This window comes from Somniosus microcephalus, chromosome 1 (assembly GCF_052327205.1).
Source record: "Somniosus microcephalus isolate GS21.2 chromosome 1, FLI_Smic_1.0, whole genome shotgun sequence".
Lineage (NCBI taxonomy): Eukaryota > Metazoa > Chordata > Chondrichthyes > Squaliformes > Somniosidae > Somniosus > Somniosus microcephalus.
The window spans coordinates 130,692,049-130,980,406 of record NC_140987.1 but is presented as its reverse complement, the minus strand read 5'-3'; positions in this window follow the sequence as shown (position 1 = coordinate 130,980,406).

Below are 288,358 nucleotides of genomic sequence, written 5' to 3'. Positions count from 1 at the left end.
AAGTGCCTGTAAAGTACCTCATAATGATTTCAATTGGGTCCCCGCCGCTGCCGGTCGGGTCAGCTCCACGCTGACAAATATGCCTGTGGGAAAGGTGCGTGGGAGCGAGATGACAATGGGTTCCTGGCCCGCTGTCAAAAAAAACAACTTTCCCACCTGACACGCTATCACAATGGAAAACTCAGGCCCAAGAATCTAAATGGGGTAGAGCAGCAAAGGGATCTCGGGGTACAGATTCACAAATTATTAAGAATAGCAATACAGATTAACAAAGCCCCAAAAAAGTGAAAACAAAGCACTGGGGTTCATTTCTAGAGGAGTAGAATTGAAAAGCAAAGAAGTTATGTTAAACTTATATAGAACACTGGTTAGACCACACTGTATACAGTTCTGGTCTCCATATTACAAAAAAGTTATAGAAGCACTAGGAACATAGGAACAGGAGTAGGCCATTCAGCCCCTCGAGCCTGTTCCGCAATTCAATTAGATCATGGCTGATCTGGACTATCAGGAGAGACTGAACAGGCTGGGGCTCTTTACTTTAGAAAAGAGAAGGCTGAGAGATGACCTGATAGAGATTTTTAAAATTATGAAGGAGCTCGATAGGTTAAACATAGAGAGGATGTTTTCATTTGTGGGGGAGTCCAAAATTTGGGGTCATAAATACCAGATCGTCACTGATAAATCTAATAAGGAATTCAGGAGAAACATAAGAAATAACAGCAGCAGTAGACCATACGGCCCCTCGCGCCTGCTTCGCCATTCAATAAGATCATGGCTGATCATCGACCTCAACTCCACTTTCCTGCCCGATCTCCATATCTCTTGATTCCTCTAGAGTCCAACATTCTATCTATCTCAGCCTTGAATATACTCAAACTCAGCATCCAAAGCTCTCTGGGGCAGAGAATTCCAAAGATTCACAACCCTCTGAGTGAAGAAATTCCTCCTCATCCCTGTCTGAAATGGTCTACCCCTTATCCTGAGACAATGCCCCCTAGTTCTAGACATTCCAGCCAGGGGAAACAACCTCTCAGCATCTACCCTGTCAATCCCCTTCAGAATCTTGTATGTTTTAATGAGATCGCCTCTCATTCTTCTAAACTCCAGAGAGTATAGGCCCATTCTACACAATCTCTCATCATAGGACAGCCCTCTCATCCCAGGAATCAATCTTGTGAATCTTCATTGCACTGCCTCCAAGGCAAGTATATCCTTCCTTAGATAAGGAGACCAAAACTGTGCACAGTACTCCAGGTGTGGTCTCACCAAGGCCCTGTACAATTGTAGCAAGACTGCCTTACTCTTATACTCCAACCCCGTTGCAATAAAGGCCAACATGCCATTTGCCTTCCTTATTGCTTGCTGTACCTGCATTATAGCTTTCTGTGTTTCTTGCACGAGGACACCTAAGTCTCTCTGAACACTAACATTTGAAAGTTTCTCACCATTTAAAAAATATTCTGTTTTTCTATTCTTCCTACCAAAGTGAATAACCTCACATTTCCCTACATTATACTCCATTTGCCGCCTTACTGCCCACTCACTTAGTCTATCTACAGTATATCCCTTTGCAGACTCTGTGTTCTCCTCATAGCTTACTGTCCCACGTAGCTTTGTATCATCATCAAATTTGGATACATTACACTCGGCCCCTTCATCTAGGTCATTAATATAGATTGTAAATAGCTGAGGTCCCAATACTGATCCTTGCGGCACCCCACTAGTTACAGCCTGCCAACCTGAAACAGATCCATTTATCCCTACTCTCTGTTTTCTGTCAATTAACCAATCCTCTATCCATGCTATTATATTACCCCCAACCCCGTGAGCCCTAATCTTGTGCAATAACCTTTTATGTGACACCTTATCGAATGCCTTTTGGAAATCCAAATATACTACATCCACTGGTTCCCCTTTATCTACCCTGCTAGTTACATCCTCAAAAAACTCTATTTGTCAAACACAATTTCCCTTTCATAAAACCATGTTGACACTGCCTAATCATGTTATGATTTTCTAAGTACCCTGATAACACTTCCTTAACTGTAAGAGCCATAAAAGCTTAAGAAAATACTTTAAAATAGTGGTTAAATGGCATAATACAGTTAATTTACCTGACCGACTTATTGTATTAAGAAACCCCCTATGTTCTTGCTCCAGTAGTGTAGTAGTCCGAGACACCCCCTTCATTCTTGCCACAATGGAACAGTCCCTAAGCCACACATGGGTGCAGCCATTTTACAGTTTAAACTGCACGTGGTTGAAGGAGGCAGAAGCTGTGAGGTTTGGAGCAGTACAGTTTTTGACCGTGTTCGTTTATACGTGTTTGCTTTGTAATTCCGTTTGTTAAGTGTTATAGTAAACAGTTTAAAAGACAAAGCTACGTTTGGGAACGTTTTATTTTGACACGCGTCTACTCGTTGTTAAAAACCCCACAGCTCAGTGGCTGCCTGTTTGGAAACTAAGAAGCGCCACTACATTAGTCAAAAACTTGCTCCCTAAGAAGGAAGGGACAGAATCGTCGGCGAACGTATACCCGAATGGTCACGGAGCCAGACGACAATATAAGAAAGTGAAGGTACAGTGACTGCTACTTGCTTTGTTCATTCTATTGAGAAGCTAAATAAGAGCTGCGGGTAAAATGGCCGAGGCCTTACGGAGCCAGGAGCTTCCATCAGCCAGAAAGATTGCTGGCCAAAAGAGGGAAATAAAGCTCACCCCAAAGGCAATGGAAGAGAAGTTACATAGAAGCATAGGCGCAAGGAAGGCTAAATTAGCTCAGATAACTGGAAAAATGAAGATAATTGATCGTCTCATGGAAGATAATGCTAATATTAAGAAAGCTGAAGACATAATGTATTACGATTTCTCCAAGCTGCATGAAGAATTTAATGTACTCAATGAAGATGTATTAGCACTTCTGTCTGAAGAAGAGGGAAACGCTGATCAGCACAACTGGTTTGATCTTAAATCAACCAGCATTAAGGACTATATCAAGGCCACGGAACAGTGGATGTTAAAGATTCGTCAAGATGCTGATACAGCAGAGAAAGATAAAGTTGACGATGAAGTCGGACCAGACGATAGCATTTCAGAGACTTCCGCCAGACCGAGCAAAAATCGAAAAGAAGGTAGCTCTGTTTCTGGACGCAGGTCAGTCGCTTCTACCACAAGCTCGTCGCGACGCATGAGAGCGGAGGCTGAACGGGCGGCGTTGATGGCGCGCACAGCATCTTTAGCGGAGAAGCAAGCTCTTGAACGGGAAGAGGCCCAACTGCAGGTCCAAGAGGCCCAACTGCAGGCCCAACGGGCCCAGGTGCAGGCAAAGAAAGAACAGCTGGAGATAAAAACAGCTATCGAGGTCTCAGACGCCAGGTTGAGTGCGTACGAAGATTATGAAGGCTCACAGGACGGCGGGAGCCACTGCCAGTCAACGTTGTCACATAGAGTTGGATCCAGGGCACCTTCAAGAGTTACAACAGAGCCCGAAGGCAATCCCCTGGCATTACAGCGTGGAAGAGCGGCCTCTCCACTAACAGGAGCACGTGATGCTACCCCAGACGTCAGACGGTCTAGACTAGACCCTGCTGATGACCACCAGAGGCCTTAAGACACAGGGAGAAGCCTATACCGAGTGATGCAACGTCAGAACGAAATTACAGAGATGCTTGTAAAACAACAGAATCTGTTTCGACTCCCTCAAAGAGACATACCAGTGTTCCAAGGCGACCCACTCAAGTATAAGCCCTTCATCAGATCCTTTGAACAAGCCATTGACTCCAAAACAGAGAGCAGCAGTGACAAGTTGTACTACCTGGGACAGTGCACCAGTGGTAAACCACAAGACCTGGTCAGAAGCTGTGAACACATGAGACCGGACCGGGGATACATAGAAGCCAGGAAGTTGCTGCAGGAGCACTATGGTAACGAGCTGAAGATACCACTGCATATATTGAAAAGGCTACCAAGTGGCCACAGATCAGATCGGAGGACGGAGAGGCATTGAACGCATATGTTCTTTTCCTCATAGGATGTCGCAACACCATGGAGGATGTTGAATTCATGGAAGAGATGGACAATCCTACGACTATGAGAATCATCATCTCTAAGCTTCCTTACAGGATGAGAGAACAATGGAGAAGAACAGCCTTTGAGATAATGGAGAGACGGAAAAGTAGAGCCAGGTTTGCAGACTTAGTGAATTTCATAGACAAACAGGATAAAATTGCTAGGGACCCATTGTTTGGAAACATCCAGGATGTCAGCCCGACCACCGATGGAAGAGTGAAAGCCAAGCCTGTTGAATCAAAGACTCTCAGGAAAGGTGGTTCCAGGGGAAGCAGCTTTGCAACTATCGTCACCCAGGCCGAGGAAGAAAGGCCCCAGAACTCATCTCCCAAAAAGAGCAGCACAGTGACGTCTGCTAATGCCTTTCAGAAGCCATGCTTATTCTGCCAGAAGAATCATACATTGGATTTCTGCAGCGACATCAAAGCACAGCCACATAAGGACAGAATCGAATTCCTGAAGTGCAACGGCCTATGCTTTGGATGTCTCTCTCAGGGGCACCTGAGTAGAAACTGTAAGCAAAGAACAACATGCAGAGAGTGCACTCGGAAACATCCCAGTCTGCTGCATATCCATAAAGAAGAACAAGTCTCGAAGAAGAGTGAAGAAAACAATACCGATGAGAAGGTTGTTTCAAGTGCTCTGGTGTCGCTAGAACCAGAGACTTGTGGACTCACTGGGGCCGGTGACAGTGATTGTATTCTTGCCATCGTACCAGTAAAGATCAAGTCTAAGAGGAGCGAGAAGCTTGTGGAGACTTACGCCTTCATGGATCCAGGTAGCTCAGCAACGTTCTGCACAGAATCACTCATGCGACAGCTGAACGTTAGAGGCAGAAGAACAGAAATCCTATTACGCACCATGGGTCATGAGAAGTCAATGCAAAGTTATATCCTGTCAGACCTAGAAGTGTGTGGACTTGAAGAGAAGGACTTCATAGACCTGCCTAATGTTTTCACACAGAGGGAGATTCCTGTTAGAATAGGGAACCTAGCCCTGCAGAAGGATGTGGATAGGTGGCCTTACCTAGAAAAGGTGCGTCTCCCATACATTGAAGCAGAAATTGGCCTATTAATTGGAACCAATGCCTACAAAACTATGGAGCCATGGCAGGTGATAAACAGCAAGGATGACGGACCCTACGCCGTCAGGACAGCCCTTGGATGGGTAGTCAATGGACCGGTAAGGAGAGATGATGGCCACAAGTCGAACAAGGAGGAAGGACAAAACGTCACAGTTAATCGCATCTCTATCGCAAGCATTGAAGAGCTGTTGATACAGCAGTTCAACGCAGACTTCTCAGAACGCAGCTGTGAGGAAAAGACAGAGATGTCACAAGAAGACCATCAGTTCATGGGTTTGATGACAAGGTCTACACAGTTCATTGATGGCCACTATCACATTGGTTTGCCACTGAGAAGACAGACCGCGAAGATGCCGAACAATCGCTGCATAGCAGAGCAACGCGCCATCAGTCTAAAGAGAAAGCTGAACAAGAACCCCGACTTTCACGAAGACTACAAAGACTTCATGAGAAACATCATAGCGAAAGGCTATGCTGTAAAGGTGCCCGAGGAACAGTTGAACAGAGACGATGGAAGGGTCTGGTACATTCCTCATCACGGGGTGTATCACCCAAAGAAGAAAAAGATCCGTGTAGTGTTTGACTGCGCCGCCTCGTTCAGAGGAACTTCACTGAATGACCAGCTGCTTCAAGGTCCTGATCTTACTAATACCCTCATTGGCGTCTTGACTAGGTTTAGACAAGAGCTCGTTGCCATGATGGCAGACATAGAATCAATGTTCTACCAAGTTAGAATCCCTGATGAAGGTGCTGATCTTCTGCGCTTCCTTTGGTGGCCAGATGGCGACGTTAGTCAAGCGATGGTGGAATGTAGAATGGCCGTACACTTGTTCGGAGCCACATCATCTCCCAGCTGTGCAAGCTACGCTCTCAGAAAAACTGCAGAAGATGGCAAAGGCAAAGCACCATCAGAGGCTGTGGAGACAATCTTCAGAAACTTTTATGTCGACGACTGTCTGAAGTCCGTGTCAACAGAAGACGATGCCATCGCACTGTCAAGAGACCTTAGAACTCTGTGTTTGAATGGAGGATTCCATCTGACTAAGTGGATAAGCAACGGCAGAGCAGTTCTAGCTTCTATCCCAGAAAAGAAAAGAGCCACTGAAGTCAAAGATCTGGACCTGAGCCACGATGTCCTTCCTATCGAGAGAGCTCTTGGTGTACAATGGTGCATCGAGTCAGACACGTTCAACTTCAGGATAATGGTGAACGAAAGACCATCCACAAGACGAGGGACTCTCTCCGTGGTTAGTTCCATCTACGACCCTCTTGGATTCCTGGCACCACTCATTCTGCCGGTGAAGCTGATGCTACGAGAGCTGTGTAGAGACAAGAGAGGATGGGATGAAGATATCCCAGAAGGTCAAGCTCAGAGATGGCACAGATGGTTGACAGATTTGCAACAACTTTCTAGCTTCAACGTCAGTAGATGCATCAAGCCCGCGAGTTTTGGAGTTACAAAGACGGCTCAACTACATCATTTCTCGGACGCCAGTGAGGACAGCTATGGCACGGCTACTTACCTCTTGCTGACAAATCAACAGGGCCAGAAACATTGTGCCTTCCTCATGGGGAAATCCAGGGTGGCTCCGCTGAAGCAGGTCACCATCCCGAGACTGGAATTGACGGCAGCGGTTGTTGCAGTTAAAGTTGACCAGGTGATGCGGAAAGAGTTACAGCTCCCATTAGAAGAATCTGTCTTCTGGACGGATAGCACGACGGTGCTGAAGTATATAGAGAATGAGAAGATACGCTTCAAGACCTTCGTAGCAAATAGAATCTCATCCATTAGAGAAGCTACACAACCATCTCAATGGAGGTACGTAAACACCTCATTAAACCCAGCAGATCAAGCCTCACGAGGATTGAAGGCTGAAAACTTCATGAGGAGTGAAACTTGGATACAAGGCCCAAGTTATCTGCTGGAAACAGAGAGATCATGGCCAGAAAGACCAGATATGCCAAGTCAGATTGCTGAAGACGACGTCGAAGTCAAGAGATCAGTCACAGTAAATCTCATAAATACGAAAGAGAACTTCGACACAGTGAACAAGCTTGTTAACCATTTCTCAGGATGGCACCAGTTGAGGAAAGCAGTTGCATGGTTTCTAAGGTTGAAAGAGTTGCTGCTACACCTGAGCGGTAAGAGAAAAGAGTACCGAGCCACTATCAGTCAGTCTGAAAGTAACCCTGATAAGCAGAGAATGCTTCTACAGCAGTATACGCATCATCACAAGACCACATTGGGCAAGAATTCATTGACCGTGGAGGATTTGGCCAAGGCTGAGAAGGAGATAGCTCGCTTCAGTCAAAGACAAAGATACCCAGAAGAAATCGAAGCTCTACAGCGAAATACTCCAATCAAGAAAGGTAGTCATATCTACAAGCTGGACCCTACACTGCAAGATGGAGTACTGAGGGTGGGAGGGAGACTAAACAAATCTGCTATGCCAGAGGAGGCCAAGCATCCTGCTATCCTTTCTAAGGACCTCCGGGTTGCTACCCTCATTCTTCAGCATATCCACCAGAGTATTGGACACAGTGGGAGGGATCACGTGCTTGCGAAGCTAAGACAAAGATACTGGATTCCAGGAGCTAATTCCATAATAAGAAAAATACTCTCTGAATGCATTGTTTGCAGATGGTTACACGCTAGAGCTGGGGAGCAGAAAATGGCAGACCTGCCTGAAGACCGTTTGTTACCAGACAAGCCCCCATTTACAAACGTAGGGGTGGACTATTTCGGGCCTTTTGAGGTAAAGCGAGGACGGAGCCTTGTCAAGAGATATGGTGTGCTTTTCACTTGTTTGACCATCAGAGCTGTTCATATTGAGGTGGCACACACGCTTGACACTGATTCCTGTATTAACGCCTTGCGGCGCTTTGTCTGTAGAAGAGGACAGGTGTCCATTATGCGTTCTGATAATGGCACTAATTTCGTCGGAGCGGAGAGAGAACTACGGGAAGCTATTGAAGGTTGGAATCAGCTTAAAATACAGGAAGCCATGATGCAAACAGGAATTAAGTGGATCTTCAATCCTCCGGCTGCATCCCACCACGGAGGTGTCTGGGAAAGACAGATACGCACCGTAAGAAAACTACTCAGTTCTGTACTGAAGCAGCAAGTGCTTGACGACGAGGGACTCCAAACCGTTCTGTGCGAGGTCGAAGCCATCATTAATGACCGACCGATAACTAAGACATCAGATGATCCCAATGACCTCGAAGCCCTGACTCCGAACCACCTGTTGTTGTTGAAAACACAGCCAGCCATGCCCCCGGGAGTCTTCAAAAAGGAAAATCTGTATGCCCGTCGGAAGTGGAGGCAAGTTCAGTATATGTCAGACCTTTTCTGGACCAGATGGACAAGAGAATACTTACCTCTGCTACAGGAGCGTCAAAAATGGCCCAAAATAAAGAGGAACTTCATTGTCGGAGACATTGTCTTAATTGTGGATGATCCAGCCCCTAGAAATTCTTGGTTGATGGGAAAAATAATTAAGACCATGCCAGACTCCAGAGGCGTCGTTCGTCGCGTTTGTTTGCAAACCAAGACCAGTACCCTGGAAAGACCGATCACAAAGCTCTGCCTGCTACAAGAAGCAGCGTGAAAGGTTCCCGAACGAAAAAAGTGGACACTTATATTGTAAATATGTTGAACTCATTAGTTTATGACTCTTAATGTTTGAGTAATTGATATGCTTCATGTGCCTAGTCAATTAGGGGCCGGAATGTAAGAGCCATAAAAGCTTAAGAAAATACTTTAAAATAGTGGTTAAATGGCATAATACAGTTAATTTACCTGACCGACTTATTGTATTAAGAAACCCCCTATGTTCTTGCTCCAGTAGTGTAGTCCGAGACACCCCCTTCATTCTTGCCACAATGGAATAGTCCCTAAGCCACACATGGGTGCAGCCATTTTACAGTTTAAACTGCACGTGGTTGAAGGAGGCAGAAGCTGTGAGGTTTGGAGCAGTACAGTTTTTGACCGTGTTCGTTTATACGTGTTTGCTTTGTAATTCCGTTTGTTAAGTGTTATAGTAAACAATTTAAAAGACAAAGCTACGTTTGGGAACGTTTTATTTCGACACGCGTCTACTCGTTGTTAAAAACCCCACAGCTCAGTGGCTGCCTGTTTGGAAACTAAGAAGCGCCACTACATTAACAATGGATTTGAGCATTTTCCCGACAACTGATGTCAGGCTAACTGGCCTGTAGTTCCTTGTTTTTTCTCTCCCTCCTTTCTTGAATAGCAGTGTTACATTTGCGACCTTCCAATCTGGTGGGACCATTCTAGAATCTATGGAATTTTGGAAGATCAAAACCAATGCATCCATTATCTCTTCAGCCACCTCTTTCAGAACCCGAGGCTGTCTTTACTTCTTTACTTGGAACTCCCTACAACATGGAGACCTTCCTGGCCTGCATGGCTCAGCTACTCACTGCCTAAATGTGTTGAGCCATCAGGACAGCTCCATCCCATACTTCACCAGGTGTTTATTCAACTCTTTTTATTTAAAGGGGTTAGTTGACACAGCACTGTTATTACTGAAAATCTGTTCCACATACTCTGTGGGGAAAATAATTTGCATGTCCATTAACATTTGACACATTAATTTTGTACTTATGTCCTCTAGTTCTATGCTCACAATTTATGTTAACTAGACTGCTCATATTTATGTTATCTTTGCCTCTTACCCTTACCAGTTGCCAGATCAAAGACAGTAAGCTGCTGCAGATCATTTGCTAGCTTCCTTTCACTCAGGTAATAGTGTGCTGCAGGAGAAGCCTAGTTGGGTAGCAAATTACTTTAAAAATGGGGCCAAAGAAAAAATAAATCAGTACACGCCACAAAATATATTTCCTATCAACCAATATCGGAGCCCTGATTTTAACCGTGCGTGCGATGTGCAGGGGGGTGGGGGTCAGGATGAACAACAAGGTTGCATGGCTGTGCCGATATGAGGCCCGGATAACTTTTAAGCTCCGGGGCTCAGCTGCACCCTGGAGCCGGGTCTCCTGGCCGGAATCACTGCCTGGCGGGCGGGAGAGAGATTTCGAGGAGCAGGAGCTTGTCAGCCAGGGAATAGTCCTCAACAGTCAGATAAGTTAGGCGGGGGGGGGAGGGGTCAGGAAAATATTGCGTCTGGAGGAGGGGGTGGGGGAAAGCCCAGGGAAGGGGAGGTTTCCTTTTGCACTTCTGTTCCTTCTGACCCACAAGGAAACCATGAAATGTTTTAAACATCTGAGCTGGCTGGGCCTCTGCTGGCCCTGGATCAATGTGGTGGAACTTTCCCTAGCACAAATGGCACTGTGCACGATCAGTGCGGGCCGGGGTTAAATTTGTGTCGGGGTCTGAAAGATGTCATCGGGCCCCGACTTTTGAATATTTATGAGACCCTCAGCTGTCCTTGGCAAAGGCCTCACATGCCTCCCAAAACCTGGGAGTTAAAATAGCAGGCAGCAGGACTGCAACACAAATGGGGAGGGAAGTACTCTGCCCCAATTGTAACCCCCTGCACGGCCCATTCCATCAGCACACCAGGGGAGCGGGGTAGAGTTCAAATCGGGGCTCAAATCTCATTGAATGCAGATCTGGAGAAAGTCGATCACCCACACCATTTCACCTTCACAGCTGATGAGATGACAGGATGATGGCTGAAAGTAGAGATACATAGCAACAAAAAACAGCAATGACAGACAGCTTTAGTGTCTGACATTAAACTTGATTTTATTATACTTTCTGGCTATAAGTGGGAATATGTTTGCAAAACACTGCCAGTTTTTGAAGGGATTTGTAATAGAAGCCTTCACATGAAACTGCAACCAAAGTCATTGCTTGTGCCAAAAGGTAAAAGTGAATCATTTACAATATTGCACTTTGAGGGGCATGTTATTGTCAGAGTAAACACATTTTAACTCATGAGTCAGCAACTTACAGCTGATTTATGAAACCGTCCTGTGCGCAGTTATCTCATTATCTCATTCTCATGGTGCTCAAGCCTACAATACATTCCCCATAGCTCTGACTCGGATGAAACAAGAGCCACGGTGCTGTGAGGTTTATAATTAGTTACAAACACTTTAAATAAAGACGTTAGCGTCTGGCTTCAGAGATACTGCTGCAGGCCTCAGACAACTCAAATTCAGTTTGAAGTGTGTTTTTTCCTGGCACTTTATCTGATTCTTCCAAATTAATTACATTCATGAATTATTTAACAGGACGGTTAGCACATGTCACTGTAAAAGCACAAAAATCTCATTAGCAGAAAAAGCCAATGATCTTACAGTAACAGATTTGCATATCAAGAATAATTTAATGTTCGGAGAAAAAAAAGGAGTCAACACAGGGAAAGGGTGGCTGACAGCATTTCTAGCTCACTACATCATTAGATGTGAGCAAAATTGAATTAGTTACACAGATTTTTCCCCTGGCCTGGCAGCTATCTCAGTCCTACATTGCTGCCTGTTCAGTCAGCTGCCATAACAATCTCTCATCACACAGGAGATTTTGGCTGGAGAATGACAGCTTTTGCTTCCATCCATTCCTCTGTGGACATGTTAAACTTCATCAGTGGCCTTCTATTTCACCTCCATTTCTTCTCTGGCTGACTGCATCCTGAATTTAGCAGAGCAGGTGTATTTGAACACTGCTGACATTTTGTCCTTGCTGACCTACAGTCTCATTGAGAAGTAACAGCATATTGGTCTCAGTGTTTCTGACGACTAGGTCAACATGGGGACTAGATAGTGCAGTGTTCCAAGCCTGGTACATTTCACTTCTTGAAATTGTTGGTGTTTAAAGCCAGATTAAAATACTGTGCCATTACTCTAAATAAGTGAAACAGCAGCAGAGGAACATACTGTCGGGAGATTTATCTGTGTGCTCTTTGTAGCAAAATCATCAACGGGTTTATAAAGAATGCACTTATAATTTCACTACAAATATCTAACAGAGAATATTTTTCCCTTTGTGTGTCATGGACTGCTATATAATATAGGCTGACCATACATCCCCGTTTTCCGGGGACAGTCCCCGGGTTAGGCACTGCATTCCCGAAAGAGTCCCAGTTCAGGAAACTCGTCTCTGAATAGAGCCATATTCATTGGTCCTCTGGTCGGCAGGAGTTGCATTTTAACTTTATTTTTGGTTAAACTGGAAAAATTCAATCTTTGTTTTTTTAAACATGAACGTACAGAAACCCCAGGGGGGAGCTTCTCGTTCTGTTCACGCCCGGTTTGAGCTCAAGAACGGATTCCAGGAGCCGGTTGAACGGAGGCCCCATCGATAGCTCGGGCCACATTGCATTCTGGGGGGAGGAAAGAAGCACGAGTCTGAATCTAAGGTGAGGACAAGATCACGCCCAGCTATAGTAGCCTCATTGCTTGAATTGCTTAACACTCATTGCCCAAATTCATGCGGGGAGAATGATCACTATACAAAGCTACTAGAGGTTGCTATCATCCACAAGCACAAGTCTCCACTTTCAGGAGAGCAAGGGGGAGGTGAGAAACTAAAGGGAAATTGTAGGGAAAAATTAACTAATCTGGTAAAAAAAAATTGCCAGTTATTTCCATCAATTACAGAGTGTTCTGGTCGATAACTCTGGGGTAACAGCCCAAGTAAATAATTAAAGGATTTATAAAGGCGTTCCTGAACATAATTGTTTGTGATAGAGGGCCACAGGAACAGGAGTAGGCCATTCAGCCCCTAGAGCTTGTTCTACCAACCAATTAAATCATGGCTGCTCAGTAGCTCAATTCCATTTACATGCCTTTGATCCATATCCTTCGATATCCTTACCTAACAATCAGCATCCGCAATATTTTGTTATTGTAAAAGATTATGGGCTCAATTTTGCCAGGCCCGAGGAGACGGGATTGGAGGCATGTGAGGTGTTAAAATCGCAAAAAATGGCGGGCGGCTCTGATCCCGCCTTCAGCCCGCCTCCGAGCAATTTTCCCAGAATCGGGGTTTCAGACCCTGTTTCCATCCCACCTTCAAGAGGCGGAAGAGGCCCTTAAGCCCCTTAACAACCAGTTAATTGCCTCTATAATCCCATTTTGAGAGGCCTTTCTGATTTTAACAATTTTCCACCATCCTGCACGTCTCCTCTGAAACACGCCAGTTAATCCTGGCAGCCTTACAAGTAGATCGCTTACTAACAGCTGCAGCTCCACCATTAAAAAGGAGTTTTCACCAATGATCATTTGCAGGTGACAGAACTTTGTTGTCTTAGGTCTGGGGGAACTTTTAGCAGGCATACTCATTGCTGTGGAAGTTTGGAGCCTGACACCCATCTCCAGTGTAACCTCATGGGAAACCCCTCTCCCCACCTTGACTGCGCGCGTCCTCAACTGAGGCATATACCAGAAGCATGGGAACCATTAATTTCCTTTCCTCCTGGACATCAGATTCGGACGAAGACCAGCTGTTGTATCCGTGTGTTAATGGAGACACGGAATGCAGGAGTTGGTTTAACAGGTGTTTACCGAACAAAGTCTGGAGGTGAACTAAAAGATACAAGACACTATACAGGCTTATATACCCGAGTGGTCACTACCGGTATTACAGTACACAAGGGACTCTTAAAGGTACATACACTACAATTCCTCCCCTTTTAGATAATTAGTACATAACATTTTAAGTAATCATTAATTAACATGTTTACAAGAACAATAATCTACACATTTGCTGCAGTTAATCAATTATAAGTCAGTGTCTCTGGAGGCTTCCTGACTCGGTCCGGATAACGCCTCGGTGGTGTAGTCGTTTTCGGTGGTGTAGTAGGTTCTTTTGGCAAGGTTGATTCGGCTTGAATGCCAGTGTCGGGTTCATCTGGTTCCAGTATCACCGGATCGGAGGTAGATACTATGGGTATCTCTGCTTCATCATTAGGCGTATAGCGTTGTGGTGTAGGTTGTCCCTTTTCGGATGACTCTATGATCTGGTCAGCACGGCGCCTTATTATGCTTTCACCAATGTCCACGGTATACATCAGCAGTCCTAGTCGTGTGCAAATAGTTCCAGGCTGCCATTTCTCGGTACGGTAGTCCCGGGCCAAAACTTGTTGACCTATCTGGAAGGTTCTAGTTGGCCTTTCATTCATGCCTTGAAATTGCCGGTTCTCTACGTCCCTTCTGATGTTTGGCTTGATCAAATCCAGCCGGCATCTTAGTCTTCTATTGAAAAACATCATGGCGGGAGTTTGGTTTGTAACCACATGTGTTGCATTCCTGTACGCAAACAAGAAGTTATCTACCTTATGTTGTAGATTTATGTCTTCATTACCCATGGCCTTTATGGCCTTCTTGAAGGTCTGGACAAACCTTTCAGCTAATCCATTGGTGGCGGGATGGTATGGGGCGGACGTGTAGTGCTTAACCCCATTGTTTTTTAAGAACTTCCTGAATTCTTCGGACACAAATTGCGGTCCATTATCAGAACAGATCTGTTCAGGCAGCCCATTCCTGGCAAATATGGTCCTTAATACTGTGATGGTTTTTTCCGTGGTGATGGAGGACATCTTTATTACCTCCAGCCACTTGGAGTGTGCATCAACCGCGATTAAGAACATTGAGTCCATAAATGGACAAGCAAAGTCGATATGTACCCTTTGCCATGGCGATGAGGGCCACTCCCATGGATGTAGAGGGGCTTGTGATGGGGCGTTTTGGACCTTCTGGCATCCTAGAAAGCTCTTGGTCATTTCTTCGATGTCTCCATCGATACCTGGCCACCACACAAACGCTCTGGCTAGGTTCTTCATTTTCATTCCACTCAGATGCCCCTCGTGAAGCTCCTTTAGCACTTTATCCTGGAGTTTGGGTGGAATCACCACTCTGGATCCACACATCAAGGTTCCTCGGCACACTGACAGCTGTTCTCTTCTTTGCGAGAATGCTGGCAACAGTGGTTCGCCATGTGCTGGCCATCCCTTCACCGTTAAATCGTAGACTCGTGAGAGAGTCGGGTCATTTCTCGTTTCCTTTTCAATGGTAGAATTTGTTACTGGTAGACATTCCACTATGGTTGAGTGGAACATCTCCACTGGGTCCACTGTAGGTGCCTCTTCTACCGTTGGCAACGGTAGGCGCGATAAACCGTCAGCATTCCCATGCTGTTTTGATCCTTTGTATTCTATGTCATATTGGTGTGCCCCTAGGAAAAGCGACCACCTCTGTAGCCTTTGCGCTGTCATAATGGGAACGCCCTTTTTAGGGTTGAATATGGAGATGAGGGGTTGATGGTCAGTCAACAAGGTAAATTTTTGTCCGTGTAGGTAATGGTTGAATTTCTTCACTCCCCACACCAGGCTGAGTGCTTCCCTGTCGACCTGCGCATAGTTACACTCAGCTGAGTTCAATGAGCGTGACGCAAAAGCTATCGGCCGCTCCGAGCCATCAGATAATCTATGCGATAATACCTCTCCTACGCCGTAAGGGGATGCATCGCACGCCAGTCTGATTGGCAGTGATGGGTTGTAATGAGCCAACACTTCCTTGGACGTGATCAAGCCTTTGCATTTATGGAAGGCACGTTTACAGTCTTCGCTCCATTTCCAAATGACTCCCGTTTGTAGCAGTGCATTAAGAGGGTGCAGAACAGTTGACAAGTTCAGTAAAAATTTATGATAGTAATTTATCAATCCCAGGAACGACCTTAATTGTGAGACATTTTCAGGTGCTGGGGCTTTTATGACCGCTTCAATTTTTTCAGGTGACTTATGCAACCCTTCTTCGTTAATTATATGGCCACAATATGATATTTGTTTCTGGAAAAATTAGCACTTGGGGCGATTTGCTCGTAGGCCCCGTTCTCTCAGCCTAGTGAGCACCTGCTCCAAATTGGCAAGGTGCTCGTTGTCGTTTTCTCCTGTTACAAGGATGTCGTCTAGGTAGCATTGAGTCCCCGGAATCCCTTGCAGGACTTGCGCCATAGCTCTTTGCCAGATAGCTGGAGCTGATGCTACTCCGAAAACCAGTCGATTGTACTGGTACAGGCCTTTGTGTGTGTTTATCGTGAGATACTTTTTAGAGGCCTCCTCAACCTCCATCTGTAGATATGCCTGTGCCAAGTCAATTTTGGTGAAACGTTTCCCTCCGGATAGTGAGGCGAAAATATCTTCTATCCTCGGAAGAGGATACTGTACCGTGTGAAGGACCGGGTTTACAGTCACCTTGAAGTCCCCACAGATGCGAATTTTTCGCTGTTCTTCAGATTTATCATTATTCAACATTTTCTTCATGACCGGGACGATGGGTGTTGCCCACTCGCTCCACTCTACCTTGGATAACACGCCTGCCTTTTCCAAATTCTCCAGCTCTGCCTCGACTGCTGGACGAATTGCGTATGGCACCGGCCTTGCCTTAAAAAACTTGGGAATTGCCGCATCTTCCACTTTTATTGAGGCGGTGACGCCTGTCAAGGTTCCTAGTTCCTGTTGAAACACTTCTTTGGCGTTGGCCAAGATGTCTTTTAATCGTTCAAGTATGACGTCATCATCATTTTTTTTCTTACTGGTCACCGTCAGTGCCTGAATGGAGTGCCAGTCTAAACGTATCTTCCTGATCCATTCACGTCCCAACAGCGGTGGACCACCATCATGCAGAACGTATAAATACAACTTCTGTATTTCCTTGCCGTTGTATACAACAGGCACCCTTATTTTCCCTCTGGGGTATACTTTCTGCCCCGTATATGTCTTCAAGATAATGGATGTGTCTTTCAAAGGTATATGCGGAAATAGCCGCTCGTAATCCCGTCGACTTATGACGGTCAGAGCTGATCCTGTATCTAGCTCCATTTTAACTGGGGACCCCACTATCGTGAGGGTAACCCAAATGGTCTGGTAATCTTCTTTGGCAATTACATTATGTAATTTGAGACAGCTTAGTCTCTTGTTTCCGGAGTCGCTATCGCTCTTCTGGTCTTCGGAGCTACTGTCCGTCATCATTTGTACCTTTCTCTACTTTTCCTTATTGATTTTTTTTCTGTCAGTGGATTTTTTGTTTCCAGATCGGCATACACGTGCAATGTGTCCCATCTTTCCGCATTGCCTGCATGCTTTGTCCTTGAACCAGCAGTCCTTCTGGTCATGGGTGGATCTGCCGCAGCGATAACATCTCTCGAAACCCCGTGTCATGTCATGGGTGCCGAAGTCCTGTGGCTTTTGCTGTATCTCTGCAGCTCCTCTTGCTGCTGCTTCGTATGATACAGCCACACTGAAAGCCTTGTCCCATGTCAAATCTTTCTCAGAAAGTAGCCTTTTGTGTGCTCCTTCACTTAGGAGACCGCAGACGAATTTGTCTCGTAGAGAATCTGCCAGTCCTGCCCCGAATTGGCAGTGCTTTGACAGCTTTCTTAATTCGGTGAGGTAATCAGCGTTACTTTCATTCTTGTGCTGATTCCTCCTGAAGAATTTGAATCGTTCCGCTATCACCTGCAGTGTTGGGTTTAAGTGCTCCTGTAGGGTATCAACAATCTCCTTAAAATTCTTGTCCATCGGTTTGGCTGGAGTGATTAAGTTTCGTAACAGCCCGTATGTCCTTGCGCCCATCAGATTTAGAAGTACCGATGCCTTTTTATCATCCTCTACTTCATTCGCTGTGCAATATACCTCCACTCTTTCCACATATGTGGTCCAATCCTCTATATCACTATCGAAAGCAGTAATATTGCCAGTCTTAGGCATCCTGAAAATCAAAAATGGCGCCTCCCGCGCTTTCCTTTCTTCCCTGCCGAGAAAAAATGGCGCCTCCCGCGCTTTCCCACCGCTGCCGCTGCTGACAACGCTGTTCTCCGCAGTTTTTATTCACACAGATATTTTTAATAGTTGGAGACTCGTTCCCGCCGGACTCTCTGGGACTTTTCCCTCCCTCTGCTTGGTCCGAACGCCGACCTGCTTTGCAGCGCCGGCCGTCTCCCGAGTGCTCCACCCTCCGTCTCTGTTTGCCTCCGCCTTCCAACTCACTGCTCGGCCCCGCTGCGGAGCCACCCGATCGAGCCCCAGCCCGCCGCCCAGGAAGGATTAGTGCAGTACCTGCCACCAGCCCGGCTAGCTGGTGAAACCACAGTTTTTTTTTTGTTTTTTTTCTTCTTCGACCTCCGTCTGAGGAATTGATCTCCTTGAGGTGCTGCCAAATTGCAGGTAAGTCCATTTCCAATTCGTCACCACTGTTGTATCCGTGTGCTAATAGAGACATGGAATGCAGGAGTTGGTTTAGCAGGTGTTTGCTGAACAAAGTCTGGAGGTGAACTAAAACATACAAGACGCTATACAGGTTTATATACCCGAGTGGTCACTACCGGTATTACAGTACACAGGGGCTCTCAAAGGTACATACACTACACCAGCCGCGGCAGCAGCAGAACCCTGAACAACAGCAGTAGCAACAGCAGCAGCAACAACAGGAATGCCAAGCTGCTGTTCACCCACCTGAAGCTGCACAGGCCAGAAGGCGCTAGCACGTGATCACATTGCTGCCCAGGATGCAAGGGACACACTCATGTTGGCCAGATTTGCTTAGCCTGCATAATCAAACACTTTTGCCTCGCACCTTCTTACCAGAGCATCGACAATGGACAAGAACCTGCAGATTCCTATCACACTGACCACCATACTGACAATTGCAAGTTGCTCTAAGCCCTCAATGTGGAAGTCCCATTTGCGAAATGACACAGGCCACAACTTCAACAGTTTGCCATCAGAATTTTTTATCACAACAAGCAACTGATGGCATTTCAAAAATAAACACAACATAACACCCAAGTGATTACCCTGGTGACTACATGTGCATTATCTTCCTCTTACATGTGCTCCTACATAGTGCTTCCTCTGTGGCTTCAGCAGATGTGGAGGCCCCTTGCTCACTTTCTTGCTGCTCCTGTCTCGACAACTTTGGCGGGGGTCCTCTGGGGTTGCGAACCTGTGAGGGCTTGGCAACAGTCTGCTGCTCCTGCGGTTGTGCAGGGGATGAGACTCCCATCTCAGTTGGGTGAGGACTCTGGTGGGGCTCTGACCGAGGGCTTTGCAGTGGCATGGTCATGTGAGCGCTTGGAGAGGAGCCCCCCACTTCCTTGTTGTCTGCCACCAACATCCCTCTCATGGGTCAGCCCCACTTCAGAGCTAGCAAGTGGCTTGACAGCACCTTGCTGCACTTGAGGGTGGCGACGAGGATCCATTTTTGCACTGGAAGTCCTACTCCAGAGGACTTCCATGAAGGTCTGGTTTCTATGCTCAATAGCTGACCATCGCTCCTCAAGAGATGCCAGTCTATTCTGAACAATGACCATGTTTTCAACACTCTGGTGACTTAGCTCTTCCATGGCCGTAGCCATCCTCTCCTCTACTGTAGCCATCCTTTCCACCGAAGTTGCCATCCTATCCGTGGTGATGCATTCATGCGCCAATGCCTCTACAAAGGCTCTGCTCATGCTCGCGATGGACTCCTCCATTTACTCCACACTTGCAGCGACCCTGGAGACAAAACCTGCCAGAGACTCCTGCACCTGTTCCTGGAGTTCCAGCACCGCTCTCCTTCTGGATGGACCTGGAGGCACAGGGTCCACATGCAGCTGAGCTGAGCTGGCAGAGTCCTGCGCCCTCCAATGAGGACTCTCCATGTGAGGGAATAAGCCATATTTCGGAAAGATACACCATAATATGAATAGAATTCTAATATTTATTAATACATGATATACTGGGTTTAAAAATCTAAAGCCTCGGAGACACAGGCTGCAAACAGAAATCAGGCTTCTGAGATAAAGATCAGTTGTTAACAAAGTTGTAAACATACAAGCTTTGAAATGGGAATTGGTTAAATATACTAAAACAATGACCCTATTGAAATGGCAGTTTGGCGCTTCCGAAAGGTCTGGAGTTTGGAGGGAACACAATGAAATGCCCAGTTTAAAGTGTTAAAGAACTAACATGTGAAACAGAAACACAAATATTAAAAAACCATATGCCTTTGAAAAGATGACACCTGCTGGTCAAATAGTTTTTATGTTAAACTTGGAAGACAGGAAACAAGATTAAATATGCAACCAATTAAGATAGCTAGAAAACAAGTAAACACTCTGGTTAAAGTGGTTTTAATTTACATATAGTAAATATGATACCTGCAGCACACTTTGAAGATATGACTTCAATAGGTGCACCAAGCAATTACATTGTTTTTGTATTGAACTTGGAACACCACAGAGTCACAATGTCTGCTAAAAAACAGTTAAGTCAATATTAAGAATTGAATGAAAGAATTTTTAAGAATGGCATCAAACAGAAACCATTGCTGTCATATTGTTTTTATGATGGTTTTTGAAACACCTAAAGGTAGAGACATAATTATGCATGCAGCAGTTGAATTGACAGTAAGAATAGAAAGCATTCAACAGAGAGAATTAGCTTTCATCAGCAGAGAACTTCAAAGAATAAACCACTGCAAAAAGGGTATAAAAGAGAAACCTTTTCAAACAGAAAGTCAGAAGTCGCTGAATGGGCCAAGCGTTTCTCAACTTTAAAAGCACCATCTGTAAGTTTTTAACTTTGAGTCTCAGTGATCAAATGGTACTATAATTTGATTTTGGTGGATGTTCTGGATTTAGAGATAAGTAAGAAATGTAGAAATGTAACAAAGTAAAGATTTGAGAATAAGGATCTCTGAGAAATGGTCAGATGAGACAGATTGGGCTAGATTTTCAGTTGCTTGCGCCAGCAGTTAGCGCCTTAAGAGAAGTGATTTTCGGGCGCTATGCGTGTAGCGCCTGGGCGCAGCGCAGTTTGCGCCCCGCCCCAAATTAAGTTGCCCGTTAGCGCCGGCGCAAAGTTTAGCGGCCGCCCGGATGCGTGCGCAGAAAATGACGTCACATCCTCGTGCAACGCCCTTTGGCCGCCCCGAATCCAAACTTCAGTCGGACCGCCCCATTGTGCGGCTGGCGTCCAGAGCGTTTGTAAAATGGAACGCAACACACCCTGGGGAGCGCAAATTAAAGGGCACTCCTCCTGCACTATAAACGGCAGTCTGCATGTGTTGTGTGGAAGTAAGCAGTGTGTTGTTCTGAACGGTCTATTTATGTTTCCGGGCACCAATCATCATCATTATTATTATTCCTCCTCCTCCTCCTCCTCCTCCTCCTCCTCCTCCTCCTCCTCCTCCTCTCATCATCATCATCATCATCATCATCCCGTTTCCCCCCAGACTTTGCATTTGAAAAAAATACATGCACCCTTCCCCTTTAAGAGCTCACTGGCACCAGAGTGTCTGCCGTGCGCTGCGCCCGAGCTCGGGTGTTGCGCTCTCCACCGCCGGCTTAGCGCCTAAAGATACTAGTGGAACGCCTCTTTTAGCGCTCCACCAACCTCTTAGGGCGAAGCCACTGAATTTCCGGCAACGGGGCGCTACTTTGGGGCGGGCGATAACTTCGGGCGGGCGCTAAGCTTAGCGCCCCAAAACTGTCTATACTGAAAATCTAGCCCCTGGAGTTTTAAATCAAAACGATCTTTATTTTTGAAAGAGAATGTACACAGAGAAAAATGGCAAGAATAAATGCAGACGAAAAATAACGTTTCTCACAGAGGACTAAATTATACACTGAGAAAAATAACTTTAAAGCATATAAACAGTTCTAAAATAGCGATAAGCTAAAAGCGGGGGTGAGGGAAGCGCACGGACACATCGAGGGATAAATCACACTCCTGACTTACAAATACCCTTAACGTTACAAACCCTCCCGTTACTGAATATACCTCAATTATGTCAGTTAGGTAGAGTTGGGCCTTTATGCTCACCAGAATTTCAAAACCCTTCTGGACCTTGGTACTTCTTGTTACGTCTGGAATTTCCAATCTTCCTTATGGGACCGGCTCCTGGACCCTGTTACTTGGTGTCATCCGAGACCTCCGACCTTCCTTATGGGACCGGCTCCTGGACTCGCTCTCCTGTACAAACTTTGGGATTCCTCCGAAATCCTCGAGCCGTTTTCTGTTCCGCACAGTCCTCGAACTCCTGATGGTAACTGGACTTGGACTTCATGGTGTGAACCGTCTCCGGAGGAGTCTTCCTTACACTGGTCAAATCTTAGACTGACTTGCTGACGATTTACCTGAACGGTTATACTCTTTTCTGGCCCTAATCTTGGCGCCAAATCAACCGTTTTCCTTTGTTAAGGTTGCTTTAACAAAGGCAAGCACATTAATTTTAACTGCTCGCAAATCGAACTAATGGGAATCCGATTAGTGTCCCTTCATTTGTGTGTGCTCAGCAGTTTCTGAGATCGGTTACCGCTTTGCCGTAATGGGAATCCGTTTAGTGTCCCTCCGTTTGTGTGTGCTCAGCGGTTTCTGAGATCGGTTACCGCTCTGCCAGCGATTAGCGCACCTCCAGGTGCTAATAGTTTTGTTTACTGCTGTAACCACATTACAATATCAAAAACAGTAAGGTTCTGGATTCTTCTAATCAATGATGACTCAGACTGCTGTTAGGTACTGTGTGTGTGTCCTTTTGAACTGGGCCATGAGAACTGCCAACTCCATTCTGTGTTCTCACAATGTGGCCACTTCAGGGGCCCTACCCGTATACTGTATTTCATGGATTTTTGCAAATCCTACACAACCCTGGCATTAGCCTATTTGAATCAATGCACAGCACTACAGATAACCTGGAATATTTTCCAGGCCTGTCACTGAAGCAGTTGGCTTGGATTGGGCCAAGCCCTGTTAGCGAGCCAGAGGAGGCAAGACATTCCAAACACTATCAGTCTTTAAAGGGCTGCACACCACATTTAAAGGCATACAGCCAATTTTCAATGGCTGTAAGTGCTTTTGAATTATTTTTCCATCATTCTAAATGCTCTTTGGGGAAAACCAAGTGGCTGCCAAAATCCAGTGGATGGCAACATGAATATGGAGATTGGAAACGGAACTTGCAGGCAAGCGATAGAATGGCCAAACCCATCTCCGACAGATGCCAGAATGGAGGTGCTACTTACCCTATGTATTCTGAAAATGTTTTAAAAATCAAGAATAAGTGTTAAAAAAGTAACAAAAAAGTAGAATAAAAAAATCTGAGTAAAGATTCCTTCAGCAGGAAAAAGGTACTGGAAAGATGATTTTAAAAAAGTACTCAAAAAAGTATCTGCCCCTTTTTTAAGGGATCCATTACACATGGAGCTTCTCTTTATATCCATTCCAAATTGGTGAGCAGGGCACACTGCCTGGTCCCATTCTAAATTGATGAGGAATTGTGTTGTGCCTGATTTATAAACATCACAACGGCCATCAATATTTAATTGAAGCTCTTGCATATTTTTTATGCAAGGCCAGCCAAAGATCACATGCTCTGCAAAATTGGCAGGATTCTGATGATTTGTATCTCTGTCCAATATCCTGGTGCCACTTGTCCATTCAGTGTTCACACCGGCAGCTGCGCCGAATGGAAAATTTGTCCTCACGCACCTTACTACAGCCGCAAGCCTTGAGAATATTACAAGCATCACTCGTCTCTTGAATAAACCATTATGAAGCTTTCACAGCCCCGAGTGCAGTTATGTTTAAGCTAGAGAGAAAAATATGCTGGGTTGTAAGTCAGTTCACAACTTTGAGGATAATGTGGTATGTTTGCAATCTCCATTGGGTAACTCTCCGAAACCAGGGGGGCGATTTTCCCATTGGAGGCGGGTTGGAGGCGGGTTGCAGTTTGGGTGGGTTCCAAACCCGCCTCCACTGTCAGGTGGGAAAAATTTGCGATTTTCCCCTAATTGGCCAGTTAATTTCAGAAGTGTGGGTTCCCCTGGGCCATTTAGTCTTTTGGGACTGAAACTCGCCTCTGCTGATGTCACTTATCCAGCTTAATTTAAGGGCTACTTGCTGCCTTGGCTCATTCCACTGGTTTTTGGTCGATGCTGCACCACCTCATAACATTTATCTCCTTGAAGAATGGCCAGCTCCAAAGCAAGGACCACCCTGAGGTTCTTGGATGAGGCGCTGGGTATCTGGTTGAGGGGATGAGAGCTAGCAGGGAGATGCTCTTCCCTCATCTGGGAGGAAGAGGCCTCCCAAAGAAACCAAGGCTGTGTGGGTCCAGCTGGCAAGGGATATAAGCTCCAGATCTGTGTGCAGATTGGGTGAGTGTTTCTGTTTATTGATGAAATGCCATCCATGTGTGAATGTATTAAAATGAGGTGATGGCAAACTGTTGGCATGATGGCATCTGTTATTTCAGCTTAGGCAGCTCCACATCGCGGGCTCCGCGACACTTGCATGGTCAGGTTGGTGGTCAGAGTGAAAGGAGGCCGGAGAGTATGATTTGGACAGGTTGGGTGATTGGGCAGATGCATGGCAAATGCAGTATAATGTGGGTAAATGCGAGGTTATCCACTTCGGTGGCAAAAACAGGAAGACAGATTATTATCTGAACGGCAATAGATTGGGAAAAGGGAAAGTGCATCGAGACCTGGGTGTCCTTGTGCACCAGTCGCTGAAGGTAAGCATGCAGGTGCAGCAGGCGGTTAAGAAGGCAAATGGTATGTTGGCCTTCATAGTGAGAGGATTCGATTACAGGAGCAAGGATTTCTTGCTGTAGTTGTACAGGGCCTTGGCGAGACCACACCTTGAGTATTGTGTGCAGTTTTGGTCGCCTTATCTGAGGAAGGATGTTCTTGCCATGGAGAGAGTGCAGCAAAGATTCACCAGACTGATACCTGGGATGGCAGGAATGACGTATGAGGAGAGATTGGGTCGATTGGGCTTGTACTCGCTGGAGTTTAGAAGAATGAGAGGAGACCTCATTGAAACTTATAAAATTCTAACAGGACTAGACAGACTAGATGCAGGAAGGATGTTGCCGATGGCAGGTGTGGGGGGGTGTCCAGAACCAGGGGTCACAGTCTAAGGATAAGGGGTAAGCCATTTAGGACTGAGATGAGGAGGAATTTCTTCACCCAGAGAGTGGTGAACCTGTGGAATTCTCTACCACACAAGGCAGTTGAGGCCAATTCATTAAATATATTCAAGAAGGAGTTAGATATATTTCTTAAGGCTAAAGGGATCAAGGGATATGGGGAGAAAGTAGGGTACTGAATTTGGATGATCAGCCATGATCTCATTAAATGGCGGAACAGGCTCGAGAGGCCAAAAGACCTACTCCTGCACCTATCTTCTATGTTTCTATATTTCATGTCCATTGCCTATCATGTGTTAAGAAGGAGCCAAGCACATGTGCCACACTGTGCAACCTATGCAAATCTGGCCAGGATGAGTGCATCCCTTGAATCACGGGCAGCCATGTGCTCGCATGTTGCCGCTGCTGCTGGTAGATACGCCGTCACTCGGTCCTCCTCCTCCTCCTCCTCCTCATCTGAGGAGTCTATGAACTAAGCCACTTGCTCATCAGGAAGCTGCAAGCCACGACGCTGTGCCATGTTGTGCAGTGCACAGCAGACCACGACCATTCTGGAGATCCTGGCTGCTGAATACTGCAGGGCTCCACCTGATCTATCAAGGCATCAGAATCGCATCTTCAGCAAGCCAATGGTTTGTTTGATGATGGACCTGGTCGAAATGTGGCTGGCATTGTAGCACTCCTCAGCCTCGGTAGCTGGCCTCCAGATCGGCATCATTAGCCACTTCTTCAGGGGGCAGCCCTTGTCACCAAGGAGCCATCCATTAAGTTGGTTTGGTAGATTGAAGAGCGGAGGAATACTAGAGTGCCACAGGATGAACGAGTAATGCCAACTACCGCAGAACTTGGCGCAAACATGCAAAATCTCCTTCTTTTAGTTACACACCAGCTGTACATTGAGGGAGTGGAAGCCCTTGCGGTTGACAAAGATAGCTGGGTTGTGATGGGGTGCACTAAGGGCCACATGTGTGCAGTCTATGACGCCCTGCACCATTGGCAAGTCTGCCATACTTGCAAAGCCAACTGAACGTGCAGTTATACTTGCTTGATCCCTTCAGATGTGGATGCAATTGTACGTCTTTGTGAAAAGGGCATCGGTAATCTGCGTGCTGCAAGTGTGCGCGGCCGACTGGCAGATGCTGCTGATGTCTGCTGATGATCCCTGGAAGGAGCCTGAGGCAAAAAAGTTGAGTGCGGTGGTGAATTTGACAGCCACTGGAAAGGGGTGTCCACCCGTTCCTCTGGGCTCCAGATGTTGGTGCAGCAGTGCGCAGATGTCTCCGACAACCTCGCGCGAAAGTCTCAGCCTCCTTTAGCACTGCTGCTCACTCATGTTGAGGTAGCTCATCCTCTGTCTGTAAACCCTGAGAGGGGGGAATCTCCTGCGGCGACATTCTTCCATGCGCTGGCGCCTTCTGCCCTGTGCAGCATCAGGTGGGTGAGCAGGAGGCTGGCGCTCCTGCTGCTGTTGCTGCTGAACTGCCTGGTTCTGCTGCTGTCATGGCTGCTCCTCATCCGAATCTGAGGTCCATAATGAAAGGAAATAAATGGTTCCCATGCTGCTGGCAGATACCTCCATTGGGGAAGCGTTCAGTCCAAGCAGGGAGAGGGTCTTCCAAGAAGGTCCCACAGTTGAGAGATCGAAGCTGCAGCACCTCCGACTTCTGTAGGCTTGCTAAAAGTGCTGAAAGGCCTGTGGAACAAAAGTTCTGCCACCTGCAACTGCTCCCTGATGAAAGCTCCATTTTAATGGTGGAGCTGCATCTGTGAGGAGTCCACCCACTTGTCAACCCGCCAGGATTAGCTGGCGTGGTTTAGGAGGGTCGTGCAACACACACAAAATGTGGCGAAATAACAAAGGCCTGTCAAAATAGGATTATAGAGGCCCTTAACGACTATTTAAGGGTCTTACCTACCTCTCCCAACTGATGGAGGCGGGACCGAATCGCACCCATGAGGCCCACCTCCGGCAAAATTGCACGGAGGCGGGTTCCGAACCCGGCCTCACTTTTTGCGATTTTGCCAACTGTCCCGCCTCCAAACCTGCCTCCTCAGGGCTGGGAAAATCGCCCCCCAGAAGTCCAGAGGTTCCCATATCCTACTTAACAACACGTTGACTGATGTGTGATAAAATGAAATACTTAATATGCTTAGACTGAAATCCTGTGGTCGGTTGGTTACTCCAATTCTTGTGTGAATTTGTTTGCGGATTATTTACATTTTGAAATTGCGCATTCATTTGAAGGTATTCGGCGATTCTTTGTTAACTCTGGACTGCGAATGCTGCAGTTGACTTTGCCGGCATGAATTCCAGCGATACTTTTCTGAACCAGCAAATCAATGCTACCTGCCAAGGAACCAATAAATGCTCATAAACCTGCAATGAAATATTTAGTTTAGACTGGAGTGGAGCTAATTTTATTGCTGTAGATTTATGACACTGGAAACCCTGTACAGTATTTGGATATTATCAAAATAACAGAACTCAGGGCTGAAGTTGGGAAATTCATTGTAAGTTATATTGGTGAACAAATTCAGGGTTTCTTTTGCTGTACAATCTAATAAAACAACAGCAAAACTGAATTAGCTTGGCAAGGAGTTCAATTGCTTGATAAGAATGTATCCTATTCTTTGTTACTTATATAGTGTAATTCAGATTTGTCTTTGTGCGATATCAAGGTGGTTCATCTAATTTCTATATGAAAAATTGTTATTGTTGTAAGACTTTCAGGGGAACTAACCAGATATGAGCTTATATTAAACACTGCTGTATTCATTTTCTTCAGGTTACTTCAACAGCACCTTCCTTTTTAAAAATTCATTCATGGGATGTGGGTGTCGCTTCCAAGGCCAGAATTTATTGCCCATCCCTAATTGTCCTTCAGAAGGTGGTGGTGAGCCGCCTTCTTGAACTGCTGCAGTCCACGTGGTGAAGGTACTCACAAAGTGCTGTTAGGGAGGGAGTTCCTAGATTTTGACCCAGCGACAATGAAGGAACGGCAATATATTTCCAAGTCAGGATGGTGTGTGACTTGGAGGGGAACTTGGAGGTGGTGGTGTTCCCATGCACCTGCTGCCTTTGTCCTTCTAGGTGGTAGAAGTCACCGGTTTGAGAAATGCTGTCGAAGAAGTCTTGGCGAGTTTCTGCAGTGCATCTTGTAGATGGTGCACACTGTAGCCATGGTGCACCAGTAGTGGAGGGAGTGATTGTTTAAGGTGATGGATGGGTTCCAATCTAGCGGGCTGCTTTTTTCTGGATGGTGTCGAGGCTCCTGAGTGTTGTTGGAGCTGCACTCATCCAGGCAAGTGGAGGGTATTCCATCACACTCCTGACTTGTGCCTTATAGATGGTGGAAAGGCTTTGGGGAGTCAGGAGGTGAGTCACTCGCCACAGAAAAAACAATCTCTGACCTACTCTTGTAGCCACAGTATTTATGTGGCTGGTCCAGATAAGTTTTTGGTCAATGGGGACCCCCAGAATGTTGATGGTGGGAGATACGAAAATGGTAATGCTGTTGAATATGAAGAGGAGGTGGTTAGACTCTCTCTTGTTGGAGATGGTCATTGCCTGACACTTGTGTGGTGTGAGTGTTACTTTCCACTTATCAGCCCAAGGATGAATGCTGTCCAGGCCTTGCTGCTTGCGGGCATGGACTGCTTCATTATCTGAGGAGTTGGGAATGAAACTGAGCACTATGCAATCATCAGCGAACATCCTCATTTCTGACCTTATGATTGAGGGAATGTCATTGGTGAAGCAGTTGAATATGGTTGGGCCTAGGACACTGTCCTGAGGAACTCCTGCAGCGATGCCCTGGGGCTGAGATGATTGGCCTCCAACAACCACAACCATCTTCATTTGTGCTAGGTATGATTCATGCCAGTGGAGAGTTTCCCCCCTGATTCCCATTGACTTCAATTTTACTAGAGCTCCTTGATGCCACACTCGGTCAAATGCTGCCCTGATGTCAAGGGCAGTCACTCTAACCTCACCTCTGGAATTCAGCTCTTTTGTTCATGTTTGGATCAAGGCATTTGAGGTCTGGAGCTGGGTGGTCCTGGCAGAACCCAAACTGAGCATCTGTGAACAAATTATTGGTGAGTAAGTGCCGCTTGATAGCACTGTCAACGACACCTTCCATCACTTTGCTGATAATTAAGAGTAGACTGATGGGCGGTAATTGACCGGATTGGATTTGTCCTGCTTTTTGTGGACAGGACATACCTGGGCAATTTTCTACTTTATTGGGAAGATACCAGTGCTGTAGCTGTACTGGAGCAGCTTGGCTAGAGGCACGACTAGTTCTGGAGCACTAGTCTTCAGCACTATAGCCGGGATGTTGTCGGGGCCCATAGCCTTTGCTGTATCCAGTGTGCTGAGCTGTTTCTTGATATCATGTGGAGTGAATCGAATTGGCTGAAGACTGGCTTCTTTGATGGTGGGAACCTCAGGAGGAGGCCGAGATGGATTAGCCACTCGGTACTTTTGGCTGAAGATGGTTGCAAATGCTTCTACCTTGACATTTGCTTTAGCGTGCTGGGCTCCACCATCATAGATGTGGCAGGACTGCAGAGCTTTGATCTGATCCATTGGTTGTGGAATCGTTTAGCTCTGTCCATAGCCTGCTGCTTCCGTTGTTTAGCATGCATGTAGTCCTGTGTTGCAGGTTCCCCAGGTTGGCATCTTATATTTAGATACGCCTGGTGCTGCTCCTAGCATGCTCTTCTACACTCCTCACTGAATCAGGGGTTCCCCTGGCTCGACGGTAATGGTAAGAGTGAGGGATATGCTGGGCCATGAGGTTACAGATTGTGGTGGAATACAATTCTTCCTCTGCTGATGGCCCACAGCGCCTCATGGATGCCCAATTTTGAGCTGCTAAATCTGTTCTGAATCCATCCCTTTAGCATGGTGGTAGTGCCACACAACGTAATGGAAGATGTCCTCTTCTGAAACCTCGACCACCGAAAAGAATAAAATGAAGAATCTTGAAGGAAGTCCCCTCCAAGTCACACACTATCCTGACTTGGACATATATTGCCATTCCTTTTGTTGTGTCCGTGTATAATAAGACACAGACTGCGGAGAACGGTACAACAGGTGTTTACTCAACGTGGCTCACACTGCAACTGATCTGTACAGATTACTACTCAGTGCTATATACAGGTGTGGTCACTGCTGGTACTGCAGTCTACATGAGCTGTAAAAGATAGTTCCCCCCCTTAAAGGTATATACATTACAATTCCTCCCCTTTTAGATTAACAGAACCATAACACTCATTTAACAATTAAATATCAAACTAATTACAATTAATACTTTTAACATGCAACATTAGCTGAAAATAGTCTATTTATATATTCAGTCTTTGGGAGGCTTCCTGATCCTTTCTGGATAATGCCTTTCCCGAGTGTCTTGCTCTTGGTGCGAAGGCGATTCTGGCCCCCTGTCGTCGGTTGGTTCATCAGCTTCCGATGCTACTGTTTCTGGGGTAGATGCGACCTGTAATTCGGATTCATCACCAGGTACGTATGGGCGAGGCATGGGGTTGACTTGTTCCTGTGACTCTAGGATCTGGACAGCATGGCATCTCACAATGCTCTCCCCAACGTCCACTGTGTACATTAGTGGGCCCTGCCGTGCGCATATCGTTCCTGGCTGCCATTTTTCTGTTCGGTAGTCGCGGGCCAAGGCTGGTTGCCCTACATTGAAGCTCCATGTTGGCTTCTCATGGATGTGCTGGAATTGCTTACTCTCAACATCTCTTCGTACATTTGGTCTGAGCAAATCCAGGCGAGATCTTAACCTTCGGTTAAAGAACATCATGGCTGGGGCCTGGTTGGTGACTGCATGTGTCGCATTCCGGTAGGCGAACAGGAAATTGTCCACCTTGTGCTGCAGCGGAATGTTGTCATTGTACATAGCCTTTATTGCCTTCTTAAAGGTTTGTACGAACCTCTCAGCCAATCCAATTGTGGCTGGATGATACGGGGCGGATGTGTAATGCCTTACCCCATTCTTTTTCAAGAACCTCCGGAACTCTGCGGACAAAAACTGTGGTCCGTTGTCGTAGCAAATCTGTTCTGGCAAGCCATTCCTGGCAGAAATGGTCCGTAGGACTGCAATAGTTTTCTCCATGGTGGTGGAGGACATTTTGATGACCTCAGGCCATTTCGAGTGCACATCCATGGCTATTAAAAACATTGAGTCCATGAATGGACCAGCAAAATCAATATGCACCCGTTGCCATGGAGATGAGGGCCACGCCCATGGGTGTAGAGGGGCCTGTGGTGGTGCATTTTGGACTTTCTGGCATCCTGAGCAGCTCTTGGTCAGGTCCTCGATTTGTTTATCAATTCCTGGCCACGACACATAAGCCCTGGCTAGGCTTTTCATTTTTACCCCTCCCAGATGACCCTCATGAAGCTCATTGAGCACTCTATCCCTTAACTTGGGTGGAATTACCACTCGGGATCCACACATCAAGGTCCCCCGGCACACTGACAGCTGTTCTCTCCTTGTCGAGAATGCTGGCAACAGTGAGTCGCCATGTGCTGGCCATCCCTTCACCATCATATCATATACCCGAGACAGTGTCGGGTCATTTCGGGTTTCCTTTTCGATACAAGCGTTAGTTACCGGTAGGTATTCAACTATAGTCGAATGGAATATTTCGACAGGATCCACTGCTGGTGCTTCCTCCGCAGTAGGCAGTGGCAGGCGTGATAGCCCATCAGCATTTCCATGCTGTTTCGTGCCCTTATATTCAATCTCATAGTGGTGCGCCCCTAGAAAAAGTGACCATCTTTGTAGTCGTTGCGCAGTCATCACCGGAGCGCTCTTCTTGGGATTTAAAATGGAGACAAGAGGCTGGTGATCAGTCAGCAAGGTGAATTTCTGCCCGTGCAGATAGTGATTGAACTTTTTCACTCCCCACACTAGGCTGAGGGCCTCCCTGTCAATCTGGGCGTAGTTACGCTCGGCTGAGGTTAGTGATCGTGACGCAAAGGCTATTGGCCTCTCTGAGCCGTCCGAGAATTTGTGCGACAGCACCGCTCCAATGCCGTAGGGTGACGCATCACATGCCAACCGAATTGGTAATGCTGGGTTGTAATAGGCCAATACCTCTTTCGATGTGATTCGTGTTTTGCTCTTCTGGAAAGCTCGTCTACATTCGTCACTCCACTTCCATGGCACCCCAGTTTGCAGTAGTGTGTTCAGTGGGTGTAGTATTGTAGACAAATTTGGCAAGAGCTTATGGTAGTAGTTTACCAGCCCGAGGAATGACCTCAGTTGTGACACATTTTCCGGTGCTGGAGCCTTGACTACTGCCTCAATCTTCTCTGGGGACTTATGTAACCCCTCTTTATCGATAACTGTTAGATCCGTGGTTCAGTGAATAAATAATTACACGGATGCTGTACATAAACAAATAACAGGTCTTTACTGGAGGAGGGTATCTCTAGACTGGGGTACAGAGGCATGCGCACAGCTTATATACCGGTGTGGTCACTGCCGGTACTACAGTATACAGGAGCTGTAAAAAGTAGTTCTGACTTAAAGCACATACACTACAATTCCTCCCTTTTTAGATTAATAATACCCCCTTAATATTCAAATAACAATTACATTTTTACATGTACATTCAATAACAAAAGTCCATTTATTGATTCAGTCTTTGGGGCGGCTTCCTGACCCTTTCGGGATAGCGCCTTTCCGGAGGTTCTTGTTCTTGGTGCAGAGGCGATTCTGACCCCTTTTCATCGGGTAGTTCATTGGGTTCCACTGCTACTGGGTCTGAAGTAGATGCTACCGGTATGTCGGGTTCATCCTCAGGTACTCGAGACATGGGGTTGACACCTTCCTGTGACGCTAAGATCCGATCGACGTGGCGTCTCACAATGTTCTCCCCGACATCCACTGTGTACATTAATGGCCCCTGCCTTGTACATATCGTTCCGGTTGCCACTTCTCTGTTCGATAGTCATGGGCCAAGACTGGTTGCCCTACATTGAAGCTCCTTGTCGGCTTCTCGTTGATGTGCTGGCATTGTTTGTCCTCAACATTTCTTCGCACAATTGGTCTGAGCAAGTCCAGACTAGATCTCAACCTTCGGTTAAAGAACATCATGGCCGGGGTCTGGTTGGTAACTGCATGTGTCGCGTTTCGGTAGGCTAATAAGAAATTGTCCATCTTATGCTGTAGTGGAATTTCCTCATCGCACATGGCCTTTATCGCCTTCTTAAAGGTTTGTACGAACCTCTCAGCCAATCCATTGGTGGCTGGGTGATATGGGGCGGATGTGTAATGCCTTACCCCATTCCTTTTCATGAATTTTTGGAACTTGTCGGACACAAACTGTGGTCCATTATCAGAGCAGATCTGCTCTGGCAAATCGTTTCTGGCAAATATGGTCCGTAGGACTGCAATCGTTTTCTCTGTAGTGGTTGAAGACATCTTTATCACCTCAGGCCACTTTGAATGAGCATCCACTGCTATTAAGAACATTGAGTCCATGAATGGACCAGCGAAATCAATGTGCACCCGTTGCCATGGAGAGGAGGGCCACTCCCATGGGTGTAGAGGAGCATGTGGTGGTGCATTTTGGGCCTTCTGGCATCCTAAGCAGCTCTTAGTTAGGTCTTCGATTTGTTGATCGATTCCCGGCCACCACACATAAGCCCTAGCAAGGCTTTTCATTTTCACTCCCCCCAGATGACCTTCATGTAGCTCCTTTAGCACTCTCTCCCTTAACTTGGGTGGAATCACCACTCTGGATCCACACATCACTGTCCCCTGGCATACTGACAGCTGTTCTCTTCTGGATGAGAATGCTGGCAACAGTGAGTCACCATGTGTTGGCCATCCCCTCATCGTCAATTCATATACCCGTGACAGTGTCGGATCATTGCGGGTCTCCTTCTCTATATCCGCGTTTGTTACTGGCAATCGTTCAATTATCGACGAATAAAATATCTCGATAGGGTCCACTGCTGCTGCTTCCTCCACCATAGGCAGTGGCAGGCGTGATAGCCCATCAGCCTTCCCATGCTGTTTTGTGCCTTTATATTCTATTTCATATTGATTCGCCCCTAGAAACAGGGACCATCTTTGTAACCACTGTGCAGTCATTACTGGCACACCCTTCTTAGGATTAAAGATGGAGACAAGTGGTTGGTGGTCAATCAGCAAGGTGAACTTCTGCCCATGCAGATAATGGTTGAATTTTTTTACTCCCCATACTAGGCTGAGGGCCTCCCTGTCAATCTGGGCGTAGTTGCGCTCGGCTGAGGTTAGTGACCGAGACGCAAAGGCTACTGGCCTCTCCAACCCGTCAGGGAATTTGTGCGACAGCACCGCTCCAATGCCGTAGGGTGATGCATCACATGCCAAACGAATTGGTAGTGCTGGGTTGAAATGGGCCAACACCTCTTTTGATGTGATCAATTCTTTACACTTCTGGAAAGCTCGTCTACGTTCGTCATCCCACTTCCATGGTACCCCTGTTTGCAGTAGGGTGTTCAGCGGGTGTAATACCGTAGACAAATTTGGTAAGAACTTGTGGTAATAGTTTTCCAGCCCGAGGAACGACCTCAGTTGTGACACATTTTCCGGTGCTGGAGCCTTGACTACTCCCTCAATCTTGTCAGGGGACTTATGTAACCCCTCTTCATCGATGACGTTGCCGCAATACGAGATCTGTTTCTGGAAAAACTCGCACTTGTGGCGATTAGCTCGTAGCCCATATTCCTTTAATCTGGCGAGCACCTTCTCCAAATTAGCGAGGTGATCACCGTCATTTTCGCCCGTGACCAAGATGTCGTCCAAATAACACTGGGTCCCTGGAATCCCTTGCAGGACCTGATCCATCGCCCTTTGCCAGATAGCCGGAGCCGAGGCTACTCCAAACACCAGCCGGTTGTATTGATAGAGACCTTCATGGGTGTTGATCGTAAGGTAATGTTTCGAAGCTTCCTCTCCCTCCATTTGCAAGTACGCCTGGGCTAGATCAATTTTGGTGAAACGTTTACCACCAGATAGCGAGGCAAAAATATCCTCAATTCGTGGAAGCAGATATTGCACCATGTGAAGGACTGGGTTCACTGTCACCTTAAAATCCCCACAGATGCGGACCTTCTTTGGTTCCCCGGGCGTATTACTCAACGACCTCTTCATTACAGGAATGATGGGTGTAGCCCACTCACTCCAGTCCACTTTGGACAGTACTCCTGAATGTTCCAACCCTTCCAGCTCTGCTTCAACCACTGGTCTGATCACATAAGGCACTGGTCTGGCCTTCAGAAACTTTGGGCTTGCATTATCCTCTATTTTGATTGTTGCTGTTATTCGTTTTAGTATTCCTAGTCCCTCCTGGAACACTTCTTTTGCGTCAGTTAGCATTTTTGACAGTCGTCCAGGTGTGACGTCGTCATCCTTTTTGGCCTCCGCCTTCAGTGCCTGTATGGAATGCCAATCTAAATGTATCTTCCGGATCCATTCACGTCCTAGCAGTGGTGGACCTCCATTTGGCAATACATATATATCCATTTTAGGTGTTTCCTGACCTTTATATGTCACTTTCACCCTTATTTTTCCTTTGGGGTAGACTTATTGCCCCGTATACATCTTCAAGACAATCTCTGTAGCTTTCAAGGGTATGTGTGAAAATAGCCGCTTGTAGTCTCTTTGATTTATGACTGTTAGAGCTGACCCTGTGTCCAATTCCATTTCCACTTGGACTCCGCCTATCTTGAGTGTAACCCAGATAGTCTGGTGATCCTCCATTTCGGTTACATTATGTAGTTTCAGACAACCCAGCTCCTTGCTTCCGGAGTCTGTGTCACTTTTCTGTTCGTCTGAACCACTGTCCATCACCTGGTGTACCTTTTTGTACTTCTCCTGTGGAGATTTCTTACTGTTGGTTTTCTTCCCAGACCTGCAGACTCTTGCTATGTGTCCTGCTTTCCCACACTGTCTGCACACTTGGTCCTTGAACCAACAATCTTTCTGGTCATGTGTTGTTCTGCCGCAGCGATAGCACTTCCCTGTTCCATAGGTCATTTCGTTGGTGCCATATTCTTGCGGTCTCCGTTGTACCTCTGCAGCGCCCCTCGCGGCTGCTTCGTGTGATACTGTCTTATTGAAAGCTTTGTCCAGCGTAAGGTCCTTTTCTGATAGAAGCCGTTTCTGGGTTCCTTCACTTTGTAGCCCACACACAAACTTGTCCCTTAACGTGTCTGCTAGTCCCGCTCCAAACTGGCAGTATTTCGATAGCTTGCGCAGTTCCGTTAGGTACTCAGCATTGCTTTCATTTTTGTGTTGGTTCCTTTTATGGAACTTAAGTTGTTATGCTATCAGCAGCGGTGTGGGGTTTAAGTGGTCCTGTAGGATTTCTACTATGCTTTCAAAATGCTTGTTTACCGGCTGCTCTGGGGTTATTAGATTTCGCAGTAACCCATAAGTTTTTGCACCCATGGAATTTAACAGAACCAGTGCTTTATTAGCATCTGGCACTTCATTCGCCCTGCAGTACACCTCAATACGTTCCACATATGTCGCCCAATCTTCGTACTTCATTGTCGAACGTAGAGATACTGCCACTCTTCGGCATCCTTGGTTGTGCGTTAACTATCACCAATGGCGCCTCCCGCGCTTCCCCTTCTTCTCCGCTGGCACAAAATGGCGTCTCCCGCACTTTCCTTCCTTCCTGCGCTCGCCCGTCTTCTCCGTTGCGGCTTTGCAAAATGGCGTCTCCCGCGCTCTTCCTTCTTCTCCGTGGCTCAATGGCGCCTCCCGCGCTCTCCCTGCTTCTCCGCGGCTCAATGGCGTCTCCCCTTGCTTCGCCCCGCAGACCCTGATCAGCCCGTGATCCCTGGCTGTGCTCTGCGCGTTCTTCTCTTGATATTTGTCGACACCGCTCAGCCTAGAACCCGGCTGTTTCTTACCCTCTCTCTCTCCGGTTTGCAGTATTTTTCCTCGACGCCGCTCGGTGATCAATCCCCGGCTGCGCCCTGCTCTCTTCACCCTCTTTCTTACCCCGTCGACGCTGCCCGGCTCTCTCTCTCTGCCGTCGGTCGGCTTCAGCCGCCGCTGCTCGGGAAGGGTCTGCTCTGGACCTGTCGTCGGTCTCTTACTGCTCGTTGTGGCTGGGGAACCAAGCCCGGCTCTCCACAGCCTCCCCAGCGAAGTTGGATCTCTGCCTGACTGCTGGGCGGTTGCTCACGGTCGACGCCCGTGTTCCTGGACTGGACTATTTTTTTTTTTATGTTGCAGGTAGATTCGCATCAACACTCGTCGCCACTGTTAGATCCGTGGTTCAGTGAATAAATAATTACACGGATGCTGTACATAAACAAATAACAGGTCTTTACTGGAGGAGGGTATCTCTAGACTGGGGTACAGAGGCATGCGCACAGCTTATATACCGGTGTGGTCACTGCCGGTACTACAGTATACAGGAGCTGTAAAAAGTAGTTCTGACTTAAAGTACATACACTACAATAACGTGGCCACAATACGACATCTGTTTTCTAAAAAACTCGCATTTGGGGCGGTTAGCTCGGAGCCCATATTCCTGCAATCTAGTGAGCACCTGCTCCAGGTTGGCAAGGTGATCACTGTCATTTTTCCCCGTGACCAGGATGTCGTCCAAATAACACTGGGTCCCTGGGATCCCTTGCAGGACTTGTTCCATTGCCCTCTGCCAAATAGCCGGAGCTGATGCTACCCCGAAAACCAGCCGGTTGTATTGGTAGAGACCTTTATGGGTGTTGATTGTGAGGTATTTTTTTGATGCTTCTTCTACCTCCATTTGGAGATGCGCCTGGGCCAGATCAATCTTAGTGAAGCGTTTCCCTCCAGATAGCGAGGCGAAAATATCTTCAATCCACGGAAGTGGATATTGTACGGTGTGAAGGATCGGGTTCACTGTTACCTTAAAGTCCCCACAGATGTGAACCTTCCTTGGTTCCCCAGGCGTGCTGCTCAACGACTTTTTCATCACAGGGCCGATGGGTGTAGCCCACTCGCTCCAGTCTATCTTGGACAGTACACCTGAACGTTCCAGACTCTCCAGCTCTGCTTCGACGGCTGGGCGGACCGCATAAGGTATCGGTCTGGCCTTAAAAAATGTTGGGCTTGCGTTTCCTTCAATTTTAATCGTCGCTGTCGTGCCTTTTAGTGTTCCGAGTCCTTGCTGGAACAGTTCCTTTGCATCAGTTAGGATCTTTGACAGTCGCCCAGTTGTGACGTCGTCATCCTTTTTGTCAGCCACAGTCAGTGCCTGTATGGAATGCCAATCCAGTTGTATTTTCCGGATCCATTCACGTCCCAGTAATGGTGGTCCTCCATCTTGCAATACATACAGGTCTAGTTTTGGTGTTTCATTACCGTTATATATAACGGTCACCCTTATTTTGCATTTGGGGTAGACTTTTTGCCCCGTGTACGTCTTCAAAATAATTTTTGTGTCTCTCAAGGGTATGTGTGAGAATAGCCGCTCGTAGTCCCGTCGGTTTATGACTGTTAGGGCTGATCCTATGTCCAATTCCATCTTTACCTGGACTCCTACTAACTTGAGAGTGACCCAAATGGTTCGGTGATCCTCCGTTGTGATCACATTATGTAGTTTCAGACAACTCAGTTCCCTGCTTTCGGAGTCGTTATCACTCTTTTGTTCGTCTGAACTATTCTCCGTCATCTTATGTAGCTTCTTGTACTTTCCTTTGGTAGGTTTCTTATTGCTGGTTTACTTTCCCGACCTGCAGACTCGTGCTATGTGTCCTACTTTTCCACACTGTCTGCACACTTTGTCTTTGAACCAGCAATCATTCTGGTCATGTGTTGTTCTGCCGCAGCGATAGCGCTTCTCTGTTCCATATGACATTTCGTTTGTGCCATATTCTTGCGGTCTCTGTTGTATCTCTGCAGCGCCCCATGCTGCTGCTTCATATGATACCGCAATGCTGAAAGCCTTTTCCAGCGTAAGGTCCTTTTCAGATAAAAGCCGTTTCTGGGTTCCTTCACTTTGAAGCCCACACACAAAGTTGTCCCTTAAGGTATCTGCCAGTCCCGCTCCAAACTGGCAGTGTTTCGATAGTTTGCGCAGTTCTGTTAAATAATCAGCATTGCTTTCATCCTTATGCTGGTTCCGTTTGTGAAACTTGAATCTTTCTGCTATCAGCAGCGGTGTGGGATTTAAATGTTCCTTTAGTATCATTACTATGTCTTCAAAACTCTTTTCCATTGGCTTCGTTGGGGTTACTAGATTTTGTAATAAACCATACGTCTTTGCACCCATTAAATTTAACAATACCAACGCTTTCTTGTCATCTGAAACCTCATTTGCCTTGCAGTACACCTCTATTCGTTCGACATTTGTAATCCAATCTTCGACTTCATTGTCAAATGCGGTGATACTGCCACTCTTCGGCATTTTGAGTGTGGTTTAAAATGGCGTCTCCCAATGGCTTAAAATGGCGTCTCCCGCGCTTTCCTTCCTCCCCCGCTGCTGCCAACGCCGCTCCCGGTGGTTCTCGTGGCAATGGCGGCGCCCTGTAGGTTTTGCGCGCTTCTCCTGCGCTGCTGCCAACGCCGCTCTCAGCGGTCCTCGTGGCAATGGTGGTGCCTCGCGGGTTTCTGCGCGTCTCTCTCTCCCTCTCTCCGATGCTGCTTGGCCCCTGAACACCTGCTGTGCCCTGTGCACTCTGCCCTCTCTCTCTCTCCCCCGTCAATTCTGCTCGGCCCTTTGCTGTGCCGCTCGGTCGGGCTCTAGCCCGCCGCTGTCCGGGAAGGGTCTGCGCACTACCTGTTGCCAGCCCGTTTCGCTGGACCACCTCGACTGGAAAGCCAAGCCTGGCTCTCGACAGCCTCCCCCGCAATTCTCGAGTCTCTGCTGGATGACTGGGCGGTTGCCCGTGGTCGATGCCCGAGTCTCTGGCCTTGATCTCCAATCCACTGATCTCCAGGAACGAATCCCCGGGAGGTGATGCAGAGTTGCAGGTAGGTTCGAACTTGCCTTGTCGCCAATATTGTGTCCGTGTATAATAAGACACAGACTGCGGAGAACGGTACAACAGGTGTTTACTCAACGTGGCTCACACTGCAACTGATCTGTACAGATTACTACTCAGTGCTATATACAGGTGTGGTCACTGCTGGTACTGCAGTATACATGAGCTGTAAAAGATAGTTCCCCCCCCTTAAAGGTGTAGTGTATGTACTTTGCAGAAGGAACTATATTCTGCAGCCCCTGTATGCTGCAGTACCAGTAGTGACCACCCCTGTATATAAGCCTGTGTAGTAACCTTTGCATAGTAGTTCCAGTTTGTCTCCACTCAGTAAAGACCTGTTATAACCTACTCCTGCAGTCCGTGTCTCAATTACACACGGACATAATACTGGCGACGAGCAGATCCGAACTTACCTACAGTCTGCACCACCTCATGGGGATCCATCCCTGAAGCGAAGTTGTTAGAGGTTGAGGCCAGAAGGAAGAAAGCAAAAAAAAAATAAAACAAACAGAAGAAACGGGCGTCAACCGTGGGCAACCGCCTCTGATTCATCGGAGTTGAAGATTTGCAGGAGAGGCTGTCGAGAGCGGGGCTTGGTTATCCTGTCGATGGTGTTCCAGCTAATTGGGCTGGTGGCAGGTAGTACACTGATCCTTCCTGGGCTGCGGCGGGCTAGAGCTCGATCGGGTGGCTTTTCAATGGGGCCGAGCAGCGTTGTCGGGAAGAGGAGAGAGAGAGAGAGGGTGGAGCACACAGGGCGCGGCCGGTGCTATGAAGCCGGGCAGCGTACAGACCCGAGAAGAGGGAGGAAAGTGTCCCGCAGGGTTGCTCCGGCGATAGGGTAATAAAAGAAATTAGAAGCGCAGAAAGCCGCGAGGAGCTGCAGTTTGCCACGGGAACCGCGGAGAGCGGCGTTAGCAGCAGCGCGGGGGGAAGTGCGCGAAGACCATAGGGCGTCGCCATCAAGGCATAAAACGCCAGCAACAGCGCTAGCAGCAGCGGGGAAGACGGAAAGTGCGGGAGGCGCCATTTTGTTAAATCGGGGAAGAAGGCAAAGCGCAGGAGGCGCCATCTTAGATTTCCAAGATGCTGAAGAATGGCAATATCACTGCCTTCGATAATGCAATAGAAGACTGGACCACGTATGTGGAAAGAGTTGAAGTATATTGCGAGGCAAACGAAGTAGCCGATGAGAAAAAGGCATCGGTACTACTAAACTTAATGGGCGCAAGAACGTACGGCCTATTGTGGAACCTGATTACTCCAGCCAAACCGATGGCGAAGAGTTTTAACGAAATTGTTGATATCCTACAGGAACACCTAAATCCTGCACCGCTGCTGATAGCAGAAAGATTTAAATTCCACAGGAGAAATCAGCATAAAGATGAGAGCAATGCTGATTACCTTACGGAACTACGCAAGCTATCAAAGCACTGCCAGTTCGGAGCAGGACTGGCAGATACCCTACGGGACAAATTTGTCTGTGGACTCCTGAGTGAAGGAACCCAGAAGAGGTTACTCTCAGAGAAAGAGCTGACGCTAGATAAGGCTTTCAGCGTGGCAGTATCGTACGAAGCAGCAGCAAGGGGAGCTGCGGAAATACAGCAAAAGCCACAGGAATACGGCACCCACGAAATGACACGGGGATTTGAAAAATGTTATCGTTGCGGCAGAACAACCCATGACCAGAAGGACTGCTGGTCCAAGGACAAAATATGTAGGCAATGCGGAAAGATGGGACACATTGCACGAGTTTGCAGGTCTGGGAAGAAGAATAACGACAACAAAAAGGCTACTAAGGAACAGTACAGGAAAGTACAAAAGATGACGGACAGTAGTTCCGAAGACCAGATGAGCGATAGTGAATCCGGGAACAAGAGACTAAGCTGTCTCAAACTTCACAATGTAATCGCAAAAGAGGATCACCGAACCATTTGGGTCACCCTCACGATAGCAGGGTCCCAAGTCAAAATGGAATTGGATACAGGATCAGCCCTGACCGTCATGAATCGACGAGACTACGAGCGGATATTCTCACACATACCCTTGAAAGAGACATCCATTGTCTTGAAGATGTTTACGGGGCAAAAAGTATACCCCAGAGGGAAAATAAGGGTGCCTGTCGAATACAATGGCAAGGAAATACAGAAATTGTATCTGTACATACTGCAAGATGGTGGACCACCGTTATTGGGACGTGAGTGGATCAGAAAGATAAGTTTAGACTGGCACTCCATTCAGGCACTGACAGTGGCTGATAAAAAGGATGACAACGTCACACCTGGACGATTGTCAAAAATCTTAGCTAACGCCAAAGAGGTATTTCAACAAGAACTGGGAACTCTTAAAGGCGTAACTGCCTCGATAAAAATAGAAGAGAATGCAATTCCCAAGTTTTTCAAAGCAAGACTGGTACCATATGCAATTCGCCCAGCCGTCGAGGCAGAGCTGGAGAATCTGGAGAATGCAGGCGTGTTATCTAAGGTAGACTGGAGCGAGTGGGTGACACCCATCGTTCCTGTCATGAAGAAAACGTTAAACAATAAGTCTGAGGAGCCAAGGAAGGTTCGCATCTGTGGGGACTTCAAGGTGACTGTGAACCCAGTCCTTCACACAGTACAATATCCTCTCCCGAGGATAGAAGATATTTTCGCCTCACTATCTGGAGGGAAGCGTTTTACAAAAATTGACCTAGCACAAGCATATTTGCAGATGGAGGTTGAAGAATCCTCTAGGAAGTATCTCATGATAAACACTCACAAAAGTCTTTACCAGTATAATCGACTGGTATTCGGAGTAGCATCAGCTCGGGCGATATGGCAAAGAGTGATGGAACAAGTCCTGCAAGGGATTCCGGGGACTCAGTGTTACTTGGACGACATCCTAGTAACAGGTGAAGATGACAGTGAACACCTTGCCAACCTAGAGCAGGTGCTCACTAGACTAAGAGAAAATGGGCTACGAGCCAATCGCCCCAAGTGCGAGTTTTTAAGAAACAGATATCGTATTGTGGCCACGTGATTGATGAGGAGGGGTTACATAAGTCCCCTGACAAAATTGAAGTGGTAGTTAAGGCTCCAGCGCCTGAAAATGTGTCGCAACTGAGGTCATTCCTTGGATTGGTGAATTACTACCATAAGTTTTTGCCAAATTTGTCCACAATTCTGCACCCACTGAAAGCCCTACTACCAACTGGAGTAGCATGGAAATGGAGCGATGAATGTAAGCGGGCCTTTCAGAAGAGTAAAGACCTAATCACTTCAAGAGAAGTATTGGCTCACTACAACCCATCACTACCGATAAGACTGGCGTGTGATGCGTCTCACTACGGCATTGGAGCGGTACTGTCACATAAATTCCTTGATGGTTCAGAGAGGCCGATAGCTTTTGCGTCACGCTCGTTAACTTCAGCCGAGCGTAACTACGCCCAGATTGACAGAGGCCCTCAGCCTGGTGTGGGGGGTGAAGAAGTTCAATCACTACCTGCACGGTCAGAAATTTACTCTACTAACTGATCATCAACCTCTTGTCTCCATTTTCAACCCTCAGAAGGGCGTCCCAATAATGACAGCACAACGGCTACAGAGGTGGTCCCTTTTCCTAGGGGCACACCAATATGACATCGAGTACAAAGGAACTAAACAGCATGGGAATGCTGATGGATTGTCGCGCCTACCGTTGCCGACGGTGGAAGAAGCACCTGCAGTGGATCCAGTGGAGATATTCCACTCGACCATAGTCGAATGTCTCCCTGTGACGAATGCAAACATAGAAAAGGAAACACGAAATGACCCGACACTCTCCTGGGTCTATAATTTAACGGTGAAGGGATGGCCAGCACATGGAAAACCACTGTTGCCAGCATTCTCGCCGAGAAGCGAACAGCTGTCAGTGTGCAGAGGAACCTTGATGTGTGGATCCAGAGTAGTAATTCCACCCAAATTGAAGGATAGAGTGCTCAATGAGCTTCATGAGGGTCATCTGGGAGGGGTAAAAATGAAGAACTTAGCCAGAGCGTTTGTGTGGTGGCCGGGAATCGATAGAGAAATCGAAGAGATGACCAAGAGCTGTACAGGATGCCAGAAGGTCCAAAACGCCCCACCACAAGCCCCTCTACATCCATGGGAGTGGCCCTCATCTCCATGGCAAAGGGTGCACATTGATTTTGCTGGTCCATTTATGGACTCGATGTTTTTAATTGCGGTGGATGCACATTCAAAGTGGCCAGAGGTAATAAAAATGTCCTCAACCACCACAGAAAAAACTATCACAGTCTTACGAACCATATTCGCCAGAAATGGGCTGCCTGAACAGATTTGCTCCGACAATGGACCACAGTTTGTGTCTGAAGAGTTCCGGAGGTTCTTAAAGAACAATGGTGTTAAGCATTACACATCCGCCCCATATCATCCAGCCACCAATGGATTGGCTGAGAGGTTCATTCAAACATTCAAGAAGGCTATCAAGGCAATGTGTAATGAAGACATACCCCTACAACACAAGGTGGATAACTTCTTGTTTGCCTACCGGAATGTGACACATGCGGTTACCAACCAAACTCCAGCCATGATGTTCTTAAATCGAAGACTACGATGCCGCTTGGATTTGGTTGAGCCAAACATCAGAAGAGATGTGGAGAACAGGCAGTTTCAGAATATGAATGAAAGGCCGACCAGGAGTTTTAAGATAGGTCAACCAGTTTTGGCCCGGGACTACCGCACAGAGAAATGGCAGCCAGGAACGATCTGTACACGGCAAGGACCTCTAATGTATACCGTGGACGTTGGAGAGAGCATTGTAAGACGCTATGCTGACCAGATTCTAGAGTCACTGGAAAACGTCAATTCCACACCACGATCCGATACACCTGGTGATGAACCAAAAGTACCAATTGCATCTACCTCAGAATCGGTGATATTGGAAGCAGACGAACCAAACAACGACGTTGATCCCGAATCAACTTTGCCAGAAGAACCTGATACTCCAAAGAGGCGTTATCCAGACAGAATCAGGAAGCCTCCTCAAAGACTGAACTTATAATTGCTTAACTTCAGCTAATGTATCTAGCAACTGTAATTGTAAATATGTTATTTAATTATTAATCGAATGTTATGTACTGTTTAGCTAAAAGGGGAGGAATTGTAGTGTATGTACTTTGCAGAAGGAACTATATTCTGCAGCCCCTGTATACTGCAGTACCAGTAGTGACCACCCCTGTATATAAGCCTGTGTAGTAACTTTTGCATAATAGTTCCAGTTTGTCTCCACTCAGTAAAGACCTGTTATAACCAACTCCTGCAGTCCGTGTCTCAATTACACACGGACATAATAAAAGGTATATACATTACACCTTTATCATCACTTGTTTAATGTCCTGGAATTCCCTACCATTGTGGGAGCACCATCACTGTGAGGACTGCTGTGATCAAGACAAAGGTCCACCACCACTTTCACAGGGCAACTAGGGATGAACAATAAATGAAGCCTTGCCAGCACCACCCAAGTCCCAAAAATATATATTTTTAAATGGCTACATGTAAAATATATGATCACACCTATTCTGATATATATCTGTTGTTGCGTCCGAGACCTTTGCATCCCTTAATGAAAGAATAGACAAAAATTTGAAGCAGAGGAAGTTACCGGGCAATGGGGAGAGAGTAGGGCTGTGGGATTAGTAATGAATTGCCTTGTCAAGTAGCCGACAAGGGACCAAATGGGCTCTTTTGGTGTTTGCGGAGCAGGCTAGAGGGGCCAAGTGGCCTATTCCTGCTCCTATTTCTTATGTTCTGACCTGGAGTCTGAAATTCCATTTTTTTTTCTGGATGCAGGAGCCAAGATCCGGCAATGCCTCAGTTTTAAAACCCTCATCCTTGTTTTCAAATCCCTCCATGGCCTCTCCCCTCACTATCTCTGCCCACTAACCTCCTCCAGCCCAACCACCATCCCAGATCTCTGCGCTCCTCCAGTTCTAACTTCTCACCATCAATGGCTGTGCCTACAGCTGACTAGGCTGTAAGCTCTGGAATTCCCTCCCTAAACCTCTCCACCTCGCTACCTCTCTCCTCCTTTAAGACACTCCTTAAAGGCTACCTCTTTGACCAAGCTTTCGGTCACCTGTCCTAATATCTCCTTATGTGGCTCGGTGTCAAATCCTGTGTGATAGCATTCCTGTGAAGCACCTTGGGACATTTTACTACATTAAAGGCATGATATAAATGCAATTTGTTGTTGTTGTTGTCATGGTACATGAGCTGAACGGCTTCCCTCATCTAAATTGACCTTGTGAAATCCTTTGCAATCCTTTGCAATCTGTGTAATCTGGTGTATTTCTACCTATAGCCATAGTAAAGCAGTTGCCATCTACAGTGGATAGTTGATTAGAATCAAGCAATGATTGGCTGCCAAGTGAACATTATTCATTACCATAGTAATGTATTCTAATGATATACGTTAAAGGCAGTAACAAGCAGATATAGTTCTGTGAATACAATTAAAATTCCAATAGGTGCTACATGCATTTAAGCACAGCTAAATCTAACTAAATCCAGCTTAAAAAAACAAAATGTACCCTTTTGCCATCAAGGTAAAACGTTCTGCTTTCTGGAAAGGTTTTTTAATAATGTTTTGTAACTATTGAGATTCTATTCTGCAACTGAGGCCTCGTGCTTCATTATGCAGTGTATGTACCTTTAAGGGGAGAACTACTTTTTACAGCTCCTGTATACTGTAGTACCGGCAGTGACCACACATGTATATAAACCTTGAGCGGGGATCTGTACTGTTAGTTTTAGAGTAATCCTCATCCAGTAAACACCTGTTGATTGTTCCTCTGCAGTCTCTGTCTATTTATTGAAAGACACCATACATCAAGATTCACGGATTTAACATTGGCGACGAGTCGATTCAAACCTACCTGCAACTCTGCAGAAGAAGGCCGATTCCAGGGGCACGGGCGTCGACCATCCGACGGAGACTCCAGCGAGACGGGCTGGCAGCAGGTACGGCGCAGACCCTTCCCGGACGGCGGCGGCTGGAGCCGACCGACGGCACAGGGGAAGACCGAGCGGCGTCGACGGAAAAAAAAGAGAGAGAGGGTAGAGCGCACGGGGCGCAGCCAGGGTTCAAGACCGAGCGGCGTCAACGAGAGAGGCACGCAGGAAAATGCGCAGAGCGTGGCCGGTGTTCAAGGGCTGAGCAGCGTCCGTGGGGGAAGAAAGGAAAGTGCGGGAGATGCCATTTGAGCCGCAGCGGAGAAGAAGGGAGAGCGCGGGAGACGCCATTTTTGAGCCGCAGCGGAGAAGAAGGGAGAGCGCGGGAGATGCCATTTTTAGCCAGTCTAACCACACCCAGGGATGCCGAAGAGTGGCAGTGTCACAGCGTTCGACAATGAAGTCGAAGATTGGGCGACATATGTAGAATGCATAGAAGTGTACTGCAAGACGAATGAAGTGCCAGATGCCAGGAAAGCACTGGTATTGTTGAATTCCATGGGTGCAAAAGCATATGGCTTACTGCGAAACCTAGTAACCCAAGAGAAGCCAGTGGAAAAGGATTTTGAAAGCATAGTGGCAATCCTACAGGACCACTTAAACCCCACACCGCTGCTGATAGCAGAAAGATTTAAGTTTCACAAAAGGAACCAGCATAAAGACGAAAGTAATGCTAAGTATTTAACGGAACTGCGCAAGCTATCGAAAGACTGCCAGTTTGGAACGGGACTAGCAGATACTTTAAGGGACAAGTTTGTGTGTGGGCTTCAAAGTGAAGGAACCCAGAAACGGCTTCTATCAGAAAAGGATCTTACGCTGGACAAGGCTTTCAGCATGGCAGTATCACACGAAGCAGCCGCATGGGGTGCTGCAGAGATACAACGGAGACCGCAAGAATATGGCACAAATGAAATGTCATATGGAGCAGTGAAGTGTTATCGCTGCGGCAGAACAACACACGACCATAAGGAATGTTGGTTCAAGGACCAAGTGTGCAGACAGTGTGGAAAAGGAGGACACATAGCAAGAATCTGCAGGTCGGGAAAGAAAACCAGCAGCAAGAAATCTCCACAGGAGAAGTACAAAAATGTACATAAGGTGATGGAGAGTAGTTCAGACGAACAGAAAAGTGATACAGACTCCGGAAGCAAGGAGCTGGGTTGTCTGAAACTACATAATGTAATCAAAATGGAGGATCACCAAACTATCTGGGTCACACTCAAGATAGACGGAGTCCAAGTGAAAATGGAATTGGACACAGGATCAGCCCTAACAGTCATAAACCGAAGGGACTACAAGCGGCTATTCTCACATATACCCTTGAGAGATACAGAGATTGTCTTGAAGACGTACACGGGCAAAAAAGTCTACCCCAAAGGAAAAATAAGGGTGAACGTGATATACAACGGCAAGGAAACACCAAAAATGGACCTATATGTATTGCCAGATGGAGGACCACCACTACTAGGACGTGAATGGATCCGGAAGATACAGTTAGATTGGCACTCCATACAAGCACTGACGGTAGATGCCAAAAAGGATGACGACGTCACACCTGGACGACTGTCAAAAATGCTAACTGACGCACAAGAAATGTTCCAGGAGGGACTCGGAACACTAAAAGGCATAACAGCGATGATCAAAATAGAGGAAAATGCAAGCCCAAAGTTTTTTAAGGCCAGACCGGTGCCTTATGCGATCCGCCCAGCCGTCAAAGCAGAGCTGGAAGGTTTGGAACGTCCTGGAGTACTGTCCAAAGTGGACTGGAGCGAGTGGGCTACACCCATCGTTCCTGTAATGAAGAGGTCGTTGAGTAATACGCCTGGGGAACCAAAGAAGGTTCGCATCTGTGGGGACTTTAAGGTGACAGTGAACCCAGTCCTTCACATGGTACAATATCCGCTTCCGCGGATTGAAGATTTTTTGCCTTGCTATCTGGAGGAAAACGCTTCACTAAGATTGATCTGGCCTAGGCGTACCTGCAAATGGAGGTAGAAGAAACCTCGAAACAGTACCTCACGATCAACACTCATAAAGGTCTCTACCAATACAACCGGCTGGTGTTCGGGGTAGCATCAGCTCCGGCTATTTGGCAAAGGGCAATGGATCAAGTCCTGCAAGGGATTCCAGGGACCTAGTGTTATTTGGACGACATCCTGGTCACGGGCGAAAATGAGAGTGATCACCTCGCCAACCTGGAGCAGGTGCTCACTAGATTGAAGGAATATGGGCTCCGAGCTAATCGCCACAAATGCGAGTTTTTCCAGAAGCAGATCGTATTGTGGCCACGTTATTGATGAAGAGGGGTTACATAAGTCCCCTGAAAAGATTGAGGCAGTAGTCAAGGCTCCAGGACCGGAAAATGTGTCACAACTGAGGTCGTTCCTCGGGCTGGTGAACTACTACTGTAGTGTCCGTGTGTTGATACAGACACTGAAGACAGGAGTTGGTTCATAGGTATTTACTAAGCAAAGTCTGGGGGGGGGGGGGGTTTCTAACAGAGATACACAATACACAGGCTTATATAGCCCGAGTGGCAATCATTGGCACCACAGCACACCTGGGGCTCTTAAAGGCACATACACTTCAATTCCTCCCCTTTTAGCTAACCAGTTCATCATATTTTAAGTAATTATTAATTACATGTTATATGCAAAATAATATGCATTGCTGAAGTTAATTAATTATAAGTCAGTCTCTCAGGAGGCTTCCTGACTCGGTCCGGATAACGCCTCGGGGGTGTAGTAGTTTCTGGTGGTGTAGTAGGTTCTTCTGGCAAGGCTGATTCGGCTTGAATGCCAGTGTCGGGTTCATCGGGTTCTAGTATCACCGGATCGGAGGTAGATATGGGTATCTCTACTTCATCGTTAGATGTATAGAGTTGTGGTGTAGGTTGCCCCTTTTCGGATGACTTTATGATTTGGTCATCATGGCGCCTTATTATGCTTTCTCCGATGTCCACAGTATACATCAGTGGTCCTAGTCGTGTGCAGATAGTTCCAGGCTGCCATTTCTCGGTACGGTAGTCCCGGGCCAAAACTTGTTTCCCTATCTGGAAGGTTCTAGTTGGCCTTTCATTCATGCCTTGAAACTGCCGGTTCTCCACGTCCCTTCTGATGTTGGGCTTGACCAAATCCAGCCGGCATCTTCGGTTTCTATTCACAGAATCACAGAAACCCCACAGTGCAGATAGAGGCCATTTCGGCCCATCGAGCCTGCACCGACACATATCCCACCCAATCCCCGTAACCCCTACACCAACACATATCCCACCCTATTCCTGTAACCTCACGTATTTAATCCCCCTAACACTAAGGGTCAATTTATCATAGCCAATCAACCTAACCCGCACATCTTTGGACTGTGGGAGGAAACCGGAGCACCCGGAGAAAACCCACGCAAACACGGGGAGAATGTGCAAACTCCACATTGAAGAACATCATGGCGGGAGTTTGGTTGGTAACCATATGTGTTGCATTCCTGTATGCGAATAAGAAGTTATCCACCTTGTGCTGAAGTTTTATGTCTTCATTACCCATGGCCTTTATGGCCTTCTTGAAGGTCTGGACAAACCTTTCAGCCAATCCATTGGTGGCGGGATGGTATGGGGCGAACGTGTAGTGCTTAACCCCATTGTTTTTTAAGAACTTTCTGAATTCTTCGGACACAAATTGCGGTCCATTATCAGAACAGATCTGTTCCGGCAGCCCATTCCTGGCAAATATGGTCCTTAATACTGTGATGGTTTTTTCCGTGGTGGTGGAGGACATCTTTATTACCTCCGGCCACTTGGAGTGTGCATCAACCGCGATTAAAAACATTGAGTCCATAAATGGACCAGCAAAGTCGATGTGTACCCTTTGCCAGGGAGATGAGGGCCACTCCCATGGATGTAGAGGGGCTTGTGGTGGAGCGTTTTGGACCTTCTGGCATCCTAGGCAGCTCTTGGTCATTTCTTCGATGTCTCCATCGATACCTGGCCACCATACAAATGCCCTGGCTAGGTTCTTCATTTTCACTCCACCCAGATGCCCCTCATGAAGCTCCTTTAGCACTTTATCCTGGAGTTTGGGTGGAATCACCACTCTGGATCCACCCATCAAGGTTCCTCGGCACACTGACAGCTGTTCTCTTCTTTGCGAGAATGCTGGCAACAATGGTTCGCCATGTGCTGGCCATCCCTTCACTGTTAAATCGTAGACCCGTGAAAGAGTCGGGTCATTTCTTGTTTCCCTTTCAACGGCAGAATTTGCTACTGGTAGACATTCCACTATGGTAGAGTGGAACATCTCCATTGGGTCTACTGTAGGTGCCTCTTCTACCGTTGGCAACGGTAGGCGCGATAAACCGTCAGCATTCCCATGCTGTTTTGACCCTTTGTATTCTATGTTGTATTGGTGTGCCCCTAGAAAAAGGGACCACCTCTGTAGCCTTTGTGCTGTCATAATGGGAACGCCTTTTTTAGGGTTGAATATGGAGATGAGGGGTTGATGGTCAGTCAACAAGGTAAATTTTTGTCCATGTAGGTAATGGTTGAATTTCTTTACTCCCCATACCAGGCTGAGTGCTTCCCTGTCTATTTGGGCATAGTTACGCTCAGCTGAGTTCAATGAGCGTGACGCAAAAGCTATCGGCCGTTCCGAGCCATCAGGGAATTTATGCGATAATACTGCTCCTATGCCGTAAGGGGATGCATCGCAGGCCAGTCTGATTGGCAGTGATGAGTTGTAATGAGCCAAAACTTCTTTGGATGTGATTAAGTCTTTGCATTTATGGAAGGCACTTTTGCAGTCTTCGTTCCATTTCCAAATTACTCCTGTTTGTAGCAGTTCATTAAGAGGGTGTAGAAGAGTTGATAAGTTCGGTAAAAATTTATGATAGTGTGGGAGACTACAGTCTCCCGCGTAAAGAAATAGGCAACACAGCGAGCTACAAGAAATAGGTCTTTACTCCAACTTTCACAATACAGTACTGAATTCCTAAAGCCCGCGAGCCTCTGATGACTCACGGATTGGTCACCTGCTGGAACCTGATTGGTTTTCCTTCTCTCAGCAGCAGGCAAGTCTGAACATGCCTTATTCCTCTCAGCTTGCAACTGTCTTGCGGGGGGAGGGGAATACAGCAGTTAAAAGGTGATTATACAGATTTATATACATACACACAGTGCTTCCCCAATGTGGCAACGCCACATACGCCCCCCCAGAATCCTCGTTAACTGTAAAAGTCAGCCTCTGCGGAGGTTTGACCAAACGGCCGTAGCGGCTGTAGTAGCCATCTGGCGTGTGAGGAGGGCTGTCTGGGAGGTCGGCCGGTTGGTTCGTCGGCTGGTCTGGCGGCTGGTCTGCCGGTGGGCTGGCTGGACGGGCTGCCAGCGAAGGTGGGGCGGCGGCCAGGAAGTAAGGTTCTGGTGTGTCTTGGTCCTCTTGTGGGGCCGCCGCCAATGCGGGAGGTCTGCCCCGCCGTGGGGGAAGAGCCGGACGAACCGGGAAGCTGAGGTCCAGGTGCGCCAGTTTGAGGCGGTCTACTGAAATAAGGTCCGGCTTCGCGCCGACGTCGATAAGAAAAGCTTTGTCCCCCGTCTCCAATACAGAGAAGGGGCCGGTGTATGGTGCCTGCAGCGGGCCTCTGTGCGCGTCCCGGCGCACGAAGACGAACTCCGCATGTTGTAAGTCCCGAGGCACGTAGCACGGCTGCGGGCCGTGTTGCGAAGTGGGCACTGGACGGAATTGCTGGGCCGCGTCCTGGTGCAGGGAAAGCTGTCTGGCGGCCGACCACGGCTCCGTTGTCAGGGGGAGGAAGTCGCCTGGTACTCTGAGCGGTTGGCCGTAGACCATCTCGGCCGCGGAGGCGCGGCGGTCCTCTTTGGGCGCGGTGCGCAATCACAGGAGGACCCAGGGTAGTTTGTCGATCCAGCTGGTGTCGGCCAGGCTGGCGCGGAGGGAGGCTTTCAAGGAACAATGAAAGCGCTCGCAGAGCCCGTTAGCCTGCGGGTGGTAGGCTGTTGTCCTGTGCAACTTGGTGCCGAGGCCGGCGGTGATGGCATTCCACAAGTGGTAGGTGAACTGGGGGCCTCTGTCCGAGGATATGTCGGTTGGCACGCCGAACCGGGCCACCCATGTCGAGACGAATGCTCGCGCGACGTCGGTCGTGGTGGTGGAGGCGAGGGGAACCGCCTCGGGCCATCTGGTGGTGTGGTCGACGATCGTGAGCAGGTGTGTGAAACCGTGCGACGGCGGCAAGGGGCCTACCAGATCGACGTGGACGTGGTCGAAATGCCTCTTGGGCACCGGGAAACACTCCAATGGCGCCTTGGTGTGCTGCTGGACCTTAGCGTGCTGACACGCCACACATGTGTTGGTCCAGTCTCTCACATCCTTGTGGAGTCCAGGCCAGACGAACTTGGCGGACATGAGTTTCTGAGACGCACGCATCCCTGGATGCGAGAGGCCGTGGATGATGTCGAAAACTCGCTTGCGCCAGGCGGATGGGACGACCGGCCTAGGCGAAGGGACTGAGACGTCGCACAGGAGGGTTGTGCCGGCTGCGTGGAAGTAGATGTCGGCCAGAGTGAGGCTGGTGGTTGACATCCTGAGGGCCTGGATCTCCGCGTCGGCGGCCTGGTCTCTCGCCATGCTGGCGTAGTCGACGCCCAGGTGCACTGCGTGGAGCGAGGGTCTTGAGAGGCAGTCGGCCACCAAATTGTCCTTGCCGGCGACGTGGCAGATGTCCGTGGTGAACTCCGAGATGAAGTTGAGTTGGCGCTGTTGGCGCGCGGACCAGGGTTCGGTTACTTTGGCCATGGCGAAAGTGAGCGGCTTGTGGTCCACGAATGCGGTGAACGGCCGGCCTTCCAGGAGGAAACGGAAGTGCCGGATTGCCAGGAACAGGGCCAGGAGCTCTCTGTCGAACGTGCTGTAGGCCTGCTCGTTCTTGCGCAGCTGTCGGCTGAAAAATGCCAGTGGCTGCCACGCGCCTTCGACCCACTGTTGCTGGACAGCGCCGACGGCGTAATCCGAGGCGTCCATGGTGAGGGCGGTCTTGGCACCCGGGATGGGGTGGGCCAGTAGTGTGGCGTTGGCCAAGGCGCTTTTGGTCTGGTGGAAGGCTGTCGCCATCTCGCTGGACCAGGTGAGTTGCTCTTTGCCCGTTTTGCCCCTGGTGGCTTCGTAGAGGGGGCGCATGAGTGAGGCGGCCTTGGGCACGAAACGGTGATAGAAATTGACCATCCCCAAAAATTCCTGCAGCGCCTTGACCGAGGTGGGCTGGGGAAAGTCCGCCACCGCCTGCACCTTGGAAGGGAGGGGAATGGCTCCCCTTGGCGAGATTCTGTGGCCGAGAAAGTCAATTTGGGCTGCTTCGAACTGGCATTTGGCCAGGTTGACGATTAGCCCGTGTTGGCTGAGGCGCTGGAAAAGAGAGCGCAAATGCGCGATGTGCTCGGCCTTGCTGGTGCTGGCCATGAGGATATCATCCAGATAGACGAACAGGAAGCTCAGGTCCTGTAGGACGGAATCCATGAGCCGTTGGAGGGCCTGTGCGGCGTTCCTGAGCCCGAAGGGCATGCGCAGGAACTCGAACAGTCCGAAGGGGGTGAAGACCGCCATCTTCTGGACGTCTGCGTGGTGGACGGGGACCAGATGGTAGCCGCGAATCAGGTCGACCTTGGAAAAGACGGACTTTCCTGCTAGGTGTGCCGAAAAGTCTTGGATGTGCGGAATGGGGTATCGATCGGGCGTGGTGGCGTCATTGAGCAATCTGTATTCGCCGCAGGGGCGCCAGCCACCGCCCGGCTTGGGCACAATGTGGAGGGGGGACGACCAGGGGCTGTTCGAGTGGCGGATGATGCCCAGTTTCTCCATCGTGGCGAATTCTTCCTTGGCCACCGCCATCTTGGCTGGGTCCAGGCATCTGGCTCAGGCGAACACTGGTGGTCCCGTAGTGGCGATGTGGTGCTCGACACCATGCTTGGCTGCCGCGGCTGAGAAGGTCGGTTATGTGAGCCTCGGGAAATCTGCGAGTAGGCGGGCGTAGTCGTCATCCACCGGGGCAGAGCAGGACCCGACGAGGGCTGGGCTGTTGCTCTGCTGGCAGGCCAGTGAAGCGAAAGTTGCTGCGTCGATCAGGCGCCTGTCGCGGATGTCGACCAGGAGTCCGTGGGCGCAAAGAAAATCGGCGCCCAGCAAGGGATGTGCCACCGAGGCCGTCACGAAATCCCACGTAAATCGCTGGCCGTTGAAACAAACCTCGGCCCGTCGCTTTCCAAAAGTAGCGATGGCTGCGCCATTTGCCGCCACGAGGGGTGGGCCACTGCAGCCTGCCTGGATGTCGAGCTGAGAGGCAAGAATTATGCTGCATTGGGCTCTGGTGTCGCAAAGGAATCTGCGCCCTGAAAGGGAGTCGGTTATGTACAGCAGTTTACCTGCGGTGCTGATGGCCATCGTGGCGGCGGGGGTGCAGTCGAGCGGGCCTAGACGGCGGCGCGGGGCTGGCGCGTTGGGCTGGGCAGCCATCTTGGTTTGATCGAAAGAGCAGGGTGCTCTGCAGCGTTGGGCCTTGTGGCCGAAACGCGCGTGGTAGTAGCATAGTTCTGCCGCCTGGCGTGGCGGCGCGCGCTCGGTGGTGTCGGGGGGCCTCGCGGCTGCACAGCCGAGTTGGGCGACGGCGAAGACTTTGTCCGCGGCAGCTGCCAGTTGTACGCAGTCTGTGATCAGGGACCCCGCGAGGGCAGTCTGTACCTGCTGAGGAAGCAGGCTGAGGAAAAGGGCCCGAAACAAGAAGCACTGCGGTTCAGAGCCCAGGAGCACAAGCATCCGGCTCATCAACTGGGTCGGGGTAGAGTCGCTGAGGCCTGGTAGTGAAAGAAGCCTATGGGCCCTCTCCTCCCCGGACAGGCCGTAAGCCTGCAGCAAGCGGCCCTTAATGGTTGAGTACTTGCCAGTCTGTGGTGGGTTCCCCAACAGGTCGAGAACTTCGGCGGCGGTGCAGCTTGCTAGTGCTGAGACTACGTGGAGGTACCTTTCTTTATCATCTTGAACCCTGCGAAGGGTGAATTGGGCCTCCGTGTGCGCGAACCAAGCTGGTGCTTGGTGTTCCCAGAAGGTGGGGAGCTTCACGGACACGGCACCGGCCGACATCGGGCTGCTGTTGGTTGCTGTCGGGTCGTTGCTGGCCTCTGTAGGGCTACGTGAGTCGGGGGCTTCGGCCGCCAACATTCGGGGTCACCAATGTGGGAAACTACAGTCTCCCGCGTAAAGAAATAGGCAACACAGCGAGCTACAAGAAATAGGTCTTTACTCCAACTCTCACAATACAGTACTGAATTCCTAAAGCACGCGAGCCTCTGATGACTCACGGATTGGTCACCTGCTGGAACCTGATTGGTTTTCCTTCTCTCAGCAGCAGGCAAGTCTGAACATGCCTTATTCCTCTCAGCTTGCAACTGTCTTGCGGGGGGAGGGGAATACAGCAGTTAAAAGGGGATTATACAGATTTATCTACATACACACAGTGTTTCCCCAATGTGGCAACGCCACAATAGTAATTTATTAATCCCAGGAACGACCTTAATTGTGAAACATTTTCAGGTGCTGGGGCTTTTATGACCGCCTCAATTTTTTCAGGTGACTTATGCAACCCTTCCTTATTTATTATGTGGCCACAATATGATATTTGATTTCGGAAAAATTCGCACTTGGGGCGATTCGCTCGTAGGCCCTGTTCTTTCAGCCTAGTGAGCACCTGCTCCAAATTGGCAAGGTGCTCGTTGTCGTTTTCTCCTGTTACAAGGATGTCGTCTAGGTAGCATTGAGTCCCCGGAATCCCTTGCAGGACTTGCTCCATAGCTCTTTGCCAGATAGCTGGAGCTGATGCTACTCCAAAAACCAGTCGATTGTACTGGTACAGGCCTTTGTGTGTGTTTATCGTGAGATACTTTTTAGAGGCCTCCTCAACCTCCATCTGTAGATATGCCTGTGCCAAGTCAATTTTGGTGAAACCTTTCCCTCCGGATAGTGAGGCGAAAATATCTTCTATCCTCGGAAGAGGATACTGTACTGTGTGACGGACTGGGTTTACAGTCACCTTGAAGTCACCACAGATGTGAATTTTTCTCTGTTCTTCAGAATTATCTTTATTCAATGCTTTTTTCATGACTGGAACGATGGGTGTTGCCTATTCGCTCCAATCTATTTTGGATAATATGCCTGCTTTTTCCAAATTCTCCAGCTCTGCCTCGACTGCTGGACGTATTGCGTATGGCACCGGTCTTGCCTTAAAAAATTTGGGAATTGCTGCATCTTCCACTTTTATTGAGGCGGTGATGCCTTTCAAGGTTCCTAGTTTCTCTTGAAACACTTCTTTGGCGTTGGCCAAGATGTCTTTTAATCATTCAGGTATGATGTCATCATCATTTTTTTCCTTACTGGTCACCGTCAGTGCCTGAATGGAGTGCCAGCCTAAACGTATTTTTCTGATCCATTCACCTCCCAACAGCGGTGGACCACCATCTTGTAGAACGTATAAATACAACTTCTGTATTTCCTTGCCATTGTATACAACAGGCACCCTTATTTTTCCTTTGGGGTATACTTTCTGCCCCGTATATGTTTTCAAGATAATGGATGTGTCTTTTAAAGGTATATGCGGAAATAGCCGCTCGTAATCCCGTCGATTTATGACGGTCAGAGCTGATCCTGTATCTAGCTCCATTTTAACTGGGGACCCTACTATTGTGAGGGTAACCCAAATGGTCTGGTAATCTTCTTTGGCACTTACATTATGTAATTTGAGACAGCTTAGTCTCTTGTTCCTGGAGTCGCTATCGCTTTTCTGGTCTTCGGAGCTACAGTCCATCATCATTTGTACCTTTCTGTGCTTTTCCTTATTGATTCTTTTCTCGTTAGTGGATTTTTTGTTTTCAGATCGGCACACACGTGGAATGTGTCCCATTTTTCCGCATCGCCTGCATGCTTTTTCCTTGAACCAGCAGTCCCTCTGGTCATGGGTGGATCTGCCGCAGCGGTAACATCTCTCGAAACCCCGTGTCATTTCATGGGTGCCGAAGTCCTGTGGCCTTTGCTGTATCTCTGCAGCTCCTATTGCACTGAAAGCCTTGTCCAGTGTTAACTTTTTCTCAGAAGATACCTTTTTTTGTGTTTCTACACTTAGGGGATCGCAGATGAATTTGTCTCGCAGAGAATCTGCCAGTCCTGCCTCGAATTGGCAGTGTTGGGTATCAACAATCTCCTCAAAATTCTTGTCCATCGGTTCGGCTGGAGTGATTAAGTTTCGTAACAGCTTGTATGTCTTTGCGCCCATTAGATCCAGAAGCACTGAAGCTTTTTTTTCATCTTCTATTCCATTTGCGGTGCAATATACCTCCACTCTTTCCACATATGTGGTCCAATCCTCTAGCTCGTTATCAAAAACATCAATATTGCCAGAATTAGGCATCTTAGAAAAGATATGGCGCTTCCCGCGCTTTCCCGCTGCTGCTGCCGATGACAACGCTGTTTACTGCAGTTTCCGTTTGTTTTATTTTTTTATGTACTGTTGGAGACTCGTTCCCGCCGGAGTTTCTCTCCAGGTCTGAACGCTGACCTGCTTGCCGCGCCGGCCGTCTCCCGAGTCCTCCCTCCCAGTCCGTTATTGCTTGCCTCCGATTTCGCTGCCTGTCTCAGCTGTAGAGCCAGCCGCTGGAGCCCCAGCCTGACGCCCAGGAAGGATTAGTGCAGTACCTGCCACCAGCTTGGCCAGCTGGTGAAACCACAGCTTCTCTCACTTCCTTGAGTCTTCAGGATGCCCGAGGAATCGATGTCCTTGAGGTGCTGCCGAATTGCAGGTAAGTCCGTTTCCACTTCGTCGCCACTGCAGTGTCCGTGTGTTGATAAAGACACTGAAGACAGGAGTTGGTTCATAGGTATTTACTAAGCAAAGTCTGGGGGCGGGGTTTCTAATGGATATACACAATACACAGGCTTATATAGCCCGAGTGGCAATCATCGGCACCACAGCACACCTGGGGCTCTTAAAGGCACATACACTACAACTACCATAAGTTCTTGCCGAATTTGTCTACAGTACTACACCCACTGAACACCCTACTGCGAACGGGGGTACCATGGAAGTGGAATGACGAATGTAAACGAGCTTTCCAGAAGTGCAAAGAATTGATCACATCAAAAGAGGTGTTGGCTCATTTCAACCCAGCACTAGCAATTCGGTTGGTGTGTGATGCATCACCCTATGGTATTGGAGCGGTGCTGTCGCACAAATTCCCGGACGGCTCAGAGAGGCCAGTAGCCTTTGCGTCTCGGTCACTAACCTCAGCCGAGCGTAACTACACCCAGATTGACAGGGAGGCCCTCAGCCTAGTGTGGGGAGTGAAAAAGTTCAACCACTATCTGCACGGGCAGAAGTTCACCTTGCTGACTGACCACCAACCACTTGTCTCCATCTTTAATCCAAAGAAGGGCGTTCCGGTGATGACTGCGCAACGGCTACAAAGATGATCCCTTTTCTAGGGGCGAACCAATATGAAATAGAGTATAGGGCACGAAACAGCATGGAAACGCTGATGGGCTATCACGCCTGCCACTGCCTACTGCGGAGGAAGCACCAGCAGTGGACCCTGTCGAAATATTTTATTCGACTATAATTGAACGCTTGCCAGTAACTAACGCGGATATAGAGAAGGAGACCCGAAATGACCCGACACTGTCTCGGGTATATGACTTGACGGTGAAGGGATGGCCAACACATGGCGACTCACTGTTGCCAGCATTCTCATCCAGAAGAGAACAGCTGTCAGTATGCCAGGGGACCTTGATGTGTGGATCCCGAGTGGTAATTCCACCCAAGTTAAGGGAGAGAGTGCTCAATGAGCTTCACGAAGGCCATCTGGGAGGGGTGAAAATGAAAAGCCTTGCTAGGGCTTATGTGTGGTAGCCGGGGATCGATCAGCAAATCGAGGACCTGACAAAGAGCTGCTCAGGATGCTAGAAGGTCCAAAATGCACCACCACATGCCCCCCTACACCCATAGGCGTGGCCTTCCTCTCCATGGCAATGGGTGCATATTGATTTTGCTGGTCCATTCATGGACTCAATGTTTTTAATAGCCGTGGATGCGCACTCGAAATGGCCTGAGGTGATCAAAATGTCCTCCACCACCACGGAGAAAACGATTGCAGTCCTACGGATCATATTTGCCAGGAACGGCTTGCCAGAGCAGATTTGCTCTGATAACGGACCACAGTTTGGGTCCGAAGAGTTTCGGAAATTTATGAGAAGGAATGGGGTAAGGCATTACACATCCGCCCCGTATCATCCAGCCACAAATGGATTGGCTGAGAGGTTCGTACAAACCTTTAAAAAGGCAGTAAGGGCCATGTGCGATGACGACATTCCACTGCAGCATAAGGTGGACAATTTCCTGTTAGCCTACAGAAATGCGACACATGCAGTCACCAACCAGAGCCCAGCCTTGATGTTCTTTAACCGAAGGTTGAGATCTCATCTGGATTTTCTCAGACCAAATGTACGAAGAGATGTTGAGAATAAGCAATTCCAGCACATCAATGAGAAGCCGACAAGGAGCTTCAATGTAGGGCAACCAGTCTTGGCCCGCGACTACCGAACAGAGAAATGGCAACCAGGAACGATATGCACACGGCAGGGGCCACTAATGTACACAGTGGATGTTGGGGAGAACATTGTGAGACGCCATGTCGACCAGATCCTAGAGTCACAGGAACGAGTCAACCCCATGTCTCGCGTACCTGGTGATGAACCCGACATACAGGTAACATCTACCCCAGAAACAGTAGCATCGGAAGCTGATGAACCAACCGACGACAGGGGGCCAGAATCGCCTCCGCACCAAGAGCAAGACACTCAGGAAAGGCGCTATCCAGAAAGGATCAGGAAGCCGCCCCAAGGACTGAATTTATAAATGGACTATTTTCAGTTAATGTTGCATGTTAAAAGTGTTAATTGTTAAATGAATGTTATGGTACTGTTAATCTAAATGTGGAGGAATTGTAGTGTATGTACCTTTAAGGGGAGAACTACTTTTTACAGCTCCTGTATACTGTAGTACCGGCAGTGACCACACCTGTATATAAACCCTGTGTGGGGATCTGTACTGTTAGTTTTAGAGTAACCCTCATCCAGTAAACACCTGTTGATTGTTCCTCTGCAGTCTCTGTCTATTTATTGAAAGACACCATACATCAAGATTCATGGATTTAACACATTAGTCCTCTATGTCCTATATCAACACATAACCTATGGGTCCAAATACTTTAGGCATAATAAATGATGATATTCCAATTTAAGGAGTTAACCCTCTGAGGAGTTCACATTACTAGCGCTGCTGCAGTTGAGTGGGATTGACAGGGTAGATTTTGAAAGGTTGTTTCCCCTGGCTGGAGAGCCTAGAACTAGGGGGCATTGTCTCAGGATAAGGGGTCGGCCATTTAAGACTGAGATGAGGAGGAATTTCTTCACTCAGAGGGTTGTGAATCTTTGGAATTCTCTGCCCCAAAGGGCTATGGATGCTGAATCGTTGAGTATAATCAAGGCAGAGATAGATAGATTTTGGACTCTAGGGGATCAAATAATATGGGAATCGGGCAGGAAAGTGGAGTTGAGGTCGAAGATCAGCCATGATCTTATTGAATGGCGGAGCAGGCTCGAAGGGCCGTATGGCCTACTCCTGCTCCTAATTCTTATGTTCTTAGAACTGAGATGAGGAGGAATTTCTTCTCTCAGAGGGTCGTAAATCTGTGGAATTCTCTGCCCCAGAGAGCTATGGAGGCTGGGTCATTAAATACATTTAAGGTGGAGATAGACAAATTTTTGCAAGATAAAGGAGTGAAGGGTTATGGGGAGTAGGTGGGGAAGTGGCTTTAAGCCCAAGATCAGCCATGATCTTACTGAACAGCGGAGCAGGCTCGAGGGGCCAAGTGGCCTATTCCTGCTTGAAAAAGGGTTAGACCCGAAACATCGACTCTAATTTCTCTCCACGGATGTTGCCTGGCCTGCTGAGTTTTTCCAGCATTTTCTGTTGTAATTTCGGATTTCCAGCATCTGCAGTATTTTGCTATCGTATTCCTGCTCCTATTTCTTATGTTCATATATTCTTAAAACTGAAAAGTCCACTTGCCAACCAGTAACCAAGAGTGGGCAACTCGGGAAAGTGGTGCAAAATAATAATATTTATGTGCATCAAATGAACAAACAAGACTTAACAGTACAAAATGTGTAATACACCCATTTGCATACCCTTGTGCAACTACAAATCTTTAACCTTCCTTTTCCTATTGCTTCTACATGGTTAAATCTCTGTGGCTTCAGCAGATAGAGGCAAGCTGCTCACACTGTTGAATTGCTACATGCCATCGGGACACGAGGGGGCATGTCGGGTACTGACTGAAGGGGGGCAACGGGTGAGAAGTGGAAGCACTTTGAATGGCGTCCCCACTTCCATGTCCCCTTTCGTCCTCATCCCTCTCATGGCCGAACGACACCTCCCTGTGCTGGAGAACATTTTGCTGCAGATCAGTGGGGCTATGAAAGGCCAAGGCTAGGGTATTATTCATCCTGTTTAAGGTGGCGTCCAAAGTGTGCAAGCCCTTGATGAAGGCCTGCATGCGACAGGCGGTTCGTCATCCTGCTCGCTGAAGCTAATTCGACAGAAAACCCGGAAATCAGATGTTAAGTAAGTGGCTGCGTTAAAAAGCCACTAACAGGCGTGCTTCACATATTTCCGGGTTTCCCAGAAACTATCGGGCCCACCACCCCGCTCCCATTGCACCTGCGCATTTAAATCCAGCCCACTGGCAATGGGTGGGTTTGGGTTGAGTGGCTGGTAAAATGTAAAAAAATCTGAAATCCGCCCACTTCTGCTTTTAAAGGAGGCAGGATGGGTGGCAGGCAACCCCTCCCTCCCATCCTGAGGCCCCTCCCCCACCCTGAGGGCCCTCCAATCGCCCCTCCCCCCACCCTGAGACCCCTCTGATCGCCCCTCCCCCCACCCTGAGGCCCCTCTGATCACCCCTCCCTGCCATCCTGAGGCCCCTCTCCCACCCTGAGGCCTCTCGCCCCACCCTGAGGGCCCTCCAATCGCCCCTCCCCCCAACCCTGATACCCCTCCGATCTCCCCTCCCCCACCCTGAGACCCCTCCGATCTCCCGTACCCCCACCCTGAGACCCCTCCGATCGCCCCTCCCCCCACACTGAGGGCCCTCCAATCTCCCCTCCCCCCACCCTGAGGCCCCTCCCCCCACCCTGATACCCCTCCGATCTCCCCTCCCCCACCCTGAGACCCCTCCGATCTCCCGTACCCCCACCCTGAGACTCCTCCGATCGCCCCTCCCCCCACACTGAGGGCCCTCCGATCTCCCCTCCCCCCACCCTGAGGCCCCTCCCCCCACCCTGAGACCCCTCCGATCGCCCCTCCCCCCACACTGAGGGCCCTCCGATATCCCCTCCCCCCACCCTGAGGCCCCTCCCCCCACCCTGAGACCCCTCCGATCGCCCCTCCCCCCAACCTGAGGGCCCTTCGATCTCCCCTCCCCCCACCCTGAGGGCCCTCCGATCTCCCCTCCCCCACCCTGAGGCCACTCCGATCTACCCTCCCCCTACCCTGAGACCGCTCCGATCTCCCCTCCCCCCAACCTGAGGGCACCCAATCTCCCCTCCCCCCACCCTGAGACCCCTCCGATCTCCCCTCCCCCCACCCTGAGGGCACCCGATCTCCCCTCCCCCACCCTGAGGCCCCTCCCCCCACCCTGAGGGCCCTCCGATCTCCCCTCCCCCCACCCTGAGGCCCCTCCCCCCACCCTGAGGGCCCTCCGATCTCCCCTACCCCCACCCTGAGACCACTCCCCCCACCCTGAGGGCCCTCCGATCTCCCCTCCCCCCACCCTGAGACCCCTCCGATCTCCGCAACCCCCATCCTGAGACCCCGCCGATCTCCCCTCCTCCCACCCTGAGGGCCCTCCGATCTCACCTTCCCCCTCCCTGAGACCCCTCCGATCTCCCCTCCCCCCACCCTGAGGGCACCCGATCTCCCCTCCCCCCACCCTGAGGCCCCTCCCCCCACCCTGAGGGCCCTCCGATCTCCCCTACCCCCACCCTGAGACCACTCCCCCCACCCTGAGGGCCCTCCGATCTCCCCTCCCCCCACCCTGAGACCCCGCCGATCTCCCCTCCCCCCACCCTGAGGGCCCTCCGACGCCCCTCCCCCCACCCTGAGACCCCTCCGATCTCCCCTCCCCCCACCCTGAGGCCCCTCCGATCCCCCCCGACCCTTCCAACCTCCCCCACAAAACCTCCAATCTCCTCCCCTCCAGGACCTTCTGATCTCCCCACAAGACCGCTGATCTCCTCCCACGCCGCCCCCCCACCCACCAAGGCTCTTCCAATCTCTACCCCCCCAACACCTTCCCTTCTGATATCCTCCTCGATCTTCCGCCCCTCCCCCCCAGCCCATCTGATCTCCTCCACCACCTTCCCTTCTGACCTCCCCTCCCACCAGCCCTTTGATCTCCTCCACCTCCGGCCCTTCCGATCTCCCCTCCCTGAGGCCACTGATCCCGCCCTCATTCCCCTCCACTCCCCGGCTGCTTCCTGATGCTGAAGGCCTACCCAACCGACAGCCAGCCAACCTTTCAATCTGGTTGGTTGCAGCCGGGAAATGGAGACGAATAATGTTACCACGAATAATGGACCATGACCCCACTACCGAACATCAAGCCACCGTTTCCAAGACTGTCACTGACCTCATCTCCTCTGGAGATCTTCCCTCCATGGCTGCCAACCCCAACCCCGCACAGCCCGCTTCTACCTCCTTCCTAAGATCCACAAACAGGTCTGCCCTGGTAGACCCATCATTTCAGCCTGTTCTTGCCCCACGGAAATTATCTTTTTCTGTCTCGACTCTATTTTTTCTCCCCTTGTCCAGTCTCTTCCCACCTACATCCGCGACTCTTCCGACGCCCTCCGCCACTTTAACAGTTTCCAGTTTTCTGGCCCCAACCGCCTCCTTTTCACCATGGACGTACAATCCCTCTACACCTCTATCCCCCACCAGGATGGCCTGAGGGCACTCCACTTCTTCCTTGAACAGAGGCTCGACCAGTCCCCATCCACCACCACCCTCCTCCACCTGGCTGAACTTGTTCTCACATTGAATAACTTCTCCTTTGACTCCACTCATTTCCTCCAAATCAAAGGTGTTGTTATGGGGACCCGCATGGGTCCTAGCTATGCCTGCCTTTTTGTGGGATATGTGGAACACTCTTTGTTCCAGTCCTACTCGGGTCCCCTCCCTCGCCTCTTTTTCCGGTACATCGATGACTGTATTGGTGCTGTTTCCTGCTCTCGCCCTGAACTAGACAATTTCATTCACTTTGCCTCCAATTTCCACCCTTCCCTCACCTTCACATGGTCCATCTCCGACTCTTCCCTTCCCTTCCTCGACTTCTCCGTCTCCATCTCTGGGGATAGGTTATTGACCAACATTCACTACAAGCCCACTGACTCCCACAGCTACCGAGACTACACTTCCTCCCACCCTGCCTCCTGTAAGGACTCTATTCCATTCTCCCAGTTTCTCCATCTCCACCGCATCTGCTCTGAGGATGCCACCTTCCATACCAGTGCATCCGACATGTCTTCCTTTTTCCTCAACCGGGGATTCCCCTCTACTGTGGTTGACACGGCCCTCGACCGTGTCCGTTCTATCTCCCGCACTTCTGCCCTCACCCCTACCCCCCCTCCCCGAACCACGGTAGAGTTCCCCTTGTCCTCACCTTTCACCCCACCAGCCTCCACATTCAACGGATCATGCTACGCCATTTCCGCCACCTCCAGCGTGATCCCAAAACCAAACGCATCTTCCCCTCACTTCCCCTTTCCGTAGGGACCGCTCCCTCCGCGACACCCTAGTCCACTCCTCTATCACCCCCAGCACCCCTTCCCCTTCTCCCGGCAACTTCCCGTGCTAGCGCAGGAGATGCAACACATGCCCTTATACCTCCCCCCTTCCCACTGTCCAGGGCCCCAAACACCCCTTCCAGGTGAAACAGCAATTTACTTATACTTCTTGCAATTTAGTATACTCTATTCGCTGCTCACTATGTGGTCTCCTCTACATTGGGGAGATCAAACGCAGATTGGGTGACCGCTTTGCGGAACACCTCCGTTCAGTCCGTAAGGGGGACCCCGAGCTCCCGGTGGCCTGTCACTTTAATTCACCGCCCCATTCCCACTCAAACCTCACTGTCCTCGCCCTCTTGCAGTGTTCCACGGAAGCTCAGCGTAAGCTCAAGGAACATCACCTCATCTTTCGATTAGGCACTTTACAGCCCTCTGGACTCAACATAGAGTTCAACAATTTACATAGATACATAGAAGATAGGAGCAGGAGTAGGCCATTCGGCCCCTCGAACCTGCTCCGCCATTCAATGAGATCATGGCTGATCATCCAAATTCAGTACCCTGTCCCTGCCTTCTCCCCATATCCCTTGATCCCTTTAGCCTTAAGAAATATATCGAATTTCAGATCATAACCTCGGCCCCTATCACATATATATTTTTATCCACACTTTTTGTTTGTGCTTGCCTTTTTTCCCCCCCTCCCACATGGCAGCTGTCTTTCATTCTGCCAGAAGTCACACAACACCAGGTTATAGTCCAACAGTTTTATTTGAAATCACAAGCTTTCGGAGCGCTGCTCCTTCGTCAGGTGAAGTGGAGAGATGCATAAAGATACAACTTATATAGTCAGAGAATAATGCCAGATGATTACAGGTAATCTTTCTAACTGCCATTTATCACACCTCACTGCCAGCGCAATTCACACTCCATCTAGAGCCATCCTTTGTTTCTTAACCTGTCCCATTACCATCTCCTCTTGCCCTGAATATCTCTTAATGCCTCTTTTCTTCTCCTGCCTTCCATCCTATCACAGACCTTCCCTTTTGTTCTTTCATCCCCTCCCCCTTTTCCCAGCCCCTAAACTTGCTTTAAAATCTGTTTCCAGTTCTGACGAAAGGTCTTCGACCTGAAACGTTAACTCTGTTTCTCTCTCCACGGATGTTGCCTGGCCTGCTGAGTTTTTCCAGCATTTTCTGTTGTTATTTCAGATTTCCAGCATCTGCAGTATTTTGCTATTGTATTAATGTTAATCAGGTCCTGTTATTAAATTTGGCAGGACCTGAGGGAAACCTGCTCTCTCCTCACCTCCGAGCTAATATCCAGCCCACTGCTGTTGACAGTATACCAAAGTTTGAACCTAGTCCGTACGTCCTCATCAACTCTGCATTCACGAAGTTGCTCTTTCATGACAAATTTGCTGCTGACAGGTTTAGAGTTTTGGCAAGCGGTTCACTGAACTAGTTGAAGCATTTTTATGGACTGTTTTAATCACTATATCAATAACAAGATTAGGAAATTTGGGCACAAATTCCCTGATGTAGCCTAAAATTTCAAGAACATCGTCGCAGCAAGATTTCTGAAGGGATTTATTGTCTCTTTCGGCGTTGCCTAGATATTTCTCTCCTGCTGTGAGCCAAAGACAACTCCTGTAAGCGATCCCTAGCACCCTATGAATTGGAGTGTGCCTTTATACGCCTACTGTCTGGTAATATAGTAAGCCCAGGGGTCGAATAGAAACTCTTGTTACTGTAGGTAGCTCATTGGATATGTCACAGGCCTTCATGTAGCCTCCTAGATTTCAGGGAAGCATTAGAATAAGCACTCTAACAGACTGCTTAGGCTATAAACTACAGAACAGGTTTATTAATAATAGATAAGCAGTAGCAAAGGCAATACAGCAAATTACAATAGCTTACAAAACATATCTATTGCTCCTGAAATACATAAACTAAACAGATGCAATCCTGCATTAATATTTTTAGTAAACTGAGATAGATTGTGAGTTCAAATCCCATCATGGGACCTTGCAAATTGAGTTCAATAAATCTGGTAATTTGTGAGCTGGTGTCAAAAAATACCATGAAAGCTGCCAGATTGTTGTAAAAATCCAACTACAGTAGTTCAATAATGTCCTTCAGGGAAGGGATCCTACCTCATCTTGCCTACATGTGACTATAGTCCCACAATATGTGGTTGGCTCTTCGTGCTCTCAGGGAAACCTGGAATGGGCAAGAAACACTGCCTTGCCAGTATTTTAATGTTGGTGTTTAATGAGGTAAAAATTGGTTTTAAATTAATGGCAAATGGAAAATTTCGGCTAGCGTCTCTTCACAATAACTTTGCATGGGGGCCATTGCCTGATTTCTTAATGAGCTTCCTGTCTTTGCCTTGCTGGCCTCAGAACAACTGGTGAACTGGAAGCATAGGCCCTGAGATAGACCTTTGAAGCTACCCATTGAAGTTCAATTAGGAACAAAGGAAATCAAAAATTCATCTTGAAAATCAAATAAAGCTGCCAATTATTATACATATATAAAGATACAAGAGAAGGTCTGCTGACTTGAGGCCTACCACCTGAAATGTCAGCAAAGAGCATCCAATGGACGTTTGATACAGATCCAGTTGTCACCTGGTTGGAAAACCTCATTTGACAAAGCGAGCTACTATGCTAAATAGTTCTCAATTGAAGAATAATCATTCTTAATTAGTTTTGCAAACAGCTTTATGCGCACGGAAAGAATGCCCCATCTATTCAATTGAATACAAAAGCAATGGATCTCGTCTGCAGAGACTTGTGTATTTCGAGCTGAATACTGACTGTGGCAGTAACCAAAATTTAAAGTGACTGCAAGTTTATCACTCATAGTTATTAGAATACACAGACTCTGCACACATGCCACCCATTCGTACTGGCGCAGAGTGGCCGAACCAACGGTACTTATAAGAACCACTTGAGGCTGCTCAAAAAACGGCCCAAAACCATTCACTTTTGTTGGGCTAGGAAGAGCAGGAATACACCGCCTGACCCCACAGAAGTACTCCGGCCCTTCACCAGCCTGTGTACGGCCCACCACGTCCGGGATCGGCTGTCCCCATCTCCAGGCCAGCTCCATGTAGGAGGGATTTCCCATTCTCCCCAACTGGTGAGCTGCATCGGAGCACTGGTCTGGTGTGTGGAGCTTGTTGGATTGATGCAAATGAGGATCAGGCTTCACATGCTCGGGCCTCATGGCAGCAACATCGGGTGGACGGCAGGTGCACTCCACCACTGACTGTCCATTGTGCATCAAAAGTTAAAATCAACCTCGCTTTTTCCAACCTGTTGGACATCGTTGATGTTGTGTTTTAAGTGAGCCAGGTGCCATCTGTGATCACGGGGAATGAAGCAAGTATAAAGATGCCGGGGTGAATTTGCTTTAGGCCTGTTTTCGGGATTGAAATGGGTGCAACCCAACCGGGACGCCTGAGGCCGGCCCGAGTTAGGCCACGGGCCTCATTATTATCTGGACTAGCTGCCAGCATCTGTCATGCGTCCACATGCAGCTCGTCAATTTTAAATAGATGAAGTTTGGACCATTTGCCTTGCTGGCAGCAGCTCGAAGGTAAGTCCCGGGGAAGGAAGATGCAGTATAATGTGGATAAATGCGAGTTTATCCACTTCGGTGGCAAAAACAGGAAGACAGATTATTACCTGAACGGCAATAGATTGGGAAAAGGGGAAGTGCAACGAGACCTGGGTGTCCTTGTGCACCAGTCGCTGAAGGTAAGCATGCAGCTGGAGCAGGCGGTGAAGAAGGGAAATGGTATGTTGGCCTTCATAGCGAGAGGATTCGAGTACAGGAGCAAGGATGTCTTGCTGCAGTTATACAGGGCCTTGGTGAGACCACACCTTGAGTATTGTGTGCAGTTTTGGTCACCTTGTCTGAGGAAGGATGTTCTTGCCATGGAGAGAGTGCAGCGAAGATTCACCAGACTGATACCTGGGATGGCAGGAATGACGTATGAGGAGAGATTGGGTTGATTAGGCTTATATTCGCTAGAGTTTAGATGAATGAGAGGGGATCTCATTGAAACGTATAAAATTCTAACAGGACTAGACAGACTAAATGCAGGAAGGATGTTCCCTATGGTCGGGGAGTCCAGCACCAGGGGTCACAGTCTAAGGATAAGGGGTAAGCCATTTAGCACTGAGATGAGGAGGAAGTTCTTCACCCAGAGAGTGGTGAACCTGTGGAATTCTCTACCACACAAGGCAGTTGAGGCCAATTCATTAAATATATTCAAGAAGGAGTTGGATATATTTCTTAAGGCTAAAGGGATCAAGGGATATGGGGAGAAAGCAGGGACAGGGTACTGAATTTGGATGATCAGCCATGATCTCATTAAATGGCGAACAGGCTTGAGGGGCCGAATGGCCTACTCCTACTCCTATCTTCTATGTTTGTATGTTTCTATGTTTACAGAAATATAGGTTAACGCCATCCAGAGTGCAGTTAAACACAGGAATGTGCCACTAAAGGTTAATGTTAGTGCTACCCTTCACTGGGAGACACTTCTAACCAAAAATAAAATTTGCTACAATAAAATGATTGACACAATGCATACAAGGATTGTACTAAAGACTTCTCTGACAAGAATTGATTATGCAAATCAGTGATAAATTATGTTGCTGCCCCACATTTTTGAAGCTTTATGCTGCCGTCCCAATTTATTGTACTGTGGAAAGCCTGAAGCAGCTAGCGTATTGCTCACATTTCACACGCAGCTTAATTTTTCATTACCAAATAAAAAGCTACAATTCCCCCTCCCCATTAAATTATTGAGGAGCATCCTGTTATATTTATTACAGAAGGGGGTTGATATTACTATGTGTTGTCAAATTTCAGTTTCCTGTTGTTGACTTCACACAAGTGCAACACACATTGGCTGGCTCCGCACCAGTTTCCCATCAATCTCTCCCCCGCTGCTTCAACCTCAGAATATGTAAGAGCAGTGGATAAATTACAAGATCAATGCCCGATCCCCCTGTTGCCACAGAGACTATTGAGAAATGAATATGAGGATCACTATAAATAAAAGATTAAAGATGATATGGCCCATAGAGTGTAAAATATTAAGGGCTGCAGATGATCTGCTGCCATGGAAGAAACATAGAAACATAGAAGATAGGAGCAGGAATTGGCCATTTGGCCCCTCAAGCCTGTTCCGCCATTTAATGAGATCATGGCTGATTATCCAAATTCAGTACCCTGTCCCTGCTTTCTCCCCATATCCCTTGATCCCTTTAGCCTTAAGAAATATACCTAACTCCTTCTTGAATATATTTAATGAACTGGCCTCCACTGCCTTGTGTGGTAGAGAATTCCACAGGTTCACCACTCTCTGGGTGAAGAAATTCCTCCTCATCTCAGTCCTAAATGGCTTACCCCTTATCCTGCCGACAGTTCTGACCAAATTAACACCCTCAGGGGTTGCACACTCTCCAAAGGGCAAGTCAGTGTTAAAACGGGAATAGCTTCGAATCACGCTGTCGAATGGATTAATCCCTATGTTGGAGTTGAAATGAGAGGAATTTTAAACAAATGTGTTAATGCATTTGTTACTAATATCACAGAATGTACTTCCAACCTTTAAGCTGAAAATCGACTTGTAATATGGCAGTGCCATTTCTTTCGGGCCCACCTGCTTGTCATGTCAATTTTTAAAGGTTCAGCTGTAAAGGTGCTGGATGGAAAATGGTGCTGCATTTATGCAGTCCTACCTCTGCGAGCCTGCACTCTCTAAACATTTAAATCAACTCGGCCTCGGTCCAACCATCTTCAGTTACTTCATCAATGAACTTCCCTCCGTCATAAGTTCAGTGTTGAGCTCCATTCACAACTCCTCCAATAATGAAGCAGCCCATGCCAGCCTACAGCAGGGCCTGGATAATATCCAGTCTTGTGGCAGGTAAGATTTGCTCAACTTAAGTGCCAGGTAATGATCATCTCAAACAAGGGAAAGCCCAGCCATCTCTCCTCAACTATCAAGGGACAACCAACTTCCACTTGTAATGAGTGTGTGCTTCCTGCTCACCATATTGGAGGCTTAGTCGCCTGTTTAGCCCCTGAAAAACGGGCACGGTGCCATCAAATTTCTAGGCCACACTATATGGTATCAAACTGACGCACTATAAATCTGCCTCTTTGAGGGAGTCTGAAGTGACATTTTTTTTACAGTAACACTAAAGATTTTAGTAACAGCAGGTAACAGCAAAACAAAATAAATATCCTGGAAGTTTATCTTACCCTTGGAGTCCATTCCTATCAGCCAGTCTGCAAAGGACATTATCATACGAGGTGCGGAATCATTATTTTTAAATTTCTGTACCTGACACAATAGGAGATGCAAAAGATGGGGCTTAAACACATTTTTGAAAACTGTTTTGTACTATATTTAAACAGTATGTAATCTAGTTAAATAAAAACTGGCTGCTTAATCTAGAATTGGTGTCCTAAAAAAATTATGTTATAGTATTAAAAATAGAACTGTTTAGTTGACTAATAAAATATGGATCACTGCATCTTTTCATTACTTCTTTTCATTTCAGAGCATTAAACTGGACTCTGGGGTATAAGCAGACCTTTCAACTCACCCTCAATTCACCACATCAATCAGCAGCAATCAGCCACTTTTTTTTACACAAATACATTTACTTTATTACTTATTTTCATGGTATATTTTGTATCAAAGAAAATAAATAATGGTTTGAACAACCCAAAGCTTCAGGCTGGGGGAGGTGGTAGTTATACCATGTGCCTTTGGAACTTGACTGACTCTTTGCCTTCTTAAAAATGTCCCCATGTTGGAAGGTCTAGTATAACACAATTTGATACATAGTAGTGGTTGTTATTTTGCCCTATCTCCTCTTTCCAAACCCTGTAGCTGTTCAGCAGAATGTATTCATCTCTTTACTTCAGCATATAAACAAGTCATGGGCTCTTTCCAAATTTTTAAACAATGGCTTTAAGCCTTTCTTTTTTGCTCATCATAAGAGATATTCACAGCACAGCCAGGAGGATAGGATGGGCTCTACCACAGATTTCTCCATCTATAACCATTCTGAATGTTGCTCTGCGACCAGCTAACAAACAGGAGGTTCTTGCTTATGGCAGCGTAAACACTTTACTAGATCATTACCCGGGAGCATCTTAATCGTAGTCACGAGACTACATGATTGTCTGATTTTTCTTTTCTGAAGTGTGTTGAGATATTAACTGTTGTGCAGAGATGTGTGTTATCTTCATCGGGTGGGGTCTGGTGGTTATCTCCTCCTGTGGGTGTATATAGCTGAAGGGTATTTTCAAGGATAACATAGAGCTTTCAATGAGATATAAACTAAAGTCTCCTATCAGTGGTCTTACGAGGAACAAGCAGAACAGTGGGTAAATGATGTAATGGAACTGCTTGTCTGGGGAACAGGGTGAAAGAGAATGCAATTATCTAAGGACCACAAGCCAATGTACTGACCCATATCAATTCCAGATACTCGAGTGGTGGCAAGAAAGAAGTAAAGTTGTACATTTTTTTGCCTATTTTCTTGGCTTAAGGGCAATTAAAAGTAGAACATTATTAAGAGATAATCACGTGGAATATTTAAAAACAAAATTTTTTTAAATACACCGGAAAGATTTCAGCTTTTGAAATGAGATATTGAAAGGTTTGTGTCGGTGCTGCAAAATAGAGAATCTTGCATGTGTCTATTCGGCATGTCAGATGTAGGAGGAAATACATGTAAGGTGTTAGAAGAAGTGCAGACCGCGTAGGGAATTATTTCATGTCATAATCATTTGACGTCTTTTTGCTCACTCTATGTGCTTGTCTACATACTATTATTGGAATACAATTAGGCCTCAAAAATTCATGACCATTCTAGTGTACTCCTGCCATAACATCAGCAGGAGTCCATTGGGACGACTAGAAAAAAAAGAAACGCTTGCATTTATATAGTGCCTTTCACGACAGCAGGAAATCCCAAAGCGCTTTACAGCCAATTAACTTTTGAAGTGTAGTCACTGTTATAATGTAGGAAAAGCGGCAGCCAATTTGCACACAGCAAGCTCCCACAAACAGCAATGTGATAATGATCAGATAATCTGTTTTTTTAGTGATGTTGATTGAGGGATAAATATTGGCCAGGACACCAGAGAGAACAGTAATGCTCTTCTTCGGAATAGTGCCGTGGGATCTTTTACCTCCACCTGAGAGAGCAGACAGGGCCTCGGTTTAATCTCTTATTCAAAAGATGGCACCTCCAACAGTGCAGTACTACACTGGAATGTCAGCCTAGATTTTTGTGTTCAAGTCTCTGGAGTTGGAATTGAACTTGAAGTTTCCTCAACGGTCTGCCACAAACATGACCATTATTGTAAGGACTGGTGGAGCTTGGGCCAGAGCTCGTCAAATCAGGCATACCTTACCAACAGGAGCAGATGTGGGTCTGACCTAGTGATCCAGGCCAAGGCTTTGACCTGAAGAGGCCCCAAATTTTTTCAATTTATTTTTCAATGCGGCCCCCCACCACACTGTGGTCAGCATAAAGTTGTTTCCAGGGTATTTGGAATCATGCTGGTGGGCACCTACAGCCGGTCTTTCTGCCCTTCCCACTGTGGCAGGTACCCAAGATGTGTTCCAGTGACATGGGTGGTAATTTTCAGTGAAAGCACCAGATAAATATTGGAAAATGAAGCAGCAAGCTGGTATTAACACTTCTCCATTGCCTGATAGAGGGAGCTGATGTGTCAAAAATGATAGGTTTGGAGCTTCCCATTGCTTCAGTTGGTTAAATCATTGAGCCATACAGGCTAAAAATATCTTAGGTTTGATCCCTTGATCCTCTCTGAATTAATTAATGTCAGCTGGGAAGCAGAAAGTGAGGTACCATTAGAGCCATTGCTCTGCCTTAGAATGTGGCAAATTGGCCAGCAACTCCTCCTGGAAGTGTGTATGGGTTAAGAAAGGATATTGCTGGCCTGCAATGCTTCTGCAGTCAAATAGGCACCTGATGTTCATTGTCTAGGCACATATATAAAGAATGGGCACTTAAAAACAAGAAAGTGATTGGTGTTTGTGGGACCATAACCCACAGGGGAACGGGGGACGGTGACGGGGGACCGGGGTGGAGGTTAGGGAGGGGGGAGGGGCCTGAATAAGCAAGACCTTGGTAAGGGAATACATCTTATTTAAAAATGTGTGCCAAATGCTTTCAGGTGAGCAGGAGAAGAAAGAAAAGTGACAGAAAAATGAATGGAAAAATGTTTTTAAAAATGGGAATTTGGGTGAAAAATGTAACAAAGAAAGGAAAAATGGGCCTATTAATCTTTTCCCATTTCTAAAGATTTGCATGTTCTTATGAGCACTGATTTTGCTCCTGCTGGCCATAAAATCAAGCCGGCAGGCTTATGCACATGAGGCCTAGCTGTGCAGTATTTTGTGGTAAAGAAATTGAAATCTCAGTCTGTGGGAGAGGCTTTGCTTCCGGCCTGTACAAGCTTCATTAGCGGGTTGCAGATCATGCTAATGATTGCCCCGTATTCATTTGGGTGCAGTAGAGCCCCAGCAATGGGCTCATTCATGTGAAATTGGGGCATAACTAATACTGTGACTTGATCTGCCCCGGTTGGATTCTTAAAGGGAGAAACAGGTACAAAATTTGCTGGCAAACTTTTCTTGCTTCTTTTTCATGCGCCATGAGATATTTGTTTTCACTTTGTTTTTGCATTAGTCTTAATCGCTGGGGACTGCATATGAGAAATTAGTCAGTTAGTTGCCCACAGTTGCATCAAACAAGTTGCAGAGGCCTTGTCTGCAAGCAGCAACACATTCCCACTGTGGAATTGTCTTTGGTCCCTGCCACAAACTCAGTTCCCTAGCCACCGACTCCATCCTTCTTCCTGGCCATGGTCTGCAGCTGAACCTTGGTGTCCTATTTGACCTCGAGATGAGCTTCCGAAGACACATCCACTCCGTCACCACAACTGCCTACTTCCACCTCCGTGACATCGCATGCCTCCGACCCTGCCTCAGCTCATCTGCTGCTAAAACCCTCATCCATGCCTTTGCTACCTCTAGACTTGGCAATGCTTTCCTGGCCGGCCTCCCATCTTCCACCCTCCATAAACTTGAGTTCACCCAAAACTCTGCTGTCCATATCCTAACTCACACCAAGTCCAATTCACCCACCACCCCTGTACTCGTTGACCTATATTGGCTCCTGGTCCAGCAACACCTTGATTTTAAAATTCTCATCCTTGTTTTCAAATCCCTCCATGGCCTCATCCCTCCCTATCTCTGTAATCTCCTCCAGCCCTACAATGCTTCGAGATCTCTGCGCTCCTCCAATTCTGGCCTCTTGTGCACCCACCATTGTGCATTCAGCTGCCTAGGCCCTAAGCTCTGGAATTCCCTCCCTAAACCTCTGCTCCTTTAGGACAAGGGGTGGGCAATTATTTTGGGGTGGAGGGCCACTCAACAAATTTTGTTCAGCTGTTGAGGGCCGCACACCAATGTTCCCCCTAAGGTGCTCGGTCGCGCACTAATCGCGAGGTCCCGCACAGGCCGCTCACCAGCTCCTGCCACTGGAAGAGATACTGTGCAGCAAATTTAAAGGGATCGCGCACAAAAAGATTTAGAGGGAACATTGGTGCACACATAAAATGAATTGTGTTAACAACAGCTACCATTAAAATTAAAAACAGTGAATGCAATGTCCAATATACCCGGGTCCATTTAGTTATGCCTCCACTATGCTAATTAAGTGGGATAAAATGAGTGAATAATTGTCAAGAATTACTAACCTCACTAACAGTCATTTGCGAGAGCAAAGTGTTAAACTGGTAAATTTGAAACAGGCCAGGTCATAGTGTTAATCATCACTCCCACTTCTACCCTCCCAATAATTTATAAACTTAAATTCAGATATAGTCAGATACTATCTTAAATACGAAAATATAATGTAAAATAGTAAAATCTTCTGTTACTAAATGAATGAAATGATTGATCGATCGATTCTATTTTGTACTGAAAGTCTAAGTGGCGATTTGGCCGAGTGGCTCGAGTCTGTGGGAGGTGTGCTGAGTACGAGAGCCTGAGGCCTCGCAAGGCCTGATCTACAAACACGTGCCGTTACCTGGAATCCTTGCGCTCCGGAATCCACTCCCGTGTCTAAGACGGCGATGAGAACGCCCCTGCCATCGTACACTGGGTACCGGGAGAGGAAAGACGCAGTGTCGGCCTCTTTCTTTGGTACAAGAGTCACCGAGATGAGCAGCCATGACTCGCCTCAGACTAGTGTGCAGCTCCAGCTCCGGCTCGCATTCTATTTCTGTCCCATCCAGCGAGCCGGATAGAATGAAACCTACCTCTTTGTTCAAGCTTTTGGTCACCTGTCCTAATATCTCCATATGTGTCTCGGTGTCAAATTTTGTTTGATAATGCTCCTGAGAAGCACCTTGGAAAGTGTTACTATGTTAAAGGCGTTATATAAATGCAGGTTGTTTTTGATGCCATTGAATGAAGGCATCAGCTCGACAGGGTACAGAGTGTTTCCTGGGTGCTAGGCTGCCCAAGAGTATAAGTCATAGAAGATGGCACACAAGTTGCGCCTAGCTGCCATATACTGACAGGCAAGGGCAATGATGTCCTCTGAAGAGGGTGCCATGGAGCACCAACCCTCCCTACTTCCACCACATTTAGCATTGCATCCACTTTGACAGTCACCAGACAGGGGGTCAGGTGCTTTGGAGGTCCTGTCACTTGCCCACACACTCTATTTCATGACTCCAGATTAGGTTTCTTCATTCCTGCCTGGCACTTGTTCCCCTAACCTTGAGAAAGCCTGAGAAATATTTAAAATTCATTTTGAAGTTTCATAAAGGCCAAAACAATAATACCCCCATGCCATATACATCTACATACCATTAAGTACGGATATTTTTTATGTTTAAGCTGCTAGCTAAATTTTGTGCACCCCGCATTAGGCTAACTGCTTGCATAACGCCAAAGCTTATTCAACTGAGCAGATCCTGCAAAATTAGCCACAGTCACCCCAGTAGGCTGTGGGCTAGTTTGGGCCAGTCTTACAAAATCAGGGCAATGCTCCTTGTGTTGCGTCCGTGTATAATAAGACACAGACTGCGGAGAACAGTACAACAGGTGTTTACTCAACGTGGCTCACACTGCAACTGATCTGTACAGATTACTACTCAGTGCTATATACAGGTGTGGTCACTGCCGGTACTGCAGTATACATGATTCAATTCAATTCAATTCAAATCGCTTTATTGGCATGACAAGTTACATCTTATGTTGCCAAAGCATCGGAAAACATTCATGTTTGTTCACAAAAATACAGATCTATCCATACAGTGTATAAACAGATATATCCCGGAGTGTATAAATATACTTTCATATAATTTATATATACTCTTTTCTTATATTTAGTGGTTGTCCCTCTGTTTATGGCAAGCTGTAACATAGTGTGCCGCTAGTGTTACGCAATTTGTCTCTTCCCCTAGTAGGTATGGGAGTTTTTGGTCGTCATTCAAATTTCTGAATTCCGGGAATATTTTTGTGAATTTTGGGTAGAAATTCTCCCTTATGCCCTGATATTTTCTACAAGCTGTGAGGAAGTGCATCTCTGTCTCCACCACTCCCTGACTGCAGTGAGCTGTAAAACATAGTTCCCCCCTTAAAGGTATATACATTACAACTCCTCCCCTTTTAGATTAACAGTACCATAACACTCATTTAACAATTAAATATCAAACTAATTACAATTAACACTTTTAACATGCAACATTAGCTGAAAATAGTCTATTTATATATTCAATCTTTGGGGAGGCTTCCTGATCCTTTCTGGATAGCGCCTTTCCCGAGTGTCTTGCTCTTGGTGCGGAGGCGATTCTGGCCCCCTGTCGTCGGTTGGTTCATCAGCTTCCGATGCTACTGTTTCTGGGGTAGATGCGACCTGTACGTCGGGTTCATCACCAGGTACGTATGGGCGAGACATGGGGTTGACTTGTTCCTGTGACTCTAGGATCTGGTCAGCATGGCGTCTCACGATGCTCTCCCCAACATCCACTGTGTACATTAGTGGGCCCTGCCGTGTGCATATCGTTCCTGGCTGCCATTTTTCTGTTCGGTAGTCGCGGGCCAAGACTGGTTGCCCTACACTGAAGCTCCTTGTTGGCTTCTCATGGATGTGCTGGAATTGCTTACTCACAACATCTCTTCGTACGTTTGCCCTGAGCAAATCCAGGCGAGATCTTAACCTTCGGTTAAAGAACATCATGGCTGGGGCCTGGTTGGTGACTGCATGTGTCGCATTCCGGTAGGCGAACAGGAAATTGTCCACCTTGTGCTGCAGCGGAATGTTGTCATTGTACATAGCCTTTTGTGGTAAACCACTTTTATCATTCACTATCGTTACACTATAGTTATCACTGTTATATCGTCACTCTATGGTTATCACTGTTCACACTGTTGTATCACTATACGAGGTCGCCTCTTGTCACGCTGCTATACCTGGGCTGACCACTGCTGACTCCGCCCATGACTCCACCTACCTGCCCAGATATAAAGGTAGTCGACTGGCTGGCATTCCTCCTTGTTGTATCCAATCACCCACGAGGGTGGGCTCTGTTATTTAGCCAATAAAAACCTATAGTTACTTTCTTAACTCGTCGCTTTTCATTGGATGAATTGATAGGTATATCAATTTTATTGGCTAAATTTTAAAATGTCGACACCTGAGCAGTCAAACGACCAGCCAAGCGACCAGCCAGACGCCCAGCTACAACAGCCACAGCAGCCGGCCTGGCTGCGAGCCCTCAGACCACCGTACCTGGATCTAAACCCACAGGCAGCAAACTCAGCCCTCGACTTCGAACACTGGATGAGCTGCTTCGAAGCCTACCTGGGAGAATCCGGCGTGCCTCAGAAATCCATGCTAAGAGTTCTGAACGCCCAAGTGAGCCCTAAAGTATTCGCACTCATCCGGGACCTTAAAACATACGAGGACGCCATCAACCGGCTGAAAAGACAGTACCAAACCCCGGTAAATTCCATGTATGCCAGACACCTCCTAAGATCCCGCCCGCAACAGCCAGGAGAGCCCGTGGAGGAATTTTTACGGGTGCTACAAGCACTCGGCAGAGAATGTAACTTTAAAGCGGTAACGGCGGCAGAAAATACTGAAGACAATGTCCGCGATGCCTTCGTGAAAGGCCTGCGGTCCGACTACTCACGGCAAAGACTACTGGAAGCAAGGGACCTCGACCTGGACAAAGCTGCAGCCCTCGCTCTCTCTCTAGAGGTGGCCCATCGGGACCTCGAGGCATACTCAAGGTACTGTAACTCGCGACCCTGGGACTTGGGACCGACCCCGACTGCGATACCCCCCGCAGCAACCCCCCTGGGACCTACCTCAGCGTCGGCGTCCCGGACCCGATCGAGACCGCCACCCCCGGTACCGGCTCCGACATCGGACCCCCGCGATCGGGCCGCCGGCTGCTTCTTCTGCGGCCAGGCGAAACACCCGAGGTCGCGCTGCCCAGCCAGGAACTCTACCTGCTCAAACTGCATGAAGAAAGGCCACTTCGCTAAGGCCTGCAGAGGTGGATCATCAGAGGCCAGCAGTGCCTCATGCGAGCTGTGGGGGTGGCCATCTTCCTTCAAGGCAACAGAGGCCAGCATCCCCACATGTGAGTCATGGGGGCGGCCATCTTTGATACAGGCAACCGACACCAGCAGTGCCTCATGTGAGTTATGGGGGCAGCCATCTTCTCCGCCATTTTGTCCAACCTCGTGGGAGACGCCATTTTACCCACCACGCCCGACCGCCACCGTGCCTCTAGACCCGACTACCGCCTCAACCGCAGACTACAACAACTCGCTCAGCTATACACTAGCCTCCGTCACACTGGACCAGGCCCGCCCGCATCACCTGTCCAAGTCGATGATGGACATCAAAGTAAACAGCCACGCCATGACCTGCCTGTTCGACAGCGGAAGCACGGAGAGCTTCATCCACCCAGACACGGTGAGCCACTGCTCCCTCCCTGTCCTGCCAACGTGCAACCGGATCTCGATGGCATCAAGGTCACACGCCACAGACATCAGCGGCTACTGTGTTGTGACCCTGTCGGTTAAGGGTACGGAGTATAAAAATTTTAAACTCCTCGTCCTGCCCCAGCTATGCGCTGCCGTCCTACTAGGCCTAGACTTCCAATCCCACCTCCAAAGCGTCACGCTAGCATACGGCGGACCCCTCCCCCCACTCACAGTCGACAACCAGCAGATTTTAAACCGCCCACCGCGTAACACCTGCGGCCTATCCACCCTCAAGGTCCCGCCACCCTCCCTGTTCGCTAACCTCACCCCCGACTGCAAACCCGTCGCTACCAAGAGCAGGCGGTACAGCGCCGGGGACAGAGCTTTCATTAGCTCTGAGGTGCAGCGTCTCCTGAAGGAGGGCATCATCGAGGGGAGCACCAGCCCCTGGCGTGCCCAGGTCGTGGTCGTTAAGACCGGCAATAAAAACCGCCTGGTCATCGACTACAGCCAGACCATAAACAGGTACACCCAGCTGGACGCATACCCCCTTCCCCGCATATCTGATATGGTCAATCAGATTGCGCAGTACCGGGTATTCTCCACCATCGACCTTAAGTCGGCCTATCACCAACTCCCTATCCGCCCTGAGGACTGCCAGTATACAGCCTTCGAGGCGAACGGCCGCCTCTACCACTTCCTTAGGGTTCCCTTCGGCGTCACCAATGGGGTTTCGGTCTTCCAAAGGGAGATGGACCGGATGGTTGACCAGAACGGGCTGCACGCCACGTTCCCCTATCTAGATAACGTCACCATCTGCGGCCGCGACCGGCAGGACCACGATGTTAATCTGGAGAGATTCCTCTGTACGGCCCAATGGCTGAACCTCACCTACAATAAGGATAAATGTGTGTTTAACACCTCGCGCCTTGCCATCCTCGGCTGTGTAGTAGAGAACGGAGTCATCGGCCCCGACCCCAAAAGAATGCGCCCCCTCATGGAGCTACCCCTCCCCCACTGTCCAAAGGCACTGAAGAGAACCCTGGGGCTATTCGCCTACTATGCCCAATGGGTGCCCAATTATGCGGACAAAGCCAGACCCCTCATGAAGTCCACATCCTTCCCCCTTACGGAGGAAGCATGCGCAGCCTTCGCCCTCATTAAGGGAGACATTGCCAAGGCCACTATGCACGCAGTGGATGAGTCCATCCCCTTCCAAGTCGAGAGCGATGCATCCGACTTCGCCCTAGCCGCCACCCTTAACCAGGAGGGGAGACCGGTGGCCTTCTTCTCAAGGACCCTACAGGGCCCTGAGATCCGACACTCGTCGGTCGAGAAGGAGGCCCAGGCGATTGTGGAGGCGGTACGACGCTGGAGGCACTACCTGGCAGGCAAACGATTTACCCTCCTTACCGACCAACGTTCGGTCGCTTTTATGTTTAATAACAAGCTGAGGGGCAAAATCAAGAATGACAAGATCTTGAGGTGGAGAATCGAGCTCTCCACCTACGATTATGATATCTTGTACCGGCCAGGCAAGCTGAACGAACCCCCCGATGCTCTGTCACGAATTACATGCGCCAGCGCGCAAAGTGATAGACTTCAGACCCTCCACAACGACCTCTGCCACCCCGGGGTCACCAGACTTTACCACTTCATTAAGGCCCGCAACCTGCCCTACTCCATCGAGGAGGTCAGGACCATGACCAGGAACTGCCAGACCTGTGCCGAGTGCAAACCGCACTTCTTTAGGCCAGACAGAGCAAGCCTGATCAAGGCCACCCGCCCCTTCGAGTGCCTGAGCATCGACTTTAAGGGGCCCCTCCCGTCCTCTGACCGTAATGTGTACTTCCTCAACATTGTTGATGAGTACTCCCGTTTCCCCTTTGCCTTCCCCTGCCCAGACATGACCAGTACCACGGTCATTAAATGCCTGAACGACCTCTTCGCCTTGTTCGGGTTCCCAAACTATATACATAGTGACCGGGGCTCCGCCTTCATGAGCGAGGAACTCTGTCAGTTCCTACTAGCGAGAGGTATTGCTGCAAGCAGGACCACCAGCTACAACCCCCGAGGGAACGGCCAGGTAGAAAGAGAGAACGCGACGGTATGGAAGGCCGTCCTCTTAGCCTTAAAGTCTAAGGGCCTCCCAACCTTCCGCTGGCAGGAAGTCCTCCTGGCAGCGCTGCATTCCACCCGGTCACTACTTTGCACTGCCATCAACGCCACCCCCCATGAACGAATGTTTGCTTTCCCCAGGAAGTCGACTACGGGAACCACGCTACCAACCTGGCTGACCTCTCCGGGGCCCGTCTTGCTGCGAAAGCACGTGAGGGCCCATAAAACGGACCCCCTGGTCGAGAGGGTGGACCTCCTGCATGCCAACCCCCAGTACGCCTATGTGGCATACCCCGACGGGCGGGAGGACACAGTCTCCTTACGAGACCTCGCACCCTCGGGCACTCCGGAGACACCACCTTCACCCCCCCCCACCACCCCCCCAATTCCAGACCAGGTAGATGGCATGCCGGAACCCCACGAGCCTTCGCCGACCACGCAGACACCAGCATTAACGCCGGATAATGCAACACCGCCGCTGCGACGATCAGAAAGGCTTACGAGGCCTCCAGACAGACTGACATACCAGAACTGGTAGTACACTTCACCCCGCCGGACTCAAATCTGAACAAGGGGTGAATGTGGTAAACCACTTTTATCGTTCACTATCGTTACACTATAGTTATCACTGTTATATCGTCACTCTATGGTTATCACTGTTCACACTGTTGTATCACTATACGAGGTCGCCTCTTGTCACGCTGCTATACCTGGGCTGACCACTGCTGACTCCGCCCATGACTCCACCTACCTGCCCAGGTATAAAGGTAGTCGACTGGCTGGCATTCCTCCTTGTTGTATCCAATCACCCACGAGGGTGGGCTCTGTTATTTAGCCAATAAAAACCTATAGTTACTTTCTTAACTCGTCGCTTTTCATTGGATGAATTGATAGGTATATCACCTTTATTGCCTTCTTAAAGGTTTGTACGAACCTCTCAGCCAATCCATTTGTGGCTGGATGATATGGGGCGGATGTGTAATGCCTTACCCCATTCTTTTTCAAGAACCTCCGGAACTCTTCGGACACAAACTGTGGTCCGTTGTCGGAGCAAATCTGTTCTGGCAAGCCATTCCTGGCAAAAATGGTCTGTAGGACTGCAATAGTTTTCTCCGTGGTGGTGGAGGACATTTTGATAACCTCAGGCCATTTCGAGTGCGCATCCACGGCTATTAAAAACATTGAGTCCATGAATGGACCAGCAAAATCAATATGCACCCGTTGCCATGGAGATGAGGGCCACTCCCATGGGTGTAGAGGGGCCTGTGGTGGTGCATTTTGGACTTTCTGGCATCCTGAGCAGCTCTTGGTCAGGTCCTCGATTTGTTTATCGATTCCCGGCCACCACACATAAGCCCTGGCTAGGCTTTTCATTTTTACCCCTCCCAGATGGCCCTCATGAAGCTCATTGAGCACTCTATCCCTTAACTTGGGTGGAATTACCACTCGGGATCCACACATCAAGGTCCCCAGGCACACTGACAGCTGTTCTCTCCTTGTCGAGAATGCTGGCAACAGTGAGTCGCCATGTGCTGGCCATCCCTTCACCGTCAAATCATATACCCGAGACAGTGTCGGGTCATTTCGGGTTTCCTTTTCGACACAAGCGTTAGTTACCGGTAGGTATTCAACTATAGTCGAATGGAATATTTCGACAGGATCCACTGCTGGTGCTTCCTCCGCAGTAGGCAGTGGCAGGCGTGATAGCCCATCAGCATTTCCATGCTGTTTCGTGCCCTTATATTCAATCTCATAGTGGTGCGCCCCTAGAAAAAGTGACCATCTTTGTAGTCGTTGCGCAGTCATCACCGGAACGCCCTTCTTCGGATTAAAAATGGAGACAAGAGGCTGGTGATCAGTCAGCAAGGTGAATTTCTGCCCGTGCAGATAGTGATTGAACTTTTTCACTCCCCACACTAGGCTGAGGGCCTCCCTGTCAATCTGGGCGTAGTTACGCTCGGCTGAGGTTAGTGATCATGACACGAAGGCTATTGACCTCTCTGAGCCGTCCGAGAATTTGCGCAACAGCATCGCTCCAATGCCTTAGGGTGACGCATCACATGCCAACCGAATTGGTAATGCTGGGTTGTAATGGACCAATACCTCTTTCGATGTGATTAGTGTTTTGCTCTTCTGGAAAGCTTGTCTACATTCGTCACTCCACTTCCATGGCACCCCAGTTTGCAGTAGTGTGTTCAGTGGGTGTAGTATTGTAGACAAATTTGGCAAGAACTTATGGTAGTAGTTTACCAGCCTGAGGAACGACCTCAGTTGTGACACATTTTCCGGGGCTGGAGCCTTGACTACTGCCTCAATCTTCTCTGGGGACTTATGTAACCCCTCTTTATCGATAACGTGGCCACAATACGAGATCTGTTTTCTAAAAAACTCGCATTTGGGGCGGTTAGCTCGGAGTCCATATTCCTGCAATCTAGTGAGCACCTGCTCCAGGTTTGCTCCAGGTTGGCAAGGTGATCACTGTCATTTTCGCCCGTGACCAGGATGTCGTCCAAATAACACTGGGTCCCTGGGATCCCTTGCAGGACTTGTTCCATTGCCCTCTGCCAAATAGCCGGAGCTGATGCTACCCCGAATACCAGCCGGTTGCATTGGTAGAGACCTTTATGGGTGTTGATTGTGAGGTATTTTTTTGATGCTTCTTCTACCTCCATTTGCAGATACGCCTGGGCCAGATCAATCTTAGTGAAGCGTTTCCCTCCAGATAGCGAGGCGAAAATATCTTCAATCCGCGGAAGTGGATATTGTACGGTGTGAAGGACCGGGTTCACTGTTACCTTAAAATCCCCACAGATGCGAACCTTCCTTGATTCCCCAGGCGTGCTGCTCAACGACTTTTTCATCACAGGGACGATGGGTGTAGCCCACTCGCTCCAGTCTACCTTGGACAGTACACCTGAACGTTCCAGACTCTCCAGCTCTGCTTCGACGGCTGGGCTTAAAAAATGTTGGGATTGCGTTTCCTTCAATTTTAATCGTCGCTGTCATGCCTTTTAGTGTTCCAAGTCCTTGCTGGAACACTTCTTTCGCATCAGTTAGTATCTTTGACAGTCGCCCAGGTGTGACGTCATCATCCTTTTTGTCAGCCACAGTCAGTGCCTGTATGGAATGCCAATCCAGTTGTATTTACCGGATCCATTCACGTTCCAGTAATGGTGGTCCTCCATCTTGCAATACATACAGGTCTTGTTTTGGTGTTTCCTTACCGTTATATATAACGGTCACCCTTATATTTCCTTTGGGGTAGACTTTTTGCCCCGTGTACGTCTTCAAAATGATTTTTGTGTCTCACAAGGGTATGTGTGAGAATAGCCGCTCGTAGTCCCATCGGTTTATGACTGTTAGGGCTGATCCTGTGTCCAATTCCATCTTTACCTGGACTCTTGCTAACTTGAGAGTGACCCAAATGGTTCGGTGATCCTCCGTTGTGATCACATTTTGTAGTTTCAGACAACTCAGTTCCCTGCTTTCGGAGTCGTTATCACTCTTTTGTTCGTCTGAACTATTCTCCGTCATCTTATGTACCTTCTTGTACTTTCCTTTGGTAGGTTTCTTATTGCTGGTTTTCTTTCCCGACCTGCAGACTCATGCTATATGTCCTACTTTTCCACACTGTCTGCACACTTTGTCTTTGAACCAGCAATCATTCGGGTCGTGTGTTGTTCTGCCGCAGCGATAGCACTTCTCTGTTCCATATGACATTTCGTTTGTGCCATATTCTTGCGGTCTCTGTTGTATCTCTGCAGCGCTCCGTGCTGCTGCTTCATATGATACCGCAATGCTGAAAGCCTTTTCCAGCGTCAGGTCCTTTTCAGATAAAAGCCGTTTCTGGGTTCCTTCACTTTGAAGCCCACACACAAACTTGTCCCTTAACACTGCCAGTCCCGCTCCAAACTGGCAGTGTTTCGATAGTTTGCGCAGTTCTGTTAAATAATCAGCATTGCTTTCATCCTTATGCTGGTTCTGTTTGTGAAACTTGAATCTTTCTGCTATCAGCAGCGGTGTGGGGTTTAAATGTTCCTTTAGTATCGTTATTATGTCTTCAAAACTCTTTTCTATTTGCTTCGTTGGGGTTACTAGATTGCGTAATAAACCATACGTCTTTGCACCCATTAAATTTAACAATACCGACGCTTTCTTGTCATCTGACACCTCATTTGCCTTGCAGTACACCTCTATTCGTTCGACATATGTAGTCCAATCTTTGACTTCATTGTCAAATGCGGTGATACTGCCACTCTTCGGCATTTTGAGTGTGGTTTAAAATGGTGTCTCCCAATGGCTTAAAATGGCGTCTCCCGCGATTTCCTTCCTCCCCCGCTGCTGCCAACGCCGCTCCCAGCGGCTCTCGTGGCAATGGCGGCGCCCTATAGGTTTTGCGCGCTTCTCCTGCGCTGCTGCCAACGCCGCTCTTGGCAGTCCTCGTGGCAATGGCGGCGCCTCGCGGGTTTCTGCGCATCTCTCTCTCCCTCTCTCCGACGCTGCTCGGCCCCTGAACACCGGCTGCACCCTGTGCACTCTGCCCTCTCTCTCTCTCCCCTGTCGACGCTGCTCAGCCCTTTGCTGTGCCGCTTAGTCAGGCTCTAGCCCGCTGCTGTCCGGGAAGGGTCTGCGCACTACTTGTTGCCAGCCCGTTCCGCTGGACCACCTCGACTGGAAAGCCAAGCCTGGCTCTCGACAGCCTCCCCCGCAATTTGCGAGTCTCTGCTGGATGACTGGGCGGTTGCCCGTGGTCAACGACCGAGTCTCTGGCCTTGACCTCCAATCCACTGATCTCCAGGAACGAATCCCTGGGAGGTGATGCAGAGTTGCAGGTAGGTTCGAACCTGCCTTGTCGCCAATGTTGTGTCCGTGTATAATAAGACACAGACTGCGGAGAACGGTACAACAGGTGTTTACTCAACGTGGCTCACACTGCAACTAATCTGTATAGATTACTACTCAGTGCTATATACAGGTGTGGTCACTGCCGGTACTGCAGTATACATGAGCTGTAAAACATTGTTCCCCCCTTAAAGATATATACATTACACCTTGCTCCAGTGGAAATTTTGTATCAAAGATAAGGGAATAGAAACTATCTATGACATAACTCAATGCCTTTAGAAGAGGAGGGAAGAAAAATTGGAGAGGACAATTATACATTTTGATATATGGAAACGAAAACTGCGGAGAAGACAATTTTTTTTAAGTGGATGAATATATTACTACAAGGGATAGTATTCCTTCTGGCAACTTATGACATAGCCACCAGGATAGCTTCATGGTCCAGGTGAAAAGCATTGCAAATAATGATGTCACTGTGCTTATTCAGACAACAGAAGAAGGATTGATTGTTAGTGTGGTGAATAGGTGTTTACACGCAGCCCTGTGCATATTGAAATTGGCAGGTTATACAGCTAGGCACAGTGTGCTATTGAGCCTTGGGGTATAACAATTCCTGCATAAGTTAGACTTAGGCAATTCTTGAGAAATGAAGAGAATGCCAAGGTGAGGAGTATATCTGGGGGAGAGTTATTTTTATGAAATGATGGCATACAAGGTTCAATTTAGACCACTCGAGTGGAAGCATTTGCTGAAAAGCTATCTCTTCATTCTCTGACACCTATTAAAACTCTGTAAAAAAACAAAATATTAAAATTGCTGTCACAACTTGATGTACAAGTGCTGTATGAATTTCCCCAGTGCATTCCTGGCACAGAAAAAGTTGATGAATTAGTTGCACAGAATTCTACTGGGTGGAATAGATATTTACATTTTAATATGGTCATGGCAATATTGTCAAAACTATGAAATATCAGCCTGTAAAATTGAATAGAAACAGGGAAGATGATTAATATTGATACAAATGAAACAAAAAAAAGTTTCCTTTTAATATTAGTATCTGAATTCACCACAATGTTGACATTTGTCTCTTCACTTCTTCCATGACTGTTTGTTTCTTTTGACATTGTTAGCTCGGGATAGATTTTGCATTAAATAAACCTGAATAAAAATTCAAACCGAAGCCTCAAATGATTGAAACTGTGGTTTAATGCATTTTCTAATGAATTTGACTGGAGAGACTATAAACTCTGAATAATTCAAAGCATGATTAAAATGATCAAAGATTGAAGTGAGACTTGATACACCTTGTTATCTCATTTTATTTACTATTCAGAACTCTTCTAAATATTAGAAGAAAAGAATATCAATTTTCAGGCCTGTCATGTTATGAAAGTGTTTAAATATTAATGAATGTCAAATTTGTCAACATTTCTGTGTACCACATGCGCTGCAATAATATTTGTGCCCCTTATTAAAAATGTAAAGTTGTCATTGAATTTCCCAATATAATTCTCCAGTGACTAATTCAGCTTGTTTTATTAATAAGTCTGTTCTGATGAGTAATATTAATTTAATATGCCTGCATGTGAGATTAAACCATAAATTATTGCTGCTGAATGTGGTGAGATTTGACTGCTGTGGCATGAGGTCGAATTTAACCCTTTGCATATATCTGGCTGAAGAGAGGCTTGTTGTTAGCAAGGTGATATTTTACAGTTTATTGGAGGTGTTAATCCAGGCAGAAGGGTAACTGCAGGTCAGCTCCTGTCATGAGTTAAACTAATAAACTCATCTTGGGCAGTAGTGCAAAACAGGCAATAGCGAATCTGCAGCCTGTGTAGCACTCCGTCCGATTATTTTCCCGTTGACTTGAATGGAAAAGAAAATCAGACAGAGTGCAAAATGGGCTGCTGATTCGCTATCGCTGGCTTTGTGCTACCATCCAAGATGAATTTATTGACCTCTAGAATTGAATGCAATCTCTAACAATAACCGCAAGAAGAATGCCAATAGATTGAACTATCTACACCAGAGACCGTTAATAATCTGAAAATATATTTCATTTCTTTTTACAATCACATCCATAAGAGCTCAGGAGGGAAATCACACAACATCTTGGAGGATGTGGTCACCAGTAGGCATATGTTTAGCATTACCTCCAATAAAGACAAGACAAAAGAAATTGAGAAGGGTTGCCTTATTAAAACTCTATTAGGCTGTCAAAATCAGTCTGATGGGAGAAGGAGGAGGGAGAATGCTATCAGACTCAAAAACAATAGAATGACTAGAACTTGGTAAGGAAATGCACTTTATTGCAATAACAAATGTTTTAAAATTTATATTAAATAATTTTGCACTTTAAATATTCCTTATTTTGCATTTCCCCTTGCGTTTAAAAACTGTATGGCCTTACTGAATTAGTTTCATGGGAGTTTTATTATGTTCCCAGCAGTAAAGTTACTACTTTCCCCAGATCAATTTATATCTTTAGGTATATATATAATCTTGTGCATTTTATCCATAATTATTCAGTCATACAAGAGGTGTCATATGCTTCCTAGCTATGATATATGTTGGGATGTCCTGAGGATTTGAAAAACAAGCTATTTTTAAATTTTCTTCCTTTAATCTGCATTTATTAGCCATTGGCCTGTACTCATCCTACATCCGCAGTAGTATTTCCTTAAAGGTACTCCATTTTTTATTGATTCATGTTTTTTTGAGTGCAATGGAGATTTATTCACTTTTGTAACTGTAGTATGTGAGGGATCGCATTTATTTATTTATCCACTAGACATGGGAAACTTTATTTTCACACTTACTTTGTTGTCTCTGAAGAGATCTCTTACAAACTTCTTTCTATGATATTTCAGTGGCGATCTACATCTCTCCTCCCTTCCACATCTCAGCTCCCCCTTGCAACAGGTCACCCTTTGACGCACCATAAGCAAGCCACAGAGGATCTCAAATTCCCGGAGTAGTCAATCTGCTTGCCACTTCCTTAAATCACCGTCTACCTCTCCATTCTTCCCCTTTGCATGAATGTTGCAAATTTCGGCTTTGCACTTGATATTCTGTGTCACAGTCACTTCGGTGAGTAGGCCCTACATCCTCTATTTTCAGGAGTATACTTTTGCTGTCCAAAATCTAGCTAAATGTGAGTGTGACCTAGGGGCCAAAGCAATAAGACCCACCATTGTGTGTATAGGATACTGTGATCTTGAGCATATCACCACATGTTTTCTATCTTTTGAAAGGTGAATTAATTAGCACCCTAGTGAGGCCAATTGTGAACCATCAAACCTTTTACATGCAGGGGATGAATGAACAGAACACAAGTTCCATGATCTGCTGCCATAAGTGCAGCAGTATGGGAGTGGCGCCCATCCACCCAATCGGCTCAATATTGATCCCATCGTAAATCCGAGGGCAGCAATAAATATTGTTGGGCAGGGCAAAGGTGCATAACCGCCAGCAATTACTTACGTCCTCCTCTTCCTCCTCCAACAAATAAATGATAAAAATGGGAATCCCCATGAGGAAGATATTTTGCCTTCATTTTAGTCTTGATGGAAACTCCTAAGTGTATCTAGGAGCCTCCAAAATAAAAAGCAGAAAACATTTTCACAAAAAACCAATCCAAGCGAAAGTTACCAGTCTCTATCTAACAACATATGAGTCTCTTTTCTCTTGAAAAGGAAGGCTGAGGGCTGACCTAACAGAGGTCTTTAAAAGTATGAAAGGTTTTGATAGAGTAGACAGAGAGTGAAACTAGAGGCCATCAATATAAGATAATTGCTGATGTGCCTCAATAAATCCAAGACTCGATGTTAGCGAAACAAAACAAGGCTTTTATTGACTTAGGAGGTAACACACAGAGGAGAATGTATCTTCCATCCAGAGGTCTGCCGTACTGGATGTGCTGCAGGCTGGGCCAGCTTACATAGGAGCCAGGTATGGGCGGAGCCCTACACACAGTACAATACAATGGAAATGAAACTGAAACCAACCACAGTCACAGGCAGAGAAATACTGATGAGTGATGAATGGAATATTTCATTGCAATTGCCAAGAAATCAAATAGGGAATTCAGAAGAAACTTCTTTACCCGGAGACTGGTGAGAATGTGGAACTTGCTACCACAGGGAGTGGTTGAGGTAAATAATATAGATGCATTTAAGTTGAGGCTAGATAAGCATATGAGGCAGAAGGAAATAGAGGGTTATGCTGATAGAGTTAGATGAGGAAAGCTGGGAGGAGGCTTGACTGGAGCATAAACGCTGGCATGGACTGGTTGGGCCGAATGATCTGTTTCTGTGCTGTATATTCTATGTAACTCTATGTAACACAATGAAACACAGAATTTCACCTTTAAGATCCCAGCATCAGTTGTCCTCAGCTGCTGGTCTAACTAATCCCTGTTTTATGGCGACATAAGTTAACTCACCTGATCCTAAGGCGTAAATGTCAGAATTTAGGACTTACAATGTCATATACGTCGAAACCTATTATATGAATGGCTGCACCTTAGGGCAAGAGCATCTTACACCCTCCCTACATTCAAGTGGAATTTATGGTAGAGCTTAAGAATAATACCTTCTAGAAGGCTTTCTCCAGTGTGAAACCAGTGTCTTCCCAAATTTTGTCCACGCTAGGTTTGCACTCTACCAAGCCATTGGAATTTCAGGCCAACAATTTTTTGTGAAATTTAGTCAATTTCTTACCACGCCTCATAATGTGGAAAATAATAAATTATGCAAACTTTTCCCTTTGATGTAGGCCTAATTCATTTTACAAGTCAGAAATATTGGAACTGACTGACACTATCAGTAGAAAGCGAGGTCTCCTTGCCTCATTGAGTGCTTCAAACTCAAATTTGTTGCACATTGCCTTTCTTCAGCTGGAGAGGATGTCAAAACCTTGACTTCTGACTCCTCCCTCAGCTCTCTATATTGAGGATTGACTTGTTGAATTGCCAATCACAAATCTACAAATCTATTTATCAAGAATTAATTTGTCTCAGTTAGTTCTAATATGATTCCAATGTTTACAACTGTAGCTTCATCGAGAAGCAGCTTGCTTCTAGTCACCATTTCATTTCCAGTCATTATCAGTCACATATCAATGCAAAGCTCATTATTTCATTTAATGCAGTTTGATTGAATTAAGAACATGAAAAATAATACGGCATTCAATGATACAGTGAGTTAGACACTTGCCTGGGCTCAAATGCTGTTCAAATGCCTTATGGACTGAAAGGCCAGGAATCTCCTCTGAGATGAGGCCTGTTGCTGTCTCACCACACTGCCTATGCTTTTCACCCCCACCCCTGCCAGGACTGCTGTTGGCCATTCCTTTCCTGCCCACCACATGCAAATGGAGAGTGGATGGTGGGGGTTAGAACCCAGTTCTTTCCCATTTACCCCACTTACTGTTATTTCCTGGGCCTGCATAGGGAAGGTGGCAGTAACAACCCTGAGTTCACCCAATGGAGGGAGAGGGCCTTGTAGAAGGCTCCTTTCCCTCCAATCTGGCTCCTACATTCCATCTTGCTGTAGGCCCCAGTCTCTGCCAACACCTACGAGGCAGAAAACCTTCCCATCTTCAGGAAGCTTCTTGTCAATTTAACTGCCCAACCACCTCTTCTAGTGTGCAGCAGCAGTTCTGCTACATCATTGTTAGGATTTCATGGCCCAGTACTAGTGGACTCCTTCTTGATGTTTGGAATCCATCTGAAAGCCCAGTGTGCATATTGGATTAACTCCGATTCAGGAAACTAAGGTTCCAGTGTTGTTGGCGGGGCAAACCACTGCTTTGTGAGGATAGTCTGGGCCAAAGTGTCCTCTGTCTATTGGGTGGAAAGATTATGGCCTGGATTTTCCTGAGGGGCAGTATTACCTTTCGAAATGGGTTGGGTAGAATTTCTGTATGTCAGCTTGATCCCACCATGACCCTGGCCCATTATCCTGAGATGAGCTTCCAAATACACATCTGCTCCATCACCACAACCGCCTACTTCCACCTCGTAACATCGCATGTCTCCGACCCTGCCTCCGCTCATCTGCTGCTAAAACCCTCATCCATGCCTTTGTTACCTCTAGACTTGGCAATGCTTTTCTGGCTGGCCTCCCATCTTCCACCCTCCATAAACTTGAGCTCTGCTGCCCATATCCTAACTTGCACCAAGTCCCGTTCACCCATCACCCCTGTACTTGTTGATCTACATTGGCTCCTGGTCTGGCAACACCTTGATTTTAAAATTTTCATCCTTGTTTACAAATCCCTCCATGGCCTCATCAGCAGTACTGAGGTGGAAAGGCAAGGACATCAGCTGATTTCCCAAGGCTTTCCCACTTACTGTTATTTAAATATGGTGGGGCAGTCAAAGGTGGGCAGTATTCATCCCTGCTAGTTGGGAGGAAAACTTCCTTGGGTTTATGGGTGGGGATTTGGTGGTCGGTCTCCCTGCCCATTTTCTATATGGTACCATTCTAGGACCACCCAAAAACAGGTACTTTTCTGGAGGAAAATCCAGGCTTATATGTGAAATGAGTTTGAGCAAATTCCATCCAGATTGACCCCCAACACAGACGGCTGCTCCTAATTCATACTAAATTCACAAAAGTTACAAGATAGTTGGTGTAGGAACTGGAGAAATGTCACACTAATGTAGCATACAATTCTTCTTTTAGGTTCAGCCTGAGGCATATGGGCTGAATTTTAATGGGGAAGTGGGGTTGGGGTGGGGGGGGGTGCGCCAAGGCAGTCGGGAAACCCGGGAGTACATTCGCATTAGTGTTTTTTGGCAAACATTATTAATTCAACAAGAAATTAAACAGATTTTAAAAAATAACATTTATCAGTACCTAAATTAATTTTTATAAATCTTGTTGGATCTATGGAATAATTTCAAAATCTTGTGAAGTTTGTGCTAAGTGTAAGGAGTACTTTGATGAACTTCTATGACATATATAGCCTTAGAATAAAATGTAATTTCTCTCCCCCCACCTTTGAATGCAATACAGCATACATATGTAGGAACCAAAGCACATCAGGGAGTGTATTTCTGCAGGGGTTCTCCCACTCATCCGCCATAACTTTGGTGGCGGAGCCTCAGAAACCCCAGAAAAATGGCATACGCTGTTTTCCCAGGGTTTCTGCCGAAGTTACGAGAGGGGAGTGGGAGTGCATATACACCCCCAGAGTATAATAGATAATTCATCTATTCATTACACTGCATCCTACTCTGAAGGTAATGTTCTTGTTACTGCTACTCATGATTTAATATTCTTTAGCCTTGCTGAGGTCAAAATCTAGGCCTGCCTTTATTATGCTCATCCGCTATTTATTGATACAGAGACCAAGGCGGACTAAGGAAGAATTAGAGCTTCACATTTTTATATTCTCATTAGGTCTCCTATGGGATTGTTCAAAGCAAGCCAGGAGTGAAACTGCCAGTAGCACAAAGTGGGCTTATAGCGAATCGGCAGCCGGTTTTACACCGCGTCCGATCTTCTTTCCACTGAAGTTAACAGAATGATAGTTCAAGCTCTTTTAGGAGACTCAACTCATTTCACTGTCACTTTTACTTGGTTTGTAATTAAAAACCTTGGCAATATTTTCCAAGTCAATGGAAAATAAAAACTGGCGCAGTATATAACAGGCTTCCGATTCGCTATTGCCCGTTTTGTGCTACTGAATTAGACCAATTTCACGCCTGTGTTGTTTATAAAGATGGGATCGTGGTACCAGATAACATACACAATGTATCATTCTGCTGCTAAGATGGAACAACATTTAATTCATTCAATATGCACAGGTTTAAATCAATTCATGGCTAATTGGTATTAGGCACATCCTAACATCTTTCCATAGTATTTTTTGTTGCTGGGGAAGTTTCTCAGTAGATTTATAGCTGCTTGTAAATCCTGAACTTCTCCTCTGAATCAGAAGAAACCAACACAAAATGACTGGCTTTCTTTCTTGTTTTTATGTTTTCTTTTAATATGATATGAAATGTCAGTGTGTGACGATGTGCAATGCATCGTCACATATCATAGTCACATAAACAAATAAATCATGCATGTGTCAAGGAAGGAGAAAGCACTTTCACTTTTCATTATGAAGCCGGGTAGTTGACCTTCCACATGGTACTTTATGTTGTAGTATTATAGCTCTTCTATTACTTTTTTAGGACACTCTAGCTAAGGTTTTTGGGCCCATGCCTAGACATGTTCAAACCGGGTGGTTTCACGCTCACCAAAAAAATTGAGCCTGTAAGAACTTAAACATAAGAACATAAGAAATAGGGGCAGGAGCAGGCCATTTGGCCCCTCGAGTCTGCTTCACCATTTAATGAGATCATGGCTGATCAGATCTAGGGATCAGTTCCATTTCCCTGCCCGCTCCCCATAACCCATTACTCCCTTTTTGTTCAAAAATCTGTCTATCTCCACCTTAAATATATTCAATGACCCAGCCTTCACAGCTCTCTGGGGCAGAGAATTCCACAGATTTACGACCCTCTGAGAGAAGAAATTCCTCCTCATCTCAGTTTTAAATGGGCGACCCCTTATTCTGAAACTATGCCCCCTAGTTCTAGATTTCCCCATGAGGGGAAACATCTTCTCTGCATCTACCTTGTCGAGCCCCCTCAGTATCTTATACGTTTCAACTTCTGGACTACAGTCCAATGTTAATATCCTTGATGATCTCCCAGCATCAACAAGGCCTTGAATTGGGAGTATAATGCTTGTGGGTACAGGATAATCAGTGTTGTTGCAGGTTCTGAAAGTCTGCTGCGCCTCCTTAAAGGGGAGATTGTTTTGTGAAAAAAATTGTTCTGTAACTGTACTTAATGTGATTACCCGTGGATGAGATTGGTCATGGCGCATCATGCATCAACAAGTTTTCAGTTGCTACTGTGTATGTATTTTACAGCAAGTGAGACAGAGGAGAATAATCCCCCTTCACATCCCAGGACATGATCCATGAAGGAAAGTTGCAGAAAGTGCTTGGCAGGAAGTGGAATTGGCTGTCAATACACAGAGCAACACCCAGAGAAGCTGGCTTCAAGTCAACAAAAAATTTAGAGGCTTTACTAGCTCAATCGAAGTAGGACTACCCGCCACTACCTTATATTAAGTATGTGCCCAAAGTATGCATGGCACATTAACTTCAATTGATAACTATGCATGAAGATTAAACAACAGGTACACTTTGCATCAGCAACTTGCATCTGTAACTGCTTCCTTCACTCACACCCTTATAGAGATTTACCCTTTTATCTGAATGTAAGTTGCATCTACATGTAGGTGTAATGACATCTGTTGTGGTTTGCAAGATGGCACTTGGCTATTACTGTAGGGCTGCTTCCCCATAAAATCAGGTTCTGCTGGCCTGCATTTCCTGACCAGCATTCCCTGCAAGCACTGTTCCTCATCAGGAGTGCAGAATTGACCAATCAGTCCCGAGACATCTTCCCAATAAGTGAGTTTCACCTACTCTCTTTTTGCTGGACATGGCTGCAAATAACAGGCAAGAGCAAACTTGGATGAGAGAAGGGCCATGTAATACCTGACCTTGAATGATTTTAAAGAGATCACACTGGAAAGCATTGAGGGAGTCAGGGATGGTAAAATCAGAGGCCTTCCCAAGTTATAGACACGCCAACCATCAATAATAAAGCTGACAGTCAACATTTCAACCCATATGTTAGCTTGTTATCATTAAGCGAGAAAAATCAGCCTTTTCCATTGGGACTGGATGTTTCCAGATCAGTTGGAGCCTGGGACTAGAACTCGTGTTTGGGTTAATGCCACTGATCCTTCATCAGAACTAGGTTCTATGGTTTTATTTTAAAGATCACCCTTATCCCTCCTGTAGCTTCTGAAAAATAAAATATAATTAGATAAAATCGTTAAATCAGCCTCAATCCTGGTGATGCTCTGCCTGTATCTGGTCTACCTGGAACTGGGATAGGGACAAGTGCGGTGGTAGGCCAGTTTTGCCTTGTGAGTATAGAATGAACTGTTGGATAGCAATAGTGTAGGTCCATGTTTTAAAAGTTTTCAGTTCACAAATTAACAAGATGTATCAGAAGTTCGATTCCCAATGAAAAGAATTGAACCCTGTGACATTGATTTGGAGCCCTACAACTACTTTTGCTGTCATATTTCAAATTTCTGGGGGAAATTATTTTTGAAATGGGGTGTTTACAGTAAGCTAAGTGCATACAATATAATGTTCTGGCACCCGGGGGAAGCACTATGATAAAAAGAAAACACTAGGCTCACATACAATATGGGTTTTCATTCATATTATGGTTGCACTAAAGCTGTTGTACATGCAGACAGTGTCAGCTGTGGCTCATTTGGTAGCACACTCACCTCTGTGTCAGAAGGTTGTGGGTTCGAAGTCCCACTCCAGGGATTTGAACACACAAATCTAGGCTGACGCTCCAGTGCAGTGCTGAGGTGCTGTCTTTCGGATGAGACGTTAAACTGAGGCCCCGCCCCGTCTGCTCTCTCAGGTGGACGTAAAAGATCCCATGGCACTATTTCGAAGAAGAGTAGGGGAGTTATCCCCAGTCCTGGCCAATCTTTATCCCTCAACCAACATAAGAAAAACAGATTATCTGGTCATTATCACATTGCTGTTTGTGGGAGCTTGCTGTGTGCAAATTGGCTGCTGCATTTCCCACATTACAACAGTGACTCCACTTCAAAGCAGTATTTCATTGGCTGTAAAGCGCTTTGAGATGTCTGGTGGTTGTGAAAGGTGCTATATAAATGCAAGTCTTTCTTTCTTTGGAACTGTCTTTCATCAGGTGACATGAATAGAAGCTTTGTGAGTTTCTGCACAAAGGGAAGATGTAAACAGTAACCAGATGTCAACGTTAAGAGGAGATCCCTAGTATGAGCATGATAGGACTGTCTCTGACAGCTGGCAATGGGTTATCCTCTGCATCCTCTTTAAGCTGCTACTGCTCCTTTTGATAATCCTCAATAAATATATATTGCTCCACCTAGAAGGCTTTGAATGAAGGCCATTCCTTCCCCTGAAGGCTGTAAATCTGAATGGGCAAGGTGGTGATTCCATCTCTATGGGGTCATCATTATCCCTAGTCTCAGCATTTCATTACTTTTTGTTTAATTACTTAATACAGATTGAGGTTCCAACGTCTGATGTTAGGTGCAATTCTGCCATTCTACAAAACAAATGAATAACGTTCAATTTTAGCCTAATTTCCTTGGATTTCAGGCTGGGACCAGTGATCATCGCTGGTTGATGACATGTTCAAAAGCAGCTGCCTTTGTTGAACAGATCAACAGGGCAGCAACAACAACAACTTGCATTTATATAGCACCTTCAATGTAGTAAAACATCCGAAGGCGTTCACAGGAGCGTTTTCAAACAAAATTTGACACCAAGCCACATAGGGAGATATTAGGACAGATGACCAAAAACTTGGTCAGATAGGTAGGTTTTAAGGAGCATCATAAAGGAGGAGAGAGAGGTAGAGAGATGGAGAGGTTTAGGGAGGGAATTCCAGAGTTTAGGGCAGATGAGCTAAAGGGTGGAAGATGGGAGGCCGGCCAGGAGAGCTTTGGAAAAGTCAAGTCTAGAGGTAACAAAGGCATGGATGAGGGTTTCAGCCGCAGATGAACTGAGGCAGAGGTGGAGTCGGGCGATGTTAGGAAGATGGAAATAGGCGGTCTTGGTGATGGCGAGGTTAAGTGGTCGGAAGCTCATCTCAGGGTCAAATACAACACCAAGGTTGCAAACTGTCTGGTTCAGCCTCAGATAGTTGCCAGGGAGAACAATAACAAGAACAACTTGTATTTACAGGAAACTTTCTGGTATCCGGCACGGACGGGACTGACGTGGTGCTGGTTCATCAACAATTCTGGATAACCGAACGCTATAGTAAAAGATACGGAGCTCAGAGCTCCGTATAAAGCAACAAACCCTGTTGCAACAGCTTCAAAACAATCGGCACAAGTTGCAAGCGTCTCTGTAGCTTAGCAACAGCTTCAGCTACATCCTTGCACAGCAACAAATGGAGTAAAAAAAGTAACTAAAAGTAAAAAAAGTTACCTGAACTGACTCCTGAATTTTGCCGGCGGATGGAGCGTTCCAGTTATTTAAGGGCTGGTTAATCGAAAGTTTCCTGTATATAGTGCCTTTAATGCAGTAAAACGTCCCAAGAAGGATGGAGTCGGTGGCTAGGGAACGGAGTTTGTGATGGGGACCGAAGGCAATGGCTTTGATCTTCCGAATATTTAGTTAGAGGAAATTTTTGCTCATCCAGTACTGGATGTCGGACCAAGACCGCATTTATAGCTGAGAGCAGATTGCTTTAATAGCCAAACCTTGCAAACGTCCAACAGCACTCCCAGCCCCGCACTCCCCCACTCCCCGCATTCCCCCCACACCCCAGCCCCGCACTCCCCCACTCCCCGCACTCCCCCCACCCACCCACATCCCGAACTCCCCCGACTCCCCCCACCCCTGCACTCCCCGCACTCCCCCCACACCCCCACTCCCCCCACTTCTCCTACTCCTTGCACTCCCCCAACCCCCCACTCCCCCCAGTCCCTGCACTCCCCACCCCCCACCCCCGCACTCTCCGCACTCCGCCCACCCCCCACCCCCCCACCGCTTCCCACTCCCCCCACACACCCACTCCCCCAACACACCCACCCCCCCAATCCACGCACTCCACCCAGCACCCCCACGCCGCCCAGCCACCCCCGCACTCCCCCACCCCCCCGCACTCCCCCCACTCCCCCCACTCCTCCTACTCCTTGCACTCCCACAACCCCCCACTCCCCCCAGTCCCTGCTCTCCCCACCCCCCCACCCCCGCACTCTCTGCACTCCCCCCACCCCCCAATCCCCTCACCCCCCCACACTCACTCCACTCCCCCCACTCCCCACACACCCACCCTCTCCCCACTCTCCCCACTCCCCGCACTCCCCCCACCTCCCCAATCCCCTCACCCCCCCCCGCAGTTGCTCCACTCCCCCCACTCCGCCCACTCCCCACACACCCGCCCTCTCCCCACTCCCCACACACCCGCCCTCTCCCCACTCCCCCCATTCCCCACCCCCCCAACCCCCATTCACCGCACACCCCCCACCCCCCCACACTCCCCGCACACACCCACCCCCCCCCACACTCCTGGCACATCCCCCACTCCCCCCACACTCCACGCACACCCCCCACCCCCTATTCTCTGCACCCCCCCAAACACTCACACTCCCCACACACCCCCACCCGCACACTCCCCGCACTCACCCCACCCCCCACTCCCCGGACCCCCCCACCCCTCCCACACTCCCCGCACTCCCCCCACCCCCACTCCCCGCACTCCCCACACTCCACGCACTCCTCGCACCCCCCACTCCCCGCACTCCCCCCACTCCCCCCACCCCCACTTCCCACACACCCACCCTCTCCCCACTCCCCCCACCCCGCACTCTCCCAACTCCCCCCACTCCCCTCACCGCCTCACCCCCTGCACTCCCTGCTCTCCCCCCACCCACCCATTCCTCCCACCCCCGCACTCTCCCCATGCCCCACACTCCCCCCACCCTGCACTCTCCCCACGCACCCCACTCCCCCATTCCCCCCACCCCCACACTCCCTCAATCCCCCCCACTCCCCGCACTCCCTCCACCCCCGCAACCCCCACCCCCTCACACTCCCTGCACATCCCCCACCCCCACTCCCCCCAATCCCGCACTACCTCCTCCTCCCACTCCCCCCACTGCCCACACTCCCCACTCCCCCATTCCCCCACTCCCCACATGCCCCGCACATGCCCCACCCCCTGCACTCCCCACGTGCCTCACACAACCCCCACCCCCCACTGCCCACATGACCCGCACACGCCCCATCCCCCGCACTCCCCACACACCCCGTACACCCCCATCCTCCACACTCCCCACGTGCCCCTCACAAACCCACCCCCCCACTGCCCACATGCCCCACCCCCCGCACTCCCCACGTGCCACGCACAACCCCCACTCCCCCACTGCCCACACGCCCCCCACACCCCACACTCCCAACTCACTCCCACTCCCTCCCCAACTCCTCACTCCCCCACTCCCGCACTCCCCCCACTTTCCGCACCCCCCACTCCCCCCACTTCCCCCACCCCTGCAATCCCCCCACTTCCTGCACCCCTCCACTCCCCCCACTCCCCCACCCCCTCTTTCTCTCTCTACAGATGCTGCCTGACCTGCTGAGTATTTCCAGCATTTTCTGTTTTCATTACAATATGTTGTTTGCCTGAAAACAATGTTTTGCATTGTTCTTTCATGAAGATAGCACACTAAACTGACTGACTCTGTTTTCCAGTGAATCCAAAAAAGGAGCTTGTCAGTTGCAGTGTGCAGGTGATGTAATGATGTCAGCAGCCCCACATAGTCAGGGTCACTAGGGTAGTCCAGGTAACACCAGCTACCACTGGAGCAATCTACACAGCAGGGTTGGACATTTGGATTTATTTAAGGTGTAGGTAGAGCAGCACAATGCCAAAGCCTTGAAATTACACTGTGAATATTAGTGTGCATATATTTGCTGTCTCTACTGAGGTGTTAACACATCAAAAATAAACAGCTTAATGCCTCTGTAATAATAGCAGGCAAAATGATGTCATACACATGCTTTAAATATTCTATGCTAATATTTGCAGTCTGATTCTAACGAGCAGGCCCATATTTTGCTCTCTTCAATAATTTTAGTAGAAAAGTGGGCTTGAATAGAAAGTGTTGTAAAAGGTGCTATCAGACTATTCAAGGATGTTTAGTGCCACACTGAAGGTTCTTCCTTTCCAACAATGGAGTAAAAATGGCTAGCAAAAAGAAGTAAAAAATAAAATTGTCACGGTTGCTAATGATGAAAATGAGCGACATTCCAAAGCTGCACAGTCAAATAGAAAAGTGACTATTTTTAGTTTGATCCAATCTGTTCTAATCAGATACACTTTTTATTCAGTGCCCTCCAGTACAGGTATGTTACTGCTAGCATCACAGTCTCTTGGAAAACTGAAAAGTACCTGTAATATGGGAGTTGGGCTTTTAGGCCTGATAGTGTGTTTATGGCTCTTTTGTTATCAATACAAGTTTGTTATTGGTTCATACATGTAACTTACACTGACGTTTTAATAGTAAAAAGCTTGCCTCTTTCCAGCGCTATTATTTTTTTAAAGACGGTATTTAGAATGGTTAGAATAATGTCTATAGAATTGAACAGAAATTTTTATACTAATTTAAGATATAAAGTAGTTGCTGAGATTTTACAATTAACATTCTGCTTTACTACTTAATAAACAACAAACAACAAGCAGAATTCTATTCTAAAGCAAAATACTGTGGATGCTGGAAATCTGAAATCAATTACTTCAGAATTCTGTTCTATTTGCTTTACCAGTAAACGGACTTAACAAATCTCCTCCAGGATGATGTACAAAAATGGTAGCAGAGTCTCTGAGATGGTGGAAGGATATTAAAGCCACAAAATTGTGAGGTTTATCGCTGGTCATTAAGGCCAGTATTGCTGAAAAATGGTGGTCGCCTTGCTTCTGACGTGAAACACGGCGGCCACCATTTTCAGGAGGTTGGCAGCGCTAACGTTGCCTGCTCTTGACTCCAACATTTAAGTTATCCAGATCGTGATGTCAATCGGCATGCAACCCGATTGACTCCCAGCTGGTGGCTGGGAGTGTGAAATCGAGTGAAAGTGTTTCTTCATCTTCTTCTTCACGCTCCTCTCCCTCTTCTTAGTCAACCACTGGCTGGGCAGGTTGGATTTCTTGGGTGTCTGAATGAGGAAGGCACAAGGGTAGGGTTGTGGTGAGGGTGGGGGAAATCAAAAGGTGCAGCTTACACCATGTACATCAGAAGAGATTGTGAGATGAGGGGGAAGAATGATGTGAGAAGGAGGATAATGTATGAGGATACCGGCATCTTGTATCCTATCAGCCCTGCTGCTGGCCAAGGGCTCAGCCATGCCCCTGCCAAGAATGGCCAACACCATCCCTTCCAAAGGGATGAGGTGAAGCTAGGAGTGTAAGGTGTGCCTCATCTTTGGTAGAGACTGTTGGTAGGTAAGTGATGGTGGTGGTGCGGGGTGGGGTGGGGGGTGGGCGTGCATTGAGCAATGTGTGAGGCTAGTGTTGCAGTTGATAGGAGATGGCTTTTGAAGATGTATTCAGTTACCCTGACCACTTGTCTGAGGTCTTGAAACTTTTTTGGGCACTGGAGCCAGGTCCTGGGGGTGACACTGCTGGCAGTGACTGCCTTGGCGATCTGGTCTCACATCCATCTTTCTGGAGGGCCTCCTGGCCAATGTTCCCTTTAAGCTCTGTGCAGTGCTCTGCAGCTCCCACACAGCCAGCTAACCAGCTTTTAATTAGAAAAAATACACATGCGCAGTATTTTGAATGGGCCATGCTGCCCCTTTAAGTGGCCGCACACTCAAAATTAAATGAAAGTGAACATTTGCTCCTGGCCCCCTGTGGGTAGAGGACCTCACTTCCAGTGCTCACCCCCTGCTCAAAGCTCGAGTGCTGCGTCCAAGACCCTGGTTGCCCTTTTCCCTGACCCGTTGAGCCATTTTAAGTGCTGAAGCACTTTCACTATTTTTTATGTACAGAAGCCAGTTCAGCTTTAAGAGCTGCAGACTGCCTAGTTCTGAAGGATTTTTTTTTCAGAAGGCAGTTTAGCTTTAAGGGCTAGAGACTGCCTTGAAAAGGAACAGGCTAGCTTTAAGTAAAGGCAGCCTTACTCCAGTGATGTAAACTTGGGCCTCCTGCTGAGTGCACAGCCTGTCAGCAGCACAATAGTCACTCGGCAGTGTGCTACAAACATTTAAATTAGCAGGCAGCACTTTCTGAATGGACGCGGGCATATCTCGCATCACAGTGCGTGCGCCTGTTTTCGGGCCTAATCAAATTTCACCCCCACAAACTATAACTTGCATATTTATCATTTGCATAATACCACATTGCAGTGACAAAAAATAAGTTATATTTACATCAAGCCACATGGCAGTGCTGGCTTTAATAAAGTTGCACCCAATATCCACACATCTACCTCAAAGAGCTGATCTACGTGCCTTTTTCGATATATCTAAGAACGTAATGACTTGGATGAAGGGACTGAGTGTAATGTAGCCAAATTTGCTGATGACACAAAGATAGGTGGGCAAGCAAGTTGTGAAGCGAACACAAAGGCTGCGAATTTAATGAAGGAGGCGGGATGGTGGCGTGGGAGCTGATTTCCAGATTCCGGTCCCGCTCCCAGCTGCAGCCGTTCTGTATATATGACTTTCCCTTGATTGGCCTTGTTAAGCCCACCCTGTGGGCTTCCCAGCCAATTAACAGGAAGCGGGTCTGATGATGTCATTTGATGACGCGTCATCAGCCGGTTTCCTTAAAGGTACCACGTCCACATGGAGTTTGACAGTTGTTCTGTCAGTGTTTTACGGCATTGAGGTGCTGCAAATACTGACAATCACTGCACAAAGGTGAATGCTTGCGCCCAGGCTCTCCAATGACTCCATCCATATGCCCTCCTCCAACTTCCCTCCGCACATTTGGTTTTAACAAGTCCAACCTGGACCGCAACCTCCTGTTATAAAACATCATGGCAGGACTTTGGTTTGTCACTGCATGAGCGGCGTTTCGATATGCCAGTAGAAACTTGTCCACCTTATGTTGTAGTGGAATCTGATCTTCGCTCATGGCCTTTATTGCCTTTTTGAATGTTTGTACAAATCTCTCGGCCAACCCATTTGTAGCCGGATGATATGGGGCAGAGGTATAATGTTTCACCCCATTCTTCTTTAAGAATTTTTGGAATTCTTCTGACACGAACTGTGGTCCGTTGTCGGAACATATTTGTTCTGGCAATCCGTTCCTTGCGAATATCGTTCTTAATGTAAAGTCTGTGGGTTGTTTAGTTAATTAATACACAGACTCCAAGAGTAACTTAAAACAGGACTTTACTATTCGAAGGTCAGGGCGAATCTGCTCAATACTTCCTGACACAGCACTTATATACCGGTGTGGTCACCGTCGGTATTACAGTATACAGAAGCCAACAAAGTAGTGCAACACCTAAAGTAGTTCTCTTAAAGGTGGACGGTTACATACAATAGTTCTCTTAAAGGTAGACGGGTACATACACTACAATCCTCCCTTTTTAGCTTACAACATACTGATTCCCCATTAAACATACATTATAACATATATACAACTTTATGCAAGACAGTTCACAGATTCAGTCTCTCTGGAGGTTTCCGGACTCTGTCCGGATAACGCCTCGGTGGTGTCGTAACTTCCGGCGAGGTAGTAGGTGCTTCTGGCAAGGTCGATTCGGCTTGAAGGACAGTGTCAGGTTCATCTGATTCCAGTATTACCAGATCGGAGGTAGGTGTTCTGGGTATCTCTGTCTCAACATTAACCGTGTAAGGTGGTGGAGTAGGTTGGCCATTTGTGGCTGACCCTATGATCTGTTCAACATGGCGTCTTATTATACTGTCCCCAATGTCCACCGTATACATCAACGGCCCTACCCTTTTTCCGATAGTTCCAGGCTGCCATTTCTCGGTACGGTAGTCCCGGGCCAAAACTTGTTGACCTATCTGAAAAGATCTAGTTGGCCTTTCATTCATGCCCTGGAATTGCCGGTTCTCTACGTCCCTTCTGACGTTTGGCTTAAGCAAATCCAGTCTTAGTCGTCTATTAAAAAACATCATGGCGGGAGTTTGATTTGTGACCGCATGTGTTGCATTCCTGTACGCCAACAAGAAGCTATCCACCTTATGTTGTAAGTTAATGGCTTCATTACCCATGGCCTTTATGGCCTTCTTGAAGGTCTGGACAAACCTTTCAGCCAATCCATTGGAGGCGGGATGGTATGGGGCTGACGTGTAGTGCTTAACCCCATTACTCTTTAAGAATTTCTTGAATTCTTCGGACACAAATTGCGGTCCATTATCAGAACAGATCTGTTCCGGCAGCCCATTCCTAGCAAACATGGTCCTTAACACTGTGATGGTTTTTTCCGTGGTGGTGGTGGACATCTTTATTACCTCCGGCCACTTGGAGTGTGCATCCACCGCTATTAGAAACATTGAGTCCATAAATGGACCAGCAAAGTCGATATGTACCCTTTGCCAAGGAGATGAGGGCCACTCCCATGGATGCAGAGGAGCCTGTGGTGGCGCGTTTTGGACCTTCTGGCATCCTAGACAGCTCTTAGTGATTTCTTCGATGTCCCCATCAATGCCTGGCCACCACACAAACGCTCTTGCTAGGTTCTTCATTTTCACTCCACCCAGATGTCCCTCGTGCAGCTCCTTTAACACCTTCTGTTGAAGTTTGGGTGGAATCACCACTCTAGATCCACACATCAGGGTTCCTCGACACACTGACAGCTGTTCTTTTCTCTGCGAAAATGCTGGCAGCGTTGGTTCGCCCTGTGCTGGCCATCCCTCCACCGTTAAATCATAGACTCGTGAGAGAGTCGGGTCATTTGTTGTTTCGTTTTCGATCATCAAATTTGTTACTGGTAGACATCCCACTATGGATGAGTGGAACATCTCTACCGGGTCCACTGTAGTTGCTTCTTCTACTATCGGCAATGGCAAGCGCGATAACCCATCAGCATTTCCATGCTGTTTGGACCTTTTGTATTCTATGTCATATTGGTGTGCCCCAAGTAACACGGACCACCTCTGTAACCTTTGCGCTGTCATGGTGGAAACGGCCTTGTTAGGGTTGAATATGGCCACCAACGGCTGGTGGTCTGTCAGTAATGTGAACTTCTTGCCCTGCAGATAATGATTGAATTTCCTTACGCCCCACACAAGGCTGAGGGCCTCCCTATCTATTTGAGCATAATTTCGCTCCGCGGAGGTCAATGATCGGGACGCGAATGCCACTGGCCTTTCCGAGCCATTTGGTAACTTGTGTGAAAGTACTGCTCCAATTCCATAGGGGGAAGCATCACAAGCTAGACGAAGAGGTAACGTTGGGTTGAAATGAGCCAACACTTCTTCAGAGGTAATCAATGCCTCGCTTCTGCGAAAGGCCTTTTTACATTCCTCACTCCACTTCCAAGATACTTCTTTCCGCAACAGAGCATTCAGCGGATGCAGCACCGTGGATAGATTCGGCAGAAACTTGTGATAATAATTAATCAACCCCAAGAATGATCTTAACTGTGATACGTTTTCCGGAGCGGGGGCCTTCACGACAGCTTCTATCTTGTCAGGTGACTTGTGCAGCCCCTCTCGGTCAATGACATGACCGCAGTACGAGATCCGTTTTTGGAAGAACTCACATTTCTTGCGATTAACTCGAAGGCCATATTCCTTCAACCTAGTGAGCACCAGTTTCAAATTTGTGAGGTGTTCTTCCTCGTCTTCTCCCGTAATCAGGATATCGTCTAAGTAACACTGCGTGCTTGGAATTCCTTGTAACACCTGCTCCATGGCCCTCTGCCAAATTGCTGGAGCCGAAGCTACCCCAAAAACCAATCTATTATAACGATACAAGCCTCTGTGTGTGTTGATGGTGAGGTACTGACGCGACTCTTCCTCGACTTCCATTTGTAAGTATGCCTGTGCCAGGTCTATCTTGGTGAAGTGTTTCCCTCCAGCCAACGAAGCAAAGATATCTTCAATCCGCGGAAGCGGGTATTGTACCGTGTGAAGCACCGGATTCACTGTGATCTTGAAGTCTCCGCAGATGCGGACCTTCCCCGGTCCCCCTGGCTTGTTACTTGGTGAAGACTTCATGACGGGAACAATGGGCGTGGCCCACTCACTCCAGTCCACTTTTGACAGTACCCCTGATCGTTCAAGTTCTTCCAGTTCTGCCTCCACAGCAGGTCGTATCGCATAAGGTACCGATCTGGCTTTGAAAAATTTTGGGCTTGCATGTTCTGCAATCTTAACCTTTGCTTTAATTCCTCGCAGTGTTCCCAGTCCTTGCTGGAATACCTCTTTAGCTTCGTCTAATATTCTGGACAACCGTTCAGGTTTGACATCTTCCTTTCCGGAATCTACCGTCATGGTGTTTAGTGAATGCCAGCCTATCTTTATTTTCCTGATCCACTCCCATCCCAGAAGTGGTGGACCCCCCTCAGGCAACACATACAGGTCCATCCTTTGGTGCTCTTTGTCCTTGTATCTCGCCTTGACTTCTGTCTTTCCGATGGGGTATACTTTGTGCCCCGTGTATGTCTTCAATACTAGTTCCGTATCCCGTAGGGGAATATGCTTGAATAACTTTTTATAATCATGCTTATTCATGACCGTCAACGCCGATCCGGTGTCCACTTCCATTTTCACTTGGACTTTTGCAATCTGTAGTGTGATCCAGATAGCTTGTCGGTCAGCTTCATTACTCACATTGTGAATTCTCAGACTATCCAGTTCCTTGCAGTTGGAGTGTGAGTCCGAATTCTGTTCTTCCGGACTCTTCCTAGTCACCTCATGTACCTTCCTGTACCTCTTTTGTGGTGACTCATTATTGTTGGTCTTCTTCCCTGACCGGCATACCTTAGCTATGTGACCGAGCTTGCCACATTTCCTACATTCCTGGTTTTTAAACCAGCATTGGTTCTGGTCGTGTGTTGTCTTCCCACAACGATAGCATTTCGTTGTACCCGAAGTAATTTGCTGCACCCTGAGTGCCGCTGCCTTTAGCTGCATTTCCACCGTTCCTTTCGCTGCGGCTTCATTCGATGCAGCAATAAGGACAGCCTTCTCAAGTGTAAGATCGTTCTCTTCGAGCAGTCGTTTTTGTGTTTCTTCCTTCGACATTCCGCACACGAATTTGTCTTGCAACGCCTCTGTCAGATTCCCTCCAAACTGGCAGTGTTTCGCTAGTCTACGCAGTTCGACCAAGTATTCTGCGTTGCTTTCGTCTTTCCTTTGCGTTCTCGCATAGAATTTGAATCGTTCCGCCAACATCAACGGTGTGGGGTTCAAGTGATCCTTCAGAACAGTCACAATATCATCGAAAGTCTGATCCGCCGGTTTAGCTGGTGCTAGTAGATGCTTCAAGAGCTCGTATGTCTTCGCGCCCATCGAGTTTAGCAAGGTTATAGCTTTGTCATCTTCTTCTATTTTATTGGCCTCACAATAGATCTCAATGCGTTCCACATATGTGGCCCAGTCTTCTACCTCGGAATTAAAATCGTTGATGTTAGCACACTTAGGCATCTTCCTCTCTTCCTGATAACACCACGAATTATTTCTTTAAAATTTTTTTTTTTCCCCAAGCTGGCGGTTCCCGCGAAAATAGCGGTTTCCCGCGCTTATCTTCTCTCCCCGCCCACTTCAATGGCGGTTCCCCGCTTCTGTCTTCTTCTCCGCCTAATGGCGGCTTCCCGCGTTTCTTCCCCTGGTGGGAGGGGTACACTTTCCCCACGGGCGACGGCCGCTGGCTTTCAGGTTCACAGCCTGCGCGTCGGCTTCAGTGCTTTCCTTTTTCTCGGCAGGGCAACCGGCGCTGGGTACACCCCGTTGACGGCGAACAGTTTCAGCCGCTGGGCTGGCTCTCGCTCAGTTCCCCTTGCTCGGGCTCTGTCTCTCTCCCGCTCGCTCGGCTCTCCCGACGCTGGGTACACCCCGTTGACGGAGAACAGTTTCAGCCGCTGGACTGGCTCTCGCGCAGTCTCCCTTGGTCGGCTCTGCCTCTCCCGCTCGCTCGGCTCCCAAACGCCTCTCCCAGCCGTCTCGCAGTCCGGTGCTTCCCTCCCCGGCTGCGGCTGAGTTTTTATATCTTCCCGCGCCTACGCCCCCGGTCGCAGCGCTTCGTGGCTTCGGTCGCTGCCCGGCCTTTTTCGCCGGTCGCGGTCTAGCTGTCTCACGATGCCGTTGCGTCCCCAGCCTGTCTGTACCGCGGCTTCCTTGCTCCACGCTGCCCCAGTCTCAGCGCCTCTGGGCCCGACTTCTGTCCGGCTCCTTTCCCCCTCGACCGTGGTCGAGTGCACCGCCCTTATCCTCCGGTTATTCTTTTTACTTTTCCCTTACTCACAGTCACCATGGCCGCCTTGCTTCTCGTGCTGATCGGCTCACTCCTCACCGTGGCAGAAGGGATAGTCAGTGCCTGTTGCTGATGGAAGTCTTTGTCTCTGAATTCTTCCTCCTTTCCAGCTCTGCAGACTCGAGTTTTCTCCCAGCAGAATGACGAGGGCGGTTGCCTCTTCTCGACGCTCGTTAACTGCTTCGGAATTATTGTTGCCGCAGGGTACGATCGGACTCGTCGCCACTGTAAAGTCTGTGGGTTGTTTAGTTAATTAATACACAGACTCCAAGAGTAACTTAAAACAGGACTTTACTATTCGAAGGTCAGGGCGAATCTGCTCAATACTTCCTGACACAGCACTTATATACCGGTGTGGTCACCGTCGGTATTACAGTATACAGAAGCCAACAAAGTAGTGCAACACCTAAAGTAGTTCTCTTAAAGGTGGATGGTTACATACAATAGTTCTCTTAAAGGTAGACGGGTACATACACTACACTTAACACCGCAATTGTCTTTTCTGAAGTAGTGGTAGTCATCTTGATCACTTCTGGCCATTTAGAATGTGCGTCCACCGCAATTAGAAACATGGAGTCCATGAATGGACCAGCAAAGTCAATATGTACGCGTTGCCATGGGGCTGAAGGCCATTCCCATGGATGCAGCGGTGCAATCGGAGGTGCATTTTGCACTTTTTGGCACCCTGAGCAGCTTTTCGTCAGCTCCTCTATCTGTTGGTCGATACCCGGCCACCACACATAAGCCCTAGCAAGGCTTTTCATCTTGACTCCCCCCAGATGACCTTCATGCAGTTCCTTTAGAACTCTTTCCCTTAACTTAGGAGGAATAATCACTCTCGTTCCATACATCAATGTTCCTTGACAGACGGACAGCTGGTCTCGTCTTGCCGAGAATGCCGGTAACAGAGAATCACCATGTGCTGGCCATCCCTTCACTGTCACCTCGTAGACTCGGGACAGTGTCGGGTCATTCCTGGTTTCTCTTTCAATACTTGCATTGGTGACTGGTAAACACTCGATGATGGTCGAGTGAAATAACTCAACAGGGTCAACCTTCGTTGTCTCCTCTTCTTCAGGTAGTGGCAGGCGCGACAGCCCATCAGCATTACCATGCTGCTTTGTACCTTTGAATTCTATCTGATATCGATGTGCCCCTAGGAAAAGGGACCATCTCTGGAGTCTCTGTGCTGTCATCACCGACACACCCCTCTTAGGGTTAAAAATGGATACCAACGGCTGATGGTCTGTCAGAAGCGTAAACTTTTGGCCCTGCAGGTAATGATTAAACTTCTTTACTCCCCACACAAGGCTGAGAGCCTCCCTATCTATCTGAGCATAGTTGCGCTCAGCGGAGGTCAATGATCTGGATGCGAACGCGACTGGCCTCTCCGTGCCATTTGGCAACTTGTGTGAGAGTACTGCCCCAATACCATATGGAGAAGCATCACAAGCCAAACGAATAGGCAGTGTTGGGTTGAAGTGAGCCAACACTTCCTCTGAGGTTATCAATTCCTTGCTTTTGCGAAAGGCCTTCTTACAGTCCTCGCTCCACTCCCATGGTACTCCCTTCTGCAAAAGAGCGTTCAGCGGGTGCAGTACCGTGGATAAATTTGGCAGAAACTTATGGTAATAGTTAATCAATCCTAGGAACGACCTCAACTGAGATACATTAACTGGAGCGGGAGCCTTCACAACCGCTTCGATCTTGTCAGGAGACTTATGAAGTCCCTCCTGGTCAATGACATGGCCACAGTACGAGATCCGCTTCTGAAAGAACTCACATTTCTGCCGATTAACTCGAAGTCCATATTCTTTCAATCTGATGAGCACCAGTTCCAAATTTGCGAGGTGTTCCTCGTCACCCTCTCCTGTAATCAGAATATCGTCCAGGTAACATTGTGTGCCTGGAATTCCCTGTAATACCTGCTCCATGGCCCTCTGCCAAATTGCTGGAGCCGATGCCACTCCAAAAACCAGTCTATTATACCGGTACAAGCCTCTATGCGTGTTGACCGTGAGGTACTGGCGTGACTCTTCCTCAACTTCCATCTGTAAGTACGCCTGCGCCAGGTCTATCTTGGTGAAGTGTTTCCCGCCCGACAATGAAGCGAAGATATCCTCAATCCGCGGAAGTGGATACTGCACCATGTGAAGCACCGGATTGACAGTGATCTTGAAATCTCCACAGATGCGAACCTTCCCTGGTTCTCCCGGCTTGTTGCTCGAAGGACGTTTCATCACGGGAACAATGGGCGTAGCCCACTCACTCCAGTCTACCTTAGACAGTACTCCTGAACATTCTAGCGCTTCCAGCTCCGCTTCCACAGCAGGTCGTATCGCATAGGGTACCGGTCTGACTTTGAAAAATTTTGGTTGTGCATGTTCTTCAATCTTGATGTTTGCCGTAATTCCTCTCAGTGTTCCCAGTCCCTGCTGGAACACCTCTTTAGCATCGTCCAATATTCTGGACAATCGTTTAGGTTTGACATCTGTTTCCCTGGCATCTACCGTTAGTGCTTTTAAGGAATGCCAGTCCATATTCATTTTTCTAATCCACTCCCGTCCCAGTAGTGGTGGACCTCCTTCAGGTAGCACATATAAGTCCATTCCTCGGCTTTCTTTGCCCTTGTGGACCACCTTTACCTCTATCTTTCCGATGGGGTATACGCTTTGCCCCGTGTATGTTTTCAATACAATCTCCGTATCCCGTAGGGGAATATGTTGGAATAACCTTTTGTAATCTTTCTTATTCATGACCGTCAATGCCGATCCAGTGTCCAATTCCATCTTCACTTGGACTCCTGCTATCTGAAGTGTGACCCAAATTGTCTGGAGGTCTGCTTCCTTACCAACATTGTGTACTCTTAAGCTACCCAGTTCATTACTGCTGGCATCTGAATCTGACTTCTGTTCGTTTGAACTGTTCTCTGCCACCTTGTGTACCTTTCTGTACTTTCCCTGCGGTGACTTTTTGTTGCTGGTCTTCTCTCCTGAGCGGCATACTTTAGCTATGTGACCAAGCCTGCCACATTTTCTGCATTCCTTATTTTTGAACCAGCGCTGGTTCTGATCATGCGTTGTCTTTCCACAACGATAACATTTTACTGTACCCAAGACCATTTGATTTGTGCTGAGTTCCGGTGACCGTAGCTGCATTACCGCCGTGCCTCTCGCTGCGGCTTCGTGCGATGCTGCCATAGCGACAGCTTTATCAAGCGTCAGCTCATTCTCCTCAAGCAGTCGCTTTTGTGTCTCTTTTAACAATCCACACAGAAATTTATCTCTTAGCGCATCTGTTAGTCCTGTTCCAAACTGACAGTACTTTGCTAGCTTACACAATTCAATTAAAAATTCAGCATTGCTTTCATCTTTCAGTTGCGTGGGGCTTAAATGATTTTTCAGGACGGTAACAATATCCGCAAAAGTCTTATCCGCCAGTTTCTCTGGTGATAGAAGGTGTTTCAATTGCCCGTATGTCTTCGCACCCATTAAGTTTAATAAGGTTAGTGCTTTATCCTCATCTGATATCTTATTTGCTTTACAATAAACTTCTATGCGTTCTACATACGTGGCCCAGTCTTCAACATCGGCATCGAAATCATTGATGTTACCACGCTTAGGCATCCTTGCAATCTTCTTGAGAAACAAAAAAAAAATTTCTTTTTTTTTTCTTTTATTTTAAAATGGCGGTTTCCCGCGCTTGTCTTCTTCCCCCGCCTATGAAAATGGCGGCTTCCCACGTTTGTCTTTCTCCCCCGCTGGCTGTAATGGCGATTGCCGTATTGCTGCCGTTCGCGCCTCCCCAGCGATTCTCAATTCGTGCCTCCCAGCCCCTCTTGCAGTCCGGTCCTTTCCACCGGCTGCGGCTGAGTTCTCCGCGTTTTTTTTTATTTTCTCCTGCGCCTTACGCTGTCCCGGTCGCTGCACCTCTCTGCCTCGGTAGCTCCCCGGCCTTTTTCACCGGTCGCGGTCGAGCTCTCTCTCGACGCTGTTGCGTATCCCAGCCCGCTTGCAGCCCGGTCTTTTACACCGGCTGCGTTTGCATTCACCGCGGCTCCCGTGCCTTATGCTGCCCCAGTCTCGGCGCCTCTGGCCCCGACTTCTGTCCAGCTCTTTTCCCCGGCCGTGGTCGAGTTCTCCGCCCTTATATCCCCCGTTTTCCCTCCCCTACTCCACAGCCAACGTGGCCGACTTGCTGCTCGTCGCTGATCGGCTTACCCACCACCGTGGTAGAAGGGATGATCACTGCCTGTCGCTGATGGAAGGCTTCGTGTCAGGATTCTTCCTTTGCTCTTCGGACCCGAGTCTTTTCTCAGCAGTAAGAAGTCACACAACACCAGGTTATAGTCCAACAGCTTTATTTGAAATCACAAGCTTTCGGAGCGCTGCTCCTTCTTCAGGTGAAGTGGAGAAATGCATAAAGACACAGCTTATATAGTCAGACGCCGCAACCTCGAAACCGAGATGGAGTCCATGTTCTCAGCCTGTGCTCAGGACGCAGCAGACCAGCTACGAGACACCGCCAAACAAACAAGGCAACGGAACTACGCTACCTACATGCACACCAAGAACAGGAAGCTTGAGAAACTTGGCATCACCAGCAGCAGCAACCAAGCCTCCCCCGGTACCACGGTTGAAACCACAGGGAAATCCATCGTCAACCTGTCCGACCACACCCTTCAACCAGACGAAATTGAAGTTCTCAGCCGAGGGCTCAATTTCTGCCCCACCACCAAATTGGACCCCTCCGGAGGGTCGCTGCCCTAAGCTTGACATGTATGCTCAAGCTGTCAGGAGATGCATCAACGCCAGATTCATCAGCCGCACTCACAAGACAGTCCAGAATGTCACCCGAGCACAACGCAACGCCATCCATGCTCTCAACACCAACCGCAACATCGTCATCAAACCAGCAGACAAAGGAGGTGCCATCGTCATACAGAACAGAACGGACTATTGCAAAGAAGTATACCGACAACTGGACAACCAGGAACACTACAGACAGTTACCCGCAGATCCGACCAAAGAACACACCCGCCAACTCAACAGACTGATCAAAACCTTCGACCCAGACCTTCAAAGCATCCTACATGCTCTCATCCCACGTACTCCCCGCGTGGGAGACTTCTACTGCCTCCCAAAGATACACAAAGCCAACACACCTGGACGTCCTATCGCATCAGGCAACGGAACCCTGTGTGAGAACCTCTCTGGTTATGTCGAGGACATCCTGAAACCCATCGTACAGGGAACCCCCAGCTTCTGTCGCGACACTACAGACTTCTTACAGAAGCTCAGCACCCACGGAACCAGGAACACTCCTCGCCATGATGGACGTCTCGGCACTCTACACCAGTATCCCCCACGATGACGGCATCGCTGCGACAGCCTCAGTACTCAACACCAACAACAGCCAATCTCCAGACGCCATCCTACAACTCATCCGCTTAATCCTGGACCACAATGTCTTCACCTTCGACAACCAGTTCTTTACCCAAACACACGGAACAGCCATAGGGACCAAATTCGCATCCCAATACGCAAACATCTTCATGCACAAGTTCGAGCAAGACTTCTTCGCTGCACAGGATCTCCAACCAACGCTATACACCAGATACATCGACGACATTTTCTTCCTATGGACCCACGGCGAAGAATCACTGAAAAGACTACACGATAACATCAACAAGTTCCATCCCACCATTAAACTCACCATGGACTACTCCTCAGAATCAATCTCATTCCTGGACACACGAATCTCCATCAAAGACGGACACCTCAGCACTTCACTCTACCGCAAGCCCACGGACAACCTCACGATGCTTCACTTCTCCAGCTGCCACCCTAACCACGTTAAAGAAGCCATCCCCTATGGACAAGCCCTGCGAATACACAGGATCTGCTCAGATGAGGAGGAACGCGATGGACACCTACAGACATTGAAAGATGCCCTTGTAAGAACGGGATATGACGCTCGACTCGTCGATCGACAGTTCCGACGGGCCACAGCGAAAAATCGCATAGACCTCCTCAGAAGACAAACACGGGACACAACCAACAGAGTACCCTTCGTCGTCCAGTACTTCCCCGGAGCGGAGAAACTACGCCATGTTCTTCGCAGCCTTCAACATGTCATCGATGATGACGAACACCTCACTAAGGCCATCCCCACGCCTCCACTACTCGCTTTCAAACAGCCGCCTAACCTCAAACAGACCATCGTTCGCAGCAAATTACCCAGATTTCAGGAGAACAGCGACCACGACACCACACAACCCTGCCACAGCAACCTCTGCAAGACATGCCAGATCATCAACACAGATACCATCATCACACGTGAGGACACCACCCACCAGGTACATGGTACATACTCATGTGACTCGGCCAACGTTGTCTACCTCATACGTTGCAGGAAAGGATGCCCCGGAGCATGGTACATCGGCGAGACCATGCAGACACTGCGACAACGGATGAACGGACACCGCGCAACAATCACCAGGCAGGAGTGTTCCCTCCCAGTCGGGGAACACTTCAGCAGTCAAGGACATTCAGCCTCCGATCTTTGGGTAAGCATTCTCCAAGGTGGCCTTCGAGACACACGACAACGCAAAATCGCCGAGCAGAAACTGATAGCCAAGTTCCGCACCCATGAGGACGGCCTCAACCGAGATCTTGGGTTCATGTCACGCTACATGTAACCCCACCTGATGCAAGGTCATCCAGACTCGAGTCGACATTGGCTTGTTCTCTCTACACAGATGCGGCCGGACCTGCTGTGATTTCCAGCCAAAAAAAATGTTTTTTGTCTGTTTTTTTGTTTTTCATACAGACCCCAGCATCTGCAATATTTGACCGCTTGTGACCCCACCTCATTGTTCTTTGATGTAATGTTTCCCTGACTGACCTGTTTGGACACCATTCACACCTTTGACTGCTGTGATTATCTCTCTGCCGAGGTGTGATAAATGGCAGTTGGAAAGGTTACCTGTAAGCATCTGACATGATTCTCTGACTATATAAGCTGTGTCTTTATGCATTTCTCCACTTCACCTGAAGAAGGAGCAGCGCTCCGAAAGCTTGTGATTTCAAATAAAGCTGTTGGACTATAACCTGGTGTTGTGTGACTTCTTACATTTGTCCACCCAGTCCAACTCCGGCATCTCCACACCATTTTCTCAGCAGGATGATGAGGGCGGATGCCTCTTCTCGACGCCCGTTAAACTGCCTTGGATGTATCTCTGCCGCAGGGTAAGATCGTACTCGTCGCCACTGTTAAGTCTGTGTGTTCCAGTTATGGTTAATATGAATCACTGCACACAGGCCACAAGAATAACTTTAACAGGTCTTTACTAGTCGAAGGTCAGGGCTAAACTACCCAGCAAATTACTACACAGCACTTATATACCGGTGTGGCCACCACCGGTATTACCGTATACAGCAGCCAGAGAAAGTAGTACATCTCTTAAGGTGGAACAGGTTTAAGTTCTCTTAAGGTGGAACAAGTTACATACACCACAGTAGGCATTTGAGAGGTTTAGCCAATGTCCATGTGAAGTTTCTGGTAACGTGTTGTCATACAATGAAATCTCTTTTTCCAAAAGTGCCCCTTATTGGACAGATCTGAGCGCACCTTGAGAAGTGTCTTACTGAGTTCCAGTGATTGTTCAGTCATAACCCACTGCCCGCGCCCCCCGCCCCCGCTATAGTGATGAGTGTGCATGGAATGGCTTGGACATTAAAAGGATGCTTCACGGTGCTGGTGTGGGATGGTGTCAACTTGGCGCATCATGTTGCAGCCAGGGTTAACAGCATCAAGTGAAGAAAATCTAGCCATGCTGATGCCATTGCTGGCCTCCCAGGCAATAATGTTGTCAGGGGCTGATGCCCTGTGTCCAGTGTAGCATCAGGTGATGGTAGAGAAGGATGGTGATGTTGTTGGTGATGTTGGTGTGCCTGGTGATGTTGGTGTTGGGGCTGATCGTGGAAGGTTTCGGAGGACCAAGGTCTGATTGTTTCATTGGCTCCGATGTTGCTGGAATAGATGGCAGCTGCAGGTGAGATGACAGAAGCGATCTGTCAATGGTGAGAGAGGTTCTCCCAATGAGGTGGCACTGGACATACAGTTGGATCTGAAAACTTGTAAGCTAAAGAAATCTCTATATGTATTAAAAATACAGTAACCAACATTTTCTGCACTCTGAAACTGATGATCTGCAACATGGCATCCTTTACACCACTTCTGCAGCTATCAGCTTATCACAAACACCAGAGCAGACTCAAAACACGCCAGGTTGAGCTGGCGTCTTCCCCGAACAGTGGGTAACCTGGGGGGAGAATGTAAAGTTCGAAGTAAGCCTCAAAATAGTCTTAAATTGGCTCTTAACAAGCCATTTAAGTAGCTGAATTGTATTCCCATCGGGTCGGTTCTCCGCCGACAGACCTGGCACCTGGGAGATTCGTGTGGAGGCAGGTTGACAGCGGCTTTCCTACCCGCTGTCAATCTTTGCTATTTTGACAGCGGACTCACACCCAAACCTGCCCCTGAGCGCTATTAAATTCATGGCCAAAGAGTCTGCAAAGGGATATCGATAGGTTAAGTGACTGGGCAAAAATTTGACAGATGGAGTATAATGTGGGAAAATATGAGAATATCCAATTTGGTAGAAAGAATAAAAAAGGAAATTATTATTTAAATGGCGAGAGACTACAAAATGCTGCAGCACAGAGGGACCTGGGGATCCTCGTACATGAAACACAAAATGTTAGCATGCAGGTCGGGCTCTTAATGAATACTTTGCGTCTGGAGAGGGGCGAAGCAGACATTGCTATCAGGGAGGAGGAGTGTGAAATATTAGATGAAATAAACATAGTGAGAGAGGAAGTATTAAGGGGTTTAGCAGCTTTGAAAGCGGATAAATCCCCAGGCCCGGATGAAATGTATCCCAGGCTGTTAAGCGAAGCAAAAGAAGGAATAGCAGAGGCCTTGACCATCATTTTCCAATCCTCTCTGGCTTCAGGTGTGGTGCCAGAGGACTGGAGAACTGCTAATGTGGTAGCCTTGTTTAAAAAGGGAGAAAAGGATAGACCAAGTAATTACAGGCCAGTCAGCCTAACCTCGGTGGTGGGAAAATTATTGGAAAGAATTCTGAAGGACAGGATAAATCTTCATTTAGAAAGACACGGATTAATCAAGGATAGTCAGCACGGATTTGTTAAGGGAAGGTCGTGTCTGACAAACTTGATTGAATTTTTTGAGGAGGTAACAAGGAGGTTAGATGAGGGTAGTGCATTTGATGTAGTGTATATGGACTTTAGCAAGGCTTTTGATAAGGTTCCACATGGCAGACTGATCATGAAGTTAAAAGCCCATGGGATCCATGGCAAAGTGTCAAGTTGGATTCAATACTGGCTCGGAGGCAGGAAGATATCAATAAATTGGTCAGGTGGGCAGAACAGTGGCAAATGGGATTCAATCAGGAGAAGTGTGGGGTAATGCACTTGGGGAGGGCTAACAAGGAAAGGGAATACACATTAAATGGTAGGACACTGAGTAGTGTAGAGGAACAAAGTGACCTTGGAGTACATGTCCACAGATCCCTGAAGGTAGCAGGCTGAGTAGATAAGGTGGTTAAGAAGGCATACGGAATGCTTGCCTTTATTAGCCGTGGCATAGAATACAAGAGCAGGGGGTTTATGCTTCAACTGTATAACTAGAGTATTGCGTGCAGTTCTGGTCACCACATTACAGGAAAAATGTGTTTGCACTAGAGACGGTACAGAGGAGATTTACAAGGATGTTGCCGGGTGTAGAGAATCTTAGCTATGAGGAAAGACTGGATAGGCTGGGTCTGTTTTCATTGGAACAGAGGAGGCTGAGGGGAGACCTTATTGAGGTGTATAAATTATGAGGGGCATAGATAAAGTGGATATAGAGGAACTATTTCCCTTAGCAGAGGGGTCAAAAACCAGGGGGCACAGAATTAAAGTAATTGGTGGAAGGTTTAGAGGGGATTTGAGGTGAAATTTCTTCACCCAGAAGGTTGTGGGGGTCTGGAACTTACTGCCTGAAAGGGTGGTAGAGGCAGGAACCCTAACCACATTTAAAAAGTACTTGGATGTACACTTGGGATGCTGCAACCTGCAGGGCTACAGACCAAGAGCTGGGAAGTGGGATTAGGCTGGATAGCTCTTTGTTGGCCGGCGTGGACACGATGGGCTGAAATGGCCTCCTTCCGTGCTGTAACTTTCTATGATTCTATGATCTATGATCTACGAGGTACACCAAGTAATTAGGAAGACAAATGTGGCCCTATGAAATGGCCTAGCAAGCCACTCAGTTGTAATAAACCGCAACGAAACACAATAATAAGAATGAAACCGAACAGATTACTCGGCTTCGGCCTCAGCACCGGCTATGGACATGGCAACGGCTCACCCAGCCCAGTCGACCCTGCAAAGTCCTCCTCACCAATATTTGGGGACTTGTGCCAAAATTGGGAGAGCTGTTCCACAGACTAGTCAAGCAACAGCCTGACATATTCATACTCACAGAATCAGACCTTTCAGCCAATGCCCCAAACACCGCCATCCCCACCCTGGGTATGTCCTGTCCCAGTGGTAGGACAGACCCACCAAGGGTGATGGCACAGTGGTATACAGTCAGGAAGAAGTGGCCCTGGGAGTCCTCCACATTGACTCCGAACCCCATGAAGCCTCATGGCTTCAGGTAAAGCATGGGCAAGGAAACCTCCTGCTGATTACCACCTACCGCCCTCCCTCAGCTGATGAATCAGTGCTCCTCCATGTTGAACACCACTTGGAAGAAGCCCTGAGAGTAGCAAGGGCACAGAATGTACTCTGGGTGGGGGACTTCAATGTCCATCACCAAGAGTGGCTTGTTAGCACCACTACTGACTGAGCTGGCCGTGTCCTGAAGGACACAACTGCCAATCTGGGCCTGCGACAGGTGGTGAGAGTATCAACATGAGGTAAAAACCTACTTGACCTCGTCCTCACCAATCTACCTGTTGCAGATGCATCTGTCCATGATAGTATCAGTAGCAGTGACCACCGCACAGTCATTGTGGATACGAAGTCCCGTCTTCACACTGAGGACACCCTCCATCGTGTTGTGTGGCACTACAACTGTGCTAAATGGGATAGATTCAGAACAGATCTAGCAGCTGAAAACTGGGCATCCATGAGGCACTGTGGGCCATCAGCAACAGCAGAATTGTATTCCACCACAATCTGTAACCTCATGGCCCAGCATAACCTTCACTCTACCATTACCACCAAGCCAGGGGACCAACCCTGGTTCAATGAGGAGTGCAGAAGAGCTTGCCAGGAGCAGCACCAGGCGCACCTAAAAATGAGGTGCCAACCTGGGGAAGCTGCAACACAGGACTACATGCATGCTAAAAAGTGAAAGCAGCATGCTCTAGACAGGGCTAAGCGATCCCAGAATCAACAGATCCGATCAAAGCTCTGCAATCCCGCCCATCCAGTTGTGAAATGTGGTAAAGCACTAAATAACTAACGGGAGGAAGATGCTCCATTAATATCCCCATCCTCAATGATGGTGGAGCCCAGCACGTGAGTGCAAAAGACAAGGCTGAAGCATTTGCAACCATCTTCAGCCAGAAGTGCCAAGTAGATGATCCATATCGGCTTACTCCTGCGGTCCTCACCATCACAGAAGCCATTCTTCAGCCAATTCGATTCACTCCACGTTATATCAAAAAATGACTGAGCACACTGAATACAGCAAAGGCGATGGGCCCTGACAGCATCCTGGCTATCGTGCTGAAGACTTGTGCTTCAGAACTAGCCGCGCCTCTAGCCAAGCTGTTCCAGTACAGCTACAACACTGGCATCGATCCGACAATGGGGAAAACTGCCCAGGTATGTCCTGTCCACAAAAAGCAGGACAAATCCAATCTGGTCAATTACCATCCCATCAGCCTACTCTTAATCATCAGCAAAGTTATGGAAGGTGTCATCAACTATGCTTTCAAGCGGCACTTACTCACCAATAATCTTCTCACTGATGCCCAGCTTGCGTTCCGCCAAGACCACTTGGCTCCCGACCTCATGACAGCCTTGGTCCAAACATGGACAAAGGAGCTGATTTCCAGAGGTGAGGCGAGAGTGACTGCCCTTGACATCAAGGCAGCATTTGACCAAGCGTAGCATCAAGGAACCCTAGTAAAACTGAAGTCAATGGGAATCGGGGGGAAATCTCTCCTCTGGCTGGAGTCATACCTAGCACAATGGAAGATGGTTGTGGTGGTTGAAGGTCAATCATCACAGCCCCAGGACATCGCTGCAGGAGTTCCTCTGGGTAGTGTCCTAGGCCCAACCATCTTCAGCTGCTTCATCAATGACCTTCCCTCCAGCATAAGGTCAGAAGTGGGGATGTTCACTGATGACTGCACAGTGTTCAGCACCATTCACAACTCCTCAGATAATGAAGCAGTCCATGCCCGCATGCAACAAGACCTGGACAACGTTCAGGCTTGGGCTGATAAGTGGCAGGTAACATTCGCGCCACAGAAGTGACAGGCATTGACTATCTCCAACAAGCGAGAGTCTAACCACCGCCCCTTGACATTCAACGGCGTTACCATTTCCGAATACCCCTCAATCAACATCCTGGGGGTCCCCATTGACCAGAAACTTAACTGGAACAGCCACATAGATACTGTGGCAACAAGAGCGGGTCAGAGGCTAGGTATTCTGCGGTGATTATCTCACCTCCTGACTCCCCAAAGCCTTTCCACCATCTACAAGGCACGAGTAAGAAGTGTGATGGAATACTCTCCACTTGCCTGGATGAGTGCAGCTCCAACAACACTCAAGAAGCTCAACACCATCCAGGACAAGGCAGCCTGCTTGATTGGCACCCCATCCACAACCGTAAACATTCATTCCCTCCACCACTGGTGTACCGTGGCTGCACTGTGTACCATCTACAAGATGCATTGTAGCAACTCGCCAAGGCTTCTTCGGCAGCACCTCCCAAACTGCGACCTCTTCCACCTAGAAGGACAAGGGTAGCAGGCGCATGGGTACACATGGGGACCCACTGTCAAAAAAATGTTTTTCCACTCGCCCCACCACCAAACGTGCCCGCTGACCTCCCGAAAGATTCCCCCCATAGTACTGGAGAAATTAATGGGACTAAGTGGTGACAAATCCCCTGGACTTGATGACATGCATCCTACGGTTTTAATAGAGGTAGCTGCAGAGATAGTGGATGCATTGGTATTAATCTTCCAGAATTCCCTAGATTCTAGAACAGTCCCCAAGGATTGGAAGGTAACAAACATAACCCCACTATTTAAGAAAGGAAGAAGAGAAAAACTGGGAAACTATCGGCCAGTTAGCCTGACATCAGTTGTAGGCAAAAGGCTAGAATCTATTATTAGGGATGTGGTAACAGGCAGTTAGAAAATCGTAATATGATTAGGCACAGTCAACATGGTTTTATGAAAGAGAAATCATGTTTAACAAATCTGGTAGAGTTTTTTGAAGATGTAACTTGTAGGACGGATAAGGGGGAACCACTGGATGTAGTGTATTTGGATTTTCAAGAAGCATTTGAAAAGGGGCCACACACGAGGTTATTACACAAAATTAGGACTCATGGGATTGGGGGTAATATATTAACATGGCTTGAGGATTGGTTAATGGACAGAAAACAGAGAGTAGAAACAAACGGTACTTTTTCAGGTTGGCAGGCTGTAACTAGCAAGGATCAGCTACTGGGCCTCAGCTATTTACAATCTATATTAATGATTTACATGAAGGGACTAAGTGTAACATATACAAGCCTGCTGATGATACAAAGTTAGGTGGGAAAGTAAGCTGTGAGGAGGACGCAAAGAGGCTGCAGAGAGATATAGACAGTTTGACTGAGTGGGCAAGAAGGGCTTGCCATAATTTTCCAATCTTCCCTAGATGCGGGGGAGGTGCCTGAGGATTGGAAAGTGGCAAATGTGACACCATTGTTCAAGAAAGGGTGTAAGGACAATCCTAGTAACTACAGGCCAGTCAGTTTAATATCAGTGGTGGGTAAAGTTTTAGAAACAATAATCAAGGAAAAAATTAACGGGCACTTGGAGAGGTTTAAGCTAATTAAGGAGACCCAACATGAATTTGTAAAAGGCAGATCATGTTTGACTAATCCAATTGAATTTTTTGATGAAGTAACAGGGAGGATTGATGAAGGGAATGCAATTAATGTTGTCTACATGGACTTTAGGAAGGCGTTTGAAAAAGTACCACATAGAAGGCTGGTTAACAAAATTGAGGCTCATGGAACAGGTGGGTCAGTGGCAGCTTGGATAAGGAATTGGCTTAAGGGCAGGAAACAGCGAGTTGTGATAAATGGCTGTTTTTCAGATTGGAGGATGGTAGACAGTGGTGTTCCCCAAGGGTCAGTGCTGGGGCCAATGCTTTTTCTGATATATATATAAATGACTTGGATATTGGAATACAGAGTAGAATTTCTAAATTTTCCGATGACACCAAACTTGGGGGGGGGGTGGCAAACAGTGAGGATAATACCAATCGACTGTAACAGGACATAGATAGGCTAGCAGAATGGGCAGACAAGTGGCAGATGGAATTTAATACAGAGAAGTGTGAGGTGATGCATTTTGGCAGAAGGAACAGGGAGAGGCAATATACATTTAATGGCACAGTTTTAAAGAGTGTGCAGGGACAGAGGTGTAGCTTTCAAAAGCTCTTATCATAATGTGTCCATGACTACACAAACAACTCTGGGTACAGGTATATTGTGTATAAGTAAAACAGGTTCATTAAGCATTAAACATTCAGTACAAAGAAGTAACACTTAAGAAGAAGATATTCACAGTCTGTTCATTTGAACCACGGCGTTCCTTCCAAGTGACTGTGGCGCAGTATCCTGATGTGTCTTGCTGTGTTCTGTTGACTGAAGCTCGCTTCTCTGGGTTCTTGCTGTGTTCTGTTGACTGATGCTTCTCAAACCCTGGTTACATGATGCGCTACTTTCGGTGTTCAGAACTTGTATCTTTATACCTTTTTCCCTCTCATTTTGCCTACGTGGCAGTAATTAACCCTCTGACACCTGGTAAAACTCTTGCTTCCCTCGTTAGCCATCTTATGACCTTGTTAATCCCACTAGGTCTCTTTCTGTGCACAACAAAGTACCCTTATCTTAGATGTTCACTTTTCACAGAACATTTCTTAAAATGTTTTCTAAACAGTCTGTCCATCCTATATACTTATACACAATATACCTGTACCAATGAAGAAGGTCTCCAACTCTTATCTCTCTCTCTAATTCTTGTCTCTTTAAACAAAGTATTACCAAATTCCTTGTCTTTACCAGTCTCCATATTGATCCAGCACAACATTCCATTACTTCAGTAATCTAAAGCAGAGGTTTTTAGTCAGGTTGGCATAATTTCCCATCCTGCTTTGCTCTCAGCCATTCACCATTTTATACAGGCTTTTAGGTTTTTAACATACAATTTCACATATTATAGTTATATAAAAATGGTTATAGAATCTTATTGGCCCAGAAATTTGGGTCGGAGGCTTCCCGCAGGTGCAAGCCTCCAACCTGCACTTACCTTGCGCGCCGGCCGTTGTGCTGTGGGCCCGTGTGGTATTCCGATCCTGGGCCTCCTCCAACTGCCGGATCGCAGTGCTTGCATATCCCAGGGGCGCAGTTAGTTCGAAGCGTCCCCTGGGATCACGTGGGCCATGGAGAGCCAATGGTAGCAGGGAATGCTTCATTCATAAATTTGACAGGAAGAGCTGTCAAACCTATAAATACTATAAGCCCCAAAACATAACTAAAACTTCAAATAATTTTTTTTTTAAATCACATTTTTAAAATAACTATAAATTACATGAAATAAACTATTTTAAACAATAATTTAAAATTTTGAAAAATTAATTACATTTTCTAACGGGGCTAAAAATAAAGCATTTAAAAATAATAAACCTGTGGAAAAAAAGTTTTAATTTTAATTAATTCACCACTTACCTTGTTAAAAGCAGGCCTTGCGCCTGCATTTTAAAAGTGTAACTGCTGGAGGCTTAACCTCCCAGAGAAACCTGAAATAAAAACGTAAGTTCGATGCGCACGCGCTGTCTCTCCGGTGCACGCATTCCACCTGTCAATCCCTTCTTTCAAGGGAACGGAATTTCCGGTTTCCCGCGCACGCACAGTGCATGCACGAAACTGGCACTTTTGTTGGGCCTACGCGTGAGTACCCAGCGCGTACTCACGCATGGGGACCCGAATTTCTGGGCCAGTAATGTTTACTAAATCCTACAGATCCCTATCTTGAGGGCGAGGCATTTGCTGACCCCCCAAAACTAAAACCTTACATATGGATTAGTTTTCTTTCGTTTATTTAACTCTCAGATATTTTGGGCTGTGATCATATTTAAATGCGATTGGGTATTGGACATTAGGTGTTTCAAGTAGCAGGTGTATTTATTAGTTTGGTTAATGCTCTGTTGCTGCATTATAGCTGCTGAGGCACCGACCTGTCTCTGAAGAACTTCATTCTTATTTTTTAACTCTACAGCTTCTTTCTCCCATTTTGACTTCTCACCCAGTAATGTTAGATTCTCTTCTATAAGCCGTAGCTTGTCCCTTTCTAATTTTGACTTTTCACCCGTTAACATTAGATTCTCTTGTATAAGCTGTAGTTTGTCTTTTTCTAATTTATCCTGATCACCTTCCATCTCTAGGAAGGTTTCTTTATCTTGTTCTACACAATACACTGCTGCATAAGCCATTAGCTGCGCTGCCCTATCTGGTTTCCATCTCTTCTCCTTAACTTGCTTTTCAATGAACGCAACAGCGTCCTCGAAAGGTACTTTCACATCCTTTGCTAAACATTCTACTATTAACATCTGCAACTGTGCATCCTCACACTTCTTCATTAATTTCACTTTAAAGTCTATAAACAAATTCTCACTCGACATTCTTACTGTACGTGAAAGAGACACTATCTGTTCCACAAGAACTTTCGTTGATCAGCCAAAAACCCAAGTGCCTACCTTATGCACAATGGACCTGGTTTCAGTTAATTGTTGAGCCCCACGTTGGGCGCCAATTGTAGCTTTCAAAAGCTCTTATAATAATTTGTCTGTGGCTACACAAACCGCTCTGGGTACAGGTATATTGTGTATAAGTAAAACAGGTTCATTAAGCATTAAACATCCAGTACAAAGAAATAATACTTAACAAGATAGTCACAGTCTGTTCGTTCTAACCCTGGCATTCTTTTCAAGTGACTGTGGTGCAGTCTCCTGATGTGTCTTGCTGTGTTCTGTTGACTGAAGCTCACTTCTCTGGGTTCTTGCTGTGTTCTATTGACTGATGCTTCTCAAACTCTGGTTACATGATGCGCTACTTTCGGTGTTCAAAACCTGTATCTTTATACCTTTTTCCCTCTCATTTTGCCTACGTGGCAGTAATTAACCCTCTGACACCTGGTAAAACTCTTGCTTCCCTCATTAGCCATCTTATGACCTTGTTAATCCACTAGGTCTCTTTCTGTGCACAACAAAGTACCCTTATCTTAGATGTTCACTTTTCACAGAACATTTCTTAAAATGTATTCTTAATAGTCTGTCCATCCTATAGCTGTACCAATGAAGGATGTCTCCAACTCCTATCTCTCTCGCTAGTTCTTGTCTCTTTAAACAAAATATTACCGAATTCCTTGTCTTCGTCAGCCTCCATGTTGATCCAGCACAACATTCCATTACTTCAGTAATCTAAAGCAGAGGTTTTTAGTCAGGTTGGCATAATTTCCCATCCTGCTTTGCTCTCAGCCATTCGCCATTTTATACAGGCTTTTAGGTTTTTACCATACAATTTCACATATTATAGTTATATAAAAATGGTTATAGAATCTTAATAATGCTTACTAAATCCTACAGGTACACCTCTATCCTACAGAGGGACCTGTGAGTTAATGTGCATATATCCCTGAAGATGGCAGGACATAATGAGAGAGTGGCTAGCAAAGCATATGGGATCTTGGGTTTCATAAATAGAGGTATTGAGTACAAAAGTAGAGAAGTTATGCTGAACCTTTATAAATGCTGGTTAGGCCACAACCGGAGTATTGAGTCCAGTTCTGGTCACCACACTTTAGGAAGGATATGAAGGCACTTGAGAGAGTGCAGAGGAGATTTACCAGCATGGTTCCAGGGATGGGGGATCTTAGCTACAAGGACAGGTTGGAGAAGCTGCATTTGTTTTCATTAGAGCAAAGGAGGTTGAGGGGTGGTTTGATAGAGGTGTACAAGATTATGATGGGTTTGAATAGGCTAGACGGGGAAAGGCTGTTACACTAGTTGATGGGACAAGGACTAGGGGACACAGATTTAAGGTTTTGGGCAAGAGATACGGGGGGATGTGAAGAAAAACCTTTTTACGCAGCGAGTGGTGAGGACCTGGAACTCACTGCCAACGGAAGTGGTGGAAGTGGAGACACTCAATGTTTTCAAGGGGAGACTGGATAGGCACTTGAGGGAAATAAACTTGCAGGGCTACAGGGATAGAGCGGGGGAATGGGACTGACTGGATTGCTCTACAGAGAGTCAGCACCGACTAGATGGGCCGAATGGCCTCCTTCTGTGCCGTTATGATTCTATGACTCTATGGCAAATGACATACAATGTGGGGAAGTGTGAAGTTATCCACTTTGGTAGGAAAAACAAAAAAACAATATTTTTTGAATGTTGAGAGACTGGGAAATGTTTGCATTCAGAGGGACCTGGGTGTCCTTGTTCATAACTCACAGAATGTTAACATGCAGGTACAGCAAGCAATTAAGGAAGCAAATGGTATGTCAGCTTTTGTTACAAAGGGATTAGAGTATAAGTGTAAAGAAGTCTTACTACAATTATTCCTGGTCAATGGTGATTCCCAGGATGTTGATGGTGGGGGATTTGGCGATGGTTATGCTGTTGAATGTCAAGGGGCGGTGATTAAGACTCTCGCTTGTTGAAGATAGTCATTGCCTGGCACTTGTGTGGCGCAAATATTACTTGTCACTTATTAGCCGAAGTCTGAATGTCGTCCAGGTCTTGCTGCCTGCGGGCATGGACTGCTTCATTATCTGAGGAGTTGTGAATGGAACTGAACACTGTGCAGTCATCAGCGAACATCCCCACTTCTGACCTTATAATGGAGGGAAGGTCATTGATGGAGCAGCTGAAGATGGTTAGGCCTAGGACACTCCCCTGAGGAACTCCTGCAGCGATGTCCTGGGACTGAGGTAATTGACCTCCAACCAGCACAACCATCTTCCTTTTTGCTAGGTATGACTCCAGCCAGTGGAGAGTTTTCCCCCCGATTCCCATTGACTTCAATTTTACTAGGGCTCCTTGATGCCACACTCGGTCAAATGCTGCCTTGATGCCAAGGGCAGTCACTCTCACCTCACCTCTGGAATTCAGCTCCTTTGTCCATGTTTGCACCAAGACTGTAATGAGGCCTGGTGGAACGCAAACTGAGCATCATTCCTTATGATAGTTTAATTTTATTGGCATATATCTTTATTAGATACTACTTTTATTTGTAGTACTGCCATGCGATACTGCCATTCTTTGCATAGTTAGGGCTAAACTTCCCTCCCACCACCACCACCCCCATACCAAAGATTTGCTCATGTTTGTCCTTTACAATGGTTACCAGTGAGTACAGGGCCTGGATTATAAAATGTGCTTTTTTGAACTTTGCATTAACCCATTTTGCACAATAATCATGCATTGAAACTGTGGTGATGAACCTTTCAATATTTATACCAAATAAGTGACTTACAAGCTGCTTGAGAATTATTAAATTATTGAACAGAGCACAATAGAGCTCTATATCCAAAAATAATCTAAGAGTAAGGATATACTCTTCCTTTTATTCCTCTATCATTTTTTTTTACAATAGATACAAATACTCTACTTTGGTCTTGATTTTAATTTATTGTAATTACTAATCAATTTTACTTTTAGCAGATTAGATCTGATATTGGTTAAGTCTGCAATCTCCAACAAATATTGGACAATTTATCAAAATATGTATTTATTTTAACATATCTAAGTGGCAATTAATGAACAATGAACATAAAGAGACTCATTTCTGATGGATTCAAAAACTGAATTATATTCATTTTTGCCCTGTGTCATTTGTTTAAAACTTTAGTCAGCTGTAACTGTGTACAAACATCAAAGGGGTATCTTGTACCACCTTAAAGAAATATAAAATGTGTCATTATTATTTTAAACTGGAATGCGTTATCTCTTCCAGTAGAGGCATTTATATTGTAATTTGGCTGCGACTCACCGTGAAGAACGGTATGATTTTTTACATTGTTTTTCATGGTTGAGCAGTTACTCAGTTATTCATTAGGAGAATGCGTGCACATATAAATTGATAACAATGAGATCAGGAGCACAACTTCAATTAACAAAATGCTCTAAATATAGAACTATAGTTGGGCACAAGCTTTATCCAGTACGTCAATAATTTTAAAACTACAAGCACGACTGCACAACACTGTATTAATATTGTAATGGATGAGGAAATTTAATGTTGAATCTGATTCTTCTGTTACTTTGTGCACAAGAAACTGAGTCCTTCAATGACCAAGGCACTTTCATCACATTCAACATTTAATAAATAATGGGTTCAAAGTTGTCCTGAAAATTAAATACTATGGGCTAGAAATTCATTATAGCCAAGGAATGGGCCATGTCAGTAGAAAAGTTTGAGGATGTAACTGGTAGAATAGATAAGGAAGGGAGAACCAGTGGATGTGGTGTATTTGGACTTTCAGAAGGCTTTCGATATGGTCCCGCAAAAGAGATTAGCATGTAAAGTTAAAGCACATGGGATTGGGGGTAAGGTACTGACTTGGATAGAGAACTGATTGGCAGACAGGAAGCAAAGAGTTGGAATAAACGGGTCTTTTTCTGAGTGGCAGGCAGTGACTAGTGGAGTACCACAGGGATCGGTGCTAGGACCCCAGCTATTCACAATATATATAAATGATCTAGACGAGGTAACTAGATGTAATATCTCCAAGTTTGCAGACGACACAAAGCTGGGTGGGCGTGTGTGCTGTGAGGAGGATGCAGAGAAACTCCAGTATGATTTGGACAGGTTGGCGATTGGGCAGATTCAGGCAGATGCAGTATAATGTGGATAAATGCGATAATAATAAATAACTTCCCCTTCTCCCAATCTATTGCCATTCAGATAATAATCTGCCTTCCTGTTTTTGCCACCAAAGTGGATAACCTCGCATTTATCCACATTATACTGCATCTGCCATGCATCTGCCCAATCGCCTAACCTGTCCAAATCATACTGGAGATTCTCTGCATCCTCCTCACAGCACACATGCCCACCCAGCTTTGTGTCATCTGCAAACTTGGAGATATTACATCTAGTTCCCTCATCTAGATCATTAATATATATTGTGAATAACTGGGGACCTAGCACCGATCCCTGCGGTACCCCACTAGTCACTGCCTTCCACTCGGAAAACGGTCCGTTTATTCCAACTCTTTGCTTCCTGTCTGCCAACCAGTTTTCTATCCAAATCAGTACGTTAGCCCCAATCCCATGTGTTTTAACTTTGCACACTAGTCTCTTATGCGGGACCTTATCGAAAGCCTTCTGAAAGTCCAAATACACCACATCCACTGGTTCTCCCTTATTTATTCTACCAGTTACATCCTCAAAAAATTCCAGTAGATTCGTCAAGCATCAACATGAAGGAAGATGGTTGTGGTGGTTGAAGGTCAATCATCACAGCCCCAAGACATCACTGCAGGAGTTCCTCAGGGCAGTGTCCTAGGCCCAATCATCTTCAACTGCTTCATTATTGACCTTCCCACCATCATAAGGTCAGAAATGGGGATGTTCACTGATGACTGCAGTTTTCAGTGCCATTCACAACTCCTCAGATAATGAAGCAGTCCATGCCCACATGCAACAAGACCTGGACGATGTTCAGGCTTGAGCTGATAAGTAGCAGGTAACATTTGCGCCACATAAGTGCCAGGCAATGAATATATCCAACAAGTGAGAGTCTAACCACCTCCCCTTGACATTCAACGGTATTAACCTCGCCGAATCCACCACCATCAACATCCTAGGGGTCACCATTGAGCACACACTTAACTGGGCCAGCCACATAAATACTGTGGCAACAAGAACAGGTCAGAAGCTAGGTATTCTGCGATGAGTGTCTCACCTTCTGACTTTCCAAAGCCTTTCCACCATCTACAAGGCACTAGTAAGGAGTGTGATGGAATACTCTCCACTTGCCTGAATGAGTCCAGTTCCAACAACACTCAAGAAGCTTGACACCATCCAGGACAAAGCAACCCATTTAATTGGCACCCCATCCACCACCTTAAATATTCACTCCCTCCACCACCGGCGTACTGTGGCTGCAATGTGTACCATCTACAAGATGCACTGCAACAACTCACCAAGGCTTCTTCGGTAGCACCTCCCAAACCCGCAACCTCTTCCACCAAGAAGGACAAGGGCAGCAGGTGCATGGGAACACCACCACCTCTAATTTCCCCTCCAAGTCACACACCATCCTGACTTCGAAGTATATCGCCGATCCTTCATCATCGCTGGGTCAAAATCCTGGAACTCCCTCCTTAACAGCACTGTGGGAGTACCTTCACCACACAGACTGCAGCGGTTCAAGAAGGCAACTCACCACCACCTTCTCAAGGGCAATTAGGGATGGGCAATAAATGCTGGCCCTACCATCGATGCCCACATTCCGAGAATGAATTTTTTAAAAAGGTGGCTCACAGCAGGAGGGAGCAGGAGCACACGGGCAGGCGACAAGTCGACACCCAACAACTGTCTGCACTGCAGAATCGAGTGCTGCAGATTATTGGGCGTCAGGTGGTGGGCGTCATGACCACCGGTGACTTTGACCCCCTTGGGGACAACAATGGTATGTTCCTCCCTGCTCCTTCTCACATTCCACTTCCCCCTCACCCCACAAGCATTTCGCACTTTCCAGCTAATCATGATGTACGCATGCATTTCTCCCTTCCTGCCCCCCTCCCCTCCCGAGTCTTGTGCCTTTATGTTTTCAGGTAATGAGCAAGCACCTGAGCAACCTGTCTCTGAGGGTACCGTAGAGAGCAAGGCAGGAGAAGAGGAGGAGGAAGAACACACCACGTCACTGCATGTCTCACCCGCAGGCACCAGTTAAGATACTGGCACTACGCGTTCTTTAGAGGCTAGTATAGTAGCGGGATCTGCACAGGGTGAGGCACTGGAGACGAGTGGGCTGCAGCAAGGTCGGGGGAAAGGATAGCTCGGGGCCCAGCTCCCCGGAGGGCGAGTTCGCATGCTAGTTCTGCTGCACAGGACTCAGATGAGGACCTCGATGGGGAGGCATTTAAAAGTAGGGTGATGGGCATGCACACGGAGATGATAGGTGCAATGGTAAGACTGCTGCTGCCCGTGCTGAGGTGGTGCAGTCTACAGCCGGGCCTTCCAGGCCCAGAGCTGGTCGAGGGCGTCTTGAAAGATATCTGATGTCTCCCGCATGGACACCAGCCCTGCTGCAGCCACAGGGCCAACACTTCAGGAGGAGTACTAGAATAGGCAAAGGCACAGTAACGCGAAGCACTAAAGGATTGCACAAGGGTGAATAGTTAATATTTTATTGTAAATATGTGTTCACTGATTTTTGATAAATTTATGAATTCACTTACCATTCTTTTGTGGTGTCTGTCATTTCAGCTTTGTGCTGTGAAATGTCCTGCGAGAGGGATGGAATGATGGGGATGTGGTGAGAAAAGGGGATGTGGGTTTTACGTCATCCTGGTGTGAGGCTGGCAGTCTGTTTGGAGGAGGTGGCAGATTTCTCTGACCACGTCTTTGGTGAGACACAGCCATCTAATACACTGCTCCTCATTTAATTGAAGGTAGGAGAAGTGCTTTCGGAATACCCTCGGCGTGTAAGGCCTCCAGGTGAGAGCCCTGATGTTCCCCCTCATCTCTCTGCCCACTTGTTCCCATCACTATCGCTGCCTACACTTGCTCCGTCGTAGGTCCTGGAGCGCAAGGTGGCATGCCAGTAGAGTCCGCATTAATTGTTACCAAATGTAGCAGTCTGATTTTTTTAAGAATAAATGTAACTACATTTTGTAATGTATATACCTTTAAGGGGGGGAACTATCTTTTACAGCTCATGTATACTGCAGTACCAGCAGTGACCACACCTGTATATAACACTGAGTAGTAATCTATACAGATCAGTTGCAATGTGAGCCACGTTGAGTAAACACCTGTTGTACCGTTCTCCACAGTCTGTGTCTTATTATGCACGGACGCAACATTGGCGACGAGGCAAGTTCGAACCTACCTGCAACTCTGCATCACCTCCCGGGGATTCGTTCCTGGAGATCAGTGGATTGGAGGTCAAGGCCAGAGACTTGGGCATCGACCACGGGCAACCGCCCAGTCATCCAGCAGAGACTCGAGAATTGCGGGGGAGGCTGTCGAAAGCCAGGCTTGGCTTTCCAGTCGAGGTGGTCCAGCGAAACGGGCTGGCAACAGGTAGTGCACAGACACTTCCCGGACAGCGGCGGGCTAGAGCCCGACCGAGCGGCACAGCAAAGGGCCGAGCAGCGTCGACGGGGGAGAGAGAGAGAGGGCAGAGCGCACAGGGCGCAGCCGGTGTTCAGGGGCCGAGCAGTGTGGGAGAGAGGGAGAGAGAGACGCACAGAAACCCGTGAGGCACCGCCATTGCCATGAGGACCGCCGAGAGCGGCGTTGGCAGCAGCGCAGGAGAAGCGGGTGAAACCTACAGGGCACCGCCATTGCCACGAGAACCGCCAGGAGCGGCGTTGGCAGCAGCGGGGGAGGAAGGAAAGTGCGGGAGATCCCATTTTAAGCCATTGGGAGACGCCATTTTAAACCACACCCAAAATGCCAAAGAGTGGCAGTATCACCGCATTTGACAATGAAGTCGAAGATTGGACGACATATGTCGAACGAATAGAGGCAAATGAGGTGTCAGATGACAAGAAAGCGTCGGTGTTGTTAAATTTAATGGGTGCAAAGACGAATGGTTTATTACGAAATCTAGTAACCCCAACGAAGGCAATGGAAAAGAGTTTTGAAGACATAGTAACGATACTAAAGAAACATTTAAACCCCACACTGCTGCTGATAGCAGAAAGATTCAAGTTTCACAAACGGAACCAGCATAAGGATGAAAGCAATGCTGATTATTTAACAGAACTGTGCAAACTATCAAAACACTGCCAGTTTGGAGCGGGACTGGCAGATACCTTAAGGGACAAGTTTGTGTGTGGGCTTCAAAGTGAAGGAACCCAGAAACGGCTTTTATCTGAAAAGGACCTTACGCTGGAAAAGGCTTTCAGGATTGCGGTATCATATGAAGCAGCAGCACGGAGCGCTGCAGAGATACAACAGAGACCGCAAGAATATGGCACAAACGAAATGTCATATGGAACAGAGAAGTGCTATCGCTACGGCAGACCAACACACGACCAGAATGATTGCTGGTTCAAAGACAAAGGGCTGGATTTTCCTAAGCCCCTGGAGTCGAGTTGGAGGCGTGCGGGCGATAAAAATCAGAGATCCGGTGGTCCCGACCCCATCCCGCCTCCAACCCGCCTCCATGTCAATTTCATAGGAGTCGGGTTGCCGACAAGTGCTGGAACCCGACTCCCAGAGGCGGGAAGGGATTAAAGGCAATTAAACTGCCTGTTAACAGGTAGTTAACAGGTAGTTTTTTGCCTATTCGCGATTTTTATTGCTGGTTTGTGGGCTTCCCGACAGCTCCCAACCACAAAAAGTTTTCGAGGTGGGACGTGGGCCTGAGGTCTTGGAGGGGTCGAGATGCCCAGTGTTCAGGTGAGTGAGGGGTGCAGGAGTGCAATGGTAAGTGTTTTGCAAGTGTTTAAAGTGTTTAAATAAGTTTAACTTACTTTTACTTACCTTTACAGGAGTGCTGCATTCCGGTGTCGGGAGTCGGCTGCAAGAACCTCAGAAGGTCCGATTTAAAAAAAAAAATCAGCTTCTTGGTTTCTGCAGCAAAATGATTTTAAAGTTATCCTGAGAAAGGACTGAGGCTGAATTAGCAGTTTTTCAGTGCTTGACAGCTTCAAAAGCTTTTGACAGATGAAATGTCAATCTCTGACGTCACCTGTTGCCGGGTGGCCCTTAATTGGCCTGCTGAGCCCACAGGGCGGGCTCAACAAGGTCAATCAGAGGAAAATCCAGTGGGTTGGCCACATCTCCATGGAGGCGGGACAACAAGCCCGAATGTGGGTTTCCCACCTCCAGCCCGCCCCCGTAGCAAAATCCAGCCCAAAGTGTGCAGACAGTGTGGAAAAGTAGAACACATAGCACGAGTCTGCAGGTCGGGAAAGAAAACCAACAATAAGAAACCTACCAAAGGAAAGTACAAGAAGGTACATAAGATGACGGAGAATAGTTCAGACGAACAAAAGAGTGATAACGACCCCGAAAGCAGGGAACTGAGTTGTCTGAAACTACATAATGTGATCACAACGGAGGATCACCGAACCATTTGGATCACTATCAAGTTAGAAGGAGTCCAGGTAAAGATGGAATTGGATACAGGATCAGCCCTAACAGTCATAAACCGATGGGACTACGAGCGGCTATTCTCACACATACCCTTGAGAGACACAAAAATTATTTTGAAGACGTACACGGGGCAAAAAGTCTACCCCAAAGAAAAAATAAGGGTGACCGTTATATATAACGGTAAGGAAACACCAAAACTAGACCTGTATGTATTGCAAGATGGAGGACCACCATTACTGGGACGTGAATGGATCCGGAAAATACAACTGGATTGGCATTCCACTGACTGTGGCTGACAAAAAGGATGACGACGTCACACCTGGGCGACTGTCAAAGATACTAACTGACGCGAAAGAAGTGTTCCAGCAAGGACTCGGAACACTAAAAGGCATGACAGCGACGATTAAAATTGAAGAAAACGCAAGCCCAAAATCTTTTAAGGCCAGGCTGGTACCTTATGCGATCCGCCCAGCCATCGAAGCAGAGCTGGAGAGTCTGGTACGTTCAGGTGTAGTGTCCAAGGTAGACTGGAGCGAGTGGGCTACACCCATCGTCCCTGTGATGAAAAAGTCGTTGAGCAGCACGCCTGGGGAACCAAGGAAGGTTCGCATCTGTGGAGACTTTAAGGTAACAGTGAACCCGGTCCTTCACACCGTACAATATCCACTTCTGCGGATTGAAGATATTTTCGCCTCGCTATCTGGAGGGAAACGCTTCACTAAGATTGATCTGGCCCAGGCGTATCTGCAAATGGAGGTAGAAGAAGCATCAAAAAAATACCTCAAAATCAACACCCAACCTGGAGCAGGTGCTTACTAGATTGCAGGAATATGGGCTCCGAGCTAACCGCCCCAAATGCGAGTTTTTTAGAAAACAGATCTCGTATTGTGGCCACGTTATCGATAAAGAGGGGTTACATAATTCCCCAGAGAAGATTGAGGCAGTCGTCAAGGCTCCAGCACCGGAAAATGTGTCACAACTGAGGTCGTTCCTCGGGCTGGTAAACTACTACCATAAGTTCTTGCCAAATTTGTCTACAATACTACACCCACTGAACACCCAACTGCAAACTGGGGTGCCATGGAAGTGGAGTGACGAATGAGCTTTCCAGAAGAGCAAAACACTAATCACATTGAAAGAGGTATTGGCCCATTACAACCCAGCATTACCAATTCGGTTGGCATGTGATGCGTCACCCTACGGCATTGGAGCGGTGCTGTCGCACAAATTCTCGGATGGCTCAGAGAGGCCAATAGCCTTCGCGTCACGATCACTAACCTCAGCCGAGCGTAACTACGCCCAGATTGACAGGGAGGCCCTCAGCCTAGTGTGGGGAGTGAAAAAGTTCAATCACTATCTGCACGGGCAGAAATTCACCTTGCTGACTGATCACCAACGTCTTGTCTCCACTTTTAATCCGAAGAAGGGCGTTCCGGTGATGACTGCGCAACGACTACAAAGATGGTCACTTTTTCTAGGGGCGCACCACTATGAGATTGAATATAAGGGCACAAAACAGCATGGAAATGCTGATGGGCTATCACGCCTGCCACTGCCTACTGCGGAGGAAGCACCAGAAGTGGATCCTGTCGAAATATTCCATTCGACTATCGTTGAATACCTACCGGTAACTAACGCTTGTATCGAAAAGGAAACCCGAAATGACCCGACACTGTCTCGGGTATATGATTTGACGGTGAAGGGATGGCCAGCACATGGTGACTCACTGTTGCCAGCATTCTCGACAAGAAGAGAACAGCAGTCAGTGTGCCGGGGGACCTTGATGTGTGGATCCCGAGCGGTAATTCCACCCAAGTTAAGGGATAGAGTGCTCAATGAGCTTCATGAGGGTTATCTGGGAGGGGTAAAAATGAAAAGCCTAGCCAGGGCTTATGTGTGATGGCCGGGAATCGATAAACAAATCGAGGACCTGACCAAGAGCTGCTCAGGATGCCAGAAAGTCCAAAATGCACCACCACAGGCCCCTCTACACCCATGGGAGTGGCCCTCATCTCCATGGCAACGGGTGCATATTGATTTTGCTGGTCCATTCATGGACTCAATGTTTTTAATAGCCGTGGATGCGCACTCAAAATGGCCTGAGGTCATCAAAATGTCCTCCACCACCACGGAGAAAACTATTGCAGTCCTACGGACCATTTTTGCCAGGAATGGCTTGCCAGAACAGATTTGCTCCGACAACGGACCACAGTTTGTGTCCGAAGAGTTCCGGAGGTTCTTGAAAAAGAATGGGGTAAGGCATTACACATCCACCCCGTATCACCCAGCCACAAATGGATTGGCTGAGAGGTTCGTACAAACCTTTAAGAAGGCAATAAAGGCTATGTACAATGACAACATTCCGCTGCAGCACAAGGTGGATAATTTCCTGTTCGCCTACCGGAATGCGACACATGCAGTCACCAACCAGGCCCCAGCCGTGATGTTCTTTAACTGAAGGTTAAGATCTCGCCTGGATTTGCTCAGACCAAACTTATGAAGAGATGTTGAGAGTAAGCAATTCCAGCACATCCATGAGAAGCCAACAAGGAGCTTCAATCTAGGGCAACCAGTCTTGGCCCGCGACTACCGAACAGAAAAATGGCAGCCAGGAACGATATGCACACGGCAGGGCCCGCTAATGTACACAGTGGACGTTGGGGAGAGCATCGTGAGACGCCATGCTGACCAGATCCTAGAGTCGCAGGAACAAGTCAACCCCATGCCTCGCCCATATGTACCTGGTGATGAACCCAACGTACAGGTCGCATCTACCCCAGAAACAGTAGCATCGGAAGCTGATGAACCAACCGACGACAGGGGGCCAGAATCGCCTCCGCACCAAGAGCAAGACACTCGGGAAAGGCGCTATCCAGAAAGGATCAGGAAGCCTCCCCAAAGACTGAATATATAAATAGACTATTTTCAGCTAATGTTGCATGTTAAAAGTGTTAATTGTAATTAGTTTGATATTTAATTGTTAAATGAGTGTTATGGTACTGTTAATCTAAAAGGGGAGGAATTGTAATGTATATACCTTTAAGGGGGGAAACTATCTTTTACAGCTCATGTATACTGCAGTACTGGCAGTGACCACACCTGTATATAACACTGAGTAGTAATCTGTACAGATCAGTTGCAGTGTGAGCCACGTTGAGTAAACACATGTTGTACCGTTCTCCGCAGTCTGTGTCTTATTATACACGGACGCAACACTTTTTAGTCGCCAGAAGACTCCTGATACAAAACCTTGAAATTACTGAATGAAACAGTTGGAGTATGTGAATCTGACATGAAACCTCTGAAACTGCACTAACCTGATAGCAGCGAGTCATTACTGATGATCCCTTTAAATAACGTCCCTGGAGCTGTATTCCTGGTGCTTCACGCCAGCTGTGCCGGTCGATGTTTACTGCAAGCGCTAAGGTAGTTGGCGACAATCAATTTCGCAGATCGGGTAGTCAGTGAGTGTTGCACACTCTCTGACATCACAATCCACCTGGCGTTGACGTTCCTGCCGATAATTCCTACTGGCAGTGCTACGGGGTTGGAGGGGGGGGGGATTTGGCGTGCGCCACTGGGTTCCCCTCACCCCGGCGATACTGCTCTAGCACCCCATTAGCACCATCTGCTGGCACTAACAGGAGGTGCTAAGGGGACAAATTTTCCCCCCTTCGTCACTTACAAAGTTATTCAGGTAATTTTAGCCAATGGTTATCAAAGTGCAAACACTAAAAAGAGTAAAGATGATGAAACTGATGTAAGAATGTTAATTTTTACCAAACAATGATCCAATTAACAAACGGAAAGATTTACTCCGGTCGCAATGTATTGTTAATGATATTGTAAACAGAGGTGGACAACATCTTTTCGCTATTATTTCTAGCAAAATTGTAAACCAAAATGATTATGGGGATTAAATTGGCTAACTCCCGAAAACGGGCGTGGAGATTTCCCTGCATTATGTTGCAGGCACCACGGTAAATTTGTGCTTCCTGCTGCTTTACATGATTGCTGTGTGCAACCAGTACTACCCGTGCTGTTCATTGGTTACACACATCAGCAAGGGACCCTGGCTGGCACGATTTAAAGGCAGCATGAACCTCTTAAAGGGGAGGTGCATTGTGGCTGCAAGAAGTGGCGGGAGTCGTTTAAAATCTGAATCTGTGCTCTGATACTCTGAGCAATGGCTGAACATACGAGAGAGCGAACACCAAGGTTTTCAGACACTGCACTGGAGGTCTTGGTGGAAGAGGTTGAAAGAAAGAGAGACATTCTGTATCCACAGGCGTAGGGGGTGGGGTGAGGGGGGTAGGAGCCCCTCCAGACAGATGATCAGGAGACAGTGGGAAGCAGTAGCGGCGGAGGTCAATATCAGGAGTGTTGTTCCAAGAACATGGATGCAGTGCAAGATCAAGTTTAACAATCTGACATGAGTTGTCAAGGTGAGTGAATTCATCTACAAATGGCATATCCTACCAACTGCACCACTAGCCTCATCCACTGCTCAATTCACTACACCCCCAATCACCCACCTACCAACAATCTCTAACAATCGGTACTCAATCCTAAAAATCACATGCTTTACCTCACCCTCACACACTTAGCAGTGCTGCAAGCCTCACACCCACAACTCACAGCTCGCACACACTGGCAGCTATTCAACTACAACAGCAACATTGCCCAAACATATTGCAGGACACTTACTGACACACTTCCCTCTTTCTTGCAGGAGAAGGTGGCACATAACAACAGGCAGAGGCAAAGAGCAGGAGGAGGACAAGTGTGCCTGCATGTTTTAACTCCCATGGACAAGACTGTGCTAGCCATCACGGGAAGGATCATCGCCGAAGCCGTGGCCACTGGCAGGGCTGAACGATCGGTGATGAGTGTATCTGCATACCTAATCCTCCTTCTCTCATCTCACTTCTCCCTCAGCCCTCAATCTCTTCTGACTCACAAGCTGCAGATGGTGTAAACATGCACTTCTTACTTTCTTCTCTCCCCTCACCACAGCCCACCCCTTGACCTTTTTTCATTTCAGTTACCCAAGAACTGGAACCTTCCCAGTCAGTGGAGGAAGAGGAAAAAGATAGTGAAGATGAAGAGACACTGTCACTCGATGTTACAATCGCAGTCACCAGCTCAAATACTGACACTGCTTGTATTTTAGAGGCTAGGATAGAGGTGGCATCTGCATGTGGTGAGACACCAGGCACAAGTGTGCAGGAGCCAGGGTGGGGGAAAGGACAGCGTTAGTACCAGCATGCCGAAGGGCGAGATTACACTGCTGCAGAGGACTCAGATGAGGACTTCAATGAACCAGACTAAAGAAGAATGCTGATAGATGTAAATGACCAAATGCTTAGTGCACTGGAAAGCCTGCCAGAAAGCCTGTGCACAATGTCAAGGAGCATGGAGGAGTCAGGCACCAACTTGACACAGGGCTTTGTGCAGAGCTTGGAGTTCATCCTTTCCAACATGGAATGGATAGTCACCTCCATCAACACACCTGTGGAACCCAGCATGATGCAACGTCTGATGGTCGATGCCTCAGCTTCCATCACAGCAGCACAAACAGCTTCCATCAAATGTTTGAGTGGTGCAGTGGAAGCTCAGACTGCTGCCTTGCAAGCTCAGACTGCTGCCACCACGGCTCTGGATACCACTGTTCAAAGGGGCTTCCAGGGTGTCACAGCAGTCTGTAGGGGTCGCAAAATGCCCTCAGCCCCCGAAGATCGGGAAATATTAATCCACATTGTGGACGAAGACCTGTGTGATTTAAATTGTCTCTGAGTTGGACAATGTTTTAAAATATACTCAGAACCGCAAAAGGCTGCGTTAAAAAGCTCGTAAGCTGGCCAGCACTTGGACACTGGAATCAAAGAACTTTGTGAAAATCGCACACTTTAAGATTGTACATTTTATTAAAAGATGTACTCTTGAGTTTTGGACTGTTAAAAATGGCTGAACAGACCACATGGACACAGAATTTAAAAGGACAGACAGGCTGTTAGCATATGAAACAGACAGGCTGTTAGCATATGAAAAACCTCAGCGTTGCCCTGTAGTGGGTTGGAATGGAGCCCGAGCTGTCAGTCACCCTGTGGTATTGGGCGGGTCCAGTAACCTACAAGCTGTTTGTTTACACTGGGGAGTAGCCCGTTTGAATCAGCCAATCATCGGAAAGCAAACACACTGGGTTGTTTACACACATCCATTCACTGAAATTGACTCTACGATCAAGTGCTTGAAATTGCCAGCATGAACAAAGGGACTTTGTTTGCTAAGCACTCAAGACTGTCAATCAATTGTGGTTCCAGATGACCACAGGACAATGCTTTGTTTACAAAGCAATTGAATGCTATTAGCATTTGTTTGTATATCAAGTGGACACATTCAAACTGAGGAGGAACCGTTTAAATGAATGGGAGAACACATTCAAACCACTGCAACTTTATCCAAACCCATCCCAGACAAGTGGACAGTTTGGATCTCTTTAGCTTTAGCCCAGAAACATCAGATCTGGGCGGGCCCCCAAAAAAGGGGTATAAAAGATAGCTTCCCAGAAGCATCTCTCTCTTCTCTTTTACTCTTTGGACTGCAGGTGAGCAAGGCTTCTGACCCACTAGCAAGACAATCTAGTGAGAAGTAAAGGGGTGGTAATTTAAGGGAACTGTTGCTAAGATTGTAAGATTAACATTGTAGCCATTTATCCCTCGTTTTTGCCGTCTGCCTTCCCCGTTAAGCAATTTTACCATGATTACTTTGATCGTGTGGTGTAGTTTCTTTAGTTTTAATAAAATTTGACTTTCTTGCAACCAGACCATTTGTCCGTTTTAATATATCATTAATTATAAGTTCCTCCAGTCAGAACTGGAAGGAGGGTTTAGCGATTCGAAACCGCTGATTGGAATTGGTCACAGTGCAGTGGCAAAAGGCAGCCTGACCAGGTAAATTACCGTAAACCAGGTAAAGGATGCCCCCCTACAAATTGGCGACCACGAAGGGACTGGAGGCAGTTTTTGATATGATAATTGGTCTGGATCTGGAGAAAGCATCAGCTCTTGCTTTTCTTGCTTTCAGTCTGTGGGTAGCCCTGCAGAAGTTAGCGGCAGCGTGTAAGCTGACCTATTATGGTATAGGTGGCTGGGTTAAGAAGGATGAGATGAGGGTGCGGGAGGAGGTTACAGAGGCCAAGAATCGGGTATCAGAGTTTGAAAAATGCCAGGCGGAAGTAGAACGCCTCATAAGAGAGGTGAATGAGGACAGAGATAGTGGGATGAGGGTGCCGGAAGAAAATGCACGCCTCACACTAGAGGTCACGAAATGCCAGGCAGAGATAAAGCACCTTGTGCAGGAAGTCACAGAGGCTAGGGACAGTGAGATGAGGCTACAGGAGGAAAACGCACACCTCACCCAAGAAGCTAGCGAGGGTAAAAGCCACGCGAGGCACAAGATAGAGTTCCTAAAATGCCAAATTACAGAAGCAAAGAGTAACGAGATGAGACTGCGGGAAGAGAATGCCTGCCTCACCTTAGAAGTAACAGAGCAGGAGGAAATGGTTAGGGAGGTAAAGGCAGCTTATAAGCTGGCCTGCGACCAAAGGTTTCGTGGAGCAGATCATACCCCATGTAACAGAAAGATAGAGAGTTTGGGTATGGAGTTATTAAGGACTAAAGGTATGGTATGTCTCATAAGTCCGAAGGGAAGTCCGTCGGACAGTACCAGCAGCCCAAATCAAACCGCCCCACAGGCAGCACCCAGAACAGAGCTGGCTAGGGAATTAGAGATCCCAAGACCGCAGCCCACAGCTCCGAGTTTTGATGAGCTCTGGCAGCAAGAAGGGGTGGACAATGGGGTGGTAGGAGAACGCCAGCAGGTCCCGCTAGGCAGGCGGGGACCAGGACCAGTGTACCCCCTCCGACAACGGAGGTACGGTCCGCCCGTGAATGATAATGACCCAGGGGCTGTTCAGCATACCTATCTGGTACCCTATGATACCCAACAGCTCAGAGGCCTGGTGAAACATATTCCCCTGCTCTCTGAAAAGGAAACCCCTCAATGCACTTCCAAGGGATAGAACAGGCAGCCTGTGTTAATAGCTGTGATGACGATGAGAAAGCCAAAATGTTGCTTTTCTCTGTAGATAGTAAGCTCTATCAGACCCTTTCAGATGAGGCTAAGGGAGGGCAGAAGGGTTTTGAGGACCTAAAGGAGGAAATACTGGAAGCCATGGGTGCGAACGACGGCAGTCCGTTCGATCGCATAGGGAAAACATTGCAGAAGGAAGGGGAGACCCCACAGGCATTTGCAGACAGGCTGTGGCCAGTCTACAACAGCGTGTGTACAGGGGGACAAGATAGGGTGCACCTGAACCAACGGCAGCGGACCCAATGGCTTCGTTGCCTGGTGTCCAATTGCCTGCCCCAGATAAAAGCAAAGGCTGATACTTGGTTTGACCACCGAGACCCCCTAGCAACCGAAGAGACTGTAATCCGGCAGCTCACGGTAGCATATAGGAATGGTCGGAATAGTGGGACCCCCCAGCAAAAGGGTAAGCTCCATGAGGTTAAACCTGGGGCTCAATACAAGAAAGAGTGGCGCCAGGAGGGGAGCCGTCCCTCCCAGAACAAGGTCACTTGTTACAGGTGCGGGGAGGATGGCCACTGGCGCAGTGATTGTAAAAAGCCTGGGAGAGACGATTAAGCCAGGACCCCCGCAGCCCCAACTCAGAAGGCAGAGACAGAAACTCCTCCCGATACTGTCGAGTCCATCATGGAGTCGATAAAATCTTTCCTCAGGGCCAATCAGGGAAAGGTAGCAGCCATCAGTGGTGCTGCATCCCCCTCGCCCACCTCTGCCTCCCCACAATGACTGGAGCCAGCGCAGCCTGTCCGTCTGTGTAATCTCCGGTACGATGACTGGAAGAGACCACTCGTACAGATGAAGGTAGAGAAGGTTACAGGGACTTACCTATTAGATACGGGGGCATCTTGCACCGTGATCCATATGGATAATCCCGCCACCTCACCTCTGTCTAATGTGGTTCCATACATACTATCGTGATTCACCGGTCAGGAGCAGGCGGGGGTATACTCCAGACCCCTCTCAGTCCGTCTGGGCACGCTCCAAACTAAGTGGATGCGCATCCTGGCAAAAGTGGAATAAGGAGGAAGTAAAGGGGATCCTAGGGGCTGACTTCATGGTGAGCCATGGGCCTAGCAAGAGCCACCAGTGGAAGATGGGAGACCTAGTGATGGTAAGAAACTATGCCCGGGTGGGAAGTTTAGAGCCACTCTACATGGGATCCTATATTATAGTTGATAGGGCCAGCCCCATGGTCTATGCAGTGAAACTACCCCGATGCACAAAGTGGTTCCACGCCAACCAATGTAAATTGTGTAAATCTGACCATACAAGTTCAAGTTCACAGGCTGTAAAGACAGGCACTGTGGCTTGTTTCAAGGGAAAAGTTGTCCGGCCCACCAATTGGGACACTTCCCCGCCCCAGTGGGACCTAAGTTTTGGCCAAAGTTTAAATTTGAACCAGTTATTTCGTTCAGAAACAGAGAAACCGCAGCCTGAGAGTAGAAATCTGCAGGCTGCTGCGAGTTCATTCACAGAGGTTCGCACAGGCGCAGTCACCTGTTTAAAGAACAAGCTTCCCAGCCCGCTCCTAGAGTAGTTCCCCCTATGGTGTGGGACTCTGGGGAGGAAGGGATAGCAATTCCTCTTGCAGGGGACATATGGAAGGAGCCAGTCCCAGGTTTTGGACTTGGAGAGGAAGATTTTCAGTCACCAGCAGCGGGTGGTGAGGGGATACTTGCCCCCAGTACAGAGTGGGTAGGGAAAAGGAGACAAACCCAGATTACTGGCAGGCTGCCAGGTATATTAAACAGTGCGGGCTCTTTGCATCAGGGGGAGAAGGTTCCCAGCCAGCTAGGGCTGTGACCCAGGCTCAGGGTCCATCAGCCAAAGTTTCCCCCATAGAGATGCCCCTCAGAAGGTCTCAGCGGGTCCGCAAGCCCAAGATAAGATGGTCACCAGAGTACCCGCCACAAAGAGCAATCTCCCGAGCCCGGGAGGAAACAGATCACAGGGGTCCCCAACTAGTAGCCATAAGCTGCCAGGGACCAGGAGCAGGAGGCAGTCCAGCTTCGCTGCAGGCATCAGTAATCTGCGACAGTGACAGCAGAGATTAGCCTGGCCATCTGGAGATGGGCGGCATTTGTATTATAGCTTTGTGTTAAGTTACCAATGTTTATAGCTTGCTTTTAAGGTGTTTAAATTTTAAGTTTAGAATGTAACTAATAATTTTGAGTTTAAGTTTAAAGTTTAAGTTTATAAGTGTGCCAAATGCTTGTATTTTGGTCCGAGGTTGAGGGACCCGACCATATCTCCACCTAAGGCAGCAGGTCAGTGAGAGACCTGGCTGCATGTCCTTTTAAGTTCTTTTGCAGGAGAGTAGACAAAGGAGCAGCCCTGTTTGCCCAGCTCGAGCTGGGCATCGAATGAAGATATACAGAATGTTGGGGTCACCTCGCCACTGGACAAATCCAGGAGGAGACCCCGCAGCGACCTTCGGGAGAAACCGGACAGGGTCCGGAGGAACCTGCCTACTCATCCTATGCGGAACAGATGGCCCCAGCTGGGCGGCCCCAACCCAGCACTATCCTGACCGAATTTCACTTGCGGGAGACCTCGCTGTGGAGGAGTCATGGTGGGAAAGCGCGGGCGCCTTGTCAGATAGGGACGCGTTCCCCGGGAGTGGGTGGTGATGGTCCGGGAAAGATTGTAAAGGGGAGGGGGAGACCCAAGAGTCACGTGGGTGTGTTCGGGGAAGGGAGGAACTCACCCGGGGCCCACGGGCAAAGTTAGAGTGTAAGTGTGGCTGGGAAGGATGAGTGGGTGGCCAGATCTGGGATCCAAGTTTGAGTGTGGGGCCAGTGAGAGCCGCCACACAGGCACCCATCATTTTCTGCAGCCAGTCGAGGGAAGATGGGAGGGGGAGGGACTGGGAGTCGCGATCCCATACTCCCCGGTCTCGGTCTGTGAAACATGAGGGGTACCCTGCCTCCACAAAGGGACAAGGGAACGGCTCGGGGCTGGTGGATCAGACTGTTCTGTAAAATCCATTCTGTATGTTTTAAAAGTTTAAGACAATTAAAGGGGGGGGGGGTGGAAGGAACATTTACTGCCTGGGTGGGAGGAGCAATACCCACTCGAATTTCGCGACCCATCATTGGCACGTGATGGTCGGGGTTTATTTCAGCATTTTGTTTCAAATGTTTCAGCATTTTTCAAATGTTTAATGAAGATTTTTGTATTTTGTTTTACACTTCCAAGTGGTGCTGAGGTGTAGGACCCTCTCCGTGCTTGGGATCACTTTGATTACATTGTATAACCAAGATTGCAACATTTTGTAATATGTTATAATGTAACAAGCGGTGTAGGGGTATGAGACCCCTTACTGTAACATTTTGTAATTGATGTATCCGTAGATGCCTACCGTACCACGGTTTTTCTCAGATTTGAGGGGAATAGACGGGTCGGGGGATCAGTGGTAGGTAGCTATAGGTAAATACAGGGGATGATTGTTTGTGGGCGGTCAGAAAATTTTGCTCACTTCTTCAAGAGGATACTACAAGCAAGTTGGAAGTATCCAAGGGGGGAATGTAGGTGTTACAAAATCCCCTCAGCCCCTGAAGATCGGGAAATATTAATCCACATCGTGGACGAAGACCTGTGTGATTTAAATTGTCTCTGGGTTGGACAATGTTTTAAAACATACCCAGAACCGCAAAAGGCTGCATTATAAAGCTTGTAAGCTGGGCAGCACTTGGACACTGGAATCAAAGAACTTTGTGAAAATCGCACACTTTAAGATTGTACATTTTATTAAAAGATGTACTCTTGAGTTTTGGACTGTTAAAAATGACTGAACAGACCTCATGGAAACAGAATTTAAACGGACAGACAGGCTGTTAGCATATGAAACAGACAGGCTGTTAGCATATGAAAATGCTCAGAGCTGCCCTGTAGTGGGTTTGAATGGAGCCCGAGCTGTCAGTCACCCTGTGGTATTGGGCGGGTCCGGTAACCTACAAGCTGTTTGTTTACACTGGGGAGTAGCCCGTTTGAATCAGCCAATTATCGGACAGCAAGCACACTGTGTTGTTTACACACATCCATTCACTGAAATTGACTCTAAGATCAAGTGCTTGAAACTGCCAGCATGAACAAAGGGACTTTGTTTGCTAAGCACTCAAGACTGTCAATCAATTGCAGTTCCAGATGACCACAGGACAATGCTTTGTTTACAAAGCAATTGAATGCTATTAGCACGATAGCAAAATACTGCAGATGTTGGAAATCCGAAATAACAACAGAAAATGCTGGAAAAATTCAGCAGGTCAGGCAACATCCGTGGAGAGAAATTTGAGTTGACGTTTCAGGTCGAACCCTTCTTCAAGAAGGGTTCGACCCAAAACGTCAACTCAAATTTCCCTCCACGGATGTTGCCTGAGCTGCTGAGTTTTTCCAGCATTTTCTGTTGTTATTTTTGAATGCTATTAGCATTTGTTTGTAGATCAAGTGGACACATCCAAACTGAGGAGGAACCATTTAAATGAATGGGAGAACACATTCAAACCACTGCAACTTTATCCAAACCCATCCCAGACAAGTGGACAGTTTGGATCTCTTTTGTTTTAGCCCAGAAACATCAGATCTGGGCGGGCCCCCAAAAAAGGTGTATATGTGATAGCTTCCCAGAAGCATCTCTCTCTTCTCTTTTACTCTTTGGACTGCAGGGGGGAAGGCTTCTGACCCACTAGCAAGACAATCTAGTGAGAAGTGAAGGGGTGGTAATTTAAGGGAACTGTTGCTAAGATTGTAATATTAACATTGTAGCCATTTATCCCTCGTTTTTGCTGTCTGCCTTCCCCTGTTAAGCAATTTTACCGTGATTACTTTGATCGTGTGGTGTAGTTTCCTTAGTTTTAATAAGATTTGACTTTCTTGCATCCAGGCCATTTGTCCGTTTTAATATATCATTAATTATAAGTTCCTCCAGTCAGAACTGGAAGGAGGGTTTAGCGATTCGAAACCGCTGATTGGAATTGGTCACAGTGCAGTGGCAAAAGGTTGCCTGACCAGGTAAATTACCGTAAACCAGGTAAAGGATGCCCCCCTACAGTCCAGCAATCTGTCCTCCAACAGATTATTAGGATTGCTGAGGTGCCGCCCCAGGGAGAGTGGCTGTGGCTCGTGGAGCATGAACTTGTTGTCCTCTCTCAGGATGGCAGCATTCATGCTCCCACCACTGCCACTCCGCCAGTGCCCTTGCTGTTGCCTGTCAGCCAGCCAGCCCAGACTGCTGCAGCCCAGGCCAAAATGGTGTAGTCTGAAGCTGGGCCTTCTAGGCCCACAGCTGCTCAAGATCATCCTCCAAGGCCAAATGTAGTCTCCACAATTAGAGGTCAGCAGCCTTCCACCATCCATGCTGCAGCCATTGGGGAAGCACATCATAGGAGCACTAGGAGAGGCAAAGGCACACGGAAGACAGGCACTAAGGGAATGCACAAGAGAGATTGGTTTATTGCCGATGTGATGGTCAGTGATAGAGGAAAGGTAAGGATCATAGGACTGTCGGTGAATGAGGAGGTGTGGTTGAGGTTACTGGTATCGCTCATTAATTATTTCAACACATAGAGCCTGGGCAAAAAGTGGCTGTCTACATTGTAACCTCCCTTCCTGTTCCTGTTCCTTCACTTCTTGTTGCACTTACTCCTCCACTTCCTCTTCCTCCTCCTCCTCTTCCTGATGCTCTTGCTTCTCAGCTTCTCACCTGATAGGTGGTGGCAAGGGCGGTTCCCTCATAATGGCCAGGTAGTGCAGCATCTACCACAAATCTTGATACCTGCTTAGCTGAGTACTGCAGGGCTCCTCCAGAGCAATCCAGGCAGTGGAAGCATTGCTGGTATGCTCTATAATGTTCCTTGTGGCACCATAGCTCTGATCGTATGCCTCCTGTGTACGTGTGCCTCTGTTCTGGACTGGAGTCATGTGCCATATCATAAGTGGATAACCCTTGCACCCAGTAGCCAATCTTTGACTTGCCGTGGTGGGTCAAATACAGGTGGAACAGAGGACTGCCGCAGAATGAAGGAATCATGATTACAGCCAGGATAACGTGCATTCACCTGCATGATGTGCTGCCTGTAGTTGCACACCAGCTGCACATTGAGCAAGTGGAATCCCTTTTGGTTCATGATCATGGCTGGGTTCAGATGAGGCGCACGCAAAGCAATGTGCATGCAGTCAATGGCACCTTGTACCATGGGGAAGGCTGCAATCCATGCAAACCCTGGTTTAAATATTATGATGTGGTGTCCCACCTCTCAAGAGTGGGCACAGACATAGAAACATAGAAAAATAGGAGCAGGAGTAGGCCATTCGGCCCTTCAAGCCTGCTCCGCCATTCAAAATGATCATGGCTGATCCTCTATCTCAATACCATATTCCCGCTCTCTCCCCATACTCCTTGATGCCTTTTGTGTCTAGAAATCTATCTCCTTCTTAAATATATTCTGTGACTTGGTCTCCACAGCCTTCTGTGGTAGAGAATTCCACAGGTTCACCACCCTCTGAGTGAAGAAATTTCTCCTCATCTCAGTCCTAAATGTCCTACCCTGTATCCTGAGACTGGGACCCCTTGTTCTAGACCCCCCAGCCAGAGGAAACATTCTCCCTGCATCCAGTCTGTCTAGCCCTGTCAGAATTTTATACGTTTCAATGAGATCCCCTCTCATTCTTCTAAACTCTAGTGAATACAGGCCCAGTCGACCAAATCTCTCCTCATACAACAGTCCTGCCATCCCAGGAATCAGTCTGGTGAACCTTCGGTGCACTCCCTCTATGACAAGTGTATCCTTTCTTAGGTAAAGAGATCAAAACTGCACACAGTACTCCAGATGTGGTCTCACCAAGGCCCTGTATAACTGTAGTAAGACATCCTTGCTCCTGTACTCAAATCCTCTTGCAATGAAGGACAACATACCATTTGCCTTCCTAACTGCTTGCTGCACCTGCATGTTTACTTTCAGTGACTGGTGTACAAGGACACCCAGGCCCCTCTGTACATCAACATTTCCCAATCTATCTTCTTCTTCTTCGGCAGTCCCTCGGAACCGAGGATGACTTGCTTCCACATTAAAAATGAGATCACAGGTGACTGATGAGTCCAATGCGGGACCTACAGTCTCTGTTACAGGTGGGGCAGACGGTGGTTGAAGGGATGGGTGGGTGGGGTGCTTGGGTTGACGTGCGCTCCTTGCGCTGCCTGCGCTTGGCTTCCGCTTGCTCCCGGCAAAGAGACTCGAGGTGTTCGGCACCTTCCCGGATGCTTCTCCTCCACTTTGTGCGGTCTTGGCTTCCCAAATATTGGTGGGGATGTTACAATTTTTCAAGGAGGCTTTGAGGGTGTCCTTGAAGCATTTCCTCTGCCCACCTGGGGCTCTCTTGCCGGAGCTCCGAGTAGAGCGCTTGTTTTGGGAGTCTCGTATCGGGCATGCGGACAATGTGTCCCATCCATCGGAGCTGATTGAGCGTGGCCAAAGCTTCGATGCTAGGGATGTTGGCCTGAGCAAGACCACTGACATTGGTGCGCCTATCCTGCCAATGGATTTGCAGGATCTCGTGGAGGCAGCATTGGTGGTACCTTTCCAGTGCTTTGAGGTGCCTGCTGTACATGGTCCATGTCTCTGATGCATACAGCAGGGCGGGTATCACTGCTGCTCTGTAGACCATGAGCTTAGTGCCGGGTTTGAGGTCCTGGTCTTCAAACACTCTCTTCCTCAGGCAACCGAAGGCTGCACTGGCACACTGAAGGTGGTGTTGGACTTCGTCATCGACGTCTGCCCTTGTTGACTGTAGGCTCCCGAGGTATGGTAAGTGGTCCATGTTGTCCAAGGCCTCGTCATGGATTTTGATAATCGGGGGGCAGTACTGTGTGGCGGGGGCAGGTTGGTAGAGGACCTTTGTCTTACGGATGTTTAGTGTAAGGCCCATGCTCTCGTACGCTTCGGTGAAGGTGTTGACGATGGTTTGGAGTTCGACCTCCAAGTGTGCGCAGATGCAAGTGTCGTCTACATAATGTAATTTGACGACAGAGGATGGGACAACCTTGGATCTGAACTGGAGGCGACGGAGGTTGAACAGTTTCCCGTTTGTTCTGTAAATTAGCTCCACTCCAATGGGGAGCTTACTGAGGGTGAGATGGAGCATTGCAGCAAGGAAGATCAAGAAGAGTGTTGTTGTGATGACACAGCCTTGCTTGACCCCGGTTTGTACGTGAATTGGGACTGTGGTGGAACCGTTGGTCAGGATCATGGCTTGCATGTTGTCATGAAGCAGGCGGAGGATGGTGACAAACTTTTGAGGGCAGCCGAATTTGAGGAAGACACTCCATAATCCCTCACGGTTGACAGTGTCGAAGGCCTTTGTGAGATCAAAGAAGGCCATGTACAGCAGTTGGTGCTGTTCCCTGCATTTCTCTTGTAATTGACGTGCGGTGAAGATCATGTCCATTGTGCCCCTTAGTGGGCGGAATCCGCATTGCAACTCTGGGAGAAGCTCTTCAGCCTTTGGGAGAAGGCGATTGAGGAGGATTCTTGCGATGACTTTCCCTGTGGCAGTCAGCAGGGAAACTCCTCTGTAATTACCGCAATTGGATTTGTCACCTTTCTTGAAGATGGTCACAATTACGGCATCTCTGAGATCCCCTGGCATGCTCTCTTCCTTCCAGATAAGAGAAATGAGTTCATGAATTCACACCAGTAGTGCTTCTCCACCATGCTTTAGTGCCTCGGTGGGGATTCCATCTGCTCCTGAGCCCTTGTTGTTCTTCAGTTGTTGGATGGCCTTTTCAACCTCATGCCGGGTTGGAGTTGTGCTGAGATGGTGGTGGTTAGCATGCTGTGGGATGGAGTTGAGGACACTCGTGTCAAGGACAGAGTCGTGGTTAAGGAGATCTTCGAATGCTCCTTCCAGCGGGCACTGACTGCCTCTCTGTCCTTGATGAGTACCTCTCCGTTCTTGGCCCGCAGTGGGGTAGGGCCTTGGGTGCTTGGGCTGTAGGCGGTCTTGACTACACTAAAGAATCCACACACGTCATGGTCGTCGGCTAGCAGCTGGATCTCCTGCGCTTTCTCCACCCACCATCTGTTCTTTAGGTCGCGAGTTTTTTGTTGGACCTCGGCCTTCAGGCTTCTGTAGAGCTGCTTTCTTGCTCTCGAGTTCTGTTGCTGTTTCCAGGTCAGGAAGGCCTTGTGCTTGCGGCTTATTAGCTCCTGGATCTCCTGGTCATTCTCGTCGAACCAGTCTTGGTGTTTCCTGGTCGAGTGACCGAGCATCTCTTCACAGGTGTTGATTATGGAGGCCATGAGTGCAGACCAGGCGCTGTGGGCACTCTGTGTCTCTGTATCACTGGGAGTCGTCAGGTTGTTTGTGAGGCGCAGGCTGAATAGAGCTTTCTTAGCGGGGTCTTTGAGTGCTCCAGCATCATTTTTCCTGCAGCATTGTTTCTGTTGCTGCCGCTGTTTTGGGGCTACATTGATGGAGATGATCACCATTTAAATAATACTCTGCCTTTCTGTTTTTGCTACCCAAGTGGATAACTTCACATTTATCCATGTTATACTGCATCTGACATATATTTGCCCACTCACTCAACTTGTCTAAATCGCCTTGAAACCTCTTTGCATCCTCCTCACAACTCACAATCCCATCTAGTTTCGTGTCATCAGCAAACTTGGAAATATTACATTTGGTTCCCTCATCCAAATCATTGATATATATTGTGAATAGCTGGGACCCAAGCACTCATCCCTCTGGTACCCCACTAGTCACCACCTGCCACCCCGAAAAAGACCCATTTATTCCTACTCTCTGTTTCCTGTCTGTTAACCAATTTTCAATCAATGCCAGTATATTACCCCCAATCCCATGTGCTTTAATTTTGCACACTAACCTTTTATGTGGGACTTTATCAAAGGCCTTCTGAAAATCCAAATACATCACATCCACTGGTTCTCCTTTATCTATTCTACCAGCTACATCCTCAAAAAACTCCAGTAGGTTTATCAAACACTATTTCCCTTTCATAAATCCATGTGGACTTTATCTAATCCCGTTGATATTTTCTAAGTGTCCTGTTATCACATCATTTATAAAAGACTCTAGCATTTTCCCTACTGCTGATGTTAGGCTAACTGATCAGTAGTTCCCTGTTTTCTCTCTCCCTCCTTTTTTAAATAGTGAGGTTACATTTGCCACCCTCCAATCTGCAGGAACTGTTCCATAATCTATATAATTTTGGAAGATGGCAACCAATACATCCACTATTTCCATGGCTACCTCTTTTACTACTCTGGGATGCAGATTATCAGGCCCTCGGGATTTATTGGCTTTCAGTCCCATTAATTTCTCCAGCACTATTTTTTTTAACAAAGTTATTTGTGTCCTCTTCCGCAAAGACAGAACCAAAGTATTTGTTTAATTGCTCAGCCATTTCCTTGTTCCCCATTATAAATTCCCCCATTTCTGACTGTAAGGGACCTACATTTGTCTTCACTAATCTTTTTCTTTTTACATACCTGTAGAAGCTTTTATAGTCAGCTTTTATGTTCCTTACTCTCATATTCTATTTTTCCTCATTTAATCAATCTCTTGGTCCTTTTTTGCTGAACTCTAAACTGCTCCCAATCCTCAGGCTTGCTACTTTTTCTGATAACTTTATATGACTCCTCTTTGGATCTAATACTATCTTTAATTTCTTTTGTTAGCCATGGTTGGGCCATTTTTCCTTTTGTGTTTTTGCGCCGGAAACTGTTGCAATTCATGCATTCGTTCCTTAAATGTTATCCATTGCCTATCCACCATCATGCATTTTAATGAAGCTCCCCAATCTATCATAGCCAACTCACTCCTCATACATTCGTAGTTTCCTTTGTTTAGATTTAGGATCCTAGTTTCGGATTGGACTTCTTCACTTTCCATCTTAAATGAAGAATTCTATCATGTTATGGTCACTCTTCCCTAAAGGACCCCGTACAACAAGATTATTAATTAACCCCTTCTCATTTCACATTACCCAATCTAGTATTGCCTGTTCCCTCATTGGCTCCTCAACGTAGTGGCCTAATAAACCATCTCGTACACACTCCATTAATTCATCCTCCACAGTATTATTGCTAATTTGGTTTGGCCAGTCTATATGTAGAATCTCTTTGTACTACGTATGTCATTGGTATCTACGTGGACCACGACAACTGGTTCCTCCCCCTCCCACTCCAAGTTCTTCTCTAGCCCAGAGGAGATGTCCTTTGCCCTGGCAACATAGCCTTCTGGACTCATGCTCCTGGCTGGTGAGAACAGTGTCTATCCCCCTAACTATACTGTCGCCTACTACAACCACCTTCCTTTTTGCTCCCCCCACTTGAATGGCTTCCTGTACCACAGTGCCATGGTCAGTTTGCTTGTCCTCCCCGCAGTCCCCACACTTGTCCACAAGGGTTTCAAGAACCTCAAATCTATTGGACAAGCGCAGGGACTGAGGCCCCTGCAACACTATCTCCTGGATCCCCGTACCTGCCTCACTCATAGTCACACCCTCCTGTCCCTGACCACATGTCAATCCTAAAGTATTTAATCTAAGGGGTGTGGCTGCCACCTGGAGCAAATGTTCCAGTTAACTTTCTCCCTCCCTGATGTCTCACAATGTCTGCAGCTCGGACTCCAGCTCCTCAACTTGGAGCTAAAGTTCCTCGAGCCGCAGACACTTACCGCAGACGTAGTCGCCCTGGACAAAAATGTCCACAAGCTCCCATATATTGCAGCAGCAACACATCTCCTGTTATCCCATTATTTTATTTATTTAATTAATTAGTTTAGTGTTAATCAAATTATTTACCTCGTTTAGTTTACTAAATTAATTAAATTAAGTTTTGTTTTTAAAATTTAGTTATATGTTATATGTTAACTTAAAACTTAGCACACAGTCACTACCAATCACCTACCTGCCTTAGCTGTGATGTCACACTGCTGTTTTCTCTTGTTGATGCAGGTCTGCTGCTGCTTTTATCCCCACTCTCGGGCCATGGTCTGCTCCCACTCAGGTCTGCCACCACTCTGTGGGAGAAGTTAGGAAAAGCAAGCACCTCCTTCCTTCACTTCACTGAACTCCCACACTCACCAAACTCCCAGTTGTTCACTCTGTGCTCACTGCACTCTGAGCTGGCTGCACTCACAGGGCCCTGTGTTTATACTGTTTGTGACTCAGATGAGTCAGCACTGCTCTGCTACTGTTTCAGGAACCAGTTTAATCGAGTTAGCTAATTAACTAACTACAGCAGCTCTCCAGCAGGAGAGCTTGCTTAATGTCTCTGCTTGAGCCCGAAGAAACTTAAAAATTTAAAGTTTAAATTTTAACTTAAACAGTTGATCTTACTTAAGAGCTACTAGCAATTAACACTAGATTTTAAAAGACATTAACCCTTAAAACTCCCACACTTACTGTGTGGCATTTTCGCAGCGGGTTGTGGTCCTGTTTCACGATTTAACAGTTTTAACCCATCGGGGGGGTGGGGGTTTAAAATTCCCCCATAGAGTACAGAAGCAAAGAGGTTATGCTAAACCTTTATAAAACATTGGTGGCCCCAGCTGGGGTATTGTGTTCAATTCTGGGCACTACACTTTAAGAAGGATGTCAAGGCCTTGGAGAGGTGCAGAAGAGATTTACTAGCATGGTACCAGGGATGAGGGACTACAGTTATGTGCAGAGACGAGAGAAGCTGGAGTTGTTCTCCTTTGAACAAAGAAGGTTAAGGAGAGATTTAATAGAGGTGTTGAAAATCATGCAGTGTTTTGATAGATTAAATAAGGAGAAACTGTTTCCAGTGGCAGAAGAGTCAGTAACCAGAGGACACAGGTAATTAAGGTAATTGGCAAAAGAACCAGAGGGGAGATGAGAATTTTTTTTTTACACAGCAAGTTATTATGACCTTGAACGCACTGCCTGAAAGGGTTGTGGAAACAAATTCAATAGTAACTTTCAAAGGGAATTGGATAAATACTTGTACACGAATCACTGAAAGTTAACATGCCGGTATAGCAAGCAATTAGGAAAGCAAATGGTATGTTGGCCATTATTACAAGAGGATTTGAGTATAAGAGTAAAGGCTTCTTACTGCAATTATATAGGACCCTGGTGAGACCACACCTGGAGTATTGTGTACAGTTTTGGTCTCCTTACCTAAACATAGAAACATAGAGATAGGAACAGGAGTAGGCCATTCGGCCCTTCGAGCCTGCTCCGCCATTCAATGAGATCATGGCTGATCTTCATCTGAGATCTTAGCTGATCTTACCAGTTCAGTACCCCGTCCCCGCCTTTTCTCCGTAACCCTTAATCCCCTTAGCCTTCAGAAATATATCCAATTCTCTCTTGAAAATATTTATTGAATTAGCCTTCACAGCCCTCTGTGGCAGGGAATTCCACAGGCTCACCACTCTTTGAGTGAAGAAATTCTTCCTCATCTCTGTTTTAAATGATTTGCCCGCTATTTTTAGACTGTGGCCCCTGGTTCTGTGCTCCCCTGCCATTGGAAACATTCTCTCTGAATTCAGCCTGTCCAGGCCTGCCATAATTTTATATGTTTCGATGAGATCCCCTCTCAATCTTCTAAACTCCAGTGAGTACAAGCCCAAACTATTCAATCTCTCCTCGTAGGTCATTCCCGCCATTCCAGGTATCAGCCTGGTGAATCGCCGCTGCACTCTTTCCATGGCAAGAACATCCTTCCGCAGATGGGGCGACCAAAACTGTACACAATACTCCAGATGCGGTCTCACCAGCACCTTGTACAGCTGTAGTAAGGTATCCCTATTCCTATACTCGAACCCCCTTGATATGAAGGCCAACATACCATTTGCCTTCTTAATCGCCTGTTGCACCTGCATGCTCTCCTTCAGTGACTGGTGCACAAGAACACCCAGGTCCCTCTGCACTTCCCCATCTCCCAATCTATTGCCATTTAGATAATAATCTACCCTCCTGTTTTTACCCCCAAAGTGGATAACCTCGCATTTATCCACATTATAGTGCATCTGCCACGTATCCGCCCATTCCCCCAACCTGTCCAAATCGCACTGTAGCCTCCTGACATCCTCATCAGAGCCCACCCCTCCTCCTAGTTTAGTGTCGTCAGCGAATTTGGAAATATTGCATCCAATTCCCTGATCCAGATCATTTATATATATTGTGAACAGCTGGGGTCCCAGGACAGATCCTTGCGGCACCCCGCTGGTCACTGCCTGCCACTCCGAAAACGAGCCGTTTATTCCAACTCTCTGTTTTCTATCCGCCAGCCAGTTCTCTATCCACGTTAATACTTTGCCCCCAATCCCATGAGCCTTAATTTTGCATGATAATCTTTTGTGTGGAACCTTATCGAAGGCTTTCTGGAAGTCAAGGTACACCACATCCACTGGCTCTCCCCCATCTATTTTACCAGTTACTTCCTCAAAAAATTCCAGCAGATTAGTCAAACACGATTTACCCTTTGTAAATCCATGTTGACTCTGTCCGATCCTTTCCCCATTTGTCAAGTGCTCCGCTATTTTATCCTTAATAATGGACTCTAGCATTTTGCCCACAACCGATGTAAGGCTTACTGGTCTATAATTCCCTGCTTTCTCTCTACCCCCCTTTTTAAATATTGGGGTAACATTAGCTACCCTCCAATCCACGGGTACTGTTCCCGAGTCAATGGAGTTCCGGAAGATGATCCTTAGAGCATCTGCTATCTCCAGGGCCACCTCCTTAAGTACCCTAGGATGTAGTTTATCAGGCCCCGGGGATTTGTCGGCCTTCAGTCCCCTCAACTTACCCAACACCATATCCCTAGAGATACTAATTTCTGTCAGCTCCTCCCTCTCATTAGTCCCTATGTTTGCCGATATTCCTGGGAGGTTATTTGTGTCCTCCTTTGTGAATACAGAACCAAAGTATGAGTTTAATTGGTCTGCCATTTCCTTATTCTCCATTATATATTCTCCCGAATCGGACTGCAAGGGACCGACTTGGGATTTTACCAGTCTTTTCCTCCTGATATACCGATAAAAGCTTTTGCAGTCTGTCTTTATGTTTGCTGCAAGTTTACTTTCGTATTCTATTTTCCCCTTCCTGATTAATCCCTTTGTCCTCTTTTGCTGTATCCTGTACTGCCCCCAATCTTCCGGTCTGGTGCTTTTTTTTGCCAGTTGATATGCCCTTTTTTTTGATTTTATGCTGTCCCTAATTTCCCTCGTTATCCACGGTTGAGCCACCTTTTTAGGTTTATTTTTATGCCAAACCGGTATAAACATGTTCTGGAATTCTTCCATTCTATCTTTGAATGCTTGCCATTGTCTATCCACTGTCAATCCCCCCAGAAACACCACCCAATCAATCTTACCCAATTCCCGTCTCATACCCTCGTAATTCCCTTTATTTAAGTTCTGGACCTTAGTCTCTGATTCAATTTCCTCACTCTCCATCTCGACTGAGAGCTCGATCATATTATGATCGCTCTGACCCAAGGGGCCTCGTACAAGAAGATTGCTGATAAGTCCCTTCTCATTGCACAATACCCAATAAGGAAGGATATACTTGCCATAGAGGGAGTGCAACGAAGGTTCACCAGACTGATTCCTGGGAAGGGGGGAATGTCTTATGAGGAGAGATTGAGTAGACTATATTCTCGAGAGCTTAGAAGAATGAGAGGTGATCTCATTGAAACATACAAAATTCTTACAGGACTTGACAGGGTAGATGCAAGGAGTGTAGATGTAGGGAGGTGTGGCACCTTATCGAATGCCTACTGAAAATTCAAATACACCACATCCATTGGTTCCTCCTCATCTACTCTGCTAGTTACAACCGCAAAAAACTCTAACAGATTTGTCAAACACGATTTCCCTTTCATAAATCTGCCCAATCCTGTTATTATTTTCTAAGTGCCCTCTTACCACGTTCTTAATAATAGATTCTAGCATTTTGCCTACTACTGCTGTCAGTCTAACTGGTCTGTAGTTCCCCATTTTCTCTCTCCCTCCTTTCTTAAATAGTGGGGTTACATTTGCTACCTTCCAGTCCGCTGGAACCGCTCAAGAATCTATAGAATTTTGGGAAATGACAACCAATGCATCCACTATTTCTATAGCCACCTCTTTCAAAACCCTAAGATGTAGGCCATCAGGTCCAGGGGATTTATTGGCTTTCAGTCCCATTAATTTCTCCAGTACTATTTTTTTATTAATATTATTAATTTCTTTCAGTTCCTCATTTTTACTAGAGCCTTGGTTCTCCACTATTTCCGGTAAGCTTTTTGTGTCTTCTTCCATGAAGTCAGACACAAAAGGGGGAAAGTTTGCTCACGCCCCCTTTGGGGTGATAAGTTTTAGCTCCCCAAAAATGTTAGCGCCCCCGCGCCTGAAATTCAATAGTATCGACCCAAGCAGGAGGCGGGGCGCTAGTGGAAGTGCTCCCCCTCCCTCTTGGGGCACTTCCTTTGAATATCATGGCGCTACGTGCAGTAGCACCACACACAGTGGCATGTAGCACCGTAGTACTGGAGACCTCCCTCCCCTGATTAAAGGGGAGGGGCCTAGCACAGAGCTCACCGGGGCCCTGCTGGACCACTGGGGAGCGGGGTGCTGGCAAAAGAGCCCGGCACTCCTCTTGACTGCCGGACTGATTGATCGCGGCCAACACCCTGCAGGAGGAGACCAGAGCGGGCAGGTGCTGGCAGGCAACCCAAAAAAAAGGCCGCCCGGCACCTGCCCTATAATTATCGCCGCCCCAACCGCAAAAACACCACCCTAACACTGTTGGACATAGCGTCGAGCGGTAGGTCAGGGGGCATGAGCCAAGTTTGCGGCCGGGGTGCGAGCGGGGCGTGAGCAGGGCGCTGCGCATGGTGATGACATCATCGCCAGAGGTGCAGTGCCATGGGGCACTACTGGCTACTGCCGCCACAAACCTCCTGCTGAATTTCGTGGGAGGTGTTAGCAGCGCCATGGGGCACTAACGGGAGGCTCAAACCAACCAAATTTTTCCCCCAAAGTATTTGTTTAATTTCTCTGCCATTTCCTTATTCCCCGCTATAATTTCTCCTGTCTCAGCCTGTAAGGGACTCACATTTACTTTCGCTAATCTTTTCCTTTTTACATACCTATAGAAGCATTTACAGTCTGTTTTTATGTCTCTCGCCAGTTTACCCTCATATTCTGTTTTCCCTTTCTTTATCAATTTCTTGGTCCTCCTTTGCTGAATTCTAAAATCCTCCCAATCCTCAGGCTTACTACTCTTCTTGGCAACATTATAAACCTCTTCCTTTGATCTAATACTATCTTTAACTTCTCTTGTTAGCCACGGTTGGACCACATTTCCTGTAGGGGTTTTGTGCCCTATGTTGTGTATGTACCTTTAAGAGAAGAACTGATTCTATACTGCAGTACCGGCAGTGACCACCCCTGTATATAAAGCCATAGCAGGCTTCTGTACGTCAGTCTTGAATTACTCTCTGTTCAGTAAATACCTGTTTTATTGTTCTCCTGCAGTCTGAGTATTATTGATCCTCGGACACTACACTGGCGACGGGCAGGTTTGAACTCACCTGCAGTACTGCATCACCTCAAGGGGATCTTTTCCCTGAAGAGAAGCTTCTTGGAGGTCGAAGTCAGAACGGTGGGCGTCGACCGCGGGCAACCGCCCAGGGATCCATCGGAGAGTTGCAGGGGAGGCTGTGGAGAGCTGGGCCTGGCTCCCCAGTCGAGGTGTTCCAGCAAGTCGTGCTGGTAGCAGGTAGTGCGCTGACCCTTCCGGACTGTGGCGGGCTCGGGCTCGATCGAGCGGCTCTGCAAAGGGGCCGTGCACCGTCGTCGGGAGGAAGAGAGAGAGAGAGGGTGGAGCGCACAGGGCGCGGTCGGTGCTCAAGAACAGGGCAGCGTGGAGGGGATAGAACGCGGGGAAGGAAAAGTGAGACACGCTGAAGCCGCGGGTCACCGCCATTACCCTGTAGAACGCTAGGAGCAAGGGGAAGAAGGAAAAGCGCGGGAGGCACCCTTTTATTCCATTGGGGAAGAAGGAAAAGCGCGGGAGGTGCCATTTTAAATCACCCAAGATGCCGAAGAGTGGCAGTATCACTGCTTTCGACAACGAGGTAGAAGACTGGACCACGTATGTGGAAAGAATTGAAGTGTACTGCAATGCCAATGAGGTGGCCGATGGAAAGAAGGCGTCGGTATTATTAAATTTGATGGGCGCGAGAACGTACGGCCTATTGCGGAATTTAATTACCCCAGCTAAACCAATGGAGAAAAGTTTTGAAGAGATTGTTAATACCTTACAGGTACACCTAAACCCTACACCGCTGCTGATAGCAGAAAGATTCAAGTTCCATAAAAGAAACCAGCACAAAGATGAGAGCAATGCTGACTATCTTACGGAACTACGCAAGTTATCGAAGCACTGCCAGTTCGGAGCAGGACTGGCAGACACCTTACGGGATAAGTTTGTCTGCGGGCTCCAGAGTGAAGGAACCCAGAAACTACTACTTTCGGAAAAGGACCTGACGCTAGAACAGGCTTTCAGCGTGGCAGTATCCTACGAAGCAGCAGCACGGGGAGCTGCGGAAATACAACAGAAACCACAAGAATACAGCGCTAACGAAATGGCGTATGGAGCAGAAAAGTGCTAACGCTGCGGCAGAACAACCAATGATCAGAAGGACAGCTGGTTTAAGGACAAAGTATGCAGGCAATGTGAGAAAATGGGACACATAGCAAGAGTCTGCAGGTCGGGAAAGAAAACCAACACTACAAGGACTACTAAGGAAAAGTACAAGAAAGTAAAGAAATTGACAGACAGTAGTTCGGAAGATCAGGAGAGTGATAAGGACTCCGGGAGCAGGAGACTAAGTTGTCTAAAGTTACACAACGTGATCGCAAAGGGGGATCACCGAACCATTTGGGTCACCCTCATGATAGCAGGGTCCCCAGTAAAGATGGAATTGGACACAGGATCAGCCCTAACTGTCATGAATCGATGAGACTATGAGCGGCTATTCCCACACATACCCTTGAAGGACACGTCCATTGTATTGAAGACATACACGGGGCAAAAAGTCCACCCCAGAGGAAAAATAAGGGTGCCAGTTGAATACAACGGCAAGGAAACACAGAAACTGTATCTATCTATACCACCAGATGGAGGACCACCATTATTGGGATGTGAATGGATTCAAAAAATACAATTGGATTGGCATTCCATTCAGGCACTAACTGTGACTGATAAAAAGGATGATGACGTCACACCTGGATGACTGTCAAAGATTCTAACTGACACGAAAGAGGTGTTCCAACAAGGACTTGGGACTCTAAAAGGAGTAACGGCAGCGATAAAAATCGAAGATAACGCAAACCCAAAATTTTTAAGGCCAGACCGGTACCTTACGCGATCCGCCCAGCCGTTGAAGCAGAGCTGGAGAGTCTGGAGCATTCGGGTGTGCTGTCCAAGGTGGACTGGAGCGAGTAGGCCACACCCATCGTTCCTGTAATGAAGAAATCATTGAGCAGCACGCCTGGGGAACCGAAGAAGGTTCGCATCTGTGGGGACTTGAAGGTAACTGTGAACCCAGTCCTGCACACAGTACAATATCCGCTTCCGCGGTTGGAGGATATTTTCGCCTCACTATCTGGAGGGAAACATTTTACAAAGATTGATCTGGCTCAAGCGTATCTACAAATGGAGGTGGAAGAAGCATCTAGGAAATACCTCACGATAAACACTCACAAAGGCCTTTACCAGTACAATCGACTGGTATTCGGGGTAGCATCGGCCCCGGCTATTTGGCAGAGGGCAATGGAACAAGTCCTGCAAGGGATCCCGGGGACCCAGTGTTATTTGGGCGACATCCTGGTTTTGGGTGAAAATGACAATGAACACCTTGCCAACCTGGAACAGGTGCTCACGAGATTGCAGGAATATGGGCTACGAGCCAACCGTCCCAAATGCGAGTTCTTCAGGAGACAAATCTCGTATTGTGGCCACATGATTGATGAGGAAGGGTTGCATAAGTCGCCGGACAAGATTGAGGCTGTAGTCAAGGCTCCAGCACCGGAAAATGTGTCGCAACTGAGGTCGTTCCTCGGGTTGGTGAACTACTACCATAAGTTCTTGCAGAATTTATCTACAATTCTGCACCCACTGAATGCCCTGCTGCAAACTGGAGTAACATGGAAATGGAGTGATGAGTGTAAGCGTGCCTTTCAGAAATGTAAATGCCTAATCACTTCAAAAGAAGTATTGGCCCACTACAATCCAACACTACCGATTCAGTTAGCATGTGATGCGTCTCCCTATGGCATCGGAGCGGTGCTGTCACACAAATTCCTTGACGGTTCAGAGAGGCCAATAGCCTTTGCGTCGCGCTCGTTAACCTCAGCCGAGCGTAACTATGCCCAGATTGACAGGGAGGCCCTCAGCCTGGTGTGGGGGGTGAAGAAGTTCAATCACTATCTGCATGGGCAGAAATTCACCCTACTGACTGATCATCAGCCCCTGGTCTCCTTTTTTAACCCAAAGAAGGGCGTTCCGGTGATGACGGCGCAACGGCTGCAAAGATGGTCACTTTTTCTAGGGGCACATCAGTACGACATAGAGTACAAGGGTACGAAACAGCATGGAAATGCTGATGGGCTGTCGCGCCTACTGTTGCCTACGGTAGAGGAAGCACCTGCAGTGGACCCTGTGGAGATATTCCATGCGACCATAGTCGAATGTCTACCTGTTACAAACTCAAGTATAGAGAAGGAAACCCGAAATGACCCGACACTCTCTCGGGTCTATGATTTGACGGTGAAGGGATGGCCAGCACATGGCGACTCACTGTTGCCAGCATTCTCACCAAGGAGAGAACAGCTGTCGGTGTGCATGGGGACCTTGATGTGTGGATCCCGAGTGGTAATTCCACCCAAGTTGAGAGATAGAGTGCTCAATGAGCTTCATGAGGGTCATCTGGGAGGGGTAAAAATGAAGAGCCTAGCCAGGGCGTTTGTGTGGTGGCCGGGAATCGATAAAGAAATTGAGGATATGACCAAGAGATGCACAGGATGCCAGAAGGTCCAAAACGCTCCACCACAGGCCCCGCTACATCCATGGGAGTGGCCCTCATCTCCATGGCAATGGGTACACATTGATTTTGCTGGTCCATTTATGGACTCAATGTTCCTAATCGCTGTGGACGCCCATTCGAAATGGCCAGAGGTCATCAAAATGTTCTCCACCACCACGGAGAAAACTATTGCAGTCCTACGGCCCATCTTCGCCAGGAATGGCTTGCCAGAACAGATTTGCTCCGACAATGGGCCACAGTTTGTGTCTGAGGATTTCCGGAGGTTTCTGAGGAATAATGGGGTGAAGCATTACACATCTGCCCCATATCATCCAGCCACAAGTGGATTGGCTGAGAGGTTTGTTCAGACCTTTAAAAAGGCAATAAATGCAATGCATAATGACGACATACCACTACAACACAAGGTGGATAATTTCTTGTTTGCTTACCGGAATGCGACACATGCAGTCACCAACCAAGCTCCAGCCATAATGTTCTTCAACCGAAGGCTAAGATGTCGCCTGGATTTGCTCAAACCAAACATAAGACGAGATGTTGAGGATAAGCAATTCCAGCACATAAATGAGAAGCCAACCAGGAGCTTCAAGATAGGGCAACCAGTCTTGGCCCGTGACTACCGAACAGAAAAATGGCAGCCAGGAACGATATGCACACAGCAGGGACCACTAATGTACACAGTGGACGTTGGAGAGAGCATCGTGAGATGCCATGCTGACCAGATTCTAGGGTCACAGGAACAAGCCAAACCCATACCACGAGCAGGTGCACCTGGTAATCAACCCGAAGTACAGATTGCGTCTACCTCAGAAGCAGTGGTATTGGAAGCTGATGAACCAGAATCAACTCTGCAAGAACAGGATACTCGAGAAAGGCGCTATCCAGTCAGGATCAGCAAGCCTCCTCAAAGACTGAACTTATAAATGATTATTTCAGTTGATGTATATAGTACAGAGTAAATTGTAATTGTAATTAGTTATTATTTAGTTGTTAAATGAATTTTATGTACTGTTTATCTAAAAGGGGAGGAATTGCTGTGTATGTACCTTTAAGAGAAGAACTGATTCTATACTGCAGTACAGGCAGTGACCACCCCTGTATATAAAGCCATAGCAGGCTTCTGTATGTCAGTCTTGAATTACTCTCTGTTCAGTAAATACCTGTTTTATTGTTCTCCTGCAGTCTGAGTATTATTGATCCTCGGACACTACACCCTAAAGGAACATATATTTGTTGTAAATTATGTATTCATTCTTTAAATGTTAGCCTTTGCTTGTCTACCATCATACCTTTTAATGTAGTTCTAAAAAAAGTACAAAAACTACATTTACTAGAGCTTTGGTCCTCCACTATTTCCGGTAAGTTTTTTGTGTCTTCTTCCATGAAGACAGACACAAAAGGGGGAAAATTTGCTCGCGCCCCCTTTGGGGTGATAACTTTTAGTTCCCTGAAAATGCTAGCGCCCCCGCGCCTGAAATTCAATAGTACCGACCCAATCTAGCGTAACCAACTTGCCCCTCATACCTACATAGTTTGCTTTGTTTAGATTTAAGACCCCAGCTTCAGATTTACCTAAATCACTTTCAAACTCAATATAAAATTCTATCATATTATGGTCACTCTTCCCTAAGGGCCCCTTTACTACAAGGTTATTAATTAACCCTTTCTCATTGCACAATTGATCTAAAATAACCTGTTCCCTCGTTGGTTCCTCAACATACTGATCTAGAAAACTATCTTGCATACATTCCATGAATTCATCCCCTACACTATTACTGCAAATTTGGTTTGCCCAGTCTATATGTAGATTAAAGTCCCCCACGATCACTGTATTACCCTTGTTACATGCACCTCTAATTTCTTGATTTATACTCTGCCTTACATTACAACTACTGTTTGGGGGCCTATAAACAACTTCCACCAATGTTTTCCGCTCCTTGCTGTTTCTTAGCTCCACCTAAACCGATTCTACTTCTTGATTTTCAGAGCTAAGATTCTTTCTCTCTACTGTCTTTATCCCATCCTTTATTATCAGGGCTACCCCTCCTCCTTTTCTATTTTGCCTATCTCTTCCAAACGTTAAGTATCCTGGAATATTTATTTCCCAACCTTGGTCACTTTGCAACCACGGGGGCAATTTTGTGACTGGGGGTGCGTTGGAGGTGGGACTGCTGTGAAGGTATTATTACTAGTCCTAGCCCCTTTAGGGTTACCCCAGATCAGGCGTATTCCCGAGACGTTCACATTCAACTAAAGTTTGAGGTAGCCGAATCCTAAAGACACTTAATTGGGTCTAATGGTCCAGACTATCTCTCCCTAAAGGAAAGGAACAACCTAAAGATGTTGCCGTCCTCCAGATAGCACTTTTAATAAGTTTAGCTATACTGTAATGTTCCGGATATTATGAGGGTCCGGAAACTCCCTCAGAATTCTGCAACTCCTCACCAAGGAGCGTACAGAATTATGTCTCTACCCTAGGTGTTTGAAGCTTATCATAAAAAACAGTGTAACAGCAGTGCATCTATTTGATGTCATTCTTACCAAGGTCTTCTGTTTGTATCTTTTTACGACATGTAATTTAAAAACACCTCAACCGGGTGCACCATTGTCTTCTTAGTTACCTCAGCTGGTTGTAACACAGACTCGTGTCTCCTGTGTTTCATTTGATGTCATTTTTACGAAGGCATATGTTTCTTAATTTTCTGTGTTTCTTTCCAAAGTGTTGGTTTAAGACACCTTAATAGGGTGTACCATTGTCTTTTTTCCAAGGCTTCAGAATTTCAGGAACCTTCAACCTCCTGTTTCAATAAGGCTATTGATTCAGTGTCAAAAACTTATCTTATCTCAATAGCCTGTATGCTGTTTACAGCTTCTCCATTGTTGAGGCTTTTAGATTTTCAAGCCCAGTTTGTCATGTTATAAAGACCAGAATTCTTTCATAGAATGGTGTATTTTTCTGAATATGGCTTATTCCTTCACAGCTGCTTGATGGGTCAATGTCCCGCCTTCATCGATTTGTGGCCTATGCACGCTATTTTCCCTTGATTGACCTCGTTAAGCCTGCCCAGTGGTCTTAGCAGGCCAATCAAAGGAAAACTGATTGCAGAGCATGTCAATGTATGATGTTTCATCTGTCAAAGAATTTTGAATGATAATGTGTCATCGTTTGACAGCTGTTTGAAGCTGTCAAACAGTGACATTCTCTGCAGTTTGATGAGGTCTTGCTTACAAGACCTCATCAACCTTCTTTCTTTTGCAGAAATGAGATGGTTGTTGCATATGAGAATGCAACAACCATCTCTCACCTGCAACACGGAGGTCCGAGAGTCTTTGCATACAAACCGATTGAAGCCTGCAAGAAGAAATAAAGGTAAGTACACTTTTAAAAACACTTTGCACTTACCTCAGATACTCACCTCTACACTCTTGCACCCATCACTTATATTCACACCACACTTTTGCGACCCCCGCAGACCCAGTACTCGCCTCAATGAGCTGGCGTGTTTTGGAGCCTTCGGGAGGCCTGTACTTGTGAGGGCAAAAAGGGGATAATCCTATTTTCTGCCTGTTAACTACCTGTTAACAGGCAGTTAATAGGCTTTAATCCCTTCCCACCTCCAAGGAGACGGGACCTGGTGCGGGATGGATACCCAACTCCTGGGAAGATGGCATGGAGGTGGGTTGGGCACCCGCCCCCAAATTCTGCCATTTTCCCGGCAGTCCCGCCTCCATACCCGCCTCCCCAGGGCTGGCACAATCACCCCTAACGTCTCCATAATGGCTATTAGATCAAACCTGTTCATTTCTATCTGCGTTATTAATTCATCTATTTTGTTGCGAATGTTTTGCGCATTCAGATATAGTGCCTTTAGCTTTGATTATTTCTATTTTTCCCTGATGTCACCTTCGTCACTGATGCCTTATTACCTTTGTTACTCTTTCTGTCCCTTCCTGACCTACTCTGCTTATTTTAACCCAAAACTCTACTCTGCTCTAGAGTCTTGACATTTCTCTTGCTGCTTTTAAATTTACTGTTTCCTGAATCCTCCCACCCCCCCCACCTCCTTCATTAGTTTAAAGCCCTGTCTACTGCCCTAGTTATTTGGTTCACCAGGACACTGGTCCCAGCCCGGTTAAAGTGGGGCCCATCCCAACGTAACAGCTCCCTCTTTTCCCAATACTGGTGCCAGTGCCCCATGAACTGAAACCCCTTCCTCCCAGACCACTCTTTGAGCCAAGCATTTAAACCTCTATAATAACAACAGAAATTGCTGGAAAAACTTAGCAGGCCAGGCAACATCCGTGGAGAGAGAAATAGAGTCAACGTTTCAGGTCGAAACCCGTTGTCAGGACTGAAAAAGCACAGGAAATGAAACAGATTAAAAGGCCAGTTTGGGGGCTGGGAAATGGGGATGAAAGAACAAAAGAGAAGTGAAGAGACATTAAGAGGTATTCAAAATGAGACGAGATGGTGATAGGACTAGTGGAGAGACAAAAGACGGCTCTAGATTAGGTGTGAAATGCGCTGGCAGAATGAGAGACAGCTGCCATGTGGGAGAGATAAAAGGGGGAAGGGTCAAAACAAAGGTGTGGATAAAAAATATATGTAAAAATGTAATAGGGGCCGAGGTTATGATCTGAAATTGTTGAACTCGATATTGAGTCCAGAGGGCTGTAAAGTGCCTAATCGGAAGATGAGGTGCTGTTCCTCGAGCTTAAGCTGGGATTCCATGGAACAATGCAAGAGCCCGAGTATGGTGAGATCTGAGTGGGAATGGGGTGGTGAATTAAAATGACAGGCAACCGGAAGCTTGGGGTCACCCTTACAGACTGAATGGAGGTGTTCCGCAAAGCGGTCACCCAATCTGCGTTTGGTCTCCCCATTGTAGAGGAGACCGCATCGTGTGCAGCGAATACAGTATACTAGATTGCAAGAAGTACAAATAAATCACTGTTTCATCTGGAAGGGGTGTTTGGGGCCCTGGACAGTGGGAAGGGGGGAGGTATAACGGCAGGTGTTGCATCTCCTGCGCTTGCACGGGAAGGTGCCGGGCGAAGGGGAAGGGGTGCTGGGGGTGATAGAGGAGTGGACTAGGGTGTCTCGGAGGGAGCGGTCCCTACGGAATGCTGAAAGGGGAGGGGAGGGGAAGATGCGTTTGGTGGTGGGATCACGTTGGAGGTGGCGGAAATAGCAAAGGATGATCCGTTGAATGTGGAGGCTGGTGGGGCGAAAGGTGAGGACATTTTGTGGTTCCGGAAGGGAGGGGCAGGGGTGAGGGCAGAAGAGCAGGAGATAGAACGGACATGGTCGAGGGCCGTGTCAACCACAGTAGAGGGGAATCCTCGGTTGAGGAAAAAGGAAGACATGTCGGAAGCACTGGTGTGGAAGGTGGCATCGTCGGAGCAGATGCGGCGGAGACGGAGAAACTGGGAGAATGGAATAGAGTCCTTACAGGAGGCAGGGTGGGAGGAAGTGTAGTCCAGGTAGCTGTGGGGGTCAGTGGGCTTGTAGTGAATGTTGGTCAATAACCTATCCCCAGAGATGGAGATGGAGAAGCCGAGGAAGGGAAGGGAAGAGTCGGAGATGGACCATGTGAAGGTGAGGGAAGGGTGGAAATTGGTGGCAAAGTGAATGAATTTGTCTAGTTCAGGGCGAGAGCAGGAAATGGCATCGATACAGTCATCAATGTACCAGAAAAAGTGGTGAGGGAGGGGACCCGATTAGGACTGGAACAAAGAGTGTTCCACATATCCCACAAAAAGGCAGGCATAGCTAGGACCCATGCGGGTACCCATAGCAACACCTTTAATTTGGAGGAAATGAATGGACTCAAAGGAGAAGTTGTTCAATGTGAGAACAAGTTCAACCAGGCCGAGGAGGGTGTTGGTGGATGGGGACTGGTCGGGCCTCTGTTCAAGGAAGAAGCGGAGCGCCCTCAGGCCATCCTGGTGGGGGATGGAGGTGTAGAGGGATTGTACATCCATGGTGAAAAGGAGGCGGTTGGGGCCAGGAAACTGGAAACTGTTAAAGTGGCGGAGGGCGTCCGAAGAGTCGCGGATGTAGGTGGGAAGAGACTGGACAAGGGGAGAAAAACCTTTAATCTGTTTGTCCCTATGCCAATTTGCGCGTGGCTCAGGTAACAATCCAGAGATTATTACCTTTGAGGTTCTGCTTTTTAATTTGGATCCTAGCTCCTCAAACGCCCTCAGCAGAACCTCATTCCTAGTTCTACCTATATTGTTGGTTCCTACGTGGACCTCGACAACTGGATCCTCCCCCTCCCACTCCAAGTTATTCTCCAGCCACGAGGAGATGTCTTTAATCCTGGCACTGGGCAGGCAACACAACCTTCGGAACTCTCGGTTGTATCTGTAGAGAACAGTATTTATCCCTCTGACTATACTGTCCCCTACCACAACTACATTCCATTTCACTCTACCCACTTGTATGGCCTCCTGCACCATGGTGCCATGGTCAGCTTGCTCATCTATCCTGCAGGCTTTTCCCTCATCCACACAGGCAGCAAGAACCTCATACCTGTTGGACACAGGCAAAGGCTGAGGCTCCTCCAGCACTGCACCTGGGGTCCCCTTACCTGCTTGAGTTGCAGTCACACCCTCCTGTCCCTGACCACTAACCAGATCTGTACCACTACCTAACCTAAGGGGTGTGACTTCTCCTGGATCAAAGTGTCCAGGTAACTCTTGCCATTCCTGATGCCCTGCAATGTCTGCACCTCAGACTCCAGCTCGAAAACTCTGAGTTGAAGTTTCTCAAGATGCAGGCACTTACTGCAAATCACAGAATCACAGAATCACAGAATCCCCACAGTGCAGATAGAGGCCATTTCGGCCCATCGAGCCTGCACCGACACATATCCCACCCTATCCCCGCAACCCCACGCATTTAATCCCCTAACACTAAGGGTCAATTTATCATAGCCAAATCAACCTAACCCGCACATCTTTGGACTGTGGGAGGAAACCGGAGCACCCGGAGGAAACCCACGCAGACACAGGGAGAATGTGCAAACTCCACACAGACAGTTGCCCGAGGCCCGATTTGAACCCGGGTCCCTGGCGCTGTGAGGCAACAGTGCTAACCACTATGCCACCGTGCCAAATGTGGTTGTCCGGGATCACAATGCTCTCCATAAACTCCCACATGTTGCAGTTGCGACACACCACCTGCACTGCCATCCCTATATGACCTTGTTTTATTTAATTAAATTTAATTCAATTTCTATTTAGGTAACTTAGTTAACAGTGTAGTTTCTTGACTACTTACTTGATCTAGATTAAGTTAAGGGTACTGAAATTAAATATCCACCTGTAACACAAAGCACTACAAGTAGTGTAGGCAAAAAGCAGCAACTCCTTCTCCCTCTTCTCCGAATTCCCAAATAAAACTCTCTGTTTAAGTCCACTCCATTTAATCCCGCTCTGTGCAGACCGCCCAAGGTTGGCTCAGCGCAGGAGGTTTCGGGTCGAGCAGAGGGAAGTCATGGCCTGTCTATGAGGAACCCAATTCTGGGGTGGTGCGAGAAAGGAGGCCAACAGAAAAGTTGTGATAAGTGGCTTCGGACATGAAGAGAAGGAGGTGAATAATGACAGGGATCAGGTAAAGGGGACAAGATGAGGAGAGGGTGCAGAGCAAGATTGGAAGGGGGTGAACAAGTTTTAAGGAAGCTTAGGCACAGAGCAGCAGTCAAACGTGAATGCAGAGGATACAAAGAAATGTCACATGTACAAACTGGTAGACAAATGCCTGACAAGTCCATAATATGGTTCATGAAGTGCAGCGAACAGAGCTCAAGGCCTGACAGTGGTCAATGCAGCCTATGGCCGGATGGTGGTCAAGGAGGTCTGGGGGCTAGCAACAGTCAACAAAAGTCCAGGCTTGGACCCAGTTGAGTCTGTGGTCTCGTGGCAGCCAAGGAATGCCTGGGGCCTGGTGGCATGAGATGAAAGTCAGAGACCTGGTCCACAACATCAGTGAAATGCTGAGTGAGATGATAATAAACCATGCAAGTCTTGCATGCTTACTGGTATCACTCTTGTACATTCATTTTATCCACAATAAAACCCTGTAGATTGACATCTAGGACAATCATAGAGGTGGCAAGCCCAAAAGAATTGAGTGCTGGCCCACTGCTCAGGATTAGTGGTCTTGTACTGAAATCTACCACGTAAAGCATTCTCTGATTGATATTCAGGATAAGCCTAGATGCTAATCTATTGTAATTCCTCTGAAAGGTTTCATCACCAACCTCAGTGCAGCAACTCCTACTGTGTGCAGAGATCAGAAATGGGAGATTGTCACCAAGGCTAAGAGGAAGAGAAGATTAAAACTTTGAAAATCTCCTTCCAGATAGGAGATTTTATAAAAAAACTATTTTTAACTTAGCTGGAGGAACACTTTATATTGAATAAACTCCTTGGGGGAGAAATTCGGTTGGTAGCGCCAACGATTAGCGCCTAAAGAGCCTGAGATTTGGGGCGTTACCCAATTTTCGGGCGGGCGCAGTGAACCCAGCGCTTCCTGCCATATTGAGTAGCCTTTTAGTGCTGGCGCTAACTCTTTGCGCCCGCGAGTGGGCACAGGCAGATCATGACGTCATTTCAGTGTGCAATGCCTTTTTGGCGCCCCGGACCGGAAATTCAGTGGCGCCCCCCTCCGTTCCGCCTGGCGCTATTAGTGACAGTTGGATGGAACGTTACCAGGTCCTTCTCGGACTCGGGGGGCACTCTTTAAAGGGGACAGCACTAGTATAAAAGCGGCAGCCATTTGGGGTGGCCATCCTGCTCGCTGCTGGAGAGAGTTGCAGACCTTCAGTTGGAGAGTGTTCTTCTCATTGAGCCAGCGGAGCCTTGGGACCTTCAGCCCTGTCCAGAACAGTTTGATCGTGAGAGATTACTGCGTCTTACTCGTCTGACATAATAATGGGAGCTGCTTTGGAGGGGAACGTCCTCCTGGCTGAACAACTGGCAAGGGCACAGAGACGGAGGGAGAGAGGGCCGGGATTGGCCAGAAGGAGGCGGGGCAATGGATGTCGCCAAATCCGACCATACGCTGCCAGGGTTTACAGGCAGCAGGTCTCATACCTTACCATGTCGGAGGAGCAGTGTCTGCGAAGGCTCAGATTCGGTAAGGATGTTGTGACTGAGCTGTGCCACCTGCTTGCTGAAGATCTGCAGCCGCGGCTACGGTGCAGGACCTCTCTGTCGGTGGCCGTCAAAGTCACTGTTGCCCTCAACTTTTTCGCCAGCGGCTCGTTTCAGGCAGCAACTGGGGACATAGCAAATATTTCACAATTTGCGGTGCATTGCTGCATCCGGCAAGTGACAGCTGCCCTCTATAGAAGGAGGCGCAAATTAATCACCTTTCCTGTGACCCTGGAGAAGCAGGGGGAGCGCGCGCAGGGCTTCGCGGCTATTGCGGACTTCCCCATGGTGCAGGGGGCCATTGATTGCACACACGTGGCTTTGCGGGCACCATTACAGAATCCTGAGGAGTTCCGCAACCACAAGGGGTTCCACTCCCTCAATGTGCAGCTGGTCTGTGATCGCCGGCAGATGATCATGGCGGTCAATGCACAATTCCCTGGCAGCAGCCACGACGCGTTCATCCTACGGCAGACCTCAGTGGCTGACCTTTTTGAGGCCCCGGCTCACCCACGAGGCTGGCTTCTTGGCGACAAGGTCTATCCTCTCTGCCCATGGCTCATGACCCCGCTCCATTTGCCCAGCACCCCGGCAGAAGAGCATTACAACAACAGCCATCAGGCGACCAGGAACATTGTGGAGCACACAATTGGTGTGCTGAAGCAGCGTTTCCGTTGTCTCGACCATTCGGGGGGCGCCCTACAGTACTCGCCGGAGCATGTGGCGCGCGTCGTCGTTGTCTGCTGCATGCTCCACAATCTGGCCATTCGACGCACCCAGCCAATGCCAGCTGACCCTCAAGGTCCAGCAGAGCAGGCGGACGAGGAGGAGGAGGAGGAAGATGGGAGGGCTCCAGAAACTGGAAGGGCCATTCGTCAGAGGCTCATAAGACCTCGGTTCTAGGCCCCTCTGACGGCATGCTGGGTGTGATTGGAACATCGCCCTTCGGTTCGCAGTAAGCCTATGAAGGCCACCATGATTGTAAATAGTCTACAGCTCCATTGTAAATAAAACATTTTCTTTATTTTGAAAAAAGTGCTTCCTTCCAGCATGACAACGTAATGGCAACAGAAAGCATAACTAACAAACTAACAGATAACTGTCTGGCAAACCGGCGAGACTAACCAAAACATAACAAACAAACACAGCAGGTGTGGACGGCCTTGAATTCGAAAAAGAGACGTCTTAGCACCTCCCTCTACTGTTGACCCCTTGATGGAGACCGACTTCTCTTACGAGGTCGGCCCCTTCCCTCCCTGCAGCTCCTCCGTAATTGGACCCCAGTGGCTGCGTCAAGGCTGGGGGATGCCTGCTGAGTGTCTGGAAGCGCTGAAGCCCCTGAGGGACGGCCTGGACGACCTCTGGGCTTGGAGGGCTCGGAAGCTGGCTGCTCCAACTGGGCATGGCTGGAAGCAGTCTGCCGTGCAGGTGGTGGCAGCTGCACTGCTGACGTTCCAGCGGTGGCATCAGGAATGCTCACATGCCGAGAGAGGACACCTGCACCGTGGTCGGCCGACACATTGGCACTCTGACGGGGCCGCACCGGATCATCCGCCACAATCGATTGCTCCACAGATTCATGGCCTGCTGTGGTGCTGCAAGGGCCTGGGGTGATCCTGCCTGATGCAGCTAGGGTGGCAGCAGTGAGTGTTCGCGTGGCCTCAATTTGCATGTGGACGAGGCCAGCAAGTGACTGCGTGGCAGCAGTGAGGACCTGCGTGGCAGGTGCCTGTGCTTCGGAGAAGCCCTGGACAGTCCTTTCCACTGCTTCGGACAAGGCCGGACCAGTCCTTTCCACTGCTTCGGACAAGGCCAGAACAGTCCTTTCCACTGCTTCGGACAAGGCCGGAACAGTCCTTTCCACTGCCTCGGACAAGCCCTGGACAGACCTTTCCATTGCTGCCCCGAAGCCCTGGACAGTCCTTTCCATTGCTGCCCCAAAGTCCAGCACACTCTTTGCCAGTGTGTCGATCGACTCAGGCATCCTCCCCACTGCAGCCATAAGCTCAGTGTGCCTGAGCCGGGCCTGGGCGCTCATATCGGCAAGGCTACGCACCTCCTCTGCACAATGTGCAGCAGTCATCGTGGCCTGCCTCGCCCTCCGGGGAGACGGCCCCCGAGCTTCCCGATGTAAAGTCTGTGGGTTGTATAGCGAAGTAATACACAGACTACAAGAGTAACTTAAACAGGACTTTACTATTCGAAGGTCAGGGCGAATCTGCCCAATAAATTCTGCCACAGCACTTATATACCGGTGTGGTCACCGTCGGTATTACAGTATACAGCAGCCAGGATAAAGTAGTGCCACACCTAAAATAGTTCTCTTAAAGGTGGACGGTTACATACAATAGTTCTCTTAAAGGTAGAACAGTTACATACACTACAATCCTCCCTTTTTAGCTTACAACATACTTATTCCCCATTAACATAACATCATAACATATCCAACTTCATCTTACAACAGTTCACAGAGGTAGTCTCTGCGGAAACAGTTCACAGATTCAGTCTCTGCGGGAAACAGTTCACAGATTCAGTCTCTGATCTTCTTGACTCGGTCCGGACCACGCCTCCATGGTGTAGTCGGGTCACCTTGCTAGAGGGACTCATCCCATAGTCCTTCCCTAGACTTAACAGCTTACTTCCATCACTTCTGAACCAGCATTGCTGACTTTTTAAAACAAACAAAAAACAGTTGGATTGCCTTGGGAAATTTTCCTACTTTCCAACTGATTTGGCTCCGTTCGGGGGACCACGTGTGTGATCGGGTAGAGGTAATAATGGTTCAGATGGTTATCATCTTCTGCTTCGTCTTTTCCTTTTTTGCTTCTTGGAGACTCTCGGGGCTCCATTATCAGCTGCCAGCTGTAACGCCGCCATCTCCCTATGTTCCTTAGACTTAAGTGATTCATCCTGATTTCGGCACTTTGGGAGTTCTCGGCACAAGCTGGGCAGACCAGGTCCTCGTAATATTCAGTGTCACTCAACAGATCATGGTAATATTCGGTGTCGTCCTGAGCTAGGCCCGCGAGAGGGTCTTCTATTTCCTCCTTACCCAGCTGGACGTTAGCCGACTTTTGTTCCAAATCCCGACATCTGTCCTGAAGAGACTTCATCATGCGTTCAGATTCATCCCGCTTTTTCTGGGCTTCCTGCAAGTCTTTTACTAATGACCTCATTTGTGATTTCAATACTTCAACTTCATTCGGAGATTGATTGATCGGACTATTCAATCCCTCTACTGAAGTAGCTGTTTCAGTATTCTGTTGTTCTACATTGCCGTGCGTCAGCGTACTTTTGGCATCCAAGGGCTGTTCTGCTGCAGACTTCTCAGTCTGGGTTGCCACCTCAGCTCTTCCAATGACTTTTGAGGGCTCCCTTCCCTTTGAAGATTGAGGCTCGTATTTAAGTTTTTCCCATTTTAGAGTTGTATCCCTCAGCATATGAATGAGTTGGCTGACTGTTAACTCTTCTGCCATCATCCCTTTTCCATTAACTACAGGGCTGTTTATAACCTTGCCCTGGAGGAGTTGGCTGACTGTTAACTCTTCTGTCCTCATCCCTTTCCCATTAGCTGCAGGGCTGTTTAGAACCTTGTCCTGGGGCTCCTTTGCTGCTTCTACTTCGCCATCATCCGCAGCCCCCATCATTCGAATTTCCACAAATGAATCGTCCGGTGATGCTGCACCCAACTTCAGTAGGAGCTCGGAAGTCATGTCGACCAACTCAGCTTTTTCTGCCTGCAACCTGCTAACCAGCGCCTTCAGTTGCGGCACATCTTGTTCCACCGGATTGGAGCACGCCCCTTCAGAAGCCGAATCAGCTTTGATTCGTTTGGCCTCCTCGTGCAGACGGTTTGTGTGCTCCTGCTCCCTTTTCTTCCCCAGCTGCTTCTGTTGTCTTTCCAGATTCTCCCATTCGGTATCATAGAACTTTTTCATTGCTTTCATCTCTTGCTCGAGACGGCAATTCAATTGTTCTAATTGCTGTCGTAATCTGAAATAAGCTTGCGTTCGAGCTCGATGTTCCTCAGTAATATATATGTCTGTAACTTGAACAGACTCAGAATTCTCTGTCAAGCTATGTTGTTGTTGTTCAGAGGAATTCTGTTCTGAAACTTTGTTCTCCTCTGGAGCATAAGCCTTTAGGCCCACATTCGTCCTACCAACCTTAGTCAGCAAGTTCATTTTAGACTTGTCTTTCATGCTTGGGCTGGTCTTATCGTCATCCGTTTCAGAGTCTGAGCTAATTGTCTGCCCCGAGTCCTCACTCGTTATTGCTTTGAGGTAGTGCCATTCCATGTCTATTTTCTTGATCCACTCCCGTCCTAGAAGTGGTGGTCCTCCCTCAGGTAGTATGTATAAGTCCATTCCGGGGTGTTCTTTGCCCCTGTCTCTCACCTTAACTCTTATCTTTCCCATGGGGTATACTTTATGCCCCGTGTATGTCTGCAATACGAACTTGGTATCTCTCAAGGGTATATGTGAGAATAGCCGGTTGTAATCCCTTCGATTTATGACTGATAGGGCTGATCCAGTGTCCAATTCCATTCTCACTTGGACTCCGGCTATTTTTAGCATGACCCAGATAGTTTGTAGGTCAGTTTCCTTACTCACATTATGAATTCTCAGACTACCCAGTTCCTGGCCGCTTGGGTCTGAATCCGAATTCTGTTCATCTGAACTCTTCTCAACCACCTTGTGTACTTTGTTGTACTTTTCCTGTGATGGCTTTTTTTTTTTGGTTGTTGGTCTTCTTCCCTGACCGGCATACTTTGGCTATGTGACCCAGTTTGCCACATTTCCTACAGTCCTGGTTTTTAAAACAGCATTGGTTCTGGTCGTGTGTTGTCTTCCCACAACGATAACATTTCGTTGCACCCGAAGTAATTTGATCCACACTGAGGACCGCTGCCTTCAGCTGCATTTCCGCAGTTCCTTTTGCTGCGGCTTCATGTGATGCTGCAATAAGGACAGCCCTATCCAGTGTAAGGTCGTTCTCTTCGAGCAGTCGCTTTTGCGTTCCTTCCTTCGACAACCCGCACACGAACTTGTCTCGCAATGCCTCTGTCCGATTTCCTCCAAACTGGCAGTATTTCGCTAGCCTACGCAGTTCAACCAAGTATTCCGCGTTGCTTTCCTCTTTCCGTTGCGTTCTCGCATAAAATTTGAATCGTTCCGCCAACATCAGCGGTGTGGGGTTCAAGTGATCCTTCAGAACAGCAACAATATTATCGAAGGTTTGATCCGCCAGTTTAACTGGTGCTAGAAGATGCTTCAATAGCCCGTATGTCTTCGCCCCCATCGAGTTTAGCAAGGTTATAGCTTTATCATCATCCTCTATTTTATTGGCCTCACAATATATCTCAATGCGTTCTACATACGTGGCCCAATCTTCTACCTCGGAATCGAAATCGTTGATGTTACCACACTTAGGCATCTTCACCTCCCTGATAAACAACAACGAAATATTTCTTTAACTCTTTTTAAAAAAAATTTTTTTTCCAAGATGGCGGTTTCCCCGCGCTTATCTTCTTTCCCCGCCCCTTTCAAAATGGCAGTTCCCGCTTCTGTCTTTTTCTCCGCCTACTGGCGGCTTCCCGCGGTTTCCCGCGCTTATCTTCTTTCCCCGCCCACTTTCAAGATGGCGGTTCCCGCTTTTCTTCCCCTGGCGGGAGGGGTAAGCTTTTCCCTCGGGCAACGGCCGCTGGCTTTCGGGGTTCGCAGCCTGCTCTTCGGCTTCAGCGCGTTCCCTTCTCTCGGCCGGGCAACCGGCTCTGGGTACAACCCGTTGACGGCGAACGGTCTCAGCCGCTGGGCTGGATCTCGCTCAGTCTTCCTCGGGCTCTGTCTCTCCCGCTCGCGCGGCTCTCGCTCGCTCTCTCTCGGGCTCTGTCTCTCCCGTTCGCGCGGCTCTCGCTCGGGCTCTGTCTCTCCCGCTCGCGCGGCTCTCAATCGCGCCTCCCAGCCCTCTCGCAGTCCGGTGCTTCCCTCCCCAGCTGCGGCTGAGTTCTCCGTGACTTATTTATTTTATCTCTTCCCGCGCCTTACGATCCGGTCGCAGCGCTTCGTGGCCTCAGTCACTGTCTGGCCTTTTTCACCCCAATCGCGCCTCCCAGCTTCTCGCAGTCCGGTGCTTTCCTCCCCGGCTGTGGCTGAGTTCTCCGTGGCTTATTTATGTTTATATCTTCCCGCGCCTTACGATCCCGGTCGCAGCGCCTCGTGGTCGCGGTATTTGTCCGGCCTTTTTCGCCGTCGCAGTCTAGTCGTCTCACGACGCTCCCCAGCCCGCTTGTACCGCGGCTTCTGCTCCACGCTGCCCCAGTCTCAGCGCCTCTGGGCCCGACTTCTGTCCGGCTCCTTTCCCCCTCGACCGTGGTCGAGTGCACCGCCCTTATCCTCCGTTTATTTGTTTCTATTTTCCCTTTACTCACAGTCACCGTGGCCGACTTGCTTCTCGTGTTGATCGGCTCACTCACCACCGTGGCAGAAAGGACAATCCGTGCCTGTTGCTGATGGAAGACTTCGTGTTTGAAATCTTCCTCCTTTCTTGGTCTGCAGACTCGAGTTTTCTCTCAGCAAAACGACGAGGGCGGGTGCCTCTTCTCGACGCTCGTTTACTTCTTCAGAAGTATTGTTGCCGCAGGGTAAGATCGAACTCGTCGCCACTGTAAAGTCTGTGGGTTGTATAGCGAAGTAATACACAGACTACAAGAGTAACTTAAACAGGACTTTACTATTCGAAGGTCAGGGCGAATCTGCCCAATAAATTCTGCCACAGCACTTATATACCGGTGTGGTCACCGTCGGTATTACAGTATACAGCAGCCAGGATTAAGTAGTGCCACACCTAAAATAGTTCTCTTAAAGGTGGACGGTTACATACAATAGTTCTCTTAAAGGTAGAACAGTTACATACACTGCACCCTACCCCCCTCACGTTGCTGCAGGCCGCTGGTTCCTGCAACTGGCTCCTCATCAGAGCCCCCCCCCCCCTCCCCTCCAGGGAACAACTATCCCCAGTCTCCAGATGCGTTGGCTCCCCTGAGGCTGGCACGGATGGTCCGGCTTCCTCCTGATCATCGCCTCCGGAGGCACTGGCACTGGCAGCTTGAGGGGCCGGCTCCCGAGCTGGTGATGCAGCATCTGAAAGCAGGGAGCTTGAAGAGTGGCTTTAGCAAAAGGACAGCTTGGCAGCAAAGGATGCAAGAGTGCGGCAATGCTATGACATGGGTCCACAGTGAGAAAGCATGCTGGCGGGGGAAACAAGTGGAAGGAGACAGCTGTAAAAGGTGAGAACCTTACCATCGCTGTGGACAATGGGGTCGGCAGCTGCAGTGGTGACAGGACCACTCAGACGTACTCCAACAATCTGGTGGACTCTCTCCTCGAGATCCGTCAGAGTCTCCAGTTGAGGACGACCTCCTCCGGTGCGAAGCTGGTCCTTGCGGTTCTTCGCCAGCTTGGCCTGCAGGGCAAAGGACAGGAAGTGATGTTACATGATGCCCTGAGTTATCATCTCATGCCCCCCATGGTGGAAGAGCCCTTACATGATGCCCTGAGTAATCATCTCATGCCCCCCATGGTGGAACAGCCCTTAAATGATGCCCTGAGTTATCATCTCATGCCCCCCATGGTGGAAGAGCCCTTACATGATGCCCTGAGTTATCATCTCATGCCCCCCATGGTGGAAGAGCCCTTACATGATGCCCTGCGTTATCATCTCATGCCTCCCATGGTGGAAGAGCCCTTACATGATGCCCTGAGTTATCATCTCATGCCCCCCATGGTGGAAGAGCCCTTCCATGATGCCCTTAATCAAATGTGCATGTGTGTGCCCAGAAAGGGCCATGGGTGCTTGCTGACAGATGGCCATTGGGGCATAGCGCACCCTGTAGCCATAAAGTCAGGTGCAAATGGAGGGATGCAGAAGTTTGCATAAACACCACTCACCCTCACGACCCGGGTGAGGTCGTTGAATTTCTTCCTGCACTGCACAGGGCTCCTGGTCGCCATGCTGCTGGAGTTGACCCTCTGAGAAACATCCCTCCAAGCTCGTCGGTAGTCCTTATGATTAGGCCTCCTGCCATTGTCAGGGTAGAGTACATTTCGCCGGCGCTCCACTGCGGCCACCAATTCCTCCAGAGCCTCATTGGTGAAGCGCTCTGCTCTCTGCCTCACCCTCCCCATCTGCTCCAAGTTTTTTGCGCCAGAGAAGGGCTTGCTCCGATTTTCAGGCCTACAAGGCGCAGAGTGTGGATGCTGGAGCTGACTGACCCACCCCTTTAAGAGCTGGCCGGCGCCTGGAAGTCTCGTGGTCATCGGTAATTGAGAGCACCTGCACTGCGCCCGCCCGCCCGCCCCGATGTTGGGTTGCGCTGGCATGTTAACGCCTTAGGAGTCCCGTGTAACGCCTGAACTCGCGCCTCAATCACCTTTAGGGGCGCTGCAACCCAATATTGTGTGAGGTGGCGATAAGTTGCGTCTGGCTATAAAATTTGCGCAGCGCCAATTCTAACGCCCCAAGCGGGGCTATACCCAATGTCTAGGCCCTTGTACTGTAATGTTTCAGCTTAATGCTCAGTTCTGGCGTGTAATAGATATACACAGGACCCACTTTAATTCTTTTGAATGAATTGGAATTGGCAGTGATGCAGTCATATAAAGAAAGGAAGACTTGCATTTGTATGGCGCCTTTCATGACTGCAGGATGTCCCAAAGCATTTTACAGCCAATTAAGTACTTTTGAAGTGTAATTACTGTTGTAATGTTGGAAACATAGCAGCCAATTTGCGCACAGCAAGCTCCCACAAACAGCAATATGATAATGATCAGCTAATCTGTTTTAGTAATGTTGGTCATGATATGACACAGTGGCCTAGAAATTCAGTTGGTTGCGCCAGCCGTTAGCGCCTTAAGAGAAGTGAATTTCGGGCGCTATGCGTGTAGCGTCCGGGCGCAGCGCGATCTGCGCCTCACCCCAAATTAAGTAGACATTTAGCGCCGGCGCAAAGTTTAGCGCGCGCTCACCTGCGCGCGCAGAAAATGACGTCATATCCTCGTGCAACGCCCTTTGCGCGCCCCGATCCAGAACTTCAGTGGGACCGCCCCATTGTGCGGCCGGCGGCCCGCACGCTTGTTTAGTGGAACGCAACAGAGCTGACGCGGGACCCGGGGAGCGTAAATTAAAGGGCACTTACCCTGCACTATAAAGGGCAGGCATTTTGCAGCAAACACTCTTGTGCAACGGATTTCTGGAGAGAGACCAAGGAAGACAGCTTTCTGGTTTGGGCCAACACTAGCTCAGGTATTTTTGGCTTCAGGCCAGAGCGTTGCAAGTGGCCTCTTGTATATTTGACTGTTTGGCAGCATATTATGGGGGCTGCATGGGGTGCCAATGCTGAGTTTCAGCGTCATGTCCGTAGGGCTCGCAGACGCGGTGTGAGAGGGGCAGCCCTGGCTAGACGCAGAGGGGGCAACAGGCGTCGACAACATAGGCCTTACCCAGTCAGGGCATACCGCCAGCAGCGCACCTACCTCAACATGAGTGGCGCGAGATGTGTAAAAAGGCTGAGATTCCAAAAGGAGGTGGTTGCAGAGATCTGCCATCTGCTTCGCAGAGATCTGCGTCCAAAGCTCAGGAGCAGGACGTCTCTGTCGGTGGAGGCGAAGGTGACGGTGGCCTTGAACTTCTATGCCACCGGCTCCTTCCAATCCGCTGCTGGGGACATAGCTAACATATCCCAGTTCGCCGTGCATTGCTGCATCCACCAGGTGACCGATGCCCTTTTCAGAAGGAGACGCCAATTCATCTCCTTCCCCATGGCCCTGGAGAGGCAGCATCAGCGTGCACTGGGATTTGCAAGATTCACGGCCTTCCCCTTGGTGCAGGGCGCCATTGACTGTACGCATGTGGCTTTGCGGGCACCTGTGGAGCATGCCGAGGATTACCGCAACCGGAAGGGCTACCATTCCCTCAATGTGCAGCTGGTGTGTGACCACAAGCAGCGCATCCTAGCTGTCAATGCCCGCTTTCCAGGCAGCAGCCACGATGCCTTTATCCTGCAGCAGACAACTGTGCATGACATGTTCGAGGCACAGCCTCCCCCAAGAGGATGGCTTCTCGGGGACAAAGGCTATCCTTTGTGTACCTGGCTCATGACCCCGCTCCGCGCGCCCAGGACCCCTGCTGAAGAGGCATACAACGAGAGTCATCAAGCGAGCAGGAACATAATCGAGCAAACAATTGGCGTCCTCAAGCAGCGGTTCCGCTGCCTGGATCGTTCCAGCGGATCTCTGCAGTATTCCCCGGACCGAGTGTCCCAATTCGTCATTGTTTGCTGCATGCTGCACAACCTGGCTCTCCGCAGGACTCAGGCACTGCCACCTCACGTTGGACCACCACCTCAGGAGGAGGAGCAGGAGGAGCATGAGGAGGAGGAGCAGGAGGAGGAGGAGTACCATCCCAGGAGGGAGCGAGAAGGTCCAAGGGCCGTCCGTCGGCGGCTTATTGAACGTCACTTCTAAACCCCCTGTCAGGGAATGCCTTGTGGCCATGAAGGAACATGAACGCAGCCGCTCCGCAAGCCCTCAGCCGGCGAAGGCAACAAACACTTACAGCAACAAACATGGACACTGTCTGAATAAAGAGAAATCTTTATTTTAGACCAATGAAACCCCTTCACACATGAAACCCAGAAACATTAAACGGCCCCAAAAAACAGTACATCAAATGACTCACTCCCACAACCTGGGGAGGAATAACTGAACATTTGTTCAAAAATGGCCTTCATCCTCGGCCTTAACCCAAAAAACATCCCCAGAAACAAAACAACCATGGCCAAAAGAAACATAGGCATCGCCATATAAAATAACACTTGGCCACACCGTCTACTTCTTGGGCCGCGAGGGCGAGACCTTGTCGAGCCTTTTGGGGCCCCTGCCCGGCCTGCTGCTCCTCCGCAAGCTCTGCCCAGTGGCTGCTGCGAGGCTGGGGAAAGGCTCCTGAGTGTTAGATGTCCTTCCGGCAGATGCCCTTGGGGGGCGGCCTAGACGGGGTTTGCCCCTCGAGGGTCCGGCTGGTGATTGGCGCAGCTGTGCCTGACCAACATCATTCGCAGCCGCTTGCCGTTGAGGTGCCACTAGGGGAGTGGCGGTGACGGCTGGAGGAATGTGTGCAATCTGGCGGATGGTCGGCCCTGGCTGGTGATGTGCCACTCTGGCACTCGCACGGGCCCGCACTGCAGCATGCGCACCAATCTACCGAGGGGCAGCCCGCTGTGCTGCTGCAACGCGGCGGGTGTCCAGGCGATGCCTGGCTGACGCAGCGCGTGTGGCAGCAGTCAGTGCCCCTGTTGCCCTGGTCTGCGACCGCAACAGAGCAGCCACTGTCTGGACGGCATCACTGATCAGCCGGCCACTCGCGGCATGTGAGGCCCCGAACTCGCGCACACTACTAGCCAGGGACTCGATGGCCTCAGGCATCCGTGCCACTACCCCCATCAGCTCGGTGTGCCGGCGATCCGAATCCTGGGCCATTTGATCGAGGTGGCGCACCTCCTCTGAGTTGAAGGTGGCCGGACTGGAGTCCGGACTCTCCCGCTGGGGAGCAGGGGGCAGAGCTGGCCAACCCTTGCCACGTTGCCGGCGGCGACTGGTCCCAGCAGCTCCACTCCCCTCCGACACTTCCTCCAGGCTCTCCTCCAGGGAAGATGTGTCCACTACTTCGGCATCTGCAGCCGCACCTGACTGCTGCCCTGATGGTCCGCCTTCCTGTTCCTCCTCCTCCTCCTCCTCGGAGGGGCTGTCACTGGCAGCTTCAGGGAGCTCCTCATCACCAGCTGAAAGCAGGAAGGCACAAGAGTAGCTTTAGAGTGAGGAGAGGGCGTCAGTGAGGGAGGCATGACTGGTGGCATTCAGCGCATTGGTCGGACAATGGCAAAGGAGGTAGATCGGATGCGCAAGTGCGATGAGAGAGGTCCAAAAGGTGATGTCCATACCTTTGTGGCCCAGAAGAGGGTCGGCATCTCCACAGGCGACGGGCCCAATCACCCGGGGTCCCATGAGGCGACTCACGCGCTCCTCCAGGGGAGTGAGCTCCTGGATCTGGGGACGGCCTCCCCCGGTCTGCTCCTGGTGCCTTCAGTTGTTGGCAAGTTTTGCCTGCAAGAGAAAGGACCGCCTGTAAGTACGGTGTGTAGCCCTGATGTGGTGTGCACTGCCTCCCATGGTGGAATAGCTTGGCCAGTGTGTAGCCCTGATGTGGTGTGCGCCACCTCACATGGTGGAATAGCTTGGCCAGTGTGTAGCCCTGATGTGGTGTGCGCTGCCTCCCATGGTGTAAAGTGCAGAATGTGCAATTGATGTTCATGACTGTCCCATAGCTGCTGGCTGAGGGCTGGCCATTAGGGCTTTCAGGTCCCTTTGCCCATCATGTCAGGTGTACATGCAAGGATGAGGAGGAGACTGGAAAGGGTACTCACCCTGACAATCCTGGTCAGGTCATTAAACTTCTTCCGGCATTGGACATTGTCCCTGGGGGCATCGCCGGTGGCCGACACCCAGCGGGCGACCTCCCTCCAGGCTTTCCTATAGACGCTGGTGGGAGGCTTCCTGCCAGTGTCCGGGAACAAGATGTGCTGTCTCTTCTCCAAGGCCCTCACCACCACCTTCAAGTCATGGGCTGAGAAGCGCAGGGCACGCTCACGGGCCTTCTGTACCGTTGCCATGGCTCCTTCTGATCACCAGCAGTGTTCAGGCCTAGCTGGAAGGCTGCAGTGTGCAGGCCGTTGCAGCAGAGCAAGTCGACCCTTCCCCCTTTAAGAGCTGGCTGGCGCCACGGTGTCTGCTGTCAATCAAGAAATGACCGCACCTGCGCTGCGCCCGGCCTCGGCGCTATCCCTCTGCACCACCGGCTTAGCGCCTAAAGATAGGCGTGCAACGCCAGTTTTAGCGCTCAAGCAACCTCTTAGGGCGAAGCTACTGAATATCGGCGAAGTGCCATCGACTTTGCGCCGGGCGCAAACTTTAGCGCCCGCCCGACTTTACCGCCCCAAAAGTGGCTATACTGAATTTCTAGGCCAGTATCTTGAGACAATCTTTACTTGTTCTATTTGGTGACATGAATTATTTTATACCACAATATGTATATTAATGCCTTAATTTTAATGGGCTGGATCTTGCTCGGAAAATCATGGCGTGTTAAGGACGCACATCATTATTAATGTGCAATTCGGCCAGCAAGTTCAGCAGAGTAAGAGCTACGCTGTGAGTTGTGAGTCTCCAGAATCGGCTGGTTGATTCACGCCACTCCACCATATGCTTCCTACAAATGGCATCTTGAACTTAGCTTCTCCATTATTTTTAAGAACTTGCTGGATTTGCACTTCAATTGCTCATTAAACTCACCGCAGAAAGTTAGGGCTGGAATTTAACAGCATAAGTACATTTTTAATGATGTGATAATTGTTAATGTTAAAAATTTCTGATCTGTGATCAGAGTTAAAATTTGAAAATGTGTCTATATAACAGGTATGTAACTCATACTCCAATATCTTATGTGCTACGGCAGTGCAATGTTTAAATAATTGTCACTGCAAACCTACCCTCAATTAATTACATTTAGGAATGACATTCAGGTTAAGTCTGTGTTTTTGTTTTTGCTTATTATTGATTGTTTTCTTTTTTCATCCTCGGGTTCTCTGAGTGCCAATATTGCTCTGTACTGTGGATCCATATCTACTAAAAGCTGGGCTATTTGTTAAAATGTATACCCTTCCAGCAAGCAGAGAGGCTTTCAGGGCTGGATTCAAAACAAGATTCAATGCTGAAATGACAACACACTCAGCTACCCAATCCACCATGACTGAACCGTAAACTCCGCTACGATCTCACAAATGAGAACAGGGAGAACTAATAGTGCAAATTTTCTGACCAGTGGTACTGCTGCCGTCGGTGGGATTTGGGCAAGAGGCAACCAGGAAATTTGTTGCCTACTCCCTGCCTATGTTGTGTGGCAATACAGATATTCATTACATTTATTATTTGTGTATACCTTTACGTGAGAGTAAAGGAGGAGCAGGGCAAGATGGGAATGTACTAGCTCCCAGTTTAGGGAAGGTCAGTGACTTCATCCTTTCTTACGCCTATGATGATATTAGAGGCAGGGTTGTCAAGAACTTAGAATTTCTCTTCCAGTTCAGCTCCATTCCCTTGCATTACAGAGGCATGTTGTGCATGATTTTCTAGAAATTCATATAATTACATCTTATCTGCCATCTTGTCATGAAAGCAGAGGAGTAGTTTTGACATAGAAACATAGAAACATAGAAGATAGGAGCAGGAGTAGGCCATTCAGCCCCTCGAGCCTGCTCCGCCATTTAATGAGATCATGGCTGATCATCCAAACTCAGTACCCTGTCCCTGCCTTCTCCTCATATCCCTTGATCCCTTTAGCCTTAAGATATATATCTAACTCCTTCTTGAATATATTTAATGAATTGGCCTCAACTGCCTTCTGTGGTAGAGAATTCCACAGGTTCACCACTCTCTGGGTGAAGAAATTCCTCCTCATCTCTGTCCTAAATGGCTTACCCCTTATCTTTAGACTGTGACCCCTGGTTCTGGACTCCCCCGCCATTGGGAACATCCTTCCTGCATCTAGTCTGTCTAGTCCTGTTAGAATTTTATAGGTTTCAATGAGATCCCCTCTCATTCTTCTAAACTCCAGCGAGTACAAGCCGAATCAACCCAATCTCTCCTCATACGTCATTTCCTGCCATCCCAGGTATTAGTCTGGTGAATCTTCGCTGCACTCCCTCCATGGCAAGAACATCCTTCCTCAGATAAGGCGACCAAAACTGCACACAATACTCAAGGTGTGGTCTCACCAAGGTCCTGTGCAACTGCAGCAAGACATCCTTGTTCCTGTACATGTTATTAGTTGAAGGAGCCCATGCACAGTGAGAGTCATGTGCCAAAGCTTCAACCCATCGTGGGTGTCCTGAAGCAAGCATGCATCAGGCAGCCAGGTAGTATTGCAATGCTTTTATGTGTGAACTGAAGCCCTTTGGAATGTGAGTGTGTCAAGGCTTTCAATCTAAGTAACAGCTGTAGTATGTACCCTATGGGTGTAAATGGTCAGCAATGAAAGTTATGTGGTATTGGCCAGCAGTGAATGAGGAATAGGTTGTCCTGCAAAATGTTGTGACATGCCTATGTGGGCCATGTACCTGGTAAGTAGAACTGTTCCAGCTTCTTTAAGGTATGTCACTTTCTACATGCTCCCAGATCTTGCAAATTCTACATGCAGTGTTGAGCCTGGCTTCCATTTCCTGTTAGGCATGTTGCCCTGCTTTGTCTAGGGAGGGTACCCTGGAGTGGAAAACAGGGCCATCCCTCTCGCACCCTCCTTAAGTAGCAGACCTTCCACTTTTCCAGTCACCGCCGCTTTTCAAATACTGCACTGCTTCATCATTAGCTACAGAGCCTGTTTGCTGCATTTACATTTGTTGCGTCAGTCATTTGGTATTGTCAGCCATTTATTTTGCAGGGGAACCAAGTTAGAAAAATCAGACTGGTTATTGCCTCTTGATACTAGGCCTCAAATTCATAAATTTCAACAGGAGTTAAGCTTTATTCTAAAAGTTCATTAACTGGAAGCTGGCAGAAGCTAAGAGAAGTAATAGCAGGAATTTATTTAAAATATTTATTTAAAGCCTCATTTGAGCAGTATCTCTTCAAAAGTGTTGTTATTAGAGCTACTGCCTCCAAACAATTGAGTCTCAGGCACCCTTTCATTTCAACACTGAGATAGTATTCAGTTGAGTATGTCCAATATTTACTAATTTAATTCCACAAAGTCATCTACTTTTCCTGTAATATTTTCCTGTAAAATCCCATAATATTTAATAGGATATTTAAATATATTGTAATAATTCAACTATGTTTATTCAAGCAGATACAATCTTATGGCATCAAATAACAACTTCAGTTGACAAGAAAAGAATGAGATGCATCAAAATCATGCAGCTTACTTTTAATTTAATACTCAAGTAAAGGGACCAACCAACATCTGAAGGCAACATTAGAGAAAACAAAATCATAACAACAGCCAAACTGATTACATTTATATGGTCTTCAGAGTTGCATCGAAAATAGAAAACAAGAATCTCCCTAGGGTGAATTTACTGACAGCAATGTTGGTAAAAAATTCATTACTGCCTAAGATACTTGGGCCAAGATTTTCCCAGCCCCAGGGAGGCGGGTTTGGAGGCGGGACAGTTAGGAAAATCGCAAAAAGTGGAGGCGGGTTCGGAACCCACCTCCAACCCGCCTCCGAACAATTTTGCTGGAGGCGGGTTTCATGGGTGCGATTCGGTCCCGCCTGCCTCAGTTGGGAGAGGTAGTTAAGACCCTTAACAAGTGGTTAAGGGCCTCTATAATCCTATTTTACAGGCCTTTGCTATTTTACCACATTTTCCGCATGTTGTACGGCCCTCCTAAACCACGCCAGCTAATCCTGGCGGGTTGACAAGTGGGTGGCCTCCTCACAGCTGCAGCTCCACCATTAAAATAGAGCTTTCATCAGGGAGCAGTTGCAGGTGGCAGTACTTTTGTTCAACAGGTCTTTCAGCACTTTTAGCAGGCTTACCGAAGTCGGAGTTGCTGCAGCTTCTATGTGCTCGATTTTGCCAGGCCTGAGGAGGCGGCATTGGAGGCGTGTGAGGTGTTAAAATTGCAAAAAATGGTGGGCGGCTCCGATCCCGCCTCCAGCCCGCCTCCGAGCAATTTTCCCAGAATCGGGGTTTCAGACCCCGTTTCCATCCCGTCTCCAAAAGGTGGGATAGGCCCATAAGGCCCTTAACAACCAGTTCATTGCCTCTATAATCCCATTTTGAGAGGCCTTTATGATTTTAACACATTTCCCCCATCCTTCACGCCTCCTCTGGAACATGCCAGTTAATCCTAGCGGCCTCACAAGTGGATTGCTTACTAACAGCTGCAGCTCCATCATTAAAAAGGAGTTTTCACCAATGAAACATAGTGTGGCGGAGACCACATAGGGACAGTAACACAATTCACTCTGTATAGCCAATGTTGTTATCGCTCCACGTTATGTACGGAACTTGGTTGGGTTATCGGGGCAGGGTCCCTTTAAGAGTCGTTGATTGTGTGATGACGTCATAGCCCTGCGACGAGGCCGAGTCCCTCAGTACATGCAGAGAGTTAATAAAGCTAACACGCGTTTTTCTTTGCTGCTATGAAAGTCTCGCAGTCTGTTTATTTCCAGCGACTCCTACATTGGTGACCCTGTTTCTCTTTTGGACGTTTCCAAAGACTTTATCCGAGATGGCGACGAACGCCGTTTCTCTCAAATTACCGGAGTTTTGGGAACGGCAGGCTGCCACTTGGTTCGCCCAGGCCGAGGCTCAGTTTGCACTCTGGGACATCACCGCGGACGACACGAAGTATTATTATGTCGTCTCTGCTCTCGGCAGCTCCACCGCGGCCAGAGTCGTGAGCCTGCTCGAGGACCCCCCGGAGCACCACAAATTTGCGACGCTGAGAACGCACCTCCTAGAGACTTTTGGACTAACTGAACCTGAGCACGCACGCCAGCTTCTCTCTCTACCTGGGCTTGACGACTCCAAGCCCCCAGAACTGATGGACCACATGTTAACCTTCCTGGGCAAGCACAAGCCGTGCTTCCTCTTCAGAGAACTGTTCCTACAACAGCTGCCAGGGCAGGTACGGTCGGCTTTAGCCAACTCTCATATTAGTGATTTCCTAGCCCTGGCCAAGGAGGCCGACAAATTTTTCTCCGCCGGGCAACAGTACTGCGCGGCCATGCGGGGCCCTGGCTAAGGCGACCATGCTGGCGCATCCGTTGCCCGATGCGCCGATCGCTCTCACCACTGACGCTTTGGACTATGCTGCCGGCGCTGTCCACGAACAGTGGGTCAACAGCACTTGGCAGCTGCTCGCCTTCTTCAGCCGGCAGCTCCGCCCCAACGAACGGAAGTACAGCACCTTCGATCGCGAGCTTCTCGGCCTCTACCTCGCCGTCTGACACTTCCGTTTCCTGCTGGAAGCCCGCCCGTTCACGGCGTTCGTGGACCACAAGCTGTTGACCTTCGCCATGGCCAAAGTTTCCGAGCTGTGGTCGGCCCGTCAGCAGCGCCAGCTTTCCTTCGTCTCCGAGTTCACGACGGACATCCAGCATGCGGCTGGGAAAAACAACCCTGTTGTCGACTGTCTCTCCCGGGCCGTTGCCAGCGCCGTACACCTCGGCATCGATTACACCCGCATGGCAGCCGACCAGGCCTCCGACCCGGACGTCCAGGCCAACAGGACGGCTGTCACGAGCCTTCAGTTAGCGGACGTCGCGTTTGACGATGCCAGCACCACGCTCCTGTGCGACGTCTCCGCTGGGCAGCCACACCCCGTCGTGCCCGACGGGTGGAGACGGCAGGTTTTCGACGCCGTCCATAGCCTTTCCCACTCGGGCAGGAAGCCGTCACAGAAGCTGGTGGCGGCTAAGTTCGTCTGGCACGGGCTCAAGAAGGACGTTCGCGACTGGGCCAATACCTGCGTGGTATGCCAGCGCTAGAAAGTGCATCGCCATACTAAGGCCCCGTTGGCGCCTTTCACGGTGCCCGAGAGGCGGTTCGACCATGTTAACGTGGACCTGGTGGGGCCCCTGCCGCCCTCCCGTGGGTTCACCCACCTCCTCAAGATGGTCGACAGAACCACCCGATGGCCGGAAGCCGTCCCGCTGTCGTAAACAACGTCCGCCGATGTGGCTCGGGCGTACGTCAACATTTGGGTCGCCCGGTTCGGCGCCCCATCTGACGGCTCCTCCGACCGGGGGCCCCAGTTCACGTCGGAGCTCTGGAATGCTGTTGCCCAAGGCCTCGGGTTGAGACTCCACTGCACCACCGCATATCACCCTCAGGCTAACGGGCTGTGCGAACGGTTTCATCGCTCCATGAAGGCCGCGCTCTGGGCCAGCCTCCGGGATGACAGTTGGATCGACAGACTCCCGTGGGTCATGCTGGGACTCAGGACTGCCCCCAAGGAGGACCTCCGCCGAGCTCGTCTACGGGCAGCCACTGCGGGTTTCGTCCCCAACGCCACGGACCCTTGGTCCGCAGCCCGTCAGCGGTCCGCCCTCCTGGACAATGCCAAGGTTTTCACGCCAGTGACCATGTCGCAGCACGGTCTCCCTCAGTCCCACGTTCCGCCCAACCTTCGTGCGGCGGAGTACGTTTTCGTCCGCCACGACGCCCACCGGGGACCTCTTCACCCACCCTACGACGGACCATTCCGCGTCCTGGAAGCCGGGGACAAGGCCTTCGTGGTGGATGTTGGGGGTAAGCCGGACAACATTTCCGTGGACCGTCTTAAGTCGGCCCAACTGGATCTGGACCGACCCGTTGGTTTGGCTCAGCCCCTGCGGCGGGGCCGACCTCCGGCTTCTGCACCCTCAGTTCACCACCGAGCGCCCGGGGACCCTCCTGCGACCCCCCCGGTCCCCGCCCCGGACTTAAGGAGCCGTTTTGGCCGTGTGATCCGGGCCCCTCAATGACTGACATTGCCAGTTCTAGTGAATACTGGGGGGGTGTATGTGACGGAGACCACATAGGGACAGTAACACAATTCACTCTGTATAGCCAATGTTGTTATCGCTCCACGTTATGTATGGAACTTGGTTGGGTTATCGGGGCAGGGTCCCTTTAAGAGTCGTCGACTGTGTGATGACATCATAGCCCTGTGACAAGGCCGAGTCCCTCAGTCTATGCGGAGAGTTAATAAAGCTAACACGCGTTTTTCTTTGCTGCTATGAAAATCTCGCAGTCTGTTTATTTTCAGCGACTCCTACAATAGAAACATAGAAGATAGGAGCACGAGTAGACCATTCGGCCCCTTGAACCAGTTCCGCCATTTAATGAGATCATGGCTGATCATCCAATTTCAGTACCCTGTCCCTGCTTTCTCCCCATATCCCTTGATCCCTTTAGCCTTAAGAAATATATCTAACTCCTTCTTGAATATATTTAATGAATTGGCCTCAACTGCCTTCTGTGGTAGAGAATTCCACTGGTTCACCACTCTCTGGGTGAAGAAATTCCTCCTCATCTCAGTCCAAAATGGCTTACCCTGTATTCTTAGACTGTGACCCCTGGTTCTGGACTCTCTGCCATTGGGTACATCCTTCCTGCATCTAGGCTGTCTACTCCTGTTAGAATTCTATAAGTTTCAATGAGATCCCCTCTCATTCTTCTAAACTCTAGCAAATATAAGCTTAATCGACCCAATCTCTCTTCATACGTCATTCCTGCCATCCCAGGTATCAGTCTGGTGAATCTTCGCTGCACTCCCTCCATGGCAAGAACATCCTTCCTCAGATAAGGTGACCAAAACTGCACACAATACTCAAGGTGTGGTCTCACCAAGGCCCTGTACAACTGCAGCAAGACATCCTTGCTCCTGTACTCAAATCCTCTCGCTATGAAGGCCAACATACCATTTGCCTTCTTAACCACCTGCTGTACCTGCATGCTTACCTTCAACAACTGGTACACAAGGACACCCAGGTCTTGTTGCACTTCCCCTTTTCCCAATCTATTGCCATTCAAATAATAATCTGTCTTCCTGTTTTTGCCACCAAAGTAGATAGCCTCGCATTTATCCACATTATACTGCATCTGCCATGCAGCTGCCCAATCGCACAACCTGTCCAAATCATACTGGAGTTTCTCTGCATCCGCCTCACAGCACACACGCCCACCCAGCTTTGTGCCGCCTGCAAACTTGGAGATATTGGGCTCGATTTTGCCAGGCCCGAGGAGGCGGGATTGGAGGCGTGTGAGCTGTTAAAATTGCCAGAAATGGCAGGCGGGCCCAATCCCGCCTCCATCCCGCCTCCGAGCAATTTTCCCAAATGTGTGTTTTCTGACCCCCTTCCCATCTCACCTCCAAGAGGCGGGATAGTCGCTTAAGGCCCTTAACAACCATTTAATAGCCTCTATAATCCCATTTTGAGAGGCCTTTCCGATTTTTAGTCATTCCCCCCATTCCTCACGCCTCCTCTGGAACACGCCAGGTAACGCTGGCAGCATCACAAGTGGATTGCTTACGAACAGCTGCAGCTCCACCATTACAAAGGAGTTTTCACCAATGATCATTTGCAGGTGGCAGAACATTGTTGTTTCAGGTCTGGGGGAACCTTTAGCAGGCAGACTCAGTGTTGTGGAAGTTTTGAGCAGGACACCCATCTCCAGTGTGACCTCCTGGGAAACCCCTCTCCCCACCTTGACGAAGCGCTTCCTCAACTGAGGCATATCTTCTTCTTAGGCAGTCCCTTGGAACCGAGGATGACTTGCTTCCACAATAAAAATGAGTTCGCAGGTGACTGATGAGTCCAACGTGGGGCCTACAGTCTCTGACACAGGTGGGGCAGATGGTGGTTGAAGGGGCAGGTGAGTGGGGTGCTTGGGTTGACGTACACTCCTTGTGCTGCCTGCGCTTGGCTTCCGCTTTCTCCCGGTGAAGAGACTCGAGGTATTCGGCGCCTTCCCGGATGCTTCTCCTCCACTTTGTGCGGTCTTGGGCCAGGGATTCCCAGGTGTCGGTGGGGATGTTTCACTTTTTCAAGGAGGCTTTGAGGGTGTACTTGAAGCATTTCCTCTGCCCACCTGGGGCTCTCTTGCCATGCCGGAGCTCTGAGTAGAGCACTTGTTTCGGGTGTCTCGTATCGGGCATGCGGACAATGTGACCTGTCCATTGGAGCTGATCGAGCGTGGTCAAAGCTTCAATGCTGGGGATGTTGGCCTGAGCAAGAACACTGACATTGGTGCACCTATCCTGCCAATGGATTTGCAGGATCTTGCGGAGGCAGCATTGGTGGTACCTCTCCAGTGCTTTGAGGTGCCTACTGTACATGGTCCATGTCTCTGAGGCATACAGCAGGGCGGGTATCACTGCTGCTGTGTAGACCATGAGCTTAGTGCCGGGTTTGAGGTCCTGGTCTTCAAACACTCTCTTCCTCAGGCAACTGAAGGCTGCACTGGCACACTGAAGGCGGTGTTGAACTTTGTCATCGACGTCTGCCCTGTTGACAGTAGGCTCGTGAGGTATGGAAAGTGGTCCACGTTGTCCAAGTTGCTCTAAGCCCTCAATGTGGAAGTCCCATTTGCGAAATGACACAGGCCACAACTTCAACAGTTTGCCATCAGAATTTTTTGTCACAACAAGCAACTGGTGGCATTTCAAAAATAAACACAACATGACACCCAAGTGACTACCCTTGTGATTACTTGTGCATTATCTTCCTCTTACACGTGCTCCTAAGTGGTGCTTCCCCTGTGACTTCAGCAGATGTGGAGCTGCTTGCTCACTTTCTTGCTGCTCCTGTCTCGACACATTTGGCGGGCGTCCTCTGGGGTTGCGAACCTGTGAGGGCTTGGCAACAGTCTGCTGCTCCTGTGGCTGTGCAGGGGTTTAGGCGCCGATCTCAGTTGGGTGGGGACTCTGGTGGGGCTCTGACCGAGGTCTCTGCAGTAGCATGGTCGTGCGAGCTCTTGGAGAGGAGCCCCCACTTCCTTGTTGTATGCCACCAACATCACTCTCATGGGTCAGCCCCACTTTAGAGCTAGCAAGTGGCTGGACAGCACCTTGCTGCACTGCAGGGGAGCCATGAGGACCCATTTCTGCACTGGAAGTCCTACTCCAGAGGACTTGCATGAAAGTCTGGTTTGTTTGCTCAATAGCCGACCATCGCCCCTCAAGAGATGTCAGTCTATTCTGAACAATTACCATGTTTTCCATACCTTGGCGACTAATCTCCTCCTGGACGTAGCCATCCTCTCCTCTACCGTAGCCATCCTCTCCTCGATGGTAGCCAGCCTTACCATGGAGGTAGACATCCTTTCCAAGGAGGTTGCCATCCATTCCGTGGTGATGCGTTCATGCGCCAACACCTCCACAAAGGCTCTGCTCATGTTAGCGATGGACTCCTCCATTCGCTCTACACTCGCAGCGACCTTGGAGACAAAACCTGCCAGAGACTCCTGCACCTGTTCCTGGAGTTCCAGCACCGCTCTCTGTGGTAAACCACTGTTTGTATTCCACTGTGTACATGTCTGTACATGCCTCGGCTGACTCCTCCCACGAGTCCAGGTATAAAGGTGACTGCTCCACAGTCCCTCTGTATTCTGGACTGGTCGACCACTCGAGGCACACCTTCATTCTCTTGTTAATAAAAGCCTGTTAGTTACTCGCTTAACCTCAGTCTTTTGAGTGATTGATAGCGCATCACTCTCCTTCTGGATGGACCCGGAGGCATAGGGTCGACATGCAGTGGAGCCGAGCTGGGAGGATCCTCTCCACTGCAACAAGGACTCTCCACTGCTGTCCCTGTCTCCACCATCTGCTGATGCTCACTTGTGAGCTGTGATACACCAGGTGACAACTCTACTCTATGTCCCGAAGGTCCCACCGAGGTGTGAGTGTCTGTGCTGATGCAGGGTGCACTTAATTCTGCTGACGCAGCGCCCTCAGAGGTTACAGCTTCCTCTGAGGAGTCTGGAAGCTCAGGCTCTTCCTCCTGGACAGTGGGGACGGGGGCTCTCGATGGTCCTGTGGGGGAGTAAAGGAAAGAGTTAGAGATGTGAGGTAAAGGTTGCATGCACATTGAATTGTGCAGATGATCATAAGTCAATCTGTTAGAGCATCAGAATCATTATCAGTCACTCATGCACTGTCAGTGAGAGAGATGCCAAATTATTCTGTCACCAGCTTGCTGTGATGCGCCCGTCTGTCTGTCCCCCACTTGGGTATCGTCCTCGATCCCAGCGATTTCCAGGGCCTCCTCCTCCAAGGTGGCGAGCTGGGCTACTGCGGGTGGCCTTCCTCCTGACTTCGCTCTTTCCCTCTTATTGTGGGCTCTCTTTTCCTGCATTCAGGGACACAAGTGGAGTTTGAGTGAGAATGAAGGAATGGGTGTAGAGAACCCATAGCTTAGATGCTTAGAAGGAGACAAAGGGCCCTCCCTGTGTGTTGTAAGTTGTCATTGCGTCACAGTGATAGGGAGTGTGAGGGCTGCATGGGCGAATAGTTAAGTGAATGTGACCATAGAGAGAGAGGAAATGGGTAAGGTTGCAGGGATGTCAGTGTCAAGTGGGATGTGTAGGAAGAGGTTGGCAAAGCAGAGTGCTGGTGAGGAGAGGCGACGGGGATGAGGTTGAGGGTGATGAGAAAGTCATACTCACTTTTCCTGTGCGGAGAAGGTCATGAAACCTCTTCCTGCACTGCAGCCAGGTTCTGCAGCACATAGAGATGGCATTGACCTTCTGGGCCAATTGCAGTCACACAGCTTTAGTCTGTTCTGCTGGCTTTTTTCTCCCTGAGGAAGGGAAGAGCACCTCCTTATTGCTCCCTGCACCAGAGCTTGGAGGGAGGGCTCATCAAAGCGAGGTGCACACTTTTGCTTGCTGGTGGACATGGTCGGTAAATGAAGTCCTTCATATAATGTCCAAAGCGTTTCCAGTCTCCAGAAGAAGCAAGGCTGCTTGCAGGCCTTAAATCCAGCAGCACTGATGACGTCATCGGGGGCGACTTTCAGGATGGAAAGACTAATTGGGCCAGGGGTTCCCACACGCTGGAAGTCAATTGCCCAGTTAGGGGAAAATCCCACTTTTTCAGCACTTCAATTAGGAGTCGGGGTCCTGACACGATTTCCACCTGACATGCCCCCAGCCCGCCCCAATGGCAAAATCCAGCCCAAAACATCTAGTTCCTTCATCTAGATCATTAATATATATTGTGAATAGCTGGGGTCCTAGCACCAATCCCTGCAGTACCCCACTAGTCACTGCCTGCCACTCAGAAAAAGAGCCGTTTATTCCAACTCTTTGCTTCCTGTCTGCCAACCAGTTCTCTATCCAAGTCAGTACCTCACCCCCAATCCCATGTGCTTTAACTTTGCACGCTAATCTCTTATGCGGGACCTTATCGAAAGCCTTCTGAAAGTCCAAATACACCACATCCACTGGTTCTCCCTTATCTAAGCTACCAGTTACATCCTCAAAAATTTCCATTAGATTACTTAAGAATGATTTACCTTTTGTAAATCCATGTTGACTTTGTCCGAGCCTGTCACTGTTATCCAAGTGCTCTGCTATTATATCTTTTATAATGGACTCTAGCATTTTCCCCAATACCGATGTCAGGCTTACCGGTTTATAATTCCCCGTTTTCTCTCGACCACCTTTTATAAATAATGATCATTTGCAGGTGGCAAAACTTTGTTGTCTCAGGTCTGGGGGAAATTTAGCAAGCATACTCATTGTTGTGGAAGTTTGGAGCCTGACACCCATCTCCAGTGTGACCTTCTGGGAAACCCCTCTCCCCACCTTGACTGAGCGCTTCCTCAACTGAGGTATATACCAGAAGCATGGGAACCAATAATTTCCTTCCTCCTGGACATCAGATTCAGACGAAGACCAGACCCTGAACAGTAGCAGCACCAACAGCAGCAGCAACATCAGGAGCACCAAGCTGCTGCTCACCCACCTGAAGCTGCGCAGGCCAGAAGGCGCCAGCGCACAACCACATTGCTACCCGGGATGCAAGGGACGCACTCATATTGGCCAGATTTGCTTAGCCTGCACAATCAAACACTTTTGCTTCACACCTTCTTACAAGAGCATCGACAGTGGACAAGAAACTCCAGATTCCTATCATTCTGAACACCATACTGACAATTGCAAGGCACCCTAAGCCCTCAATGTGGAAGTGCCATTTGCGAAATGGCACAGGCCACAACTTCAACAGTTTGTGATCAAATCTGTTTATCAGAATATTACAAGGATGGCTTGTCAGAAAACAATACAACAGAACACCCAAGTGACTGCCCTTGTGATTACTTGTGCTTTTTCTTCCTCTTACACGTGCTCCAACCTGGTGCTTCTCCTGTGGCTTCAGCAGATGTGGAGGCCCCTTGCTCACTTTCTTGCTGCTCCTGTCTCGACACCTTTGGCGGGCGTCGTCTAGGGCTGCGAGCCTGTGAGGGCTCGGCAACGGTCTGCTGCTCCTGCGGCTGTGCAGGGGATGAGACGCCCATCTCATTTGAGCGAGGACTCTGGTGGGGCTCTGACTGAGGGCTCTGCAGTGGCATGGCCGTGTGAGCACTTGGAGAGGAGCCCCCACTTCCTTGGTGTCTGCCACCAACATCCCTCTCATGGATCAGCCCCAATTCAGAGCTAGCAAGTGGCTTGACAGCATCTTGCTGCACTTCAGGTGGGCCATGAGGACCCACTTCTACTCCAGAGGACTTCCATGAAGGTCTGGTTTCTATGCTCAATAGCTGACCATCACTCCTCAAGCGATGTCAGTCTATTCTGAACAATGACCATGTTTTCAACACTCTGGCGACTTAGCTCCTCCATGGCCATAGCCATCCTCTCCTCTACCATAGCCATCCTTTCCACGGAGGTTGCCATCCTTTCCGTGGTGATGCGTTCATGCGCCAGTGCCTCCACAAAGACTCTGCTCATGTTCTCAATGGACTCCTCCATTCACTCCACATGCAGTGGCCTTGGAGACAAAACCTTACAGAGACTCCTGCACCTGTTCCTGGAGTTCCAGCACTGCTCTCCTTCTGGATGGACCCGGAGGCACAGGATCGACATGCAGCTGAGCCGAGCTGGCAGAGTCCTGCGACCACCGACGAGGACTCTCCACTGCTGTTCCTGTCTCCACCATCTGCTGATGCTCACTTGTGAGCTGTGATACACCAGGTGCCAACACTACTCTATCTCCCGAAGGTCCCACCGAGGTTTGAGTGTCTGCGCTGGTGCTGGGTGCACTGAATTCTGCTGACGCTGCGATCTCAGAGGTTGCAGCTTCCTCTGAGGAGTCTTGAGGCTAAGGTTATTCCTCCTGTACAGTGGGGATGGAGGCTGTCGATGGCCCTGTGGGGGAGTAAAGGAAAGAGTTAGAGATGTGAGATAAACGTTGCATGCACATTGAATTGCGCAGATTGTAAAGTCAATAATACACGGACTTCAGGAGAACAGATTAACAGGTACTTTACTGAACAAGAGGCAGCGTCAGACTGAAAATACAGAAGCCTGCTAGGGCCTTTTATACAGGGGTGGTCACTGCCGGTACTGCAGTCTAAGACCAGTTATTCACTTAAAGGTACATACACAACAATTCCTCCCCTTTTAGATAAACAGTACATAACATTCATTTAACAACTAAATAATAACTAATTACAATTACAATTTTCTCGGTACTATATACATCAACTGAAATAGTCATTTATAAGTTCAGTCTTTGAGGAGGCTTCCTGATCCTGACTGGATAGCGCCTTTCTCTAGTATCCTGTTCTGGCGGTGGAATCAATTCTGGCTCATTGTTATTGGTTGGTTCGTCAGCTTCCAATACCCCTGCTTCTGAGGTAGACGCAATCTGTACTTCGGGCTCATTACCAGGTGCACATGCTTGTGGTGTAGGTTTGGCTTGTTCCTGTGACTCTAGAATCTGGTCAGCATGGCGTCTCACGATGCTCTCGCCAACGTCCACTGTGTACATTAGTGGTCCCTGCTGTGTGCATATCGTGCCTGGCTGCCATTTTTCTGTTCGGTAGTCGCGGGCCAAGACTGGTTGCCCTATCTTGAAGCTCCTGGTTGGCTTCTCATTTATGTGCTGGAACTGCTTATCCTCAACATCTCGTCTTATGTTTGGTTTGAGCAAATCCAAGCGACATCTTAGTCTCCGGTTGAAAAGCAGTACGGCTGGAGTTTGGTTGGTTACTGCATGTGTCGCATTCCGGTAAGCAAACAAGAAGTTATCCACCTTGTGTTGCAGTGGTATGTTGTCATTATACATTGCCTTTATGGCCTTTTTAAAGGTCTGAACAAACCTCTCAGCCAATCCATTTGTGGCTGGATGATATGGGGCAGATGTGTAATGTTTCACCCCATTATTCTTCAGGAACCTCCGGAAATCCTCAGACACAAACTGTGGGCCATTGTCGGAACAAATCTGTTCTGGCAACCCATTCCTGGCAAAGATGGTCCTTAGGACTGCGATAGTTTTCTCCGTGGTGGTGGAGGACATTTTAATGACCTCTGGCCATTTCGAATGGGCGTCCACAGCGATTAGAAACATTGAGTCCATAAATGGACCAGCGAAATCAATGTGTACCCGTTGCCATGGAGATGAGGGCCACTCCCATGGATGTAGCGGGGCCTGTGGTGGAGCGTTTTGGACCTTCTGGCATCCTGTGCGTCTCTTGGTCATATCCTCGATTTCTTTATCGATTCCCGGCCACCACACAAATGCCCTGGCTAGGCTCTTCATTTTTACCCCTCCCAGATAACCCTCGTGAAGCTCATTGAGCACTCTATCTCTCAATTTGGGTGGAATTACCACTCGGGATCCACACATCAAGGTTCCCCGGCACACTGACAGCTGTTCTCTCCTTGGCGAGAATGCTGGCAACAGTGAGTTGCCATATGCTAGCCATCCCTTCACCGTCAAATCATAGACCCAAGAGAGTGTCGGGTCATTTAGGGTTTCCTTCTCAATACTTGCGTTTGTAACAGGCAAACATTCGACTATGGTCGCATGGAATATCTCCACAGGGTCCACTGCAGGTGCTTCTTCCGCCGTAGGCAACGGTAGGCACGACAGCCCATCAGCGTTTCCATGTTGTTTCGTACCTTCGTACTCGATGTCATACTGATGTGCCCCTAGAAAAAGTGACCATCTTTGCAGCCGTTGCGCCGTCATCACCGGAACGCCTTTCTTTGGGTTAAAAATTGAGACCAGGGGTTGATGATCAGTCAGTAGGGTAAATTTCTGCCCGTGCAGATAGTGATTGAACTTCTTCACCCCCCACACCAGGCTGAGGGCCTCCCTGTCAATCTGGGCGTAGTTACGCTCGGCTGAGGTTAGCGAGCGCGATGCAAAAGCTATTGGCCTCTCTGAACCGTCACGGAATTTGTGTGACAGCACCGCTCCGATGCCGTAAGCTGACGCATCACATGCCAACCAAATTGGTAGTGTTGGGTTGTAGTGGGCCAATACTTCTTTTGAAGTGATTAGCCATTTACATTCCTGAAAGGCATGCTTACACTCATCACTCCATTTCCATGTTACACCAGTTTGAAGCAGTGCGTTCAGTGGGTGCAGAATTGTAGATAAATTCGTCAAGAACTTATGGTAGTAGTTCACCAACCCGAGGAACGACCTCAGTTGCGACACATTTTCCGGTGCTGGAGCCTTGACTACAGCCTCAATCTTGTCCGGCGACTTATGCAACCCTTCCTCATCAATCATGTGGCCACAATACGAGATTTGTCTCCTGAAGAACTCGCATTTGGGACGGTTGGCTCGTAGCCCATATTCCTGCAATCTCGTGAGCACCTGTTCCAGGTTGGCAAGGTGTTCATTGTCATTTTCACCCATAACCAGGATGTCGCCCAAATAACACTGGGTCCCCGGGATCCCTTGCAGGACTTGTTCCATTGCCCTCTGCCAAATAGCCGGGGCCGATGCTACCCCGAATACCAGTCGATTGTACTGGTAAAGGCATTTGTGAGTGTTTATCGTGAGGTATTTCCTAGATGCTTCTTCCACCTCCATTTGTAGATACGCTTGAGCCAGATCAATCTTTGTAAAATGTTTCCCTCCAGATAGTGAGGCGAAAATATCCTCCAACCGCGGAAGCGGATACTGTACTGTGTGCAGGACTGGGTTCACAGTCACCCTGAAGTCCCACAGATGCGAACCTTCCTTGGCTCCCCAGGCGTGCTGCTCAATGCTTTCTTCATTACAGGAACGATGGGTGTGGCCCACTCGCTCCAGTCCACCTTAGACAGCACCCCCGAATGCTCCAGACTCTCCAGTTCAGCTTCCACGGCTGGGCGGATCACGTATGGCACCGGTCTGGCCTTGAAAAATTTTGGGGTTGCGTTATCCTCAATCTTTATGGTTGCCTTTACTCCTTTTAGAGTCCCAAGTCCTTGTTGGAACACCTCTTCCGCGTCAGATAGAATTTGTGACAGACGTCCAGGTGCGACGTCATCATCTTTTTTGTCAGTCACAATTAGTGCCAGAATGGAATGCCAATCCAATTGTTGTTTTTGGATCCATTCATGTCCCAATAATGGTGGTCCTCCATCTCTTAGTATATACATGTATAGTTTCTGTGTTTCCTTTCCGTTATATTCAACCGGCACCCTTATTTTTCCTCTGGCGTAGACCTTTTGCCCTGTGTATGTCTTCAATACAATGGACGTGTCCTTTAAGGGTATGTGTGAGAATAGCCGCTCATAGTCTCGTCGATTCATGACAGTTAGGGCTGATCCTGTGTCCAATTCCATCTTTACTGGGGACCCTGCTATCATGAGGGTGACCCAAATGGTTCAGTGATCTTCCTTTGCGATCACGTTGTGTAACTTAAACAACTTAGTCTCCTGCTCCCAGAGTCCTTATCACTCTCCTGATCTTCCGAACTACTGTCTGTCAGTTTCTTTACTTTCCTGTACTGTTCCTTAGTAGTTCTTGTCGTGTTGGTTTTCTTTCCCGACCTGCAGACTCTTGCTATATGCCCCATTTTTCCGCATTGCCTGCATATTTTGTCTTTAAACCAGCAGTCCTTCTGCTCATGGGTTGTTCTGCCGCAGCGATAGCACTTTTCGGCTCCATACGCCATTTCGTTAGTGCTGTATTCTTATGGTTTCTGTTGTATTTCCGCAGCTCCCCGTGCTGCTGCTTCATAGGATACTGCCACGCTGAAAGCCTGTTCTAGCGTCAGGTCCTTTTTTGAAAGTAGTCGTTTCTGGGTTCCTTCACTCTGGAGCCCGCAGACAAACTTATCCCGTAAGGTGTCTGCCAGTCCTGCTCCGAACTGGCAGTGCATTGATAACTTGCGTAGTTCCGTAAGATAGTCAGCATTGCTCTCATCTTTGTGCTGGTTTCTTTTATGGAACTTGAATCTTTCTGCTATCAGCAGTGGTGTAAGGCTTAGGTGTTATAGAGTCATAGAGTCATAGAGTTATCCAGCATGGATAGAGGCCCTTCGGCCCATCGTGTCCGCGCCGGCCATCAAGCCCTGTCTAATCTAATCCCATATTCCAGCATTTGGTCCGTAGCCTTGTATGTTATGGCATTTCAAGTGCTCATCCAAATGCTTCTTAAATGTTGTGAGGGTTCCTGCCTCCACAACCCTTTCAGGCAGTGAGTTCCAGACTCCAACCACCTTCTGGGTGAAAAAGTTCTTTCTCAAATCCCCTCTAAACCTCCCGCCCTTTGCCTTGAATCTATGCCCCCTAGTTATTGACCCTTCTACTAAGGGAAAAAGCTCCTTAGTATCCATCCTATCTATGCCCCTCATAATTTTGTACACCTCAATCATGTCCCCCCTCAGCCTCCTCTGCTCCAAGGAAAACAAACCCAATCTGCCCAGTCTCTCTTCATAGCTGAAGCGCTCCAGCCCTGGTAACATCCTGGTGAATCTCCTCTGCACCCTCTCCAAAGCGATCACATCCTTCCTGTAGTGTGGCGACCAGAACTGCACACAGTATTCCAGCTGTGGCCTAACCAGTGTTTTATACAGCTCCATCATAACCTCCTTGCTCTTATATTCTATGCCTCGGCTAATGAAGGCAAGTATCCCATATGCCTTTTTTACCACCTGTTCCGCCGCCTTCAGGGATCTGTGTACTTGCACACCCAGATCCCTCTGACCCTCCGTCTTGCCTAGGGTCTTACCGTTCATTGTGTATTCCCTTGCCTTGTTAGTCCCCCCAAAGCGCATCACCTCGCACTTTTCCGGGTTAAATTCCATTTGCCACTGTTCCGCCCATCTGACCAACCCATCTATATCGTCCTGCAGACTGAGACTACCCTCCTCGCTATTTACCACCCTACCAATTTTTGTATCATCCGCGAACTTACTGATCATACCTTTTACATTCATATCCAAGTCATTAATGTAGACCAAAAACAGCAAGGGACCCAGCACCAATCCCTGTGGTACCCCACTGGCCACAGGCTTCCAGTCACAAAGACCATCACCCTCTGCCTTCTGCCACTAAGCCAGTTTTGTATCCAATGTGCCAAGGCACCCTGGATTCCATGGGCTCTTACCTTCTTGACCAGTCTCCTGTGTGGGACTTTATCGAAGGCCTTACTGAAATCCATATATACCACATCCACTGCGTTGCCCTCATCCACACACATAGTCACACCCTCAAAAAATTCAATCAAATTAGTCAGACATGATCTTCCCTTGACAAAGCCATGTTGACTATCCCTGATTAATCCTTGCCTCTCCAAGTGGAGACTAATTTTCTCCCTCAGAATTTTTTCCAATAATTTTCCTACCACTGATGCTAGGCTCACTGGCCTGTAGTTCCCCGGTTTTTCCCTACTCCCCTTCTTGAATAATGGTACTACATTAGCGGTTCTCCAGTCCTCTGACACATCCCCTGTGGCCAGAGAGGTTCTGAATATATGTGTTAGAGCCCCCGCAATCTCTTCCTTTGCCTCACACAGCAGCCTGGGATACATTTCGTCCGGGCCTGGGGATTTATCCATTTTTAGGCCTGCTAAAACCGCCAATACCTCCTCCCTCTCGATGTGAATATGTTCGAGCATATCACAGTCCCCCCGCCCTATTTCTATGTCTACATCGTCCTTCTCCATAGTGAAAACAGATGCAAAAAATTCATTTAGAACCCCTCCTACATCTTCCGGCTCCACACACAGATTGCCACTTTTGTCCCTAATGGGCCCTATTTTTTCCCTAGTTATCCTCTTACCCTTAATATACTTCCTGTAAGATGTGAACAATCTCCACAAAACTTTTCTCCATTGGTTTAGCTGGGGTAATTAAATTCCGCAATAGGCCGTACGTACTCGCACCCATCAGATTTAATAATACCGACGCCCTCTTTCCATCGGCCACCTCATTTGCCTTGCAGTACACTTCAATTCTTTCCACATACGTGGTCCAGTCTTCTACCTCGTTGTCGAAAGCAGTGATACTGCCACTTTTCGGCATCTTGGGCGATTTAAAATGGCGCCTCCTGCGCTTTTGCTTCTTCCCCAATGGAATAAAATGGTGCCTTCCGCGCTATTGCTTCTTCCCCTTGCTGCCACGCTGCTCCTAGCGTTCTACGGGGTAATGGCGGCGACCCGCAGCTTCGGCGCGTCTCGCTTTCCTTCCCCCCCGTTTAGTTTCTCTCCGCTGCCCTGTTCTTGAGCACCGACCGCGCCCTGTGCGCTCCACCCTCTCTCTCTCTTGTTTTCTTTTCCCGGCGACGCTGCACGGCCCGTTTTTGTAGAGCCGCTCAATCGAGCTTGAACCCGCCGCAGTCCGGAAAGGGTCAGCGCGCTACCTGCTACCAGCACGATTTGCTGGAACACCTTAACCGGGGAGCCAAGCAGAGCTCTCCACAGTCTCTCCCGCAATTCTCCGAACACCGATGAATTCTTTGGGCGGTTGCCCTCGGTCGACGCTCGTTGCTCAGACTACGACCTTCCAGGACCCTCCTCTCAGGCGAGATCCCCGTGAGATGATGCCACACTGCAGGTGAGTTCGAACTTACTCGTCGCCACTGTAAAGTCCGCGCCTCAATAATACACGGACTTCGGGAGAACAGTTTAACAGGTACTTTACTGAACAAGAGGCAGCGTCAGACTGAAAATACAGAAGCCTGCTAGGGCCTTTTATACAGGGGTGGTCACTGCCGGTACTGCAGTCAAAGACCAGTTATTTCCTTAAAGGTACACGCACAACACAGATGTTCATAAGTCAATCTGTTAGAGCATCAGAATCATTATCAGTCACTCATGCAATGTCAATGGGAGAGATGCCAAACTATTCTGTCTCCAGCTTGCTGTGATGCGCCCGTCTGTCCGTCCCCCACTTGCGAATCGTCCTCGACACTGGCGATTTCCAGAGCCACTTACTCCGAGGTAGTGAGCTGGGCTACTGAGGGTGGCCCTCCTCCTGTCCTCGCTCTTTCCCTCTTATTGTGGGCTTTCTTTTCCTGCAATGAGGCACACAAGTGGAGTTTGAGTGAGAATGAAGGAGTGAGTGTAGAGAATCCATAGCATAGATGCTTAGAAGGAGACAAAGGTCCTGTAGTGTATGTAACCGTTCCACCTTTAAGAGAACTATTTTAAGGGTTGCACTACTTTATCTTGGCTGCTGTATACTGTAATACCGGTGGTGACCACACCGGTATATAAGTGCTGTGTAATGATTTATTGGGCAGTTCCGCCCTGACCTTCGACTAGTAAAGACCTGTTAAATTTTACTCTTGTGGTCTGTGTAGTAATTCTCAATATAACACACAGACTTAACAGTGGCGACGAGTACGATCTTACCCTGCGGCAGAGATACATCCAAGGCAGTTTAATGGGCGTCGAGAGGAGGCATCCGCCCTCATCATTCTGCTGAGAAAAGACTCGGGTCTGCAGAGCAAAGGAAGAATTCTGACACGAAGCCTTCCATCAGCAACAGGCAGTGATCATCCCTTCTAAGTCGATCAGCGACGAGCAGCAAGTCGGCCGCGTTGGGCGTGAAGTAGGGAAGGGAAAAACGGAGGATATAAGGGCAGAGAACTCGACCACGGCCGGGGAAAAGAGCTGGACAGAAGTCGGGGCCAGAGGCGCTGAGACTGGGGCCAGCGTAAGGCACAGGAGCCGCGGTGCATGCAAACGCAGCCGGTGTAAAAGACCGGGCTGCAAGCGGGCTGGGAGACGCAACAGCGTCGAGAGAGAGCTCGACCGCGACCGGTGAAAAAGGCCGGGCAGCTACCGAGGCCGCGAGGCGCAGCGACCGGGTCAGCGTAAGGCGCGGGAGAAAATTTTAAAAAAACGCGGAGAACTCAGCCGCAGCCGGGGGAAAGGACCGGACTGCAAGAGGGGCTGGGAGGCACGATTTGAAAACCGCTGGGGAGGGCGAACACAGCATATGGCAATCGCCATTACAGCCAGCGGGGGAGAAAGGCAAACGCGGGAAGCCGCCATTTTCGTAGGCGGGGGAAGAAGACAAGCGCGGGAAACCGCCATTTTGAAAAAGAAAAATAAAAGAAACATTTCCTTTTGTTTCTCAAGAAGATTGCGAGGATGTCTAAGCGTGGTAACATCAACGATTTCGATCCCGATGTTGAAGATTGGGCCACGTATGTAGAACGCATAGAGATATATTGTAAGGCAAATAAAATATCAGATGAAGATAAAGCACTAACCTTACTAAACTCAATGGGTGCGAAGACATACGGGCTATTGAAGCATCTTCTATCACCAGCTAAACCGGTGGATCAGACTTTCGCTAAAATTGTTGCTGTCCTGAAAAATCATTTGAACCCCACACCGCTGATGTTAGCGGAACGATCTAAATTTTATGCGAGAACGCAACTGAAAGAGGAAAGCAACGCGGAGTATTTAATTGAACTGCGTAAGCTAGCGAAATACTGTCAGTTTGGGGAAAGTCTGACAGAGGCACTGAGAGACAAATTCGTGTGTGGATTGTCGAAAGAAGGAACACAAAAGCGGCTGCTGAAAGAGAATGATCTTACACTTGATAAGGCTGTCACTATTGCAGCATCGCACGAAGCCGCAGCGAGAGGCACTGCGGAAATGCAGCTGAAGGCAGCGGTACTCAGCGTAGATCAAATGGCTTTGGGTACAACGTAATGTTATCATTGTGGAAAGACGACACACGATCAGAACCAATGCTGGTTTAAAAACCAGGAATGTAGAAAATGTGGCAAGCTTGGTCACATAGCTAAAGTATGCCGGTCAGGAAAGAAGACCAGCAACAAAAAGTCACCGCAGGAAAAGTGCAGAAAGGTACATAAGGTGGCTGAGAAGAGTTCGGATGAACAGAATTTGGATTCAGACTCCAACAGCAAGGAACTGGGTAGTCTGAGAATTCACAATGTGAGTAAGGAAGCTGACCGACAAACTATCTGGGTCACACTGCAGATAGCAGGAGTCCAAGTGAAGATGGAATTGGACACCGGATCAGCGTTGACGGTCATGAATAAGCAAGATTACAAAAGGTTATTCACACATATTCCCCTACGGGATACGGAGATAGTATTGTAGACATACACGGGGCAAAAAGTATACCCCATCGGAAAGATAAAAGTCAAGGTGATACACAAGGGCAAAGAACACCAAGGAATGGACTTATATGTACTACCTGAGGGAGGTCCACCACTTCTGGGACGGGAGTGGATCAGGAAAATAAATATGGACTGGCACTCCCTAAAAGCAATGACGGTAGATTCCGGAAAAAAAAATGTCAAACCTGAACGATTGTCCAGAATATTGGATGAGGCTAAAGAGGTGTTCCAACAGGGACTGGGAACACTAAGAGGAATTAAGGCAAAAATCAAGATTGCAGAACATGCAAACCCAAAGTTTTTCAAAGCCAGACCGGTACCTTATGCGATACGACCTGCTGTGGAAGCTGAGCTGGAAGGGCTAGAACGTTCAGGAGTACTGTCTAAGGTGGACTGGAGTGAGTGGGCCACGCCCATTGTTCCCGTCATGAAGCGTTCATCGAGTAACAAGCCAGGGGAACCGGGGAAGGTCCGCATCTGTGGAGACTTCAAGATCACAGTTAATCCGGTGCTTCACACGGTGCAATATCCGCTTCCGCAGATTGAGGATATCTTTGCTTCATTGTCTGGCGGGAAACACTTCACCAAGATAGACCTGGCGCAAGCGTACTTACAGATGGAAGTTGAGGAAGAGTCGCGCCAGTATCTCACAATCAACACGCACAGAGGCTTGTATCGATATAATAGACTGGTTTTTGGAGTGGCTTCGGCTCCAGCAATTTGGCAGAGGGCCATGGAGCAGGTATTACAGGGAATTCCAAACACTCACTGTTACTTGGACGATATCCTGATTACAGGAGATGACGATGAGGAACACCTTGCAAATTTGAAGCTGGTGCTCACCAGATTGAAGGAATATGGACTTCGAGTTAATCGCCAGAAATGTGAGTTCTTTCAGAAACGGATCTCGTACTGTGGTCATGTCATTGACCAGGAGGGGCTGCACAAGTCACCTGACAAGATCAAAGCTGTTGTGAAGGCTCCCGCTCCGGAAAATGTATCCCAGTTGAGGTCGTTCCTAGGGTTGATTAACTATTACCATAAGTTTCTGCCAAATCTATCCACGGTGCTGCACCCGCTGAATGCTCTTTTGCAGAAAGAAGTACCATGGAAGTGGAGCGAGGACTGTAAGAAGGCCTTTCGCAAAAGCAAGGCATCGATCACCTCAGAGGAAGTGTTGGCTCATTTCAACCCAACGCTACCTATTCGTTTAGCTTGTGATGCTTCTCCTTATGGTATTGGAGCAGTACTCTCACACAAGTTGCCAAATGGCTTGGAAAGGCCAGTCGCATTTGCATCCAGATCATTGACCTCCGCTGAGCGCAACTATGCTCAGATAGATAGGGAGGCTCTCAGCCTGGTGTGGGGAGTAAAGAAGTTTAATCATTACCTGCAGGGCCAGAAGTTTACACTGCTGACAGACCACCAGCCGTTGGTATCCATATTCAACCCTAAAAAGGGCGTTTCCATTATGACAGCGCAAAGGCTACAGAGGTGGTCCCTTTTCCTAGGGGCACACCAATATGACAGAGAATACAAAGGATCAAAACAGCATGGGAATGCTGACGGTTTATCGCGCCTACCGTTGCCAACGGTAGAAGAGGCGCCTACAGTGGACCCAGTGGAGATGTTCCACTCAACCATAGTGGAATGTCTACCAGTAACAAATTCTACCATCGAAAAGGAAACGAGAAATGACCCGACTCTCTCACGAGGCTACGATTTAACGGTGAAGGGATGGCCAGCACATGGCGAACCACTGTTGCCAGCATTCTCGCAAAGAAGAGAGCAGCTGTCAGTGTGCCGAGGAACTTTGATGTGTGTATCCAGAGTGGTGATTCCACCCAAACTCCAGCATAAAGTGCTAAAGGAGCTTCACGAGGGGCATCTGGGTGGAGTGAAAATGAAGAACCTAGCCAGAGCGTTTGTGTGGTGGCCAGGTATCGATGGAGACATCGAAGAAATGACCAAGAGCTGTCTAGGATGCCAGAAGGTCCAAAACGCCCCACCACAAGCCCCTCTACATCCATGGGAGTGGCCCTCATCTCCATGGCAAAGGGTACATATCGACTTTGCTGGTCCATTTATGGACTCAATGTTCTTAATCGCGGTGGATGCACACTCCAAGTGGCCGGAGGTAATAAAGATGTCCTCCACCACCACGGAAAATACCATCACAGTATTAAGGATCATATTTGCCAGGAATGGGCTGCCGGAACAGATCTGTTCTGATAATGGACCGCAATTTGTGTCCGAAGAATTCAGGAAGTTCTTAAAAAACAATGGGGTTGAGCACTACACGTCCGCCCCATACCATCCCGCCACCAATGGATTAGCTGAAAGGTTTGTCCAGACCTTCAAGAAGGCCATAAAGGCCATGGGTAATGAAGACATAAATCTACAACATAAGGTAGATAACTTCTTGTTGGCGTACAGGAATGCAACACATGCGGTTACAAACCAAACTCCCGCCATGATGTTTTTCAATAGAAGACTAAGATGCCGGCTGGATTTGATCAAGCCAAACATCAGAAGGGACGTAGAGAACCGGCAATTTCAAGGCATGAATGAAAGGCCAACTAGAACCTTCCAGATAGGTCAACAAGTTTTGGCCCGGGACTACCGTACCGAGAAATGGCAGCCGGGAACTATTTGCACACGACTAGGACCGCTGATGTATACCGTGGACATTGGTGAAAGCATAGTAAGGTGCCATGTTGACCAGATCATAGAGTCATCCAAAAAGGGACAACCTACTCCACAACTCTATACGCCTAATGATGAAGCAGAGATACCCATAGTATCTACCTCCGATCCGGTGATACTGGAATCAGATGAACCCGACACTGGCATTCAAGCCGAATCGACCTTGCCAAAAGAACCTACTACACCACCGAAAACTACTACACCACCGAAAACTACTACACCACCGAAAACTACTACACCACCGAGGCGTTATCCGGACCGAGTCAGGAAGCCTCCAGAGAGACTGAATCTGTAAACTGTTTTTACATGAAGTTGTGTATATATGTTATGATGTTATGTTTAATGGGGAATATATACTGTTAAGCTAAAAAGGAAGGATTGTAGTGTATGTAACCGTTCCACCTTTAAGAGAATTATTTTAAGGGTTGCACTACTTTATCTTGGCTGCTGTATACTGTAATACCGGTGGTGACCACACCGGTATATAAGTGCTGTGTAATGATTTATTGGGCAGTTCCGCCCTGACCTTCGACTAGTAAAGACCTGTTAAATTTTACTCTTGTGGTCTGTGTAGTAATTCTCAATATAACACACAGACTTAACAGGTCCCTCCCTGTGTGTTGTAAGTTGTTGTCATTGCATCACAATGATAGGGAGTGTGAGGGCTGCATGGTCGAATAGTTAAGTGAATGTGACCATAGAGAGAGAGGGAATGGGTAAGGGTGCAGGGATGTAACTGCCAAGTGGGATGTGGAGGAAAAGGTTGGCAAAGCAGAGTGCTGGTGAGGAGAGGCGATGGGGATCTGATTGAGGGTGATGGGAAAGTCATATTCACTTTTCCTGTGCGGAGACGGTCATGAAACCTCTTCCTGCACTGCAGCCAGATTCTGCGGCACATAGAGATGGCATTGACCACCTGGGCCACTTGCATCCACACAGCTTTAGTCTGCTGGGGAGGCTTCTTCCACCCTGAGGAAGGGAAGAGCACCTCCTTATTTGATCTTGCTCCCTCCACCAGAGCTTGGAGGGAGGCCTCATCGAACCTTGGAGCACACTTTGGCCTACTGCTGGACATATTTGCTGAATGAAGCGATCACAACAATGGGCATAAAGTTTAAAGTCTCCAGAAGAAGCAAGGCGGCTTGCAGGCCTTAAATTCAGCAGCATTGATGATGTCATCGAAATAGACTTTCTGTATGAAAAGACTCATTGGGCCAGGGGTTTCCACACGCTGGAAATCAAGTGCCCAATTAGGGCAAAATCGTACTTTTTTCCCACTTCACATCAGAGTCGGGGTCCTGACACAAAAACCACCTGACACACCCCAGCCCGCCCCCAATGGCAAAATGGAGCCCTATCTCTCAACTGTGGGACCTCCATGGAAAACCCTCTCCCCGCTTGGACTGAGCGCTTCCCCAATGGAGATATCTGCCAGCAGCATGGCAACCATTTATTTCCTTTAATCATGGACCTCAGATTCGGATGAGGTGCAGCCACAGCAGCAGAACCAGGCAGCTCAGCAGCAACAGCAGCAGGAGCGCCAACCTTCTGCTCACCCACCTGATAGTGCACAGTGCAGGAGGCGCCAGCGCATGGAAGCATGTCGCTGCAGGAGATACCCCCCTCTCAGTATTTACAGACAGAGGATGAGTTACCGCAACATGAGTGAGCAGCAGTGCCAAAGGAGGCTGAGAGTTTCGCGAGAGGTTTTCGGAGACATCTGCGCACTGCTGCACCCAACATCAGTGTTTTCGTGCAGGCCAAAATCCCCAGCATCGAAGATTTTGCCACGCTCGATCAGCTCCGACGGATGGGTCACATTGTCCGCATGCCCGATACGAGACTCCCAAAACAAGCGCTCTACTCGAAGCTCCAACATGGCAAGAGAGCCCCAGTTGGGCAGAGGAAACGCTTCAAGGACACCCTCAAAGCCTCCTTGAAAAAGTGCAACGTCCCCACCGACACCTGGGAATCCCTGGCCCAAGACAGCACAAAGTGGTGGAGAAACCAAACACCTCGAGTCTCTTCGCTAGGAGCAAGCGGAAGCCAAGCGCAAGCAGCACAAGGAGCATACGTCAACCCAAGCACCCCACCCGCCCGCCCCTTCAACCACCGTCTGCCCCACCTGTGACAGAGACAATAGGTCCCACATTGGACTCATCAGTCACCTGAGAACTCATTTTTAATGTGGAAGCAAGTCATCCTCGGTTCCGAGGGACTGCCTAAGAAGAAGAAGCTGCACCCAAACCTGGAGCCCAGAGGGACGAGTGGACACCCCTTACCTGTGGCTATCAAAGTCACCACCGCACTCAACTTTTTTGCCTCAGGTTCCTTCCAGGGACGATCAGCAGACATCAGCGGCATCTCCCAGTCGGCCGCCCACAGTTGCATCACGCCGATGCCCTTTTCGCAAAGGCGCACAATTACATCCACTTCTCAAGGGATCAAGCAAGTGTAACCGCACGTTCGGTTAGCTTTGCAAATATGGCAGGCTTGCCAATGGTTCAGGGCATCATAGACTGCACACATGTGGCCCTTAGGGCACCCCATCACAACCCAACTATCTTTGTGAACCGCAAGGGCTTCCACTCCCTCAACGTGCAGCTGGTGTGTAACCACAAGAAGGAGATTTTGCATGTTTGTGCCAAGTTCTGTGGTAGTTGCTGTCGTTGCCATGACTCGTTCATCCTGTGGCAGTCTAGTCTTCCTCCGCTCTTCAATCTGCCAAACCAACTTAACGGATGGCTCCTTGGTGACAAGGGCTACCCCCTGAAGAAGTGGCTAATGACGCCGATCAGGAGGCCAGCTGACGAAGCTGCGGGGCGCTACAACGCCAGCCACATTTCGACCAGGTCCATCATCGAGCAAACCATTGCTTGCTGAAGATGCGATTCCGATGCCTTGACAAATCAGGTGGGGCCCTGCAGTACTCAGCAGCCAGGGTCACCAGAATCGTCGTGGTCTGCTGTGCACTGCACAACATGGCACAGCATCATGGCTTGCAGCTTCCTGATGAGCAAGTGGCTCAGTACATAGCCTCCTTAGAGGAGGAAGGGGAAGAGAAAGAGGAAGAGAAGAAGGAGGAGGAGGAGGAGGAAGAGGAGGATCCAGCTCCGGAGGATCCGGCTCTGGCTCCGGCTCCGGCTTCACCTGCAGCAGCGGCAGCATGCGAACACATGGCTGCCGGTGATGCAAGGGATACACTCATCCTGGCCAGATTTGCACAGGTTGCCCATTGTGGCACATGTGCTTGGCTCCTTCTTAACACATGATAGACAATGGACATGACTCTCTGGCCTCCTTTCACTCTGACCACCAACCTGACCACGCAAGTGTCGCGGAGCCTGCAATGTGGAGCTGCCTAAGCTGAAATAACAGATGCCATCACGCCAACATTTTGCCACCACCTCATTTTAATACATTCACAGAGGGATGGCATTTCATCAATAAACAGAAACAATCACCCAAGTACCTACCCCTGTGACTAATTGTGCTTTATTTTTCTCTTACGCATACTCCTATGTGGTGCTCCCCCTGTGGCTTCAGCAGAAGTGAAGGCCCTTTGCTCACTTTCATGCTGCTCCTTTTCAACACCTTTGGCGGGCGTCCTCTGGGTTACCGAGCCTGTGAGGGCTCGCCAAATGTCTGCTCATCCCGCAGCAGTACAGGGGCTGAGACGCCCATCTCAGTTAGGTGTGGACTTTGGGGGGACTCTGACCGAGGGCTACGCAGTGGCATGGAAGTGTGAGTGCTTGGAGAGGAGCCCCCACTTCCTTGTTCTCTGCCACCAACTTCCCTCTCATGGGTCAGGTCCACCTCAGCACTTGCAAGTCGCTTGAGAGCACCTTGCTGCACATTAGGGGGACCATGGGGACCGGTATCTGCACTGGCATTCCTACTCAAAAGGACTTCCATGAAGCTCTGGTTTCTCTGCTCAATAGCTGCCCATCGCTCCACCAGAGATGTCGGTCTATTCTGAACATTCACCATGTTTTCCAGACTCTGGCGACTTAGGTCCTCCATTGCTGTAGCCATCCTTTCCTCTACCTTAGATACCCTTTCCAGAGAAGTAGCCATCATTACCACGGAGGTAGCCATCCTTTCCATGGAGGTTGCCATCTTTTCCGTGGTGGTGCGTTCATGCGCCATTGCCTCCACAAAGGCACTGCTCATGTTAGAGTTGGACTCCTCCATCCTCTCCACACTCGCAGTGACCCTGGAGACAAAACCTGTCAGAGACTCCTGCACCTGCTCCTGGAGTTCCACCTTCTGGATGGATCCAGAGGCACAGGGTCCACATGCAGCGGAGAAGAGCTAGGAGAGGCTTGTGCCCTCCATCGAGGACTCTCCACTGCTGTCCCTGTCTCCACCACCTGCTGATGCTCACCTGTGAGATGTAATACACACGGTGACAACACTATTCTATGTCCCGAAGGTCCCACGAAGGTGTGCGTTTCTGTGCTGGTGCTGGGTGTGCTTACATCTGCTGACGCTGCATCCTCAGAGGATGTAGGTTCCTCTGAGGAGTCTTGCTGCTCAGCCTCTTCCTCGATGACAGTGGGGGGTGGGGCTCTGTGGATGGTCCTGTGGGGGAGTAAAGGCATGGGTTAGATATATCACGGAAGTGTGTCATGCACATGCAATAGTGCAGATGCTCAAGTGGCATTCTAATAATGTGCACCAGCAGCCATTCAGTCACTCAAGCAGTGTAAATGAGAGAGACGCAAAACTATTCTGTCACCAGCTTGGTCTGCATCGCCCGTCTGTCCGTCCCCCGCTTCCACCTCCACGCCAGCGATGTCCAGGGCTGCCTCTTAAGCCTGGGTGAGAAAGGCTAGGGAAGGTGGCCTTCCTCCTGTCTTTGCCCTTTCCCTTCTATTCTGGGCTCTCTTTTCCTGCAGTGAGGGAGACAAGTGGAGTTGGACTGAGAATGATGGAGTGAGTGTAGAGTGTAGAGAGTACTGAGTATAGGTGCTTAGAAGGAGACAAAGATGGAGTGAGGTTCCATGGCGTTGTTAGTCATTGTCATTGCATAACATTAAAAGGGAGTGTGAGGACAGCATAGTCGAATAGTGAAGTGATTGGGTTCTTAGAGTGAGAGGGATGGTGAAGGGTGCAAGGGTTGTAAGGGTAAAGTGGGATGTGGAGGAGGAGTTTGACAATAGAAATATAGGCCTAGAAATTGGGTTGAGGTGCCAAATTGGCGCCAAGTTCACCTGGGCGCTGATTTTTGCGCTGCGTTGGGAGTAATACCGATCGCCAGAAATTCAGTTTCAGAAACACTCGAGGGAGACGGGCCGAGGCTCGAGGCGCTCCGCGTCCCTCTTAGGGCGCTGAAACTGAATATCACAGCGCAACGTGCTGCAGCGGAACACACTGCGGCAAGGCACGCTGCGGTACTGCAGGTCTTCCTCCCATTGTTAAGGGGGAGGGGCCTGCAACAGCGCGATCCCCGATCGCGAGTGCCGGCAAAAGAGCCCGGCACCGAAGAGAAGTGCCGGGCTCTCGGGAAACAGCCGGCAATGCCGCGGGGGGGAGGGGGTCAGGAGGCCGGGGACAGAGGTGCTGGCAGGCGGCCGCCCCGCACCTCCACCTTAACTTGTGCCGCTGCCGGCACAGCAAGGCCCCGTGAACCGGGCGCGGGTAGCAAAGGGCGATACAGTGGCATTCACTACCAAATATCGCGAACGGGGCGCTAATGGGGCACTGCGCACACCGATGACGTCATCGGTGGTGGCGCAGCGCAACAGGCTAACGCCACTATTAGCGCCCCTGCTGAATATCGCGGGAGGCGCAGCCAGTGGCGCTACAGCCACTGACTGCCTCTTTAGGTGCTAATAGGTGGCGCTACTCACCCAATTTCTCCCCCTTAGAAACATAGAAGATAGGAGCAGGAGTAGGCCATTCGGCCCTTCGAACCTGTTCCGCCAATTAATGAGATCATGGCTGATCATTCAAATTCAGTACCCTGTCCCTGCTTTCTCCTCATATCCCTTGATCCCTTTAGCCTTAAGAAATATATCTAACTCCTTCTTGAATATATTTAATAAGTTGGCCTCAACTGCCTTCTGTGGTAGAGAATTCCACAGGTTCACCACTCTCTGGGTGAAGAAATTCCTCCTCATCCCAGTCCTAAATGGCTTACCCCTTATCCTTAGACTGTGACCCCTGGTTCTGGGCTCCCTGCCATCTGGAATATCCTTCCTGCATCTAGTCTGTCTAGTCCTGTTAGAATTTTATAAGTTTCAATGAGATCCCCTCTCATTGAGGTAAATGGATATGATATAATTGGGATTACGGAAACATGGCTCCAGGGTGACCAAGGCTGGGAACTCAACATCCAGGGCTATTCAATATTCAGGAAAGACAGGCAAAAAGGAAACGGAAGTGGAGCAGCATTGCTGGTTAAAGAGGGGAGTAACACAATTGTAAGGAATGATATTAGCTCTGATGATGCGGAATCTGTATGGGTAAAACTGAGAAATACCAAGGGGCAGAAAACGTTAGTGGGAGTGGTATACAGACCCCCAAACAGTAATGTGGATGTTGGGGATGGCATTAAACAGGAAATTAGAGACGTGTGCAATAAGGGCACAGCAGTTATCAAGGGTGACCTTAATCTACATATAGATTGGACTAACCAAATTAGTAACAATACTGTGGAGGAGGAATTCCTGGAGTGTATACGGGATGGTTTCCTGGACAAATATGTCGAGGAACCAACTGGAGACCAGGCCATCTTAGACTTGGGTAGGATTGATTGGGGAATGTTACTTAAAGGGTTGATGGTGGATAGGAAATGGCAAACATTCAAAGATCACATGGATGAACTACAGAATTTGCTCATCCCTGTTTGGCGTAAAAATAAAACAAAAAAGGTGACTCAACCATGGCTAACAAGGGAAATTAGGGATAGCATAAGATCCAAGGAGAGGACATATAAATTGGCCAGAAAAAGCATCAAACCTGAGGATTGGGAGCAGTTTAGGATTCAGCAAAGGAGGACAAAGGGATTAATTAAGAGGGGGAAAATAGAATATGAGAGTAAGCTTTCAGGGAACATAAAAACTGACTGTAAAAGCTTTTATAGATATGTGAAGAGAAAAAGATTGGTGAAGTCAAACGTAGGTCCCTTGCAGTCAGAATCAGGGGAATTAATAATGGGGAACAAAGAAATGGCAGACCAATTAAATACATTCTTTGGATCTGTCTTCACAAAGGAGGACACAAATAACCTCCCAGAGATGTCGGAAAACATAGGGTCTAATGAGGAACTGAAGGAAATCAGTATTTGTAGGGAAATGGTGTTAGGGAAATTGACGGGATTGAAGGCCGATAAATCCCCAGGGCCTGATAATTTACATCCTAGGGTACTTAAGGAAGTGGCCCTAGAAATAGTAGATGCATTGCTGGTCATCTTCCAAAATTCGATAGACGCTGGAACAGTTCCCATGGATTGGAGGGTAGCTAATGTTACCCCACTGTTCAAAAAAGGTGGTAGAGAGAAAACGGGGAAGTGTAGACCGGTAAGCCTGACATCGGTAGTGGGTCGATTGGGCTTATACTTGCTGGAGTTTAGAAGAATGAGAGGGGATCTCATTGAAACTTATAAAATCCTAACAGGGCTACAGAGACTAGATGCAGGAAGGATGTTCCCGATGGCGGGGGAGTCCAGAACCAGGGGTCACAGTCTAAAGATAAGGGATAAGCCATTTAGGACAGAGATGAGGAGGAATTTCTTCACCAAGAGAGTGGTGAACCTGTGGAATTCTCTACCACAGAATGCAGTTGAGGCCAATTCATTAAATATATTCAAGAAGGAGTTAGATATATTTCTTAAGGCTAAAGGTATCAAGGGATATGGGGAGAAGGCAGGGACAGGGTACTGAGTTTGGATGATCAGCCATGATCTCATTGAATGGCGGCGCAGGCTCGAGAGGCCGAATGGCCTACTCCTGCTCCTGTCTTCTATGTTTCTATGTTTCTATTCTTCTAAACTCCAGTGAGTATAAGCCCAATCGACCCAATCTCTCTTCATACGTCATTCCTGCCATCCCAGGTATCAGTCTGGTGAATCTTCGCTGCACTCCCTCCATGGCAAGAACATCCTTCCTCAGGTAAGGCGACCAAAACTGCACACAATACTCAAGGTGTGGTCTCACCAAGGCCCTGTACAACTGCAGCAAGACATCCTTGTTCCTGTACTCAAACCCTCTCGCTACGAAGGCCAACCTACCATTTGCCTTCTTAACCGCCTGCTGCAACTGCATGCTTACATTCAGCGGCTGGTGCACAAGGACACCCAGGTCTCATTGCACTTCCCCTTCTCCCAATCTATTGCCATTCAAGTAATAATCTGCCTTCCTGTTTTTGCCACCAATTTGGATATCCTCGCATGTATCCACATTATAGTGCACCTGCCATGCAGCTGCCCAATCACCCAACCTGTCCAAATCATACTGGAGTTTCTCTGCATCCTCCTCACAGCACACACGCCCACCCAGCTTTGTGTCGTCTGCAATCTTGGAGATACTACATCTAGTTCCCTCGTCTATATCATTAATATATATGATGAATAGCTGGTGTCCAAAGACTGATCCCTGCGGTACCCCACTAGTCACTGCCTGCCACTCGGAAAAAGACCCGTTTCTTCCAACTCTTTGTTTCCTGTCTGCCAACCAGTTCTCTATCCAAGTCAGTACCTTGCCCCCAATCCCATGTGCCTTAACTTTAAACGCTAATCTCTTATGTGGGACCTTATCGAAAGCATTTTGAAAGTCCAAATGCACCACATCCATGGGTTCTCCCTTATCTGTTCTGCCAGTTACATCCTCAAAAATTCCAGTAGATTAGTCAAGCACGATTTACATTTTGTAAATCCATGTTGACTTTGTCCGATCCTGTCACTGTTTTCCAAGTGCTCTGCTATTACATCTTTTATAATGGACTTTAACATTTTCCCCACTACCGGTGTCAGGCTTACTGGTTTAAAATTTCCCGTTTTCTCTCTACCACCTTTTTAAAATAGTGGGGTTACATTAGCTACCCTCCAATCCATGGGAACTATTCCAGAGTCTATGGAATTTTGGAAGATGACCAGCAATGCATCTACTATTTCTAGGGCCACTTCGTTAAGTACCCTAGGATGTAGATTATCAGGCCCTGGGGATTTATCGGCCTTCAATGTCGTCAATTTCCCTAACACCATTTCCCTACAAATACTGATTTCATTCAATTCCTCCCTCTCATTAGACCTATGTTCCCTGACATCTCTGGAAGGTTATTTGTGTCCTCCTTTGTGAAGACAGAACCAAAGTATGTATTTAGTTGGCCTGCCATTTCTGTGTTCCCCATTATAAATTCCCCTGATTCTGACTGTAAGGGACCTACGCTTGACTTCACCAATCTATTTCTCTTCACATATCTATAAAAGCTTTTACAGTCAGTTTTTATGTTCCCTGAAAGCTTACTCTCATATTCTATTTTCCCCCTCTTAATTAATCCCTTTGTCCTCCTTTGCTGAATCCTAAACTGCTCCCAATCCTCAGGTTTGCTGCTTTTTCTGGCCAAGTTATATGTCCTCTCCTTGGATCTTATGCTATCCCTAATTTCCCTTGTTAGCCATGGTTGAGTCACCTTTTTTGTTTTATTTCTATTCCAATCAGGGATGAACAAATTCTGTAGTTCATCCATGCGATTTTTAAATGTTTGCCTTTGCCTATCCACCGTCAACCCTTTAAGTAACGTTCCTCAATCCATCCTAGCCAACTTGCGCCTCATACCATCATAATTTCCTTTATTTAAAGTCAGGACCCTAGTCTCTGAGTCAACTACTTCACTCTCCATCTTAATGAAGAATTCTATCATATTATGATCGCTCTTCACCAAGGGGCCTCGCACAACAACATTGCTAATTAATCCTTTCTCATTACATAATACCCAGTCTAAGATGGCCTGATCTCTAGTTGGCTCCTCGACATATTGGTCCAGGAAACCATCCCGTATACACTCTAGGAATTCCTGCCCCACAGTATTGTTACTAATTTGGTAAGCCCAATCTATATGTAGATTAAAGTCACCCATGATAACTGCTGCGCCCTTATTGCACGCTTCTCTAATTTTCCGTTTAAAGCCACCCCCAAACTCCGCATTACTGTTTGGAGGTCTGTGTACAACTCCCAAGCATGATGAGAGGAGAAGGGGAGCAGAAGGAGGGTCAAGCTGATGGTATATTCACTTTGCCTGATCTTACAAGGTCATTGAACCTTTTACGGCACTGCTGTTCTGCTGCATACAGATCTGGAGGTTATATCCCTTGCCAGCTGGACCCACACAGCCTTGGTTTCTTTGGGAAGCCTCTTCCTCCCAGATGAGGGGAAAAGCACCTCCCTGCTAGCACTCGCCCCCTCAACCAGGATACCCAGTGCCTCATCTGAGAGCCTTGGGGAGGCCCTTGCCTTGGAGCTGGCCATTCTTCTCTGTGATTAAAGTTTGGAGGTGGTGCAGCATCGACCAAAAACCAGTGAAATGAGCCAAGGCAGCAACAGCCCTTAAATGAAGTTTGATAAGTGACGTCAGCAGAGTTGAGTTTCAGTCTCAAAAGACTAATTGGCCCAGGGGAACCCACACCTCTGAAATTAACTGGCCAATTAGGGGAAAATCGCAAATTCTTCCCACCTGACAGTGGAGGGGGGTTCAGAACCCGACCAAACCGAAACCCGCCTCCAACCCGCCTCTAATGGGAAAATTGCCCCCTTGCTTTCACCTCGTGAATGGAATATTCACCTTGCTGTTAGTTGCAGCACTAATGTATTTTCTAGTTTAACATTAGACCAGCAGGTTTGTTGAAACATCAGCACTAAATACAGTTTTGTTTCAAAGGGGTTGATTTTGCCAATGGGGGCCGTTGGAGGCGGGACTGCTGCTTGTCAGGCAAAGTGAGTATACCATCAATTTGTGGCCAACCCTTGATTGAACTTGTTAAGCCTGCCCAGCGGGTTTAGCAGGCCAATTAAGGGAAAGTCGGTTACAGAGAACGTCGCCGTATGACGTTCCATCTGTCAAACATTTTTGACAGCTGAATTGTCATCGTTTGACAGCTCTGTGAAGCTGTCAAACACTGACATTCTCTGTAGTTTGATGAGTTCTTGAATTCAAGACATCATTAAACCCCTTTCTTTTGCAGAAATTAGATGGTTGTTGCATGGGAGCCTGCAATGGCCATTTGTCATCTCTACCGCGGAGGTGTGAGACTCTCCGCATACACACCGATTGAAGCCTGCAGGAAGAAACAAAGGTAAGTACACTTTTTCTAACACTTTCCACTTACCTCAGATACTCACCTCTCCACACTTGCACCCATCACTTACTCCACAGCACACTTTTGGACCCCTCCGACTGCCGCAGACCCACTACTCGCCTTGGTGACCCTGACGGGGTTCGGAGCCTTCGGGAAGCCCGCACTTTTGTGGGTAAAATGGAGATAATCTTCTTATCTGTAAGTTAAGTGGCTGTAAACCCCTTCCCGCCTCCAAGGAGACGGGACCCAGCGTGGGACGGCTACCCACCTCCTGGCAGGATGGCACGGAGGCAGGTTGGGGGCGGGTTGGGCACCCGCCCCCAAATTATGCCATTTTCCTGGCAATCCCACCTCCATACCCACCTCCCCAGGGCTGGCAAGATCGAGCCACATGTTTCTGGAGGGGCTTTACTCTGGTAAAATTGGGTTGATCATGTTTATGCTAAGAGTGACAGAATCATGGAATCATAGAAATTTACAGCACAGAAGGAGGTCATTCGGCTCACTGTGTCTGTGCCAGCCAAAAAAGAGTATCCAGCTTCATTCCACTTTGCAGCTCTTGGCCCATAGCCTTGTAGGTTACAGCACTTCAAGTGCATATCAAAGTACTTTTTAAATGCAATGCGGGGTTCTGCCTCTACCATCCTTTCAGGCAGTGAGTTCCAGACCCCCACCACCCTCTGGGTGAAAAAGTTTGCATCAACTCCCTTCTAATCCTTCTACCAATTTCTTTAAATCTATGCCCCCTAGTTATTGACCTCTCTGCCAAGGGAAATAGGTTCTTCCTATCCACTATATCTAGGCCCCTCATAATTTTATACTCCTCAATTAAATCTCCGCTCAGCCTCCTCTGTTCCAAAGAAAACAACCCCAGCCTATCCAATCTTTCCTCATAGCTAAAATTCTCCAGTCCTGGCAACATCCTTGTAAATCTCCTCTGTACCCTCTCTAGTGCAATCACATCTGAGGGAACTCAGCCTTTGATACTCAGCGGCCTACAATTTTGCACTTAGAAAGTAAAGCAAATGACCTGCTGTCAGTAACAATAACACCAAATGACTCCTAATATTAGCAGAACAATGAGGCCGAGAACAGTAATTTATGTTTTAAAGGAAAGTAATGATTAAATGATTTCCTCAGCACAACAGGTGGATAGTATTTCATTTTTAATGTTGGTTTTACTGACAGAAACACAATAGTAATGGACATCTGTGTACTTAGCTTTTGTTCCATGCTTGAAGTACGGTATTCCCTGGTAGAACTCCAACAGAGAAAAATGAAAGCTGTTTCCTTTGTGTTTGTTTGGTAAGTGCAAACATAATGCATGTCAATGTGCCAATACGAAATTCTGTACCAAGTTTTTATATTTGAATGCCGACTATGTGGACTTTATATATTGCACTGGCATTGCTCTTCCCCATTTCCAGTGGCCTGTTGATCTACTTGTGTGGGCAATATCTGGATTTTGTTCAAAGTTGCCGACATTGGACAAATCCTGAATGAGAGTTATAGTCACAAGCTTGAGATATACTTGAGATATATTCACTCACACTTAAAATAGAAATGTGGTCGTCGTCGTACGTGTCTTCACACTGTTCCCTTTGGGGAACTGTATGAAGTGGTGGAAGGATTTCTGACCGTGTTAACACTCCTTCCGTGACCGTAACCATCTTCGTACCAGCCATTAGGGTGGTTAGTCCTATGGCGGGAGGGTTTTACGGGCTCCCACAACCCATACGAGGGGGGGGCCACCCACACCCACGGGCGCAAGTATCCCGCTGGATGTCAACCTAGAATTTAGAGCCAGAGCTCCGACTCCACTTGCCGGGACTGTCTGGAGCGGGGTTCGAAACCCTACGCCTTCTGGCCCAGCGGCGGGGATGCTACCGCTACGCCAAAGGCCCACTCCTAGAAATGTGGTAAAAAGCAGCAATCCATGCCCATCGTGTAGGTTATGGGGATCGTCAAGTGGCATTATATATTAATTATATTATTTCCTTCTCCCTCCTATTCTCTTTTCACTGTCTTTCTCTTCTTCCTTTCTTTCCTGTTTTTCTTTCTCTGGTCACTGATTTTGTGGATTTTGTAAATGCCTTCTCTTGCTTTCTTTCACTGGAGACAAAAGAAATCAAAGGAAGAAAGGGTTCACTTGCCTCTTTATAGTTGTAATAACAACTTTCTATTTAAATAAAATGACCTGTGGTTTTAATAAAGAACTGTCACTGCTGCAATGAATGTTGAGAGAGCCCCACCTCCATTGCATTCTTCTTTCCTCCAGCAATAAAAAGGAAGAAATTTGCTGCGTATTACCAGCACAGTTATAAAGGTGCAATACTGCAATCCTAAAGCAGGTGGGTAGGAGATCGTAATCTTATGACTCCCAATAAAAGCATAACCTTTCATTAATGTTTGCAGTAACATCAGCCCGATATTTATAGGGAGCAGGAGGGGGAGGGGGTTCAGTTTAGTGATCGGGAAACCCAGAAGGACTGGTTTCCTTCAGGTCCTTCCGAATTACTACTTACAGGACCTGATTACCATTTTTGGAACCATTTCCTAGTCGCAGCCAGCCATATAGGCTGGCTGACTGTCAGGCGGGTAGGCCTGCAGCACCAGGCCGCAGCTGGGGAGTGGAGAGAAGGGGGTGAGAGATCGGAGGCCAGGAGCGACATTGATTGCGGGGGGGGGGGGATGGGCAGAGAGATCAGGGAAGGAGGGGAGAAGATCGTGGAGGGGCCATTCAGAAGATTGGGGTGGGGGCTGAGCACAGGGAGGAGATTGCAGGCCAAGGAGGACATCGGGAGGGCATCGGATCATGGGCAGAGTGGGGCGGGGGGGCTCCGATCACTGAAAAAGTTAACAAGGTAGATAGGTGGGCCTAGCACTCCTGCTCCTCCTGACCAACAAGCAGTGCTGGAAAGATACTTACCAGTTCCATCCAGCAGTCCTCACCTCCCTTTAGCCACTGGGTTTCCTCGCGCCGCGAAATCCGGCCAGCCATTGTCAAAGCTGGTAGCAAGATGAAATCTTAGGCACGTGGCCTCATTTAAATATTTAATTGAGGGACCTGCCCCTGATCCCACCTCCGTTAAAACCAGACGTGGGCGAGTTCGAGATGGGTTGGGTTCGGGTTTGAAATATTTTACATTTTAACTTCCCACCAAACCCAAACCCACCATTTTTGGGGGTTAAAATTACCCCCATCTCTTCTGGCAGCAGAAGGGACTCAACCAGGATGTGGGTAGACCTCCTGTGCATCTACTGCACTGAAGCTATAAAATAAAGCTAAGTTGCTGAGAAAAGAAAAGCACTGCACAATTACCCACCAGACAGTCTGCTTAAAGTTCATGTGATTTTAAATGGCTTAACATTGCCTTGAGGGAAATTAAAGTACTTTGATATTATTTTTTGGGTACAGGTATTATAAAATATCTACATTTTCTGAAGGAAATGTTTATAATGAAATATAATGAAGTGAAGAGAGTATTTTCATTAATATTTTTACAACAGGAAGATTGCCCAATTTGTTGAAATTAACTTCCTATTTAATAGTTATTAGAACCCATATTGCCTGGTTTTTGATGGTTTTCAGGCTGGCAGGGATGGGAAATGGGTGGCTATTCACAAAGTTGGAACTCTGCCCATTTCGCACTCTGATGCATTTTATGGTGGCCAAGACCTACACCGGAGGAATTGACCACCTCAAACAGATGAGTAATTTATTTGAATATTAATTTGTGGACCGTTTGGTCCTGCACGCAATTTCTCAATTGAGATGTCATTTATGTGGTAGAATGTCTACAAAAATCTTCTGGCATTGCTTCGTAATTTCAGCAGAAGAAGATCGGTAGAAACAATACAAATGGTCATTTATGCCATTTCTCCAGGGTTTCTGCCACTCTTCCACTGTCAAAATTCCAGGTGTAATACTTTAGCTAGGACTTTTCTGGTGCTGTGGTGGGGAGATTGGACTGATTTGAGCAGGGCATTTCAAGAGAGAGGGACACAGAGCTGGGAGGTGCCAGCATGGTAAAAGTCTCCTTTTAAACTACCCATAACAGTAATAGCACTAGAGAGGAATAATGCAGAATTCAGAGCTAGTCAGGTATCTATAATCAATCTTTTTGCACTATTTTAACTCAGTCATTAGCCTGTTTATTTAGCTTAATGACTGCATTAATAGTGCATAAAAGAATTTTACATAAATACATTAATGTGTGTAACAATAGAAGAAATTTATCCCCCCAGACACCCCCCCCCACCCAACCCAGTGACATCAATATCGATAGGGCTACAGCTTTTAGAAAACACTACAGCCTCTTCTGACTTTCTATTTATTTCTATAACTCCATTATTAGAGTGAAATCCCATTAGCAGGACCATTTTCTAATTTCCCTGCAAACTAGCATGCTTCAACTGGAGAGTAAAATAAGTCTGGGGACCCAATCGACACTGATTTTCAGCATCACATGATAGGACAAGAAGCAGGAAAGCACAAGAGCACAAGGCAGCTTTTCACCTCTTTGCTTCTTTGATACTATCTGGTCTCATCGAACAAAACTGACAGAATGGTATGCAGTAGCCTTAGCTCCATATACCTAATCCATCACTTTACGGACCTCTTTGAACCTCCAGCCTCATTTTCCTTCAGGGGTGCTAGACGGGTGCCCGGGGAGCCCGGAAGAAATTGGTGGTATGCTATGCACCTGGTCCCTCTCAGATCTGAAAGTGGCAGGTAGCAGCACCAGAGAAGCCTAACAAGGTAAGCACACCGTTTATTTTTAACAGCTTCTCCAGAGATCTTTATGCCTAGTTGCTTCTGGCTATTGTTTTCTCAGGTCTGCAGCAGTGGCTGTATTTCTGCCTCTATTACACAGTGCAAGGCCCTGCCAGTGTATGGGCCTGCAGTGGGGGCATGATGATGAACTAATGTTTTGCTATGTGCTGCGTCCAGATGATCTAATACCCCCAAGTACAGGAACAGGAAAATCTTCCCCATTGATTCATCTATGACTTGATGTCAGACAGATGTCATAGCCAAAACTGGGCAGTGTGATGAGCTGTCCATTACTGAGACTAGTTGTCCATCAGTACGTTTGGTTACACTCTGCCTGCTTGCACATTAGCTTCCTCTATGACAACTCATCTTCCTCCTCCTCTGCCCGGGGAGCTTCAAGTCCCTGACCATCCTCAATCTGCTACATGTTCACCTCTCTTTTGATGGCAAAACGGTGAATCATTCAGTGCTCAGTGATGAATTGCTCACTTTGGCTAGACTGCACAACCTGTCTTGAGCTGTGTGTATAATGGAAGTGTTTCTTGTTGTGCATTACTGTAACTGTGATGGTAACATGTGCCTGATTGTAATGGTGCTCTGTTGTTGTTGTGTGTGCGTAAGGGGTCCTGCTGGGTGTCGTCTAACACTGCTGTATAAAGTAGCCCTGGTCTCACAAAACCCATCCATTTATTCTGTTGGCCTCCTTAGATAGTTGTTACACAGTGAACTACTGTTGTGTGAAATTGTTATGGATGCTTCCAGGAAAATGGCATTAATGTGCAGGATGATGTTTATATGGTCATTAATCACTTGTATATTTATGGAGTGGAATCTCTTTTTTTAAACATTAGGGTCCACGGGTAAAACTGAGGCACGATTTTCATCTTCTGCACCGCTGGCTTTCTAGCCTAAATGAGAAAGGAAGGGCTGAAAATTGGGTGGATTCCCATTCTGCGGGATTCCCATCCTGTTCTGTAGTGATCTTCTGGCATCACTTCTGCCAGATTTTGGAAACATTTGCTCAAATATGTGCAGCCGTATTCTGCTAAGGTGGTAATGATGGCATATGTCACGTTTTCTATTGTTACTGCCTTAGCAACGCTGAACACAGGCTTCAGCATTGCTAGGGGAGGCAGAATGCAACACATTCTTCTAATACACAGAGCAGGGAGTCGAGTAATGAAAGGACCTTCAATGTAGACTTTCAATCGGTAAGTTATGGCCATTCTCTCCAAGACGCATTGTTTTTACATCGTGCAGGTTTCCTGCTCCTTGAGTGGCTGCAGTGGTCTGGCCCCAGCAGCAGCAGTCGCCATCTTTTGCTGCACTACACAGGTAGAAATCATGCTGGAAGCTCACCGAATGAAACTGAACTAAGACTGACCCCAGAAACTTCGCCAGGGCCAGCAACGTGTCACTTGAATGATTGGGAGTCCTGCCCAGCCACGGTTTTGGCATCACTGCTGCTGGAGAGAAAAATCCCGACCCTGATGACCACATGGGTTCTATTTATGATGTGCTGCCATTTGGAAAATGTTCTGTGTTCTTTCGAGTTGGTTGGTCCTTTTCACTGAGGAAGTGATGAAGGTTCTGCTCTGGCCTATAAAATACACCAAGTACTGTAGTGTAATAGCTCCTTTATTATTTCTCAGCTCCGACCAAATGCATTCTGTCTTTGATCCCTCAGGACATTCTCTCTTTCTAGCACTGTAATATTTTCCTTAATCAAAACTGTTACCCTTCCTCCTTTTTTTCCTTCCCTATCTTTCTCGAATATCTTGTACCCAGGAATATTAAGCATCCAATCCTCCTTATTTTTGAGCCAGGTCTCAGTTATCGCCATTTCATCATATTTCTATGTGGCTGTTTGTGCCTACAGCTCACCAGCCTTATTCACCACACTTTGTGCATTTACGCGCACGCACTCCAAACCCAACTTAGACCTCTTTGTATTTCCCATGATCCAACCTAATTCTGTATTATTTCTAACTCACAGGCCTCATTATAATTAAAATGCCAACCCGCCTCCTGGCAGCGGGTTGGCTGCCCGCCCTCCCATCCCACCTGAGTAAAAGGTGAAAGTTGGAGGCGGATTGGTGTCGGGTTTTAGATTTTTTCAACTTTCACTTCCCCCCACCTTCAACCCACTCGATTTTTATGTGAAAATTCCCCTCTAACTGTCTCTCCCAGTCCTCTGTGCACCTTGTTTCTATTTTTTAACACTATATCCTGGTGCCCAACTCCCTGCCAAATGGGCAAATACATGGCAGATGCAGTATAACGTGAATAAATGTGAAGTTATCCACTTCGGTAGGAGAAACAGAAAGGTAGAGTATTATTTAAATGGTGATAGATTGGGAAATGTTGATGTACAAAGGGACCTGGGTGTCCTTGTACACCAGTCACTGAAAGCAAACATGCAGGTGCAGCAAGCAGTTAGGAAGGCAAATGATATGTTGGCCTTCATTGCAAGAGGATTTGAGTATAGGAGCAAGGATGTCTTACTACTGTTGTACAGGGCCTTGGTGAGACCACACCTGGAGTACTGTGTGCAGTTTGGTCTCCTTACCTAAGAAAGGATATACTTGCCATAGAGGGAGTGCAGCGAAGGTTCAACAGGCTGGTTCCTGGGATGGCAGGACTGTCATATGAGGAGAGATTGGGTCGACTAGGTCTGTATTCACTAGAGTTTAGAAGAATGAGAGGGGATCTCATTGAAACATATACAATTCAGACAGGGCTAGACAGACTGGATGCAGGGAGGATGTTTCCCCTGGCTGGAGGTCTAGAACGAGGGGTCACAGTCTCAGGATACAGGGTAGGACATTTAGGACTGAGATGAAGAGAAATGTCTTCACTCAGAGGGTGGTGAACCTGTAGAATTCTCTACCACAAAAGACTGTGGAGGCCAAGTCACTGAATATATTTAAGAATGGTGGAGCAGGCTCGAAGGGCCAAATGGCCTACTCCTGCTCCTATTTTTCTATGTTTCTATATTTCTAAATTATTTTAAACCCATCCCCACAGCACTAGTTAACCTGCCCACAAGGGTATTGGTCCCAGCTCTGTTCAGATACATAGATACATAGATAGATACATAGAAGATAGGAGCAGGAGTAGGCCATTCGGCCCTTCGTGCCTGCTCCGCCATTCGATGAGATCATGGCTGATCCTTTAATTCAGTATCCCGTCCCCGCCTTCTCTCCGTAACCCTTAACCCCTTTTGCCCGTAGAAATATATCTAATTCCCTCTTAAATATATTTAATGAGCTGGCGTACACTGCCCTCTGTGGCAATGAGTTCCACAGGTTCACCACTCTCTGAGTGAAGAAATTCCCCCTCATCTCTGTCCTAAATGGTTTAGCCCTTATCCTTAAATTATGTCCTCTAGTTCTGTTCTCACCCGCCAAGGGAAACATTCCTTCTGCATCCAGTCTGTCTAGACCTGTCAGAATTTTATACACTTCTATGAGGTCCCCTCTCAATCTTCTAAACTCCAGTGTGTACATCCCTAAACTACATAGTCTCTCCTCATAGGTCATTCCCGCCATTCCTGGTATCAGCCTGGTGAATCGCCGCTGCACCCCCTCCATGGCAAGAACATCCTTCCTCAGATGAGGCGACCAAAACTGTACACAGTACTCGAGGTGTGGTCTCACCAGTGCCCTGTACAGCTGCAGCAAGGTATCCCTGTTCCTGTATTCTAACCCTTTTGCTATGAAGGCCAGCATACCGTTTGCCTTCTTGACCGCCTGTTGCACCTGCATGCTCGCCTTCAGTGACTGGTGTACAAGAACACCCAGGTCTCTCTGTACTTCCCCCTCTCCCAATCTATTGCCATTTAAATAATAATTTGCCCTCCCGTTCCTGCACCCAAGGTGGATAACTTCGCACTTGTCCACATTATAGTGCATCTGCCATTTATCCGCCCAATCGCCCAGTCTGTCCAAATCGCTCTGGAGCTTCCTGGTCTCTTCCTCTGAGCCCACCCCCCCTCCTAGTTTAGTGTCGTCTGCAAATTTGGAAATGCTGCATCCGACTCCCTGATCCAGGTCATTAATGTAAATTGTGAACAGCTGGGGGCCCAGGACAGATCCCTGTGGTACCCCACTTGTTACTGCCTGCCATTCAGAAAATGAGCCGTTTATTCCAACTCTCTGTTTTCTATCTGACAGCCAGTTCCCTATCCACGCCAAAACTTTCCCCTTTATCCCATGAGCCTCAATTTTCCATGCTAATCTTTTATGTGGGACCTTATCGAAGGCCTTTTGGAAGTCCAGGTACACCACATCTACTGGCTCTCCCCCATCTATTCTACCAGTTACTCCCTCAAAAAATTCCAATAGATTAGTCAAGCACGATTTACCCTTTGTAAATCCATGTTGACTCTGTCCTATCCTGTCCCCATTTGCTAAGTGCTCCGCTATTTCATCCTTAATGATGGACTCCAGCATTTTGCCCACAACTGATGTAAGGCTTACAGGTCTGTAATTACCTGCTTTTTCCCTACCCCCCTTTTTGAATAGTGGGGTAACGTTAGCTACCCTCCAATCCATCGGCACTGTTCCCGAGTCTAATGAATTCTGAAAAATCATCCTTAGTGCATCCGCTATCTCTAGGGCCACCTCCTTCAGTACCCTAGGATGCATGTTATCAGGCCCTGGGGATTTGTCCACCTTCAATCCCTTTAGCTTCCTTAACACCATATCCTTAGAGATATTGATTTGCGTCAGTTCCTCCTTTGCCAATGTCCCTATTTTTCCCGATATCCCAGGGAGGTTTTTTGTGTCTTCCTTCGTAAAGACTGACCCAAAGTATGCATTTAGTTGATCTGCCATTTCCTTATTTCCCATTATATATTCCCCCGTATCTGACTGCAATGGACCAACTTTGGTTTTCACCAGTCTTTTCCTTTTGATATACTTATAAAAGCTTTTGGAGTTAGTTTTTATATTTTCCGCCAGCTTGTTTTCGTAAGCTATTTTGCCCCTCTTGATCATGCCCTTTGCCCTCCTTTGCTCTATCTTAAACTGTTCCCAATCTTCCGCTCTGGCGCTTTTTTTGGCTATTTTATACGCCCTATCTTTGGATTTTATGCTGTCTCTAATTTCCCCTGTTATCCACGGTTGAGTCACCTTTTTAGATTTCCTTTTATGCCAGATTGGTATAAACAATTTTTGCAATTTTGTCATTCTATCTTTAAATGTTTGCCATTGTTTATCTACCTCCAGTCCTCTTGAATGGGTCCCTCCTGCCACAGAACTGGCCCAATGTCCCAGGAATCTGAAGCCCTCTCTCCTGCACCATGTCTCTAGCCACACATTAACTTGCCATACCTTCCTATTTCTACTCTCACTAGCGTGTGGCGCTAGGAGTAATCCAGAGATTACTATCTTTGAGGTCCTGCTTTATAACTTCTTCCCTAGCTCCTTAAACTCTGACTGCAGGACCTCAACCCACTTCCTCCCCATGTCATTGGTTCCAACATAGACCACGACTTCTGGCTCTTCCCCTTCTTCCCGCAGAATGTTCTGCACCCTCTCTGCGATGTTCCTTACTCTGGCACCAGGGAGGCAACATACCATATGGGTCTCACGTTGATGGAAGCAGAACTGCCTGTCTGTCCCCCTGACTATCAAATCCCCAATTACTGCTGCACACCTACACTTTGCTGTAGCCTCATGTGCAGTCCTTTGCCTCACGGTGCCAGGCTTGGGACTGCACTTCTTTGAGGTGTCGTCACCCTCACCGATATTCAATGCTGAGTGTGTCTATGGATGTTATCTAGATGGACATCTACATGGAAGGCATTTGATAAGGTTCCACACATCAAAGATTATTTGCAAAAATTAATGTGCATGGAATTGGAGGCAATGGGATCGATTTTCATCGGGCCGTTGAGGCGGGATTGGAGGCATGTGGGGGGTTAAAATTGCAAAAACTGGTGGGCAGGCCCAACCCCGCCTCTATCCTGCCTCCAAGCAATTTTCATTAATTCATGTCTAATGGTCCCATCTCCGTCCTGCCTCCAAGAGGCGGGATAGGCCGTTAAGGCCCTTAACAAGCACTAAATTGCCTCTATTTGGGGGCAGAAATTAGGATCGGGGGCTTGCCGCGCGTGCAAGCCCCCGATGTGCACTAACCCGACGCGCCGGCCGTTGAGCTTCAGGGACGCCTGGAATTCCTGTTTTAAAATGATGACTCCCGGGCAGCGTCTGACGTCACGCCGCCCAGGAGTGCAGCCAGCGCGAAGCCTGGAGCGCGCAGTGCAAGTGAGACACGCCCCTTGAGGTCTCAGTTTAATAGGACACGCCCCCAATGTTTCTCACAAGCTGCAAAGCATTTTTACATGTAGAGCAGCATTTTAAATAGGTTTTTGGTATTTTTAAGAAGCTTTTGGTAACTTTTATAAACTTTTAAAAACGTTTACATTATTTTGAAGAATCTGAAGTAGTTTTAAACAGAAATAAAGCAATTTAAAGACTTTTAAAAGCACTGAAAGCATTTTTTTCATTCCATTTATTTAATTAGCAACGTCGTTGTCGTACGTGTCTTCACACTGTTCCCTTTGGGGAACTGTATGAAGTGGTGGAAGGATTTATGGCCGTGATTAACGCTCCTTCCGTGACCGTAACCATCTTTGTACCAGCCATTAGGGTGGTTAGTCCTATGGCGGGAGGGTTTTACGGGCTCCCACAACCTATACGAGGGGGGGGGGCCACCCACACCCACGGACGCAAATATCCCACTGGATGTCAACCCAGAATTTAGAGCCAGAGCTCCGACTCCACTTGCCGGGACTGTCTGGAGCGGGGTTCGAAACCCTACCCCGTCTGGCCCAGCGGCGGGGATGCTACCACTATGCCAAAGGCCCACTCTGTAGTGTATGTACCTTTAAGAGCCCCTGTGTACTGTAATACCAGTAGTGACCACTCGGGTATATAAGCCTGTATAGCGTCTTGTATCTTTTAGTTCACCTCCAGACTTTGTTCAGTAAACACCTGTTAAACCAACTCCTGCATTCCGTGTCTCCATTAACACACGGATACAACAGTGGCGACGAATTGGAAACGGACTTACCTGCAATTCGGCAGCAACTCAAGGAGATCGATTCCTCAGGCGAAGGTCAAAGAAAAAAAAAACTGTGGTTTCACCAGCTAGCCGGGCTGGTGGCAGGCACTGAACTAATCCTTCCTGGGCGGCGGGCTGGGGCTCGATCGGGTGGCTCTGCAGCGGGGCCAAGCAGCGAGTCGGAAGGTGGAGGCAAACAGAGATGGAGGGTGGAGCACTCGGGAGACGGCCAGCGCTGCAAAGCAGGTCGGCATTCGGACCAAGCAGAGGGAGGGAAAAGTCCCAGAGAGTCCGGCGGGAACGAATCTCCAACTATTAAAAATATCTGTGTAAATAAAAAACCACGGAGAACAGCGTTGTCAGCAGCGGCAGCGGCGGGAAAGCACGGGAGGCGCCATTTTTTCTCGGCAGGGAAGAAAGGAAAGCGCAGGAGGCGCCATTTTTGATTTTCAGGATGCCTAAGACTGGCAATATTACTGCTTTCGATAGTGATATAGAGGATTGGACCACATATGTGGAAAGAGTGGAGGTATATTGCACAGCGAATGAAGTAGAGGATGATAAAAAGGCATCGGTACTTCTAAATCTGATGGGCACAAGGACATACGGGCTGTTACGAAACTTAATCACTCCAGCCAAACCAATGGACAAGAATTTTAAGGAGATTGTTGATACCCTACAGGAGCACTTAAACCCAACACCGCTGCTGATAGCGGAACGATTCAAATTCTTCAGGAGGAATCAGCACAAGAATGAAAGTAACGCTGATTACCTCACCGAATTAAGAAAGCTGTCAAAGCACTGCCAATTCGGAGAAGGACTGGCAGATTCTCTACGAGACAAATTCGTCTGCGGTCTCCTAAGTGAAGGAACACAGAAAAGGCTACTTTCTGAGAAAGATTTGACACTGGACAAGGCTTTCAGTGTGGCTGTATCATACGAAGCAGCAGCAAGAGGAGCTGCAGAGATACAGCAAAAGCCACAGGACTTCGGCACCCATGAAATGCCACGGGGTTTCGAGAGATGTTATCGCTGCGGCAGATCCACCCATGACCAGAGGGACTGCTGGTTCAAGGACAAAGCATGCAGGCAATGCGGAAAGATGGGACACATTGCACGTGTATGCCGATCTGGAAACAAAAAATCCACTGACAGAAAAAAAATCAATAAGGAAAAGTAGAGAAAGGTACAAATGATGACGGACAGTAGCTCCGAAGACCAGAAGAGCGATAGCGACTCCGGAAACAAGAGACTAAGCTGTCTCAAATTACATAATGTAATTGCCAAAGAAGATTACCAGACCATTTGGGTTACCCGCACGATAGCGGGGTCCCCAATTAAAATGGAGCTAGATACAGGATCAGCTCTGACCATCATAAGTCGACGGGATTACGAGCGGCTATTTCCGCATATACCTTTGAAAGGCACATCCATTATCTTGAAGACATATACGGGGCAGAAAGTATACCCCAGAGGGAAAATAAAGGTGCCTGTTGTATACAACGGCAAGGAAATACAGAAGTTGTATTTATACGTTCTACAAGATGGTGGTCCACCGTTGTTGGGACGTGAATGGATCAGGAAGATACGTTTAGACTGGCACTCCATTCAGGCACTGACGGTGACCAGTAAGAAAAAAAATGATGATGACGTCATACCTGAACGATTAAAAGACATCTTGGCTAACGCCAAAGAAGTGTTTCAACAGGAACTAGGAACCTTGAAAGGCGCCACCGCCACAATAACAGTGGAAGATGCGGCAATTCCCAAGTTTTTTAAGGCAAGGCCGGTGCCATACGCAATTCGTCCAGCAGTCGAGGCAGAGCTGGAGAATTTGGAAAAAGCAGGCGTATTATCCAAGGTAGATTGGAGCGAGTGGGCAACACCCATCATCCCGGTCATGAAGAAAACGTTGAATAATGATAAATCTGAAGAACAGAGAAAAATTTGCATCTGTGGGGACTTCAAGGTGACTGTAAACCCGGTCCTTCACACGATACAGTATCCTGTTCCAAGGATAGAAGATATTTTCGCCTCACTATCCGGAGGGAAACGTTTCACCAAAATTGACTTGGCACAGGCATATCTACAGATGGAGGTTGAGGAGGCCTCTAAAAAGTATCTCACGATAAACACACACAAAGGCCTGTACCAGTACAATCGACTGGTTTTCGGAATAGCATCAGCTCCAGCTATCTGGCAAAGAGCTATGGAGCAAGTCCTGCAAGGGATTCCGGGGACTCAATGCTACTTAGACGATTTCCTTGTAACAGGAGAAAACGACAACGAGCACCTTGCCAATTTGGAGCAGGTGCTCACTAGGCTGAGAGAACGGGGCCTATGAGCAAATCGCCCCAAGTGCGAATTTTTCCAGAAACAAATATATTGTGGCCATATAATTAACGAAGAAGGGTTGCGTAAGTCACCTGAAAAAATTGAAGCGGTCATAAAAGCCCCAGCACCTGAAAATGTCTCACAATTAAGGTCATTCCTGGGATTGATAAATTACTATCATAAATTTTTACCGAACTTGTCAACTGTTCTGCACCCTTTTAATGCACTGCTACAAACGGGAGTAATTTGGAAATGGAGCGAAGACTGTAAATGTGCCTTCCATAAATGCAAAGGCTTGATCACGTCCAAGGAAGTGTTGGCTCATTACAACCCATCACTGCCAATCAGACTGGCGTGCGATGCATCCCCTTACGGTGTAGGAGCGGTATTATCGCATAGATTCCCTGATGGCTCGGAGCGGCCGATAGCTTTTGCGTCACGCTCATTGAACTCAGCTGAGCGTAACTATGCCCAGATCGACAGGGAAGCACTCAGCCTGGTGTGGGGAGTGAAGAAATTCAACCATTACCTACACGGACAAAAATTTACCTTGTTGACTGACCATCAACCCCTCGTCTCCATATTCAACCCTAAAAAGGGCGTTCCCATTATGACAGCGCAAAGGCTACAGAGGTAGTCCCTTTTCCTAGGGGCACACCAATATGACATAGAATACAAAGGATCAAAACAGCATGGGAATGCTGACGGTTTATCACGCCTACCGTTGCCAACGGTAGAAGAGGCACCTACAGTGGACCCAGTGGAGATGTTCCACTCAACCATAGTAGAATGTCTACCAGTAACAAATTCTACCATTGAAAAGGAAACGAGAAATGACCCGACTCTCTCACGAGTCTACAATTTAACGGTGAAGGGTGAGGATACGTACGACGATGACCTCTTGCGCAATGCACCTCCTTGGACCCTCAGTCGCAGATGCGAGGGGGCAAATCATGCAATTGTTAAATTTTTCATTTTATTGACATGTAAAATGTTGTGTTTGCTGTTTTCATTGAAATGTTTATTTGTGACTGAAAGGATATGTAACCTTTTCCTTTAAACAGTGCAGCCTGTAGTTAGTTTGAAAAAAATTAGCAACTTTTATTGGAGCCAAAGTATTTTTACAACAACTATTTGAAAATTAGAACATAGCTAGTTTCCACCTTGAATGTCTTTATTGCACTAAGAAAACAGAAAAAGTCACTTTAAAATGTTAACACATTTTTTTCTGAACTATTCATGTTTACAAATGTTTGAAAAGCAGGAAATAGCTAGTTAACATTTTAAAGTTATAAACTATCTACATCAAAACTGACCCTGAAAACTGTTTTATGATGCAATAAAAGTTCACTGCTTCACTTTAAATTGTGTCTGCTCCTTTCTTTGCCTTGCGGGGGGAGGGGGAGGTACAAGGCGCCACTAGCTCGTGAAGGTGTTGGCTACTAGCAGTTCCCGGGCATTTTTCTTGCTCACAGGCCTCCTGCTTACACAGACGTCCTTGTAAGGAAGAAATGGAAAGAGTTGTTAAAGTAATATTAATGAAGTGACTGGCTAGAAAATCATCCCGGCCTATGGCAGGAGAAACGCGTTATCGTCTTGGTAATACATCATGGCCTAGAAATTCAGTGGCCTGCGCCATCAGTTTGCGCCCAAAGAGGGCTTTTGCGCCACTGTGCAAACCTACCGCGATATTTAGCGGGGCGCTAATGGCGGCGTTAGCCATTAGCGCTGTGCCGCCACCGATGACGTCATCGGTGTGCGCAGCGCCCCGCTATCGCCCCGCTGGCCATATTTGGTTGCTCCCGCCTCCCCCGCGCCGGCCGCAAACAGCGACCGGTACACGGGGCCACCTGTGCCGGTAGTGGGGCAAGTTAAGGTGGAGGTGCGGCCAGCCGCTTTTTCGGCGGCCGCCTGCCCGCACCTCCTTCCCCGGCCGCCTACACCCCCCCCCGCGGCATTGCCGGCAGTTTCCAGAGAGCCCGGCACTTCTCCTTGGTGCCGGGCTCATTTGCTGGCACTCGCGAGTGGGGATCGCACTGTTGCAGGCACCTTCCCCTTAAGAATGAGAGGGAGGCCTGCAGTACCGCAGGCTGCCGTGCCGCAGCGGGTGGCGCTGCGGCACTTTAGACGCCGATATTCAGTTTCAGCGCCCCAAGCGGGGCGCCGAAACCCTTGTTTAGCGGCCGGCTTCCACTTGGGGCGCTGAAACTGAATTTCCCGCTGGCGCAAGTGGCTTCGCGCGCAGCGGTAATTACGGCACCCAGGCGAGCTGGGCGCCCCAAACTGAATTTCTAGGCCCATACCCGCCTGATCAATTTCACAGCCCAAGGTGATTTTCCAATAAGTTACTTTCTCTCAAAGTCATAATTAAATACATACATTCATACACATAAGTAAAGGAATATATACATATACGTAAAGGAATATATACGGACATACATACATAATTACTTAAAAGAATATATTACTGATGAAAAGTTTCTTTCTTAAAAATGTTGGAAATGTTACATTATTCATTTTAGAACAGTAATTTTCACATTTAATAAACACAGCAAATTCAATTCACACAGCCACAATTGCTCCTTCTACCTACAGTACTGAAAACCCATTTAAAAAAAAAAAATTAAACTTTAAAACTTACCTCAGCATTTCTTAAAATAACTTTCCTCCCTTTCCCAAACAAAAATATTGCCTTTCAGAAGCTCCACGATAAAATATATCTTCCTCCGCAGCCTGTGGAGCAACTTTACTCATGCTTTTTTCATGTGTAAGTTGTAAGGACTTAACCTCACTGAAAGCATGAATGAAACCGGCGAATTTTACTGCGCACGCACTGCCTGTGCAGTCGCACGCGTTCTGCCTCTGAACCCCTTCGTTCAGAGGACAGGAAATGCCGGTTTTCCCCGCATGCGCTGTGCATGCTGAAAACCGACATTTCTTCCGGCCAGAGGCGTGAGTACCCCGACCGTACTCACGCGTTTGGAACGGAATTACTGGGCCATTGCCATTTTGAAAGGCCTTTGTGATTTTAACCCTTTTCTCACGTGAAGCACGCCTGTTCTGAAACACGATGGTGAAACCTGGCGGGAGCACAATTGGATTGCTGGCTATCAGCTACAGGTCAACCATTAAATAGGAGATTTGATCAGCCATCATTTGCAGGTGGCAGGACATTGTTGTCTCAGGTCTGGGCGAACTTTTAGAAGGCATAACCACAGCTGTGGAAGTTTGGAGAGTGACACCCAACTCCAGTGTGACCTCCTGGGAAACCCCTCTGGCCACCTTCACTGAGCGCTTCCTCAACTGAGGCATATACCTGAAGCATGGGAGCCATTTATTTCCTTCCCTTCTGGATATTAGATGAGGATGAAGACCAGCCGTGGCACCAGCAGAACCATGAACAACAGCAGCAGCACCAGCAGGAGCGCCAAGCTGCTGCTCACCCACCTGAAGCTGCATAGACCAGAAGGGGACAGCGCATGGAAGCCCATCGGCACAGGAGATACCCCACAAACAGGGTCCACAGACACAGGATCAGCTACCTCAACATGTCTGAGCAGCAGTGCCAAAGGTGGATACGACTTTCGCGAGAGGTAATAGATGACATCTGCACAATGCTGCAACAAGACCTGCAGCCCAGAGGACCAGGTGGACAACCCTTACCGGTGGCCGTCAAAGTCACCACCGCACTCAATGTTTTTGCCTCAGGCTCATTCCGGGGTTCAGCAGTAGACATCAGCGGCATCTCCCAGACGGCCGCACACACTTGCATCACGCAGGTAACCGATGCCCTCTTTGCCATCGCGCACAATCACATCCATTTCACCAAGGACCAAGCAAGTGTCACGGCGCGTGCAGTTGGATTAGCTAATCTGGCAGGCTTTCCAAGGGTGCAGGGCATCGCTGACTGCACACATGTGGCCCTTCAGGCACCCCATCGCAATCCAGGTATTTTTGTCAACCGCAAGAACTTCCACTCCCTTAACGTTCAGCTGGTGTGTGACCACAAGAAGGAAATTTTGCATGTTTGTGACAAGTACCCTGGCAGTTGCCATGACTCTTTCATACTGCACCAGTCTAGTGTGCCTCCGCTATTCAGTCCACCAGGCCAACTTAACAGATGGCTACTTGGAGACAAGGGCTATCCCCTGAAGATGTGGATAATGACGCCATTGAGGAGCCCATCCAATGAAGCTGAGGAGAGCTGCAACTCCAGCCACATGTGCACCAGAGCCATAATTGAGCAAACCATCAGTTTGCTGAAGATGTCCTTCAGATGCCTGGATAGATCAGGTGGAGCCCTGCAGTACTCAGCAGCCAGGGTCTCCAGAATCGGCGTGGTTTGCTGTGCACTTCACAACATGGCACAGCGTCGTGGCTTCTAGATGCCTGAAGACCAAGTGGCTTGTCACATATTCTCCTCAGAAGAGGAGGAGGAGGAGGAGGAGGATGATGAGGATGAGGAGGATGAGGAGGAGGAGGAGAGCGAAAACGAACATCTTGCAGAGGCCCATCAACCAGCGGCAGCAGTACGCGAGAACACTGCTGCCGGGATGCAAGGAACGCACTCATTTTGGCCAGATTTGCTTAGCCTAGCCAATCAAGCACTTTTGCCTCGCAGCTTCTTACCTGAGCATTGACAATGGCCAAGATCCAACGGATTCCTAGCAACTTGACCACCATACTGACAATTGCACATAATCCATAGCCCTCAATGTGAATGTCCCATTTTAGAAATGACACACGCCACAACTATAGCAGTAGCCATCAGAATTATTATTTACATTATTCATCTGATGGCTTTTTCACATAAAACATCAAATTTCACCCAAGTGATTACCCTTGTGACTATTTGTGCAGTATCTTTCTCTTACGCGTGCTCCTACGTGGTGCTTCCCCTGTGGTTTCAGCAGATGTGGAGGCCGCTTGCTCACTTTCCTGCTGCTCCTGTCTCGACACGTTTGGCGGGCGTTCTCTGGGGTTGCGAACCTGTGAGGGCTCGTCAATAGTCTGTTGCTCCTGCGGCTGTGCAGGGGTTGAGACGCCGATCTCAGTTGGGTGTGGACTCTGGTGGGGTTCTGACCGAGGGCTCTGCAGTGGCAAGCGCTTGGAGAGGAGCCCCCACTTCCTTGATGTCTGCCACCAACTTCCCTCTCATGGGTCAGGTCCCCCTCAGCGCTAGCAAGTGGCTTGAGAGCACCTTGCTGCACATCAGGGGGGCCATGGGGACCCATATCTGCATTGGCAATCCTACTCAGAAGGGCTTCCATGAAGGCCTGGTTTCTCTGTTCAATAGATGACCATCGCTCCTCCGGAGATGTCATTCTATTCAGAACACTCACCATGTTTTCTGCACTTGGCGACTTATCGCCTCCATGGAGGTTGCCAACCTTTCCATGGTGATGCGTTCATGTGCCAATGACTCCACAAAGGCTCTGCTCATGTTCGCAATGGACTCCTCCATTCACTCCACACTCGCAGCGACCCTGGAGACAAAGCCTGCCAGAAACTCCTGCATCTGCTCCTGGAGTGCCAGCACCGCTGATATTATGGATGGACCCAGAGGCAGAGGGTCGACATGCAGCTGAGCCGAGCTGGCAGAGTCCTGCGCCCTCCAACTAGGACTCTCCACTGCTGTCCCTGTCTCCACAATCTGCTGATGCTCACTTGTGAGCTGTGATACACCAGGTGACAACACTACTCTATCTCACGATGGTCCCACCGAGGTGTGAGTGTCTGCGCTGTGTAAGATTCGCAAAATTTCCACATTTCCCCCAAGGTTATCTATATATATAAAACAGTATGGCCTAGAAATTCGGTTGGTAGCGCCGGCACTGAGCGCCTAAAGAGACCTAGAATTGGGGCGATACCCCATGTTGGGGCGTTCGCTAAGAAGATAGCGACAACTCAGATATTGACTATACATTTAGTGCCTGCGCCAAGTGTTTGTGCGCGCCCACGAGCGCAAGCATATCATGACATCATTTCAGTGTGCAACGCCTTTTAGGAGCGCCTGAGCGCATATTGGGTGGCGCCCGGAGCCTTAGCGCCCAGCGCTATTCATGACAGTTCGAGGGAGGGCTAACAGGCCCTTCTCGGAGTAGGGGGGCGCTATTTAAAGGGGCCAGCTCTAGTGCAGAATCTTCAGCCACTTGGCCTGCTCATTGCGATCGTTGCTGGAGAGAGTTGGCGAGCTAATGTGGAGTGGAGTTCTGGGAATTTAGCTTTACAGTACTTGAGACCTTCAAACCTGTCCGAAGCACTTGCAGCACTACACCTAAAAGCCTTTTGACCAACTGGCATTGGAATGGGAGCTTCTTTGGAGGGCGACGGCCTCATCGCCCAACACTGTGAAGGGGCAGAGAGATGGCGGGAGAGAGGACTGGGATTGGCCAGAAGGAGGAGGGGCAATGGAGGTCGGCCAATCCGACGGGAAGCTGCGAGGGTGTTTAGGCAGCAGGTGACAAGCCTTGACATGTCGGAGGAGCAGTGTTTGGGAAGGCTCCCATTCTGGAGGGACATTGTTACTGATCTGTGCCACCTGCTTGGTCAGGATCTGCAGCCGCGTGAACGCTGCAGAACCTCTCTGTCCGTGATCGCTAAACTGACTGATGGCCTCAATTTTTATGGCAACGGATCCTTTCAGTCAGCCATTGGGGACATTGCGACTGTCGCTCACGTTGCAGTCCACTGTTGCATCCGACAAGTTACAGATGCCCTTTATAGGCAAAGGCGTCAATTCATTACCTTCCCTCAGACCCTGCACAAGCAGGCGGAGTGCGCGCAGGGTGTCGCTTCTATTGCGGACTTCCCCATGGTGCAGGGGGCGAGTGACAGCACACATGTGGCTTTGAGGGCGCCATGCCATCATCCTTAGGACTTCCGCAACCGCAAGGGGTTCCACTCCCTCAACATGCAGCTGGTCTGTGACCACCGCCAAATCATCATGGCAGTCACCGCGCATTTCCCAGGGTGCAGCCACGATGCCTTTATCCTGCGGTTGACCTCAGTTTGTAACCTTTTTGAGGGGCTGCCTCAAAGACGAGACTGGCTTACTGGGGACAAGGGCTATCCTCTCTGGCCATGGCTGATGACAACACTCCGTGTGGCCGAAACCCCAGCAGAAGAGCTGATCAGCAGCGGCCATCAGGCGACCAGGCACAGTAAACAGCACACTATTGGTGTTGTCAAAAAGCGTTTCCAATGTCTGGAACATTCGGGGGTGTAAAGTCTGTGGGTTGTACGGTTAATAACGACACAGACTTCAGGAGTAACAAACAAACAGGTCTTTACTATTCGAAGGTCAGGGCGAATCTGCCCCAGCAATCCTGCCACAACACTTATATACTGGTGTGGTCACTATCGGTTTTACAGTATACAGAAGCCAAACAAATAGTGCCACACCTAAAGTAGTTCTCTTAAAGGTGAACGGTTACATTCAATAGTTCCCTTAAAGGTAGACGGGTACATACACTACAATCCTCCCTTTTTAGCTTATTACTTACAGAGTCCCCGTTAAACATACATATCTTCAACTTCCTATAAAACAAATTACAGATATAATCTCGGTGGAGTCAATGTCATATAAAACAATTTACAGATATAATCTTGGTGGGAACAGTTCACAGGTTCAGTCTCTGCGGAAACAGTTCATAGATTCAGTCTCTGATCTTGACTCGTTCCAAACAACATCTCTTTGGTGTAGCCGATTCACATGGCTAGCGTGACTCCTCCATAGCCTTTTTCTTGACGTAACAGCTTGAACTTTCGTCCTGTTGAACCAACAGTGCGGACTTTTACAACCAACTGGCTGTCTTGATATTTTCCAGTTTTTCAACTAATTTAGTTCCTTTCGTAGTGTCCCGCCTGAGATGGTAGAAGTGCTAATATTTTAGACAGTTATTATCTTCTGCTTCTTCTTTTCCTTTTCTGCCTTTTTGACACTCTCGGAGCTCCTTTCTCGGCTGCCAGCTGTAGCGCCACCAACTCTCTATGTTCCTTAGACCTTAAGTGCTTCATCCGGATTTCAGCACTTTGGGAGTTTTCATCACAAACTGAGCAGACCAGATCCTCGTAATATTCAGTGTCACTCAACAGGTCATGGTAATATTCGGGGTCGTCCTGAGTTAGGCCAGTGAGAGGCCCTTCTACTTCCTTCTTATCCATCTGGACGTTAGCCGACGGTGGTTCCTTCCCTAACCATCTTTCTTGAAAAGACTTCTTCAAACATTCATATTCATTCCGCTCTTCCGGGGATGTCTGCCATTCCTTCACTACTGGCCTCATTTGTGAGTTCAATACCTTCCCTTCCATCGGGGATGTCGTTGTCAGGCTATTTAATCCTTCTACTGGAGTATCTGTTTCCACCCCCTTCTGTTCCCCTTGACGCAATTCAGCGTACTTTTGGCATCCTTGTAAAAGCTGTGTTGCCACCTCAGCTATCTCCGTGACTTTTGGAAGCTCCGAATTCTTTCCCTTTGAACCCTGAAACTCGTGTTCCCATTTTGGAGTCTTGTCCCTCAGCGTGTGTAAGAGTTGGCTGGCCATTAACTCTTCGACGGGGACACTGTGGATTAGAGTCTTCTCCATTTCATCCACCTTTCCCTCCAATGTTTTCACCTTCCTTTCCTCCGGTACTTTGGTTTTAAGCGCTCGAAGAAGTTGCGCCTTGATGTTCTCTAACTCCTGTTCAGGGGCCATTCCTACAGTCTCTGTGATCCTTCCAGTTGCCTTTCCTTCCACTGCCCGGATTCCTAGTTGAATATGTTCTTCAAGTTGTTGAACCTCGGCCATTGCCGCCTCAAATTTGTCCTGGGTTGCCTTCAATAATTTAATGAGTTCTTGGACATCTTGAATTTCATGTTCTGCTATGTCTTCCACCTCTAATTTTTCCTCGATGGATGGAATCTCTACCGATGAGTCTGTCTTGGCCTGGAGCTCCTCAAACATTTCCTGCAGCCTTTGTAATTCTCGCTCATGTTCAACCTTTAGCTGTTCAGATGCTTTCACTAAAACTAGCTTTTCGGAGGTTGCCGAGTTAACCCCTTCCAGGATTGTAGTCTGGGCCTGTTCATACTGTTCTTTCAACTTGTTACACTCTGCTTGCAACGAGTCGTAGAGATGAACTGGGATAAAATCCTGGCTTCCTGAAGATTCCTCTTCCTTTGGTTCGTTCTGTAAATATTCTAGTTGCTGAACAGCATCAGGGGAATGTGATTGGTATTTGGCCACGATGGCTCTATGGTCGCTCTCTGCTTGAGCTAGCTGTCTCTGTTGTCTTTCCAGGTTCTCCCATTCGGTGTCCCAGAATTTTTCCATATTTTTCATCTCTTGTACGAGACGGTCACTCAACTGTTCTAATTGTTGTCGTACTTTGACATAAGTTTGAGTCCGAACTCGGTGTTCTTCCGTCGTGGATGAATCCTTTGCTTGAACAGGCTCAGAATTCTCTGTCAACCTGGAGTTCTGCTCTGCAGCTTTATTCTTCTTGGTAACATAAGTCCTTCTGCATGTCTTCGTTTCCTTCCCCATCGTCGGCAAGTCCCTTTTAGCCTTGTCTTCCATATTTGAATTGGTCTTATCGTCATCCATTTCAGAATCTGAGCTGATAGCTTGCACCGAGTCCTCCCTCATTATGGCTTTTAGGTAGTGCCATTCCATGTCTATTTTCTTAATCCACTCCCGTCCTAGAAGTGGTGGTCCTCCTTCAGGTAATACGTACAAGTTCATTCTTGGGTGTTCTTTACCCCTATCTCTCACGTTGACTCTTATTTTCCCCATGGGGTATACGTTATGCCCCGTGTATGTCTGTAATACGAACTTGGTATTTCTTAAAGGTATGTGAGAGAATAGCCGGTGGTAGTCCCTTCGGTTGATGACTGATAGAGCTGATCCAGTGTCCAGCTCCATCCTTACTTGGACTCCAGCTATTTTTAGTATGACCCAGATGGTTTGTAGATCCGTTTCTTTACCCACATTGTGGATTCTCAGACTACCCAGCTCCTGGTTGTTTGGGTCTGAGTCTGAATTCTGTTCGTCTGAACTCTTCTCAGCCACCTTGTGTACCTTGTTGTACTTTTCTTGTGGTGGCTTCCTTTGATTGTTGGTCTTCTTCCCTGACTGGCATACCTTCGCGATGTGACCCAGTTTGCCACATTTCCTACACTCTTGGTTCTTAAACCAGCATTGATTCTGGTCATGCGTTGTCTTCCCACAACGGTAGCATTTTGTTGTGCTTGAAGTAATTTGGTCCACCCCGAGTGCCGCCGCCTTTAGTTGCATTTCCGCCGTTCCTTTCGCTGCGGCTTCGTGCGATGCAGCTATAAGGACAGCCCTGTCCAGTGTGAGGTCGTTCTCTTCCAGTAGTCGCTTCTGCGTCCCTTCTTTGGACAATCCGCATACAAACTTGTCCCGCAGTGCTTCTGTCAGATTCCCTCCGAACTGGCAGTATTTCGCTAGCCTACGCAGTTCGACCAAGTACTCCGCATTGCTTTCGTCTTTCCTCTGCGTTCTTGCGTAGAATTTGAATCGTTCAGCCAGCATCAACGGTGTGGGGTTCAAGTGGTCCTTCAGCACAGCCACAATCTCTTCGAAGGTCTGATCCGCTGGTTTATCTGGTGCTATTAGATGCTTCAAGAGCCCGTATGTTTTTGCCCCCATCGAGTTTAGCAATGTTATCGCCTTGTCGTCTTCCTCTATTTTGTTGGCTTCGCAATAGATCTCTATGCGTTCCACGTACGTGGCCCAGTCTTCTATTTCAGAATTAAAGTCGTTAATATTCCCTCGCTTAGGCATCTTTCTTCCCTTGGGAGCAGCACCAGTATTTCTTTAAGTATTCTTATTTATTTGTTTATTTCTAAGATGGCGGTTTTCCCGCAAAATCGGCGGTTTCCCGCTCTTTCCTTCTCTCCCCACCCACTTCAATGGCGGTATGTCAGTTAAGATGGCGGTTTTCCCGTGCTTCTTCCTGGTGGAATGGGTACGCTTTCCCCACAGCGGACAGGTTCAGCCACTGGGCTGGCTCTCGCACAGCTCCCCTTACTCGGCTCTGTCTTTTCCTCCCGCCCGCACGGCTCTACCGGCGCTGGGTACACCCCGTTAACGGAGGACAGTTCAGCCGCTGGACTGGCTCTCGCGCAGTCTCTCTCCGTACCCGGCTCAGTCGCTCTCTCTCCCGCACGTTCGGTTCTACCGGCCCTGGGTACCCCGTTGGTGGAGAACAGTTCAGCCGCTGGACTGGCTCTCGCACAGTCTCTCTCACCTTGCTCGGCTCTGTCTCTCCCTCTCCCGCACGTTTGGTTCTACCGGCTCTGGGTACCCCGTTGGTGGAGAACAGCTCAGCCGCTGGACTGGCTCTCGCGCAGTCTCTCTCCCCTTGCTCGGCTCTGTCGCTCTCTCTCCCACCCGCACGGTTCCTGTTCGCCTCCCAGCCCTCTCGCAGACCGGTGTTTCCCTCCCCGGCTGCAGCTGGGTTTCTCTTCCCGCGCCTACTCTCAGTCTCGGCGCTTCGTGGCTGCGGTCGCTGCCCGGCTTTTCCCGCCGATCGAGGTCCGACTGTCTCACGACGCCGTTGGACCCGACTTTCTGACCGGCTCCGTTCCCCCTCGACCGTGGTCGAGTGCACAGCCCTTATCCTCCGGATATTCTCTACACCTTCCCCTACTCACAGTCTCCGTGGCCGCCTTGTTTCCAGCTGATCGGCTCACTCCGCACCGTGGTAGAAGGGTAGTCAGTGCCTGTTGCTAATGGAAGCTTTTGTTGCTAAAGTCTTCCTCCTTCCTCCTGCTGCAGCCTCGTGTTTTCTTTCAGCAGCACGACGAGGGCGGTTGCCTCTCTTCGACGCTCCTCGTTGCTTTGGTAGTCTTGCCGCAGGGTACGATCGGACTCGTCGCCACTGTAAAGTCTGTGGGTTGTACGGTTAATAACGACACAGACTTCAGGAGTAACAAACAAACAGGTCTTTACTATTCGAAGGTCAGGGCGAATCTGCCCCAGCAATCCTGCCACAACACTTATATACTGGTGTGGTCACTATCGGTATTACAGTATACAGAAGCCAACAAGTAGTGCCACCCCTAAAGTAGTTCTCTTAAAGGTGAATGGTTACATTCAATAGTTCCCTTAAAGGTAGACGGGTACATACACTACAGGGGGGATCCCTGCAGTACTCGCCGCAGCAAGTGGGACACATCGTCGTCATCTGCTGCATGCTCCACAACTTGGCGAATCGACGCAGCCAGCCAATTCCAGCTGCCCCTCAACGACCAGCAGAGCAGGCGGAGGAGGAGGAGTATGAGGAGGAGGAGGAGGAGGAGGAGGAGGAGGAGGAGGCGGAGGAGGAGGAAGAGCAGGTGTAGGAGGAGGAGGAGGAGGAGGAAGATGGAAGGGCTGGTGAAAGTGGAAGGGCCTTACGTCAGAGGCTCATCTGGACTCGTGTTGAGACCCCTGTGGCGGAATGATGAAAGTCTTAACTCATGCGCACTTTGGATGTTTGACGGTCTCTGAATGCCAGCATCACTGAAACTAGTCACATGCACCATGCCACATTGAAACTTCTGTTTATTGGCACAAAAGTCTTTCATTACAGCTAAACAACGTAAGGTCAACAGAAACCATAACTTTCAAAATAACTGTGAACTGTTCGGCAAAGCCGCAAAACTCAACAAACCTTCTGCAAATATAACAACAGGTGAGGGTGTCCTTGAATTTGGACAAACAAACGTCTCAGCACCTCCCTCTACAACTGGCCCCTTGAGGGAGAACGACTTCTCTTTCGCGCCCGGCCCCTTCCCTCCCTGCTGCTCCTACGTAATTGGACCCCAGTGGCGGGCTCAAGGCTGGGGGACGCCTGCTGACAGTCTGGAAGCGCAGAAGCCCCTGAGGGATGGCCTGGCCGACCTCTGGGCTTGGAGGGTGCGGACGCAGGATGCTTGGTGTGACCATGGCTGGAAGCAGTGTGGCCTGCAGGTGGTGGCAGCTGCAATGCAGGCGTCCCAGCGCTGGCATGTGCAATGGTCTCCTGCCGAGAGAGGACACCTGCACCATGGTCGGACGACACACTGGCTATCTGAGGGGAGCGGCTCAGCTCATCCGCCACAATCGCATGCTCCACTGATTCCTGGCCTTGTATGGGACTGGAAGGGCCCGGGGTGATCGTCACTGATGCAGAGAGTGTGGCTACAGTGAGAGATTGTGTTGCGTCAATCTGGCTGTGGAGGAGCCCAACAAGTGAATGCGTGGCAACAGTGAGGACCTGTGTGCCAGGTGCCAGTGCTTCGGAGAAGGCCTGGACAGTTCTTCCCATTGCTTCGGACAAGGCAGGTGCCGACCGCTCCACTGCCTCGGACAAGCCCTGCACAGACCTTTCCAGGGATTGCCCGAAGCCCTGAACAGTCCTTTCCATAGCTGACTCAAAGCCGTGGACAGTCCTCTCCATTGTTGGGCCGAAGCCCTGGATAGTCCTGTCCATTGTTGCCCCGAAGCCCTGGATAGGCCTGTCCATTGTTGCACCGAACACCTGGAGAGTCCTGTCCATTGTTGCCCCAAAGCCCTGGAGAGTCCTCTCCATTGTTGCCCCGAAGTCCAACATACTCTTAGCCAATGAATCTATTGACTCAGGCATCTTCTCGACTGCAGCCATCAGCTCCGTGTGTCGGACCCGGGCCTGTTTGCTCATCTCAGCCAGGCGACGCACCTCATCTGCACTCTGTGCAGCAGTCATCACTACCTGCCTTGCCCTCCGGGGAGACGGTGGCCGAACTTGCCTATCCCCCGTGCGTTGCTGCATGCCGCTTGGTCCGGCAACTGGTTCATCCTCAGAGCCCCCCCGCCTCCCCTCCAGGGGACTACTATCCCCAGTCTGTAGATGTGTCCGCTCCCCGGATTCTGCAATGGCTGGTCCGGATTCCTCCTGGTGCTCGCCTCCGGTCGCACTGGCACTGGCAGCTTCAGTGCGTTGAGCCCCAGTTGGTGCTGCTTCATCTGAAAGTGGGAGGTGGAAGAGTGGCTTTAGCAAAAGGACAGGTTTGCTGAAAGGCATGCCAGATTGCGGCAAGGCTCTGACATGGCTGCACACTGAGGATGCATGCTGGCGGGGGGACCAAGTGGAAGGCAACAGGTGAAAAAGGTGAGAGTCTTACCCTCGTTGTCTGAAATGGGGTCAGCAGATGCAGTGGTCACAGGACCAGACAGGCGTCCTCCAAGTATCTGGTGCACTCTCTCCCTCCAGATCCGTGAGAGTGACCACTTGTGGAGGTCCGCCACCGGTTCGACGCTGCTCCTTTCGGATCATCGCCAGCTTGGACTGCAGGGGAAAGAAGGGGAAGTTCTGTTACATGATGCCCTGAGAGATCATCGCATGCCCCCCATGGTGCAAGAGCCCTTACATGATGCCTTGAGAGATCATCGCATGCCCCCCATGGTGCAAGAGCACTTACACAAGGCCTTGAGAGATCATCGCATGTGTGTGCCCAGAAAGGGCCATGGGTGCATGCAAACAGATGGCCATTGGGGCATCATTGCAACAGGGTGCCCGAAGTCAGCTGCAGATGGAGGGAATCAGAAATTTGCTAAACCATCACTCACCCTAACGATCCGTGTGAGGTCATTGAATTTCTTCCTGCACTGAACAGGGGTCCTGGTCGCCATGCTGCTGGAGTTGACCCTCACAGCAACCTCCCTCCAAGATCGTCGGTAAGCCTTCTGATTCGGCCTCTTGCCATTATCCGGATACAGGACATCCCGACGGCGCTCAACTGCAGCCACCAAGTGGTCCAGAGCCTCAGTGCTGAAGCGCTCTGCTCTCTGTCTAACCTTCTCCATGCTGAACAAGTTTGTAACGCCGGACAAGGGCGAGCGCCGATTCTGAGGCCTACAGGGCGTTGGGTGTTGAAGCTCACGCTGACTGACCCACCCCTTTAAGAGCCGGCCGGCGCCTGGAAGTCTCGTGGTTTCCCGTAATTGAGATCACCTGCGCTGCGCCCGTCCGCATCGATATTGAGTAGCGCCTGAACTTCTGCGCCTTAGGAACACCGTGCAACGGCTGAATTAACGCCTCAATCCCCTTTGGGGGCGATGCAACCCAATATCTCGCCAGGCAGCGATAAGTTTCGTCTGGCTATAAACTTAGCGCTCCGCCAGTTCTAACGCCTCAAGCGGGGCTATACCCAATTTCTAGGCCTGTGTCTCTCTGTCTCTCTGTCTGTCTGTCTGTCCGGCTATACAATCAAAAGTTATAGAGCGTACCTACACATATGTTATATCAAAAGAAAGCTCATCATTAGGGGACTCTTGTAGGTGTATCTACTTTTTGGTCGGACAAAAATTGTGCCAACGGTATCCAAAAAACGTTCAAAATTCCGCTCATTATCCGCTCATTTGCATCGAGTGGGGGCGGGTTCATTGTGTGTGCGGGCGGGCCATCCTACAGTTGAGTGACGTGATGATTGACCAATCCTACAGTTCAGCGACCTGACGGTTGCCCGTGTGTGGGCGGGCCTTATCCTTCTGAACCGAGGTGCGTGGCCGCCATCTTGATTCCAAACTGTTCATTTCTTTTTCCCACTTTCTGCGTGCTTCTTTTCAAATCTACATTTCCAGCAAAAAAAAATTCCTTTTATTAAATTGTTTTTAAAAAAAGTTAATTCATTTGTAAATATTTTCTCTAACCTGATTCTTTTTCCTACCGTTCCCCGTTTTTGTAAGGCCCCAAAGCCTGGGCCTCTCCTGCCCAGCCACGCCCGAGCTAGGTAATTGTCCCACGGCTTGTGGTAAGCTCCTCCCCCCCCAGCCTCACCAGTCACGTTACCCGGGGCAACGGCGTCGGCCGCGAGGGACACGGGACAGGCACAGGGTGCGCGCGCAGCAGGCGACACACAGAAGTCCGAGGCACAGAGCGCGGGAAGCCAGCAGGTGAGATGCAGCATCTCTCTCTCTTCCCCACTTGGCTGTCTTGAAGCCGGCTCGGGCGGGGGGCCGGTGCTCTGGAGGGCGGGGCTCGGGAGGCCGGTGCTCGGGAGAGCGGGAAGGGTTACCCCGGCAACGGTGCTCGGGAGGGTGTGGGGCAGGGCTCGGGAGGCGCGGCTCAGGCTGACCAGGGCGCTGTGCTCGGCTGGGCCATGACAGTGCGTGGGGCGGCACGGAGCTCCGCGGAGCCTTCGCCGGCAGAGGGGAGAGGGTCTGTTGGCGCCCCCCTTCCTTTCTCCCCCCCTCCCTTTCTCCCTTCCCCCTCCCTCCCTTTCTCCCTTCCCCCTCCTTCCCCCACCCTTCCCCCCACACCCTTCCTACCCCCTCCCCCTTCCCCTCCCTCCCTCCCCTCCCTCCTCCCCTCCCCCCTTCCCTCCCCCCCGCCTCCCCTTCTCCCCCTCCCCCTCCCCTCCCCTTCCCCCTCCCCCCTCCCCCCCCTCCCCCTCCTCCCCGTCGCTCTCTCTCTTCCCCCCAGTCGCTCTCTCTCTTCCCCCCAGTCGTTCTCTCTCTTCCCCCCAGTCGCTTTCTCTCTCTTCCAACAACAACATGCCCTCGAAAAAGCCTTGGCACCGCCGGGCACTCCAGCTAGTTATTAATAAAAGGGACCCTGCATGGGTATTTTAAAAAGGGTACCCAAAGATGGCGTCCGCACCTCGTGGCCAAAAGCTTGCAAGATTTTAAAAGCTCGGACTCTGTGACACAAGCAGCTTTTGGGGAAATCGAAACCTAAAATGCAGTTTCTGTGAAGAAGGACTTTTGTATTTTGAAAAGCAGACAGCAGGACTCTGAATATGCATTAAGCCAAATCTCAGACAGACCAAATCCAGTTAGGCCTATACTTGAGACCATCAAGTTGTTTGCATGAATAATCGGAAACAGCTTAAGGAAGCCATCGAGGCTAGACAGGCCGATTAAAATGCATTAATAACAATGCAGCTTAGACATCAGGCCAGTAGGTGTGATCAATGGCCATCTAAAAACAGTTAGTTTAGATTGCTACAATTATTTAAACTAGCCCGCCAAGATTGGGACAATGAACTAACCTGATTTGGCGTGCAGATAAGGGTTTTTCGTGAGGAGTATAACTGAAGGCCCCGGGTAGCAATCACTCTCTCGCTCTGCTCTCTGCTCTTCTTGGCTCTTGCTCTGCTCTCGTGGCTCCGGCCTCTTGGGTGGCCGCTCGTACTCGTGCCCTGGCCTCGTGGCGGCTTCTCTCCCCATAACAGATTTTCAGTAACCAGTTACACCATACCAACTGCAGGGAAGGGGAACGAGACCCAAGTCCATAGCCATCCAGGACGCCCAGGCCGCAGAAAAGGGCGAGACGAAGTTGAGCAGTTAGCCCAGGACTTGTATAGTAGTCCAACGAGATGAGACGAGTAGAGACGAAGAAGACGATAATAACTCGATAAGGGCAGAGCAGGGCAGCGAAAAACGTATCAATAAGAAAACCAAGCGCCTAGTTATAAGCAGGCACTTGGGAAGATGAACATTCCTCGTTGAACACTGCGAAAACACAGGTGGCCACGTCACGATGAATAGACTGGTGTTCTTAAGCTTGGGTAAGAAAATCTAGGCAGTTAAAACTGCCAACTGCCCTGTAGGCACAACGGTGCCGCCGACGACCGCCCGAGGGAAAAGAAGAGGAGAACCCATCACGATGAGACGACGACGGCAGCGGAGGGGAGAAGGTGTGTCGCAGTAGCAGACCCAGCACCACGCCCCTGAAGACCACGTGGCGACAAGGTTCTTAGAAGGACCAGAATACCAGACTTCAAAACTCGCACTCGTTAACAGTCGGCTTTATTTTGGATTGGTGAGCATGAATTCTGGCCCCTCATAGCTTAATTTAGTTAGGTATAAGGGGTGGGATAAGGATAAGGGGATTGTTAAGATCGTTTGTTTTCCCTCGATGTGCCGTGTGTTCCCCATTCCCCGTATAAGTATAATCATTTTGTATTTGCCTGTATTGTTATACTAGTAGCTTCTCATAAGACTGTGTTAATTTCTGTTCTAATAAAATCTTGGTTTTCTTACATCCAAACCAACTGTCTACTCGAGTCTTTTCTGTATCGCCGCCTGTACCTAAGTCCGGTGTCTAGAACCCAGGGGCGTGGGAGCGATTCGAACCGCTCACACACAGTCAGGGGCATAACTGACTGGGCGCACGCGCCAACCAAACCCCACCACCCCCTACAGCTGGTGCTGGGTGCGCTGAATTCTGCTGACGCTGCGCCCTCAGAGGTTGCAGCTTCCTCTGAGGAGTCTTGAGTCTCATGCTCTTCCTCCTGGCTAGTGGGGACGGGTGCTTGCGATGGTCCTGTGGGGGAGTAAAGGAAAGAGTCAGAGATGTGATGCCAAGGTTACATGCACATTGCATATTGCAGATGATCATAAGTCCATCTGTTATAGCTTCAGAATCATTATCAGCAACTCATGCAATGTCAATGAGAGAGATGGAAAACTATTCTGTCACCAGCTTGCTGTGATGCACCCCTCTGTCTGTCCCCCACTTGCGCATCTTCCTCCACTCCTACGATCTCCAGGACCACCTCCTCCCAGGGGATGAGGTGGGCTACTGAGGGTGGCCCTCCTCCTGTCCTTGCTCTTTCTCGCTTATTGTGAGCTCTCTTTTCCTGCAATGAGGGAGACAAGTGGAGGTTGAGTGAGAATGAAGGAGTGAGTGTAGAGATTCCATAGCATAGATACTTAAAAGGAGACAAAGATGGAGTGAGGTGGCAAGACCAAGGGCCCTCCCTGTGTGTTGTCAGTTGTTTTCATAGCATCATAGTGATAGGGAGTGTGAGGGCTGCATAGTCGAATAGTTAGGTGAATGTGACAATAGAGAGAGAGGGAATGATTAGCTGCATCTTGTCAACACTGCAGGCAAGTGTCTATTGAAAAAATGCAGGTTACTGCACAAAGGTCAAAAATTGAGGCTTATTGACCTATTTACAATGCTGCAAAACAAAAATACTCAGTCACCAAAAAAGTGCTGAAATTGTCAAGCTACAAATCCACCAATAACCGAGCTTTAAGAAAAATTCCAAAACAGGCTAGGCCTGTTACTCAGGCAAACATCCAATTTCTATAAAGCAAGGATTGCATTCTGGGTAGTGCCTGGTCCAACCTCCAGAAATTCAACATGGGACTAAATTTGGACACTGTTGGTCTCCAGTGGGGCTTACTTTTACTTTTAGCAAATTTGGAAAGTCGGGCACTTACAGATCCTTGGTAAATTTACCCTTTAGCATAGACCTAGCCATCACCACTGGAGATTAATATTGGCTTCACAACTAGATTGCCAAGAATTGATTGCCATCTAACTATACCATTGTGGTATGCAAATAAGTTTGGATGGTGTGCAGTACATAATTCTAATGCAAACAAAAGCAGTTCATTTAAATGTAGATTATTCAGTTGGCTTGCAGCACCACCCACAAGCTGTGTTTCCAACAACTTAGATATATCAACTTGCGCATAGCTTTAACATTGCGAGCTGGATTTTTGTTTGGCGGGTTTACCACCAGAAAAAAAGAAAAGAAAAATCTTGGACTTATATATAGCACCTGTCACGATTTCAGGACATCCTAAAGCAATTTGCAGCCATTAAGTACTTTTCAAGTGTAGTCACTGTTGTAATGTAGGAAACATGGCAATTTGCGCACAGCAAGCTCCCGCAAACAGCATTACGATAATGATCAGAAAATCTGTTTTAGTGATGTTGGTTGAGGAATAAATATTGGCCAGGACACCGATGAGAACTCCCCTGCTCTTCTTCGAATATACCATGGTATCTTTTACATCCACCTGAGAGGGCAGACGGGGCCACGGTTTAACGTCTCATCCACAATACACTTCACAGCTTCTTCCTTCCCCTCCAATCATGGTCAAACATGTAGGGAAGCATGGAAGACTTATGTGGTATGCACTTTCTCATTTTCTGCACTTGTGATCACCCCCATTTAGGAATGCTTTCTTACACCTCGGGTTGCATGCCATATGATGTCAAGCAGAATGCCTTCAGACAATCTAATTTCTTATGAAAGAAGGAATGGCCCACAAATGAAAGGAAATGCTATCTCGATCGCCAAGGCTCCTGCTGGAAAGCATCAGGCAACCACCTCAGAACATTCTGTCACTGAGGGAGCACTGGGGAGAAGTAGAAGGTTAGAATTAAAAGGACGTACAATTATAGGCATCAAGGGGAGACACAGTTGCAGCAGTAAGAAATCAGATGGATTTGATTCCCTTCAAATAGCACAAATGGGATATAATGCAGAATGATGTAAGGCAAGGTGCCTGTGAGGAAAAAGTAGCAGCATGTTTACCAAATGGCAAGATTGGCAGCTATGGAAGAGAGTTACATGTCAGCAAATGTACAAACTGTGTAGCTGCCAAAGGAGGACCATTGACAGCAGGATTGATTTTGCAGTTGGCACGGATGTTACTTCACTCACAATGTCCCTTTCGAGCTGTGTCTGCAGATATCTGGCAGCGAGCAAGGAGTTCTTCCCAAAGCAGATTGTCAGCTGCCTGCTCACCCCCGCTGCCCTTCTTCACTTTCTTCTTCCTCCTTTTCATAACACAGGTAGAGGGAACTCCATTATGGAAACATCCTAGTGGCCTGCGCTTCATGGCTGAAGGTCCAAAAATCTCTATAGCACCAGCAGCAGCGCCAAAAATATTCCTAAATTGGAGATAGAAAAGTTCCAGTGAAGTGCACCTTTAACACAATTCCTAACTGTCGGCAGCCACCCAACAGCACTGAATACTTCTTGTATACCAGCGTTCTCAGTGATGGATGGGCCAGAAGTGCAAACATCTGGAAATCTGCCATTTGTTGCCAGGACTACATTAACATTTTCATTCTAATATGGGTGCCGGTGTTTGGACGGGCACTTCCAGCTATGGCCTCACTTCTGAGGGAAAGCTGCTAATCACAGTGCTGAGGCAGAGATCTGGCGTTAAACCTGACCACTCAGTTTTTTGACCCTGCTCCAAAACTACAAGAAATTGGGAATAAATAAATTGCAAAATCTAGTCCATGACATCACAACATCATTGTGCCTTAATATAAAAGTTTTAGCTTCCTGCACCCGACAACACTGCTGGTGGATACTCAAACAACTAATAAAATGGGCGTGGACTCTGCAGCGTTGGTACCTGACTTATTTCCCACCCCAGTTATGCCACTAACCTGAGGGCAGAAGAAATATATCCACATTTAGACAGGGCTGTGTCCATACCACTATATTCCAGGTAGGTACATCACTGCCTTACTTTTCCCTGACACAAAAATGCAACAAATAACTTAAACATTGTATGGAAAGACATTTACAATCGGATATGATTATAGTCACCTGGTTTAAGTCACACACCTCAGGTCACAGACACTTAGCAGAAATCTTGGCCAAAGACTAGAGGGGAAAAATGTGGTTGCTTAGCGCCTTCCGTTAGCGCCTCCAGGGGGTGCTAACAGGGCGCTTGGAAGTTAGCGCCCGAGCGCGGCGATGTTTGCGCCACTCGCGAAATTGACCAGACATTCTGCGGCGGTGTTAAACACGACCGCCACGATCTCCTGCACCCACAGATCGTGATGTCAGTCGAGCGTGCAATGCCCCGGTAGCGCCCCGGACCGGATATTGAGTCGCGCCCCCTGCCTTTCCGCCTGCCGCTAGCAAAGACAGGTAGAAGGGAATGTTTTGCAGTCAGGAAGGGGCTGGGGAGTGCTATTTAAAGGCAGCTGCTTCCTGCCTTTTTTTGTTGGCGACATTTTTGCACCACGCATTCTGAGAGAGAGAGAGGGACTTCTGGAGAGATTCAACGCTGTGTGAAGAAGTTTTGGGTCCTGAGCAGCACTTTGCAGGTTTATTTTGATTTGACTTTCATTGCAGCGATTTAGAAGAGACTTGGGGGCTGCACTGAATCGGGGCGTCGTTCTGTGATGTGCCTCAATAAATCCGAGACTCGATGTTAGCGAAACAAAACAAGGCTTTTATTGACTTAGAAGGTAACACACAGGGGAGAATGTATCTTCCATCCAGAGGTCTGCCGTACTGGATGTGCTGCAGACTGGGCCAGCTTACATAGGAACCAGGTATGGGCGGAGCCCTACACACAGTACAATACAATGGAAATGAAACTGAAACCAACCACAGTCACAGGCAGAGAAATACTGATGAGTGATGAATGGAATATTTCATCACGTTCACCCCTTCTATAGATTTAGTCTGTTCGGGGGTTTGATAGTCCTCTGCGACCGACGTGGCTGTTGTGGTGTCGCGGGTGTCGGCTGGGTGTCCCCGGTGGCCTCCTGGGTCTCTGCCGGGGTGCCGCCAGGGTTGTTGAAGGGGTAGTTGGTGGGGGTACCGTTGGTCGATGTTCTTCCGGGGGTGATGAAAGAGTAGTGGGTGGGTAAGAGTTGCTGTGGTCGTTGTTGCTGCTGTTGTCGTGGTTGTTGTCGTTACCGGCTGGGGCGACGTCTTTTATGGACACGGTGTCCTCCCTTCCGTCGGCGTGCCGGACATACGCGTATTGGGGGTTGGCGTGGAGTAGGTGCACTGACTCCACGAGAGGGTCCGTCTTGTGGCCCCTCACATGCCTTCGCACGAATACCGGACCTGGGGTGGAGAGCCATGACGGCATGGATACGCCTGAGGTGGATTTCCGGGGAAAGACAAACATTCGCTCGTGAGGCGTGGCATTAGTGGCAGTACACAATAGTGACTGTATCGAATGGAGCACATCTGGGAGGACTTCCTGCCAGCGGGAGATAGGGAGGCCTTTGGTCCTTAGAGCTAGAGTGACTGCTTTCCATACTGTCCCGTTCTCTCGCTCCACTTGACCGTTACCCCGGGGGTTGTAGCTGGTGGTACGGCTCGTGGCGATCCCCCTGGACAGCATGTACTGGTGTAGCTCTTCACTCATGAAGGACGCCCCCCTATCCGTATGGATGTAGCTCGGCATACCGAACAGGCAGAACAGGCTGTTGAGGCATTTAATGACCGTGGCGCTCGTCATGTCTGGGCAGGGGAAGGCGAATGGCAAACGAGAGTATTCGTCCACAATGTTCAGGAAGTAAACATTGCGGTCGACGGACCGGAGGGGGCCCTTGAAATCTAAGCTGAGCCGCTCAAAGGGCCGTGTAGCTTTGATTAAGTGGGCTCTATCTGGGCGGTAGAACCGAGGCTTGCACTCAGCGCAAGTGCGACAGTTCCTGGTCAGGGACCGAACTTCCTCAATCGAGTAGGGTAAGTTGCGGGACTTTATGAAGTGGAACAGCCGCGTGACCCCTGGGTGGCAGAGGTCGTTGTGGAGGGTCTGTAGCCGATCCCCGGTGGCACTGGCACACATCCCTCGTGAGAGGGCGTCAGGGGATTCGTTAAGGGCCACTGGCCGGTAAATGATGTCATAATCGAAGGTGGAGAGCTCGATCCGCCACCTAAGAATCTTATCATTTTTAATCTTCCCCCTCTGTTTATTATTGAACATAAACGCTACCGACCGCTGGTCGGTAAGTAGGGTGAAGCGTTTGCCGGCTAGGTAGTGGCGCCAGTGGCGCACTGCCTCCACGATGGTTTGGGCCTCCTTTTCTACGGAGGAGTGTCTGATCTCGGGCCCTTGGAGGGTCCTCGAGAAGAAAGCTACGGGCCGCCCCGCCTGGTTGAGGGTGGCCGCCAAGGCAAAGTCAGACACATCACTTTCCACTTGAAAGGGAGTGCTCTCGTCCACTGCCTGTAGCGTGGCCCGCTCAATATCCTGCTTAATGCTTTTGAAGGCGGCGTGGGCCTCAGCAGAGAGCGGAAAAGAGGATGCTTTCAAGAGGGGGCGGGCTTTGTCGGAGTAGTTGGGGACCCATTGGGAATAATAAGAAAATAACCCCAGGCACCTTTTCAGGGCTTTGGGAGTGTTGGGCAGGGGCAGCTCCCGTCGGGGGCGCAATCGGTCGGGGTTTGGTCCGATTTCCCCATTCTCCACCACGCTGCCTAGTATGCAGAGGCGCGTGGTGTTGTAAACGCACTTGTCCTCGTTGTAGGTGAGGTTGAGTTTTTGTGCGGTTTTCAGGAACCTCTCGAGGTTCGAGTCGTGATCCTGCTGGTTGTGAGCGCAGATGGTGACGTTGTCGAGGTAGGGGAAGGTTGCCTGCAAGTGGTGGTCATCGACCATGCGGTCCATCTCCCTCTGGAAGACCGAGACCCCATTCGTCACCCCAAAGGGGACTCTGAGGAATTGGTAGAGGCGTCCGTTCGCCTCGAAGGCGGTGTACGGGCGGTCCTCTGGTCTGATAGGGAGCTGGTGGTACGCTGACTTGAGGTCGATGGTGGAGAACACCCGGTATTGGGCGATTTGGTTCACCATTTCTGATATGCGGGGTAGCGGGTAGGCGTCTAGTTGGGTGTACCTGTTGATCGTTTGGCTATAGTCGATCACCATCCGTTTCTTCTCGCTACCCCTTACCACCACCACTTGGGCGTGCCACGGGCTATTGCTGCGTTCAATAATGCACTCTTTCAGGAGCCTGTCTACCTCGGTCGCGATAAACCGCCTGTCCTCCCAGCTGTACCTCCTGCTTTTGGTCGCTATTGGCTGGCAGTTAGGGGTAAGGTTCGCGAATAGCGAAGGCGGCTTTACCTTCAGGGTAGCCAGACCGCACACTGTGAGGGGCGGCTGGGACCCACCGTAATTGAGCGTGATGCTTTGGTGGTAGCACTGGAAATCCAGGCCCAAGATCACGCTCGCACATAGATTCTTCATGATTAATACTTTAAAATTATCGTATACAGTTCCGTTAACGGACAATTGTACCGTGCAGTAACCCATAATGGTCGATGTCTGGGTTTTATCAGCCATAGAGATGGTACCCTGAGTAGGGACCACCTTTAGGGAGAGTTGCTGTACCAGTTCAGGGTGGATAAAACTCTCCGTGCTTCCACTGTCAATTAAACATTTAACCCTGCACCCGTTTACCTCGATGTCCACCATTGATTTGGATAGCGGGTGCGGCCTGGTCTGGTCCACTGTGACCGATGCCACTGTAGGGCCCTGATCAAGACAAGATGGCGTCCACGCTGTCTGCTCACAAGATGGCGGACACCACGAGGTCGGGCAAGATGGCGTCCAAGATGGCCGCTCCCACGGCGCACACGCGGCGGTGGCGGGTTTTCCGGCGGGGTTCCCTCTGCACACCTTCCCGAAGTGCCCCTTCTTACCGCACTTAAAGCAGGTGGTGCCTTTCGCCGGGCACAGGTTTCTGGTGTGCTTCGGCTGCCCGCAGAAGTAGCAGTTGGGTCCCCGACGCGTCGCGGCTGTCGTAGGGCTTCTGGGGGGAGAGCGGGGCCCCGACGGTGTCGGGCTGCCGGGCGGCGGGGAAGATGCCTTCCAAGATGGCGGTGCCCTTGGTGCACACGTGGTGGCGTGGACGGCGCGGGCTGAAGAGTAGGCGTCCGAGTTTCTCTGGGCCACATCCAAGGATCGTGCTGTGTCCGCAGCCTGTTTCAGGTCCAATCCCGTTTTTTCCAGCAGCCTCTGCCGGATGTAAGTGGAGCTGAGGCCTGTGATAAAGGCATCGCGAACAAGCTCGTCAGTGTACACTGCGGCTTTTACATCTTGGCACTTGCAGTCTTTGCCAAGCGTTTTCAGGGTGCCTAGGAACTCCTCCACCGATTCCCCAGGTCGCTGTGCGCGAGTAGCGAGCAGATGCCTAGCATACACCTCATTCGTAGGCTGCTGGTAATGCGCCTTTAAGATGTCGCAGGCGGCCGGGTACGTGTCGGCGTCTTGGATGAGGGGGTAAACCCGGTGGCTTACCCAATTCCGCAGAATTCCGAGTTTCATACTCGCAGCGTCCGTAGCGTCTTTGACGGCTGCGGAATTGTCCAGGAAGAATTCCATACACATAAACCAGTGTCCGAAGCATGCCGATGCGTCCGAAGCATGCTGGTCCAAATCCAAACGTTCGAGTTTCAAGAGTTGATCCATTGTGTTGAAAATTAAGTCAATAAAATTGATGTGCCTCAATAAATCCGAGACTCGATGTTAGCGAAACAAAACAATGCTTTTATTGACTTAGAAGGTAACACACAGAGGAGAATGTATCTTCCATCCAGAGGTCTGCCGTACTGGATGTGCTGCAGGCTGGGCCAGCTTACATAGGAGCCAGGTATGGGCGGAGCCCTACACACAGTACAATACAATGGAAATGAAACTGAAACCAACCACAGTCACAGGCAGAGAAATACTGATGAGTGATGAATGGAGTATTTCATCACATTCTGCACCTGCAGAATCGGAGGCAGCAGAGACGCAGAGAGAGAGTGGCAAACATGGCCAGAGAGAGGAGGGCCAACAGGCCTCTGCACAGGAGACCTTACCCTCCGAGGGTATTCAGGGAGCATTTCTCATACCTTCATTTGTCTGAGGAGGAGTGTTTGCGCATGCTGCGCTTCAGCAAGGAGCTGGTCACTGAGCTCTGTCACCTGCTGCCTCAACTGAGGACCAAGACGTCTCTGTCAGTGGCAGTGAAGGTGACGGTGGTTCCGAATTTTTATGCCAGCGGCTCCTTTCAAGCTTCTACTGGGGACATCGCCAATATCTCTCAGTTCGCTGTCCATTGTTGTATCCGGGAGCTGACAAATGCCCTATATAAAAGGAGACGCCAGTACATCTCTTTCCCCATGACCCAGGCCAAACAGCATGAACGCACATGTGGCTTTGCTTGGATAGTGGGCTTCCCCATGGTGCAGGGTGCCATTGACTGCACGCATGTGGCATTGCGGGCAACACATGAAAATGCAGAGGTATTCCGAAACAGCAAGGGCTACCACTCCTTAAATGTACAGTTGGTCTGTGATCACAGACAGCTCATACTCGCCATCAATGCCCACTATCCTGGTAGCAGCCACGATACTTCCATCCTGCACCAGACGGGTGTGCAAGACCTTTTCCAGGCACCGCATCACCCAAGTGGATGGCTCCTCGGGGACAAGGGTTATCACTCTGCACCTGGCTGATGACACCGCTCTGTAACCCCAACAGCCCTGCCAAGCTGCAGTATAATGAGAGCCATATTGCCACCATGAACATAATTGAGCAGACGATCGGCGTGCTGAAGCAACGGTTCCGCTGTCTGGACCACTCCGGAGGAGCCCTGCAGTACTCTCCTGAGCGAGTCTCCCTATTCATAGTTGTGTGCTGCATGCTTCACAACCTGGCAATCCTGAGGACCCAGCCAATGCCACCAGGGATTGGTGCACCACCTGAGGAGGAGGAGGAGGAAGAGGAGGAGGAAGAGGAGGAGGAGGATGAGGAGGATGATCAGCAGCAGCACCAACGTGGGAGGGAGGCGCACAATGTTGCCAGTGCAAGGGCCATCCGTCAATGGCTGATAAGCCACTTCTAGGTCAGAAGATGGCTTCTGGCATGGAGAACAACATCATGGAAAGCAACCCGCACCCCCTATTGCTGGCCAAAGCTGGAATGATTGCAAAGGCCAAAAATGGAAATTTTGAATACAAAAACCTTTTTCTTTAACAAACTGTGTGTGTGTCATTTATTCAGGACAAACAATTAGAAACAAACACAACAAATCATGAACTAAGAGAACTGGTTCTCACAAGATGGAGATAAGCGGCAAAACAGGAAACAAATGTAATCACACGAACCTCGACCTTTACTACAAACATTCCCACCTCCTACTGTTTGCCCTTCAAGGGTAATCTCCATCCCCTGCGCACTTCCCCCCTTCCCACCCTACTGCTCCTCTGTAATGGGGCCCCAGTGGCTGCAGCAAGGCTGCTGGAAGGCTGCTGAATGCTGGATCCTGAGACTACAGATGCCCTTGAAGGACGCCCTCGACCAGCTCTGGACCTGGAGGGCCCGGCTGCAGATTGCACCAACTCTGTATGGGCGGCAGCAGTCTGGGCTGGCTGTGTTGCAGGCAGTGGCAAGTGCAATGGGGAAGTGCCAGTGGTGGGAGCAGGAATGCTGTCATCCTGAGAGAGGACAGCACCTCCCTGCTCGACCGACACACTGGCACTCCCACGGGGCAGTACCTCAGCATCCGGAGCAATCTGCTGGAACACAGATTGTTGGCCTGCTGCGGCACCGTGAGAGCCCCGGGGCAATGTGGCCGACCCAGCGAGGATGGCATCAGTCAGTGCTTGTGTGACATCAACCTGAGACTGCATGAGAGCAGTCTGAGACTGGATGGCACCAGCCAATGACTGAATTGCAGCATTAGGCCATTGCGTTGCATCAGTCTGTGCTGCAGCAGACTGCTCCACATTCCTAGCCAGTCCATCCATACTTTCGGGCACCCTTGCCATTGCACCCATGAGCTCAGTGTACCTGCTCAAGGTCTGGCTATTCATGGCCGCGATGATGTGCTCCTCCTCTGAGTCCAGTGCAGCAGGACTCGCTTGCCTACTCGCCCTCTGGGGAGATGGCCCCCGAGCTTCCCTACCCCCATGGCGTTGCTGCAGCCCACTGGGTCCCAGAGCTTCGCCCTCATCAGACCCTACCCCCCTGCTCCCCTCCAGGGAAGGCATGGTCCCAGTGTGGGCATGGGCTCCCTCGGGAGACGCAGATGGTGAAGCTCCTGCTTCTGGTTGGTTGAGGGGCAGGCTGCTCAGCTGGTGGATCACTATCTGAAAGCAGGGAGGTACAAGTGTGGCTTTAGCGTCAGGACAGGGGGGCAGTAAGGGAGCAAGGACTGGAGACATTTAGTAAATTGGATTGAAAGTGTAAAAGGCTGGTGTTGTGAGGGGCAAGTTAAATGAGAGAGGAGAGAAAGCTGATGAACATACCATTGCTGTCCCCAAGGGGGTCGACCTCTCCAGGGGCCACAGCACCTATTACCTGGCTGGCAACGATCCTGTGGACGCGTGCCTCCAAATCACTGAGGGTGTGTAGGTCAACCGGTCCTCCTCCCGTGTGTTGCTGCTGCTGCTTGTTATGAGAGAGCGTGGCCTGCAAGAAAAAGGACGGCGTCTGAGTGAGTTTGCAGTCATGTGCTTGCCTGATGTGTCTCCCATAGTTGAATAGCCCTTAATGTATGCAAGGAGTGGAATGTGTGTGTGTTTTATGAGAGGGCCATAGGTCTTGGATGAGTATTGGGAATTTGGGGTTTTTAAACCCTCTGGGTACAGAGTGAAGTTGAGATGGGGGAATGTAGAGGTATTCAAAAGCAGCCACTCACCCTGACCACCCGAGTGAGCTCGTAGAACTTCCTCCGACATTGAGTGTGGGTCCTCGGCACCAGGCTCCTTGAGGAGATGTGCTGAGACACCTCCCTCCAGACTCTTCTGTATTCACAGGGCAATGGCCTCCTGCTACTCTGTGGGTATAGCAGTGCCCGTCGCCGCTCCACAGCGCCAACCAGAGCCACCAAGGCCCAGTTGCTGAAGCGCTGAGCTCTTTCCCTGGGCCTCTCCATTGGTGGTTCCAGCACAATTGATGTTCAGGTCTGTCCAGGCCAAGATTCGAGGCTGCAATGAGCAGGGTGTGGCTGGACAGCAAGATGGACCCTCCCCTTTAAGAACTGGCCGGTGCCAGTCTGTCTGTGTTCCATTGCTAACTGACATCACCTGAGCTTTGGCAGCGCACTGAGTTAGCGACTCACTCCTTGACGTTAGCGCCTTGAGACAGGTGTGTAGCGCCTGATTTAGCACTCAAATCGCCTTCAGGGGTGATTGAGGCCAAGTTTGCAGTCTAAGGCGATAATTAGCGCCGGGAGCTAAACTTTGCGCCCTGCCGATAATAGTGTCCCAAATGGGGCGATACCGAATTTCTCCACCAAGAGCTTTAGAAAACATGCATACACACCCTTTTATTCTAGTTTATTCTTCAATGATTCTACATGAAGATAGCCTTTATTTCAGATAGCAATTAAAATTGGTAGAGACAATTTTCAGGTACCGAGTCACTTCCAGGAATGACCAACAACAAATCAGACCCATGATCTTTACCTGTTATTCTCCCTCCTCTCCATGTTTTGGTCAGTCCTATAAATGGGATTGTCTGTCTACTATTTCTAATTCTGATGAGAGGTCCCCACCTGAAACATTAGGCTACCTTTTCTCTTTTGAGATGTCATTGGACCTGCAGTGTATTACCCGTTTTTTTAAGTGTTAACTTCAAAAATTAGACCCCTTTGACTGCATAACATTAACTTCTTTTTGTTGAGAATCTTTTCCCCTTGATACAAGGTTAGTTCATAACCCCCAGTGGTAACTTCCACTGTTCACAATGTTGCATGCATTTTAATCAGGCTCTAAGATTCTTCTTCTCTGAATCTTAAATTGAATTTATATAAATTTGTATTTCGATATATTGCATTTCTTACAAGATGAAAAGTTTCAATTTTTTATCTAAACCATTCCACAAGCATTAACAGTGTTGGAAAGGCTTTATCTCCAACAAAACTTGCACTGTCAGTATTCTTCATAGCACCTGCCATACTACACCTACAGGTAAGAACTACCATTAATCTCTGACAATTGAGTAGCTTACTGTAGCCTATATTTATAAATCTTTTGCAGATCTGCAGAAAAGATTACAATTTTTTTGCATTTTTGTCTGCATACAGCATTTATGTAGATCTTTTGTAGGAAAAGACTCTTCCTCAAATTTTGGAATTACAGAATTTGTTCGGAGTGTGCTTTTTATCCCCCTGGATATCAGTTTTGACTTTCAAAGTGATGTTCATTGTGTCAAATTAGTATTCAGTTGTTATTACCTAAGGTTTGCTGATTTATAAATTGCCACGTTGTGCTGAATTGAATTACTGGAGCCTTCACATTCTGTTATGTAGCCACAAATTATATCAATGCCACACTTCCCTGTTACTGAGTTTGATTCTGAGAATGCGCTCCTTGTTTATTTAATGCATATCACTGACAGTGAAGTGGAAGATATTGGCCCAGTAATTCGGGTCCCAATGCGTGAGTAAACACCGTGTACTCACGCGTGGGCCTGATGGAAGTGCCGGTTTTCAGCATACACAGCGCATGCGCGGAAAACCGGCATTTCCTTTCCTCTGAACCAAGGGGTTCAGAGGTGGAACGCATGCGCGCAGGAGTCTGCGCGTGCGCACTTAAATTCCTTTTTTTTTTACAGGGTTGCCCGTGCGATAAGGCCTCCAGTTTTTACGCGAGAAAAAAGCAGACGTAAGTACTTAGTTTTAAAAGGTAAGTGGTCTATTAATTAAAGTTAGAAATTTTTTTCCACAGGTTTATTATTTTTAAAGACTTTACAGTAAGGTAAGTGTATTTTTAGATCCGATTTAAAAAAAATTATTTTTTTCAAAAATTTGATTAATTGTTTAAATTAGTTTTTTTACAGTTATTAATAGTTCATTTAATTAGTGGGATGTTTTTTGTAACTTTTATTTGACATTTAAGTACTGTTTTGGGCGCCCGGAGTTTTCATGAGTTTGACAGTTCTTACTATCAAACTCATGAATGAACTTTTGCAACCTCCGATTGGTTGCCCAGTGCTCACGTGATCCCAGCTGGCGCATCGCACTAAGTACGCCGCCGGGTCATGCAAGCACAGCGCGCCGGGAGCTGAACCGGGCCACAGACAGGAAATCCATGCAGGGCCAGGCTTCAACTGTCGGCGCGCTATGTAAGTGTAGGTCGGGGGCTTGCACCCGCGGGAAGCCCCCGACACCAATTTCTGGGCCATTGTCAATCTCCATTCACTAACAGACAAAGAAATTCAGGTTTATTAGATTGGAATCACAATAAGCATTAGCTTTGGACCATGTAGAACAAATTTCCAATCGAAACAATTGTGGCTATGGCAATTAACTTCTCCAAAGAAGAGTTGGACAAACTGCTGACTAAGAATGTAATTGAAGATGAGAAGGATAATTTTCCTTGCTTCGCCCTCCAGTGTCAGACACCAAACAGGTGCAGCATGGCTGAAGTGCATTGTGCTTACGAAGGTCTAGCTGACTGAAACTTCAGTCATGATGTTAGCAGCAAAGCTTCTTGCTACTTTTGATTCATCCACATTTTCTTGATTGGATGTTTGATTGGTTATTTAAGCTAATCATGATTTTTTTGCCCAGTGGACACGTGACATTTTGCAGATTTAACATTCTAAGTTGTGATACTTTTGAAGTGTGAGGCACCATGAGGGCTCATCAGACCCTGATGTGTATTAAAGGACTTTGCTGTTCCCTGGCGGGTGTCCTTCTCACCTGCTCAGACAAACAGGTTAAAATGTAAGACTGCAGGAAGGGAGCAGTATATTGGTGATTTTAACTATCCTTCCGCCTGGTCGCTGCCAGACAGCCAGAGCTAAAATCACAGCTATAATGTTGTTCATTAGAATTAGAGGAGGGGCAGCCGTAATATACATTTTGGGAGTTTTGTCCACAGAGTATTTGCACAGAGTGACACAGAGTGCATTCTGGAAGTTATAACCAGATAGCTCAGTGAGCCTCTCCATTCAGCCGATACATTGATAGGTTTGGGAAGCTCTATTAATTCAGAGCACCTGAAAGAGAAACAAGCCTTTCCTGAATGATTTCAAACACAGCAAAGACAAATGTGTGGACATAATTAATGATTCTGTCATAAATTATGTATATTTTTATGTGTTTGTTATGTTAGAAACCTGGGCTGGGATTTTGCATATTGGCAAAATCCTGGTGCGGGGAGGTTGACTTCTATCTGTCCTGATGGCTGCTCCCAACCCCAGTTGATTTTCCACGGTCAGGTTAATTTAGTTATTATCGGAGAATGTACCACCCACATCTGTGGGGGTTATTATGGGGAACTGGCACAACTCCAGCAGAAAATCATGTTGTCTTACATACTGACAGGACCTGACACCACAGGCAGCCCTTTCCTGTACTTGCTGCTCTTTCTCTGCCAATGGCAGTGCTAGTTGAGCACTGAATCTAACCAGCACAATTGTATGCAAAAAAGTATAGGGTTCAGCTCAAGTAAATTGTTGACAATTTAGGCAACGGGTCTACTGTCTCAGACAATTACCTGAGAATGGTGGAAAAAATTGCAGCTCACATATCAGTAATTTTGCTATCAGTAAACAGACTGTAGGCTTTGCAGAAATGTTTCATATAAGGGCTAACAAGTCACTGTTTGGGCAGTGCATTAGCCTTGTAATCATAGAATCATAGAATAGTACAGCACAGAAGGAGGTCATTCGGCCCATCGAGTCTGCACCAGCTTATGTACTTTCCACTAAAGTATCTCTTATGCTGGCAAGGGTAAGCTTAAGTATTATAATATACACCCTCAGTGCAATGGTGCAAAGAAACTACTACTTCTGAAACAACTTGGTGGCATGCAAGAAATAGGTGGGAACTATGCGGTACACTGCGATCCTGATATTAGTGCTCTGTAACCCTCCCATAGCGTGGGAGCAGCAGTAATTTCTAGGTTATTATGACTCCTAAGGTATCATTACATCACCACATACTGCATTCTTTAATCCCATAATAGCGACAGAAAACACATCAGATGATTTAATACAATATTTATTATGATGCTGCTGATATATTATTTAAGGAAAAGCATTATAATATATCCATGACTTTTTAACTTGTGCATTATTTCATCAGGGCCATTTGTTAGACAAATGTCAGATTAAATGGGTTGAATATGCACTCTGAACTTCTGTATAGTTAGGGGCATTCCTGTCCTTTGCCTCACTGGTCCAGAATCACATGGAGGGGGTAGGGGGCAGGGGGGTGGGGTGCGAAATTCATTATCATCAAGGAATGGGCGCTGACTTCTGAAAAGTTTGAGATTTAGGAATGAATCTCGCTGCACGCAAAGTTCAATGTCATCGCTCAAAGAAAGGATGGGAGCGCTAAATCAAGCACTAGCGGCCTAGCTCAGTGGCGTTAGACTCAAAGCACTAAACAATTTCAGGTGCAGCCTAATCGCTAGTCATCATTGCCACAGGCTCTTTCCATTTCTTAAAGGGGAGGTTCTTTCATGCTGCAGAACCTCATTCTCAGCAAGCAGCAGAAGGCCAAGGAGAAGGAACTGGACCACTGAAGGAGGTGTCATTATGGCCAATCAATGGCCCAGGGAGAGAGCCCGCAGATTCTGTGGCCAAGCATTGGAGGCATGGTCTTCACTGTGGAGAGATGGAGGGCGGTGCTCTACCCCGCAACTGGCAGGAGGCCCTCGCTGCTAGGCTTCCGCGCCATGTGGAGGGAGGTAGCCCAGCACGTCTCAGGCAGCACTGTGGTCCCCAGGACCCACACACAGTGCAGGAAGAAATTTAACAACCTCACTCCAGTGGTCAGGGTGCTTGAATGCTTCAACAAATGCTACATACCACCATCTGAACCACAAACTTCACACGCTGCCCAAAGCACCACATCCCCCGGCATTCACCCACCAACAATCTCTACCTACCAACACTCACACCCACATCTCACACCTTGCACACAATGACAGCTATTCAACTACGGCAGGCACATTCCCAAACACACTCACTCACACAGTTTCCCCTCTCTTGCAGGCCAAGGTGGCTCACAACAGGAGGGAGCAGGAGTGCACAGGCGGGGGACAACATGATACACACCCACTTTCTGAGCTGGAGAATAGAGTGCTGGAGATCATTGGGCGCCAGGTGGGGGGGACGCCGTGGCCACCGGTGACATTGACCGCCTTGGGGACAACAATGGTATGCTCATCCCAAATCCTTCTTCTCACATCCCACTGCCCCCTCACCCCACAAGCCTTTCCCACTTTCCAGCTAATCATGCTGCATGCATGCCTTTCTCCCTTCCAGCCCCCCTCCTCTCACTGACTCTTGTGCCTTTGTGCTTTCAGATAATAAGCAAGCAGCTGAGCAGCCTGTCCCAGAGGGCACCATAGAGAGCGAGGTGGGAGAAGAGGAGGAGGAAGAACACCGCATCACTGCATGTCTCACCCGCTGGCACCAGCTCAGATACTGGCACTACGCGTTCTTTAGAGACTAGTATAGTAGCGGGATCTGCACAGGGTGAGGCACCGGGGACAAATAGGCTGCAGCAAGGCCAGGGGGAAAGGTTAGCTCGGGAGTCAGCTCCCCGGAGGGCGAGTTGGCGCGCAAGGTCTGCTGCACAGGACTCAGATGAGGACCTCACTGGGGAGGTCTTTAGAAGAAGGGTGATGGGCATGCACACAGAGATGATAGGTGCAATGGCAGGGGTGCCCGAGAGCCTCTCGGCAATGATAAGGAGCGTGGAGGAGTCTGCCTTCAATATTGCACAAGGCTCTGCGCACACCATGAAGCCCATCATTTCCAGTCTGCAAAGGATGGTAGACTCCCAGAGAGACCGTGGTGATCCAGACCTGGTGCCGCGTGTGATGGGCAATGTCGCAGCTTCCATTGCAGCACAGGCAGAAGTGACACAATGTCTTAGTGCTGTAATGCATCTATGCTTGGCGCCATCGATTCTCAGACTGCTCTCATGCAGTCTCAGCTTGATGACATGCAAGCTCTGACTGCTGCCATCGTACCTGGGTCGACCATCGTCCACCGGGGCTTTCACGGTGTCACAGCAGGCCAGCAATCTGTGCTGCAACAGATTGCTAAGGATGCTGAGGTGCTACCCCGGGGGAGTGGCAGTGGGTCAATGAAGCAGGAACCTGCTATCCCCTCACAGGATGACAGCATTCCTGCTCCCACCACTGCCACTCCACCATTGCCCTTGTCGCTGCCTTTCTTCCAGCCAGCCCAGACTGCTGCCGCCCATGCTGAGGTGGTGCAGTGTACAGCCGGGCCTTCTAGGCCCAGAGCTGGTCGAGGGCATCCTACAAGGCCATCTGAAGTCTCCCGCACGGACACTCAGCAGCCTTCCTCCAACCGTGCTGCAGCCACTGGGCCAACACTTCATAGGAGCTCTAGAGTAGGCAAAGCCACATGCACATTCATCCTGCTTCTCTGTGGTGATGGGGAAGGAAATGTAGTCCCTTCTCCTACTGTAGAAAACGTCTGTGACCTCCCGGAAGCAGCGATAGATGGCGAACTATGAGATGTTTGTTATATCTCCTGTTGTAGACCGGAAGGAACTGGTGAAGAAATTGAGGGTGATGGTGACCTTGTCTGCCACTGAGACAGCCGTGGTCACCCTGATTTGAGGCTGGAGGCATGGTTGCAGGAGGTGGCTGAATTCGGTGACCACCTCCTTGGTGAAGCGGAGCCTTCGAATACACTAGTTTAATTGGAGGTAGGAGAAGTGCTCTCAGAATACCCTCGGATGGTAAGGCCTCCTGTTGAGAGCCCTGATGGCCCTCCTCTTGCCTCTGGCCACATGTTCCAGTCTTTCTTGCTGCCTTCGCTCCCTCCACTGTAGATCCTGGAGGGCGAGGTCGACTGTCAGTGCAGCCCCCCATTAATGTAACCAAGTATAGCAGTTTGAAATTTTGTCAGAATAAATGTAACAAATTTTTAGTAGCCACAACACTCCTGATACTAAAGAACCTTTAAATGACTGAATTAACCTCTTGCACAATCGTAAACTGACAAGGAAACAGTGAAACAGCACTAACCTGACACATGTGAGTGATCCCTTTAATTAGCGCCTCTGGAGCCGTCATCCACCTGCTTGATGCCTTCTCTTCCTTTCATCGAGGCAAGGCGTTAAAGCAGGGGGCAATAATCAATTTGGCAGATCGGGCGCTGAGTGAGCGTTGCACACTCACTGACGTCATGATCTGCCTGGCACTAAAGCCCCAGGCGCTAACTGTTAGTGGCGGTGCTAAGGGGCGACTAGATTCATCTCGCCCTGGCCCAACTTCATTAGCGCCGCATTAGCACCCCCGCCAGGTGCTAATGTGAGGTGCTAACCAACCAAATTTCTCCCCATGACCTCAATTAAACAATTGATGGCAGCAGTTTAGTGGAATGGGCGTGGATTAAGCTGGCATGTATATTGTGTATCATCTCTACTCGTTTTCTTTTGTGACAGTGTTAAATGAAGTTTAGGAGTCGGGAAATATTCCCTTTGTGGGAAGCTTCTGGCTAAGATTGATGTTCCCTAAATCTCAGACCTTGTTATAAGTGGCCTCAGACACTATCAATGTAGTGCACTGATTGCAGACCTGGAAGAGGGCATGCTTGCAGGCTCATTCAGTCTTATTACTAAGGGTCTAATTACATCCATTATTGATGCTGTTTTCATTGCAGCATTGGAAGGGAGAGAACGAAAGATAGGCAATGGCCTCAGCTGCTTTGAGCCTGACTGATGACCAAACCGTGGCACTTAGTGAGATTAAATCTACACTGCTGAGCATGTCATTTTAACTAGACAAAATGGAGATGATCCCAATTTCCTATCATTTCAGAGGCAACAGGGAACCAATTACAGTCAGACTGTGAGGCGTCAAAATTCTCACCAGGCCTCATCTCAGGCAGACAGCTGATGAAATGAAATAGAAAAGGCCAAGTAGAGAATTTTGTCTGTGCAAAACCTTAATTTATATTCCAGCCAGCAGAACAGGCTGTACTTTTTTTGTATAAAGTAAAAGATTGGAGGCCTTCTTATCATGTGTGTGGGCTACAACAATCCTGTTATCTTTTTCTGATGATATGGCTCAGAAGAAGGGTGGAGAAACTCATTATTTTTAGATGACTTCACTTTTCCCACAGGGATCTTATAGATCCTACTTAGCACCCGCCTCATTCCAGCACTGATTAAGTGGGAAATACAGGGAATCTCAAAAGGTCAAACCTATAATCAGCTGCCCTGAGGGCTATGACATAGAAAACTTCTTAATCCAACTGAAGCTTATTTCACACTTATAACAAGCTGTTGAAGAAGATTTGATGCAGGGAGAAAAAAATTGTAAACAGACCCAGAGATCAGATACTATTAGTGGTCTGCAATCATGTATTGTAGTAACGCACTTCGCTTTTTAAATCTCTTTTCATTTAAAACTACAGAAACAATGCTGTCAATTTTCTTTGCATTTCAAATATAATGCAGAAACTGTGCACAATAGATAAAGAGCTCTGTACTTCTGGGACCTGTACAGGCTGCACTATTAACCCCCTGAGCATAGAATTTTATTAACAGCTTTCAAAATATGCATTTGATCTTTCATAAAACCTGTGAGAAATATAAATTGTAACAATGCTAAAATAATACAGCAGGTTACATAATGATCCCTTCTCAACCTATTTGCAGAAATGGCACACTCAATAATGAAAATGATAAAATTAATACTTGATGGTTATCACTGATGGGATTTTTTAATTCAGCATGTTTGCAAATATTAATTTGCTATATATTATATGAATATAATTATTCCAGCAAAGCCCTGATGTGGTTTCAAGGATGCTGGAAGTAAAGCAGGATCAACTTAAGATAAACATAATTATGATGAAAGGTTATCGGCCTGAAACATTGGGCTGGATTTTGTCATTGGGGGCGGGTTGGGGGCGGGTCAGGTTGTCGGCGGGTCCCGCCCCTGCCTCCGATGTGAGGAGGGACAATTGAGCGATTTTGCCCTAATTGGGCACTTGATTTCCAGCGTGTGGGAACCCCTGGCCCAATGAGTCTTTCGGTCCGGAAACTCGCCTCTGATGATGTCATCTATGCAGCTGTATTTAAGGCCTGCAAGCAACCTTGGTTCATTTTCTGCCTCACTGCTTTGTTGCTGAGACTTCGGAGGGATTAGTGGTGCAAACATGGCAAGCTCAAGGCCCAAGTGCACACTCTGCTTTGATGAGGACTCCCTCCGATCTCTGGTGGAGGGAGCCAGAGCTCAGAAGGAAGTGCTGTTTCCTTATTCTGGGAGGAAAAAGCCTCCCCAGCAGACCAAAGCCGTGTGGCTGCAAGTGGCACAGGAGGTCAATGCCATCTCAATGTGCAGCAGAACCTGGCTGCAGTGCAGAAAGAGGTTTCATGACCTTCTCCGCACAGGAAAAGTGAGTATTCCACCACCATGACCCTCAATCAGATCCCCATCACCTCTCATCGCCAGCACTCTTCATTGTCAACTACCTCCTCCACATCCCACTTGACACTTACATCCCTGCACCCTTAACCATTCCCTCTCTCTTTCTGTTCACATTGACGTAACTATTCGACTATGCAGCCCTCACACTCCCGAGCACTGTGATGCTATGACAACAACTTACAACACACAAGGAGGGCCCTTGGTCTTGGCACCTCACTCCATCTGTGTGTCCTTCTAAGCATCTATGCTATGGATTCTCTACACTCACTCCTTCATTCTCACTCAAACTCCACTTGTGTCCCTCATTGCAGGAAAAGAGAGCCGACAATAAGAGAGAAAGGGCAAAGACTGGAGGAGGGCCACTCTCAATAGCCCAGCTCACCAATGCAGAGGAGGCGGCCCTGGAGATCGTGGAAGTCGAGGAGGATGCGCAAGTGGGGGATGGACAGATGGGCGCATCAGAGCAAGCTAGTGACAGAATAGTTTTCCATCTCTCTCATTGACATTGCATGAGTGACTGATCTTGATTCTAACGCTCTAACAGATTGACTTACGATCATCTGCACAATCCAATGTGCATGCAACGTTTATCTCACATGTCTAACTCTTTCCTTTACTCCCGCACAGGACCATCAACAGCTCCCCTCCCCACTGTCCAGGAAGAAAAGCCTGAGCCAAAAGACTCCTCAGAGGAACCTGCAACCTCTGAGGGCACAGCGTCAGCAGAATTAAGCGCACCCAGCACCAGCGCAGACACTCACACCTCCATGGGACCTTCGGGAGATAGAGTAGTGTTGTCACCTGGTGCAGCACAGCTCACAAGTGAGCATCAGCAGATGGTGGAGACAGGGACAGCAGTGGAGAGTCATCGTCGGAGGGGGCAGGACTCTCACAGCTCGGCTCAGCTGCATGTTGAACCTGTGCCTCCGGTTCCATCCAGAAGGAGAGCGGTACTGGAACTTCAGGAACAGGTACGATTGATTGGGGAATGTCACTCAAAGGGTTGACGGTGGATAGGCAATGGCAAACATTCAAAGACCGCATGGATGAACTACAGAATTTGTTCATCCCAGTTTGGCATAAAAATAAAACAAAAAAGGTGACACAACCGTGGCTAACAAGGGAAATTAGGGATAGCATAAGATCCAAGGAGAGGACATATAAATTGGCCAGAAAAAGCAGTAAACCTGAGGATTGGGAACAGTTTTGGATTCAACAAAGGATAACAAAGGGATTAATTAAGAAGGGGAAAATTGAATATGAGAGTAAGCTTGCAGTGAACATAAAAACTGACTGTAAAAGCTTTTATAGATATGTGAAGAGAAAAAGATTGGTGAAGTCAAGCGTGGGTCCCTTGCAGTCAAAATCAGGGGAATTTATAATGGGGAACAAAGAAATGGCAGACCAATTAAAAACATTTTTTGGTTCTGTCTTCAAAAAGGAGGACACAAATAACCTCCCAGAAATGTCGGGGAACATAGGGTCTGATGAAAGGGAGGAACTGAAAGAAATCAGTATTTGTAGGGAAATGGTGTTAGGGAAATTGATGGGATTGAAGGCGGATAAATCCCCAGGGCCTGATAATCTACATCCTAGGGTACTTAAGGAAGTGGCCCTAGAAATAGTAGATGCATTGCTGATCATCTTCCAACATTCGATGGAATCTGGAACAGTACCCATGGATTGGAGGGTAGCTAATGTTACCCCACTATTCAAAAATGGCGGTAGAGTGAAAACGGGGAATTACAGACCGGTAAGCCTGACATCGGTGGTGGGGAAAATGCTACAGTCCATTATAAAGGATGTAATAGCAGAGCACTTGGAAAACAGTGACGGGATCGGACAAAGTCAACATGGATTTGCAAAAGGTAAATCCTGCTTGACTAATCTACTGGAATTTTTTGAGGATGTAACTGGTAAAATAGATAAGGGAGAACCAGTGGATGTGGTGAATTTGGACTTTCAGAAGGCTTTTGATAAGGTCCCGCATAAGAGATTAGCGTGTAAAGTTAAGGCACATGGGATTGGGGGCAAGGTATTGACTTGGATAAAGAACTGGTTGGCAGACAGAAAGCAAAGAGTTGGAATAAATGGGTCTTTTTCCAAGTGGCAGGCAGTGAATAGTGGGGTACCGCAGGGATCGGTCTTTGGACCCCAACTATTCACAATATATATATTAATGATCTAGAGAAGGGAACTAGATGTAATATCTCCAAATTTGCAGACGACACAAAGCTGGGTGGGTGTATGTGCTGTGAGGAGAATGCCGAGAAACTCCAGGATGATTTGGACAGGTTGGGTGATTGGGCAAAAGCATGGCAGATGCAATATAACGTGGATAAATGTGAGGTTATCCACTTTGGTGGCAAAAACAGGAAGGCAGATTATTATCTGAATGGCAATAGATTGGGAGAAGGAGAAGTGCAACGAGACCTGGGTGTCCTTGTGCACCAGTCGCTGAAGGTAAGCATGCAGGTGCAGCAGGCGGTTAAGAAGGCAAATGGTATGTTGGCCTTTGTAGCGAGAGGGTTTGAGTACAGGAACAAGGATGTCTTGCTGCAGTTGTACAGGGCCTTGGTGAGACCACATCTTGAGTATTGTGTGCAGTTTTGGTCGCCTTATCTGAGGAAGGATTTTCTTGCCATGGAAGGAGTTCAGCAAAGATTCACCAGGCTGATACCTGGGATGGCAGGAATGACGTATGAGGCGAGATTGGGTCAATTGGGCTTGTACGCGCTGGAGTTTAGAAGAATGAGAGGGGATCTCATTGAAACTTATAAAATTCTGACAGGACTGGACAGACTAGATGCAGGAATGATGTTCCCGATGGTCGGGGAGTCCAGAACCAGTGGGCACAGTCTAAGGATAAGGGGTAAGCCATTTAGGACAGAAATGAGGAGGAATTTCTTCACCCAGAGAGAGGTGAACCTGTGGAATTCTCTACCACAGAAGGCAGTAGAAGCCAATTCATTAACTATATTCAAGAAGGAGTTGGATATATTTCTTAAGGCTAAAGGGATCCAGGGGTATGGGGAGAAAGCAGGGACCGGGTACTGAAATTGGATGATCAGCCATGATCGCATTGAATGGCAGAGTAGGCTTGAAGGGCCGAATGGCCTACTCCTGCTCCTATCTTGTTTCTATGTTTCTCGGGCAAGCCACAATGCTATGCCAAATTGTGAAGTGCACAGCAGACCACGACGATTCTGGAGACCCGGGTTGCTGAGTACTGCAGGGCTCCACCTGATCTATCAAGGCATCTAAATCGCATCTTCAGCAAGCCAATGGTTTGCTCATTAATGGACCTGGTGGAAATGTCACTGGAGTTGTAGCGCTCCTCAGCTTCGTTGGATGTCCTCCTCAATGGCGTCATAAGCCACGTCTTCAGGGGATAGCCCTTGTCTCCAGGTAGCCATCCGCAAAGTTAGTCTGGCGGACTGAATAGCGGAGGCACACTAGACTGCCGCAGGATGAAGGAGTCATGGCAATTGCCAGGGTGCTTGGCGCAAACATGCAAAATTTCCTTCTTGTCGTCACACACCAGCTGCACGTTGAGGGAGTGGAAGCCCTTGCTTTTGACAAAAATACCTGGATTGTGATGGGGTGCCTTAAGGGCCACATGTGTGCCGTCTACGATGCCCTGCACCCTTGGAAAGTCTGCCAGATTAGCAAATCCAACCGCATGTGCGGTTACATTAACTTGATCCTTGGAGAAATTGATGTAATTGTGTGTGTTGGCAAGGAGAGCATTGGTTATCTGCGTGATGCAAGTACGTGCGGCTGTCTGGGAGATGCCGCTGATGTCTGCTGTTGATCCCTGGAATGAGACTGAAGCAAAAAAGTTGAGTGCGGTGGTGACTTCAACGGCCACTGGTAAAGGGTGTCCACCTGCTCCTCTGGGCTCCAGGTCTTGCTGCAGCATTGCGCAGATGTCACCCACTACCTCTCGCGAAAGTCTGAACCTCCTTTGGCACTGCTGCTCAGTCATGCTGAGGTAGCTCATCCTCTGTCTCTAAACCCTGTTTTGGGGGTATCTCCTGCAGCGACTTGCATCCCTGTGCTGGCACCTTCTGGCCTGTGCAGCTTCAGGTGGCTGAGCAGCAGGTTGACGCTCCAGTTGTTGCTGCTGCTGTTGGTGCTGCTGTTGTTCAGGGTTCTGCTGCTGCCGCAGCTGGTCTTCGCCCAAATCTGAGGTCCAGGAGGAAAGGAAATAAATGGTGTGATGAAATATATGCCTTCATCAGCCCTTGTGTTTTACCTGCTTTGTATTGTGTGTACCGCCCCCTTTTTCCTATTATGTGTATTGGCTACGCCCCTGTCTTTTGTCATATAAAGGTCTCAAGAGTTGTATGAGTCATTCTATCAGACGAACCCGATGTGTAAAGACCTGCAATGTTCTTAGTGATTAAAAGCCTTTAGTTGAATCCTTTAAACTCCTTGTCTTTGAGTTATCGATGGCACATCAATTTTAATCACTAAAACACCAAGATGGATTGACTCCTGAAACCAGAGCGCTTGGATCTGGACCCCCATGCCTCAGACGCAGCCACACAGTTCGGACACTGGTTCCAATGCTTCGAATTTTTCATTGCAAACTCATCCACCGCCATAGCAGCCGCAACCGCCACTGGAGACGTGAAACTGGGAATCCTGCGAAACTGGGTGAGCCATCGGGTCTCCCCTCTCATCCAAGATGCCACCAGCTATGGGGATGCCTGCACCATTCTGAAGGCCCACTACGTGCGGCCAATAAATGAGGTGTACGCCAGGCATCTTCTGACTACTCGCACGCAGCGGCATGGTGAGTCACTAGAGGACTTTATGCTAAGCCTAAAAGTACTGGGCAGAGACATAGAAACATAGAAACATAGAAGATAGGAGCAGGAGTAGGCCACTCGGCCCTTCGAGCCTGCTCCGCCATTCAACGAGATCATGGCTGATCATCCAAACCCTAGCACCCGGTCCCTACACCGACAGCCATCCCACCCAAGCCCTATCCCCGTAACCCCGTAACCCCACGTTTTTAATCCCCCCTAACACTAAGGGCCAATATTTTTATCATGGCCAATCAACCTAACCCGCACATCTTTGGACTGTGGGAGGAAACCGGAGCACCCGGAGAAAACCCACGCAAACACGGGGAGAATGTGCAAACTCCACACAGACAGTCACCCGAGGCCGGATTTGAACCTGGGTCCCTGGCGCTGTGAGGCAACAGTGCTAACCACTATGCCACCGTGCTGTAACTGTAACTGTAAGGCCATGTCTGCCATCGTGTACACGGAGGAGCTGATCCGAGACTCCTTTATTGCAGGCCTCAGTTCAAATTACATTCGGCAGAAACTGTTTGAAAAGGAGGGGCTGGACTTAAAACAGGCTATGGGTATAGCGCGATCGCTGGATATGGCCCAGAGGAACTCTGAATCCTGTTCCTCAGGCCACGCGGCCCACTCCGCCTCGTGCGCACCGTGGGGGCCGCCATCTTGGAAGCCATCTTCACCTCCCAGGTCTCAGGCCAGCCCAGCACCATCGGAGCCCCAGCCTCCACCCAGGAGCCCCACTACTGCCGCGATGCATCGGGGCCTGAAATGCTACTTCTGCGGCCAGGACAAACACTCCAGGCATCTGTGCCCAGCGAAGGGCACCACCTGTTTTAAATGCGGGAAGAAAGGACAATTCAGCAAAGTCTGCAGAGGGAATCCCGCCTCCAACTCCACCACCGCCGCGTGCGCGTCGTGGGAGCGGCCATCTTGGACGCCATCTTGTCCACCCTCATGGAATCCACCATCTTGCCCCGACTACACGGACCTCCAGGACCCACTGGTGGCCTCGATCACAGTGGATCAATCCAGGCCGCATCCGTTGTCTAAATCAATGATGGACATAGAGGTAAACGGGAACAAGGTTAAATGCTTGATTGACTGCGGGAGCACCGAAAGCTTTATTCATCCTAGCCTGGTAAAACGACTTTCACTAACGATAGTCCCCACACAGGGCAAAATCGCCATGGCTGATAAGACTCATACCTCAAAAATTACAGGTTTCTGCGCGGTTATGTTGTCGGTAAAAGGCACTGATTCCAGAGATTTTAAACTATTGATAATGCCAGATCTCTGTGTGAGCGTGATCTTGGGTCTGGACTTCCAGTGCCACCACCAAAGTATCACGCTTACCTACGGTGGGTCCCAGCCGCCCCTCACAGTGTGCGGTCTGGCTACCCTGAAGGTCAAGCCGCCCTCTCTGTTCGCCAACCTCGCACCCAACTGTCAACCCATAGCGATCAAGAGTAGGCGGTACAGCTGGGAGGATAGACGGTTCATTGTGTCAGAAGTAGAAAGACTCAAGCGGGAGGGTATCATCGAATGCAGTACCAGCCCGTGGCGCGCCCAGGTAGTAGTAGTTAAGGGTAGCGAAAAGAAGCGGATGGTGATAGATTATAGCCAGACGGTTAATCTATACACCCAGCTAGACGCCTACCCTCTGCCCCGCATAGCGGATATGGTTAACCAAATCGCGCAATACCGGGTGTTTTCCACCATCGACCTAAAATCGGCATACCACCAGCTCCCCATTAGGCCAGAGGACCGTCCATACACCGCCTTCGAGGCGAACGGACGCCTCTACCACTTCCTCAGAGTCCCCTTTGGGGTAACGAACGGGGTCTCGGTCTTCCAGCGGGAGATGGACCGCATGGTCGATGAGAACCAGTTAACAGCCACCTACCCATACCTAGACAACGTCACCATCTGCGGCCACGACCAGCAAGACCACAACTCAAACCTCGCGAGATTTCTGAAAACCGCCCTCAGACTCAATCTCACCTACAACAAGGATAAGTGTGTCTTTAGCACCACGCGCCTCTGTATCCTGGGCTGCGTGGTGGAAAACGGGGAAATCGGTTCGGACCCCGACCGATTGCGCCCCCTACGGGAGCTACCCCTACCAAACACTCCCAAGGCCCTGAAAAGGTGCCTGGGGTTCTTCTCCTATTACGCCCAATGGGTCCCCAATTATTCCGACAAGGCCAGTCCCCTCCTGAAATCAACGTCCTTCCCGCTCACGGCCGAGGCCCATGCCGCCTTCAACAGCATTAAACACGACATTGAGAAGGCCGCGCTGCGGGCAGTGGACGAAAACATCCCTTTCCAGGTCGAAAGCGATGCGTACGACTTCGCTTTAGCAGCCACCCTCAACCAGGATGGGCGGCCCGTAGCCTTTTTCTCAAGAACCCTCCAAGGGCCCGAGATCAGGCACTCCTCGGTAGAGAAGGAGGCCCAGGCCATAGTGGAGGCAGTGCGGCACTGGAGGCACTACCTAGCCGGCAAACGCTTCACCCTGCTTACCGAACAGCGGTCGGTAGCCTTCATGTTTAACAACAAACAGAGGGGGAAGATCAAGAACGACAAAATTCTCAGGTGGCGGATCGAACTCTCCACGTTTGAGTACGACATAATATATAGGCCGGGGGCCTCAACGAATCCCCCAACGCCCTATCACGAGGGATGTGTGCCACCATCCAGGGGGACAGGCTACAGGGCCTCCACAATGGCCTCTGCCACCCGGGGGTCACCCGGCTATTCCACTTTATAAAATCCCGTAACCTGCCCTATTCCATCGAGGAGGTCCGGTCTATGACCAGGGACTGCTGCACCTGTGCGGAATGCAAGCCCCATTTTTTCAGGCCCGACCGAGCCCACCTGATCAAAGCTACACGGCCATTCGAGCGCCTGAGCTTAGATTTCAAGGGACCACTCCCCTCCACCGACCGCAATGTGTACTTTCTCAACATTGTGGACGAGTACTCCCGCTTCCCATTCACCTACCCCTGCCCAGACATGACCAGTGCCACGGTCATCAAGTGCCTCGGCAACCTGTTTTGCACGTTCGGCATGCCTAACTACATCCACACTGACAGGGGGGCGTCGTTCATGAGCGACGAACTGCGCCAATACCTGCTGCCGAAGGGGATAGCCACGAGTCGGACCACTAGTTATAACCCCCGGGGTAATGGGCAAGTGGAGAGGGAGAACGCGACAGTGTGGAAGGCGGTCACCTTAGCACTAAGGTCTAAAGGCCTCCCCACCTCCCGCTGGCAAGAGGTCCTCCCAGACGTACTCCACTCGATAAGGTCGCTACTGTGTACTGCTACTAACGCCACTCCTCACGAGAAGATGTTTGTTTTTCCCCGCAAATCAACCTCAGGAGTGTCCCTACCCTCGTGGCTCTCCACCCCAGGGACAGTCCTATTACGAAAGCATGTGAGGGGCCACAAAACAGATCCACTCATGGAGGCAGTACACCTACTCCACGCAAACCCACAGTACGCGTACGTCAAGCACGCCGACGGGCGTGAGGACACCGTGTCCATAAAGGACCTCGCCTCGGCAGGAAGCGACGACGACCCATCACCACCACCCCCAGAAGAACCTCCACCATCCCCAGGCTCACCACCCCCAGAAGTACCCGCAACACCCCCAACACATGGGTATGCCCAGGAGGGCACCACGGACTCCCGGTCGGAACCCAAGGTACTGTTGCGACGTTCAGGAAGGACTATCACACCCCCGGACAGACTAAATCTGTAGAAGGGGTGAATGTGATGAAATATATGCCTTCATCAGCCCTTGTGTTTTACCTGCTTTGTATTGTGTGTACTGCCCCCTTTTTCCTATTGTGTGTATTGGCTACGCCCCTGTCTTTTGTCATATAAAGGTCTCAAGAGCTGTATGAGTCATTCTATCAGACGAACCCGATGTGTAAAGACCTGCAATGTTCTTAGTGGTTAAAAGCCTTTAGTTGAATCCTTTAAACTCCTTGGCCTAGAAATTCAGTTGCCTTAGCGCCGCTTTTGAGGCGCTAGAGGGACTAGCGCCAGAGTTATGGCCAGTTTAAAAATTCCCTGGGGCCCTAAATCGGCGTTG